This window comes from Camelus ferus, chromosome 10, assembly GCF_009834535.1.
Source record: "Camelus ferus isolate YT-003-E chromosome 10, BCGSAC_Cfer_1.0, whole genome shotgun sequence".
In the NCBI taxonomy this organism is placed as follows: domain Eukaryota; kingdom Metazoa; phylum Chordata; class Mammalia; order Artiodactyla; family Camelidae; genus Camelus; species Camelus ferus.
Genome location: NC_045705.1, coordinates 51,766,310 through 52,050,455, shown reverse-complemented (window position 1 = coordinate 52,050,455; position 284,146 = coordinate 51,766,310). Strand labels below are relative to the sequence as shown.

Here is a 284,146-nt window from a genome sequence, read left to right as displayed (position 1 = left end):
CTCTCACAGGGAGGGCGAGCTGCCAGCCTGGCTCCGGGGCGCACGCCTCACAGAGGCATGGATGTTTTTGGATCCCATCTGTCTCAACCTTATGAAAGTTGACCGAGCACCTTCTGCGGCCAACGCACCAGGCTTTGTAGGGCCGGGGTGAGATGCAGATGGGAACCAGAGCCTGTCCCTGGAGTCCCGGAGTGCAGCGTAGCCGTCGGGAGAAGTCCAGCCAGACCGGCTGACTGATGAGTGGGACCCATGACAGCCCATGTCAGCAGTCACCACTTTGAACTGTCCGGAGACTTGGGATCTGAGAAGGACCCATTTTTTAAAGCCAGCTTACAAAAAGATACAGCTGGGCTTCAGGAGACCTGAAACCCAGAACTGAAAGTCCACACAGCTCTCCTTGCCCCTCATGGCTGCCAGTCCTGCATATTTGTCTCCTTTTCCCGTCTCACTGCAAACGGGATATCTCTGCTCTCCAGACTGTGTGGTAAGAGAACACGATTGCCCTACCGCTCTTGAGTTCACATCAGCCTCCTTTTCTTGCCCTTGCTTCTCCATTTCCAGATTCCTTGGGAAAAGGTGTTAATTGGCCCCAACAGATGACGGGCTCACTCTTGGTAAAATCAGCTATGGCTAGGCATCAGAGCCACACGTGTCAATGGGGCTGAGGGGAGCCCACCCGGAGGTCCCTTGCCTGGGGCTCTTCTTCATGTAAAGTGCTTACAGTAAGATGCAAGATTACAGACAGCTTCTTTCACCCACCTCTCCCCCTGTGAGGGAGACAGGACAGAGAGGCTTACCTATGAGTGTCAGAAGCAGGGCTGCTATGAACACTGCGGTGCATCTGTCTTTTTGAAGTAGAGTTTCCTCTGGATATATGCCCAGGAGCGAGATTGCTGGATCATATGGTAAGTCTATTTTTAGCTTTTTAAGGGATCTCCGTACTGTTTTCCATAATGGTTGCACCAAACTATATTCCCATCAGTGGAGTAGGAGGGTTCCATTTTCTCCACACCCTCTCCAGCACTTATCATTTGTGGACTTTTTAATAATGACCATTCTGACTAATTCAAAAAGATATATGCACCCCAATATTCACAGCAGCACTATTTACAAAAGCCAAGACATGGAAACAACTTAAATGTCCATTGACAGATGCTTGGATAAAGAAGATGTGATATTTGTATATATATTGCTCAGCCATAAAAAAGAATGAAATATTGCCATTTTCAGCAACATGGATGGACCTAGAGATTATCATACTAAGTGAAGTAAGCCAAAAAGAGAAAGAAAAATACCATATGATATCACTTATATGTAGAATCTAAAAAAAAATGACACAAATGAATTATTTACAAAAGAGAAGAAAAAAAAGAGAAATAGACTTAGAGACATAGAAAACAAACTTCTGATTACTAAGGAGGAAAAGGAGGGGTGGAGGGGTAAATCGGAAGCTTGGGATTAGCAGATACTCACTACTGTATATAAAATAGACAAATGACAAGGTTCTACTATACAGCACAGGGAACTATATTCAGTATCTTGTAATAACCTAGAATGAAAAAGGATATGATAAGGAATATATATATGTATAAGTGAAACATTATGCTGTACACCAGAAATTAACATGCTATAAACAGACTATACTTCAATTAAAAAAAAAAAAAAGTAGGGCTAAACCCAGACTCCTAACTCCCAGCCCAGTGCTCTTTCCATTACACCCTGTTCCTCTGGTCCTTATTTGACGCCAACAATTGTGAAATAGACTCTGCCCATGCAGTTTCCCCACGGGGGCAGCTCCAGAATGAGCAGTGTTGATTAGAGAGAATTTTGTTGTTGGGCCTTGGAGCGAGCTGGGAGTCAAGTAACAGTGATGGGGCTAGTTGCAGCCTTTGGGGAAGCTACCAGAGGTGTTGGTCATAAGTCCCGGATAGGATGGCCTCTCACAGGGCTGTGAGGCTCCCCAGGGGAGGATGCGCCGTTACTCTTGTCTTCTTTACCTGGAGGCTGCTTCTTAAGACAGAATGCAGGGAAGGCCAGGGCAGGGCAGGGAGGAGGAGCCTCTTTCTCCTGAGTCCTGGTTCAAACTAGAGAGCCATAAAGTGGCCTTTAAATGGCGAGGCCTTTCCCTGAGGCTAGAGAGGAGCATCCCCAAGCCGGGCCAGAAGCTAGCTCCTGAAGGACCCCACGGGGAAGGAAATTGGGTATCTCCTGGCCATTCACCAAAGCTCCTGACAATGACATTTTTCTTTAATTCCACCGTCTTGGTGTGGGAAGTGATGCTGATGCCCTCAGGATGTTGTGTACACCTTGCTGCTCCTGCTTCTATCTCTCTAGCACCTCCGAGCCTGTAATCCCTGATGTTGCCAGGGCCTGAGCCAATCCTTATGGTAGCCTCAGTCCATTCCAGGGCACCTGGAATCATCTTCCTACTGTCAGACCTGGCCTGGGGAGCACCAGGCTGGGCCCCTGGTTGGGCTCTTCCTGCTTTCCTGGGTTGGGATATCCATAGAGTGGGCTCCAACCTTGGTCCTTTCTTCCTAGTTCACTTGGTTTTACTTCCCAGACCCCAGACTGCCTGTGGCTCCAATTCCACTTACAACCTTTGAACCTGCTGTCCATTCCTCCAGCCACTGTTGACAGAAACCCTGGGCACCATGATCTAGCTTCGTCTGGTTCTATGTCACTTCTCATCTCTGTCATCTCTGCCTACTGGACCGGCTGTCTTAAATACCAATGCCAATCAGAAATGCCTTTTTCATCTAGGCTGGAACCTGTGGCTCAGGGTTAATGAGGAAGATCTCTCCATCCTCTCGTGCTCCTCTTTTTGACCCTGCCTACTTCTTCTGTGTCACCCGTTCCAGTGACACTTCCTGTCCCACCAGATCCTGTCCTAGAGTCTTGTCTCTCCTCTGTTGGTTGTGAGGGTTGTTGGGGGTCAGTGGGCAGCAGCCCTTTCCCCAGGGAACAGATCTCCTCCTAGTGCATCAATGAGGAATGCTGACATGTAGAATCAAGTCTATCACATAACTGCATCCCAGAGGACTGTGGATCATCCTACATCAGCTCATCAACCAACAGGATTAACAAGAATCTAAACAGGTCTGCCCAAGGTGAAGGAGACAAGCAGACCATATTCCTCATTCTTTTGATTTTAGTTCTCCCTCGCATCATTGCAGGCAGGGATCACCTGAGTACAGTCCAGGCTGATCTTTCCTAGTCCCTTTCTCAATCCAGGTACTGGAATGAAAATGTTGACATCTCTGACCGTGGGTCTATAAGGTTCCTGCAGGTGCAGGCTCTGTTCTGTCTCATCACTTCCTCTTCCTTGGACATGGTTCCTATAGCTTTTGCCCCAGGCTGAAATTCCCTCATCCATTTAACTACCCACCCACCTGTTCACCCACCAACCCATTCATCCAGTCATTCAACAAATGCTCTTGCCAGACCCTGTGCTGGGCAGTGAGAACACAGTGACGAGTCAGATATGCTTTCTTCCCTCAGGGAGCCTTGTGCCCTGCCTCTGCCCCTCCAGCACCTCTTGGCTGGAGTCACTGATGTGTCCACCTCTAGGCCTGGGCTCATTCTTGTGGGGATGAAAGACAAAAGCAGGCGAGATGGATCATAAACCTACAAACAGTACTTAACACTAACTGGCTAATTGTTGTATAGGAGGTATACGGGACAACGAAAGAGAAGAACAAGGAATTAGGGAGGAGACTTATTTAGAAAGGATGTTGGGAGTAGGCTTTCTGAGGAAATGACTTTTTAACTGAGATCTGAAGGATATGGTGGAGGATAATATGGGAGGCCCTGAGGTGGGAAAGAAAATATGTTCCAAGAATGGAAAGCAGCATGGCTGAAGTACAGCAAATCAGAAAGTGGCCTGAAATGAGACCAGGCAGGGAGGTAGAAGACATGCTAAAGCACAGCTTTTTGGCCATGGTGAGGAAGCTGGAAAGACAAAAGTCTTAAACAAGGACCGTTGTGATCTGATTTATATTCTTGAAAGATTACTCTAGCCACTATGTGGACAGTAGACCGGAGAGGGGCCATGCGGAAGCAGGGAGACTCAGTGGGAACTATTGCAGTCTTTCAGCTGAGAGGTGATCGTGGCTTGATCAGATGTCAAGGGACTGGAAACCCATTTTGGATATTGAACAGGAAGATCAGATATGGTAGGCAAGGGAGACTCTTATATGACCTGCATGTTTCTGACCCAAGAATCTGGGTGGTGAATAGTGGTGCCATTAACTGAGAGATAGGAAGATTGCATGCAGAGAAGCTTTGGTGTTTGAGGGCAGAAATCCAGAGTTCAGACCTGGGCAAGTTAAGATCTTCATTAGACATCCAAGTAGGTGAAGTAGGCAGTTGAAGAAATGGGACTGGAGCTCAAAGAAGAGGTTGGGCTGAAAATAATTCATCTGAGTTACCAAGACGGAGAATAATGAGACAGGAGGGGCACTTTCTGTTTCCCTGGGAACTTTGCACCCAAGCGAGGGTCCTTCATGCTGCCTTGAAGAAAGGGGTGAGCGGTGGGGATCCCAGGACACTTTCCTAATAGGAGTGAGGGCTCTTGTGCTCCTGCAGGATCAAGACTGTGCAGGAGAAGTGATTCAATTGGGGCAGGAACTTTCTCTTCCCCCCTGGGACCAGCCTTTCCTAGGACTGTTCTAAATTCCATTGATTTTTTTTTTTTTTTTTGCTTTGGCCTGGAAATAACTACTTTTTATGTAAGCCCTTACAGAAAGTGACGAATTATGGAAAAATTCCCTTGGATTGGGATTCAGCAAAGGCAGAAATGGCACATCTCGCTCTGTGGAGTGCGGGCCACCCCCAAGGGTGCACAGAGGCAAAAGAGCAGGAAAGTGGCTGCAGGTGGCCCGGCTGAGTCATCGCGGTTCTTTACTCCCAAGGAACCATGCATAGCTTCATGTGATGTGGAGGGAGGGCAGAGGAGGGCACTCGGACGTGTCTGACATCCAAGGCAGGAAGGAAAGAATTGGAAAAGGAGGAGAAAAGGTTATTTCTCTGGGGCAGGAGAACACAGTGTGCTTCTCCAGCTTCCAGGAGGACTGTTTCCTGCCTGGTGCTCTGCTCTCTCCACGGCTGAGCCCTCTGGGGTAGAAGTCAGTGACTTGATTCCATAGACCCTCCTGTGGAGGTTCCGCTGCCATCGTTCTTGACTTCTGGAGGGAAACATTTGGGGAAGCAGAGTCCTTTCCCTGCTCCCACAGGCAGAGCTTCCTGAGCTACTTCTGGGGGATAAAGTGCCTTAACACCTCCCTCCTGCTTCTGCTCCTCATTTCTTTGATTTATTTCTCCCCACCCCCATCTCTGCAGTCATTTCTCATATGTTTCCTTCCTGATTCTCCACCTCACAGTGGGATGAAGTAGTGTGTAGGGGCATCAGTCATAGCTGTACAATGTTAATGGTGGGCACAGAACGTGAGGAAGGAGTAGAGAAGCTTCTATGCACACTGACCCCCAGAAGGTCTTTCAAGCCCCAAGGCTGAGATACTCAGTAATAGGGAAGGAAGCACAGAGTGGAGATGAACATCTGGTGAGCAAAGAGAAGGGGGCAGCTGTCTCCATGGGCACGTTTGCCAGAAGACAATTTTTAAGGTGGTATATTGACATGACAGTTGTCAAGGTGATAAAGAAGAGAGATGAGTGGAAGCAATGTGGAAAGCTCAAGCATCAACTTGGAGAGATGGCAGTGAAAGTGTAGCGCCTGGTGGTCCTTCTACCCCACTACCCTCTCCCATCCCCACGTGCTTCTCCCTAAAGTTAAAACTTATCCCAACTCTGGGGAGGAGACAATGTAATTGGGAGGCAAGTCAATGGCTATTGAAAATGCATCACAGAGGTATCTCTGGGGCATAGAGTGGCCCAGGAGTGGTTGGCCCAGAAGCTCTGGACAGTAAAACCACCCCTCCCTCTTTCTTTTTTCTCCACTTCTTATGAATTTTATGAAATTAATACGACAAGCTTGGACAAACACTCCAATGGCTTCTCACCTTTCTCAGTAAAATCCAAAGTTCTCATCATAAACCTAAGACCCTACGTGGCTTGGTCTCCCACTACTGCTCCTACTGTCTTCTCCCTTGTTCACTCTATTCCAGCCACACTGGCCTCCTGGCTGATTCTTGAAGATGCCAGCATGTCAGGCCTCAGGGTCTTTGCATCTGCTGTTCCCCCTACTTGGAAAGCTCTTCTCTCAGAGATCTGCATGCTCACACCCTCATTCAGGCCACTGTTCAAATGCTACTGAACAGAAAAGCTTTCATCATAAATCATAACGTACACAACCTACATAAGCCTCCTCCATTTGTTTATCCATTCTCCATCTCCTTACGAAGCTTAATTTTTCTTCCTAGCTCTTTACGACCCTGTAACATATTGCAGATCTATCTGTTTAATTCCTGTCTGTCTTTCCCCACTTGAATGTAACTGTTCTGTTCACTACTGCATTCCTGAAGCCTAAAACAGTGTCTGGCAAATGTAGGAATTCAATAAATATTTGTTAGGTAAGTGAATGAATGACTAAGTCTGATGGGAGTAGAGGTTTTGGTGACTCGTTAGCATTGATATGTAATCCACAGAGTGAATGTTTGTCACATTTATCAACATTTTCTTTAAATTAAATCCATTTTCTAATAATCTTGTCTCATCAGTGCAAGAGACATGCTCAGTGTTGGGCCAAGAGCCAGGCTATTCCTGGAAAGATTAGCAGGACAGGCCAGCAGGGTGATGCCCGAGCTGGGCCCTTAATGATTGAGGAGAGGGCCATAGCACTGGGACTTCCAGAATGATCTCACGCTTACTTGAATTCTCCCGGAAGGAAGCCAGAGGAAGGCTATGTCCCCCTCTGTGGATGAAAGGAAGGGTAGGGATGTATTAGTTAAGGTTCTCCAGAGGAACAGAACCAAATGGATACACACACACACATACACACGAGTTTATATATATATTTATATATATATAAGTATATATAAATATATATATTTTTCATACACACATATATGTAAAATATCTATCTACCTATCTATCTATCTATCTATCTATCTATCTATCTATCTATCTATCTATCTATCATCTATCTATACAGAGGTATCAGAAAGCTGGGTGGAGCATGGGCAGGAGATTGGTAAGACTGGTGGGGGAGCCAGTTAAGGGAAAGGAATGGGAGATGAGAGAGGTACAGATTTGAAGAAAGAGAAAGGCAGTGTCAGCAGAAGACCACTGTCATCACAAGGTAACGGCTCTAATTCCCTGTGCTGTACAGTATATCCTTGTTGCTTATCTGTTTTGTACATATTCCCTCTTCTTTCTTTCCTGCCTTCCTAACCTGGCTCTTCTATTCCCCTTTCTGGGGAAAGGTGATAGACTGAGCAGCCCTAGAGATGTGCAAGGGGAGAGCCGGGCTGTGCAGACAATCTGAGGCTTAACAGGTCCTCAGTAAATACCTGATGAGTAAATAACGGACTCTTGATAAAGGTTCGGAGGAGCAACTTTTCACTCCTTTTTGCTGCCCACAATCCCTTCTGGACTGCACCCCATCAAGTAATAAAAAGAACGGCAGGAGTCAAGCCAACAGCATTTACAGTGTTTGGTTAAGAACTTACCGCCCACCCCAAGGAGAACTTTTCACCCTTAGCTCTGCCAAAGACCTTTGACGGATACAAAAGGTATTAGACGGGAAATCGGGAAATTTAAGCCCTAGGGACTGCCAGCCTGTACCAGTGACAGATGTGAAAACGCTTTCAGAACATTTTCACATTTTATGATCCCAATATGATCCCAACACTATCCCCGTTTTAATAGCTGTGGAAACTAGGATTGCGGGCAGCACTAGATTGATTACACAGCCGGGGAGTGGCAGCGCAAGCCCTCAGGTGGCTGCGACCGTAAGCATCCCGTCTGCGATACTGCTCCAAACACAGTCCGGGATCTCCCGGCGTGGAGGCAGGCAGGCGGACGGCCCGCCGACCCCTGCGACGGGCTGGGAGGCGCCCCCTGTCGTCCGTCCCTGGGGCCGCCGTTTCTCTGCGCTGCGCTGCCCTCCCGCGGCCGCCTGGGTGAGCGTCGTCCCGCTGCAGGCGGGTCTGAGCTTCAGTGTGCTGCGATGCTGGTGCTGGGGGCTGCTCTCCCCTGGCACGTCTGAGGCTGCTCATTCCACCACCTTTCCCCAGAACAGACAACAGACGCGCCAGGTCGGGCTCTGTTCCAGGCACTGGGGATAGAGGGTGGGTCAGATAGCCAAGTTCTTGCTCTCATGGCAGTTCTGGACCTTTTGTCACCTTTGAAGTCTTGACTAATCTTGCCCTAGATTAGTTTCAGATTTCGCTAAAACAGGGCCCAGAAGGCTCTTCCCTTCCACCCCGCGATCCCAGTCTCTGCCCTCTGTTAAGGACGGTCTTGGAGGAGCTCTGTGCCCGGGGCAAACTATCAGCCTCAGCAGGAACCAGGCCAAGGCTCTCAGGCCAGAGGTGACACCTCCCCACACCCATCTCTCCCACAGCTTCCTCAGGGAGTTTTACCCTCATTAAGAGTGCCTTTGTCAGGCATGGGCCGTCCTCAGAGTCTGGCTGGACTCACCCAGAGCAAAGTGTAGCTGAGTTTGAGCTGGTTCCCCTTGCCCCTCCTCTACCAAGCTCTAAGAGAACTCAGTCTCTAATTCCCCAGTGTCAACCTTCGGTGCCAGCTTGAGCCTTCCTGAACTTTCCCAGTTGTTTGTTCTCTCTGACTGTGCCCTAGTTTCCAATCCCCAGGTTCCTGCTTTTGCTAAGAGCTCAGGAACCCAGGTCTAGAGCACCTGAGAAGTGAAACCATGGCTGAAGATGTTCAGGATTCCCAAAGAACCCTGCTGAGATTGAGGGAGCCCAGGTTCCAAGATGGGCACATGGAGTCCTGGTGTCTGGTCTGGCTGCTCCTACTTGTTTGCTGTGTGATGTAGGGCAAATCACTTACCATCTCTGGGCTCAGGTTACTTGTTTGTTCATCTGTCCAATGAGCCTTTTGACTGCTGTTTATCTCCTGGCATCACTGGATAAAGTCTCAGCACCCCTGCATGGCATTTCAGGCCCTTTGCAGTCTGAGCCATCTAGGAGGGAGTGGGATGAGACGCTTTGCTTCCTGAACTGCTCTTATTCTACCCTGACTGCCTAGTCCTTCCCACACCTCCCCTGGAGCCACAGCTGGTCTCCTGTCCCAGGCAGGCTGGCCGGGACACACCCAGGGCCCCCGAGTACAGAGAAGCTCTGTCTCTCCCAGAATTTCCTGGGAATTCTGGCTTCCTGGTGCTAAAAGACTCAAGGGTTTTGGAAGAAGCCCTCCTAGTGCCTGCATTCAGGGTAAACTTAGGGGTCAGGGAGGGTCATGGAGAAGGAGGTTATAATGAGAAGCAGGAAAGGCCAGCTGACCTGGATGGACAGCCCAGGGAAGAGAAGGAAATATGGGGGGGACAAAGATTTCTCTAGGAGCCAAAAATAGGAGAGACCTGGAAATGGTCATCAGAAATGAATTGAGTTTGCTACTGCCTTGGTGGCCAGATTTTAGGGGCAAGCACAGCCTGGACATATTGAGAGGGTGTCCTGTTCCATCACTTGACTGCAGGGGCTTAGCTCAGCGATTGGTGTGTGGCTCAAGAACCATTTACCAAAGTGAATTCCAGACTCGAGCTGGAGCTTTGGGGAAGAGACTTGTTCTTTGCCCACTGGGCTTGTATCTGGAAGATGAAGTCACACGCTCACTTCAGCAGCACATATACTGAAACTGGAAGGTGAAGTCTTGGGGATGCTGGGCGTCGTTTTCCCTTAGAGGTGAAATCTGAGACTGAAGTCAACATGGAGGAGAGCAGTGCAGAGCTGAGTTAGAATGATGCTATCAGCCATCATTTGAGCCCCTTATGATGCCTGAAGCTATGCATCCCTGGGACTTTTTACTTTCATGGGACTTTTTACTTTCATGCACCCACCTCCTCTTTTTTTTTTTTTTTTTTCGCTTGAGCCAGTTAGATTTGTGTGTATGTGTTTTAATCACTTGCAACCAAAAAAGTTCTATCCAATCTAGAGCCATGGTAAAATTTATCTTTATAAAGGCCAATGTGATAGGTGAAGATTCCTCAAGAAAGCATTAGAACTCAACCCCACAGTGACTCAGTGGCACTCATCTGCTGATAACTGCTGTCCTGTGCAGAGTCTAGTGGGGCCCCATTGATCCAGAGACTGGCAACATGGGGGGGCCCAGGAGAGCTGCTTTATGGCTCCAAGTGAGGCAGGCCCAGTCTGTCCACCTGGACCCCACTGTTTCTGCCTCATTGTGTCACATGTATCTGTGACTAGGAAGAGGTTAGGTTGATTACTGTCTGGCTACTGCCTGCAGCCCAAGGGAAGTCCACTCACACAGCCCAGGGAAAAGGGATGATTTAGACACCAAATCTGGGACAACAAACACACCTGGGGACTGCCATGTGTTTCTGAAGGTCCCACTTAGAAACAGACTGGGAGAGAAAGCCTTCATCATAGTAGTCATGGCCTTGCCACTTTCTTGCTATGACCTAACCTTCTGACAGTTCTTTCCAAAATGGATTTCTGGGTCTGGAAAAGTGGGGCCTAAACAGGGACTCTGACCTATAAGCCGAAATGTGATAGATAAGGATGAAGACGGGATAGAACTGAACACTAGAACATACTATGACTTGGATTTGCACTCAGGGCAGAACTGAAGTTACCTTAATAGTCAATGGTCTATAATGCCCATTCAGAGGAGTACTTTGTTGTCGTCAATAATTCTTGCATATGTGATCCTCAACTTTTATATGTTCCAATTCTCAAGTAATTTTCACTGTGTAACCATACATTGAGACTCTGAGACTGGTACTTCATGTATCAGCTGATGAATTTTGGGTTCCCTCTTGGTGGCTACTTGCTACCTGCTGCAAAAGGCTGGGTCTCTAACTTTGGATGAGGGCACAGGAAATGTTTATGGTGGAGTCGACCTCATTTCCCTCAATGTGCCAAGGGGACCCCCAAACCCCCTGGAGGGCCTGGGGCTTGCCTGTTGAGATCAGATTGCTGAATAGGGTGGATGCTTCTGTCTCCTCTTTCCCCTCTGGTGGTCTTTGCATCTGGGGGGTGGGGTAGGGAAGGAGCTTGGTAGCTGGTGGTTCTAGATGATGGCAAGGGTGGTCTTCTGGCTGGGGATGGTGGAGATCTGGCCCATCTGTCATAGTGGAGAAGGTGAGTGTGGAGAGGGATGGTGGAATCAAGCAACAGGAGCCACAGGCTGGATCTCCCCAGGGCTCATGGAGCAACAGGGGTCATGGATGCCTGTGAAGGCTTGCACCTGCCAGGACCAAAGGTGAGCATAATGCCTGTGTAACAGGGATGATATTTTTGCAAATACAAAACTGATATGTTAAATTACCCCTTACCTTATTGTTTCCCTGTGGAGATGCAGTTACAAAGACTATCACTAGAGGGCAGAAGAGACTTCTTTAGCAGGACAGCAGTCTTCTAGACGCAGCCACCACTTCTCCCATAGATTAGGATTGAGCTGCTTTATGCTTCCCTATTCACATAGAAAATGAGATGTGTATGGTGCACTGGAAGGAACTGAAGGGGACTTGAGAATATCTATTTGGGCTTAGTGAAAAAATGCACAACATTTTTTCATGTTTTGTAATTACAGTAAGATACAAAGCAAAGGAAAATAGTAATATTGAATTTGTATAGAATTCTAAATAAAATTATTTCAAATATTTTATTAAACATGAGCTTACTTCCAGGTACATATCTTTTTATATATGATTTCAGACTGAAATGGCAGCATGAAATTTCTGATGGAGATTTTTAATGATTTCTTCAAATTCTTGATAATCATCACTGACAAGAAAATTTGTATAAACTAGTGGTAACAAATTAAAAACAGCTTTATAACCACTCAAAAATTTACAGCAGTTGAAATTGTATGTAAAGACGATAAATTTCTCTTTTCTTCCATTGACAAAGGTAGCGTTGAAATTTCTTGTGATAAGACATTGGATTTAGCATCCATCAAATCTCTAGCATTTGCATGTACTGAAATAATGATGAAGCATTAATTTGCAAAATACACATGCATTTTTAGAGCATTCCCCCTGCAGCCAGCCTGGATGTAACTAAAAAAAGCTCAGCTGCTGCAAAAGATAAGAAGCAGCCCAATGCATAAAGTCACCTTTGTCCTGATTTGTCCTGATGCGTTCTGATTTATGCCTTCTGACCTGACATGACTGTTCATAGCACCTACTTTCACTCAAAAAAAAAAAAAAAAAAAAAAAAAAAAAAAAAAAAAAAGTGCACCAGTTTGATGTTGATACACATGACATGGACAAAGCTCAAAAACATCCTGTGTAAAAGAAGCCAGACACAAACAAGTACATGCTGTATGATTGATTTCATTTACTTGAAATTCTAGAACAGACATAACAAATTTGTAGTGATGGAAAGCAGATGAAAAGTTGTCTTGGGTAGCCGTGGTGGGTGGGGACAGGGATGTGGGGAGTGGAAAATGACTGCAAAGGGGTTAAAAGGAACTTTTGGGGTAATGGCAAGGTTTTCTATCTTGGCTGTGGCAGTGATTACCCTGGTAGATCGCCCACAATCACAAACGAATGTTTGTCGGAACTCATAGTATTGTATATTTAAACTGGGTGCATTTTATGGTATGTAAACGATACCTCGTTAAAACTTGTTTAAAAAAAGAAAATGTACCAGTTTGGACCATAAGTTATTTGGTTTACGCACACAAGAGTGAAGAGACTCAGGGCTGCCATCTGACGCTGTGCCCACCGAGACCGCCCTCCTGCGCCCCTTGCCCCTCCCCCACCCCGTGGCCGGCACGCTGCGGTCACGTGGGCTACACGGCACTCTGCGGGGGAGCGGAGCGGCGCCTGGGCAGGTGGTGGAGCGCCCCTTTGATGCGTGGGGGAAGATCTTTTTCCTTGCTGCCTAGGGGGTCCCACTGGAGGGGACAGCCCTACAAGGAGCGAGGGTCTCTCCGGAGTGACCAGCCCACGTGCTCCAGCCGCCCGCTCGCCCCAGGGCTGTGGGCGTCACCACACCACTTTGCTGCACAACCTTGGCCCACTGGAGGAACGCCCTCTAAAAGCTCTGGCCTAGCTAGGGAGGACACCTCCACCAGTCCCTAAGGCTTACCCAGGAGGCTGGAATCAGAAAGGAGGGGGGGAACTTACGTAAAGGAAGTAAGTAAACCAACGCCCACTTCTTGGCCCCAGGAGGTAGAAGAAGGAGAGTGAGAGGGGGAAGGGGGAGAGAAATGAGGACAGTCAGACACGTGGGTCTTCAACCCCCTTTCTGGGCTTTGGTTTAGAGCAGGTATCAGCACACTCTTCCATAAAGGGCTAGATAGTCAGTGTTTTAGGTTTTCGGGTTGTCCTGTGTCTGTTGCAACCACTAAACTGCACTGTAGTTGGAAAGCAGCCTTGGACAATATGGAAGAGAATGACTGTGGTTGGGTTCCAATACAACTTTATTTATGGCCGCCGAAATTTGAATTCATGTAATTTCCATGTGTCACAAAATATGATTCTTCTTTTGATTGTTTCCAACCACTTAAAAATATAAAAAACATTCTTAGCTCGCAGGTCTTGCAAAACAGATGGTGGGCTGGATGTGACTTGGCGGCAGAGCTTGCCACCTGCTGGTCTAGAGAGATGTGTTTAGTGTGGGAGACCCTGAGGGTGCAGGGCTTCTGGAAAGGAAAGGTGAGGTTCCTGGATTTCTGGGTTTCAACACAGTTAAAGAGGCCATGACCTTTAGCTTTACTGGGATGTTCTCAGTTCCTGTTTGTTTTGCATGGAACCCAGAAGTTCTCTCAGCCCCTGAAAAATCTAACACATTTTAAATTTCTGAGTATAACCTCCATCCATAATATACAAATGTATTATTTGACTTCCAGCCATTTGATTTTGACTTTCAAATAAGTATTCAGACATCATTTGGCATGGCATAAATAAAATAATATAAGAGGGCCATGAACTGTCATAAAAATGTGTTAGGAACAAAAGGTTATGAGGAACTGAATTCTGTGGTTTTGAGGTCTATAAAGAAGTTTGTGTGAGGTGACTCCCTCAATAAAGTCCAGGGTGGGAGCCCCTTCAGGTAACATTATAGGGAGCTAATTTGACACTGGGCCAAGAGTCCAGTGTAGTCACTCCCCCTGGTACCCAGAGCAGGCAGCCGGGGGAAGCAGTGTCCCTGCGGGAAGGGCTAGAACAGAGCCTGTTTCTGGGCATGCATGATACTTAACCTGCATGCCTTCGCTCAGGCTGTGTTCTCAGGTGTTCACAGCCAATCTTGCTTTTTGCTTCCTCTCTCCTCCCTCCTGAGCCCCTGGTCTCACTCTCATTCTGCACCCCTGGATCCTTTCTTTTCTTATTCCCTTCTCCTCCTCCTTGTCACATGCACAGTCTTTTTGGCTTTGCTCTTGGGATTTTCACAGACATCATGGTACCCTGAGGCGGTGCTGTGGCACAGCTCTTGGCCCTCCCACCCTGTCCGTTCGGGGGCTCTCCTGTGCCCACTGTTTGTGAATTGACTGAGGGAAAATGGCAGTTTGGCTCAGGAATAGTGAAGCTGGATAGCATCCCTGGCTCCCTTCCCATGCTCCCAGTTGGAAGCCAGCCTTCAAAGTCCCGCTCCCAAGGTGGAGTGGCCACTGGAGGGCTGGCCGCCCTGACCTCTTCTCTGTCCCCTCCCCTCACTCCCTCTGCCCTTCCCATCACTAGCTACCTTCTCTGTGTTGTTAACAGATTATAATGTAGTTTCTCAGGCCTGTCTCCCCTCAGCGGCTGGGCGGGGCCGTGTGTGTCCCTCCAGGACCTAGAACAGGGCCAGGCCCAGAGTGGGCCTTGATGATGTTCGTTGGCTGGAATGGAATCAGCAGTTCACTAGTGGGTTCTGTCCAGTCTGGCTGAAACCTGGGAACTTGGGCCAGCCCCTGCTGCCTGTCTTCAAGGGACCTCAGCCACAGAGGATGCCTGTGGGTCACTGTACTCCAGAACACTCTGTCATGTTTACTAACAGGGCATCCATGGGCAAAGAGGGTTGGGCACCCAGGAGAGAAGCTGTGCCACACCACAGGGAAGAGAGGGATGGAGACAGGGACAGGGACAAGGTCAGGGGTCTAGAAACGGACTTTGGCAGGAACATTGCTATGGGGGAGAGGCAGACAGGGCAGGAACAGAGAGCAGGGGGAGTGAGATCTGTGCCTCCTCCTTGGTCCTGGGCTTCCTGCTGGGGCGAGAAGCTGGCTGCCTCTCCCAGGGAGAGCCATGCGGAGCGCACAGGAGTGTGAGAGCTCCTTCAGCCTCCCCGGGGTCTAATTATGGAGGCTGGGGACCCAGGCTCTCATCTCCACTGGGGTCTTTCAAGTGGGAGTTTCAACTCTCAGGTTTCTTCTGCTGAGGGCTCCAGGGGATAACTGCTGTGGGAAAGGGCAATTTTGGGTGGCAGGAAGGGGATTTCTCTGAGGCCCAGTATTTTGTGAATTGAGTGAGGCACCTGGGAGGGCTTGGAAAGTTGGTGGGCGGAGCCACACGGCTTGGCCCTCTGCAGCCCCCGCCTGACTGAGTTGTAGCTGCCTATTTCATCGGTTTTAATGGGTTTGTACTTTCCTTCACAAAGGACGTTAGAAGGGGACCTTCGGGCCTCAGTCTCTGTGTCAGGCACTGACAGGAAGCCCACAGCCTAGAGCGTGGAGGGTCGATGGATGGACCTGTCAGGTGACGTTTTGTTTTAATAGGGAAGTGCACAAAATGACGAGGTGGGGCTAGGGAGGGGGTGTCCAACTCTGCCTGGAGGTAGGGCTCTTAGTGACACCTTCCTAGAGCAAGTGGCACTTTTGCAGATTTGGGCGGAGAGGCAGGAGGATGGGAATTTCAAGAGGGAGTAGCATTTGTAAAAGTGTGGATGTGAGACAGCTCTGGTCCTTCCCTTCCCTTCAGGCAGTCAGGAAGCTTTGACAAAGTGCTTGGGTGGGTAACTCAGGATGAACCCCCTCATTCCTGAGACACACATCTCCTCTGTTTAAAAGGGCCCTCAAGGGGCCCACCATGAGTGGTATGGTCAGCATAGAGGGGGGTGGTCCTGAAAGGGTTAAAAACTATTGGCTTCCACGCCTCCCACTCTCCCCATCTAGGGGTGCTCTGCACTGCCCCGACCTTTCCTGCTACCTCCCTTCAGCCCCACCTGTAGCCCCTAGAGAAAGTATGACCTAGAGGCTCAAAACAAGGCCCCTGGGTGTGACCTCTGTGGTGGTGGCGGCCACCAGGGTTAGACTGTAGATGCCTTGTGGGTGTGGACCATGCGGAAGGAATGTGGGGGCCAGTTCTCTCTGACACTTTTGTCTCACAGCTTCTAAGACAGCAGTAAATCCACCGGGATAGCCCCTGTGAGTCCTGGCCCCATTCAGGTGTTGGAGGAGCTTAATAGCATCCAGATGTGACTTCTGTTCCAGGAATGGTTGTTTTGGGGATGTTGGCAGAATGGAGATTGGACTTGTTGAAGTTTGAGAAATTTTAAAGAATGTTAGTAGCTCACAGTCCTTCTAGAGTTCTTGTCCTGAACGTCTCAAATTGGGATGTGCACTGCTACGCCAAGGGTAAGCCAAGGTGGGATACATATGGACCATCTTCCTGGAGCATCAATTTGATGTGAATTATTTGTGGGGACTACCACTCCCAACTATGTTTATTAAAACAAATACACATATAAGGGTACAATGCAAAATTTGCATAAGTGTTTAAGTAAGTAGGGAGCTCTCCAGAAATCTCAAGTGTCAGAGGTGCGTTCAGGCTATCGTCCCAGACCCTTGGGATTTGCATTCTTTCCTCTGCTCTGAGTATTGTCACTCTCTCCACATTTTACAGAGGACAAAATTAGATCCAGAGAGATGGATCAGTGACTTGCCTAACTGATACCACAGAATGAGAGGTGGAGGTGGGACTGGAACCCACATGGCTGGACTCTGCATTTAGCATGTTGTCTACTACACTACAGAGACTCTGAGTACCATGTTTTAGTATTTTGGTTTCAGTAGTGCCATGGAAATAACCAATCCCACCTGTCAAAGTAGTCTTTGAGCACAATGGGAGGAAATGTGGGCAGTGGAAAGAATCAGAGACTGAATTTTATCCTCAAGCGGTTCTCTTAGTAATTAAGCTCTGCGACTTTAGACAAATTGCTTAACTCCCCTGTGCTTTGCCTTCCTTATCCATAAAGTGTGGTGACTACATAAGGTACTGTCTAACAACCCGGCCTTCGACGATGCAGGACACTGCTTACCTTTGCAGACCCTCCAGACCTGCAGTTGGGTTCATCCTGGCCCTTCTGGAGCCCCTGAGGGAGGGGAAGCCTGCAGTTCAGTTGGCCACGTCTGCTTAACGGGGACCAAGGAAGGCTGCAAATGGGGCTTGGACCGGGTCTGGAAAATTAGTCTTCTACAGGATGTTCCCGACTTTGTTGGGGATCATCCAGCTACGAAGTCGAGGTCAGAGCCACTCAAGCTGTCCTAGTAAGGGTACTTGTGTGAGGATACACTAGGCAGTCTCAAACCTGGGAGAGGAAGAGCTGCCTGGTCCTGGGCTGAGGCTGGTACCCAACACTGTCTCCATATTCCTATCCCAGGCCAGCAGCATCTTTCATGTTCACTGCTCTTTCTCTCCTTACATCTTGATTGGCTTCCTTTGCTTGCACATAGCCAGCATGGCTACCAGCCCAGCAAGGGTATAGCCCACAGCTCCCCAATCTGCTAGAGAGAGAGAGAGAGAGCGCGAGCGAGTGAGCTATAAGCTTGGCTGGCTGCTGAGCTGGGGAGGGTGCTAGGAGGCTCACCAACTGGTATGTAAATTTTGCCCAACTCCCCATCTTTCAGTGCAGTGCCTCATCTTTACCTTCCCTGTGCCTTGGTTCTCTTATCTGTGAGTTTCTCTGGGTCAGTTTCTGCAGAGACTAAACCATTTATTTCCCATAGTTTCCTGGCAGCACAGGATTAGGGAGGGGCTACGGGAGAGCCAACTCTTCCTCATAAAGACTTTCTCCCTATCCTTCTGTTTTCAGCTGCATTTTCTCACCTTGGCTCAAATTTATCAGCCTTGCTGGGGTTCAGTGATTGGAACCAGCTTGCTTCTTGCTGGCACCCCTCCCCTACTGCCCCCTGTGTGGGCACTTTGGTTTCAGCTTTCCCTGTTTTGCTCAGTTGCTATTATCCAGCCTCTTCCCTCTTCCAAGGATTTATTAACTTCTCTTGTTCACTGTCATCTTCATGCCATTCTCTCTGTTCTGGTGGGCTCATTCTTTTTTATTTCATCACTTTTGCTTTAGTGGGTGTCAGGAGGGAATGGAGATACACATGTGTTTAAAATTGCCAGTGCATAAGTGGAAGTCGCAGTGACCATTCAAAACATTCTTTCATCCCCATCAGTCCTTTGAAACTCTTCTTGTCAAGGACACACATTATTTTCCTGTTGCCAAATCAAATGGCAACTCCACTGCCCTCACAATACTGTCTCTCAGCAGCATTCCATGTGCTTGACACCTCCCTTGTTTCTTGAACAACTTGCTGCTTTTGACCTTCATGATTCTTCTGACTTGTCTGCTTCATCCACTGGCTGCCTTTGCCTTTTGTTAATTCTTCCTCTTCTGAGAATCCCCATGGACTCTCACCTCAGTTCTCTCCTCTTCTCTATCCATACACTTTCCCCAGTGGATCTGCTCTTGTCCTGGGTCTTTAAATACCTCCTAAAAGCCATGACCCCCACATATCTATCTCCAGCCCTGATATCCCCTGAATTCCAACTTGGCATCTCTGTTTAAATTCCTAACAAGCATCTCAAACTAGAACTCTTGACTTCCCCCCAAACCTGTTCCTTCCTAGTGCTTTCCATCTAAGTACATGACATGCCCACAGAGTCAGCTGTTCAAGACTAAAATGCAGGATCATGCTTCACTCTTGATCTTGCTCTCTTGCTTTCCTTCTCTGCTCCCATTGACTACATCAGCAAGCCCTGTCAGGGCCTCCACAACGTACTACTGTGTCCACATCTTCCCAACTCCATGGCAACTACCCCATCAAAGCCGCCATTGTGTCTTGCTTGGACTATGCCAGTTACCTCCTGACTGATTTCTCTGCTTCCACCATTGCTCCCCTCGTCCCATGAGCCACCTTCCATACTGCAGCCAAAATGATTCCATTAAAAATGTCTGTCAGGCCCCAGTTCACCTAAAGCAGGAGTCAGGAAACGACAGCCTGCTGGCTAAATCTGGCCTGCCACCTGTTTTTATATTAACCCTAAGCCAAGAATGGTGCTAACATCTTGAAAAAAAATCAAAAGAATAGTATTTCATGTCATGTGAAAATTACATGAAATTCAAATTTTAGCGTTTATAAATAACGTCGTATTGGAACACAGCAACAGACCGTCATTTATACATCGTCTACGGCTGTTTTTGCATCATAAGGGCAGAACTGAGGGATTGTCACAGAGACCACATAGCCTCAAAGCCTGAAATATTTACACTCTGGATCTTTAAAGAAAACGTTTTACTGACCCCTGACCTAACCACAAATAAAGTTCAACACTTTTATCATTTAAAATTTGGTGATGGGAGTCTATGAAGAGCATGAGTTTTCCTTGTGAGAATTAAGGAATTATTCAGGGCATTTGTCTCATTGGGAGAAACTCTTCAGATTGGGCTACATCTACAATAATTCTAAATAAAAAAGAAAACAGATTATTTCATCTCATTTGAAATCTAAGAGCCAAGAAGCACTTTTTATCAAAAGTTATTTAAGAGTTCAGTCAAAACCAAACTTAACTAGTGGATTGGAGTGAATAAATTCCTAACCTGTCTGGTAAGCATGTTCTTAATTTAGATATCAGCTGTGCATTAGCAAATAAAATATGGAAGAGAAATTGAACTAAAATAATGTCTATCAGGTGATGCCACTCCCTTGTTTAAGATTCTCTGGTGATTTCCTATTGCCTTTAAAATAAAGGCCAAGCTTCTTATCATAGCCTCTGCTCTTTTATAAGCTCCTTCTACCACCTTCCATTGGTTTAGAGGCTTCAGCCACACTGGCCTTTCTGTTGCTCTCTCATTTCTGCCCCAGGACCTTTACATTTGCTCTTCCTTCTGCCCAAAATGTTCATTGCAGCCAAACTTCTCATTCATGACTAAGCTCATATTTTCTAGTCTATTTTATCTAGAGTAGGCAGCCCTTCTTGCAGATGACTCTCTAACACATCACTTTGTTTTGTTTGTGTTTTTAAAAATTCATAGCAAGTTATCAGTATTCAAGACTGTCTTCATTTATTTCTTTATCTGTGTATCATTTAACTGTCCCACTAAAAAATGAGCTCTATAATGAAGGGCCCTTGTCTGTCTTGTTCATTTTTGTGTATCTGCACTTACAACAGTGCTTGAGATCCAGTAGGTGCTCAATAAATATCTGTGCATTTAAAGAGTGAATGACTGTTAAGCTAAAGGGACTAGTTCCCAGAAAAGGGATATGGGCAGAATAGGAACGTCTAAACATGTCTTTTGAACTTTTGCTTCCCTTCCTCACTCTAGGTCACAGTATTACACGAAGCCTGGCAATTTTATAAAGAGTCAGTGAGCAGAATTGAAGGATAAAGGGGAAGATAAGAGGGTGGGGTTGGCTGGCTCAGTGTCATGGCTCTGCAAAGATTTCACTCTGTTCCTTCGCCCCAAACAGCACAGTTTTCTGTTGTGACATTCTGTAATTTTCCCTGCAACTTCCCTTAATAACTTTTCATGGGTAATTTTCCACGTGGTCAGTCTGTTCCAACAACTGCAACTGTGAAGAGTGAGGCTTGGAATGGCTGGGGTGGTCCTGAGACTATCTGAGGGAGGGCCTGGCACATTGTTTGCACCCGGAACCGATTCCCAGCTCTCCTTTGCGTAGGAGGGTCCAGGAGTGACGCACAGGGTGCTCCTCTGTGGTTCTTTTTAGAGGGTATGGTTCAAAGAAGCCCATTTTGTCTCCACGTTAAAACAGAAATCTGTGGTCTGCAGCTCAGAGCAGATGTGGTGACATAAATTCTCTCTGGGATTTGGGGCTGTAGTCTGGGAAATGACTATTTAGCAGTTTCCTTTCCTTTGTGTTTCTGTGTGGTTATTGAAGGTTTTCATCTGGAAGAAAAAACAAAAATAAAAATAGCAACAAATATATTTATTTAAAAAGAGAAGGAGAGATAGAAATGTTCATCTTTTGAAGGAAGCAAAGGGAAGGCCGGGTGCCTGAGCACGTTCCCTTTGTGAGTGACTTGAGACTCTAGGCGGGGGACAGAGCTCCTGCAGAATTTTTACAGACCTAGGGAAGTGGTGGGCCAGGCTTTGGGAACCTCGGTGTCCTCTTTCCGCTGCCCACAGCCCAGGGCAAGTTCTACCCGAAGGTGAGGGAGGAGCAGCAACTGCCCGGCGTGCTTCTCAGAGGTCTCCCACCCCCGTCCCGCCTTTCCTGCCATCCTGGGGCTGTGAGCGCCCTCCTTCAGCTACTCAGCGAAGAGGGATGCGCACTCAGCTTGCATGACTGGGCATCTCCTGGCGACACCTTCTTATTGACTTAACAGCACAGCTGCTCGCAGGTTCCCTTGTCATGTTCTCAGTGATCTGTGTACTTGTTTCTTGGGCCCCTTCATGTCTGACCCAGTTCTCAGTCCAGACCTTGCTTCTCTTAATTACTCCGCATACTTATGCAAGAGATGGTGCACCCGCATAGTGATGAGGCCTCTTCAGGCCTCGTTCTCGTAGGTTCTGGCTTGTTCTATGACGTTCTAAGGATGTGGGTGGGGGAGGCGGGGAGAGCTGTTACCAGGTTTGCTTAATCTGGGCACCAGGATCTAGGCAGTGACTGCCTGTCGGAAGGCGCCAGGCCAAGGTGTCTTTCTGTAATGGCAAGTGTCTTATTACCATAATCAGAGAAGAGCTTTCCTTGGAACTCTATGAAGACAATGATAACACAAAGTTAGTCTAGAAGGACTGAGCTGACACTTGGGGATGAGAACTATACAAGTGGACCAAAGCGAATGTATGAACACAAGTGACCACACGGAAGACGAAGTGGTGTTCAGTTTTTGATGCTAATTCCTCTTCACCAGGTTACTGTGACAGCTGCTACCGGATGGGGCCGAGGAATTCCTCTGTCCTGATTCTGTCGGCATTCTCTTCTTTCGTTGTCTTACCCTGGTTTTAGTTCTTAATCCTCTTCATCATTTCCAGCTGTCTGCCTACCGCATTGTCTACCCTGAAATGATTTACTTTCTTTAAATGGGGTTTAGCATCAAGAGTGGAGAATTCCCACTCTCTCCACCAGCAGTTGCTCCACGTTCACAGGCAAAGGAGCAAATCTTCAGTGGCTATGCTTTTGAGGAGGTTTGATTTCATCCAGTATGTCTGGCTCTGCATGGACGCCTTAAGATACTAGGGATGGCCTTTGGGCCACGGAGTCAAGATGACATTAAAACAGGCCTTGTATACATCTGAAAAAAATGAAAATGCTTATTCTAAAAGACATATGCCCTCTAATGTTCATAGCAGCATTATTTACAATAGCCAAGATATGGAAGCAACCTAAGTGTCTATCAACAGATGATTGGATAAAGAAGATGTAGTATTTAAATATATACAGTGGAATATTACTCAGCCATAAAAAGAATGAAATTTTGCCATTTGCAACAACACAGATGTACTTGGAGGGTATTATGCTATGTGAAATAAGTCAGACAGAGCTAGATAAATACTGTATGATATCACTTATATGTGGAATCTAAAAAACAAAACAAGCTATTAAAATAACAGAAAAGAAACAGACTCACAGTTGTAGAGAACCAACTAGTGGTTACCAATGGGGAGAAAGAAAAGGGGAGGGGCATGATGGGGGAGGGGATAAGAGGTACAAATTACTATGTATGAAATAAATAAGCTACAAGGATATATTGTTCAACATAGAGAATAGGGCCAATATTTTTTTTAAAACTGTAAGGAGTATAATCTTTAAAAATTATGAATCACTATGCTGTATACCTGAAACTGACATAATATTGGAAATCAACTGTATCTCAATTAAAATTTTTTTTAATTAAAAAAATTTAATAAAAATAAAAATCACCAGGGATCTATATCTAAGTTATTGGTTTCTGGACTCCACTCTTACCCTCTTTCCATGTTTAGGAAACAATTCTTCACTTTTAGTAATAGCAGAATCATATCATTCTACTTAAAGTTGTCACTGTCACCAAAAGGCAACATGCTGCTCATGTTTGTTTATACTGAGATGTAGTTGATATACAATGTTGTATGAGTTTCAGGTGTACAACATAGTGAGTTACAATTTTTAAAGGTTGTATTCCATTTCATAACCACGTATGTGGGCCACACATTTACAGTGCCCTCCTGAGAGCACCCTTGTAACTAACAGTCCTTACATTTGTTCAGTGACACAGGTCAACAGAGTACCTTAGTATATTTAAATATACTGTCTCATTTCCATATTTCTTTCTTTTCTTTTGCTGAAACTGCATTGTGACACATCATAATCACCCAAAGTCCATATGCATTTGCTTCTTCCATGTCTTTTTATGGCTTGAAATCTCATTTCATTTTAGAGCTGAAAAATATTCCACTGTCTGGATGTACCACAGTTTATCCACTAGCCTACTGAAGGACATCTTGGTTGCTTTCAAGTTTTGGCAGTTATGAATAAAGTTTCTATAAACATCTATGTGGACATAAAATTTCAACTCATGTGGAAAAATACCAAGGAGCACAATTGCTGGACTGTATGCATGGTAAGAGTGTGTGTAATTTTGTAAGAATTTGCAAATTGTCTTCCAAAGTGGCTATACCATTTTGCATTCTCATCAGCAATGAATGAGAGTTCCTGTTGCTTCACAACCTCATCAGCATTTAGAGTTGTCAGTATTCTGAATTTTGGCCATTCTGATAGGCATGTAGTGGTATCTTACTGCTGTTTTAATTTGCAATTCCCTAGTGACATATGATGTTGAACATCTTTTCATATGCTTATTTGCCATCTGTATATTGTCTTTGGTGAGGTGTCTATTAAGGTCTTTTGCTAACTTCTTAATTAGTTCATTTTCTTTTTTCTTTTTTTTTTGTTGCTGCAAATAGCATTATTTTATTATTTTTATGGCTGAGTAGTATTCCATTGTATAAATTTACCATAACTTCTTTATTTATTAATTAATTTATTTTTAAACATTTTTTATTGAGTTATAGTCATTTCACAATGTTGTGTCATTTTCTTTTTTTTAATTTAATTTTTTATTGAAGCATTGTTGATTTACAATGTTGTGTTAGTTTCAGGTGTACAACAAAGTGATTCAGTTACATATTTAATATATAATATATGTTACATCATGTAACATTCAGTTACATATAATATAATATTATATATAAGACATATATATATATCTGAATTGCTTTGCTGTATACCTGAATATATATATTCTTTTTCAGATTCTTTTACATTATAGGTTATTACAAGAAATTGAATATAATTCTCTGTGCTATACAGTAGGTCCCTGTTATTTATCTATTTTATATATAGTAGCTTGTATCTGTTAATCCCAAACTCCTAATTTATCCTTCCCACCCAATTGATTCATTTTTGTTATTGCTGAGTTTTGAGAGTTCTTTGTATAAGTTGGGTAACAGGCCTTTATCGGTTGTATCTTTTGCAAATATTTTCTCCTAGTCTGTGGCGTTTTTACTCGTTCTCTTATTAGCTTCACCTTTATAGGTGATAAATGCTACAGATGACTGAGAGCTTATCCTACACAAGCACGGAGCCAAACACCCTACGTATCAAAGTTCTATGAGGTGCTGTGTTTATTGAGGTTCTTCTGACTGTAAGCAGCAGCAGCCAACTCTGGCCACCTAAGTAAAGAAGAAGTATACTGAAAGGATATAAGAGTATCCCACACCTGCTGCTTTCCCCTTAGTCTTTCCTCCGGGGCGTTGCAGAGCTGTGTGGCTGGGAATATCAGGGGCGATCAAAGTAGAGTCCAAGCTTCTTGACACCATGCAGGCAGCTCCACTCTCCTGTGGGTAGGAGTGTGATCAAGATTTAAACTGCACTCCAATTAAGCCTCTCCTCCTCCTCTCTAAGTCGTCAGGGGAGCATTCTCAGGCTTGGACTGTGCACTTGTGAGAGCTAATACCATTATCAGATGCCGATTCCTCTCATAAGTAGGCCCATTAGTGCCTCAGTCTGTCTGGCCATGTGCTTTCCTGCCTCTGCTTGGAGCCACCTCTGCCGCCCCGACAAACACAGTATTTCCAATCAGGCATGCAGAGGAAAATATCATTAATGGCAGTAATAGTCACTGTGTGGTTTTATTTTCTTCCCCATTATTTTCCAGCTCTGTAACTAATAATAGGTAATGTCCACTATATACTCACCTTGTGCCAGGCACTGTGCTATTTTTACGTGGATTGTCTCATCTCATCTTGACAATAAACCTAGGAGCTAGATAGGTACTACTTAATCCCGCCCTTTAAGATGAGGAACTGGAACTTAATAGGGCTGAAGTATGGTGCTGTAGGTGACAGAATTATTATTAAGTACTAGATCCAAGATTTGAACCCAGACAGCCCAGCTTCAGAGCCCACACCACTTAGCCATGATTCCTCCTCCTGTTCTGGATGGCCTGTATCCATAAAACAGTAAACTCTAACCATCCTTCTCTCCCTTCAGAGGTGAAATTTTAATATGTTTAGAGAATAGGGGTATGGTGGAGACTGCTCGTGATCACCAAATACCAGTGCATTCCTGTAAAGTTTCCACCCCCATTGCAGTTGAGTTGAGACGTGTGATTATGTCTGGCCCATTAGATGTGGGCAGGAGTGCTATATGCCATCTTTGAACCTGACAAGAAACCTCCTGCACTACCAACCGCTCTCTCTTTCTTGTCTGTGGTTCTAGAAGTTAAGAACTCCGAGATGGCTAAATTGTTGTTTGTAAGGAACTTGTTACTGCGTGTAAAGGGCAATGCAGAAGAGTTGCCTGACCTGCATTGGATAGTGTCAGAAGTGAAAAATAAACCTTTGCTGGGTTGGACCACTTAGCGTTTTGGGTTTGTTTATTAACACAGTACAGCTTATTGTTCTCTGACTAATGTAAGTATTTCCCTCTAAGCAGGGCTCTGCTCTAATAGCCTGATAGTCTGGTGGCTTACTGAGTGGAAAACTAATGTCGGAGACTGGGATTATCTCAGCACTTTAGTGCTGAAACATTATTAATTGATCTAACTTGGGAGGCAGAACTCGTGTTTCTTTATATGACAGCTCTAGGAGAAGAGACTGAGAAACAGAACAGTAGTAGGGTATATTGGCTACTGGGGGCTGCAGTCGTCAAGGTATTATAAGAAAAAGATGAGCTCAGAATAGAATTGACCAGAAACTGGCAGAAAGAATGAAAAACAGACACTCACAATCTAACTATATGCTGTCTACAAGAGACATGGATTCAAAGACAGAAATAGGTTGAAAGTAAAAGGATGGGAAAAGATTTACCATGAAAATAGTAACCAAAAGAAGCTGGAATAGCTATACTAATATCAGGAAAAATAGTCTTTAAGATAAAAACTGTTACTAGAAACAAAGAAGAACATTTTTATTCTTTTATTTTTATAAAAGAATCAATCTATCATGGAGATACAAAACTATAAACATATATGCATCAATGATACAAAAGAGCCCCAAAATACATGAAGCAAAAAATAAGAATTAAAGAGAGAAATAGTTTTACAATAATAGTTGAAGACTTCAATACCCCCACTTTCAATAATGGATAGAACAGACAGATAAAAATAGGCAGATGATCAACAAGGAAATAGAGACTTGAACAATGATATAAACAAACTAGACCTAACAGAGAGCAATAGAACTTGCCCCTTAACAACAGCAGAATATTCGTTCTTCTCTAGTTTATGTGAAACGTTCTCTACAACGGACCGTATGTCAAGCCATAAAACAAATCTCAATAAATTGTAAAAGTTTGTAATAGTGTATGTTCCCCAACCAAAATAGAATGAAATTTGAAAGCCGTAACAGAAGGACATTCACAAATGTGTTGAAATCAAACATTTCTTCTGAATAATCAATGAATCAAAGAAGAAATATCAAGGGAAATTAGAAAATACTTTGAGATGAATGAAAATAAAAACACATACCAAAACTTACAGGATACACTCAAAACAATGCAAGGGAAATTTATAGCTGAAAACACCTTAAAAGAGAAGAATGATCTCAAATTAGTAATCTAAACTTTCACCATTAGAAACTAGAAAAACAAGAGCTAACTAAACTAAGAAAAGCAAGCAGAAGGAAGGAAATAATAACAACTAGAGCAGAAATAAATGAAATAAAAATAGAAAAATAATAGAGAAAAATCAACAGAACCGAAAGTTGTTTCTTTGAAAACATCAACAAAATTGACAAACTTTTACCATGAATGACCAAGAGAAAAAAAGAGAAGGCTTAAATTACTAAAATCGGGAATAAGAGAAAGGACATTGCTACCAACCTTACAAAAATAAAAAGGAATATAAGAAAATACTATGAACACTTGTATGCCAAAAAATTAGATAACCTAGATAAAATGAAAAAAATTCCCAGAAAGATATAAACTACTGAAACTGACACAAGAAGAAATAGAAAATTAAAACAGTAATTAACAAGTAAAGAGTAACAAGTAAAAAGGAAGCAAAATTATAGCAAGTACAGAGATTGAATTAGCAATCAAATAACTTGCCACAAAGAAAAGCAGAGGATAGATGTTCATCAAACATTTAAAGAAGAAGAAAACTGAGGTAGATATAATCTTCATGACCTTGGATTAGGCAAAGGTTTCTTGCATATAATACCAAAGGCACAAACAACAGAAGAAAAAATAGACTTCATCAAAATGAATGGACAACATAAAGTGTTTCAAAAGATACTCTAAAGAAAGTGAAAAGTATGAGAAAATATTTGCAAATCATATGTATATATATTTGGTTTTTAAAAATACTTTATTTATTATTGTACTATTTACTAATTTTATTTTGGGGGGAGGTAATTAGGTTTATTTATTTTTGGAGGAGGTACTGGGGATTGAACCCATGGACCTCTACCACTTGAGCTATTCCACTCCCCAATAAAGGTCTAATGTCTAGAATATAGAAAGAACTATTACAACTGAACAGTAGAAAGAGAAATAACCTAATTTAAAAATGGGCAAAGAATCTGATAGACATTTCTTCAAATAAGAAATAAAAATGGTCATTAAGCATATGAAAAGATGTTCAATATCATTTGGCATCAGGAAAATGCAAATCAAAACTATGAGGTACAACTTCTCACCCTCTAAGATGGCTATAATCAAATAGAGACAATGACAAGTGAAGGTGAGGATATGGAGAAATTGGAACCTCATATACTGCTGGTGAGGAAGTCATATAGGATGGCCTTTCAGGAAAAGAGTTGGATAGTCCCTCAAAATCTTCAACATAGAGTTCCTATATGACCCACAAAATCCATCCCTAGATATCTTCCCAAGAGAAATGAAAACATATGTTCACACAAAAACTTGCCCACAAATGTTCATGGCCCCAAAGTGGAAACAATCCACATTGTCCATAAACAGATGAATAAATAAACAAAATATAGCATATCTACACAATGGAATATTATTCAGCCATAAAAATAAATGAAGTATTAATTCATATTACAATATGGATTGAACCTTGAAAACATTGTGCTAAAGACACCAGACACAAAAGACCACATATTGTATGATTCCATTTATCTGAAATGTCTAGCCGTTCTAATGTCTGCTCACTGGCACTTCAGCTTTGTAACACCAGTGTATTCAGCAGTGTCATACCAGTGTAAGCTGTGGAACTGTTGCCACTGTGGGTCTCCCCCATGGGAGTGTTTACTGAAGTTATCCTGATTCCTGGCCCATCACTGCATGCTTGTATGTTGGCACGGGTGGGAGATAGACGACTTGCCTTTTTGGTTGACAGGTCTTCAGTCTAAGAGAAGTCACATTTGTTCCTGACAGAGCAGACTACAAAATGCAATGGCAGATTGGATTTTGAATTGTTTTCCATGAGCAGCAGTTGAAGGTGTTCCATTTGTGGGACGAAGGGAGCAAAGGGATATTTAATGACCACAGGAGTACACTATGGTGGGGAGGCTTGCCATGGGCTCCGCTAAATTTTTCAGTCTGCGATGTTGGCCAGTAATTTTGCTTTCCTGTACTGTCTTTCTGATATCAAGGTATCAAGGTTTTGCAAGCCTTATAAAATGAGCTTGGATGTTTCTCCTCTTCTATTCTCTGGATGCATTCATTTGGATCAGTATTATTTATACCTTAAGTCTTTGCGACACCATTTGGGCTTGCAGGTTTCTCTGTGGAAGAGTAATGTCAGAGCCAGTTTCTTTGCTAGCATAGGACTATTGGTATTTTCTATTTCTTCTTGTGGTAAGTTTGGTAAATTGTATTTTAATGAACTTGAATATTTCATCTAAAATTTTCAGTTTATTGCCATAAATATGGGCACATAGAATGCCAACTTACTGGTATAAAGTTATTTATAATATTCTCTTTATCTTTTTAATGTATGTAAGGTCTGCAGTGATATCCCATTTTGTATACGTGATTTTGGTATTTGTATTCTCACTCCCATTTTTTTTCTCTCTAGATCTGCCGTGCCAGGGGTTTATTAATCCTATTAATCTATTCAAGGAACACACTTTGCACTGTTGATTTTGTCTATTGCATGTCTTTTTTCTATTTCATTGATTTCTGCTCTTATCTTTATCCCTCTGTTCTAGTTTGGTGGGATTTAATTTGCTGTTCTTTTTCTAGTGTTTGAGTTGAAAACTTAGATCATTGGTGTTCAACCTTTCATATTTTTTAATATTTACATTTAAAGGTGAATAAGCTAGCTACAGCCGAGCTTATCTCGGCTAATAAAGAGGGCTCGTCTTACATCAGCTCTTGTATTGGTCCATATTGCAGTTTGCCAAGGCCTCTTCTCCTTTATTTCCCCAAATATCAGTGTTATGAGAATGCTGTTATAAGAGGCTTTTACTGAAGAGGTTGGGTTGTGGAGGGGTATTACAGCACAGTACACAACAGGAAACAAGTTTACATTGAATATGCCTTCCCCTCCAGCCCACAGGAAATTTTCCCTTCTCTCTCTTTTTGGTTTGGCCCTACCCTGTTACTAAGTTGTTGGGTTCCCTTCTCTATTTAAACTCTTCCCACACAGTTCATATTTCTTCTTCTACCCATCCCTCCTATTCCAGAGCATCTTGAGGTGTGTGAGGAAAGCACAAACAGTAAGGACAGAGACTGTGAATTAATTGACAGACTTCAGAGATCTCTGGCAGGAATGGAACGTGGCAGTGCATTCAGGCCTAACTCATCGGGACGGGTAGAGGACAGATAGATCTAATTTGAAGCAGGGGGTGGGGGTGCTGTATTAGGGGACAGGACCATTAATATCATCCAGATCTTATTCCACTTGCTCTCTGGGGAAGGGCTGAGCGGAAGTCCAGACCCTGGGGGAGAATGAATGGTTCAAGTTAGAGCCCACCGAAGCAGGGGTGGGTTGGAGGGGTCCTGGCACTGGAGTGCCTGCATGGGGTCTGGCCCCTCTAGAACTTTGGCAGAAGGAATAAAGATGCTTACAAAACAGCATGGGGAAGGCATTCTTCTCCACTGACTTCCAGAATATACTCACATGGAAGGAATGTTTGAGAGAGACACAACTGGAAACATGCAGGAAACACAAGGGGTTGAGGAGGGTGGGCGTGAGGAATTTTAAAGCAGGTTTGTTATAAATTCAGTAAATGCTGGAAAAGTGATAGGATTTGGAAAAGTTAATTTGAAAACATCACCACCTTGGAACACTAAATCTGGTTTTATTTACCCAGGCCATGTGGTACTTCCCTTAGTAAAATAAGGAATTTATAGGCATTAGATATCGAGCTTTTATTGCATAAACATAACAGAATGTCCAATCATGAATACAAGACAAATAAAATGGGGGGAAATGACTTGGGTATTGTTCCTCTAAACTCTCCCAGGGCCTTTGCACATGCTGTTTCCAATGTGCAGAACCTTCTTCTTCTTCCTCATACCTGGAAGGATGTCAAGTTTTCTTGTTAGGCTCTGAAACAGCTGTTGTACTTTTCCTTCCAGCGCTGTCACTTTTGGAGTTACGTATTCAGGTGGCCATTTGATTAATGTCCTGTCTTGCTAAATAGTTGTAACCTCCATGAAGGCAAGAACTGTTCTGCTGACCTTTGTTACTCTAGGACCTAGCTCCTGATGCCTGCTAGATACTCAATAGATATGTCGTGGATGACTGCCTGGAGGACTTTTAGAGCATGTCAAGTTTAGACTAGCTTCCCAAGTAAGAGAAGGTGAACCATAGAATATAATTCTGCTAGCCTCGGGCCTATATTGCCCACATTGCTCTGTATAAAGACCTTCTGACACCACACTAGCAGGGCGGGAGCATGTGTATCAGTGTGGTGACTGCTGACATTAGGACTTCACGGGGAAGGATAGTGAAGACTTAAGTCAGGTAGAATCCTGCCCTCACAGCACAAAAGATGCACAATTCCTTTGATTCACCTGAAATTGCCAAAAGGTTAATCCTTAACTTGGAGGTCTCGGGTCTGGGAGTGGTTGCTACAATTAGACAAATACCCTGGTGCACTGACACCAACTTGGAGAAGATCTGAGGTGGTGAGGATATCTAAACTGCACTGTGTTGTATTTTCCCCTGCTTTCTTTAATGTGAGAGTTTAGGCCTGGTGTAGGCAAGTTAATCATGAAAATCTATGGCAGTTACGTTTGGATGTTACAGAGCTGCTCAATGTGGCCAATGGGAGACACGTGAGAGTATGATATGCTGGCTTCATTAAAAGACATTTGGCATGTGTCCTCTGCCTTCTATTCTTCATTCCTTCCTTCTTTTGTCTTTTTTTTTTGTGGTAAGAACACTTAGCATGACATCTACCCTCCTAACAGACTTTTCAGTGCACAGTGCGGTATTGTTATCTGTATCTGTTCAGCACAATGCTGAACAGCAGCTCTCTAGAACTTACTCATCTTGCATAACTGAAACGTTATACTTGCTGATTAGCTACTTCCCATTTCGCCTCCCTCCCCCCAGCCCCTGGCAACACCATTCTATTCTTTGCTTCTATGGGTTCATGTAAATGGAATCAATGCAGTAATTGTCCTTCTGTGACTAGCTTTTCACTTAGCGTCATGTCCTAAGGTTTGTCCATGTTGTCACATATTGCAGGATTTCCTTCATTTTTAAGGCTGAATATTATTTATTCATTGTATGGAAATTACACATTTTCTTTGTCCGTTCATCCATCAGTGGACATTTAGGTTGCATCCCCATCTTGGCTATTGTGAATAATGCTGCAGTAAATACAGAGTGCTAATATCTCTCTGAGATCCTGATTTCAGTTCTTTTGGATAATGATGCAGAAGCAGGATTGCTGGATCATATGGTAATACAACTCGATAGCAACCCCCCCCCACCCCAATAACCCAGTTTAAAAATGGCCTAAAGACTTGGATAGACATTTCTTAAAAGAAAACATATAGATGGCCAACAGGTACATGAAAATATACTCAGTGTCACTAATCATAAGGGAAATGCAAATCAAAATCACAATGAGATATTACTTCATGCTTGTTAGGATGGCTATTATCAAGAAAACAAAAGGCAAGTGTTGGCAGGGATGTGGAGAAATTAGAACCCTTGTAGACACTGTGGGTGGTAATGCAGAATGGTGCCTCTGCTATAAAAAATAGTATGGATGTTCCTCAAAAAGTTAAAAACAGAACTACTGTATGGCCTTTCCTCCCTCTTGCTCCATGAAACAGATGTAATGGCAGAAGATCTAGCTGTAGGCATTTCTTAGCAAAGGAAGGAGGACTGCTAACTCCCACAAAGATGAGGCCACACTTGAGGGCAGGTAGGGTGGTGGCTGGAGGGAGTCTGAGGATTTGTGAAGTGCCCATAATTCCCAGCTCTGGACTATTTAGTGAAAGAAAGAGAAAGACACTTCTCTTATTTATTTCATTGTTGTTTTAGCTCAATTGAATCTAATTCCAGCTGCTGCCTTTGAGAATACTAAGTTATTGGTAGAGCGCAAGCTTTTGCTATGTTTATTTAGAAAGAATCTGAACTTCGCCGTATGTCACTGGAAGTTGATCAGGCTCGAGGGGGGGCTGTCTGGAATGTGGCTGTAGACATGAACTATGCAGGTGGCCAGGGACTGGGGCTTACCTTTGGGGAACAGTTGACAGGTGGTAGATAACAGTGACTTCCACCTGATTTGTTTCTCTTTCTCAAGGACTCACCCTTTAGGGAAATCGTGAGTTATGGGGACTTTGGCCCACCCTGAGCTGTTTGGGGCTCATCTTGTGTTTTCTCTAAGGTTTCTGAGGATTCCTGAGTGGAGCTTCTGTATCATGGTGACTTTGGGTTCTCATTCCTCGTTATCTAAGGATCCTCTCTCTTCTGGAAGCTACTCTCCTTCCTTTCCCAGATTCTCCCAGCATGGAACAGACTCTTCCTTCTTTGTTCCCTCAGGGTACCTTTTAAGCTATTGTGCCTGCAACTTTGGGGTTAGTTAAATAGTTGATAAACAGCCATTTGCCCTGGGTCTGTTTACACTTCATGGTGCAAAGAAACAGTGAAATTATGAAATAACAAAATTTCACAAAAAATTCCATTTTTTTTGGTTCTTTCAATAGTTTTTTTTATTGTGGTAAAACATATAGAACACAGAATTTGCAGTTTTAACATGTACAGGGTCACATGTACGATTCAGTGGCATCAGTAACATTCACAATGTTATACAACCATCACAATGTTCTGATTTTTTGATTTCCCAAGTCAGAATCTTATGCCATTATCCTCAATGCGACCATAGTTAGGCTCATTCTTAAATAACAGGAATTCAGGAACTGGAAAAATGCCTATGCTTCACTCAGATACAATTTAAGCTGCTCCCGTTCCTCCAGATATCCCTGGTAGAATCCATAGAGCTGAGGATGGACTGGGTGTCCACAGTGCTGTCATTACTGATGGTGGCCAGCCTTCTGGAGTTTGTCACTCAGCTGGGAAGCACACGCTTGGGATAGGACAGCTATTGACTCTTGGTTCTGATTCAGCCTTTGACCTAATTGTTCATTAAATGGTCAGGTGGGCAGTTCTAAATCAGGGGTTGGGAAGAGGATAGTCTGGGACTGGAAATGTTAAATGCTACTGCCAGGACTGGGAATGAGCGTGGCCCAAGGAGAATGTGTGGGCATGCGTAGCAGAAAGTCTCCATCCCTAGGAGACAGAGGTCACAGCCTCACCTGAGGCTCTACTCTGTCCATGTCCCTATCACCCCTCCAGAATAATTCTGGAAGGCTACAGTCATGCTAGAATTTGACACCTGAGTTTTGAATTATAAAGTAAGAGATGAAGGGAGTTGGGGCAGATGATTTGGGGCGTTCAGACAATGAGTTAAATGTGCCAGTCTATCTGAGGCTGTGATTCACATCTGTAGAAGTCCAACTGCAGAGCCTCAGCAGATGGTATAATGATTAGGCTTATGGGAGAGTTTGGAGAGTGTGAAAAGCACACAAGCATGGGAATGAATTGGGGGTGAGCTGGAGCAATAGCCGAGCATTATCTTGTACAGAGTCCTGGAGGGAAGGCAGAGACGACAGGCCGTTCTTAAATGGGGAAGGGAACTGCTCCTTCCCAGACTTCAGCTTAATTACAGAGACCATGTGCCCATCAGCAGGCAGGCGTGTCCTGGGAAGCATCCACCCTTGACTACTGAGAAAGTGTTCCGTGGTCATGTGCTGCGGGCCCCAAGCCTCCAATACGCACTCATGGACCCCCCTTCCCTCCAGTCCAGAGAGGAGTGGCTGAGGGGTCTAAGCCCAAGGTCCCCAGTCACCCCGAGCCTCCACACCAGTCCCACTTCTGAGCTGTGTCTCTCTCACTTCAGGCCTGGGCATGGGGACCACACATCCCCCACTTCTGGTCACAGCAGTTCCATCTCCAGTCCTGAGTGAACATGCTATGAGTCTAAGGTCTAGCTCTCCCACTAATTTTCAAAATGTTCAGGTTGGACTCTTTCCTTTCTAGAAACCCATTTCAGGAAGAGGGAGCCAGCTGTTAGTTGTATGGGGACCCACTGTCAGACTTCAGCTTGCTCTGGGCTGATTGACTATATGGAAGTTAAAAACTCCTGGGGAGGGAATTGAACCTCCAGCTGGAGTGGAGAGGCAGGTGCGGGGAAGGCTGTACCCCCATCACACCAGGGCATCAGTAGGGGCCACAATGCCCTTCCACATATGGAGCCAGGAACATTGCCCTGGGCACTATTCTCAGCCACCAGAACTCCTGATGGACCTATTGCTGCCCTGCTGTCAGACCCCATGCCATGACTTCAGTCCACTCAATTAGTAGAATGCCCCAGGGCACTTTGCTTTGAAAACTGGACATATTTGATGAGGCTCTGCTAAAGCACTCTCAGAAGCAAAACCCTCTCTTATTGCCTCCTGGGGGAAGATTTTGGCTTCTGTAGCTCAGGAGACAGTAAAAGGAGACAGAGAAATGGGTTTTTTGGAGGCTGCCAATCCTGTCTTGGAACAATTATGGAACATTTACCCAGAGGAGGGTGTTAGTAGGGGCTGGGAGGATGGAGCACAGACCCCAAACACCTCTGGGTTTCCAAAAATTCTCAAATAATCCCCATCCCCTAGTGGGATTAGGAGTCAGAGCACTGTTGGAGGTAACCCACAGCTTTGTCCCAGTGCTCACCAAAGCGTTCAAGTCTGAATAATTGGAGGGAAGGGCAGACTGGAGGAGGCGGGGAGAGGACTCAGGAGGTCTGCCCCTGGGGGCAGAAGCATGGAGAAGAGCCTGGTGGTGCCGCTGGGGGCTGGGGGTGAGGCGGGGGAGGCAGTTGTGTTGGCAGAGATGCGTTGGTGTTCACATTGAGCTGAAGCAATGGAGGGATGGATTAAATCAGTGGTCTTCAAGGTGGGTGTGTAGGTAGATGCCCCATTGGACATAAAAGAAAAATTTAAACCTCTATTTACACGTGCATACCTTGGAGATATTGTGCGAATTCAGTTCCAGATGACCACAATAAGGCAAATATCACAATAAAGCACATCACACGAGTTTTTTGGTTTCTCAGTGCATACGAAAGCTGTTTATACTATACTGTAGACAGTTAAGTGTGCAATAGCATTATGCCTAAAAAATAATGTTCCTACCTTAATTAAGAAATACAAAACAAAAAAATTACAACAGTAACATGAAATATCACTGATCACAGATCATCATAACAAATATAATAATGAAAAAGTTTGAAATATCTTGAGAATTACCAAAATGTGACAGACACGAATTGAGCAAATGCTGTTGGGAAAATGGTGCCAGGAGACTTGCTTGATGCAAGGTTGTCACAGATCTTCAATATGTGAAAAACGAATGTCTGCTAAGTGCAATAAAGCAAAACACAGTAAAATGAGGTCTGCCTGTATTTATGTTTTAGTGTAAAAATAAAAAAGTTAAGAGTCACCAAGATTTACTGTATAGATTGACAACACACCCTTACTCGACTCTTTCGTCAGGTGTCCATGTCATGCGTCACAGTAGAGGTGTCCACAGAGGAGGGGGTGATAGTGGTACCCTCACTGGTCCAGTTATTTTCAAGTGAATTGCAAGATATTGCGAATTATTTGTATCCCAGGTGGTAGACAGAGTATATCATCTATCAGTTAACTGAACTAATCTCACAAAAGGGACAAGTGGCTTGAAACGATTCCCACAAAGAAATCCATAGATTGAAAATTCAGTTGGCCCTCTGTAAACGTGCGGATTCAACCAACTCTGGATGGAAAATATCTGTAAAAAAAATTCGAGAAAGTTCTAAAAACCAGAACTTCAACTTGCAGTGTGACTGGCAACTATTTACATAGCATTCACATTGTGTTAGGTATTACAAGTAATCTAGAGATGATTTAAAGTATACGGGAGGATGTGCATAGGTTATATGCAGATACTATGCCATTTTATATAAGGGATTTGAACATCCATGGACTTAATTACCCGCAGAGGTCCTGGAAGGGGTGCTGTAATATGAATAGTGCAAGCAAGAGCAAACTCAGAAAAATAGCAGAGCTGACCATTTCCTACTACTCATATAAGATCCATTATGATGCTATCTCTGACATGGAAGTTCATAAAAAAAGTTCAAATTTATAAAAAAGATTAATCAAAATATGGATTTACATCACTATAGCTAACAACAAACCTAAAGGTATTGAGGTATTAACTAATAATAATATAAATATGCCATCATGATCAGCAAGACATAAATTCTGTACAACAGCGCATGAAGACAAATTGCTACCATTTTTCCAAGTCATGCAATACTTAGTTGTGTATTTTTGTGAATTATTATTAAATGTAATCAACATATCTAGAAATCTCTTTTGAGTAAAATCTCTTTTACTTAATAGTAGAAGGCAAAATTTCAGGCAATCTGGAAAAAACCTGTTGTTCTACTTGCCATGCTTAAGGTGACTGAATTGGTACAGAGAGAAGATGGTGACACATAAAAATACATTCAGTTGAAATACACACAGAACATTTTCAAAGATTTAGAAAAAAAGGTTTAGAACACATATTGTGTTGTGGAGGCTGGCTATATGGTTGGATGCAAGTTGCTAACATGTTTCACCTTAAGCTTTTGCCATACTTTTCAATAATGGCATTCACAAAGAAATACTTTGTGATCTACTAAAGAAAAGATGTGTTTATAATGTGAATGATATATTTAAGATAACATGCTGTGTCTTTTTTGTGTAAGAGTAATCACCAATGGAGTGGCTGTCCAGGCTGAAATACAAGGTTGTGGGCTGAAGGTAGGGAGGGACTCCATTTGAAACTCATCAGCTGCATCATTTACAAATTACAGCAACAGAGAAACTGAGGTGAGAAGAGCACAAAATATTACAGGATGTGAATAATATGGTTAATTTACAAAAAACCTTAAATACAGTAGAATCTTTACAATACTTTGTAATGAGACTATGAAAATCTTTTATATTACTCAAAGGTTTACTGTTTTTATCTCAAGGCAAAGAACTTAAAAGTTGTGGAATTTAAAGATGGGTTTACTTTAACAAAAGGACAAGTATTCCAAATTTGCTGACCTCTGACGTGCTGGCTTGTGACTGTTACAAGTGTATGCGTGCGCGCGCGCACACACACACACACAAAATCTATCCCTTCAGGTAAAGGTGATATTTTAGCAACAAATATAACTGTGCTTTAAAAGAATCATGTTATGGGGAAGGCACCTTGAAAACTGATGTTTGGAACTGTTTCCATCATTATGCAATTTTAGTGCCAAAATGAAGTGTCATTGTCAGCTATATAGACTGTCATAACCACAGTCTTCCAAATTAAGTACACGTTTAAACTCTGGTTACATTCTTCTAAATGAAGAGTTTCTGGAATCTTGAAAATCCCATGGTTAAAAATATTTGCAAGAACAACTGATGAAAATGAAACAACTCGTAAAGCATTGACCAGCTTAAACTGGTTTTGCTTCCTTAAACAGGCTGTTGAAACAGCACCAGCTTAAACTGGTTTTGCCTCCTTAAATAGGTTGATTAATCACACCTTGAGTGATTTTACAGACAGCGTCGCGCATGTGCAAGATGGGAACCCACGGCTGTGGGATTACCCCGAACCAAGGATCTTCAGTGTATGGAACTCGAAGAATTGGAATGTTGCCACTGGAGCCCTTTATGGAGTGAAGGGAGATGTCCTTCAACAACGAAAATCTGGCCTCCAGTAGCACGAATAACTTATATGAACTGATGCAAGGCTAGCCAGTCAGCTTCCAAATTTGAAATTCCCCCAGCCCCTTAAATTTTGCCCCAATCCTGGACTCTGGAGACAGATTTGAGAGTTTTGCCTTCTATCTCCTTGCTGGTCAACCCTGCTATTAAGCTCTTTCTTTTCTCCAAACTAGTGCCATAGTTTTTTGGCCTCTGTGTTTATCAGGCCTTACTTGATAACAAAAACATCATTGGGAACATGGGTTTCACGGACAAAGAAGAGTTTTCTGGGGAAATTCACATTTGCAGAATTAGTTGATGCGATTTAAACAGTGAGAATTGTGATTTGATAAGTGTAATCAGAGGTAGAATTCTTCTATTTGGGTCCGTTTATCTTTGTCAGTTTTTGTTTTGTTTTGTTTTTTTGCAGTAATATCCACTAGGACTAAGTATTGACACTAACTGAACTTAAAAGCATACTTTCAAGTCTCATAAAATATTAATCTAAGATTTATTCACCATTTTTAATCATGTTGCTCTCACTAAACAGATTTTTGCTAATAACTTTAAAGCGAAGGGGAAAAGTATAATGTACCATTCAATAAATATGAAGTAATTTAAAATTATTGTTTCATCTTTACCAAATCCTTTAATCATTGGTAGTATGCTTTATATTATATACTTTGCTTTATATGCTTTATACCATATACAGTTGCGTGTGCATATCATTTATAAATAAGTTTGTGAATATCTGGCTAGAAGGCAGAAGGAATAAAATGCGGCATTTAAATGAGACAACATGAAAGCGGTTGGCATGGTCAGGGCACTAATGAATAATTTCATTTCCCCCTTGGTGACTAAGTTGGTATGAGAGATGAAAGGGAAAAGAGTTAAGGATGGCTCCCAGGTGTGGCCCGGAGGAGTGGGTGGTAGTGCTATGACTCAGCTGACTGGAAATGTTAATTGAACCAATTTTGGGTCCACCAGTCAAACTACTGACAATGGGTTGAGGAAAGTGCAGCGTTCATTGCAAGGCCAAGCAAGGAGTAACAGCAGCTAATGCTCAAAAGATTCGACCTCACAGATGGGTTTCAGGGAGTTTTTAAAGACAGGGTGAGGTTGAGGGTCACCAGGTGCCTGATCAGCTTGTAGAAATTCTTTTGATTGGTTGCTGGTGAGGTAATTGGGAGTCAACATCCTCAAGCTTCTGGTTCCAACCGGTCTGGGGTCTACCTGCTTGTTGATCAGCATGCAATTAACTTCTTCCACCTGGTGGGGGTTTCACTATCTGCAAAGCAGCTCAAGGCTATGGCTTCGATATTACCTGCAGCCCTGGAGAAGGAAAGAAAAGTTCGTGACTTTGTTTTTTAGCTAAACTATTATTGTTTTGCTTGACTGTCTTCTTTTGTTTCTGCATTTTTTCACTTCCCTGATTAAATTTGCTCTTTGGAACTGGGGGATGGCCTAAGAGGCTAAAGTTTCTTTTACAAACAAGAAGCAGGTGGAGGACATGGGGGTGGGGGCGGCGAGGTCTGTCCTAGGAAGGCCCCACAGGGTCCTGCTGGGTTACAGAAACATGGGAGCAGGTTCTGGTGCATTCCACATTCTGGTGCATTCCACGTTCTGGGAGGAAATCAGGAGTTTGAGTTTGCACACGTTTCCTCCAGCCTAGGAACCTCTAGTGGAGATGTATCCAGGAAGTTGGATGAATACACCATCTGCAGCTCTGGAGCATTCTGGGCTGGAGAGGAGGTTCAAGATCATTAGCAGGCAGGAGGCTTTTAAAACCATGGGAGTGGGTGAGATCCCTAGCGTAGGCCGGCAGAATGAAACAGGAGGCAGGCAGTGGTGGGACCCCAGGGAAGAACACCACGATGAAAAGCCAGGCCCAGGAGGCTGAGAAGCTGCAGTCATTAAGGTATGTGGACAATTTGGAGAGAGGGGGGCGGTGGGCACCAACTCTAGAAACTCTACTCCGAGGGGTTCAGGAAGGAAGGTGTGGTTAGCAGGTTCAAATGCGGGGGAGAGGCGAGAAAGGGAGGTTACAGGGCACCCACAGGCTTTCACAACGAGAAGGTCAGTCCGGACTTGGAGGGGCGGGTGTACAAACCAGAGCTGAGGGTTGGTGGAGAGAGAGAGAATTGGGAGGGGCAGGAAGGTGATCCAAGGGCCCAGGCGCGCGGGAGAAAACCAGCGTTTGCGGGTCTGTTCAGCTACTGGGGGTAAGTCACCTGTCTGGGGGCTGTGACCCCAGAACCTCCCCCTGGGACAAGTCCTGGCGGGGAAGGAGGTTCGGAAAGGTCCGAACACCGTGGGGAGCGCTCTCGGGCCCGGCGGGTACCCGCGGAGACGAGGTCCGAGGAGCCGCGCTGGATCTGACCCCCCGCTGCGGCGGGCGCGCTTCCGGCCGAGGGACCCGGCGGTCGCCGCGCCCCTGACGCTCCCAAGTTTCCTGTAGGCGGCGCGGCCCAGCGGGGCGCTTCAGGTAGCGGCGGGCCAGCGCGGGGGGCGGGCGGCAGCCCGGCCTGCGGCCCCCTGCCGCCGGCTCCTCGCCTCTTCTCGGCTCCGCGCCCAGGTAGGGCACCGGCTGGGGCGGCGCGCGGCTCCTGGGCTTCCTCCCTTGCGGAGGCGGCTCTCCTTCTCCCGCCGGGCGGTTCCGGGTGCTCCGGGGCCGGGGCGCCGCACCACCGCGCCCTGGGAAGCGCCGGCCCCCGCCCCTACCGCGGAGGCTCCCGCCCAGTGCCTCCCGGGGGCGAGGCCTGGCCCGGGCCGGCGCGGGCCGGCGGGGCAGTGCTGGGCAGTCCCGCCGCGGTGCTTCCTGTGCGTCCGGGAAGGCGCCGCCACCTGCGCTCCAGCCTGCGGGCCGCCCCCTTCGGCCCACCGCATGGCCCTATCCTCCGACCCCGGTGAGTACGCGTGATGCTGCGCTGCCGACCTTGGGCCCACGCCCCGCGGCCCAGGGCGGGAGTCGGAGCGCCCTGGAATTGGAACCTCAGCCCTGGGCTTCCTCGCCCGCTAAGGCAGCAGCGCCAATCCTGGGCTTATCCCCTGCCTGGGACCTGGCCTGTGCGTCTGTCTCAGTCCCTGCGGTGGCCTGGGCTCGAGAGGCCTTAGGTGAGCCCGCTGCATCTCAGCTCCCTGGCCACCTACATTGGATTCGAAAGGTTTAGAGAAATTAGGACACTGGACTTGCCACCACTTAAGCCAGGAGAAGTTTCTAGGTACTTGAAGACTGGCTGGATGCCAATGGCCGAGGTGGGCTTCCATCTGGAGGCAGGGGTATGGACAGGCTGGCAGGCGATGGGGTCATTGGAGGCCTTCATCCTTACCTCTTTGGCTCTCTCTGGCGAGGGAGGCAGGTGTACTGCTTCTGGCAGCCTGCTTTCTGCCCTTGAACTTCCTGGTAGCTGCTTTGCCAGTGGAGCTGCTAATGGCTAGACTTGGCTGGCAGAGGCCTCTAGGGTGAGTTTTGAGAGGCCCTGGAGTAGGAGAGGCTTGCTAACTAGAGTGTCATTCCCCCTAACTGTTGGGTCCTTGCATGTGGCTGGAAGCTGGGTGATGACAAATGAGCAAAGGAGCTGGGTGAAGCAAGCTGGAAGCACTAGGAGGAATTTCAGCATGGTCCTGAGCCTTTGTTGGCTATCCTCCTGGACGTAGTGACCAACATTTGGCCATCTTTAGGGAAAAGCTGGCTGCAGCTGAAACCCTCGTAGGAGACATTCCTCCCGACTGTAAAGCATCAAAGCTGAGTGGTAGTCAAGCCATAGAGCCAGAGCCTCTGTCAGCTCTCACTTTCCAGAGTGTTGATAGCAGGTTTGGGGTAGTTATCCTGGCCTGACTGCAAACTTGGATGTCAACTCTGAGGGGCTGGCTTGCTCTGAAGATGCCAGCGTGGGGCTGCCCAAGAATTGTGGGGCTTGCATGGATGGGTTGCTGGGAGACTCTTGTACCTCTGAGCCACACCCTCTGCCCAGTCTCCATCCTTTGGAGATCCTGGATAAGGAGTGAATGGTTCTCAGATCAAGAAGCTCTTAGAGAGATGAGGCCTGTTTTTCTTGTCCTTACACTAGATGAGTCACTCTTCAAGTGGGCTTTGAAATCAATCCCAGATACTGAAAATATCATGGCAGATACAATGTAGTTTTAGGGTTAAGCAGGGAGAGTACCTTTTCTCCCCAAAAGTTACTCTCATTGGCCTTCTTGTTTCTTCCTCCCAAATATTAATCTCTTATATCTTTTGTGTGCTGGCTGCATATCTAGGACAAGAGACCATGGCTTTAGGCTCTAATCTATGAGGGGCTAGGGCCTAAGAGGATGGGCTCATGGCTGGAGTGCTGGCCATGCAAAGTCAGCCTTCACTCCTAGAAGAGAAGGCTATTTTTCCTGATCTGGTTTTACGTTTGAATATGGTTTCCTTCTTGCACCCAAATAGGAGTTGATTGTGCCTAGCACATAACAGTGCTCAATAAATAATGTTGAATAAAAGGATTTGGTGTCTAGATGAAACATCAGATTCATTTTCCCAGCTGGACTTTCTCGTACCCAATATCAGGATGCCAATGATGGCAATAATGTTGAGAGATAAAACTTACAAAGTACGTGTTATTGCCAGGTACTATTCTAAGCACTTTATGTGTGCTAACTAATGTAATTGTCGTGGAAATCTATGAGGTCAGTAGTGTTACCATCCCCATTTTATAGGGAATAAAACTGAGCCAGAGAAATTAGTAACTTGCCCAAGGTCATGCAATTTAGTGGTGGAACAGGATTCAAACCTGAGTAACGTGCCTTGAGTCCATATTCTTAACTACACACTGTACTGACTCTTGACATCAGCAAAGGTAGATTCATCACTTAGCTCATTCACTCATTCATTATTTTATGTGTTCATTCAACTGATATTTCTTGATGCCTATGATATTCCAGGCTTGGGGACATAATAGTGAATGAGATGGACAAGGTCTGTCATGGAGCTGGTATTTAGCAGGCAAAGCCCCTTTGCCCAACCCCTCTGTGAGTCATGCATGCCTCAGAAACAAGAAGGAAAATGCATCCTTATAGGCAAGCCCACAGCATCCTTTTAGGGGAGGGAGAGTGGTATCGTTTTGAATGAGCCATAGTTTAATTCTGGCCTTTCCTATTTTTGGGGATTTTTAAGGGACACTTAAGTGATGCAGTGAGTGAATGCAGTCTGGCCTCCTGGGCAGGACATGCAGGCCTGGGCTTGGTTATCATAGATGGTCTTTTTTTTAAAAAGTCTTTTTAAAATTGAGATGTAGTTGATATGCAATACTACATAAGTTTCAAGTTTTCAACATAGTGATTCACATTTTTCATGTTATACTCCATTTATAGTCATTCTAAAGTATTGGCTGTATTTCTTGTGTTGTATAATACATCCTGTAGCTTATTTATTTTATATAGAATAGTTTGCACCTCTTAATCCTCTACCCCTATCTTGTCCCTCCTCACTTCTCTCTCCCCACTGGTAACCACTAGTTTGTTCTCTATATCTGTGAGTCTGTTTCTTTTTTGTTGTATTCACTAGTTTGTTTTCTTTTTTAGATTCCATGTATAAGTGATATCATATGATATTTGTCTAGCTCTGTCTGACTTATTTCACATAGCATAATACCCTCCAAGTGTGTTGCATTCTTTGTTATGGCTGAGTAGTATTCCATCGTACATATATATGCCACATTTTCTTTATCCATTCATCTGTTGATGGACATTTAGGTTGCTTCCATGTCTTGGCTATTGTAAATAGTGCTGCTATGAACATTGGGGTACATGTATCTTTTCAAATTAGTGTTTTCACTTGGATAAATACCCAGGAGTGGAATTGCTGGGTCATATGGTAGTTCTATAGTTAGTTTTTTGAGAAACCTCCATACCGTTGTCCACAGTGGCCACACCAATTTACATTCTTACCAACAGTGTACGAGGGTTCCCTTTTCTCCACATTGTCGTAAACATTTGTCATTTGTGGTCTTTTTGATAACAGCCATCCTAACAGGTGTGAGATGATATGTCGCTGTGGTTTTTATTTGCATTTCTCTGGTGATTAATGACATTGAGCATCTATTCATGTGCCTGTTGGCCATCTGTATGTCTTTTTTGAAAAAATGTCTATTCAGGTCTTCTGCCCATTTTTCAGTTTTTTTTTATGTTGAGTTGTATGAGCTGTGTATATGTTTTGGATATTATCCCCTTATCATTTATATCATTAGCAAATATTTTCTCCCATTCAGTAGTACCATAGATTGTCTTAATATTCCTTCAAAAGGGAAATAAGGCTTTGAGTTTGGGACCAGTGCTTCTCAGTCCAAGGAGACTTCTAGGCCATGAGGAGCAGAGGCATGTTAGACTCCAGGTGGAATTGTTAAGTCTTGAGCAAAGCTTGCCCTCTGGACAGAGCCACAGCTTCCTTCTAAATTGCTGTTGTTCTGGAGGGTCTTACATCCCTCCAGCAGGACCCTTGGCCATTGTTCCAGCCTGTGTCATTTTAGTAGGGCTGCTGCCCATCTCTGTCTGGACCTGATGGAGTAGACCTCACCCTGAAGCTGGGCCCCAGGAAGGCAGCTTTCTCTAGGTTGGAAAATGAAGGCTCAGAGTGGAAGACATTTTCCAAAGCCTATGACACAGGATATTAATAGGTTTTTTTTTCCTATGGTTGCAGTGGTCAGAGGGTCAAATAAGTGTGTTGGGGTAAACAAAGTTAAGTAGCTTTCTTGACTGGAGGACTGTTTGGGTGTTTAGAACCTGCTAGTAGGAATTGTGTGTGAATCCCCGTAAAGGACTATGGTATATGCCGTGTTGTCCAAACCTTCTGACATTTTATGTTCTGCAGACTACACTTGGGAAAATGTTTATTTGGACTGAGGCTATCATGGTCTGCTTAGAGGTGCAGAGTAAGATGCCCTGGATGTGTTGGATCCAGGTTGGTTCTCAGGTGCAGGGGGCAGAATGCTTGCATGCAGCCCCATTGTACCTCCCCCGCCCCCCAAACACAACAGCAGAAGGAATCCTTTGCCCCTTCTCTCCTCTGGCAGAATAGTACTTAGGGCTCAGATTTCTCCCCCCTCTATTTTAAGGCCATTTAATTATTTAATGAATACATATTGCCCTCTCTTTAGGTTGCTTGTAGCCTGCTGGTCGCACTGTTTATGAAACAGCTGTGAGGACAGGTGGGTCATAATCTCTGGGTAGCTAAAGCCCAGCAGTGGCCAGAGGATCGTGTGTCAACCCTGTAATCCTGCTCTGTACACACAGGAATTATTATATGGGCTCAGGAAGGCACAACCTCACGATTGGACATGAGGAGGTGACTCAGGCCCAAGTCAGGGATAGGTCCAGCCTCCCAGTAAACAACTGCCCATCCTTCCTGGGCGCTTCTCCCCAGGATTTCAACAGCACCACAGAAATAGCCGTGTGGCTCACGGTTTTTTCCCAGACCCACGCAGTTTGTCTAAGTTCCCGGGAGTCCGCGTGTCTGTTGTGAGCTTTCCCTCACAGAACTGCCCTTCTCCTAAAGGGCAGATGAGAAAAGGAGCTTTGTGCCCTGGGATGCTGTTTTGATCCACCCTAACTGCTTCTGTGGGTCACCTGAGGCAGGGAGAGTGGCAGCTGCTGGCGGCGGGGTGGCCCCATCCAGCCAGCTCTTGGAAGGCTTCTCAGAGCTGGAGGCCCACGTGGGAGCCGTGACTGGCAGTAAGGAGTGGAGGCTGGGGGGTGGGCTCGGGTGGGTCAGGCGGGAGGCCTGTCTTTCCTGGCTGTGAGTGGGTGGGTGGGCATGGAGGCGCTGGCAGGCTGCCCAGCCAGCAGTGATGTGCAGCCCCTTTCAGGGAAGAGAGGAAGGAGTGGGACAGGGCATGCCAGCTTTCCATCCTAGCCTGTTGCTGCACTGAGATGTCCCCTCCCCCTTTCCAGTTCATGGTCCTTCCTTCTTTTAGGGGTGGGGGGAGGGGCTCGTCTTGGCAGCTGGCCCACAATTTCCCCTGCCAGCTCTGGGGTGCCCTCAGGAGGGTTGCTGTATTTTGGAGGGGGAGCTTCCAAGAGGACCAGGGCAGGCTGTGTGTGTGTGTGTGTGTGTGTGTGTGTGTGTGTGTGTGTGTGTGTGTGTGTGTCTGTCTGTGTGTGTATGTATACAGATCATCTTGGTGAGATGAACCCGGTGGCCAGGCCAAACCTGAAGCGCTGTTCAAAACGGAAGCAGCACAGGTGATGGTATCTCAGTGACTCTCAGCTTTCAGGAGGGGTCTGGACGTTTGAGGGAGGCTGTGGCTTATCTTCTGTGGTTGGTCAGGAAGGCTGCAGGCACTCTTGCATTGGGCAGCAGTGGCTTAGTCTCCTGTTCTGGAGAGGGCTGTGAGCTGGGCCAGGACGCTGCATTCTGGACACAGCGGCTGTGACGACTGGCATTACCTGGGCCCTTTAGAACTCTCCGAAATTTTCCACTTCCATTTCGTACTCACAGAAGAATTTCCAGCCCAGGCCTCCTGCTCTTGCTCCGGGCTGCTCAGATATGCAAAGCAGAGACCTCCCACCCCAGCAGCAGTGGCAGATGGGACCCAGCTAGCTGCACTTACACTGACTCAGCTCAGCCTCCCTGGCAACACGCAGCCCCTGGCCCGAGCACATCGCCTGGGTGGCCTCCTCCTGATCAGCCATGGAGAGTCCAGCACCAGGCTCAGGTCTGTGTCGCGGGTTCCCACTGTGGGAGTCTGGCAGGAGCAAGAAACAGCTTTATGTGTATAAGGAGGGAATTAAGGGGCACTGTGCTTCCTTTCCGGAGGGGCCTTGGTGCCATGAAAAAGTTACTCTTTGTTGAAATTGGTGACATTTTATCTTTCTAACTTTGGGACGCCTCTCCTCCAGGCTCCTTAGAGGATAGTGTATGTAACTACAGCTTCAGCTTTTATCACTTGCCAATGCCGGTAAATTCACAGTTAAACCTCTCAAGCCTGCGGGCTTCATCTGATAAATGGTTGACAGCCAGGCTTGAGCAAGCAGCTGGGGCTTCGGCTTGCTGTGTGTGTGGTGGGCTTTCCTCCGCATGCCTGGCCTGGCAGGGGTCTGTGGGTCTGAGAAAAGACGAACTCTGGAGGGAGGGGTTGGCAGAGGGGAGCTGTCTGCCAAGGATCTCCAGAAGACAGCAGGTGTCTCGAGGGCTCCGAAGGCCGAAGGCCTACTGTCTTAGCCCAGCACTCTAGAGCTTCTTGGTCAGTGCGAAGTAAAGAGACGGAGTCTTCACCAGTTATTTAAGGCATTGGTAGTAGGAGAAGATTCATATGGGTTCTGAAGAAAAAGGGGTCTATGGGGAGATGGCACTCTGTGATCCTCGAATCTTTAATGTGCCTAAAGAGTCTGGGGTGAGGGGCTGTGGAATGCAGCATCTCCCTAATAATTGATCACAGGACCTGTTTCATAGCAACAGGTATTGACTTCTAATGGGACCCAGTTTGGAAAAGGCTGATTTAAGCTATTTGAGCTAAAGAAAAAGGAAGGTCTTTTACAGGAAGACGCATCCTGAAAAGTGTTTCTTTGACTTGAGCAAGGGAAAAATGCTTCATGAAAGAACGTGGCGGAATCTGACCTAAGAGCCCTTAGACACAAAAGACCCCCTGAATGCACCTGTTCAGAGGGGCCTGGTGAGGTGTGGCTGGGTCAGGCCTGTGTGTGTTTGGGAGGATAGGAAAGTGGTGGTGGGCAGCTTTTATCCAGGGCAAGAGCTAATGCAGGGATGGACCTCAGTGGTGTGATTCCCTGTGTCCTCTCTCTGGTGTGGTTTAGGTAGGAGATAGGACCCGAATTGCCAACGCCTGGGGTGTAGAAGTTTGATTAGCTTTCCTATTTTTCTCTCTTTTTGTAACTCTTAAATGTATTCTTTTTCTTTCTATCTTCTTTGTTTTTGTGAAAATGACATTATATTAGTATCAGTGATCAACGTCAGATACCGCCTCACACAGGCAGTCCTGCAGTGTGATGATCTGAGTGTGTGTCTTTCTTGCAGCCCTGGTCCAGGGACTGCATTTTCATATCATTGTAATCAAAGCATGGGTACAGTTTCATGGATTAATTTTTTCATTTACTTTTACTTCACAAGTTATTTTTCATGTGATTGCACCATCCTTACAATTATAACGTTGGTTACTTAATTTTTTTTATCAAGTGAGTCTGCTCTCTTTTGGACATTTTTAAGCTATTTATATAAAGAGTGCAGGTAAACATCTTTGTGCTTTTTCTTTCTTCAGATTCTTTTCGTAGAAGCAATTTCTGTAAGTGGGTGCACCCTGTCAGGTGCTTGGGTGCTTCTCTAGCATCTGCTGCCCCTTGCCTGGGGCCTGTTGGACGACTGCTTCTGAGATGCCATGTGAGGTTCTGGAATGCTGCACCTGACCGTGGCCTTAGAGATGGGGGGCTGGTCCAGCTTTGTTCTCCCCTCACAGCTCCTCCTGGGTCTGGTTCTTTGTCCTTCTCTCCATTTCTCCCTCCTGTCACCTTCCTCTCCGGCCTCTGTCCTGATGGTTTCCAGCTTCCCCCTTTTCTCTGTTATCAGGTCGTGGAATCTCCACAGTCATCTGTTCCTCTTCATCCTTTGCAGGACGGGCCCTTGCCGTCTTGGTCTCTGTGGCCACAGCCCAGCACGGTTGCACAGTTGCAGGCCCGGCTGCCTCTCCCCTCCCACCTCTCCCCTCCCTGCTCCCTCCCACTCGAGCGCCGAGGGTGAGAGAGGCCCAGGAAAGGCCTGGCCCTGGAGGTGCAGGGAAGGAGGAAATGGGTTTCGCAGTCTAGAGGCATGTGTTTTGCCTGCCCGTTACTAGCCTGCTTTCCTCTTTCCTGTCTGTGTCCTGAGTTAGACCCACGTGCTGCAGAGAAGACCAGAGCAGCAAGCCTCCCTGGGCTCCAGAAAGCTCTCTGGCACCTAGAAGTATGGCACTTCGGACTGAGAGGGCCTTGGGGACCACCTAGTCCAGTCCCTTTATCTCACAGATGAGAACATTATGAGGTGCAGGGAACGAGGGTTGCCCACCGAGTCCCTCCTCCTCTGTGATCGCTTCCTCCCCCTGCCATACGGCACAGGGCACTGTCTCACCTTCATCCTCATCTGTTGGGCTGCAAAACCACATCTCTCTTTAAACCCTCCTTAAAGAAACTGTGGTCATGGATGGATATAAAAATGCCTCTTTCGGAGCTCCTCCTGGTGAAGATGGCTCATGGAAAGGATGCAGTATTCATCCATTCCTTAAATATAATGCTGGGACAGTGCGGAGACCTGACCTGACCCCCAGATGGGCAGAGAGAAGCAGCACGGTGTAGTGGTTCAGAGGACACGGTGCCCGTGTTCTAACTCCTGAGCAGACCATCGGAGAGGAAAGGGACGGGAGCCAGAAGCCGACAACAGCACAAGTCTCTGCCCACTTATTAGAAGTGGGTAAGTTAGCTTTCTGTGCCTTCATTTTCTCTTCTGTAAGATGGGAATAATAGGATTAACTGAGCAAGAATAAAGGGCTAGGCAGAGCATGCTTAATACATGCTATGTAAGTGCTCAAAGAGAGGCAGAAAGCAAAGGCAGAAGAGAAAGATACCAACCAGTGGCGGAGGCCAGCTCCTGACAGTGAGCAGCCGGTGTGCAGAGGAGGATGAGGGCAGGCTTCTTGGAGGAAGTGCGTTTTCAGCTGGGCTGTGAGAGGTAAAGAGGATCCCTGTGCTCAGAACCTCAGTTTATTTGCTGTCTTGTTAGAAGTTCCAGAGGGTTTGGGAGATGGTGGAACTGTGATTTCTTTTCAGCAAAAGGCCTCATTTTCTGTGGCGAGGACTGTAGCTGTGGATTCCCCAGGGCTCTGCTACCATCTTGTGGGACCCTACTCAAATCATTAAACCCTTTGGGCTTTAGTCTCCCCCCTGTGCACTGGGGAGCCGGTTTGGTCGTTGTAGCACCTGGCATGGCCTCCTCACCGTCTGCGGGAGGGGTCATGAACTCTCCTCCCCCTCCTGTGTCACAGAAACCAAGTCGGGAAGGGAGGGGCTGCGGTGTGCTGAGGATTCCCGGGTTTGGGAAGACAGAAGCCCACTTGGTTGGGCAGTTCATTTTTTTACTTCTGAACATTTGCTTTTTCATGAAATGTAAGTGGGCCTCCACCCTTCACATCCAGTTACTTACTGAGGTAGTTTTAAAAATTGGCATGCTGGGTTCATTCTAGGGAATTCCTGAGTAGACAGCTGACCCCCAGAACTGGGGTGCCGGGCCCTGATTTTGGTACCTTCTCCTGCCCCGCACTGGTGACTCAGGTGGTCCATTAATTCACAGAAGCTCATGCTGGTTCCTTTTCTGCTAGCCGAGATGCCGCGCCAGTTCCCCAAGCTGAACATCTCTGAGGTGGATGAGCAAGTCCGGCTCCTGGCTGAGAAGGTGTTTGCTAAAGTGCTCCGAGAAGAGGACAGCAAAGATGCCTTGTCCCTCTTCACTGTCCCCGAGGACTGCCCCATCGGGCAGAAGGAGGCCAAGGAAAGGGAGCTGCAGAAGGAGCTGGCGGAACAGAAGTCCGTGGAGACCGCGAAAAGGTTTGTCCCTGTGACTTGTGTGCAGCTGTACAGACTCAGGCAGGCTGTGGGCGTGGGTCCTGCGATCAGGCTCCTCGTGGGGACTGGCCTGTCCTGGGAGCTGAGTCTATTCCTTAACCGAGTCTAATTAACTCACTTCTTGCTGGAAGTGTGTTTTGGTGCCTCTGTTTGTAAAGATCAAAAACCGCTTTCTCTGCTGGTGTTTTAATAACAAATCATGCTCATAAATACACATCACTTCCAAATGACATTTTCTTTTTGGGAATTTGAAGATTTCTTGGGAAACGTCAATTTGACTTCATCACTTGACAAGTATTTTAATTAACTCAGCTCACCATTTGCCAGGTGCTGTGCTGGGCACTGGGGATGTATTAATGAACAAGGCGGATACAGTGTCTGCCCTGTAGAGCTTTCAGTTGGTCTAGACAATAATTGAGTGACTGGACAAATTAATTAAAAAAAGGTAGGTTATGATAAGTGCTATGTCAGTCAGGGTCTAACCAGAAAAACAGAAATGACTTGAATATTGGAAATAGGGCTTCAGTGCGGGGAATCAGTTACAGAAGTGGTAGAGAACTGAGAAGACAGGAAGGGAGGGGAGGCACAGGAGGAGGCAGCTGCCACCCTAGGCTGGAGAGACACTGGGGAGAGGTGGAGAGGTTGGAATGGCGGTGGCCTTTCCAATGGAAACTGGAGCCAAGGAGGAGAGGCAACAGCTGCAGAGACCCCTCCCAAGGCAGAGAAGGAGGCAGGAGATACCTGGCTTTAATCCTTCAGGCATGTGCCAGTTTCCCCCAGTGGCCACACTCAGCCAGCAGCCGGCTGACGTGTAGCTAGAAACACAGGGGAGGATGAGGAGTGATCTGAGAACAGAGAGGCCCCGGCCCAGCACAGGTGCTGTGAGGGAGATGAGTGGGGAGGCGGGAGGGGCCTAAGGAGAGGCCTTTTCAGAGTAGGTCCTTAGGGAAGGGCTCTCCGAGGATATTGTAGCTGATGAAGGGTGTAAAAGAGCTAGCTCTGTGTAGAGCTGGGTGGAAGCCTTACAGGTGGGGAAGGAGGACAAGGATACGTAGCCAGTAAGTGACAAGGCGGAGACCAAAACCCACATCCTTTGAATCTAGAACCCCACACTTTAACCATGAGGCTGTCTCATCTCCAGTCTGAGCTCGAGTGCTCTGTTGCATGTGGAGACACTGAAATGACCCTGGACGCTGCTCCCCGGGGTATAACTGCCAGCTTGTGAAGGAAGCAGAGGGAAGCTGCCCAGTGGCTTCTTTTCTGCCAAAGGACAGCGTGGTCCCTGGACTCCTGGTCAGATGTCCCAGTGTCTCCAGAGCTGTGCACCCCCCAATTTTATCTTTCAGCCTCACTGCTCAGTACAGACACCGTTATGCAAATACTCAGATGTGAACCATTTGGGGGAGGAATGCTCTCCACAGCTTCCTCTTCATCTCTGGTTCCTTCCTGACATTCTGAAATATAAATGGTGATATAGAGCCTTCCTGCAAGGAGCCCCCAGGCCTGGAGCCAGAAGCAGGTCTCCAGATACCCAGAGTCTATGGGTTTGTGTTTAAAACTGTGACATGAGATGGGGCTTCCAGTTTGGAAAAAGCCCTCCCTCCTTCTGGCTCTTCTGACAAGCCTGATTGTTCCTGGTGTTTGGAGAAGTCTTTTTAAAAAACAATCATTTTCTTTTTCTCTGTAATTTAGGAGAAAAAAGTTTATTTTCAGTCTACTGTAAAGGCACTAGCTAGAACCAGTAATGAAAATAGCTTCTTACAAAAAGAATGAAAAACTTGAGTTGTGAGTAAGGAAGATAAGCACCTAACCCTGGGAGGGCTGCTGTCAGGATTCCAGCAGCTTTAAGAGCCAAGCTAGGCTCAGACACAACCCTTCCAGGATGGGGTGCCAACTCTAGGAAGCCAGCACCCCAGGCTGCCCAGAGAGGCCAGATCAGCAGGCCAGCAGGGACTGCTTGCTGCAGGGACCCCTCTACCTCCTTAGGAAGATGAGATTGACCCGGTCTCTCCTGGAACTCCAGTGGGTCAGGGTGAGTGGGAGGGGTAGACTGACTGGGGAATCAAAGTTAGGATGCAAAGACAAGACAGGAAAAGCCTGCTGGTACCCAGAAGCTATCTGTTGTTCACATCATATTATCTAGCCAGAGTTCACCCACTCTGCAAATGTAGGTAGTTGAATGAATGTAGCCAATGTGGATGATAACGTGAAAAATTTCTAATGTGCAACCAAAATGCACACTAGGGTTCCTCCAGCTCTCCTGTTTCCTTTTCTTTTTTTAAAGCAGCTTTATTGAGATTTAAATCACATACCATACAATCCATCCACTTAAAGTGTACAATTCAATAGTTTTTAGTATATTTGCAGTGTTGCAACCATCACAATTTTAGAACACTTTTATCTGCCCCCACCAAGAAAGCCTGTATTTAACTGTCATCCAAATACTAACCATATTCTATTGTTACTTTACACAGAGTTCTAATAAGCTTGGTTATTTTGTTTCTCACCCTGTGACAGATTTAAGGAAGCAAATTAGAAGTGGGGAGAGGGACTTTTCTAGGCAGAGTTACAGACGTGCTTTCTGTGGTGGTTATGAGCTCAGGCTTTGGAATGAGACTGACTGGGTTCAAGTGACAGCCCATCTCTTACTACTGAGGCAAGGATCTTAACTGCTGAGCCTGTTTCCTGCTTGGCAAAATGAGGATAATGGTAGGGCCGACCTCATGAGGACTGAGCTAATACGGATGACTGCTTAGCTCCGCGCTTAGACGTCATTAGTGTTCCTGTTTTTGTTGTTATTATTTGACAGTCAACAATGAGGGAGGAAACAGAATAATTATGAAAAGCAGACACAAGAATTCAAAGCACAGCAGTCTTGGGACAAAACACCTCTGAGATGGTGACTGAATAGTACAATAATGAACCTGAGTCATGGAGGAAAGTTTAAATTGTGTTCAACATGCTATGATTCAGATACTGGAATTACGAATTTCATTTTTAAAAGCCACACTGAAGTTTTTTTTTTTTTCTTCAATTAGGGTATAAAAAGGACAGACTTTATCTGAAAAATTTAGCTCTCCAGAACAGCTACTTCTCTGGGTAAAAGAGAGAAACATATTTGTTATGAATTTGAGCATAGCACAACTAGTGCTGTTAAATCATTTTGTTTTATGAAACTTCTTAAATGGCGGGCAGGTCACTTTTTAAATTTGGAGCCATTGACAAAGGAGCTTCATTTGAAAACAGTTTAATCTACATGTGTTTAAAGTTAAGGATAGAGTTTAAGACAATTTAACAGGTAGTAAAGACCGTACTTCATTTAGCTCTCTAGGGAGGAAGGGCAGCTGGGAGCAGGCAGGTCGGTGGGGACCTACGGGTGCTCAGGAGCAGGGCGGGAGACAGCGGCAGGTGAGGGCAGGTCATCGGAGAGATGTGGGTGAGGCTGTGAGTCTATACCCGATGGGCTTCAAGTGTGCAAAGCAAAGCTCCCTCCACCCGTGTGGTCAGGCCACTGGTCATGTGCGTGCATGTAGAGTGAATGTTCTCTGTGGGTCCCCAGCGCCCTCTGCACACCTGTCAGGTAGCGCCCACCATGCAGCCTGCATCATAGTCAGCCATTCCCGCCTTCTTTTCAGATAGGTTGGGACCTCTGGTCACAGCACAGAGTAGGTGCCAGCTCTTCAACTGCTCCTTCTTAAACAGGGGTCCCACTTCCACATGGATCAGTGCAGTGGCCGTGGAAGCAGTAGGAGCAGATGAGCCTGTGGACCTGGGGAATGCCGACGCCAACTAACGATGTTGAGATTTAAATTGTTAATAAAACCTCATGCTGCTTTGTGACTCTTGCCTTGAACCTTTAGAGTAGTAATTCTCATCGGGAGGGGTAGGGGCATCCAGAGTGGTGTGCGTGCCTGGGAGGGGTTCAAACAAGCCTCCCCATTCGGAAGCCTTCTCTGACCCTCTCGCTCCATGGCTCCCACCCTTAGTCTGGATTAGGTGTCTCCTCTGGGATCCCAAAATATCCAGGGCGTCTCATCACACCGACCACACTGTGATGACAGTCTGTTGAAATGTCCAGCCATCTAGGGCAGCACACGTCAGCCCCTGGAGTCAGGGGTATATTTTATCTACTTGTCTACCCCAGGGCCTGGCACATGGTAGCTTACTGAATAAAATGGAGTCCAATATAGCCCCCTGGCTCACTGTATATGATTGATAGCTTTTGGTACAAGGTTTCCCCTGAATAGGCTATACAGGGCAGTGGACTGCAGAAAGTGCTGGCAGGAGAGCCTGGGGTTCCTTAACTTGGGCTTAGCATACAAATCAAAGGTTGTAACAAGGCTCTGGGGTGCCCAGGAGCTGAGAAGGGCTGGGGAGTGGGGCAGGGCATAGGGCTGGGGACACAGAGAATGCCAGGGGCAGGCAAGGGCCATAAAACAGGTGGGGGCAGCAGACAGGTGCTGAGAGATACTGTAATGACAGCCCACGTGACCAGTTTGTTTTCTGTGTTGAGGGTCTGGTTGGGCAAGAAGGTCCCTGTGGCCCGAAAGGGAGGTCGAAACTTCTTCCTGGCCCTTTGGGCCCTCGGGATTGCCCTGGAGCTGGTGCCCTCACCTGCCACGCACCCTGCCAGTTCTTTGGCAAGAGTGAGTTTCTGCCAGGTGGACATGTGGGTAGGGGAAGGAGGGGATGGGCCAGCTATGGCAGAATGAGCTGCTTGCTCTGTATCCCAAGGGCTAACACGAGGTGCAACAGGTGGAACTGTGGACAGACAGATCTTGGCACAACAGAAGGAAATGCTTTCTAATAGTGGAACCGATCATGTTTTGCTCACTTTGTATTTGCGTGCTTATCCCTGGCCTGGCCCAGAGTAGGTGCTTGGTAAATGTTTTTTGAGTAAATGATTGACTACTGATGTCTTATTTGTAAATGTAGTGACCTCCCTGTCACTGGAGGTATTCAAGCGAAGGCTGCCTTAATGAGAGGAGAGAGGATTGGGGTGTGTAGTTTTTAAAGTCCTTTCCAGTCAGGATACTGCATGGTTTTATAATTCAGAAAAAGCTTATGGCAACTTCGTTATTATTGTGACACATGTGGGGCTTCAGACAGCTTTCAGAGGGAGAAAAGGACAGGTGTGTGGGCACACACACCGTCACTCTGCTGCTGCTGTCCACCGTTGTGGCTGAGCCTCGGCTGTACAGAATGGATACTAGATATGGTCCTGTGGTAGACAGAATTTCTAAAATTTCCCCCCAGGGATGTCCTTCCCTAATCTCCTGACCCTTTGAATATGATGAGACATTACTCCTGTGAGTATGCTGTTGTATATGTCACTGTGGACCTGAGATAGGGCGGTTCCAGGGGTGGGCCTGGTCTAATCCCACGAGCCCTTAGTGCAGAGAGCTTTCTCAGGCTGGCAGTTTGGGGGATGTCAAAGAGATCCCAAGCACCGAGCCAGGCTCCATGCCTGGTTTTGAAGATGGAGGGCAACCCCTGCCCAATAGCCAGTGAGGAACTAAGGCCTCAGTCTGTAGCCACATGGAACTGAATTCTGCCAACCACCTGCATGAGGTTGGAGGTGGACTCTTTCCCAAGGTCTCCAGATAAGAGCCACATGTGGCCAGCCTTCTGAATTTGGCCTTTCGGTACCTTGGGCTTAGAGCCCAGTGGAGCCCACCCAGACGTCTCACCTGTGGAACTGTGGGCCTAACGAGTAGGGGTGGCTTGAAGCCACTAGGCTTGTGGCAGTTTGTCATGCAGTCATAGAAGATGAGCACAGGGCCCTCCCCTTGGGCTCCACGTGGCTCTCCCAGTTTTCTTAGAGACCAGCTTAGTAGTTTGCTCTGGTTATTCCAAGCCCTTGCCCGTGATAAGCGGGTCCTGAGAGTGTTGCCCCATCTGTTGTCAAACCTGTCCTTTGTCTCTGCAAAGTCTGAGCTCCCAGCGCATGGATGAGCTCACCTGAAGACAGTGGCTGGAGCCATAATGGATGTCTTCAAGGAGAATCTGGGGCACCAGCTGAAGGGTACTGGCTTCCTCACTGGGGCAGAGGAGTGTGGACATTCCTCAGACACGCCTGGTGGGCTCTTGGCTTAGGCAGCCTTCCAGCTTTCTGATCATGGTTGGGCTATTTATTTACCCTTTCTTACCTGTTGCTCACCTTAGATGTCACCTTGGTTCTCCTTAGCAGGACTGGTCCTCAGGCAGCATTGGCTGAAGCTTGTTGGGGTGAAGTTGGCAAAGAGATAAAAACAGTGACCTGGTAGGCATGTGACGAGAAGCCAGAGTCTCATAAATCCTGTCTGAACCTGTCAGAACATGAGAGGGAGCCCAAAGCAATGGCTCTTCCTCTAGGTGTGAGGACCTCATTGCTCAAGGTGAGCCTGCCTCTGAGGAATGATTGACAGGCATGAGCTGGCATCTTCCTTGAGATAGGATGCTTGACTCAGCTCCATGTGATGGATGGCAGGCTGGGGAAAGCCAGTGCTGGAGGCTCCCGGGCTTCAGCCTGGGTTTCCTGAACAACCTGTGCATCTGTTATGCAAGGGCAGGGGCAGGGGAAAGGCAGGCTTCTGAAAAGGGGCCACCTTCATTTTCCAGGTATGAACAGCTCTGTCCCCAAAGAAGTGGTAACACGTGTGGGCAGAGAAGGACCAGAGAGCCATGGCAAGCAGTGGGTGTATAGACAAGACAGGGAACTGTGGTTCCTGAAAAATCAGCTGTGGGTCTGTGAGAAGGATACCCAGCTAAGAGCCAGGAGGAAGACAGCAGCTTCCAGGGGGGTCGTAAGGCCCATATGGAGATCAACTGATTTCTCTATACCCTGTAGGGGTCACCGGTGCCTGGAGGGAGGAAGGGCTCTAATGGGCTCTGGTGGGTCACCATTGTCTCTGAGTCTTTTGCTGGTGGCTGTAGGCCCTGGTTGTGGTGGGATAGTACCCGGGAGGCTGCTGGCCCCCTGGCACAGGAGGACAAGTAGTCAGCTGGTTGCTGGCCTTGGACATCACTGGGTGGCGGTGCTGGGGGGCTGGGTTCCCTCAGAGGCAGAAGGACTTGGGAGAAGGGAGTGCTGATGGTCTCACCTCCCAGCTGGTTAACTCCCTCCCTGGGGATCCTCGGACTTGGGGTGATGTCATTTGAAACATTACTAATTAGTTAATGAGGAAGGTGAGTGATCATAAATCAGCATTACAAAGAAGCATGATCTTGTGGCATTTTAAACCAGCCTTGTGCCTACTTCCCCAAGAGTTTGTGAAGTCATCTTTTGGTACTACAACGATAGATCAGAAGGACCTGAAATTGATGCTGATTATTCCCTTTCCCATAACAGAGCTTCAGATCTGTGCCTGCCCAGCAGGGTACAGGTCAGGCTGGAGGAAGGAGCAGGTACCAGGGAGGTGGGAGGCTAAGGGCTGGCTACCACCTGGCCTTGACTTTGTAAGTTGTCCCATCCCTGGTCCCCTGACTCCTCCTCTATGAAAATAGGAGGTTGGACTTGCTGATTGTCACAATCTCTTCTGGTTCCAATACCCCAAATTTCTAGCTCTGTGAAATGCACTGTGATTGTCTCTCTTGAGATTGTTCATATGCTGGGACTCAAGAGTTTGGCTCATCTGCAGACAGCACGCTGGTAGATTTGACATTGTCCTCACCTCGCCTGACCTTGGTGTTAGACCCCTGCAGGGTGATCTGCCCTCTGTCTCCTGAGACATTTGCCTACTCGAATGCTCCATGTACCCTGCAAACACAGCCCATGGCGGTAGTGACCGCAGGGAGGGGTGTCTAGGGTATTACATGCAGAGAGACGTGTGTTAGGAGGAAGACATAAATAATTAGAAATCTCTTGATGGTAGGGCCAGCTCCAGTGGTTAATCAGAGCCAGATTCTCCCGCCACATCCATAACAAAGACTCCCCATCACTTGCCCCAGTTAGTTGCTGCTGTCTCTCACTTTTCCTTGTCCTTGATTTTTAGAAAGAAAAGTTTTAAGATGATTCGGTCCCAGTCCCTGTCTCTGCAAATGCCGACGCAACAAGATTGGAAGGGCCCCCCGACAGCCAGTCCGACCATGTCTCCCACAACCCCCGTGGTCCCCGGATCCACTTCCCAGCCCCCACCCGCGCCCTATGCCATGCCCGAGTTCCAGCGGGTCACCATCAGCGGAGATTACTGTGCTGGGGTAAGGCGTCTCCCACTCCCCGCGCTCTGCGGGCACCCCTGGGAGCCGTGTGAGTGTTGTATGTACCTTGTGCAGAAGCCAAGGGTCCCCTGGGGTCGTGCCCAGCCCTGAATCCTGGCCTGGTCTGGGGGTGTCTGGGAGGTGGCAGGCAGGAGGCACAGGAGTCTGCAGAGAAGGAGGGCTCCAGGCAAGGCAGTGGGTGTGGGTGTGTGTCTGGGACACTGCCCTCCCTGAGTGGAGGGCCTAGAGCTGTGGTCTGGCACACGGGCTGCAGCCTGTAGGCTCCATGTGTTCTCTGGGCCCAGAACGCTGCTCTGTCCCTGTAGCCCACTGAGGGTGGTTCTAGCTTGGGTCCCTTAGTATACCCACATGTTGAATGGATTCAAGTCCTGGTGTTGATTACTTTGCATGGAACCAGCTATTGCTGACTCAGCTCTTCCTGTGTGCTCCGTATCCTTAAAACAGGCTAGCCCCTGACCTGGGCAGCTGGTGCCCAGAGAGCTACGGGTCCATGAGAGGCAGGCTGACCCTGTCGATCGTCTTGCCCTGGTGGGTGTGCTGCCGGGCATGAGGCCTGCAGTGCTTACGAGCTGGCTGGTCCGCTAGGGCACTGAGCACGTCTCCAGGACCTTCAGCTGTGGCCTGAGCCCCTCTCCATGCTGTCAGCAGTGTTTGGCTGTGTCGTTGGTAGGGACATTTTTGTCTATGGTATTGTCTGATCACCTCTTCCTGCTGCTCTCAGAAGCCATCCATTAGAAGGTGTAAAATGAGATTGATATTCTCTCATGGGGACACCTGGAGTCAGAAAAGAAGATACTTCTTTAATAAGAAGCAAGGACAAAAAAAAAGTAAAAGTATAAAAGCATGCATGGAAAAGATATATACCAACGTCCTTCCTCTGAGAATGGAGTGGGGTGGAGGAGGGAGAGGATGGAGTTATTGGCTGTATCTGAGACGGTTTGTTTATTCAAACATAGATCTGAAACAATGATGAAAAATATTAGTTGTTAGCTCTGAAAGGTAGATACATCCCTGTTTATCATATTATCTTCACTGCTTGTCTGTATGTTTAAAACATTTCAAAACTAAAAATGTTTTTTTTTTTTTTTTAACTAAAGCAGAGGAGACAGCCACCCTCCCTACTCCGTGCTCCCTCTTCTTTCTCCCTCTGCTGCATCTCTTATCCTCTCTTCTGAATGACTGTCCAGCTGCTTGTCTTCCCCAGCATGTTCAGATTTCTGCCACATACATCCTTCCCAAAGATGAATGAGTCCACTGGAAGGTGGGGATTTATCTATTTCGTCTCTGAGTACGAGGCAGCTCCGGGAAGGCAGAGCATCCTTGGGCTTTGGGAATCAACCAGATGAGGGTCTGAAATTTGATTTTGTGGCTTCTTGTCTTCCTGTGATTTATCCTCTCTGGGTTCTCCATTTCCCCAGTTGCAGAATGGGTTGCAGTGAGGACCAAAATGAAATCTATAGGAAGGATCTGACCCATAACACGTAAGCACTTGTTGACCGGGTAAATTGGGGTGATTACCAGATGAATCAGAAGCCGGGGTTGGCAGAGCAGCAGACTGAGCACCCAGAAGTTTTTATCTTTACGTTCGAAGGACCCGTGTGTTTTCTCAACTGACAAGAATGGTGTTCACCCCCACCAGGGATACGGCTTTGCCTCTTCCTGTCCTGTTGCAGCCGCAGCTGGCTTGTGGTTTAATCACAGCACTGAGGTTGGCCCGGTACCTTCCTCCCTCCCCACGGCCCCGACTCTCCTCCTGTGTTGAGAGTCCCCAAGACCACCACCAGGTTCAGTGGGTTGCTAGGACTCCTAGGACTCAGCACACAGCTCTACTCATGACTAGGATTTAGTACAGTGAAAAGATGCAGAGCAAAGTCAGCACAGGAGGAGGTACACAGGGTGGAGTCTGGAGGAGGCCAGTGGCAGGCTTCCCAGGGGCCCCTCCCAGTGGCATCTCCAGAACATCCTTAATTCCTTCAGCATCGAATTGTGACAGCACATGTGCAATATCCTACCATGGAAGCTCATTAGAGACTCGGCGCCCAGGGGTTTTACTGGGGCTGGCCGCACATCTGCAGAGCATATCACCCAATTCCAGGTTCCAAAAAGGAAATCAGGTGTTCAGCATAAACCATGGTGTTTGTACAAACCTTTCAGGTCCAGTGAGCTGCTGTGCCCACCGTGGTGGGAATGCTCCTCAGACCCAAGTTGCCGGCTACTAGCCAAGGGCCAGCCTCGCAGCAGATCTTGCTAAGACAGTGGTCTCAAGCCTGCTAGGTGAACTCTGTTCTGCGTGCGCTCTTCTGCAGATCACTGTGGAGGACTACGAGCAGGCTGCCAAAAGCCTGGCCAAGGCCCTGATGATCCGGGAGAAGTATGCCCGGCTCGCCTATCACCGCTTCCCACGGACCACAGCCCAGTACCTGGGTCATCGGCGGGTGGACGCTGCACCCCTGGAAGAGGGCCTCCAAGGTAGGGCGCCGTGGCTGCGAGTGGGGTCCCAAGTGCAGCTCGGCCCAGGAGGTGGTCCGGACTTTTTCCTGGCGTATTTCCCCCAGATGGTGTAGCATCTCCTACAAGACTATGCTGGTACTAGTTCTCCAACATGTTTGTGTGCTGGTACCTTGCCCTAGGTAGAGCTGAGCTGTAGAAGTTGAGAGAGAGGTGAAAGACAGTCCCTGATCTTGGGAGTCCCCCAGGAAGACAGGCAGTCTCATGCTGGATCTTTAAAACAGCACAATCAGACAGTAAATGCCGAATCAGTGGTGGGGTGGGAGGAGTGGAGGTGGGTACAGAGGATGTGTTCTGGGGCTGAGGAAGTCGACTCTGGAGTCACATACCTGCACCGTGATCTAAGTTCTGCCACTTTCTTGGGCAAAGAAGGTATTTCTCCAAATCTCAGTTTCTTGATCTGTGAAATGGGAATATAATAATATCCATCTCTTGGGCTGAAACAAGAGAATGCACACGAAGTGGTTAGCATGGTCTGGCATCTCATGAGTGTTCAGTAAGTGGCAGCTATGTTGATGCTGTGGATTCTGGGGAAGGGGAGATCGGAGAAGGCAGAATCATTTCTGGTAGAGTCTGTTTGGCCTGTGAAGGACCCAGAAGCAGTAGAGGCTGTAAGTTAAGTAACATGAATGAAGACAACAGGAAATCTCATTCTGGAAACCTGGTGATGGGGGATCAGGTGAGGGCCCAGTGGTCTGTGCTGGTGCCCAGGACCTGGCTGCCCCCTGGGTGGAGTTGGTCCCAAGATGTCTCCTGTCTCTGGCTTCCTTGAAGCTCTGAGACCTGGACTTTGAGCATCTGTCACCCCCTGGGGCCCATTTCCCTGTCTGTCTGAGGGAAGTTGGTCCCACTTGCCCCAGTATTGGCAAGGGCAGGCAGGAATGACTGTCAAATGTGCACTTGGTACAAAACAGAGTCCCCAGGGGGCCTGGGCACGAGTGTGGTGAGTGGAAACTGTGGCTTCACCCAAGTCTCTGTGCTGCCTGCGTCTCTCAGTCTCTGGCACATGTAGGGGCTCCTGAGCCAGCCCGTGACCATGCCTGATGTGGGGACATCAGCTCCCAGCTTTGTGCTGCTCCAGCCCGCGTGACACCTCGTGTCTGCTCTGGGGGCAGATGCTTTCAACACTGATGGGGGACGCCCAGGCAGTCACCCCACTTGGTTCCTTCCTTTGATGAAGATTCCAGGGTTTCCTCTGCCTGGGCGGGCAGCTGGACCCTGTGTAGGGCTGGCTGATGTGCAGAGTTGAAGCCCCCAGTCCTACTGCTGTTTAGCATAACCCGTCCCCTGACCAGAGCAGAACTTATCGGGTCAGGAAAACCCACGATGAGAGTAATGGGGATGATGCCCTTCGGTTCATTCCTGTTTACAAAGCATTTTCCTCTACCCGCTACGGCCACCTGCACAACAGCTGGTGGAGGCTGGGGTGTCTTCCTCGGCTGAGCAGATAGCTTTGGGAGGTGGAGTGGTCGGCTCAAGTCTTGTAGCTGGGAAGCAGGCAGGAGGCGTTTCCTGCCTCCTGTGGGGACAGACAGCTCTGTCTCGGGGGCAGACACACTCTCTATCCCGTGCTTGCTTGTGGGGGTGGCTCCCTCACCTAGTTCCCTGACCGCCCTGGGCTCAGGAAGGTGTGGGGAGACAGGGAGCTATTGCCACCGGGCCGTCCCAGGCCGTCTCTTATAGGAGAAGATGCGGGCACCTTTTTTTACACCTCGTGTCCCTGAAGTAGCTGGGAGGCTGAAGCTCATTTCAGTTAAATTTTATAAATGTCTGGAAGTGCCAGCCATGGGCCAGGATCTGTTGTAGGAAATGGGGATTCAGCAGTAAACAAAATGAACACATACTATCCAAGATAAATAAGAGAAGTTATTTTACATAGTGGTAGGTGCTAAGGAGACAAAGCAGGGAAGGGGATGTGAGATGTCAGGGCGGGTGGGGGTGGTTGCGTTTTAGATCAGACCACCAGGACAGGCCTCACCGAGAATGTGACTTTTGAGCCCCTGCGAGCTCCTGAGGTCGAGGGCACCTTGCTGTCACTCAGTCCTGTTCTGCAGATTTCCACCCTCCACCGCTGCCCCAGGAAGACCCTTACTGCCTGGATGACGCGCCCCCCAACCTGGGCTACCTGGTCCGCATGCAGGGGGGCATCCCCTTCGTGTACGACAACAAGAGGATGCTGGAGCGCCAGGAGCCCCACAGCTTGCCCTACCCCGACCTGGAGACCTACACGGTGGACATGAGCCACATCCTGGCTCTCATCACCGATGGCCCCACGTAAGCCAGCGTTCCCCCTCTCTTTGCCACTCCGTAGGAGGGACTGGGAAAGGCCAGCGAGGTCATCCTTTTGCTCTGGGCTTTCCCTCAGTTAAGCCATCCCAGAAAGAGTGGTTTCCCTTTCCCCAGTGCTTTGTGGGTTTCTGCAGCAATTTTCCATCGTAGGCTGGCCTGTTTTTAGAGCTGGTATGACCTGCCTGTTCTGCACTCACGGGTGTGGAGACCTGTACACCTTGAAATGGCTGTCACCCCTCGCCCCAGGTGGGATGGCAGCCTTGCAGAGAGTTACCAGCGCAGGGCAGCACTGCAGATGGTGGGGGCGCAATGAAGACTGTTGCTTCCTGTGTTGGGTTTTCTGTGTTTCTGGAGGGGATAGTGCCGGGAGCCTGGGAACTCTGAGCCATGACCCCCATGATGCTTATGGGCTGGGCTCGCTTGAGCTAACCTGGCAGGGAGCTGTCCTCCTGAATTTGGGCCCTCACTTCTTGGTGGGCACTTAGGCCAGTCAGCGATGGAGGTTGGTATGCCCGGGCCCTGGGCCTCTGAGTGTCCACGCTGTGAGTGCCCGGCCAGGACTGGGAGTCTAGGGAGGGAGAGCGGGCTGGTCATGGCTGAGGGGACTTCTTTCTTGCCCTGCCTTTTGGGTTTTGCTGTGAGTCGGGTGATGCCAGTTTCTCAGGGAGGAGAGTAGGCCCCAGGGGGTGAGTGGCGTGGGTCTGGGTCCTTGGTGATCTGAGGGCAGAGCTGTGACCTGGGAGGGGAAAGGGCAGTTCCCAGGAGCTTGGCTTGGCCAATGTGAGCTGGAGCTTTGAGGGGAAGCCTTGGGGATGCTGCTGTCCCAGGAGGTGTGTGAGCAGTGGCTGTTCTGTCTGGGAGGCTCTCAGGGCGAGTCCCCTCTGGGGAAAGGGACTGAGTGAGATGACCTTTGGAATCCCTTCTGGCTCTGAGACTCCCGTGCTCTGCTCTGGGGCTCATCCCGGCAGACAGATGGTGGTGCTGTCCTGGGGTTGGCAGCTGCTCTTTATGAAAGTCCAAGTGACTGCATATCGAGAAAGCTGTGTGTGTTTGGAGGCCACAAGGAAGCAGGATGGCGTGAATCAGGGTTGAAGGTTCCGTGTGGCTGTGGGCAGAGGCACGTGGCCAGACACCTGGGCTGAGTGTGGGCGGGCAATTGACTGAGAACAGTGGGTGCTCTCACCCCCAGTGGCCTTTGCCAGCTGGTGGGGACATTAGTCCTTGCAGAGATTTGTTTTGGTAACAAACATCCCTGCGTTCCTAATCTGCCCGTGATGCAAAACATCCTCCTCTCATCCTGAAATCTCAGAGTCGGGAGGTCTTCAGGTCTTGGGATTTGGGGGGTGCCGTTTGGTCACAGGTGGTTCTCTGCAGCCAAGGTGGGCAGGTCACACCTTGGAGTTTGACTGTATTACTGATCTTCTGGGCAGAAGTTAAACTCCTTTCAAGGAATTGGAGGTGGCTGAGGATAGATGGGAGGATAGAAATATGGAAAGGCTGAAGGAGGGAGACTTTCACTGAGCATCCACTAAGCTCAGAGCTGGACCCTTTACACACACAAGCCAGTTTAACCCTCACTTCAGTCTTGGGCATTGTCATCTCCATATTTGTTCACGGGAGACAGAGGCTTGAGATAATTGTCTATGCGTATAAAGCTCAAAGTTTAGGAATGTATATGAGATTGCGGAATCTGCTCTCTACTGCCCCGTATCCACTCCACACTTTTCATAGAGCACACAGATGTGGTCAGCGGTTCAGCCAGGCCTGCAGAAGGCCGGCCCCTCCGTACCCCTTGCTGCTCCATCCTGACCTTCCACCTGAGAGTTGGTCCCTGCTGACGCCAGAGGTCTCCAGACTGGAGAGCTTGATGTGACCTCTCCTCAACTGTGGTTTCTCCCCTTCCCAACCTGCAGGAAAACATATTGTCACCGGCGACTGAACTTTCTGGAATCCAAGTTCAGCCTTCATGAGATGTTAAATGAAATGTCCGAGTTCAAAGAATTGAAGAGTAACCCCCACCGAGACTTCTATAATGTGAGAAAGGTGCGTTCATGGGCCAGCGTTCAGAGTCCCTGTTCCCCGGCCCCCCACCCACTGGGATGCCCTGAGCCAGTTTGGGGCCAGTCCCCCGTGTGGCCTTCCTTAGCCGGAGGGGAGTGATGTGCAGTGTGCAGAAGACTGGCCAGTGCCTTCCCTGCTTCAGATGGTTCTTGGCATAACTCTAGGTGGAAACCTTTGTCCATGTGTATCTGTTGGAATGTGCCCTCCTTGAAAAATAGGTCATGGTCTGTCAATTGGTTAAAAAAAAAGAGTTGAGGCAAGGCTACTTTTAAGGTAGAGAATTTATTAAATTTATTATGGATCAAGAAAGCTATTAAGGCCCCTTTGACTTGGGAGTTTGTGGTTCTGTCTCCTGGTTCAAGCGTATTTAAGGAAGAGCGTCTGACGTGCCCCTGTGTCTGGGCCTCCCCTTGAGGGGATGAGCAGCCCGCAGAGGCCGCGGCTGGGGCAGACACACGGGGTAAATGACCACGGCCTCCGGCTTTTCCGTTTTCCTCCATGTAACTCATGCGCAGCGAGTATGGGACAGTGCCAAGCGTGGGGCCTCTGATGCTGAATAAGAGTCACTTCCTGTCCACAGGCAGTTCCCAGCCTGTTACCGTTAGTGTGGAAAGTGTGTGACAGGGCATCTTTCAGGAAGAGGCCAGAACCGGGCTGACTGTGAGTAGGGGTTAGCCAGGCAGGGGTGGGACCGGGAGTGGAAGTGATGGCACCGCAGGCGGAGGGAGCAGCCTATGCTCACAGCAGGCGGGGTGGGGAGAGCCCGTGAGGGGCGCTGACGTAACTGCTGGTGGTGCGGTGTGGCTGGAGCTCAGGGGTCGGGGGGGGGGAGGGTGGTGGTGGGTTGTGGCGTGTGAGGCTGCAGATGTGTGTGAGGTTTGGATCATGCAGGAGCACGTGGGCTTGTCTCAGGAACTGGGAGGTCGTGTCCTGGGAGAGAAGCTCCTGGGGGAAGGGTGGGGCTGGGCTTTGCCTGGAGGAGGGATGGCGGGACCTGAGCTGAGTCACAGTGGGGCCGTCATCACCACAGGGGCCTCTGTCCTGGATGTGACTCCCTGAGGATTGCCCCTCCCTGGGGTCAGCTTTGATAAGGGAGGGTAGGCCAGGGGAGGTTGTGTCTCCTCTGGGAAGCCCCGCTCAGGCCTTCCTGACCCCCTACTGGGAACACTCAGCAATGCTACCTGGAAGGCCTCCTCCTGGGAGGCCCCGAGATCACCTCTGCTAAGCATCACGGGGTCCAGTGTGGGCTCCCACTTGGAGGCCACCAAGAGCCTTAAGAGTGCAAGTTAGACTTCAGCTTCTGGGCTCTGAAGCTCCTGGAAGAGTCTTGGGGATTTCTAGGCAGAGACGAAAGGACATGTGTTAGATGCCACCTATGCAGCATTTTCACCTTCAAGCACCATGTTTCTCCTCTCTGGTGTGCAGATGGGTGGGTGTCCCAGTCACTGGGCCAGCTCCTCTCAGCCCTGCCCGAATGCAGCCTGCACGCCCCGATGGGTGTCCGTGGAAACTCCTTGTGCAGCCCTGCCCTCCGCATACGTGCATGCCCTGGGCCTGCCTGCTTCCTTCTGCCGGCGGCCCTGTCCTCGCTGACTGCCCTGGCTCCGACACTTTGCTTCTCAGGCGGGGCCCCAGAGGGTGTTCCTGGGCTAACCACCTGCTCTCTGGCCATGAAGTGGGTGAGAGTCCTGGGTGGGGAGGGCTTGGTTACATACCAGAGCCAATCCTCGGGGCTCCCTGTCAGTGGGGGTTCATGTTGTCTCTGGACAGAGATGGCCTTGCGCCCTGCGCAGTGACACAGTGGTCTGCTCTCTGGCACTGCAGTGGGCCCAGGTCTGCTCCAAGTCAGGCTGGGCCTGCCCCTCCTTGCCTTCTGGACGCCGGCTGCCTTTCCTTACCCTGGAAGCCTCTGCTGGGGGAGGAGAGCCAGCTTTCTGAATCCAGGATGGGCTGGGAGGATGGCCTCCATACTTCCAAGGTGGCTGTTGGTGTCGTGGGAGCAGACCAGGGCCATGCCCTGAGGCAGGAGCTGTGCATGGCCATGGGTCAGGGCGGGCGGTATTTGTGAAATGACCTGCAACATCACAGCAGGTCATGGGTTGTGGCACCAGGAGTCCCACATAGGAGGATTGTGTACTGAGACCATTGTTTGCTGCTAAGAGCAAGGGACTGAGTGTGTTTGCTGCTCGGGAGTTGGGTAGGATTAGTGTCATATAGCAGGGATAGCAAATAGGTTTTATCTTCTTTGCCAAACTTCACCTGAGGCTACCCCTGAAGCTTAGAGAAGAGTGCTGCAATTGATTACTGATGTCTGCCATGGGTGTGGAAATGGTCAGTGTTGGCTTAGGGGCCAAGGATGGGCCAGCCCTGTTTAGAAACTGTTTAGACCTGGAGCTTAGGTGAAAGCAAGGCATGCTTGTGCACCTTGTGCATGGAAAATGCTGACTTCCAATGACAGGCTATTTTACTTGTTCCTAAAATAATCACCTTGGCAATTTTGAAGTTCAGATCAGATGCTTTCTGAATTATCCAGTTGTTTTCCTCCTCATCTTGTGACTCATGAGGGGTGAGGACAGGTTGCACCCCCTGTGGTGTGTCATTGGTATGCTGGAGGACAGCAAGAAAGCCCGGAATGTGCTAAGTCATGCTGAGGTAGTCGAGCCCAGCTGTGTCAGGCTGACCTTCGGTGCAGCCCACGTGAGCCCTGCCGCCTCCGAGGTGCCCGAGCCTGTGTACAGTGCTTTGGGTGATGGTTTAAGTTTTGGTGCTTCCTTTCTCTGGTGCTAGAGGTCTGTCTTTCTGGTAGGAGTGGCAGGATTAAGAGTCAGAAGGGCCCTGGTGAGTGAGTGATGAGCTGATGACTAGGCTGGCTGGTAGAACACTCACCGAGGTTCAGTAGATCAAATGTCTGGTTTGGCACGACTTAGAGGTGCCTGGCCAGCTGTGGACAGCATTCCCTGGCCTGAGGTCAGCCATCTCCTCACCCCAGCCCTGGCAGAGTGGCTGGTTGGCCGCAGCAGGAACTGTGGAGTGAGGTCTGGGGACTGGTAGTACCCTGGTCCGTGTGGCTGCTGCTTCCTTCTCTGGGGACCTCCCTCAGGCCCCTTGGGCTCATGCAAGGGGATCGGGATGCTCACCATGACTTCAGGCCATCCCTCAGCAGAGCCAGGTCTCTGTTTCTTTAGGGCTGATGGCTGAGGGGAATGCTCTGGGGATTCCAAGAAAGGTCAATGGGAAGTATGGGGTTTTGTAGGGGTTTTGGTGGGCCCTCAGGGTTCTATGAGGATGTGGATCTCACTGAAACTATCGGAACCTCCCACACCTGTCCACTGGTCCATTCATCCATCCATTGATTCAGGTCACACCAGGCTCTGGGTGGGCACTGGAGACTTAGATGCATCAAAGGTGATCCCTGTCCTTGAGGACTGAGCTCCCAGTCTAGTGACAAAGAAGACAGAAAATTATTAGAGTGGATTGGAAGATGTGTATGGTGATGGGAGTGTCTATGCTGGGGTGTCAGGTTGGGCAAGGGAAAAACTGATCCATTGTTCTTGGAGGGTCAGGACTGGCTTCCATGTGGGGGAGGTTGTAGGAAATGTCCAGGTGGATAAGATTGGTGAGGAGGAAGGCAGGCAGGCTCAGGAGACTTGGTGTGGACTAGTGTGGTGCCTCGGGCACCTGGAAGTGGAGTGTTCTGGATGGGGCATAGAGCAGGGCAGTGGCCAGAGGAGACTGAAGGCTTGAAGTAAGAGTCTTGAATCCCAGGCTACAGAGCTTGGGCTTTATCTTGAAGACTTGGAGGCCACTGATGACTTGTTAACAGGGGAGTGGCCAGATCCCACCTACATTTAAAAAAGATCCTTTGATGCTGTAAGGAGGTGGATTAGGCAGCAAGGCCAGAAGGAGGAAGACCAGTTTCAAAAGTCTAGAGGAGAAATGGGGCGGGGGCTCCTGCGTTGTTCCCGTGAGGTCCTGAGGCTTGGGTGGCTGAACTTTGTGGTGCTGGGAGGTGGCCCAGCTCACGTGCTGGGGGACCCTGTGTTGCAGGTGGACACACACATCCACGCAGCTGCCTGCATGAACCAGAAGCACTTGCTGCGCTTCATCAAGCACACGTACCAGACAGAGCCCGACAGGACGGTGGCCGAGAAGCGGGGCCGGAAGATCACCCTGCGGCAGGTGTTCGACAGCCTGCACATGGACCCGTACGACCTCACTGTGGATTCGCTGGACGTCCACGCGGTGAGTGAGCTCCTGCCCTAGGGCCTCATTCAGTCCCAGCTGGGGACCCAGCTCCTGGGAAAGCAACCACGATCAGGCTTGGAGAGAGCCTGGTTGTGTAAGCAGCTCTTTCTCCTCCAGCCATGGGACGGTGAGAGGTGGTTTGGCCTCAGAGAGTCTCAGGGCGGGGAGCAGCCCTGGGACAGGGGAAAAGGGTGTGTGACTTGGAGTCAGACAGGTCCCAGTTCTAATTCCATTTCTGCCCCTTAGGAGTTGTGTGCCCTTAAGCAACTCATTTAAGCTTTTATTTCCTTGCTTATAAAGTGGTAAATGCCACTCGCCTTATTGACATCACAGGTTTTAAAATACTAAATGATGGTACAGCTGCTATAGAAAACAATATGGAGTTTCCTCAAATTCCGCTTCTAGGTACCTACCCAAAATAACTGAAAACGGGGACTAAAACAGATACTTGCACATCAATGCTTATAGCAGCCTTATTCACAGTGGACAGAAGGTGGAAGCAACCCAAGTGCCCATAAGCAGATGAATGAATAAACAAAATGCTGTGTATATACAATGGAATATTATTCAGCCCTAAAAAGGAATAAAGTACTGATACCTGCTACAACATGGATAAACCTTAAAAATCTTACGCTAAATCAAAGAAGCCAGACACAAAAGGACAAATAGTGTATGACTCCACTTGTATGAGGCACCCAGAATAGGGAAACTCACAGACACAGAAAGGAGAATGGTGGTTACCAGAGCCTGGGTGGAAGGGATCATGGGGAGTTACTGTTTAATGCATAGAGTTTCCCTTTTACAAGATGAAAAGGGTTATGGAGATGGATGGTGTGGATAGTTGCACAACTGTGTGAATATATTTCATATCACTGAACTGTACACTTAAAAATGGTTAAGATGGTTTTGTGTTATGTATATTTCTCCACAATAAAAAAAATCTTAAACAAGCCAGACACTGAATGAGGCAATGTAGAGAAAGTGCCTTGGGACACACATTATTACTGATGGGTCAGTATTCTCTGCTCACTCAGCCAGCCCTGCTCCTGGGAGCACGGGGCCCCTTGATTCTCCCTTACAGAAAGCCTCCCAAAAGGACACCAGGGCTGACCGAGTGAGGGTGCATGGTCCTGGCTCTGGGATCTTCCAGTCTTTCATGTGAGAACTGACACAGAAGACATCTTTCCATGTGGCCATGTGTGAGGCCACCTTGTAAAGGCCTGGAGAGGGGGATGTGTGTGGTGGCTGCAGAACAACGTGGTGATCTGGCTGGTGCCTCCTCTCTCTAGGGCCGGCAGACATTCCACCGCTTTGACAAGTTCAACTCCAAATACAACCCTGTGGGGGCCAGTGAGCTGCGTGACCTGTACCTGAAAACTGAAAACTACCTGGGAGGAGAGTACTTTGCTCGGATGGTCAAGGCAAGTGAGCCCTGGGCTTCTCCAAGCCTCCTCGGATTCCTGGCAGCATCTGCCTTATGGGGTGGGGGTCTTGCAGGGCCTCCTGTCCTCTTCCCCTCCCTGAATCCCTGTCCATCCATCCACCGTACAGCTCAGGCAGGACGCAGGTGCCCAGTGCTGTGGCCCTGGCCACCGGCTTCCAAGAGGGCAGGCTGTGCTGTGTGCAGGCTGTACTGACTGCTGGCAAGAGGAGGGTAGAGTGTGTAGTGCTGGCTGCTTTTGTGGCTTCCGGGCTCACTGCTCTGTGTGTTTGCAGCCTGCACAGGGTACAGGTTAGGCCCTTTCGGAGATGCTTCTTTTGGCTGGCCTGGCCAGGCATATGACTGTGCAGGCCCGAGGCCTTTCTTCCCAGGAAGGAGAGCGAGTGCTGACATGGCAGCAATGGGGTACCGATCAGGCCTTCCGAGCCTGGGGGGCTGGAGGCTGAAGGAGCAGCCGGATCTGGCAGCTGGGGTACTCTGGGCTGACTGGCGCTCTTCTTGGTGCCAGGAGGTGGCCCGGGAGCTGGAGGAGAGCAAGTACCAGTACTCCGAGCCGCGTCTCTCCATCTATGGCCGCAGTCCCGAGGAGTGGCCCAGCCTGGCCCGCTGGTTCATCCAGCACAAGGTCTACTCACCCAACATGCGCTGGATCATCCAGGTGCCCCGGATCTAGTAAGTGAGGCATCCGCTGTCTGCCTGTGCCCTCTGGGGACACCAGCTTGTCCCACAGGGGCTGCTGAGTCTGCTACGGAGTGGTAGGGCCTGTTCCAGGGCCAGCCTAGGCCTCTCTGCCCCAGGGATTTTCCTAGGGAGGGGTAGTTGGCAAAGATGTCCTTATGACACTTAAGTTCTTGTTCTTTGAAGAACATACATGTGCAACGGCCTGGTGGGAACTACTGCCCATCTTCTTCTCACTGGGGTTTGGGGATGAATTATCCTTTTGGGTGAGTCCTGGGGTACAAGTGACCTGGTGGGGGCCTACATTGCTAGTTCGTCCCTGGATATGTCCTCTCCAGTCTGGCCAGTGTGGGGCCCCTGGGCAGGCTGGGACATGTGGTTTAGGGGAACTGAGCCAAGTGCAGAGAGTTGGATCAGCCTGAATCCCAATGCCCCCCTCCCAGCATGGCCTCTGGCTGGAGAAAGCTCTCTTGCCAACCACTGCCGAGTGCTGCAGAGCCTGCTGGGAGCTGGAGAGGAGGGAGGATCTGCGATGGTGCCCCATCTCTGACTCTACCCTGGGTGCTTAAATGGGGACCTGGGCTGCCTTAGGAAGGGGCTGGGGCTGGTCTCCGACAGGCCAAGGGGGTTGTTGGGTCCACCTTAACTGGCGAGTCTTACTTTCCTCCAGTGACATATTTAGGTCCAAGAAGCTGCTGCCAAGCTTTGGAAAGATGCTGGAGAACATCTTCCTGCCCCTTTTTGAGGCTACCATCAACCCCCAAGATCACCGAGAGCTTCACCTCTTCCTCAAATATGTAAGTGTGGGTGGCGACCGGTGGGGTGGGAGGAGACGATTCCAGGCGTTTGGGTCAGGCTTCTGAGATCCTGTCACTCGTGTGCCCCAGGCGTGTGGTGGCCAGCCCCAAGAAGCTGAATTTCTAGAATAATGAACTTGTTCCAGGAGGAGAAAGTCCCCCTCTCCTCAGGGGCAGCTGTGAGGACAGGACTGAGGAGCCAGTTCCTGACCAGGTTGGGGTGGAGGGACCAGATCCTGCCCCAGCTGGCTGCAGCCTCAGGCCTTTAGAAATGCACATGGCAGTCTCCTGCTCTTGCCTCACACCTTGTTTGCCCAAGTGCCCAAGCTCCGCAGGATAGATTTATCTGGTTAGTTGTGGGAGAGGGAGTGTGAGGGTGGAGGAGGGACTCCACCAGAAAGGGCGTCAGGGGGTGGGAGCTGGTCCTGCCCTCTGGGTGCCCAGAATAGAGGCGGCTGCAGAAGCAAGTTCAGTGTCGGGTGGAAATTGTGGGGATGGTTTCTGACGGGGAGGGAGGCAGGGAAGAACCCAGAGGGCTGGAGGAGGGAGGGGTGACTGGATGGGTGTGTTGGGGGAGGTCGGGACTGCCAGGAAAGCACTTGAACAGGCAGAGGGACATCATCAAATGTATGTTTTAGACACACGCCATGCAGGCTGTTTGGAAAAGAAGGCAGCTGGAGGTGAGGGCAATGGGGCAAGGTGACAGTCAGGGAGCCTGTTCCAGCAATGGAGACCTGAGGAGGGCTTAGACGAGTGGTAGCAGCTCACATTTATTTGCTGCCTGCCCTGGTGATCTCCCTTGACAGTAGGGTCACAGTGGCCCTACTTCACATCGTTTTGTAGGTGTTACTAGTAAGCAGAATAACCATGAGCTTGCCATGTGTTGGACTGTGGATTATCTGACTTAATCTTCACAACAGTCCTAGGAAGCGACCAGCTTCAATTTACACACACGAGGAAATTAAAACTGAGATCACAGAGCTAAATAGTGGCAGAACTGGAATTCATACCCAAGGGCTTGACTCCCCAGATGTCATTATCCCCCTGCGGTACTGCCTCCCATTAAGGAAGGGAGGTGTATACAGACAGTGGGAGGGACCTTGGGTAGTGTCACGGGCTTGGGTATAGAACTGATGGTGCAAGGCCCAAAGGGGAGAGTCTGGGGGCCTCCCGGTGCCTGGCTTTGTGGGGAGTAGATGCTGTGCCTTTCAGATACCACTGCCAACTGTGGGGGAGGAGCAGGCTTGGGGCAGAGGAGGAATTGGGGTTTGGACCTATTTTGTGCTTGAGGCCCATAGGAAGTACCAGTTCGAGGCCCTGCATGGGTTGGACACAGAGCTCAGTAGAGGGGCTGACGTTCCCCCCATGCAGGCCCCGAGAGTTCGGGGGAGCATGGAGCTGGCGAGCACAGGGCAGGGCTCAAGGTCCTCCGGCCCTAGACCCATCCAGGCCATGCAGAGAGCTGCAGTGGGGACCCCGTCGTTTCCTTCAACACACGACTGATGGGGACGATTCTGCCAAGTCCCCGGTGGTCTCGTGCTCCTCTGGGTCCCTACTGCCCATTTAGGAATGGGCAGACCCGGCTGGGCCTGGGCTGGTAGCCCCCCAGACTGGGCCAGTCCTTCAGAGGCCCCTTCCCAAAGCACTACCGTGGCTGAGAATCAGGAGCAAAACCGCCCTGCGTCCTCGCAGGTACGTCCTCTGCCGGGCCTGCCCTCTGGGAGCAGGTGACAGGAGCCTGTGACTAGGGTGGGGCCCAGCTGAGCTGTAAGTGCTGTGGTGGCAGGGTGGGAGTCTCTGGAGCTGCTCTGACCCTGCTCAGAGGGCGGTTCCTGGGAGCCATGGCGCAGCCTCCCAAGGGGCCCTTTCACACAGTGCCCACCTTGGCCTATCTGTGAGGCATCCCAGCTGGTTCCTCACGGCCACTCCTGGCCTCCTCCACCTACAGCTCCAGAGTGCAGACCTTGAGCCCATTTATGCTCAGAGCTGGTTGTGTCATGTGGGCAAGTTCCTTAATCGGCCCTGGTTTGCTCTCAGCCAAGCCCTGCCTCACAGGGTCACAGGTATTAAAACAGCTGCTGTGTGCTAAGTGCTAAGAGTGTCAAGCAGGGCCTGACGTCCAGTAGATGCATGGGAAAGCGCCCATCCCCTCCCCCTTCACGGCTGTTGTCACCGCTGCTGATGGCAGTGGCTGCTGGCCGCCCTGCAGCGCCGGCCTTCTCCTTGGTGCGGTGGAAGGATGGGTGGTGGGTCCAGCCGCCTCACCAGTCGCCTGGCCTGCACACAGGAGCACTCTCCAGATTGACGTCCTGGGTACCTTTGGGAGCCCTGGAGGGATGGACGGTAGCAGAGCAACCACTCCCCATCCCTGGGAGGAATGTGGCACAGGTGGGCCCTGGGGTCCCCAGCTGAGGTCTTACACCTGAGAGGCTGGGGCTCCAAGGCCTTTGGCAGCTGTCTGCCTTGGCTTGATGCGGGACCCCTCCTCCTGCCCAGGTGACGGGGTTCGACAGCGTGGATGATGAGTCCAAGCACAGCGACCACATGTTCTCGGACAAGAGCCCCAGCCCAGACATCTGGACCAGTGAGCAGAACCCGCCCTACAGCTACTACCTGTACTACATGTACGCCAACATCATGGTGCTCAACAACCTTCGCAGGTGGGTGAGCCCAGCCCGCACACACCTGAACCCAGGGGATGCTCCCGAGCCCAATGCACAGGGCACGTGTCCACAAGGCTGCATCCACACGAAGGCATGCACGTGGCAACACATGATCACAAGTACAAGGCAGCCACACCCCACGCCTGTACATACACGTGGTCACACACACTCCCCAACACCTTACATGTATGCACGTCCATCCCTGTTATGATAGACACAGGACCTGCCAACACACACGTACACTTACTGCCACACCAGTGATGTCCACTGTGCATTTGGCCATTGAACAAATCATGGCACCTTCTATGTGAAGGCACCGTCCTGGGCACTGGACACAAGAGGGAACCAAGCAGATTATATCCACGCCCTCGTGGAGCTTATATCCAGTGGTCTTGCACACACAGGCTCCTCCCAGTGCACACATGCAGATGCGGCTCACGTGACAGGACGCTGAGCCAGTCCCCTCCCTGCAGGTCTAGCATCCAGCCACCCCTGCTGGGCTTTGGGGCCTCAGAGCTCAGCCTCAGCCAGGGCTAGTTGTGGATGCAGAGGTTTTGAGTGGGACCACGATGGAAGGAAGATGGCCTGGGGTTGGAGTGGGGCAGTCCAGGGCCGAGCTTTTTGAGGTGGGGTTCTAGTTCTAGCTCCACCACTAACCTGCTTGGTGGCTTCTAACATCTGACTCCACTTTCAGGGTTTGCTCATTTTCATAACAGAGGCTGGACTTGATGGTTTCTCATGGCCTTTCCTGCTCTGAAGGTCTATGCATCTTTGCCACCAGGTCCTGGGGGAGGTGGGGAATGGGTGGAGGCCCTCTCTGTTCCCCAGAGATGGTATCTCTTGGTTCTGAGGAGCTCTGGGTCTGGACCTCTGCATTTTGGGAGGGGCTGTTCCCAGAGTGCCTTGCGTCAGCTGTGCTGACCCTGCCATGGGTAACTTGTCTCCCCTGGAGTAGGCCCTGAGCTAGGGGTGCAGGCCCCAGGCCCACCCCAGGGGTCCTTCCTGACCACGGGCCTCACTTCTGCAGGGAACGGGGCCTGAGCACGTTCCTGTTCCGGCCTCACTGCGGGGAGGCTGGCTCCATCACCCACCTGGTGTCTGCTTTCCTGACAGCTGACAACATTTCCCATGGGCTTCTCCTCAAGAAGGTAAATGGGCCACTCACAGACGCCTGCCTGTAGTGACAGTTCTGCCCGGGGCTCCCCTGGGCTCTTGCCCACCCCCTGGGAGGCTTCAGCCAGTGATGCAGAAAGGCTAGGCCTTTTCCTGGGCTGCACTGTCTGTAGTCTCTTGATTTCATATTTAATTATGAAATAATGTAATCAAACACATCACAATTTGGATTTTCAAAAAAATGGAGAAATGAAAAAAAAAAACCCTTCTTACTATTACTTTAGTAGAAACAGCATTACTAGCTTTTTAGTATTTCGAATTCCCATTTTTTTCCCAGAGCCTACTTGTATGTTTATTATCATAATGAACACACATCTTTGGTTCCTTGTCCCTTAACTTTGTGTAACAAGCATTTTTCTGTGCTGCAACATGACATCTGTGCTCCTCATTCTAAGGGCTGCTGGAAGGAGGGCCCGCCACCTGGATGGGCTGTGCCTGATTCAGCTGGTCTCGGGTTGTTGCAGAGTCCATCCAACTTTTCATTTATAAATAATGCTGCTGTGGACTGCATCAGTCTTCTCCATATTCTGGGTCACGTCCATAGGAACCATGTTTGCTCAAACTCCTCTCCTTCCCTGTTCCTGGGGAGATGTACCCAGGTTTCACGTTTCTGTGTGGCGTGGGTGCTACAGCAGAAAACCACTCTAGCCTGGTCAGGTCTGCCCCTTCCCACCTCCGAGGAGCTGCAGTGTTGACAGTTTCAACCTGAATGTTTATGGTCAAAGTGACAAAACAGAAGTGGGGCACCTGCAGGACTGACCTGTTGGGGCCAGTGCCTGGGGGAAGAGCGCTGAGGACATTGGTTGGGGTTGGCCTGGGGCCTTGCAGGTGCCCTTCCTGCCCTGGGCTGTCTCTCTGGTCTGGAGCCAAGAGGGAACGCTTCGCACAAAGGACAGGAGAGCAGTCCCAGGGAGGGATGGCACGTGATGCAGAAGGGAGGTGAGTGGGGAGGCGGGGGAGGCGGAGGGTGGGGCTGGGGAACTTGGGTTGACTAGGGGCTTGCACAGATACTGCTGGACCCCTGGTGAAGGCTTCTCTCCACCCCTCCTCCCCTTGCTGGCTCTTGTGACCCTGAATATGGCGGTTCTTTTGCAGAGCCCGGTGTTGCAGTATCTCTACTACCTTGCTCAGATTCCCATTGCCATGTCTCCTCTGAGCAACAACAGTCTGTTCCTCGAATATTCCAAAAACCCTCTGAGGGAATTCTTGCACAAGGGACTGCATGTTTCTCTCTCCACCGACGACCCCATGCAGTTCCACTACACAAAGGTGAGGACTTTAGGGGCCCCAGCAGGCACCAGTTCAGACCGGTCCTCCCAGGTAGGCACCTGAGCACCCAGCTCAGTTCTGCCTGCGGGTTGGCATTGGTGGCCTAGTGAAGACGACAGGTGAACGCCTGGTGAGGAAAAGCGTTCCTTCCAGGAGCCCTCTTCTGGGTTTCTTGGATCATTGAGGGCACAATTTCATTTCTTTGCCTTTCTATTTTCCCCTTCCTTGATATTCACTAGCTCTGTGATTTGGTAGTTACTCGACTCTTGACCTCTTCATGTGTAAAACAGGGATAGAATTGTCTCTACATCCACCTCTACCTTACTGTAAGTATTCATTAAGATAATGAATCCAAGAGTGTAATACAGTGTCTGTGTACAAGATGTATTCCACATGTTAGCTCCCATTTTGTTACAACTAATATTACTATTAGACTTTGGATCTCTGGGAAGGAGAAGAGGAAGAGACAAGTGATGCCAGGCATGTGAACCAGCCACTAGGGCACCAGCACATCTGGCTAGTACTGATTAGATCAGCCACTGATTAGTAAAAATAGAAGTGCCTGGTTCTTCTAGGACAGGCTCCAAGCTTCTGATCCCAGGACCCCTTTATATTCTGAAGAACTGAGGCCTTGAGAGCTGTGAATGACGTGCCTGACATCTAATGATACTTAACTGTGTGAAAAAACCTAATGGAAAATCGAAAAATTTTAACTCATTGAAAAATAACATTAATAGACTGTTAAATGTTAACACAAATAGCAATTTTTATGAGAAATAACCACATTTCCCCAAACAATAACAAAACACTGAGAATAGAATTACTTTACATTTTTGCAAATCTCTTTAATGTCTGGTTTAACAGAAGACAGCTGGATTCTCATCTCTGCTTCTGCAGTCAATCTGTTGTGATAAATTTTTTTTTCAAAGCATATGAAGAAAATTTTGCCTCAGGAAATACAAAGTTGGAAAAGGAAGGATCTTTCAAAAGGCCTGGGGGACCCTTGGATGCTGGGACCATACCTTCAGAACCACCATTCTAGGATTCAGAGGCAGTGAGGTGGTGAAGAGGTGACGGAAGGGCTTGTGCTCAGTGTCAAACATTTGCCCTCACAGCTCAAACCCAAATCCTTCTGGGCTTACACGATCTCACTGTTGATCCTTGATCATTTCTCATTCTTATTTAATGTTCCACCTCTGCTCTTAGTGCTTTGCTCAGAGTAACTTCTATTTTGGACAATCTTAAGAAAGTGTGTTAAATACAGAGCAAGCCATATAGAGCAGGCACTAGAAGTGTGCACGACCAGGGAGACGGGCACAGGAGAGCAGGCTGGTGTCCCTGGCCACCAGCACTGGGCTTTGAACGTGTGCTGGTCAACAGATAAATGTGTAGGTGTTTTTCGATAAACCTGTCTTTGGTAACTGAGTGCTCTCACAAAAAAGATCACCAGAGTTTGTAATTTGAGGAGGAGGATGTTTGATTATCCCAGTGCCAGTCATTAAAGAAAAACAAAATCTGCAATGTTGCCAGCTTTGGAAACATGTGATGCATTGAAATGGATAGTCTCCAATCTAATACATTTACTTTGTGGGACTCTAGGAAGCACTTATGGAAGAATACGCGATTGCGGCTCAAGTGTGGAAGCTGAGCACGTGTGACCTGTGTGAGATCGCCCGGAACAGCGTGCTGCAGAGTGGCCTCTCCCATCAGGTGTGCACTGCCCTGTCCCTCCCGTCCTCTCAACCCACGTATGACAAATTGCTGCGTGCCAGGCACTCCCCAAGCCTGGGACCTGTTATGAACGGAACAAGGAGGATCTCTGTCACACTGAAAACCCGTGTTCTAGTGGAGGATCCTGGGGAAGACTCCTGAATTTTCTTCTTCCAGAACCCTGCTCACATGCCATCTGAGAGAGGCCTTCCCTGATCACCCATTCTGCAGTAGCCACACACGTGCTCTCATTCTCCATCCCTTGAATCTGTTTTTCTTCCTAACATTTACCACTGCTGACACTGCAGTAGGCAGTCATGTTTTTCTGTCTTTCCTTCTAGAATGTAAGTTCAGCACTCTATCCCTAGGACCTAGAATAGACCCTGGCACATAGTAGGCACAGTATTTCTTGAATAGATGAACGGTACCTAGGGATAGGACCCAAACATTGGTAATTTTTTTCTTTAACAGCTCCCTAGGTGATTCTGACTTGGAGGCAGGGCTGAGGACCACTGCTCTAGGTCCCTTCCCCAGGCGATGTCACGGGCACAGGAGGAGGGCTGCAGTGGTGCTGCTCTTGTTGAATGCTGATGCAGACAAGGGTTAAGGCTCAAGCTTCATTCTGTGGGGACCAGGTTCCTTGGACTGGCTCTCCCCAGACACACCTGTCTGCCCTTGTCAGCTCTCAGGAGGGACTTCCTAGAGTCCTCATGCCTTCCTCTCGCCTTCTTCATCCCCAGTGGCTCTTGGAGCTCGTCTTTCCTTTCTGACCAAGGAAACAGTCAGACATGAAGGGAATGAATGTGGCTGTCAGGGTGACATCCTTGAGGACAGGGAAGCTCTGAGGAATTTTGTAGGAGCCCTGCAGGGAAAGATGTTTTGACGGGGGACCAGCCTGGTTTGGTGTGGCTAATGTCAGAGCTGCCATGTGGATAGAGAAAGTGAATCTAAGTTATGTTTCATTTGTATTTCTCTTGGTCCACAGGAAAAGCAAAAATTTCTGGGACAAAATTATTACAAAGAAGGACCTGAAGGAAATGATATTCGAAAGACAAATGTAGCTCAGATTCGGATGGCATTCCGATACGAGACCTTGTGCAATGAGCTCAGCTTCCTGTCTGATGCCATGAAATCGGAAGAGATCACAGCCCTAACCACATAGGTCGAGCACTGGATGTGCATTTTAACCTGTTGGTTTAATTTCAAGTCTGCTGTGATTAACAGTGGGTCAAGGTACCAAATGAGGACTTTTCCTCCAAGGAGAGGATGCCTCTGAACTTTCAAACTAGTGATTTTGGTTGCACTGTTCACTTTAAGGCCTCATATGCCCACTTTTCTTAATTTTTTTGAGTAATAGATGGTGACTCCTCCATGGGGATCTGGGAGCTGGACACTCGTCTGTACTCATTCCTAATTTTCCAAATACTTCTCTTGAAAGTGCTAATGCTTGCATTAGGGCCAGGATCTTACATGGTCCAGTGCCCAGTGACATGCAGTCTGTGTGGTTTTCTGCTGTAGTCCTCTGTAGACCCTGCAGGCTAGTTGTAATTGTTCATTTCAGCCTCTGACAGGCTGGCTGCCTTAAAATCTATTTCAGAGCTCCTTTTCATAAAAGAGCTACTTTGAATTAGAAAACTTCCTTCTTGATAATTTGCATTTTTAATGAATTTAAAAAACTTTTATTTAGCCCTCCTCCCTTTCTATTTAGGAAACCGAATGTTCACATTGACACAATCACTCCTGTTCAGTGTCTTGGTTTCCGCATTTGAAAAGTGAGGGTTTGGACTAGGTGGGTGGTTTTTCCCCTCCCTGACCATTTCAGGGCAGGGGTGGGTAGGGGGAGGGGGGCACTGCTTTTACTGCTTCAAGGCAACTCCGCTTTCATCATTAGCTTTAAATGGGGACTTCTACGTATTTACATTTGAATTAAGGACTTTTTGGGAAGCATAGGACTAGATCTCTATTCCTTTTGGCTTGAATATTCTATGACTGTAGCCAGATTATCACTTTACCTATGAGGAGTTAGGGCCAGAGAAGTGAAATTTGCTTAAGGTCACACAGTTCTAGTAAATAATAGGACTAGAACTAGGTTTCTCCAATCCTAATCCAGTCCTTCCCACTATTCCATCAGGCCTCACAAATCTAGATTTTGTAATCCCTGCAACCTGGGGCATTTTTTCCCCGAAGGTGAAATCCCTCCTTTACCTAATACACAGACTTCTTCAGAAAATACAAGCCATCCCAGGGGCCAGGTAGAAAACATTTTTTTAAGACCACTCTGAATTTAAGCTTTACCAACATATTCTTCATCTGTTACTAGTGCCTGGTACATAGTAGGTGCTCAATAAATGTATATTAAATAACTTGAATGAATTTCCTCCTCTGGCACCTTTTTAAGGATTGTGCTCCTAGTACTCAGCAAGGACTTTCCTTGTCTGTGTAGACTGTGGGAAAATGCAGACTCTGGGAAGCCCTTCTAAATCGTTACAGAGTTAGAAGAACCCCATTTTTGTCTGTGAAAATGCTTACTTGACTTCAGATTGTCTTGTCTTGTTACTTTATAACGCTTGTCCCCTCTACTGGTCAATTTAGCATTTGGAACAATAAACGTAGTCTATTTACTAGGCAAACATGCTATCTTATAGCTAATTATGAAACTGAATGAAAACTAAGCACTTACCTTAGGCATTCATTATTTTTGAAAAGCTCCCATTTGTATACATTTGCCCTAACATAGCAAGTATCGTACAGTTTTTCATTGTCATTTTACCTGTATCAAGTAATTATTGAATAAAGTCTGTTAGGACTGTGGCTCAATTTAATACTATTTTAAGCTGATACTATTTTAAGGCAAATCTTTAAATTTTTTAACTTTAAGATAGGCATCATGAAAAGCTATCAATAATAACTATTAATTTATCTTTTACTAAGACTCAGACATGGATGACACTCAACTAGGAAAACTCAAATTTTGAACTGAAGCTCACTAGACCCAGAAGGGTAAACCTTTGCTCTTTCTAACTTTTGCTGTTATGGTTCATGAGCAAAGCCACACAAGGTCATTTCCTTTACCCCGCATATAACATCTGTCTGTTCAGACACACCTGTTGGATTTTATCTGTCCTGAAGGCTTTTCAGCCACCTTTTTGTATAGCATTTTGCACTATTACATCATTGTACCTAATTGCCCTGTATGGGTGAAGCTCTATTTTCTTTTGTGATCACAACTGGAATCAAAGCCAATAGTACACTAGTCCACATTTCTAAAAGAACAATTTTTGAGGCATGTTATCTCCTTGCTTACTCTAAAAGGCTCAAGTGCACGTTATATATTACTCCAAACTGCACTGCTGAAATGATCAATGTTACAGTTCACTGCCTCATGAAAACAAACCACACCTCCTAAGCTGATATTCACCAAGGCCTATCCTGGGCCTTTACTTTCTCTTACCTTGGATAAAGCAGAGTTGAAAGCATATCCCTCTGGTTTTCTCTTTCTTGTGTCCGAGTGCTGTGTTGGTGAAATGATATTCATCTTTTTCTGGGCTTGCAGACACAACTGAAGGCGGTATGTTGGTAATAGACCTAAGTATTCTCTACCTAAACAATGACCATTACAAAATAGAACAAGCATAAAACTGACTGTAATAAAAACACTAAACAGACATAGTTCCTTGGAAAATTTTATACCTTCCAATTCTAAATAAATAGTTGATTAGAAAGATAAGGGATACCAGTGAGATTACAAGCAGCTGCAAGATTATCAAAATATATCTGAGGGGGCTTTTATAAAGCCTTTGATACCAAAATGTGTACTTCTCCATCAGTTAAACAGCTACTCCTTATAAATGGCTTTCTACTTCTCAGCACTATGATTCTAACCTGTGTCTCTACTTACATTCTTTTATCTTAGAAAATGGTAACTATCAAAACCACCATAGGTTGAAGTAACTTATCAATTACTGTCAAATAGGGGTAAAAGACATGAAAACAAATTAAAGTCTGTTACTGTTTATATCATATTGTCATTGTGTTGCCCATTATAAATGTGGGTGATCAGGTGATTTCCCTTATCTCCAAGTAGCTTTCTTATTCCTAGAGAGACCAAGAAAGCTTGACTTAAGAAAAAAACAGTTAAAAATGCAAATTCTTAAGATTGTATTTAATGAATCCAACTTCTCAATGTTAAAAATCACTGAACCAAAAGATATTTTCAAGCAGTCTTATTAACCAGATATATATATTAGGTATAAGGAAATTGAGTCTAATTTGAAGTGAATTTTAAAACAGCACAAAAACATCACAACTCTCCAGAGCACAATACAAAATAGTCCTCTAAGGAATATAAACACTTAGTAATATAAGAATATGAAACTACATGGTATAAGAAAATCTCTTCAATTAGCTAAAATTTACTTGCTAAAGATTACTTATTGCACAATATGCCAGTTTCCCCTAAGAATAAAACAGATACTATTCTTCTCTACTTCTAAATTCAGTATATAGTTAAAACCATTTTCTTAAACTAAACTTCTACGGTATTATAAGCAAACTCTATGTTATTGAGTTAGGATAGGGAAACTTAATAACTTATAAAACAAATTTCTTAAGAGTTCATGAAACCACTTCATAAATCCTAGAAGGCACACATATTTCCTATCATAGTAAGTGCATTTAAGTACTTCAAATTTAAAAAAGACAAGCTGTACAGAATACAAAAAGTATACATTTCAGCCATTAAACAAACTTACAACTTTTACAGTTAGTTATTACAGTAGAACCTACCTAACATTCACATCTAAAGAATTACCACCCAGTTTAATGGAGTGAGCAAAAAACTATGCTCATTTACTTGATAAGGCTAATAAAAACATATTTCACAGTAGATCAGTTAGTGTCTTGGAGCTCATACTGGAAAATAGAAAGGTCTGGGCAATATCAAGTCACCGGGCTCACTGTTAAAGAATTGAAGGGTGAAGGATTCTGGGGGATAAAATCATTGGCTATATCTGGAAAGAACCAAAAATCTATAAAGCAACTTTGTTTTCAGAAACATTCTTAAATTAGGCAATCTGAATTAGACTCAGGAAGTCTAATCCAAAAAGATAGTTTAAACTCTTAGAGCTGGAAAAGATCTCAGAGGATCATCTCAAGGTTTTCAAAATAAATTCCACAGAGTACTAAGAATCCAAGGAGGAGATTATGCAAATTTGACACGAATTTAATTTTTTTTAAAAAACTTAAAAAACAAGTCCCATCATACAACTGTGTTACTCACCAAATTCCAATAAACTGGGTACCACCACTGCATTAATACATATTTTCATTGGTTGACTTTATAATATTTAGTTATGGTATTTAAAGTTTGTATAAGGGAATTTATATCAATAAAATGACTTTTATATAGTGGGGTAGAGAGTGAGTGAGTGTGTGTGTGTGTGTGTGTGTGTGTGCGCAGGGGTTCTGAGTAAGATTTTTACTTGGGGGGCAAAAAGGTTCTACTGTTAAAAGGAAGTGTGAAAATGAAGTAGGAATCTATGAACCAGAGGAAGGGACTTTCTCAAGGTCACACAACCATCAAGTGCATTGCCAGGTTGACAGGGTAGCATCCCCAGTGCTCTACTTCGTAAACATCCAGAGCAAGTGTTTAGCTACTTGGCACTGAGCTGCTCCCATCATGAATGTCAACCAGTTATCAGTATTTTGGGGGTAAAATCAAGCTACCTTTGGTCAGACATTTTTCCTAGAAATGAATTACTTAATTTGCATGCCTATTAAAATCCTAGTACTTGAAAATTCTGCTGTCAATAAGCAGCAACTTAAATTGTGTACTTTGGTACTTCAGAAAATAGTAATATTTGCAATTTACCAATAAATCAGAAAAGTTACATGGAATGTGAACACACTTTTTAAAGAAGACATCAGGCCCTAATTTATTGTATGCTGAAATGTTCATGTTTAGCATAAAACAAAAATTTTACTTTAGGAGCAAAATTTTTCAAAAATGGTTCAAGTGCCACTGAACATCATAATTCCATTATGACTATACTCTTTCAGGGTATTTTCAAATAAGGTACACTGAAACAAAGTCAAACTATCACCTAATTTTCAGAGGTGCTTTGTGTATAAATATGATTAAAAAGCTACACCCTATTTTCTTCTCTCTTAATCTAAGAAATTTGAAGACTTGGGAACCTCAGAAAGATGCCTTCAAGTTAAAAAATTAAAGCACCATAAACTAATATTGAATGATTTTTCATAATTTAGAAATATAAAACAGGATCTGTGATGAAGAAAAACTTCCATCTGAAACTCCAAGATGCATAAGTATATCAAAAGCTACTTAGAAGTTTCCCAGCTTGGGAAAGCATTTCCAGAATAGCCAAGAAGACTCCCCAGAAGAAATCCATTTACAAGGCAAAGCCATGCCCAAATTTACAGTCCTCACCCAAATTATAAAGCATGAGGGAAAAAAAAGACTTTTAGGTAAAAAAAAAACAACAAAAAACCCCCCATGTAGTTCCAAAACACACCACTAAAGTTAGGAAATAACTGGATCATTTCAAGTAAAAATTATTAAAGGAGCAATAGTTAACCACAAGGGGGCATACATACTCCTTAGATTCCAGCAGAAAGACTATTTAAGTAGTAACATGCACTTTGATATATTCTACATTTTCAGTCATTTAAGATTTTCTCTCATATGGCTACAACTTTTTAACATTCAAGGTTTATTTTAGACCTAACTGAATAGATTCCAGATTACTCTGGCCCTGAAAAGTAGTAGTTGTTTTAGAAGCCCCTGGAAATGCTGCTGTAACCCCAGCAAAGGATTAGCAAACTAATATATTAGTTCTAATATTCATTAGAACAGGTAAATAACAGGAAAATCTGACCTAAAACAGTAGCAAATTTTAGTTTACCATAAATGGAAGACATGGAAAGTCTGTCAAAAGAAATGGGATAAATTGTCAGAATAGCAAAAATAAGAGGGTGGGAAAAACTGATTTCTCGGTGTCTGCACCACAACAACCTTACATCCTTCCCCCATGACCGAAGTGTTTGTAGCCCCTAATAGAAACACTTCACCCCAAAGTCATGGCCTGTGGGGCTGGCCTGCCTCATCAGCCATGTTAAGAATATAGTTAGCCATGTCATCTTCCGTGGGTGCGTCTGACACCACCCAAGACTCATTTGCTCCAGTCATCTGTAGGCGACAAATAGGGCAATTCCTGTGTCGATCACTCCTATTAGAGAAGTCAAATAAAGAAAAGTTTGTTCTCTTTTCCTTCTTATTTAAAAAAAAGGATTCGAAATGTAATACATGTACGTGTTTTTTTTTAAATAAACAGCATAGAAGTACACAGTGAAAACCTCTCTCTCCCTCCTATCCCAATCTTTAATTTTTATCCCCAGAGGCAACCACTGTTACCAGTTTCTTATACATTCTTCTAGAGCTAGATTAAGCATGACCAAGCTTGTGTGTAATATATACATCACTGCTCTTTTCACCTGTTAATGTATCTTGTGGGCTATTTTGTATCAGCACTGGTTAGAACTGTCTATTCTTTTTAAACATACACTGTATGGATAGGCTATAATTCATTTAACCAGATTCACACAGAAGGATTTTTAGGTTTTTCCTTAGCTTGTTGCTGCTATAAATAATGGAATGAAAGCATTCAAGGCTTAAAAAAACAAACACACACAAACTTTACATGAAGAATAACTTTGGGAGGAGGAAAAACTTATTTATGATCACTTTAACAAAATTACATTTTCCAAAGGTATTTTTGGTCTTGTCAAACATTATTTTAGAAATTTCAAAAATAACTTATTTGATCCAGAACAATGTCATACAGGGAAAATGATTTTCTCTTCATCTCTCAGTGAAGTCAGAGAGCAAAGTAATTAAATTATATCAATTGCTCTTTGGCTTTTGTGCAAAAATTTAGAAATCTGTTCCAAAAATTAAATAGGAAAGTAGATTTGACATGTATTATTCTGGTTCCTCAGAGATATTTTTCAAGATAACTTTATGGGCTTTTCTGTGCATAAAAATCACAGTTTTAAAACAGTCAGCATCGGCTTCTGGCCAACAGGGACCAAATTTATCTTCCCACTTAAAACAACTAAAACACAGGACAAAATACATGCAACAACGGTTTTCAACACTAGACACAAAACGACAAAGGATTTACAACCCCTGAGGGATGAGGAGCAAAAGAAGGTGAGCCCTATAACTGCCCCAGCTTACTGCCTCGAGAGCTTCCAGGCGGCAAAGCACGTAGGGGAAACCTAGATGGAGCCTGGCAGACTCCCTGACTTGACGAGACAGAGCTGAGAATCTCGGGAAGCCAAGGCAGCTAGGGCAGAGTACTGGAGAGGAGAAAGCTACACACGAGGAGAATCCTGGAGTCTACTGAAGGTCCCCATAAAGTATATTCAGGAGAGTAATGATCAGTGTGTACATGTGAGGAAACTACTTGGGGCTGAGGAACAACCCAAAAGGATCTGAGAGGCCAGTATCCAAAGCTCACATAGGGCCTGGACATTACCTGTTCCCACCAGCCACACTGGAAAACCTCATAAATCATGGAGCATTGAGTAGAGGATTCTGGAGGCTTGCCTCATTAGGTGGGGCAAATTAGCTGTAAACACCGCTCTGGTCCTGCCTAACAAACCATAAAAGCAAGACTCAAAAGAATCAAACTGTTTCCAAGTAACTATATTCCAGGACAAAGCTCAAGAATGCTTTATAAGAATACAAAAATGTCCTATACCCAAAAGGTAAAAAAAAAAAAATCACAATATCTGGCACTCAATTAAGAACTACTAAGAAGCAGAAAAATGCAACCCACAATAAAGAGAAAAAAATCAGTCAAAACTAACCCAGATAGAATTAACAGCAAGAAAATTAAAGGTTATGATAACTGTATTCCAAGTATTAAAACTAGAGGAAAGACCAAATATATTTAGCAAATACGTGGAAGATATTAAACTCAAATCAAACTTCTAGAGGTGAAAACTAAAATATCTGAAGAAAAAAAAATATACTGTATGGGATTAATGGCAAGTCAGACACCGTAGAAAAAAAAGATCAATGAATTTGAAAAGATAAATCAATATTAACTATCCAAAATGAAATACAGAGAAGATGCTCAGAAAAGAAGACAGCATCGGTGAGCTGTGGGACAACCCCAAGTGGTCTAATGTGTGTGTACCCGGAGTCCCAGAAGGAGAAGGGAGAAAAGAGAACAGAAAAAAAAAATTTGAGAAAATACTGGCTGAAAAATTTCCAAAACCGATGATACTATAAACCTGTAACTCCAATGCAAGGAACATGAAGAAAACTACTCTAAGGCACATCATAATCAAATTGCTCAAAATCAGTGATAAAGGAAAAAAACCTTAAAAGCAGCCAGAGAAAAAAAGCACATTACTTACAGAGGTAAAAAGATGAGGATGAGAGCAGATTTCTCATCAGAAATGATGTAAGCAAGAAGAGGGTGGAGCAACATCATTAAAGTACTGAGAGAAAAAATACTATCGGTCTAGAACTCTACATCCAGAAAAAATATCTTTCAAAAATGTTATTCAGACATTCAATCTTATGGAATATGAAGTTTATTGTATGTCAATTATAAATTACCATAAATGGTTGATTCTTATTTTGTAAAACAGTGAGCTTGACTAGCGGTTCTCTAAAGTTCTAAGTCCAATATTCAAAGATTCATATTATTCCTTCTAATCATATATAGAGGAAAAATGTAGAAATGAAGAGATAAATGGAAGAAAAAGGGAAATGTTTGATTCTAAACTCAAGTCAGGCACAAATCTCCTTACAGCAAAAGTTAACTGTCAAAATTAGGATACATCCCCACATTTTATAAACTTTAGATACAAAAATAAAAATATTTTAACCAGTAGGAGGCATGTCATAAAATTCAAAGTACTAAAGAACAAAATCTCTTATACTTAACTTTGATGGTTTTGTATTTTTTGAAGTTTCCTATACACTCTTGGACTTGACCTTTGCCTACCCCATGAAGGCAGTAGATTACTTACCATTTGTCAATGCACTTCTGACAAAAGCTGTGAGCACAAGGCAGGATGAGGTCAGCTCGACCATCCATACAGATACAGCACTCCTCCTCGTCAGTCAGCTGCTTTATCCTGCAATGTGAAAACTGAGCTGGAGCAATGATGTTCTCTGCTGTCACTGTGCTGTACACTTTGTTTCCATTGCCTTCAAAAGCATTATCAAACATCTGTGTGCCTTCAACATAGAGCACAATATGACTCATGCAAAGTCAGAGTGAGTTAACTTATCTTTTAGGGATAGCAAATATACTAGGGAAGACGTACTGGAGGGGCAAGGGAACCCCCACTGGAAATAATGCTTTTAACTGGGACAGCAGGATGAGGGACAGTCTAGATGGAGGAACACCAATCAGATCCTTATTTCAGCTATTCACCTGGGAGATAATTCGGGCCTGGTCGGATGGGCATTACAAAAGACAAATCAGGATGTGGTAACAAGATTAAATGCTATGCTTTAGCAATGCATGAAAGTGGGCAACTTCTGAATTGAAATGGGGAAACTGAATGAAGACCTAGATGGATGTGGGCCTAATGTATTTGATTTTTTCTGTTATCTATTCAGTTCAATGTTTAAGTGCCTTTTAGATGCTATACACTGTGCCAGACCAAGAAGAACTGGGGTCTCTGCTCTTGAGGAGCTTACAATTTATGTCTAAGGGTGTGGACTCTAAGGGTGTCAGTAGCAGAGAATATAACTGTATCCATAAAGAGAGACAGAGCTCTAAAGGTCAGAGTTTAAAAGCGAGTAGCAGAGGGCTATGAAGAAGAGTGTTCTGGATGGAGGTAAGAGAAAGAAGAGGACACACGGAAGCAGCAGTCGAACCTGTACCACGTTCACTTGATTCTTTTGCTACCTCCCTAGAAGTACAGTGACCAGAAGAAGGAAGGAGAAAGAGTCTTGCTGTCTGTCCTTGTTAGACCACTTGTGGAGTGGAGAATCCAGTTCTCTGCCCCTACCCCCAAAAGACAAATGGACAGATAAAAGATCACACAGGAAAGCCTCTGGGATGTAGAAGAGACCACATAAACAAAGGCCAAAGGAAATGGGGAGGCTTATCCTGGAGAACAGATGCTCAGTAAGAACTTGATTACTGTTTTGAAATATTAGAAGGACTGGGAGAGAGAACAGACTTGGTGGTGGAATTCCAGAGGACACTGCCACTGAAATAAGTAGAATATGGTAATAATTTAATAATTATGATAGTTAACTCTTACAGCCATGTTATTATGGGCCAGGCATTCTCCTAAGCATTTTATGTATATTAACTCACTTAACTCTCTCAAGAGTCCTATGAAGTAGATTTTACTCTCTTTCAAAAGATGAGGAAAGAGGGGTTTAATAACTTGCCCAAAGTGACACAATTAGGAGTAGAGCCAGGAGCTGACCACAGGCAATTTGGTTCTGGAATCTGTGCTGTGCTGCCTTAGGAGAGTCAGATTTTGGCTCTGAGGAACACAATGCAAAAGAGAAAACTGCGCAGTGATTAAAGCCATTTGTGTATTAAAAGGCTTACCTTTCTGAGGCAGTGAGTACCATACAGTGCGGGTGTTCAAGTTGGACTACCACTCGGCTAAGTGTAGTAAGTAGTGTCTCACTACTCAAAGTGCTATCTGTGGAGAAGCAGCAGTGAAACACCTGGGAGCCTGACAGAATCTCAGGCTCCTCCTCAAAACCACTAAATATCAAAGTTTAAGAAGCACTGCAGTACAGGATCTTCATGCACCAGAGAGAACTAACGCAGAGGTTAGGAGCACAGCTGTATTGTCAGACAGGCTTGAATGTGTGTCTCAGCCCGGCCAATTTCTAGCCATGTCACTTACTTGTCTAAACTTCAATTTCTACATCTGTAATGGGCCAATAATTGTATTCCCATGGGGTTGGTACAAGGATTTAATGAGTTATACACGTAAAGCACTCATCACAACGCCTAATACCCTGTAAGTAGTACTCAACAAACGTAAACCACTAGTAGAAAAATGCATCAGACATAAGGCTGAACCAAAAAAAAAACCTCTTAAGACCCCTCTCAACCTGAAAAGTCTGTTCTTCCATGATCTAAGTATATCAGGGTGTAACAAAAAACTGAAAAACAAAGGCAAGAAGCAGCCCTAACCTACCAATCAGGCATTGAGTTTCCCAGTCTCAAGGGTGCATGAAAAAGGATAAAACCCTTACCTCCTTCATTAAGATACAAGAAAAAAGTATTACTTTCATTTCATTTGCTACCATAGAGCTTAGTAAATACTGTTCTCAACTTTCAAAATACTTTAAAAAAAAATCACTGTTCAGAAGATAGAGAGGAAAGAAAAGCAGAAAATCAGATGCCTGTCTTTGAAAGAGTAACTTCACAAAATATAGGAAAGATAAGCCTAAATGCTGCCTGTAATGTTCTAAAGCTCATTTAGCATTTCATCATAATACTTGTACAGCCCAAACATGAAAGCCAAACAATTCTATTAAAGATAAACAGGAAATAATAAGTTAAAATACAATTTTGCTACAACATAGTATCTGGAAACCAGTTGGTTAAGAATGGATTGGAAAATGCAATTGCAAATGGAACAATAAAAGAGAAGTTCTTGTTAAGCATATTCTGCACTTTAAGATAAAATACACTATCAGTACAGATTTGTGCTGTCTACCCTGTATGACAGTAAGACAGGATGTCAACATGTCTGGACCCACGTAAGCCTTTTTCCAATGAGGCGTTTACAAATTTAAATTATGGTCATGGTTGTCAAATGGCAACAGGTGTGAGCTTTCACATGCCAAAAGCAGTATAGAGAAGGAAAAGAAAGTTTCGATGGAATAATACATTAGGCCTGAGTAAACAAGCACCACCACAGAAATGCTGGCTGATTTCATTTCCTTTTGGTAACTCAGTACATGCAATATGTGCACCAGTCCTGAATGAACTGCCAAGTCCTAGAGCCAATATTTACAACATTAATGCTCCAATTAGTCAGATATCTTTAAGAAAAACTGGAATGGTTTTGCCAGATTCTTGGACCTAATTCCCTGAAGGGCTTCAATTATCTAAGAACCTAAATTCCTATTATAAGAGGGGTACAAACTGTATCTTTTGTCATTAAGTGCAAGCAGGCAGAATGAAGAGTGGAAACTGGGTTGACAGAAACATTACCTGGTGTGAGCCACTTTAGTTTTTCTTCAATTTGGCATTCTAACAATGTCCTGAAGCACAGAGTAATTCAAAAGCTGATGTGTGATATAGTATCAGCTGGGACAAAAAGTAATGGGATTTAAGATGTCACAGAACACCAGTAAAAATTAATGAGATTTCGTAGTTTGCAGGTTAGAAAATAAAAGAACCATGGTATTTATGCATTCGTATACCTTCCCATCCAAAAACTAGCCTGACAAGATGTTACAGATGAAGAGTTTTCCTCAGGGTCTTCAGAGGTGGAGCTCTGTGCCAATACTCCTGCTGCTTGACTTGTGATATCTTTATAAAGCTGAATAAACTGGTACAAATTCATGATCCGTGATGCTTCCACAATGCCACTGCTTTTGTTAATCTAATTTAATATAAAGAAAATGAAAAAACAAGTTGGTAATTTTTCCTGTCAATTTTTCTCCGAAAGGGTGAACAAATATTTAGTCAAATATCCTAGGAAACAGATGTTTTCAAGGTTTGCAAATTACCTACCAAGAGAGCAAGAATCTCAGCAAATGAATAATATCCTGTCCCCTACATTTGTGGGGTTCAAATACTCACATAATTTAATCTCATTTGATGCTCAACCCTGTAGCGTTGATTAGGCATCATTCTGTTTAGAGTTGCTAAGGTCAGACAACTTTTCCAGACTTAAGAGATCAGTATTGACAATTATTTTCATTTTAATTTCTAAATAATTTATTAAAGATTTATTTCAATCCAACAACCACATCATTCTAAATAACTGAAACAACAGATTGCTTTCTTGAATATCTTAAGTTCTATTATGTATCAAAACTTCCAAATGAAAGAAAAAATTTGCATTAAAATAAATCCTAACAAAAGTGTTTGTATTTTTCCCAGAAGACCATTTTGAGCTTTAGCAAAAAACCCATTTACTGGCCTACAGGTTGTTCCTCTCCCTACTCTAGCTTACATTCTTACTGTGAGGAGATATTTGGGGCAAGGATGAGATAATAGGTAAGGAGAGACAATACTGCCTTCATAAGTCTTGGGGCCTCATGAAGTAGGGCACATATTCTCTTTTGAAATGACCAAAGCCAGTAGGGTTGAGGGCATAATATTCTTGAATGAAAAACCTGAAGTAACCAGAGACAGATTAGAGTGTGAAAGACTTTCTTTCAGGACAGGAGACAGTATGGAAGACTGTAGGAACAGAAGCAAGCAGTGAAATCAAAGTGCATGTCAAAGTAAATGGAACAAACAAAATCAGAAAACATTTAGAAAGAAATGAAGAATGCAGGGAGACATATGGAGGGACCCTTAAAATTGTAAATGAAATACGTTTTTAAATGTGTTGATGGGACTGGGGGCATGAGAAAGTGAAGTAGTTAGGTTACAAATTTAAAAAACATGATGATAGCAACTTTCAATATTTGGAATAAAATAAAATTAGTTGTAACTAATGTTTATTAATTGTTTACTACTTGAGAAGGCAGTAAGGGAAAAAACTAAGAATCAAGTATGAATCTGATTCCAATATGTGTGTTTAAGCAAGACTGGGACATTGTGCTGTACACCAGAGATTGACACATTGTAATTGACTGTAATTCAATTAAAAAAATATGAATCAGATTCCACACTGAAAATTGTAGAACCATCTCTAATAATCAGAAAATTGATTAAAATTGTGGGAAAGTAAAGTCTATATGGAGTTGCAAATATGTAAGATTCTCTGTGACAAAACTATACATGGGGTAGAGAACAAATAAACAGAATTAAAGTTGACAGGAATTTATGGAGGCTTACAAAATAAGGCTTTCAGAGCTGAGGAAACTGGACCAGTCTTCTTTTGGAACTGCACAGTTCAGAAAAGATTGGGGAATAATTCATATAAACTTAGTATTTAACAGGCAAGTTTATCAAATTGCAATTATTATAATCATAGGATTCATGCAACAAGTATTTACTGAGTACCTATTATGTAGATGTTATAGGTACTATGTGTACTGCTCCAGGCACTGGTGACACAGTGTGTAAAAAACACAAAAATCACTGCCCTCACAGAGGTTACACTATAGGTAGGAGCGACAGATAAACAAACTACAGATTAGAAATAAGTGTTATGAAGAATATTAAGCAGAGGAGAGAAAATGCTGAAAGGTTGCAGGGAAGGCCTCACAGAGAAGGTGATATTTAAGAACCAGAAGAGATGTAATGAATCATATGGATATAGGGGGCGGGAGCATTCCAGGATGAGGGAACGGGAAGTCCAAAAGCAGAAGTGCTCCTGGCAAGGAGCACAGAGTCCAGCAAGGAGCCCAGGGTGGCTGGAACTTTACTGTATCAATAAACAAAGCTTCAATATATCCTAGGCATTTAACACAAGAATGAGAGGGAGGGAGGACTGGCAGAAGATAAGGTTAGGGAGTGAGGCAGGGACAGAATGTATAGGACTTTGCAGATCATAATAATGACTTTGGCTTTTATTCCAAGTGCATGAGAAGTCACTGGAGGGTTTTGAGCCAAGGAGTACTATCTGATTTCATTTCAGATTATGAGTGGAATAGACTGGTTGTGGTGCTGAGATCAGATGAATGGAATAAGGGCAGAAGCAGGGAGACCAGTTAGAAAGCTATTGGAATAATCCCGGTGAGAGACGATGGTTGCTAGGAATAAGGTGATAGTAGTGAAGATGGTATGGTGAGAGTTGCCAGATTCTGAATATATTCTGAACAGAAACCTGACAGGATTCACTTATGCACTGATTGTGGGGTATGACAGAAAAAGACACATTAAGGATGACTCCAAGGATTTGGTCTACGTAGCAAGACAGATGATAATAATATAATTAGTAAAGTTTCTTAACAGCCACCTTAGTGCATAATTTTAATTAACCCATGAATTTTTCTAATACTATTTCCACAAAATATTCCATTTAAACATCATTTAGATTATTTCTATAATGAATTAAACTGAGTATAATCATCACAGCAGATAGTCAAGATAAGGTCTTACTATAAATTGTTTTTAGTTGCTTAAGGTTAAGAAATATGAAATTCCAGTCTATCAGTTTTTTCTATTGGACTTAAACTCTTTTTTTTCCCTAATGTAAACACTGACTTCTCATATCCTTTCAAAAAGAACCTAAGAAATGCAAATGAAACATTTCTTTAGAGCTAAAACCAAGAAAAATTATACAAATGAAAAATCTGACTGCCTCTGTCTTTAGTATTTTTGTTTCTCTTAGAATCTTATTTTAAAGATGTAATTAATGGTTAAAGATACTACAGCAAAAAAAGAAAAAATGTGACCAATAGTAAAATTAAACATTAATTCTGTATTTGCCAAAGAGGAGCAGCAGAAAAATAAGGAATTTCTGATTCCTACAGCTTTCTACAATTCATATTGGTCCCTTTGATGTGAGCTGAGTATTTTATAAAATAAAGATGGATAGAATGTAATTTAGGTACTTTACTGTATCAATAAACAAAGCTTCAATATATCCCAGTCACTTAAAACAAGAATATTTCTTCAACAGATTTTTGTTCACTCAAGATATATTCAGTTCCTACCAGGTACAAAACACTGGAGGCTGTAAGATACTAGAATGAATCTAGACAGAGTTCCTGTCCTCAGAAGCCGAATACCTACTAGGGGAACTAAGAAACTAAATAATTTTATTCTTAACGTAGTATTTAATCATGAAGTACAAATAAAGTACTGTTGGAGTTTAGAAGAGCCAAGAGAATTTCTGTTAGGGAAGACTTTATGGATAAAATGGTATTTGAGGTGGACCTTTAAAGAGACATTAAGTTTAGATATGCAGAAATAAAAGATGTGGCAGAAACTATCGACCGATTACCCAAATGCCATTCCCACTTTTCACTGCCTGCAGAGCTCTAATTTTGTTTTGGTGTCTGTCTACCACTTCTTGAAATGACTCAGGAGTCAATCTTGGTTAGTCTAATCTAAATCAATCACAGTCATCACATCCCCTCTGCCAGTGTAGGTATAAGAAAGGGATGTGAGCAAATATTGACCCAGAGTCGGAAAGAGGGATCTGCTAAGTCTTTGGTTTTTTTTGTTGTTGTTTCTGGGGGTTTTTCTTCTTTTTTTTTGCTTATTGATGTATGTTGTGTTTGTTTCAAGCGTGTAGTAAAGTGATCCAGTTACATACATACATATACATATATTTATTCTTTTTCAGATTCTTTTCCATTATAGGTTATTACAAGATACTGACTATTGTTCCCTGTGCTATACAGTAGGTCCTTGCTGTTTATCTATTTTATATATAGTAGTGTCTATCTGTTCATCTAAAACTCCTAATTTACCCCTCCTCCTGGCCCTTTCCCCTTTGGTTACTGTAAGTTTGTTTTATATGTTTGAGTCTGTTTCTGTTTTGTAAATAATTTCATCTGTATCAGTTTTTTTAGATTTCACATATAAGTGATGTCAAAAAATATTTGTCTTTCTCTGTCTGACTTACTTCACTTAGTGATAATCTCTAGGCCCTAGGTCTTTGAATTAACCAATCCAGGGGCTACTTTAATAAAAGGATTTCTTGATAAGTGACAAAATACTATTTTGTTTAAACTGGTGGAACAGAGGTTTTTCTGTGACTTGTAGCCAAATGGCAATTTAAATGACAGAAGAATGGACATTCCAGTTGAGGGAACTCAACGAGCAGAGGCACCAAGATGGGAAAGTAACAGCTACATAGACTTAAATTAGTTAATGCCTGGTGAGACTGTAGACTGCAGAAAAGGATAGTGGTAAATAAAACAGAAAAGATAGCATGGAGCCATATTGCAGAGGGCTTCAAATGCCAGGCTAGAGTTGGGACTATTTTGTAGCCAAGGAGGAATTTTTGAGGAATTTTAAGCAGAAAAGTGATGTGATGAGAGTTGTGCTTTAGAAAGGTTATTCTCACAGCATCATAAATTAGAATTAGGAGAAGAGTCTGAAGATGTGGAGATTAATCACAGAATCTAAGATAATTTGGATGAGAAGAAAGAGGGGCCTGAGCATTAGTTACAGTCTCTTCCAGAGTGTAAACTTTGTCTTAAAAATACACTGGAGGTGAAACCCAGGTAGAGGTAGAACTGACAAGATCAGCTAGATGGTTACTGCGCAGAAGAGGGCAAGAAAAGGAGAAAGAATGTGTGATTTTCAGAAATGACCTCTGTCACTAGAGTTCTTATAAATTCACCCACCTGTCCTCTGAAAGTGACTTTCAAACTGTCCTGAAAGATTGTGTGCAGTGTAAACTCACAGCTATAGGACGATGGGAGTATGGGAGATACCTAGACTATTTGAATGGATTTTACATGTTTTTAGCCCAGTTTTTCATTTCTTCCTTATCTTACTCCTTTGCAGAGTCACAAGTTGCAGATTCCCAAAGTTCTTTTTTGGGGGTTTGCATATTTATAACAGTGTTAAAAACCCCCCAGTGAATTTAATGGAAAATATAATATAAACCCAATAACAAAAACAAAGAAAACAGAAAATGGAAAAAATATGTGGTTGGTATACAATTTTTGAGCCCAAGAATCAAAGTATAAATAACAAAATACAATCTCGGAACAAGCTTTCAGTGTGTATTCTGTTACTATGATTTGTAACACATTATATACCGTATAAAGTTACACTGCTGCCCACACCAGTATCACATTAGCTACCTTTGTGATGAATAATGCAAAATTTTTTGAATGATGGTTCTCTGGCAGCTATTTTAGTGCTTTTTAACATTTGAACTTAAAAAAAAATCAATAAGCAAATGTTCAATGTGGACAGACCCAGGTGAATGGTATTAAGCTATACTATATACTTTTTCTAAATCAACTGTAAACTCTAACAGGCGCAATTCAACTTAGCCAAGTCTGGAGTTAAGATCTGCTGTCTTTGCTCCTCCAATTCTCTTTAAAGTTCTTTTACTACTTAAACCTTCAAATTTGATCAACTAAACATAATCAATCCTACCATACTTATGACATAGTAGTGGCAATCAACCTACTGGGGAAATGTGGCATATTACTTGGGTAATATCCAGGGTCCATGATACAAAAGAAAAAAATCTCCTTACCCAGGAGTTCTTTATGGGTTGATCAGGAATGGGATTCTAGGTATTCATAAATGCCCAACTTATTGTTCGTATGCATATAGATGATTTTATTGTGTTTGTTTTAGACCAAAGGTCTGTGGCCTCAAAAAGGTTAAGAACCACCTATTCTAATCTACTCATTACTGGATGAGGCTTCCTAATACTCTGTGACAGCTGCCATCATATTTTTTAGCACAGCTGATATATTCAATTATCTAAAATTTAGAGATGAAATAAGAAACATAGTGCATTGATGGTGAAAAATCCACTCTATAACTAAAAATTACTATATCCCCCCCAAATCAAACCATTCTAATGGATTTTAAAATTATTTAATGAATGAAACTTAGTGTTCTTAAAAGAAATAATCTCCTAAAATAACTTTAATTTTTAAGGAGTCATCTTAGACCTAAGTAGGGTGTCACCTTAGGATTCCAGTCAGTTAAAATCCAAAAAGAGAGGTAGAAAGAAGGTAAGAATGAGTTTACTACCACCTTCCTTGAGTACAAAAATCTCTACAATATGGCAATTATACAACCATTGAGATTCAAATAGTTAACCTAGAAGGCAATAACAGTATCAAAACTGTTTTACATAGTTTTATAAATAAATACTCAGTAATGACCAAAATATAACCAAATTATTAACATTTATTTTCACTGTATTATACTATTAAATGTGGTTCTAACCACCAAAATAGTTTAAGCTCAGAGCTGGAAGCCTCTATCACTCTCACCTTGGTACAGACTACTCGTACAACCACTTTCCAAAAGGCAGAGGAATCAGATCCAGGTTGTACCTCAAAGAGAAGATGTTTTTCCTGGCCAGAAGCCACTTTAGCAGTTCTGAAAAGAGACAAACACATTTGTTAATTTTATGAAAAATCATGTAAAATAATGGAGCTATGAAACCAGATTCAAGAAACACTTTAAAGCAGAGAAGGAAATTTGAAGACAAGACACAAAGAAAAATAACGATCTGATGATTGTAATAATTAGATTCTTGAAACACACAGATAATGTTTTGATTATAAACATGCAATTTAGTTTCCAAGGTCAACAGCACAGTGGAATGATATTTATAAATCTTTTTGTCATATCTATATTTCAATGGTCTTTAAATTTCTAACAAAGACATCTAGGAAAAACGTGTCAGGAGTCAAGTACTTACAGAAAAAGTTTAGCTGGTTTCACTTGTCCAAATTTTGCCTATTGCCTCAGATGTATATAAGGTGTGAAAAAATGTTGCCCTTGTTTGAGTCCTTCCTTAAGCAACACTTACACACCTCTTTGAAAAAAAATTTTATAGATAATGTGGGATTGATGAAGCAAATGATTTTGAGACACTTATATAAGTTTACTGTCTTCCAGTAGCAGAGTAATTCTAATTTAGAGAGTGACAGGGTACTAATATAGAAGTATGACACTTTTTAGAGGCTAATTCAGTATCATTTATCAACACCAACTTAAATCAGTTCAAAGACATAATCAAGTATTGCAGCTCCTTTTTTTTAATCATTACTCACATTTCTCTCTGAGCACCAGTGGGGATATCACACTCAGAATTAAGTGACTTATAGTCACATAAATTGAGGCCACTGAAAATTAAGTAACCAGCTCTACGTAACAAAGTCTGCCAGGGAAAGTAGTACTGCCAGTTCCCAGCTCTGTTTTCTAGTTATCGAGCCACGCTTCTTTTGTGCAGGTTTAACTTTATTGTTCTCAGACAGCACTGAACTTGTGAGGTGCCCAACTCTGACCCAGGGGAATTGGTTTTAAGAAGCAAATCCAGTCAGAAACATCCTGTGCTAAATAAATAAGATACTCTTTACCATCACCTCTGTATTACACAGTAAGCTTAGCTTGCAGACGCTTTCATAGGACACATTTTATCCAGTATCTTTAGACCAAAAAATAAAATTTCATAGACTAGAATAGGTTTATTGTATTTAATTCTAATTTTCTAAAGGAATGGCAAATGTCATGATTATTCTTCAAAAAAGTTGAAACAATAAACCTAAAAAAGCATTCCACTGTTATGATACAATTAAACTCTCAATCCAATTTTATTCCTGAAGAATATGGTCTCAGAAGTAAAACCTCAAATGCTACCATCTGGATGATCTTTAAAAAAAAAAAAGGACAAAGTAAAATGCTAGAGTTTAAAAAACCCATGACTATGTTTCTATTATAAAAGATCATACAATACACAAACATAAGCAGTAAAATGTAAAATCTCCCTTCACTGCCCCTCATTTTCACCAACTCCCCAGAGACCCAGTGTGTATCCTTCTAGTTCATTTTCTAGGCATTTACATATACACCCATACAGGATCCATCCATATACCCATACAGGGTTTTTTGGTTTGTTTTTAATGAGTGAAATCCAGTGTTCTTAAAAGAAATGATCTCCTAAGAGAACTTTAAGAGTTAAGAATGCTTTATTCTTCATGACTGGCCAATAACAGTACACGCCAGCTATGTCCACAGAAAGACTGTATTTCCTTCTCTTTATCTAAAGTGTTCCAGATAGCCAAGCATGTCTCTTATCGTCCACAAAGCTTAGGGAGTACATTCATGTATTTTACTCTAAATTATTAATAGGGACTATAATATATAAAGTTATATGTGCTAAGTGGTCTCAGACTACTGGGTGATTTTATTTGGCCTTTTTGGGGTTTAAGGAGCAGTAATGGGAGCTGGTGGAAAGAACTTCAGACTTAGGGAGAGCTGGATCTGCCATTACTAACTGGGTAATCACTTTAGGTCTCAGTTAAAATGTCTGACCATCAGCAGAATGCCTTGCACATACTATGTGCTTAGTGAACGTTAGCTAAATTGAATAGAGAACCTTTAAGATCTCATTTAAAAGGCAGCATTAGTAAGTTATAACTATATCCCCAGGGAGACAGGAGATAGATAAACAAAGAGAGGCAGATATGGGTGCTGCTGAGGAAGATTTAATAGGAAAAAGCGCCATCTGCTCTCCTGTCACTAGGGGAGAACACACAAACAAAAAAGCAGTATTTTAAAAGTATTACAATCTGGGGTCATTTTAGGACAAAGAGCCTTGTGTATTTTAATAGCTTCTATACAGATCAGCATAAAAATTGATATAATAAAGAATAAGTAACAAAGAGACGGCTAAGTTCTACTAGGTGTGCTCTTTAAGGAGGCAGAGTTTATTCCATCTTAGAAACCTATTCAAGAGTTAAGTAGAGATTTAAAGATATTAGCTAATTATAAAATATTTATAAACAAAATGTCTTATTTTTGACAAATGAATTATTATCATATATATTCCTCTGGCAAAATAATGACTCAATGAACAAACACAGAAGATTTATTAGCTGGATGAACTGGTTGATGTACTGAAATCTGAGTGTCCTTTCACCACCCGAGGAGCCTTTCTCTAGAGTGACTAATTAGTATATTCTCTTCTGTTATGCACCCTCTTTAGTGCTTTCAAGTAAGAATAAATTTACATGTCTGTGTTCGAAATTCAATTTTAAGTTCATTCTCTTTCATTTCTATTACATATTTTTAAATAGCCACGTAGGAAATCTTATAGTACTCAATAAATATTTGCTAACTGCTGTTGAAAATATTAAATATTAATAAGTCTTACCAATCAATAGTTCTGGTTCCCTCTCAGATTCTCATGATATTGGGCCATATGTCAGGGGGAAAAATAAAATGAAAAAGAGCAAGCCTTACACATCATTAAGTTCAGCTACTCTCCCAAGAAATTCTTCGTAAGTTAAGGAGCTACTTTCTCGAACCAATGCGACATGTTTTGCTACTTTTTCTGGTAGCTTGTTAAGAACCAACTGCGTCTGATCTGAAATTTGCTGTCCCATGATGAAGTGATGTCTTGTGAAATCCAGGAAGACTCTTGCTTCACATAGTTTCTGTCAAATATACATAAAAGTTACTTTTACTTGTAATATAAAAACAGCAACATACCCATCCCTTCAAGAAAATAAAGAAAAATAGGAAAACTTTTAAGTGAGAGCTCAACAGACTTACATGAGCCTAAGGGAGAATTTATTTAAACACCTGTATTTTAAAGTAAAGATTTACAGTTCTATTTTTTTAAGATCATAAGTTAAATGAGAAAACAGAGTTCACTGATCTTATTGAGCATAATAAATCTCTAATTCCTACAATTTTGCCAAGTCAAAAACCATTTTACACACACACACACACAGAGGCATTTAAGTGACTGTATTTAACAGGAAGCTTGTTTATCCTATACAATTTTCCTAAGACCATTTCCTGACTGTTTACCATATGTCAGACTCCAAACCAAGGACTTTCCATATATTATCTCATTTATTTCTTACAATAACCCCAAGAGGTAGGAATTATTACATTCCTATTTTATAGATGAGGAAATAGAGCTGAGTGACTTATCTAAGGTTAAACAGTTGGTAGACGGTTGAAGAACTTCGAACTCATGTCTTTCAGATTCCACTGCTCATGTTCTAAAACACTATGGTATACTATGGCGTATAATCATGATATTGATAGACCAAATTAAAAAAAACATTTGTTGTAGGGTTACTTTGTTTATAAATGTGCAACTTATTTTTAATTGTAAAATATATGCAAATCAAACAGACTTTTGGTTTGAAAAATCTAAGATAATTAAAGTGTTAGATAATTTAACCATCTTACATTTTCTGCTTAGAAAAAGACAACTCTTTTGCTTTTTAACTCTTATAGGTATTTTTAACTTTGCATTCATATAATTTGCTTTCTAAATATGAAGGTGTTATTTTTTTTACTTTTAAAAAAGTTTTTTTTTAACATTTTTGAATTGATTTATAATCATTTTACAATGTTGTGTCAAATTCCAGTGTAGAGCACAACTTTTCAGTTATACATGAACATGTATATATTCATTGCCACATTTTTTTCTCTGTGAGCTACCATAAGATCTTGTATATATTTCCCTGTGCTATACAATATAATCTTGTTTATCTATTCTACAATTTTGAAATCCCAGTCTCTCTCTTCCCACCCCTCACCCCCTTGGCAACCACAAGTTTATATTCTATGTCTGTGAGTCTATTTCTATTTTTTATTTATGCTTTTTTTTTTTTTTTTAGATTCCACATATGAGTGATCTCATATGGTATTTTTTTTCTCTTTCTGGCTTACTTCACTTAGAATGACATTCTCCAGGCACATCCATGTTGCTGCAAATGGCGGCATGTTGTCGTTTTTATGGCTGAATAGTATTCCATTGTATAAATATACCACCTCTTCTTGATCCAGTCATCTGTCGATGGACATTTAGGCTGTGCTGTTTCCATGTCTTGGCTATTGTAAATAGTGCTGCTATGAACATTGGGGTGCAGGTGTCATCCTAAGTAGGGTTCCTTCTGGATATATGCCCAGGAGCGGGATTCCTGGGTCATATGGGAAGTCTATTCCTAGTCTTTTGAGGACTCTCCATACTGTTTTCCACAGTGGCTGCACCAAACTGCATTCCCACCAATGGTGTAGGAGGGTTCCCTTTTCTCCACACCCTCTCCAGCATTTGTCATTTGTGGATTTTTGAATGATGGTCATTCTGACTGGTGTGAGGTGATACCTCATTGTAGTTTTGATTTGCATTTCTCTTATAATTAGTGATATTGAGCAGTTTTTCATGTGCCCATTGATCATTTGTATGTCTTCCCTGGAGAAGGTGTTATTTTAGTTAAGCTGGATCACCACTTTAATAATCTACTATCAATGCAGATCAATAAGGTACTGAATTGATTTAAAATTTTAATCACAAAACACATCTTTAATAACCACTTACTCTAAAGTCTTGGAAGATATAACTATGTACCATGGCTAGAGAAGAGCTGGATATGTTTATTCTAATAGTTTTTTCTTTGGTAAATACTGATTTATCAGAATATCAAGCATTAAGATATGGTTAAAATAGAAAATAAGATAATTTTTACTATTTATCTATGTTGATATATTCTATAACTGAATATGGAAATCCCTATTCAATGAGAATACCACTACTAATAATAGTAAAATTAACTAATATTTATTCATCACTTCCATCATGTAACACGTCTCTAAGCACTATGTATTTGTGAATTCAGTCACTTAAATCCTCATGATCACCATTTTACAGATGAAGAAACAGGACAGTTTAGGAAACAAGCAGAGGGGTTTGCATCAAAGACTCTCATTTTATCTCACCTAAATTAACATTCATATAAAGCAGGTGAAATAGTAACAATTTATAGTAAAAGTTTTGTCAGAGGGGTGAGGGGTAGCTCAAGTGGTAGAGCGCATGCTTAGCATGCATGAGGTCCTGGGTTCAATCCCCAGTACCTCCTCTAAAAATAAATAAACCTAATTACCTCCCACCTTGCCAAAATAAAATAATAATACAATAATAAGTGAAAATACAAAAAAAATGTTAAAAAATTTTTTTTAAAAAGGCAAGAACATACAATGGAATAAAGACAGTCTCTTCAGCAAATGGTGTTGGGAAAACTGGACAGCAGCATGTAAATCAATGAAGCTAGAATACACCCTCACATCATACACAAAAATAAACTCAAAATGGATTAGACTTAAACATAAGACAAGATACAATAAACCTCCAAGAAGAAAACATAAGCAAAACATTATCTCATGTTACATCTCAGCAATGTTCTCCTAGGGCAGCCTACTCGAGAAATAGAAATAAAAGTAAGAATAAACAAATGAGACCTAATTAAACTTACAAGCTTTTGCACAGCAAAGGAAACCATAAGCCAAACAAAATGACAACCTAAGGAATGGGAGAAAATATTTGCAAAAGATGAAACTGACAAAGGCTTGATCTCCAGAATATATAAACAGCTCATACGACTTAATAAGAAAAAAACAAACAACCCAATCAAAAAATGGGCAGAAGACCTAAACAAGCAATTCTCCAAGGAAGACATACAAATGATCAATGGGCACATGAAAAACTGCTCAATATCACTAATTATAAGAGAAATGCAAATCAAAACTACAATGAGGTATCACCTCACACCAGTCAGAATGGCCATCATTCAAAAATCCACAAATGACAAATACTGGAGAGGGTGTGGAGAAAAGGGAACCCTCCTACACCATTGGTGGGAATGCAGTTTGGTGCAGCCACTGTGGAAAACAGTATGGAGAGTCCTCAAAAGACTAGGAATAGACTTCCCATATGACCCAGGAATCCCGCTCCTGGGCATATATCCAGAAGGAACCCTACTTCAGGATGACACCTGCACCCCAATGTTCATAGCAGCACTATTTACAATAGCCAAGACATGGAAACAGCACAGCCTAAATGTCCATCGACAGATGACTGGATCAAGAAGAGGTGGTATATTTATACAATGGAATACTATTCAGCCATAAAAACGACAACATGACGCCATTTGCAGCAACATGGATGTGCCTGGAGAATGTCATTCTAAGTGAAGTAAGCCAGAAAGAGAAAAAAAATACCATATGAGATCACTCATATGTAGAATCTTAAAAAAAAAAAGAGAGAGAGAGAGAAGACAACAAATGAACTTAAATATAAAACAGAAACAGACTCACAGACATAGAATACAAACTTGTGGTTGCCAGGTGGGAGGCGGATAGATAGGGACAGACTGGGAGTCTGAAATTTGTAGATACCGATAGGTATTACAGAACAGATAAACAAATTTATACTGTATACATGCAGAGAAATAAATACAAGATCTTGTAGTAGCTCACAGTGAAAAAGAATATGAAAATGATTACATGTATATTCATGTATAACTGAAAAATTGTGTACACCAGAAATTGATACAACATTGTAAACTGACTGTAACTCAAAAGAAAGGTTTTTTAAGGAAATCTGCTTTATCATTTAATCAAAAAAAAGAATTAAGTTATAACTCTAAAATATGTAACTTTAAAATATAAAATCATTTACAAAAGGAGTTCACAATAATCATAGATATGCAAATTTTGCTTTCGCTATTCAAATTTAATATATTGTATTTGAGGTTTATTCTTTTATACATTAAATATAGGAAAAGTACAATTGTACTAAAAAAGAAAAACTTAACAACTACTGTTTTGAATCTGAGCCTACTTAGCAATGATAAATACTGTATTACATAGATATATGAAAGGAAATTGTTGAGGAAGGTCCAGACTACTAAAAAAAAATTTCTGAAGGCAACATTATATATTTTAAATATAGCCAAGTGGATTCAAACCAACTGTATCCAAAGAGAAATGAAGATTTTAGCTTAGAGGAGGTCTCTAGAGTATTCAACATTAGTGATTTCTGGATTTCACAGACTAACAAAATCTCAAAGCACCATAGTGTCGCACACTTATTTTTAAGAATAGTTTCCAAAAATAAACAAAAAAAATTTCTAAAACTTAACAAAATTTTTAAAAAGCACAATTTATAACCTGAAAAGTCAAAGGCTATATTAGAATAAAAGTCCTTTCCAAAAATGCAGTAACTTCACACTGACATATACTACATATACAGTACACTATTGTCCTTATTTTTCTTGTCTAATCCAAATGTGTGAAAACATCGTCAGAAGCCAAAGGTTGTACACTGGTGTTAGGGAGCAACTGTTACACGGCCTTTTAAAAAATTAAATTCAACTAGTACCACATGTCTGGCACTGTGCTATGTTCTGGGGATACAATGATGAGTACAAGAAACACGGTTCTTGCCACCACTGAGCATCTGATACAGTGGGGACAACAATCATACCAATAAATACATAATTACAAAACGGTAAGCGTGAAGCCAAACAAGTGTAGGGTACTACAAAAGCCTGTAAAAGGAGGACTTGACCTAGTCTTGTGTCAGGGAAGAAGTCCTTGGGCAAACAACTGATTTGCTATCAGTCAGTTAGCCAGAGAAAAGGGACAGAGGCATGTCAAGGGGAGGACATTCCAGGCAAAGGTATAGAAAGTGCCTAACATAGGAAGGGGTATGGCTGACTTTGAGGTAATTAAAAAAAAAAAAAAAAAAAAAAAAAAAGCCAGAGTGACTAAAATAGAGAGGGAGAGAGGGAGACTGGCAACAAGAGATGGGATGTTTACCATTTTTGCTGATGTCCTGAAGACAAGACTACATGCCTGCCCAATCTGTAGATGATTAAAACTGGAATGAAGGAAGATCTACTGAATACCAAAATCAAAACTGAAAGGGATACTGATTTTCTGAAATAGAATAAATTATGTCAAATATGACTAAAAGTCAAATCCTGAATATGTTTTGAAAAGGCAACTGCACAAAAGCACAAGGGTAAGATATGCTTAAAAGCAATTAAAATTAAAAGGTCTGAGGGTATCAGTCAAAATAAGTCAACAGTAAAGAGGCCAAAATGCTGAAATAATCCTAAACTCTTGCTAGAAGCAAATGTCCAGAGGAAGAGCCTACCCACTGTGCTCTGTAATGGTTCTAGCACAGTAAGTTCAGTAACCAGCTCTAAGGAGTCACACTTTTAAAGGGCACTAATCGCTTGAACATATTTAGGAGAGCACATAAGATGTTACAAATCTAGAAAAGGAAGCAATTTATTCTAGATAATCATAGTTCAGTAACAACATGGAGCAACATGATAGGTTTGTTCAAATACTTCAAGAGCTTTCATGTGGAAGAGGAAGTAACAGTTATTTTATATGGTTACAGAGAACAGAACGGGCAATAATTATAAATTAGGCAGATTTCAGGTCAATATAAGAATTTCCTATCATTCATAATTATCCAGCAGGGTTAAGAGCTACCTTGTAATGCCTGTGAGCTTGCTTTCATTGGAAATGTGGAGTTGTTTAAATAAAGATAAGACATTCATCTAATAAGTGTTTTATAGATTTCTGCTTGAGTAATAAGTGGAGAATGTGACCTCTAACCTAAAATTTCACTCCCAAAGTAAAACTTAAATTCCCTCTCGTGTTCCTGTACTAATCCAATCAAAATGCAATAAAATATTCCAATTAATCAGACTGAAAACTTTAAACTTACTCTTAAAATTCTTAACAAAGAAAAAATTAAACTTTTGAAATATATGGTTTTAATATTTTATGTAAAACATGTAATAGTTTAATCAATGTGCCTACCAGATATTTTAAAAGATTTAGTTGCTTGTTTATTGAGTTAGGAAATGGTCCCTTTTGTTCCTACATTGTTTTGATCTGATGCCCTAATTTTGTTTTTTATTTAAAAAAGTTTAATTGAAGTATAGTTGACCTACAATATCATGTTAGTTTCAGGCATACAGCAAAGTGATTTAGTTATATATATATTTGATTCTTTTCCATTACAGGTTTTTACAACATATTGACTGTTGATTCCTGTGCTATACAGTAAATCCTTGTTAGTTTACCTTTGGTAACCGTAAGTTTGTTTTCTATGTCTGAGTCTTTTCTTGTTGTGTAAACAAATTTATTTGTATTAATTTTTTAGATTCTACATATAAGTGATAAAATATTTATCTTTGTCTGTCTGTCTTTACTTAGTATGATACACCCAACTTTGAATAAGGTTTATAATTTGAGGCAAGATACTAACTTGTTATCCTGAATTGCACTTGGTATCTGAGAAACCTGATTAATTTCTTGGATTAAAAGGGAACATTATCTAGAGAGTACTGAGAGAGCATGGAACAGTGGTTCTCAACCTGGTTCGGTGAAAAGGGCCTGTGATTTAGTTCATTTTGAATGTCACAAAATAATGATAAATAGTAACATCCATCATGAGCATAAAAATATGGCTATGTAATCTACATGCAAAATAGAACTACAGCCAAGGGTGCATGTCTGTTCACAAAACAATGTGCTGAGGCCACCCTCTAGTCACCCACCCCGGGTTTTTCAATGTCCCTCTTTGGTGACTCTGCACATTCTTCTATCACAGCACACAACATCAGCTGGGTCACCTGACCATCCCCCTCTGTGAGCTTCTTAAGGGTGGCAGCTGTGTTCTCTCTAATGGCAGATACAGAAGCACACAATAAATGTTTATAAATGGATACAGTAAATACTGTTGAGTTTGGGGGGGTTTTATTATTCACTTAGTAGTCTTGATTTTTGTTAACTTGTTCAGTCATCTACTAATATCAACTTGGAGAGAAGCTGAAGTGAAAAAAACATGGAAAAAATATAAAATTATAAAAATTTATCATTAACATTTATGTGGACTGAGAAATATTATTTGGTATGAGCAAAATACTCCCCCTAGATAATGAAACAGCAGTATTAAATAGGAACTTTATTTGCAAACCACTTGCGTAGAACTCAGCAAAAGACAAATTTCTGGTCAAGATTTCTCAAAGAACTGGCAGCTCCCATACTACTGCATCACCTATAATTTAGTCCTTTATAACAGAATAACAATGTGCTTTCAAAAAACATTTGAAGGATTTTCTAAATAAAGAATAACTTATTTTGAAACACATAAGAATATCAAGGATTCCAAAAATGCCACATTCTCTAGTGGGTGGTAACATACACTTGATCACTTCTTTTTCTAACAAATAAATTGCTGTAGTTCAAATACTCTTTATAAAGATACAAAAATCACATCATGGGTAACTAGGGAAAAAACCCTCCATGAAAATTTAAGCCATATCCATTCATAAAAGGATTAAAGCAAAGATGAAAAGGGTGAAAGTGCAACAAGATGACTAGTTCACAAATACTGTAGTATTTAGAAAACCTCTCTGAAAACTGCTCTCCATGAAACTTTATATCAATTTCTTTATTTACAAAAGAGATATTTATAATTGAAATAATCAACTATTTTTACTGTTAAGGCTGCTTTAGCATCAGTGATAAAAACTAAGAACTACAAAGTAGGTCCCTAAAGTTACTATTTATTCTACTATTCATTGCTTACTCAAACTCTAGATCTGTAAACAGATCATCAGCTGTCCTGCAAGACAAGAAATTAACAGCAGCTATAATAGATCATACTGAAACAGACTAGTCAGAGTTACTAGGGTCGGGAATACATGGCCTGGGCTCAAAGATCTTAATCAGACAAAAATTGTATAGAAAGGAAAACAACAAAAGGATAGTAGTACTTGGAGACTGAAAACATGGATTTCTGACATCACCAGTGTGTTTACTAAATACATTTCATACTCGGAAAAATGCACTAACTAGACTTGTAAGAATTCTCTCTGGACCTTCTCTGCATTTTTGGGAGGAAGAGGGGAAGGAAAGTGTGTCAAGTATATAGATGTGAGCTAAGAAAGAGCAGGCCACACACACTAAATACAAAGTTCACTTACACCAAATGACAAACATATTTTGAAAACGTACAGTCATATCCTAGAAGAAAATATTTAGAAACTGTAGCCAGGCAGCATCAGAGGAAAAGAAAAAAATTCATACTATTTTTGAATTTCGAATTCAGAGCGCATTACTTCTTAGAAGAGTGACTTCAATACTGAGGTCGCTAATTTAGAATCTTTGCTCAGGCACACCTCCTGCCCCAGATGAAAATTCCGAATGGATGCATCTCATTTTATAGCAAGAAAAACGGGCGGGAGGAAGTGTAAAAAAATCAGAAGATATAAGAGTTATAAACCATAGGAAGTGTCACGGCCGCGTTATAAATAAATTTGGACGTATACCGCAATTTTAAAGAAGCTGGGAATACATCTGAACATAATAGTAAACCCACATTCTGTAACACGATACAAATAGCGATAAGAAATCATTTCAACAGCAAACACAGGAGGCTCCTGTTTCAGGAATGATTACTACAATTAAGCAGCAAGGAAACGGTCTCAGCTGGGTCTCACCGTAAGTGGTTTGATAAGGCAAGGCCTTTGGGAAGGGGAGCAGCTTAAGCTAATCTAGAAAGGGAGGGCGGGTTAAGTAGACCAACTTGGCCATTTCTGAGCCACTGCCCAGGGAAGGGTTTTTCTAATCTGGGGTGTCTAGTGCGGCGGAGGCGCACGGGTTTCTAGCAGCACTAGTGTTGACTAAACGCACCCGCCACCCTCCCGCCGCCCTCTCAGTCTCAGCCCCTCCTCAAGCGCACCTGCACTTGTAACCAACAGCTACGTCTGCTGGCGGACTGACTGCGCCGGCGGCAATATTCAAATCCGGATCCGCACTCGAAGAAGAAAAACTCTCTCCTGGTACCCTAGAACCTCCCCAAAACGGGACAAGCCACCTCCACGCCCGGCCACTGGAAACCGCCGGGTTAGAGACGGTGGGACCACAGAAGGCCCTCCCTAGCCAGCCCCGCGCCCTAAGGCGAGGCCTAGAAAGGGCGGCAGGGCCAGGCCTGTCTCCCCGCGGGAGCTCGGCGCGTCAGTGGAGGCCTGGCCGGCCTTTCTACTCCTGACCCGAGAGTTGTGAGGCAGCTGGGAAGAGAGACGGCGACAGACCAGCGCTGCGGAGCTCACCCCAGGTTCAAGGCATCGCGCTTCCGGCTGCAGAGGCGCCGCCTCAGCCAGCCGCTCAGAACCTCGGGCGTTGGCGGCGGCAGCTCCGTCCGCGACCCGGTCGCACTTCAGTGACGCACAAGCCCCGCCCCCAGAGCGTTGCCTGGAGACAGTGCCCAACGTTCCTCCGCAGAGCTCAGCTCGCTGGCTTCGCTTCTCCTGACCAGGAAAGGCCATTCGAGAGGGAAGGGTGGTGGCGAAGGCCAAGGAGTGGGTCGTGCCCTAGTGGCGCTGGGAGAGGCCTCTCCTGGCAGGCTCCTCGAGGCCGCAGCCTGGTGCCATCTCCAGAGCCGGCTGTCGATGTGCCCAGCCGGTAAATGACACTATGAGCCCTGGTTTGGTCAAGGGTTGAATTCCAGGCCACTATTTATTAGGACTCCAACCTCCCACTGGTCATCACAAAGATCGTCTCGTTTCTTTATCGTTGGGGGCCGATAATGCTCACCTAGCTAGATTAAGAAGCATAAAAGAGAATACGTATGGGGGAGGGGAGTAAGAAAATACAGTTTTTTTTCTTTTTTTTAGAATGCACTTGAGCCTGTATGACGACCAGTATAAAATAACCAGCAAGGTCCTACCATATAGCACAGGAAACTATATTCATTATCTTGTAGTAACCGATAATGAAAAAGTATATATGTGTGTAACTGAATCACTATGATGTACACCAGAGACTTAACACAACATTGTAAATCGACTACACTTCAATTTAAAAAATAAAAATTAAAACATTAAAAAAATTAAAACAGTATGTCGTGACATCCTTCCCTATCAATAAATAGAAAACCACATCATCAAAAAAAAGAAAGAAAAGCAAAGAATGAAAGAAAGAAGACCCAGTCTTAGATGAATCTGGAAGGTGGGCATTTTAATACTATTTTATCCCATGACAAATACAAAATCATAATCACTAACATATATACCCTCAAATAGAAACATCTGAAATTATACTGAGAGAAAAAAGCTAAACTCAAAAGGCTACAAACCGGTGGGAGGGTATAACTCAAGTGATAGAGCACATGCTTAGCATGCAGGAGGTCCTGGGTTCAATGCCTAGTACCTCCTCCAAAAGTAAATAAACTAAATACCTCCTGACTCTAAAAAAATAATAATAATAAAAAAAGAAAAAGGCTACAAACTGTATGATTTCATTTATAGAACATTCTCAAAATGACAGTTACAGAGATGGAGAACAGATTAGTGGTTGCCAGGGGTGAGAAATTGGGAGGGTATGGGGAGAGAGAAGGACAGGGGTGTGACCCTAAGAGAGGGGTATTTGTGGTGATGGAGTGATGGAGCAGGGCTGTATCTTGATTATGGAGTTGACATACAAATTGACACATTATAAAATTGCATAGAACTTCAGACACACACAAGTGCATATAAAACTGGTAAAATCCGAGTAAGATTTGTGGATTGTACCAATGTCAATTTCCTGGTTTTGTTACAGTTATTAAAACATTACTATTGAGGGAAACTAGGTGAAGACTACATAGGACCTCTTTGTACTTTTAAAACTTACTGTGAATCTATAATTATTTCAAAATAAAATAATAATAAAAAATACTGCAAAAAAATGCATTGAAAGTAACCAGCATGGGGTCCAAAATAGTAAGCCCTAGTAATGGCAGCTGTTATTATGAACACGTGTTGGCAATATCATGGCTTTTCAGAACGTCTGTAGTCAATAATTGCTGTCTATCAAGCATCTGTTGTATGCCAAATACTATACCAAGCACTTCACATGCATTGCTCTTATTTAAGTAGTTCAGTTACACAGCCAGTAAACAACAGAGCAATGGTTTAACCCAGGTATGACTGACACTATCACCTTTATGCTTAGCAGCTAAATTAAACTACTTCTTATGCTGGTTAATGTTTCCACACATCCTTCCTCAGTCATTTGTAGATTTACCTTATGAAGAACTAATCTTGTCCTCTAATAATAGATAAATATTTTTGATCATTTACTATGTGCCAAACTCTGTTCTAAGTACTTTAAAGGTGCTCACTTAACCCTTACAGCAATCCTAGGAGGTAGGTTCTTACTAATACTCTCATTTCACATTTAAAGAAACAGGCTTAGAAAAGCCAATTAAGTTTTCCAAGGTCAACCAACCAGTAAGGAACAGAGGCAGATTCAAACCCAAGCTGACTGAACCCTGAGCCTGTACTTTTAACTGTTGTGCAAACTGCCTCTTAAAGATGGTAAAACTTCATCAGGGCCAGGTCCACGTATCTGTGTACTCCTTTTTGGTACATTATGGAGAGTGTACTGAGGATTGTTTCCCTGACAATCTGCATAAAGCCTGGCATGCAAGAGTTGTTCAACATGTGAACCTTTGATGAATATTTGAATGTGGGAGAAACTAAGAGCTTAGTAATGATCTGTAAATAATGATTTAGTAAATTTTTAAAAAATCCAGTTAAATTCAGCAAGTTCCTATAGTTGAGTCTAACCTGGGCCAGGAGTCAGAAATATTTCCTTGAAAAAAATTGTCTACAATTAAATATAGTGTTGGAGGGTCTAGTCAGTGGAATAAAACAAGACAAACAAAAAATTTTAAAGCATCTAGATTGGAAAGAAAAAAGTAACACTGTATTTGCAGACAAAAATGCTATGGGATTCTACAAAAGCAAGCCACTAGAACTGGAAGTGAGCTTAGCAGAGTTGTGGGATACCAAGTCAATATACAAAATCAGTTGTGTTTCTCTATGCTACCAATGAATAATTAAATACTGAAATTTTAAAAATACCATTTAGCAGGAAATAAAAAAGCCCCCAAGCAAACAAACAAAAAACAACTTGGGGATAAATTTGACCAAATGTGAAAGACATAGAAACTGAAAACTACAAAATATTGAGAGAGAAATTAAATCTCTAAATACAGTGACATCATGTTCATGGGTCAGAAGATACAATATTTTTAAGATGCCATTTAACTCTGAATTGATCTGTAGCCTTTAGACAAGTTCAATAGAAATTGGAAAATTTGTGGAAATTGCAAAGTTTATTCTAAAATTTCAATGAAAATGGAAAGGACCCAGAGTAGTCAAAACTTTGACCAAGAAAAACGAAATTGAAGGACACACACTACCTGATTTCAAGACATTATAAGACATACAGTAATCAACACATTGTGGTATCATTGTAAAGATAGATAAATAGAACAATGTAACAGAATAGAGAGTCCAGAGATAGACCTACACATACATGGTCAATTGATTTTCAACAAATATACCAAGTAATTCAATGGGGGAAGGATAATCTTTTCAACAAATGATGCTGGAACAACTGGATAGCATATATCAAAAAATTAAAAAAAAAAGAATCTTGATCCTTTCCTTATACCATATGTAAAACTTAAAAGTGGATCATAAATCTAAATTTAGGAGTTAAAATTATAAAACTTATAGAAGAGAACATAGGAGAAAAATCTTAGTGACCTCGGACTTGGCAAAGATTAAGAACATGGCACAAAAACACAATCCATAAAAGAAAAAAAATGGATAAATTTTAGTTCCTCAAAATTAAAACTTCTGCTTTTCAACATACACTTAAGAAAATGAAAAGGGAAGCCATAGGCTGGGAGAAAGTATTTGCAAAACATATTTGACAAAGCTCTTCTAACTAGAATATGTTAAAAAAAAAAAAAAAGCTCATATAATTTAGTAAGAAGACAACTAATCTTTTTAAATGGACAAAAATTTTAAATAGACACTTCACCAAAGAAGATATATGGATGACAAAATAAGCACATGAAAATATGCTTAACAGCATTGTCACTGGGGAAGTGCAAATTAGAAGTACAATGAGATGTCACAGCACACCCTGGTCCCTAGAATGACCAAAATTTAAAAAGCTGATCATATAAAGTGTTGACTGGTAAGAATAGGAAACAACTGGAATTCTCAAATACTGCATGTTAAGAATGTAAAACTGATAAACTTTTTTGGGAAAAAGTTTGGCCTTTTTTAAAAGAGTTACATATACCTATCATATGATCGAGCCATTCCACTAGGTATTTACCCTCAAAGACTTGTATGTGAACATTCCTGACAGAATTATTTGTAATGCTGCCCAAACTGGAAAAAACCCAAATGTCCCTCAGTTGGTGAATGGAAAGTAAACTGTGGTTTAGCCACACAAAGGAATACTACTCAGGAATAAAAAACAAGGAGCAACTGATACACTCAACAACATTGATGAATCTCAAAATAATTATTCTGAGTGAAAGAAGCCAGACCAGAAAACCATACTGTGTGATCCCATTGATATAAAATTGTAGAGAATCCAACCTGTAGAGTGACACAAAGATCAGTAGTTGCTTGGGGTGGGAAGTTAAAATGGTGATGGGGTGGAGATGAGTAGGAGACTGGTATTACGAAGGGGTGGGAGGAAACTTCTTGGAGTGATGGATATGTTCATTTTCTTAATTATAGTGATGATTTCATAGGTGTATACATATGTCATAACTTCTCAAATTATACACTTTTATCATGTGCAGTTTATTATAAGCCAATTATACCTCAGTGATATTGGGAGGGAAAAAGACATATCTATTTAAAATTTAAGAGGCTTTATATTTCAGGCTAATCTAAGCCTGGAGTCAGGAAAATCACTCTGCAAATTACCTTCAATTTTATAAAATAGGGCCAGTACTCTTTTATACCTCATGGAGAGTATAGTGAGGATTAGACTATAGGCAAGACTACAAGACTAAAATATTTTTAAATTAGTATTGAAGTAGTGTTTTTATTGACATCTCTAGATGGTTCTTTCTCCTCACTACAGCTTTTTTCTTAACTTTGCACAAGCACAATGAAGTAACTAGAATGTAAAACAGAGTAAAACAATAATAAGAATTATCTTAAATAGAAGAGGTTAGAAATTCTCTCTGAAATAGGACTTGTGAAGTTGTTTTGTAGCAAGATAAGGAAACCTTTATTTTTCTTTCTATGTAAAAAAAAGTAGAGGAAAAAAATGTTTATAGGAAGCCATGAATATAAATGTGAATAGTTATGGGAGAAAAAACCCTCTAAGTTAATTCTTTTATAAGAAGAAGGATCCTTTTGTAAAGAATCTTGCAATTTGTAACGTGTCAGTTTGTATAGGTATTTTCCAGTTAAAACACAGATGCTTCAGTAAAATTGTAGTAAACACAGTCTTGTGGTGAAGACCAGGAAAATTTGAGACTTTTGAAATATTTTTCTAAGACAGTATGTCCAATGCCTCCGGCTTTTTGTAAGGTCACTAAACACCTGTGACAGGACTGTGGGAATATATGAGGAAGGCTTTTAGTGACTATGGATTGTAAACATTTTAAACTTCCTGTATGTAATTCATAAAATCACAAAATTGAAAGAACTGTCTAATAAATCATTTGGTCCAACATTCTTCTTTTAGAGATGAGGAAACTGAGAGCCAAAGATGGGAAATGACTCACGGAAGGACTACAGAACAAGTTAACTACACCAGGTTAGAATTCAGATTTTCTAGCCACTAGTCTAGTGTTTTCCCTCACAATGTATTAACTGCTTTTAATTAGATCAGTGCAGAACACAGAGGAAAAATGAGTCACCTACAGTCAAGATTGGAGCTTCATCAGTTTATACTATATAGTACAAGGAAGTATATTCAATATCTTGTAGTAACCTATAATGAAAAAAGATCATGAAAACGAATATATGTATGTATGACTGAAACATTATGCTGTACACCAGAAACTGACACAACATTGTCAACTGACTATACTTCAATAAAAAAGAATGCGAATTTAAAAAAAGAATAGAGCTTCATCATCTTCCAGGACGCTGCACTTTGGGGTTTTTATATCTCATCTTTGCTTTCTGACTGCTGCTTCTCAGGCTCTGGCCTCAGCTCTCTGCTTTTATTTTTAAACTTTTGGAGAGCTCAGGTACTCATAGCTTCAGTTACCACCTGTATACAGATGACTCCCAAATCAACATTCCCAATTGTCAGCTTTTATTGGTGTCTCAATCCTGCACTTCTGTAATTACATAGAATATCTCCCATAGGAATGAACACCACAGTAATGGCACCTGAACGCAAAAGTTGCTATCTCGGTGTGGCTTCAATATTCCTTCTGGTCTCTTGGGCTAACTCAAGTGCAGAGATTTCTGTCTCCTAATTCTGTCATGGGGATCCTGTGCTTCTTTAAAATTTCTTTTAGTCTTCTTTTTTAAATCTTTTTTCCTGAGTTCTTAGTCTGTGCCAGGCACTGTAAGTGTTCCATACGCATTATTTCCTGTAAGCCTCACAGTGACCCTAAAAGACAGATGTTAAAGGTAGATACTAACATCATGTCAATTTTACAGAAGAGAAAACAGTCTTAGAGAAGTGAAATAACTTGCCCAAGTTCACATAGTGCATACATGGCAGAAGGATTCAAACCCACTGACTTCAGAAGCTCAGGTTTTAGCTACTGTTCTTTACTATTGGGTGTAAACCATTTTTGTTTATTCCACACTATCATCTCAATCTAAGTTCCAAGTTATTATATCTTAGCTGATCCACTTATGCTGAAACATATTTATTCAGTCTATCTTACCTCTTGCTGTCCTATCAAGCAATTTAAAATATTATCTTTATTAAGTCTACAGTGGTAGTGCTCAATATTAAGCCCGAGCAGGTCAACACATTGGACCCTAGTGTTTGGGAATCATTTTAAAGGGATGACTTTACTACCCCATTGCTGCAAATGTCTATCTGGGTCTTGGGGAGAGTCAGCTCTGCATACTCCCTACCCCCAGTGTTATCACGTCAATCGAAGCCACCTCCCAACACTGCCCTCCACCCCCAAACCTTCATCACTATGTTCTGTGATCACCGATTTTAGTACAGCTCTTCACAGCCCACCTTCCCCTGTCAGAACTCATCTTCACTCACCTCAGGCAAGCCTCCTTTCTGCTGCAGCCATCTCAGTTTGACCTCAGGAATCCCCATTTTCCTACTGACAGCTTCTCTGCCATTATCTGCTTTTTCTTTGAATACTTCCTACCTTACTGAAACCAGAGGAATCCACTTCCTTGACAGCCTTTTTGGCTAGGAGACAAGTTAACATTTTCTTCCCTAGTTGTCAGGTCCTTTCACACCAATGCTTTACTGCAATCAATCAGCCGTCTCTGCTCCTTTAAACTCTTCCATCTGGAAGCCTGGTTTTTCCTAAGCCAGCTGGGCCTAGTAACACTACAGATCAAAGGAGTCAAGTTTCTCCTCCTGCAAATGTGAGACTCAAACCTTACCGCTGTCATGTATGATGCAAGGAAAGATCAATCCAGTGTATACAGACAGGGCCGGGGAAACGAAGTGAGAAAGTTCAAGAACAATAGAGATTACTTGTTCCAATCCTGGGAGCCATCCACCTGGTTTTTGGCCAAACTAATGGGAAATGGCAAAGGCTACCCCGAGGTCAGTTTATCACTCTACTACATGGAAGACAAGGACTAAAAGCAGCCAGTCCATAATTATATTTCCCAGATTATGTAAAAATAAAAAAAGTCTTTTTATAGACAGTAAATCTGTACTAATTTCATTAGTACAGGATCCAAACAATCCCTCATCTTTATGTTCGATGATCACTGATCTCAGCACAGCTCTTTTTGGCCTCTCATTGCATTGGATTGTTATATTTTAAGTCTTGATTTAGAACAGTCTGCCTCCCCTGCTTTTTTCATGCTATCAACTTGTTACAAAAACTGGATGTATTAGGATTGAACCAGAGAAACAGAACAAGTAGGAAACATATGCTAAGGTATTGCATATGTATGCTGTATATATTGCATGGAACTGGCTTACTCAGTTGTGGGGGCTGTGCAAGCAAGTTGGAAATCTGCAGAGCACGCTGTCAGAAAGGGCAGGCTGGAGCTCTTGGGCATGAGCTGAAACTACGGGGCACAAACAGAATCTGTTCTGGGAAGCCTGTTTTGCTCTTTTGCTCTTAAAGTCTTTCAACTGATTGACTCAGACACACCCAGGTTATCAGGATAATCTCCCTTACTAAAGTCAATTGACTGAGGACATTAATTACATGTATAAAATACACACAGCAACACTTGGATTAGTGTTTGATTGAATAATTAGGTACTGAAATTTAACACATAAATACTATCATTCTGGGTCAATTGTATAGACTATCCCTATATTCTGGGTTTATGTTTTCTTCCGTTTACCTTGTTCCTTTCTCTCCCCATCTTTCCTGTAAATGCAGTTTGGCTTTTGAGGCTTGATTAGTTTCCGGTTCAGCTGTTTTGGCAAGAATGCTTCATAGGTTGTGCACACAGCTTCACGTTGCATCACGTCAGGAAGCCCACAATGTCTGCTTGTCCCACTTTAAGACTAATCATTGGGGTTCCTGTCAATATTTCATCTAATGCTTTTACCCATTATGGTGGTAGTCTGAATACATGTTACTAGGGATTACAGAATGGTGATTTTATAACTATTAGAACTCTTAGTTGCATCACTTCTGCAAAAAACTTTCCTTATAAACTAGGGTTATCTGGTTACCCTGAAATGCAGTCTGTCCATACAGGAAAGACAGGAGAAATGACAAATTCTTTCCTTTTAAGGAGTTCGCACCTAGTTATCTGCTGTTTGTATATTAAGTATATTAGCCCTTTGTCTATATTTTAAATTGCAAATGCCTTTTCCCAGCTTATCATTTGTCTTTCAGCTTTGCTTAATGGGAATTTTTGGCCGTGCAAACCATTTTTATGTAGTCAAATTCATCAAAGTGTGTATATATTCTAGTCTTCATAAAGATACCAATCACATCTTTATGCTTGTGGATTTTGCATCATAGTAGGATTTTCCTCACTTCCAGATTATAAAGGAATCTCCCAATGTTTTGTTCTAGTAGTTATAAGGTTTCAGTTATTATATTCAAATCTTTGATCCATCTGGAATTTATTCTGGCGTATGATGTGAAAAGCAGGTTTGATTCTATCATTTTTATTAAATGGTCCATTTGTTCCAACACCATTTAGTCCATCTTCCCCCCTCCCATTTCATTTGTCCCCTTTTAACATGTATTAAATTTTCACGTGTTTAGGTCTATTTGTGAGATGTTGATTCTGTTACATTGGTCAGTCCTTTCATGTACTAGTGCTGCATTGTTTTGATTATAGGGGCTTTATAATATGTTTTAATATCTGGTTGGGATAACCTCTGCCTCTATTGCTCTTTCTTCCCCTAGGGAGAGAACTCATCTGAAGGGAAAAGGAAGCCAGGCCATTATAAATGATTGCATAATAAAGCCTTAGTCATGGGATGGGCAGTGGGCTGGAGGGGGGTGATTTTAACTAGGTTTTGTCCATGAACCAATTCCCATGGAATCAAGTCCAAGTCTCAGATTTATAGAGATGTTAACAAAAACTGCAAAAGCTGTCTGCACTAAAAAGTCAGTACACTAGGTTATGGTGAGGACTGCTTTGGTCCATTTCTAATGGAGTTAATCACAAATGGAGAAAGAAGCATTCATTCTTTACCTGTCCCACAGTTGGGTCACTAGATAAAATACGGGCTGCCCAGTTAAAGTTGAATTTCAGGTAAATAACAAATTTAAAAAAGTATGTCCCAAATATTACTTCACACTAATATATAGGACATATTTACACCAATATATTAGTGGCAGGGCTTGCAGAATTTTGTGGTTGCTGGGGAAAAGCAGCAGTTCTAGTGGACAAGATGTCATCTGAAGAAGCAGCTTTGTTGGTTGGTAGGTGCAACGGAGAATGTTACCAGGGAAGCAGCAGCAGCAGAATCTTGTGGGTGTGGCAGTTCCCAGAGGAAACAGAAGCAGTGTTTAGCAGTAGAGACAGCGTGCCTGGTAGATTGATTGATACCTAGAGGAAATAGTCATGATGCTTGGTGGGAAAAGAGAGAAACAAGCAGAAGTGGCCAGTGTGCCTAATGGAAGATATGACAGCACTCACTGGAGCAGAATTAGACCAAAAACAATGGGAAAATACTTAACGCTATGTGGAAGGTGACCATACTTGCTTGTGAGCACATTTGAGTTGCCTGCTTCTGAATAAACCTGGAGGGTTGCAGTTTTTCAAGGGAGCAGGATTCTGCTTCAACAGATTTAGAGAAGTGCAGATTACACTGGTGCTTCCCAAGCTATCATTCTGGGAAGAGAAAGAATAAAGGAAGTACAGATGGTGTAACAAGGATAATGATCTCTGCTCTTACCCAGACTTCATTGATATCAACCAGTAATCCCCAGTGCAAGGCTTTCTATGGAAACTGCTTTGGGTATGGGGTTTAGGACTGGATGCCTAAATACTACCCAGGAAGAGAAGGATGCAACGGGAACCACAAGCCCACCTATCTAACCATATATATGGAGTGGAAGTGATGGATGAGGCTGGCTCCTCTGCCTCAAAGGACCAAGCCCTGCCAGAGTCTGAGGCAGGAGGTAGACAACTGAGTGCCATGAATAAGTACTGAGCAGAATAACTCCACCCATAAGTAAAATAAGGCCAAGTAGAGGTCCTGGCCTTTATCAATCTGGTTATCAAAGACTTTTTCCATGAGGGGATGTTGAAAAGGGGACATACAGAGGTAGGGGCAAGGATGGGAAAATTCTCTTGCTTCCATTAAAGTCTGAAGCATTCCCCAGCTCCAGTTGCCACCACATGACATTCTCCACCCATGCAGATGGCAGCCGCCCAGCTTACTCACTGAAATATTATTGTGCCACTTTCACTGAGCATTTTAGGGCTTTGAGCTACCTGCACTCGGGTTTCAGACACAGGTCAAGATCACCCACAGACAAAGCCCTACTTCCATCCAAACTGGCATCAGGTTTGCCTCTTGCCTCTGCCTAGATACTAGTCAGTACCTATGGGGAGTTCACATCGTCTCTGATGTCTGTGGGTGGTGTATGCCTTATCCCACCCTCCCTTCCAGATTTATAACTCAAACATAGGTTTCCATGCTGGATCTTTTAGATTTAGACATCTCCTCCTCCATGAAGTTCCACTTGATAGTATGTCTTTAAATAGAACAATTTTAAGGAATCTACTCATGGAGAAAATATGGTGTGATTTTGAGATATTTTACTATGATACTGTAGTTTTATGTGGTTTGTAACATCTAAGTCTTTATTATTACTATTATTTAGTTTTAGCTTTTGATGAAATGATAATCTTCATAGGTAAAAGAATTTGCACAATGGAGTGTTCTATTATGTGATTTGATATTCATAGAGATTGTCTTTTGTAATTGATTTTATCTTTTTTCGATCACAAAAGAATGTCTTCAACTTATCTGAAGACAAAACTCAAAACAAAATGACAACAATAATTGGATAGTTTAAAAAAAAAAGTCGGGAGATGTCCCCTAATTTCTAGAAAATGTTAGCATTTAGTATGCAGAATTCCAGATTGCCAAGAAAGCATCTAGCCTTCAAAGACTAAAATAAAAATCTAGAGACCAAGGAGCCAAATTTTGCTGATATTTGTTGTTTTTGTGGTTGCTGTGGGTGCTTGCCTTTCTTTAACTTGACCACAATCCAAAGCACTCTGCAGTTTCCCTGTTAAAATAAATATTAAAATAAGATTACTCACAGAGGTGAGTCAATGGCCAACTCACAGAGTAAAGTTCAAGTATAATAAATAGCCTTTACGTATTCTTCTGGCTTGCTCACAATTGCATTCTATACCAATAGAAAGTCATCAGGAAGAACAATATTTGGGTGGTCAGGAACAATTGGCCCTGTATTGAATGATCTTAACACTCCATACAGATAGCTGGATTAAGGTATGACTTGGAGCTTGTGAAATCAGAAGGAATTCATTCATTCAACGTTTACTGAGATCTAGCTATATGTTTGCTAACTGTGCATATACTATGGGAGTGCATGTATATATCCCTTGGGTCCAGGCACAGAACCCCTAAAACCTTTGAAATCTCCTAAGTGATAAAAGCACCAGGAACATCTTTTGTTCTAATACTTAGTTTTTGACCCTGGTTCCTAACACAGCATTTCTAAATCCCTTGGAATTTTCTCCTGGGTGATAGCAGTGTCTTTTGTTCTAGTGAGGTGACTCTTGGTAGACTTCCAGCTGGTGGCTGGTCATGATCTCTGTGGTTCAGGCTTGGAGTGGTGCTGAAGTGAAAAACAGTACAGCAACCAAAATTAACTTCAAAATAGTCATTTTCTTGCATTTCTCAAAAACCATGAAAGCTATTTAAGTACATATGTTAGCAGATAGAGAGAGACCACCCCCTCTCCCCCAGCTGGAAAGCCAACCAAACACACGGGTCCTTGCCCGGCAGTTGAGAAAGAATTCTCAGCAGAGGCAGAGGGACAAGTGAAAGGCTGCTTTATTGCTCAAAAGAAGAAAGGGCGGGGAAAAAGTGGTCGAGTGGTGGGGGTTGAGGGGAGAGGAAGGTAGAGACAGCTCCACGTCCCAGTCCAGCCGCAGAGCCTTTTATTGGGAGGGCCTCCTTCCCTTCCCTTCCCTTCCCTTCCCTTCCCTTCCCTTCCCTTCCCTTCCCTTCCCTTCCCTTCCCTTCCCTTCCCTTCCCTTCCCTCCCCTCCCCTCCCCTCCCCTCCCCATCCCTCCCCTCCCCATCCCTTCCCTTCCCTTCCCTTCCCTTTCTTCCATAATGATGAAAGTTACACACATTCATCAGTGTGTTTGTAATTGATACCTGGACTGTCTAGCAATTGTATTTGGCTAGGCAGAGTTTTCCTTTTTCCTTATTCCTCCTCCTAAGTAGGGCATATACCTTTCTACATTAAGAGAAGATGGTAGTATCCATTTGCATGGTAGATGCTCACAGATGGGAGACCTAGTATAGAAGACCTGATTGCTTTCCAGCTAACATACACAGAAGGAAGACCATCACTTATACTCCCCTCTCCTTCTTCTTTACTCCCTGAGACCTGGTTGAGGCTGATAAAGCTTAAGAATTGACAAACCAGAGTTTTAATCTCATAGACTCAGGGCCAGGCAGGTTGTAAATGAATGAAATAGGCTAGGTATGGGAAAAGGGGCAGGGGGGGCAATAGTACTATAGGATCCATAGAAATGGCACCTTTACTTTGGTATGAGGGTGCAATAGCGAGTGGTGAGGACTGTGGTCAAGTGGAGAGAGCATCGCCTATTTAAAGCAGACAGCCACTTCTCAGCATCAGAAAATTATGGCCATGAGGGAATATGGGTTCTCTATCTTCAGATCTTGCCATTTTTCAAGGGAACAGAAATATAAATATGTGAAATCTCTTGATGTTTAATTCTTGGCAATTAAAACAAATGTTAAGATAATACTCTGTGGGCCAACCATAAGAGACTATGCCAACAGGGTATAGCTTCTGAGCTGAAAGGACCATAGAACTGTGGGATTACTGGTGAGGGGAAGAAGATATTAGCAGTCTGACAGGGAAAGACTAGAGAGAGGGAGAGGGAAAGCTAGAGAAAAAGGCCAAATGAGCCAACCTGAATCTCGGTTCTCTGCGAGCTCTGAAACAGATTGGAATGTAGGACCTGAATCCTAGGTAAAGAACTGAATTATGTGTGTATACTTGACCTCCTTAAAATAAGACCATCTGAAGCAAGAGAGCCCCACATGGTGATGTCTGTACCATTGGGTTTATGGATGTATTGCAACAACCAGAGTTGTCTCTCACTTTTGCAAACAGCGGATTACTTCAATTTTGCATGAACGGTATAACGCACCTATGTAAATAAGAGAGCAAAGAAATTTTCTAAATGCTTTTATTTTTTCGGCACAAATATTTTTGCCCTTTTCAGGCCCCTTTGTTTGGAGAAAGGAGAGTTAGTGATGTACTTGGTAATGACATTTTGAAAAATGTGCTTTGGTCTATAGAGGCAATGATGTACTTTTTAGGTATGTTGAAAATAAATTAAGGTTATAGTGGTTGCCATGTTAATGAGAAAATAATGAGGTTAGTCTCAGCAAAAAAAAAAAAAAGGTTTTGGAAGTGGATAAGTTGGAGATATTAATACTGAAAAATGTTACCTTCATACATTCTACCATATGCAATTTTTGATGAATAATAATCAATTCCAGAATGTAATAACTTGCACAGGTCCTGCCATGGAGTAGGCATTCAGCAAATGTTTATTAAATTTTACTGCTTCTTAACACAGTAATTTTATTCAGTAATGATTTCTGTAACTCAGATAAAAATAGAAGTTTGTAAGAGATTGGGGGGGCATTTCTTGTAAAAGTATATTCTTCTAGAGAAAATAGCAGTGGGGGAGAGAGAAAAGTATGTATGTGTAGGTTCTATAAAGTGATTCCAACTCAAATTATTCAGAGATGAATACTTCGGCCCTGTCTGTAGTTACAGTCCCTACTGACAAGATGCTGTCAATAGCCTCAGCCTCATTCTTTTTCTCTGCTTATTTTGGCTTTGCAGAGATTGGGTCTCAAGTCATTAGAATCTTCCTGGCCTTCAGTTGCTAAACTTCTCCTTCCTTCTTTTGCTCTTGCCTCAGAAGGACCTGCCAGGTGGTGTTTCCTTTCCAGAGCTGAAGAAAGGATCTGAGCTGTAGAATCAATCAATAGACAAAGCCTTGATCCAATGGTTTCCTAGCTCTCAACTCACCGGTTCTCAGCCAGCCTGAAGTCCTCTTGACAAACATGTTCTGATTAGCTCTTTTAGGTCCTGATGCTTTGCACAAGCTCCTTTCTCCCACCAGAATATTATTAGGACATAACCAGGCTAGAGAGGTTGTGGGAAGCTTTGGAGGTAGGAGGATAGGGTCCAGAAAGGACTGCAATAAGAAAAAGGGATTTCCCTTTGGTGAGCTCCAGAGTCCAAAGGTAGCCTGGAGCTGACTTCAATTAGCCACCAAGGGTGGACTTTCTAGTTTGGTTCTTTGGCCCTTTTAGGCTCCTGATCTGGGGCCAGGACATGTATCAGGAAGGAAATCAGCCTCAGGTGTGTCCTCTCATTTCTTTCTCACCTAAACTTCAGCTTCCAGGTATCGCACTGCGGTTTTGGGTGGACTCTTCGGCTCTTCCAGCTTTTTATCGATTTTCGTTGATTCAGCATTCAGATTGCCGTCATCAGCCTTCTCCTCCTCCACTGCTTTTGTTTCAATCATTTCCTTCTGCTGATTCTTGTTTGTAAAGGGGAAGGCCTTCACATACCTGTAGGCATAAACATGCAAGTAAAGTGAGAGACTTCTATGTAACCCATGGACTAGTAGATAACACTTAGTCTGTGATGGCCCATAGTGACGGAGTATGCTGGGAATCTTTATTTCAGAGAGATGCTAACCCAGGCATGCTCAAATGCCTTAACACAGCCCCACAGGAATGGATTTATTTATATGCGACCGTAAGTTTGCAGGCCAAACTTTAGGCTGACCTCACAACCCTCTCATCAAAAACAAAGAACAGAAAATCAAATAAAGCATATATGTTTTCCTCTAGGTGTCAATCTTTTCTTCTTACTTCTTAATATTCAAAGGGACAGCCATTGACCTACATCTAAAGGCTGGATAACATACATGAGCTGAAATAGTAGGAAAGATTGGGTGATAGGGAGGACAGGTGAGGGGAGGGAGAAAATCTACAGTATAAGAGGACTGCCAGCTCCATTTTGACGGAGGGGATGCTAAGAACAACCTTGGCTAAATGCAAGATACGGATGTGACAAAGATGACAAGACTCACAGTGTACCAACAACCCTACCTTCTGACGTAGCAAACTGCTAGGCCAGCGGCAGCAGCAAAGAAGAGGAGGGCGAGTACCAGCAGGGTCGTGGGAACACCTGGGGGAGACAGAGACAGGGCCTGTTGGTCCCTCACTTGGACACAGTTGTGCACTGCTTTCCTAACACATCATCCTTCCGCAGGATGGAGACTGCAGACAGTGAAGGAAAAGAGCCTACTCTGGGGCCACACAGGGGCCTCTTAGGGTGTTGGGCGCACATGTGCTTTTTTGCTTCTTGCCTGTAGAATCCTTGACCTTGTTTGCCTCTCACTCTCTCTGTTTTAGAAATTGCAACACAACAGAATCCATTTCCTCTTTGTGGCTTTGAGATAAGTTTTGAGCTCATTAAGACTCCTCCTTTAAATAGGAAAACAAACCTACTAATCATAGGCATTTAAGATTCTATTTTTTAAAAACTTCTATATATTAATAGATAGTAGTTTACTTGTAAGAGTCTTTGCATTTTAAAGAGTGAAGCTTTTTTTTACACTCATGATTTTTAATCATTAAGATTCTTTAGAGACCTCAAGTCCTATGATTTATGAAGGTTGAGTTTACATTAAGCTTTTATTTGTACTTGGCAGGTCCTGAGTGCCCAATATGGATATAGGCTAATTTTGCCTGTTATACATAAATACACCACACACACACACACACACACAAACACATACACACACACACACACACAAACACATACACATAATGCAGAAAGTTTTACCTCCAAACCCGAGAGCTTCATTCTTGAACGCTACTCTATTTTCAATATATAATTCAGTTTTTGTAGACATGCTGCTAGTTTCCATAAAAGCTTCTGTTATGCAAATTAAATTTCTTTTCCGTGGAGTAGAAGTGGAAGCCAGAGCAGGAACAGGAGACACAGTCTGTGTAACAGAGTAAGGTCCCTCAGCAGAGGATGCTGAGTATGTGCTGTCTCTGACAGTCACTTCTGTTGTGTGTGTTGCCATTTCAGTGCTGAATATGGGATCATTGGTGGTGATAACCTCCGGCTGGCATGAGTTAATCCAAATATCTGTCAGGGGAGGGAAATAATGAAATAGCAAGTAAGTATTGCAACAGCCTCATAACTGGTCTTCCTCTCCTCCAACCCCCTTATACTGCAGCTGGAATGGTCTTACAAAGATGCGAATCTAACCATATTATTCCTTTAGAATCTTTCTCAGTGACTGCCTCTACTGCATGGCCTATAAGGCCCTCCATGATCTGGCCTCTGCTGACACGGCCAGCCTCACCTGATCGGTCTTTCCCTCGTTCCTCTGGCCATACTGAAACTCCCCTTCAGTTCTCTGATGTGCCTTCTCTCACATCCAAGCCTTTGATCATGATGTTTTCTTCACCCGTGAGACTCTTTGCCTTCTCTTTATTTAGCTCTTACATGTCCTTCAGGGCTCAGACTGAGCATCTCTTTCCTAAGCAGACTTGATAACTAGACTGGGTCCCTAGACAAGTGTTCTTGCCCCTCCTTGTTCTTTCCTTGTCATGATTCGTTACACTGCTCCCCACTGGACTGGGAGCTACTTGGAGGCAGGATCCCTGTCTATTCTGGTCATCAAAGTATGTGCACTGCCCCTGGCACATAGTACATGCTCAAAAAATATCTGATGAATGAAGGAGGGAAGGAAAAGTGAAATGAAGAAAGGAGTATATGGGGAGACCAAATACACACACATGATATCACTTCAGGACAAGGATCTACTAAAACCAGCTTTCTCTGTGCTCATCAAATGTTTGTTCAAAAAAGGAGGTAGGGGACCGGGGATGGATGTAGGTTTGCTATCGAATCTGTTGAATGTGGTTGAGAGGAAACTGACATTTGCTGAACCTGTGGCTCTGAGTCAACCATGGCACTCCATTCAACAGTTTTATAAAACCCTCATTCACAGAGGAGGAAGCTGAAACTCAGAGAAATTGAATAACTTGCCCAAAGTCACACAGCTAGTAAATGACAGAGCCATGCAATATATTGCAATATGAATTTGCATCTATTTTAAATCTCTACAAATATTGTGGCAGTGGGTAGCACCAAGTGGAATGTTAGCTATGAAGAAAAATGAATTCTATTCATTTTTGAAAGTTAAGTAAAAATTAGCATTCAATGCCATGGTAAACATGAAAAAACATTTTGACCACCTAGGCATTCAGTCAATATTTTACACTATTCATTTTACTTTGAAAAGACCTCTGTTCAAATAGACATCATCCTTGACCTCTGACCTGAACTTTTAGTTACATTTGCCATACTCGAGCATGTGCTAAATACTTCCTTCCAAAAAAATGAACGTTTATTTTTTCTTAGTATTGGGGGAAAAACATTCTGAACACAATATATCGTGCTGGGATAGAAAACAAACTTGGGGTTACCAAGGGACAGAGCCAATCCTGGCTCTGTCCCCTATCAACTGTGACCACAGCAAAGCACACTCTAAGCATCAGTTACTTCCCTTGAAAAGTAGAAATGATACACTTGTACCGTTTTACTGAGGATTAATGAGAGAGTACACACACAGGGCCTAGCATACAAGTACAACATGCACAGTACAACACGCATGGTACAACATGTAAGATCCGTAAGAATGAGTTTCCTTTGCCTCTCTGTTCTTTAAGTGTAGCCAAGAAAGCCACAATGTGAGGGAGCAATAGCAATCTGGTCCTGTGGTCCCTAACTGATTGGGGCACAACTGCATCTCACCTGGAAGTGTTAGGACCTGGCTCTCCTTCCCTTCCAAACTATAATTTCTCTGGAATGTGCCAAGTGCTCTGATAGATACAGCACAGTGTGGTTGGAGCCCAAGAGGAACTCTGGGAGTAAGGAGTATGCCAAAGAAGATGGTACTTGAGACTTGAATAAAGGATACAAGGTACCAGGTGATGAAGAAGAGGGGCACTGTGGCAGTGAGAACAGCATGAAACAGGTGGGACACACAGAACGTTAAAAGCACTTTGGTCTGATCCCCAAAGCTCACAAAGATAGCAATAAGACAATTAGGATAAGGTCTAAGGTTACTCTGATCCCCAGAGCTCACCAGACAGCAATAAAAAGGAAAGTCACAAAAACAAAGAGACATTGGGTAAGTTCAGGACGAGTGTCAGGCTGAGGGTTAGGGTAACTCTGATCCTCATAGATGGCAAACAGGAGCAGGTGAGCCTAATTATTTCAAAATGATAACATAACCACACAGGGTAACAAATCTCAAGTTGTCACCAGAGAGTAGGTTCTTGTCGCAGAAAGAATTTAGAGAGAGAGAGAGATGGAGGTCAAAAAAGTAAAGTGAGGATTTATTAAGAGATGGGACTCTCTCAAGGGGTGAGTGTGCAGGCAAGGGTGAGCAGCTGTGCTGTTTCTTTGGGAAGCTGGTTACATAGGGTGTAAAAATAAGTGGGCAAAATATTCATTGGGGAGGGAGGGGCTTGGGGTTGTATTTCCTGATTTTCATCCCAACTCCCCCTTCCCAAGGGGAGGAGGGATTTTTGCCCTTATTTAGTCTGGATCAGAAGTGTCATGGCGTTGGTGCATGATGGGTACTTCTAATCTGCAAGGGTAATTTTATTAAAATGAGGGCATAATGAGCAAAAGGTTGCATTTGGATGCTGAAGATTCCTGCCTTTCCCATTTTCGTTGTCTGCCTCCAGGACCCTTGTCACCCCAAAATGTGTGGTTTCTGTCAGTCTAGAGGTTCCTGTTTTCCTCTGTCTGCCCGAAGTCCCCTGCTGCTCACAAGATGTATGGTTTCCTGCCATTTGGCCTGTGCCCCCCTTTCTCTGCTCATATCTAGCTCTCTGCCTGCTCTAACAAAGTCACTTTTGAACAGAATTCTCTGACAGTACATCCTTAGAGGGGTACCTTCTAAGGACTAAAAGAAATGCAAAGGAATCTCAGATTCCACTCAGTAGGTTTATTATTCCTAATAATGTTGTTTTTATAATTTTGAAACTATTGTAGGATAAGAAAATATATTCTTTACTGGGAACAAGGATTTTCCATATAAGAGGGAAAAAAGATGCAAGTAAAAACACAGTAAACAAAGAAAAACTTGAATTGTTAAATTTGAATTGGAAATATCAATACAAATGCATAATTTATAAAATATATATATTCCCTAGCTGCCCACTGAAAAGGATTGAGAAGCAATGAAAATGTGAGTAGTAATGAGAACAACTTGCATGTAGACTTGGTCTCTAATTAACATTCTCCATTCAAAGGACACACAGCCCCTTGGAGAAATAAATGGCTGATTCCATGTCTGGGACAGGGAAAGTACAAAGTGAACCTGGGACATGCTATTATGCGAGAAAGCAATGACTTGCTCAAAGACTAATGGGGGAAAGGACACAAAAGTCAACTAGAAGGGGCTCCACTCTTCAAATTTGGGACAATTTGAGTATCAAGAAGAAGAAAAGAATAATAATTGTAAAACTGACAATAACTATTGAACACACAAAGCAGAATGTCATGTGACCATAGTAGTGTGATGGGGAGGGAGGTGTGTGTGTGTGTGAGGGAGGAAAAGAGGGAGGGGGGGGAGGAAGAGAGAGAGAGAGAGAGAGAGAGAGAGAGAGATTCTTCTTTATCAAAGAATGCCAGCTGATAAATGCAGAAGAAAGAATAGATTGAGACTAGGAATAGACTTACCATATGACCCAGGAATCCCACTCCTGGAAATATATCCAGAAGGAACCCTACTTCAAAAAGACACCTGCACCCCAATGTTCATAGCAGCACTATTTACAATAGCTAAGACATGGAAACAGCCTAAATGTCCATTGACAGATGACTGGATAAAGAAGATGTGGTATATTTATACAATGGAATACTATTCAGCCATAAAAAAGACAACATAATGCCATTTGCAGCAACATGGATGTGCCTGGAGAATGTCATTCTCAGTGAAGTAAGCCAGAAAGAGAAAGAAAAATACCATATGAGATTGCTCATATGTGGAATCTGAAAAAAAAAAAAGAGAGAACATAAATACAAAACAGAAACAGACTTATAGACATAGAATACAAACTTGTGGTTGCCGGGGGTGGGGGTGGGAAGGGACAGACTGGGAGTTCGAAATTTGTAGATACTGACAGGCATATGTAGAATAGATAAACAAGATTATACTGTATAGCACAGAGAAATATATACAAGATCTTGTGGTAGCTCACAGCAAAAAAGTATGTGACAATGAATATATGTATGTTCGTGTATAACTGAAAGATTGTGCTCTACACTGGAAATTGACACAGCATTGTAAACCGACTATAACTCAATAAAAAAAAGTTAAAAAAAAGAATAGATTTAGAAAATTATCATTTTGCAGCCCTGTATATAGTAACTGAGTCCAGCAAGGATCATTACTGTCTGCTTGAACTATCAGGTAAGAGATGGTTGGGGGTCAGAATATTTGCATGGTGCCAAAATATCACACTATCATAGTGGATGGTATTACCTATCCACTGCAAAGGGGAAGACATATCGTTCTGAGTTCATTAGAGAAGCCTGGCAGCCACCATCTTGTTCAAATAGCATATTAATAGTAGGATGAACTGACATGAAGTACCTTTTGTTATGATCTAAAGGACATGACATCATTATGAAGTATTTTTGCCCAAAACAGTGAACATGAGTCTAACCAAGCCTTTACACCTGACTTTAAGTATACAGGGAATGTAGGGAATGGAAATACAAGTTAAATAAAACCAAGAGGAATCCAGGTCCTCTTCCCTGACTCCTTTTTGTTTAGCCCAGAGGGCTGGGTGTCCTATCTCTGCACTGACAGCTGGCAGGAAGGCCAGACCACTTGACAGGTGAAAACTGGCCATGAGATAAGCAGAGGCGTGAACCACAGATTCCCTAGCCAAAAGTGATGTGTGGAAGAGGCAGAGGAGAGAAGGAGGATGGTGGAAAAAAAGTGGGAAGAAGCTTTATGTTCCAGTCTTGGCTCTGCCATCAACTGACTGTGGGACTTTGAACCAGACAAACCTCCATTCTGAGCTATGGTTGTTTCATCCGTGAAGTGAGGGAATGGACAAAGCCGCTTTCAGGGCCCTTCCTAGGCCAAGGGCCCCTGGTTCAGAGAACTGCCTGGATCTTATGCTGCCTTTGGGCAACAAAATGTTGCCCGTGACCTTTCATCTCTTGGATCTTAGAGAATGACCACTGAGCCATCTGACCTTTAGAAGGTATGATTTATGAGTATCTGTGAAGAGTGATAAATCAGACAGAGGTTCTTATGATAAAGTGAGAGCAAGTGTTTAGTCAAAGGACAACTTTTGGAGAAGTTACTTAGGTCAAGCACTTGGGCGAAGGCGACTGAGGTCTCCAAACAAGGTTGAAGGGATGACCCCGTGGCCATGAGCAAATCAGTTCTATTTTCTAGCTTCAACATCAAATGCAGTACCTGAATTTCCACTCCTGTAAAGGAATGTGGGATACTGGAAAGAGCGTGGCCACAGAGTGAGATCTGTGTGTGAATCTTAAGAGTGAGGAGACCTTAGACCAAGCTACTTAAACGTCCTCCGAACTAAGCTTCTTCGTCTATAAAATGGGGAAGATAGAGCATACCTCCTAGGGAGCTTGTTAAGTTTCAGTGAGATCGCTTAGTACCTTGCTTTGTCCATAGTGGATGTTTCCATCCCTTCTTCTTGTTTATCTTATAGGCTGGAAAGGGGCGGGTGATGGAGCCTCCTGAGGTGCCCTCTCCCTGTGTTGCCCTAATGTTTCCCTCTGAGGGGCACACTGCTTCTAGCCTGGTCGAAGAGGCAGTCTTGGGAGGATTCCATGGCCATCACCATGATTCCTTCTGTGGCTGCTCAGTCTTACTCTTCTGACAGGTCACAGAGCTATAGAAACTCAGAGAAAACATGCCATGTGGAGAGACTGCAGATCTGACTCACCAGATGAGTTGTAACAATAGGCCCTGAACTTTTGATTAGGTGAATTTCTCCAAATTAGGACGCCCTTCCCGTTCTTCCCGCACTTGGGGTTTGCGAAAATCCGAGAGATGACCAAGAACTGATCTTTAACCCAGCCATAGCTGTAACAGAAGACACATTCATTGAGTGGATACACTGATCTCTGTTTCTGAACAAGAACACAGAACCAAAAGAGCTCCTGCAGAGTTCGTGAACCCAGCTGTTTCTCACCTGCAAGTCTCAAAGCCAACTTCCCATGCAGCTTCAATCTGGTCTTTGCTGGCCAACGTGAGTCCCACCAGCCTACAGGCCTCCTGGGCTTCTGTGAAATTCAGCTGCGGGTTTGTCTTTTTGCTCACAAGGACGATCCCCCTGAGTCTGCATTGTCCTGAGATGGAAAGCTCTGCAAAGGAATCACATAGGTCCTCAGTGTGCTGCTGTCCTTGCCCGCAGGCTCTCCTTCCTAGCACAACAGTGTTGTTTTGATTCAGCAGCTGGGATTAAAGTTTAGAAATAACAGGACACAGGCCAGGCATTTTCTGCAAGGACATCCTGCTGAGTTAGGTGGGTGCTTGCCCTGATCCACGCTGTACCTCTCTCTAGACCCGAGTCCATCCTCCTTCACTGCATCAAGGTACCTTGTTCATTATACGGATGCTCCATGGATGTTCCTGGGGTGTGGTCTAGGGGACACAGCTGCTACAAACCCTTTTGGAGTCTATAACATGAAGGGTCTGTGGCTTTGAGAAAGATAGAATTCAGGGCTCGGGTTAACAGAATAGTTAGCAATACTTTAAACTAATGTTGGTTAGGGAGACCACTATTTCTGAGATGGGTTAAAAAATGTGGTACTTAGTAGAACAGAATGTGAACTTTCTCAGTCCTAGGTCTTCTCTGACCATTGGGGGGCAGGCTTACTCAGAAGTTCCTGGAGGAGTCAGATCATGAAGCTTGCATGGCAGAGAAACTAAATAAAGGAAGTAGAGTTTTCGAGTCAGTCCTGGATTTGAATCTAACCTATGTCACTTGCTAGCTCTGTGGCCTTAGGCTAGTTACTTCATCTCCTTGAGCCTCAGTTTCTATATTTATAAAATTGGAAGAACAACTGTTGTATAGGGTGGTACAAGTGAAATGAGTTGATTCAGATAAATGCTTAGCATAGTGCCTGCCATATAGTAGGTATTAATACATCATAACAGAGTATCATTATGCTACCTTCAAAGCATTTTGGTTTTAAACTGCTAATGATTGATCTCCCTAGGGGAGCTGATGCAGTTGATCAGTTATGATGTGAATAATCTCTTACTCAAAATCTAATGAATCTGAGAGTTCTCTTGATCCCTTCCCTCTGGGTTCTGGATGTATAGACCTGGATGAAATTGCAAAGTTGCATTGCATTCAGGTATTTTATTCTTATTGGGCTTCCTCCACAGAAGTCCATAAAAGGGCATTTCAGTCTCCCAGGTAATTGCTTGAACACAAATCTGTGCATCGGACGGCCAGTCAAATGCTTTGACCACCGTCCAAGTTGGTATTTAAAGGAAGTTTCTTCTTGCAAACATGGAAAGATCATTTCTAAGTCCTCCATATGACCTTGTCATGCTCTGGAGCAGGGGGCTGGGGGAAGGGAAGTGAATATGATATATGGTATTTGTGGCTAGCCTTGTTTGCTTCCAGACCCTGCTCTCAGCAAAAAGGAGACCAGAGAGCCGGCACTCAATGTGAGTGTTTGTAACAGAACAGTGTCTTGTGACTGTGCACTATTCAACACCGATGTTAATACTGATACCAAAGTTACTTCCAACTTCTATCATCTGTGGGTGCTACTCTGTGCCAAACTCTGTGTCATTTAACAGAAAATTGAGGCTCAGGGAGATTGAATAACTTTCCCAAGCTCCAGGATATGGAGCAACTAGGTGGCAGTTTGGGGGCACAAACCCAGCTATGATTGATAACTAAAACCCCGGTTCTTAACTAGGACACTATTCTGCTTCCCACTGTGTTCATGGGGAGAAGATGAACACACACACACACACACACACACACACACACACACCCCTTGAGATGAACTCTTGGAACACACCATTTGTCCTGGAATTTGGCTCATTTAACTCATAAGCTTGCTATTGTTTGAAACTCTTATGGCTGCTTCTTTGGGAATACTTTTAGAGAAGGAATATTAATTACACAATAAAATGGGTCTTGATGCTCTCTCATCATACATCATCTTTACTCTAAGTATTGTTATTACAAGGAATGATAGATCCATTCTGGGCAAGAGACTTGGCTTTGAATATTTCTTCTATTGTTAATTGGCCTTGGGACTTTGGGCAAGTTAGCACTCTCATTTGTAAAAGGAGGGTAGTTGTATCTTCTTTATAGAATTTTTGTCAGAAGTTTTAAATTAGGTAATTTGTATCTGGTGGAAGATGGGTCCATAGTAGGCAGTCAACAAATATTAGTAGATTTTATGCTTTCCTATTTAAGGACAAAGATGGGGAACTGGAATCAAAGGGATGCTCCAGTAACCCCTTCCTTAAGAGTTCTTAGGAAACAGCCAGCCTAGTAGAAACAGTATATACCGAGGAATCAGAGCTGAATTCAAACCTAAACTTCATTATGTACTGCCTTTATGAGAGCAGGCAAGTTACTTGGCCTCACTGAGCCTGTTCCTTCAACTATAAAACATCTTCTTAAGAAATAGATAGATAGACCCTCAAAAATCCCAGTGCCCATCCTCATCCACTCTATTTCATTAACCACATTTTCCCCCAGTCATGACTCTTGTATAACCTTCAGTTGTTTCTAAAATTTTAATTTCCTTAGGAAAATTTTGCCATCATTGAGGATGACCCAAAGAGTGTAATGAGACAATGTCAAAGAACAAGTTCCAGAATAATTTGAGAAATGGCAGTATTTTGGGGAAAAGTGAATAGTCTTCCCAGGGGGATGTCCAAGAGGGCCAAACTTGTTTAAAAGTAATAGTTCTGGTATTTGAAAAACCAATCATGTAACCTAATCTCCCTTATAAAATTGAATATGACAATATATGAACCAAGTCTGGATGTCTGTTCCTGACATATTTCTCAGTGCATCTTTCAGCTTAGCAATACAATTTTCCTTTTAAAGTGCTCAGATTTTCATTTGCCCAGAGCTGTAATAAGTGATTTGAGTCACAATTTTTTTTTGCCTACAGTGCAGAATGGTTACCATTTAGGCATCTCAAAAGCCTAAAAGGAATCATTTCAAGTCATTTCTTTGGCAGGGAGCTTGATGGCTAATTTTTAAACTTATATTTTCACAGATTTGTTTCAGTTAATTTGTTATTTACTGCATATTTTAAAAGAATGCATTCCATGATAGTATAGTAAAACTGATATTAAAATAATTATACTGACACTTCCAAAAACATAAAACAGACCAATATTCTGTGAAAGTTAGCCATCTTCCCCAGATTTAGTGATTGCTTAAAATTTTTTCACAGTCATCATTTGCTTCTTCAATGAAACACTTCTTAAAATAAATCTTCCCTCAATGTTTTGTTTCAAAATATTCTCATTAAAAATAGCTCATAACAAAAAATAAAAGTCAAGAGCACATAAAAGGCAAATGAGAATCATTTGAGTGAAGTTGACAAATATGGTCAGAAAATTTCTGGCAGAGCAATCCTACCAATGAGATCTTCTGTTGACTTGGAGGGTCGCCCCCCATCCCCAGAAATTCAGTCAAGAACTTGGTAGGCTTAGGACAGTTTGCAAGATCTTGCCTTGCCTCATGCTGGCAATCTGGTAAGAAACCTACCTTCTGCGTGGAGGGAGCCTTGGACCAAGAGCCTTGTGGTCCAGATGGAGGCAAGAAGCAACACCAGGCTGAAGTACTTGGCCATCATGCCAGCCCCTTCAGAGCCAGAGAAGCACCTCCAATGGGCACTGGCAGGAACAGAAGCAGATAATCACCAGTCTGGATGGAGACTTCTGGAAATATGTGGGCCCCCCCTACTGCTCCAGTTCATGACTGAGACATCCGGATTTCCCTGCTACCAAGCTTCTGACTTGTCAAGGTCACTAGGGGAAATGAGTGACGTCCCTTGAATGCTCAGGCTGTACTTTGTGGACAGCTTTCTGGAAAATTTAGCTAATGCTGACTCAGAAAACACACAGAGGAGGAAGGCAGATAGTACAATGTGAACTGCTGAAGGTTTCCCCAATTCTCATATTCCCTGCCACCGCCCACCTCCCCCACCAGCTCAGTTCTCCCAAGGTTCATCGTTACCGACGCTGGAGCTCGCTCATTTATATATTCCTAGGGGTGTCTCTGTCTCTAAAGGAGGTTAAGCATGGATTGTGCTTCTTTCCCTCCCACAATCAGTGGGTTTTTTTTTTTTTTAACTGCGTATCCTTATGATCTGTGGGAGAATGATGCTGAGGTTCAAGAGAGCAAATGATTATTTAAATACAAAGGACAGAGTCCTCATGCTTCCCTCCAGGACTTTTTCATACATCTGAAATTTCTACACCACTATAGGTGATCCCTTCTTCAAAGAAACCAGCCACATAAAAATTCACATTTATAAAACACAACTTGGGGGGCTATTTATAAAATTAGTCATTTTATACCTTGTAATAGTCATCACTACAGGGGTCCTTTATATAGTAACTCTCCCTTTAATAACTTCTCTTATATCCTGGTAGCCCCAAACTCCATTTAGACTTCCCCTTTCTTGTTTGATGAATGTGAGATTTATCTCCACTATGTACAAGTATTCTCTGCTTTCCCAGCTGGAGTTTCAGTGGTTTGGCCTCCATGGTAATTCTGGAATTCTGGTTTGAGAGGAATGCCTTGAGCAAAGGTTTCTTAGTTTTCTCCAAAAAGAATATCACTTATAGGAATAGTGTATGGATAACTAGTTCTTTTCTGAACAAATGGTATTGGTCATCAAATTAGACATTGATGTGGAAAATACCAATAATAAGAACTTCTAAGAGAACAGGGGAACATCCCTTAGATACCTCTAGTTCAGACTTCATTACTAGGGTGAGCACAAGACTTGGACTCTGGGGACCTCAGAAACATACATGGCTCTATCACCGTGGAAACAGGCAGACCGGCAAGCAGGACCCTGACCCCTTCACCGTCATCCTTAAAGCCTAACATCACAGCTGGCAGGGGTTTGGCCTTCCAGCATTTGCTGAAGTCTTAGGAAAAGAAAGAAGACAGGAAGGGGAAAAAATGAGATGTGACAGGCAAGGCTTTGGATGGGAGAAATAGCTTATGAGAAGTGAGATGACTGACCTACATTCTGGAAACAAAATCTTAGAAGGGAAATTATTAGAGAAAGAGAGTCTGCCTGACTGGGCTGGTGATTAATAATGAGCTTTTAGAAGAGGAAACAATCTTATTTTTTTGGATATCCATATTGAGAGAAGTTAAGCCCCCACGGGAATGTTACCGAAAATGCTTGCTAGGAACTTGCTGCCTCTCTTGTTAGGTGTGAATATGCCTATCTCCTTCAAGATGAGTTTCTGAAGAGTTCTTTGCCAAGAGCTCAAAGCTAAAGTGGAGAGCTATGAACAAAATATTGCCAGATAATCTGTGTTCAGGATGTGGAAAAAGAACCAGCACCACTGTCCACTTGTAAAATGACAGCTCATGCAATAATCAGGGAGAACCAATAATTTTAGAAGTTGTAGAATTAGAAGGGAAATTTGAAATGTTAAATGAAAATGAAGAGAACAGCAAGTTTCAAAGGAGAGCAGGAAACATGGAATATCCAGGCCAGTTTTCCTGTTCCCTGGATATGAAACACAGGAGTGGAAGTGATAGTTAGTCTCACATACACAAGTAAAAATTTAAATAGAGTATAACATTGAAATGTGGCATGAAAGAAGGAAATGTGGTACAACCCACAGTCCTGGACTGAGGGTAATATCTAAATTTTAGTGTAAGTTTGAACACTAATTATCTGTGTGATCTTGAGCAAGTCACTTAACCTTCTCTGGGCCTCCATTTTATCACCTGTCAAATAAGGGAGCTGAATTGTGTGAACGTAGAAGTACCATAGCAGGATAATTCTGGGGTACTCATATTACAGGGATTAGTTATTTTCTAAAATATGCAGAATGGCAAATGTATTAGTCAGTGTAGCCTAACTGCTACAACAAACAACCCCAAATCTCAATGCCTTAACAAAATTAAGGTTTATTTCTCTCATGTTACAATCCAATGGCTGACAGTGGTGGTGGTGGGGGGGTGGATTGTGTGTGTAGGAGTGGGGGATTTTGCCACACACAGTTATTCAGAGACTGTAGTGCTACCATCACCTAGTTCCTCAAACCACCCTCCCCTGCACTCAACCAGCAACTAAAGGAGGGGAGTGCGGAGGATTGTGCTGGATGGAAACTGCTTCCAGGGCCAAGCCTGTGAAGTGGCTATATCACTTCAAGCATATCTCATTGGCCAGAATGTTGTCACTTGCTCCTGTCTAACTGCAAAGGAGTCTGAGAAATGTAATCCAGGTGTGTGCCCACAAGCCAGGGGAAAAACGATTTGGTGAACACACAGCAGTCCCTGCCACAGTTTACCCTCAGCTCACCCAGTGTAGGGTTCGCTGTTCCCACCCACAGAATACAGTCACTCTCTTCTCAAGGGAGACAACTCAAGGTCCAATCTAGCTCAAAATCCATGATCTCTAACTATGCTCAGTCTTCTCCAAATGGTCCAGCTGTGGCACTCTGTGGTCTGGTCATCTATGAACTAAAAAAGTTATATGCTGCCCCCTAAATGTAATGGTGCAGCAGGATCTGAGTAACCTCAGTAAAAACTCCCACGTGTAAAGGAGAGGGGTGGGAGACACAGCAGTCACCCAGTCACAGCAGTTCTGGAATGCCGGTGGAGAGACATTATAAAGACCGCTCTATCAGTTTTCTATTGCTGTGTAACAAATCACCACAGACCCAGTGACTTAAACCAGCACCCACTTATGATCTCACAGTTCTGTGGGTCAGAAGTCTGGGTGGGCTCAGCTAGGTCCTCTGCTCTGGGTCTCACAAGACTGAAATCAAGGTCCCGGGTGGGCTGGGTACTCACCTGGAAGCTCTGGGGAATCCATGTCCATGCTTATTCAGGTGGGTGGCAGAATTCATTTCCTTGAGGTTTTAGGAATGAGGTCCCCATTTCCTTGCTGGCTGTCAGCTGGGGTCCACTCTCTGCTCCTATAAGGATGTCTGCATTTCTCCTCATGTGGCTCACTCCATTTCCAAAGTAGCAGTGACCTTTGGAGTCCTTCAAACACCTCTCAGCTCTCTGAATTCTACGTCCTCCATTAGCCAGGGAAAGCTCTCTGCTTTTAAGAGCTCACGCGGTTGCACTGGGCCCACCCAGATGGTCTCCCTATTTGAGATCAGCTGTACCATGTAACATAACAGGAGTGATATCTCATGTTCAAAAATCCCAGGGATTGGGGGAGGCATCTTGAGGGGAGGCATTTCAGAAATTCTGCAGACCACAGTCACCTACCTTCAATTAGGTCCAGATTCTGCTTTCTAGGAGAAACTCCTCTGTCCCACGTCCACTGTTCTCTGTGGCCCTTCACTGGATATAGTCTTCCTTGGCCACATGTGTAGTGGCCACCACGGAGGATGGCCTCATCGGGGTAACACAGCCTGTACAATGTGCTTTCTGCTGATGTAAGCTTAGGATCCCCAAGGCTGTTTTCTAACTTAACATTCAAAGGAGTTTTTAGTCCTGGCTTGTATTTCTTTGTAAATACAATTCCCTCACAACTTAGGTCTCTGATCTACTAGCTTCCATTTGATTCCATGTGCCAATAATCTTAACCCCAAATCCTTTCCCAGTCGCAAGTCTCAAGATATGTTTCTCTTTTTGTTTTCTCAGCCCTATGGCCTCCCTTCTAATTTAATGGAGGCTACCCTGAGTTCATTAGAAACACACAGATGGCAGGGCTGTATCCCTAATCAGGCCTTTACCATAGGGATGAGCTGATCTGGGTTCAACTGAAAAAATGCTTTTGGTTCTTTTTCACTCAAAGCTCTTTTTCAGTCTCTTTGAGACTTAGAAGCAGTCAGGTTTTCTAACTCTTCAATCTAAGCATTCTAGATGCTTTTTTCTTTCTGTTTACAAATAGCCAGTTCTTTCCTGAGTACTTCTTTTTCTTGCAATACCTTGCCAAAGGCAGCCAATATAAGTTCACATACTCCAACACTCTGATGCTTTCCAGCCACTCCTCCTAGAGCTATAGGCTGCCCATGGACTGCCTTTCAAGTTATCATGGGTTAGACTTTACCAAATATTTTTGTTTTCTTCACAGCATGGGTCACCATATTTCCAGCCCCTGATACCAGGTTTCTTGTCATTTGACTGCTAAGTCAGTGTCTTGTATTTTGAAATTTTGTTATGTCATTTCTAGTTCAAGTGTCTGAATTAATCAGGGTATGCTGTTATGACAAACATTTCTGAATTTCACTAAATATTCCTGAATACATTAAAATTTAATTTCTTGCTCATATCACAGATGAATTCTGTGAGCGCCCGTTCAAAGGCTCAGCCTCCACCCAGTGGTCCTGCCATCTTCTTGGGTCTCAGGTCTTCAGATCCCCTCTGAATTTGGTAGGCAGAGAGGAGAATAAAGAAGTTGTGAAGTACTGGGCAGAAAAGTCTGTTTAGCAAACCAGATCTAGAAAGTCCACATTTCCCTGCACCTTGCTGCAAGAAAAGACTGAAAAATACAGTTTAGCTGTAGAAATCAGGTTGGTGAAAACTCAGCAGTCTCCATCAAAGTAAAGTGTATTAATTAAAAAAAAAATAGGCCAGGATGATACAAGAAACTAGGATCAGGAACAGAGAAGAGAAGGAGAGGAAATGACCGACCCCCTGGGAGAGAGCCTGCAGTGCAGTGACCCAAGGGCTGGGGACGTCGGGGAGGCACTATTATCCGGAGGTAGATTCTCACTCAGAGTTGGGGCAAGGTTGGGGCTCAGCTCCACAAAATGAGGAGGCATTTGGCTGCTGCCAAAGATTTGGAAATGTGCTTTTATTTTCAAACTCAGGTATGTGACACTCTATATTTCAATGCTAGCACACCTGTGTGAAGTTTAACAACATTAGGAACTGACAGCCAGTGATACACAAGTCCAGCATCTCTCTCCTTCACTTACTCAGCCAGGCTGTACATGGGGAGTGACACAGGTGGGCTTTGTGGCAGCCGGAAAGTGAAGGTCCTTTTAGGAGGTGACATCAAGAATGACATCAACAACACAGAGTCCTAGGGTCCTAAGCAGAGACGTTAGACTTCAGAGGCATTTTGAAGGGAACTTTTATTTCTGATCAATACCACTATTGGAAGTACAGGGCCTGTTCCTCTCCATTTCACTGCTGCTTCGGCAACAGTTCCAACTGCTTCAGGTCCATCTTTGCTTTTCAGAAAAGAGATACCGATGAGCCCTTTTTCAGAAATGCCCTTGAAAATGTGGTTACTCTTTTGCTCCCTCTTGTCCTCAACCTCCCTTACTCACAGAGCAGTTTGGCTGAATGGAAGCAGTCATGCAGGCCTTTCTGTGGAGCAGCTGGAGGTTCAAGAGCTCACTGCAGCTCCTCTCTTGGCCTTTGTCTCAACTGGAAACAAAGGTGGGAAGCTTGTGGCCAGCTGGACAATGGGCCAGCTCAGTCTGGTCTTTCTGCAAGGGAGGCTGAGATTGGACACTCCCAGCCTAGAATCTTGCCCTACAGCCATCTTCTCTGGAGCTCCATTTGCATCCTCTCTTTGGCTCTGAGGGCCTAAAGCTCCTTCAGTGTGTCTGGTCCCCCTGGAAGAGGCAGGGCAAACCATCCCCCCATGCTGCCAAAGTCTGTCTGCCTTGATCTGCACCTCTTTACCTTAATAGCACATCCTTGGTCAACCCTGGCGTGGGGTCCTCTCACAGCGGTTTTCCATCCCCTGGAAAGGATATCCCTCCTTACAACAACATGTTGTCTTACAGTGGAGCCTGGTCTAGGTGGGCCTTTCTGAAAGGAGTGGTTACATCAAATCCAGCCCTTGAGCTTGGAAGTGGTGTTGCTGGTTGGGTCACAAAGCAGACTGAAAAATATCAGAATAAGTTGAGGCTCATAAAGATGTTATTTTTCTTGTTGAGATGGTGGTGGTAATGGTGCTGGGAAACATGCAAAATGTCAGCTGTTCCCAACCTGCTCTCCACCACCTTGAATGCTCACTTGTTCTTTTGACCAACATTTAATGACACCCTCCCAAGCAGCAGCCACCATGCTGGGCACTTACCCAGAGAATGGGTAAGACATGGTTCTTGTCTTTGAGGAAGAATGCTAGGGAAGACAGACACATAAATAAGTTAATATGATACACTCTGGTAATGGTCACTAGTAGTAGTAATGAAGATGTTTAAAAAGTGCCAGAAAGCACAGAGAAGGGTGTGACCTATTATGAGGGGCATGGTGGGGAGCTGGAAGGAGGCCATCAAAGCTCTATGAAGGGGATGATGTTTGTACTTGGTCCGGAAGAGTAACCAGAAGAAGGGGGTGCAGCAGAAGAAAAACTACTGAGCAAAAACAATTTAGTTTGGGAACCAGAAATGGCTTGGAGTGGCTGAAGGGCCACTTGGGGGAATGGGGCTGAAATGGAAGACATCCAGCTAGGAGACCTTTGGACAAGGCAGTTTAGTTCGGGTTGAGTACACCAGAAATTAACTCACCATTGTAAACCAATTATACTTCAATTTAAAAAAAAATAGTGGAGGGGTTGAGAGCACAGCCCCTGGGCCAGCATGCCTGCTTTTGACTCCTAGCCCCATGATTTACTAACTGGGTGTCCTTGGCAAATTACTTGTGATTTTGTGCTTCAGTTTCCTTATCTGAAAATGGGAAGAGTCATAGTCTTTTCTTTTTCTTGAGGACTCAGTGGATGAACACCTACATAATACCTAGAACAGCACTTGGCTCAAATAAATTCTATGAGTGTCAGCAACAGAGATGAACGTCCACCGCAAAACAGAAACAAAAGCAAAGCCATCTCTGAAACCCGCACAGAAGCCACACCCCTGGAAATGACGAGGCATGAAGGAAGGCAGTGACTGTAAAGGTGGAGCGAGAAGTCAGACTGGAGGTGGGACGTGCTCTCAGTTTTCCGCTGAACAAGGAGAGTGCTCTGACACATACACTTGGGTTGGGAATTCCACTGGAACTGGAGTGCTGAGCTGGAGCTGCACACCTGCATCTGGGCACAGCGCAGCTGAAAGCACACCCTGTCTCCTCCTTCCCCTGAAGGGCGGGTTAACTGCTCTCAACTGGGGAGAGAGCAAAGAGGGGACAGACCATGCTGTACAGCAGCTTAGAATCACCACTTGAAATGGAGACCAGCAAGTTTGCTAAGGAAGTCAGGAGTATTCAGTGTTTTTCAAACATCTTAAGTCCACGTGGAGAGCTCGTGAACAGGTGCCTGGTGTTTGCCCCACACCTAGTGAAAATCTGGGGTTTGGCTTTATCCCCAACGCACACCCAGAACACACGTTTGGAGGGTAGTTGGCTTCATGCACGTGCATGCTGTGTGTGTGTGTGTGTGTGTGTGTGTGTGTGTGTGTGTGTGTGTGTGTACAGAGGCATATGTCAATTTACATCTTCCCATTTCATTTCGAGCACTGAGCTAAAGTCAGCCTAATGATTTTTTTGAGAAACTTTTCCGACTTCTGTAAAGAGAAACTCCGATTCCAAAGGGGAGGAGGGGAGGCTGAAGGAGAGTCAGTAAGAATGAGATGGGAAATGGGAAGATATTCATGTTGTGACTCCAAATTCCAGGTCTGATCCTCGGGGTCAGAGTGAGCCTTTAGGCACAATTCTTCCTGATTTCTGACCGCAGAGAAGAAAAAGGGGGAGAGTGAGCTTCGCACTGTCCACTGTAGGGAAGGTGTTTTGTTTCTCCCCAGCCATCTGAGCAACCTTCCCTTCCATTGGAGTTCCCCGGTGAAGGCCACTTCTTTGTCCACGGATGCTTTCCCAGAGCAGTTCTGTTGATCTTCTAAGAACACTGCTTACTGTGTATGAATAGCGCCCACAGGGGTGCCGAGTATGAAAGAGCCCCCGCTCTTCCCTGACAGCAGCGGTGGGCCTGACACATCATGCTTGGGGAAAGGGCGGTAGGCTGTGTGGAGCAGGGCACCAGCCGGGTGTCAGGTTTCCTACTGCTCTGTAGGCTGCTCATGCTGGAGTCCCGAGCTCCACCAGGAGTCCCTTTGGGCGGCTGAGCAAGAGGATTTCCCCAGGGGCCCGTCAGCCTGCTCCACACAAGAGTTATAGGAACTGTAGAGCCCCAGCACGACAGTCAAGACCAGCATGGCGGCGGCCATCATCCAGATGACTTGCCAGTGCTGACACAGTTTGGGATACATGACTTGTAAGAAATGAACCAATTCTTCAAGTTTGCTGTCAAATGAAAAAGAAAAAAAAAAAAAGGGTGGAGGGTTTAGTTTACTGGGCACATATATGATGCCCAGACCCACACTTCCATCTGGGTACCTTACATGCTGTCCTGACCTGTGGTTCAAACTCAGCTGTGCAGCGAGTGGCTTGACAGCAATTTATTCAAAATACCCTAGGACTACTTAATAAGAAGTTCCAAAAGAATGGTCTAACAATCTATAGTTTACAAATTTTCCCCAGGTGATTCTGATGCCAGAAGCCCATAGCCTTTATATTGAGAGCCACTGGTCTAGAACACTCTATTTGTGTGATCATTCATCCATTCACAGAGGCCCTCATCTACTCATGAGACAGTCATTAATATCTAAACTCTCCCAAGCCCCAAGATACCAGGCCGGCTGACCCCCTGCTCCCAGGCATCCAGACAGCACCAGCATCTTTCCTGCGCTTAGCACTAGTAGTGATCAGTCCCCGGTGCTAACCTGCCCCCGCCTCCATGCTCAGATGCGTAATCTGTTGTCCTCAGTTCCACACGTGACTGTGTCCAGAGTGGAAGGACTGTGACAAACTCCTAGAAGACTCTTGGTGTCGAGTAATAAATGACAAGAAACCGGATCAACCTCAACAGCTCACTGCAAACTATTCCAGGGGCATTCAGAGGACTAGGAGCCTCCAGCAAACTCTGGGTGACTTATTCAACACATTTTCTCAGCCCTATCAACCTCATTCCCTAATTCCCCCTCATCCTCTTTCTCTGCTCTCTCCACACTCTTCTCTCTCTCCCCTCAACTCCCTCTTTTCTCTCCTCCCCCTCTTCCTCTCTTCCCAACCGCCTCTCAACTCTCCCCCTCTTCTGTGTGTGTCTAGTGAGAAGACATGTCAGATGCCCCACTTTGAAGAGCCATTCATAGAGCTCTCCGGAGAAGCTCTGGGTCCGTTCCTTAAGTTAGAATCTCTTCCTGTTTCTAGTCCCAGATCTATTTATTAAAAATAATGTAAAAATGAGAATACTGAGAATCGCCAAATGGAGATGAGAAAAGCGACAGGAGGGCTTTCTGAAGACGCTGAGGCTCACACAGACACTGAAAGATGCAGGCCAGCTGCTGAGAAGTAGCTCTGATTCAGAGCTAGATGCCTTAGATAGGTAGACAGACTCAACAATCTCCATAGAAAGGGATCACACGCTCAGGATGCCTGCCTTGGATACCACGGCACTGGCTGGTTTCTTTTCCACGTGGGAACGCTCTGAGGATTGTTTCAGGAACAACTAAGTAAAGCAAAACAGCGAGCCCACGAGTTGAGATGCAGATCACTGGCTGTTTTCACAACTGTTGGGGAGGGAGAATTTGGAGATGGAAGCTTATTTTCTTTCAGCCCTATTTAGATTCTATTTAGGTACAACTGTCTTTCTTTGGGGCTGTATTTCTGTGCTTCAAAACAAGCTGCCAGGAATGGGGAAGTAGGGCTGCCAAGGAGGAGAGCAAGATCTGCTTCATGACCCTTAGCTGGTCACCCATTTCTAGCCTATAAGGGAGGTTAGGAATGGTATTAGATGAGAAACAGAATTACTTTGGAAATCAGTTTTTGGTGGTTCTGAATTCTACCTACTCCTCCATTGAGAGGGATGAGGTTACCCCCCCCACCACCACACACACCTGGGGCTAGAAAGGGGCTCTAGGGATGCTGCTGGGGGAGCTCAATGTGTCGCAGTCTGGGGGCACAGTGGACTGGTGCATGACTCTCACCAGAGAGACCTGGAGAGTGAGAATCTTGCTGAACTGTTTGGTGGCATCAGAGCAGGGGGTCATGGTAGGGAAAAACCATCTTCCCACCACTAGTGGGTCAAAGGCACATATTTCACCTTAACTGAATGTAGTCAGGACAGGGAGAGCTGGCGTGGGGTGTCACAGACCCTGCCTGGAAATGCTGCCTAGGGCTGAGCAAGATATACTTCCAGCTGCCCAAGGATTGAGAGAGGGACTTAAAGTAGCCAGCCAGGAGAGGTGCATTCGACCTCATAAAGGGACCTGCAGTTGAGAGAGCCTCAGCAATGATGTGAACCTGTGTGTGTGTGTGTGTGTGTGTGTGTGTGTGTGTGTGTGTGTGTGTGTGTGTCTGTGTGTGTTTGTGTGTGTATACACTGGAGAGGGGGATGGGGGTGGGTTTCTCTGAAGGTCCCATAAAGCACGGCACTCAACAAAATCAAAGTCAGCCTTAAATCCTTGCCAAGTCCTGGAGCCCGCTCACAATAAGACCAGCCAAGTAATATCTTTCCTATCCTTAATCTCCATTCCCTTTTCCCACGTTAACCCTGGAGGGTTCAGGCACTGCCTTAGCCAAGCTGGGGTGGAAGGTGGGAGTGTAAGTGCAGAGGAGAGCAAGAAACCTGCTCTGTCCTCGCTGCAGGCTTCCTTCCTGAAGCACAGTGGAGCTGGGGGGAGGGGGTGAGAAGGGGGAGATGGGGGGGCAGAGAGAAGGTTGAACTTTTTAACTTCAGGCTTTTGACTATTTCAGGGAACTGGCCATCTTAATTACTGAAATGAGGTTATTCTTGGGACTGAAACTTGACCAGAGGACTTTTATTTTCTGAGAGTTATTGGAAAAGTAAAGGAATTTGCCTAATATCATCTTAACCCCAAAGAGCAGGTTTGAACTGATAGTGGGAAAAAAGACAAAAGTGTTCCGTTGGACCTGATGAGTTCACTTGTTCAATGTATTACATGAATGCCAGAGGACTGTGTTCTCTGCTTGAATATGGTTAAGATACTGGGTTGATTCACCCAAAATTCATTTAAGCTGATCCTCCAGAAAGTAATGGTTACAACAGGTTACATTACTATGTCTTATTACTATGTCTTATTATCACAGAGGTGAGATTCAGACAAGACTCTAGTGTTTGATGTGGAACCTCTTAAATAAGGGGTCAGCTGCTGGGGTCAGTCCAGTAGTTTTAAAATGCACAAGGGGGACATGGGGCTTTTAATAACTTCAGACTTTGCTTGTTGACTTTAGACGATGCCAAAATTTCATGGTGGGGGAATCACATTTGAGTGCAGGTGCCTGTAGACAACTGTGCATGTAAGGGACTTAGGAATGAATGGATTGCCTGATATCAAAGACAACAGCTCTCGGGGCTAGACTGGCTTGGGTGACAGGTGAGGAAGGGACCCGATAACTGTGAGTGGGCAGCGTACATGAGAGTAGTGTCAGTTATTATGGAGACGGCACCACACTGCTGGGCCTGAACAGGTGAAGTTACGCCATGTGCAGAAGGCCAGGGGGCCTCCTGGGGGCTGTGCTGATGCCTGGCCTCCGTCACCAGAGGTACAGGCATGTTCTCAAGACCAAAAAGTGAATCCAAGAGGGGCAGAGGTTGGGAGAGAGAACGAGGCCTCTCAGGATCAGCAGGAGTAAAAGGACACTCTTGGATGACGGATGCGACGGGCAGCCGTTGCCATGTGCTACTGACCGGGAGCTGGGCAGAGGGAGAGCCAGGCACAGCCCTACTTCCCCTGGGGCTGCGTGAAATGGGAGCCTGAGATCAAATTAGCTAGGTAAGGATCCAGCTGTGTACTTTGTAAACCAGACTGTTTATATTCCACGTCCTCTTTCTGTTTAGTTCTCTTTTGTTCTTAGTGTTTGGAAGGGTTAGGAATCCCAGCCTGTCCTTCTATTTTGAAGGGAGCCAAAGGAAGGCTTGTTGTCCAGGCCTCGGCTTGACTGCATTAGAAGGGAGGAGGCAGTGTGGTGGCCTGCAAAACAGGAGCAGAGGACCCCCAGGAGGGAGAGAAGACCCCAGCAGACAGGACCCAGCTGCCTGGAGTCTTGCTTTCTATGTGAAAACTGGGCTTCTCTTCTTAGGGGAGGTGGTGCATCCTAGCACAGGTTTGTTTCCAACAGGGAAGCACTTTCTCTTGCCTTGAACATAGGTTGACTCGTGCAGACTGAGACCTCTCGCTCTGGTTGAATCTCCCACCAACTGGGCTCTGCTGGTCGTTCTTATGTGCGTTGAAGCATATCCATCTCACTTCAAATCTGTATTCTATTACCTTATTCATTGTGTGCGTGTGATTTCCAGAGTCTGCCAGCACTGAGGCACAGACACATACCCTGTCCCAAGGTTAGCGGCTGATTAGATTAACTGATCTTTTTTTTTTTTTTTTTTTTTTTTGGCTGGAGTCACCCTGGACCCCAAGACATCCTGGAAGTTTAAAAATAATAATTTTGGTGAAGTGTCCCAAATTTGCTGTAACCATATTTAAAAAAATCAAAATTCAAGGCTTCTGGTTTGAACATACTAACAGAGACAATAAGGCTAAATGTATGAAATCTGGGCTCTCTGTTAAAATCCAGGATGCTGATGTGTCACTATATTCACAGGTACAGGTAGGGCAAGATATAATGTGTGTGTAATGTAATATCTAATTTCTGCATGTCATATATATATATATTTTTTTTTTCATGATTTAGTGGAAAATGCACTTGAAATATAAAGTATACTAAAAAATAAAAATCCAAATATTTCCCATCAAAGTGAAAACATTTGGTTTGTTTGGTCACCATGGAAGGAACCTGCTGGAGACTCACCTTTGCCATGAAGTTGAAATTGTCCCCTACCTCCCTGTGTTCTCTCTGTCCCTGCTCCCCTCTTGGGCTTTAGGTTAGCTCCCTCTTTCATGGGGATGGATGGGGAATGAGCTACCTGTGGCTGGGCTTGTTGGGGGGAACCCCATTCAGGGGCCCCTGCATTTTCTCAGCTCCTGAGAACTCCTGGTTGCTGCCAGCCCCACCCTTGGCCACCCCTGACCCCTCAGCTCTTGCAAACATCCCCTTGTTAACTATGTTGGCTCTTCGAAATTTCCTCTGCCTCCTCCTCCAACATGAGTGCCCTCCTGGTTTCTGCTGGCTGCTCACTTGGGCCCCCCGGATCCATCATTGCCCTGGACTGGCACCTCTAGGGATGTTGTGCAGTGAAATGAACTGGGACCCATTTCAGCAATGGTAAGCACTCCAACCTGCTTCTCTGCTCCTTTTCCTCTTCCTCAGCTTCTTCTGCCTCTTCAGGTTCCTCAGGATTCTCACTCTTCTGTTCTTCCTCCTCCTCCTTCAGGTCTTGAAGCTCCTTGGTCTTCTTTAGACCTTCCTGGTATCTGGAAGGCAACAATGAACGACTGAGTCTGGAAAGGCCAGGCGTGGAGCATCCTTTCCTGAGTCATTGGAGGAGGGCGCTGAGCACCCCCGATGATGACACACGCATTTCCCGTGGTCCCACACAAAAGGAAAAAGCTGAAAGGCCCTACTGCATCCCAGGGTGGCTCATGTCAGGACAATTTCCCCTCACCTTCAGCCATTCTTCCTGTTTATGTGAAAGTGTGACAAAACAGGGAAAAAATGTGGGTGCAGAGCATCCCGGCTGGGTTCTTCCACAAACCGTTTGGTAGGGCTGAGGTCTGCATATGCTCTCTGTGTCACCTGGGAGCCTCAGCCCCTCCTGTGTAAACAGAGAGGCCAGTCCCCATCGCACGGGGGTCAGAACATGGTGACGTAGTCCCAGGTACACAGCTTGATTTAGGAAGGGTGACAGCCATCACACAGACTTGTTGGGAAGCTTTGTGGATGTGAAAGGCACACAAACTGGCCTAGAGAGGGACTGAGTTCACAAAGCCAATAGAAACATTACTCCCCCGCATTCTAGGTGTAGAGGACAGGTGTGGGTGAAAAGATGGACTTTTCAAGAGAAACCTTCTGATTTCCTTCTTCCAGGACTAATATTACCCTGAACAGACTTTTTGCTTGTCCTGCAGCTGAGTGTTTAAGGCCAGCAGAGTTTGGCTGGGACAACTCCACCATGGTGCAGGTGGCTGCACCCCGAAGCCCACAGGTTCCACGTCATAGGGAAAGATGCTCAGGGCGCGGTGCCTGGTCAGAGGCAGTTCTCTACCTGGCTGAACTAGGGTCCCGCCCAGTACCTGCTCAGTACTCCGCCCCATTAGGATTGACAATGGGCCAAAGGTGCCATTGAAATCAGTTAGAGAGGGGACAGCTGGACGCTGAGGGGACTCCTTTCACAGGAAGAAGGATGGCCGGGGCGGTTCTAGGAAGTGGGGTTGCAGCTGCTCCTGGCACCTGTTAGGAAGCCTCAGGCACCACCCAGAGGAACCACCCAGAGCTCCTGATTTCTAGACCCTTCTGGGCAGTGGCGTTCTGGTGGCTTTCTGCCTAAAAAGAGAGCAGTCTTGTTATGATCGAACCACAACCTCTAGCCCCATTTCCTCCTTTCCTTCCTGTGGAACAGCTTTGCTCTTTCCTATGTAGTTCCTCACTGAGGCAAGGATGTCCCGGGGCCACTGGTTGCTTCCCTAAATCCTTTAAGAGGCAGGAAAAGCTTGTGGGAAGGTATCTTTTGACAAATGCCGGTGACCCTGGGGTGGCCGAAGTCTGACTCACCCCTTGCTGTATGCGTCTTCCTCCAGCCTGGCCTTGGTCTCCCGGCTAATCCCCTCCAGGCAGTGCGGAGTCGGCGTGGGAGCAGAGGCTTCACAATCAGGGTCCCCGTTCGTCTTTCCACTAGTGAGAAGAGGGAAGGACAGGGCATCCTTTCAGGGACAGATGGGGCATCTGAAAACCAAACCATGTCTTTGGCCTGTTCCTGGCTGGAAGGGAGGAAACTCATTCTGGATTGAATTTGTTTCAGTCTTTCTACTTTGACATGAGATTTTATAAAGGCCTTAGTCCATGAGTCCTCCCTAGACCCCCAAACATCAAATACTGCACCAGCTCCCCCTTTGTCCTCATGCTCCCAAATCCACTTCTATTCTTACTCTGGGAGAGGCTATGGGTGGACAGACAGCTAATGGGAGCTCTATGGCACTAAGAGCAGGAGGATGGAGAAGACCCACCGTTCGGAGTCACTCCATCCCTGTAGTCCATCTTTTACTTCACTCATTTAAATATCTACCGAGCACTGACTTAAGTTACAGGCATCTGGTAACGTGCTGGGGATACATTCAAAAATAAAAGAAATGGTCTTTGCTGACATGGTGCTCAGCAGGAGAGAATACCCCAAAAAAGGAAATAACAAAATATGAAATTAATTACAAATTGTGATAACTTTCGTGAGAGAAACAAACTCTGTGCAATGACAGGAAATAACAAGGGGAGAAACTGCTTAGATTGAGTGGTCAGAAAAGGCCTCTCTGAGATAGAGTAACTGAAGCACAGACCTGAAAGACAAGGAGTCAGCCACATTCATAGCAGAGGAAGACCCTCCCATGGAGAAGCAAGATGTGCGAAGACTCTGAGACACAAAGGACATGGAGATGTTTGAGGAGCTGAAGAGAGGCAATGAGGTAAGAGCTGGCTTCTGGACAAGATACATTTTCGATGCCTGAGAGATATCCAGGTGGAGTTGGATATACTGAAGTGAGTTAGAGGAGAGCTCTAGGAAGCAGGGGATTGGGTAAGACTATCTAGGGACACAGTAATGAGGAAAGATGAGAAGAGGATCCAGGACCAAGCCGTTGGCATCTCCGCCCTTAGCTCAGGTGGAGAAGGAGGACCTTACAGAGGAGACTAAGAAGGAGCAGCCAGAGAGCTAAGAGGAAAGCCAGGAGGGCATGGAGCCCTGGGAGCTGAGAGAGGAGAAGGTGTCAAGGAAGGAGCGGTAACTGTGTCACACACACACTTCTGAGAGCCTGAGTCAGGCGACTATGAGATTTGATAACATGGAGGGCAAGAGGAGATTTGGTGACCTGGTAGGAGCCAAAGACAGATTAGAATGGGCTTAGTGATGGGTGGGGGGTGAGAAAGGGGGAGACGTAGACACAGTAATTTGATGAGGACTTGGAGTAGAAGACTGTATTGGGGAGGGTGTAGCTGAGCAAGTGGGTCGAGGGATGAAAGCACGTTGGAGTGTGGATAGAAATGAGCCAGGAGAGGGACGAGAAGAAGGGGATGACCAAGGGAATAAACGCTTTGAAAAGGGAAGGTGGGATAGACCTTAGACAAGGGGAGAAAATGTGCCTTGGTGACAACGGGAAGGAGATGAAGATGGTGGGCTGGGGACCTGGCAGAGGAAGAGGAGAAGGATCCTCCTGTCTGACAGCTTAAACTTTCCTCTTGAAAATGGAAGACAAGGTCATCTGCTGAGAGTGAGAGGCAGGGAGGCCTAGGAAGGCTTCAGGAGAGAGGAGAAGGCATGGGAATCGTGAAAGGGTGGTGGGGGCTGGCGGAGACAAACACGCTAGAAAATCAGCAGGATGACTGACAGCGTCAGGGGAAGGGGGGCGCCCGCTGGAGGTAGGAAATCTCAGGCTTAAAGGAGGTATCCTGATGGCCACGCCTTCTCTGTAAATCCTGCAGCCCACCTAGGTGTCCAGAATCCTGACGGGGGTCTTGTCAGGGAGGAGCCCTGGAATAAGGCCAAACAGCGCCTTTCAGCCAGGACTCTTGACATATCGCAGCCGCCACCCTCCCTGACCTCTCAGACAGGCTTTATGAGTGAGACTTGCACCTTCTCCTCACTCTTGGCAACAGTTTCCCATCTCTGAGTTTTCCTCAGACCTTGTAAAATTACATTTCATCGGGTTGGAAACCAGAACCCATCGCGAGCAAGAAAGATAACACTCTAAAAATATCAGCTATTCATAACATTTCTCCTCCTTAAAATTACATTATCCACTCCCTTCCATGTGACCTCTGCCTGATGTGCAGTTTCCTATTTGTCCAAACGACTGGAACAAGAGCAGAAAAACACAGCTACAGCCAAGGGCAGGAAAGCAATTCTTCTATGAAATACGGTAGGGTGTAAAATGCTATTTCCTGACCCCTAGACTGAGTGTAGAGTTCCTTAAATGTCTTCTCCAACTATCTGAAATTTCTCCGTGTGCATTTTAAAGACAGTTCAAATACCTTTGCCTCTGTGGAACTGTTGCCAGAGTCTTCCCCTCTTCCATGACCTCTGGCTAAAGTCCATCTCTCCCTCCCTTTATGCCCTCATTGCACCTCTTATACAGCAGAACTTGGAGCAAGGGCGGTTTTTTGTTTTTTTTTTTTCTATACATCCTCATCCCTCCATATGACTGTGATTGTAGGAAGATTGTGTTTCCATTTGAATGGTGCTTGGCACAAAGTAAATGCCTTTAAGTGTTTGCTGAGTTGTACTAAGTTCACTGTGGCTCTTTAAGTTCCTGCCTGTTAATCTTACAAAATGGGCAGGTCCTCTGTGTAAATGGCTACTTCCTGCAAACTTGGTGTTTGGGCTGAGCTAAAGGAATCCCTATGCATGGCTGTAACTTGGAGTTGAGTACAGCCTGTGCCCACCCTAGGGATTTCTGGTCCAGACACTCATGGACCTTGGCATCTGTTCCCAGTCCAAAATGCTGCGTGCTTTCCTACTGGGATGATTGATTAGAATGAGGCTCATTGTTCTCTCACGTCTACTGGGTCAAAATGTTTGTCATTGTGCTCAGCTCTCAGTAACCTGAGGGGCTATTTACTCAAAATGTGTTGTTTGACCTACAGATATATTAGAGTCTGTTTTTTCCACATGTTAAACAATATTTGAAAGTGACCCCAATCCTGTTGCCTGCTATCCCCAGTTCTGCACCTTACTTTCTCCTACCAAGGATAGTTCAGGTTCTTGGTGATCCCCACTGCTTTGAATAGACGCTCTCAGCTGGCCTGAGCATTCTTTCTACAGAGTCCAGGCCCTGCCCCATCATGAAAGTCTGTCGGAAAGAGAGGGAAGATAGATCTTCTGCCTTGACTGCAGAAGACCTGGGGGCCAAGAGTTGGGAATGGAGCCTTGTTGGGGTCCTCCTGGAAAAGAGGTTAGTATGTCCAGATGCAGGATTGGAAGGGAGAATTCTAGTGTGCTTCTCATTCAGGATGTCGAATGACTATTTCTGGAGAGATTCAGAGACCATGGGTTAGACACTATGACCCCAGGGGCTTGGTAAGATCCTGTAAAGTTGCTTACTTCCACATAGCTGTTAGTTTGTCAGCCCTTTACATATTCCCTGTAGTGATCAAGAAAACAAGGAAACAAAGAAAAAGACAAAAACAGCCTAGACAACATGGTGGACCTGTAAGCTTCCTCAGGGTGAGGCAGCAAAGTGAGGAATTGCCTAGCAAACGTCAAGATTAAAGTGTGTGTGGGGGTGGGGGTCACTGAGCAATAGGGTGTTGGCTGCATATACTGAGAGGTAAGGAAAACAGGCTGAGTCCGGGGGTGGGGAGCTAGGCGCTTGTACTGAAAAAGGGGCCCAACACAGACAGTCCTTGCCAGGTCAAGCAAAACTATTCTAACAACAACGGAAAATGAAGGACTAAAGCTGTCTCAAAGCAAGGAAGAAGGAAGAAGAGAGGTGTGTGTTCTACCAAGTGAGGAAAGACACAAGGGGAAAGTTCTGAGAGGTGGCAGCTGTGATCCAGATGTTTTCCAGCAAGCAAATGAAAGAATTGGAAAAGTAAGTTATAAACTCCTCTGAGTGTGTAGAAACAGCCTGCCTTGCTCTGGTTGAGGATTAAAAGACCTGCAAATTGCATAGATGCCTAGAAAAGTTAGGCCTAGCAGACAGTTTGTTGCCAACCCAATTCTCACTCTCCCTCCTACTTCCTAACAGCAACGTGATTTTGCTCAGGAATTTACTCTTCTTCGTGGAGCCACTTTTGCTCCATGGGAAGCTGACCCTCTCTCCCCACCTCCAGGGCTTACTTTAAGCCCATGATGACAATCTTGTTCCCAAAGCCTGCAATTGGTTTAGAAAGGGATCATGTTCCAAATTTGCTAAAAGAAAGAAGACTGAAGAAAGGCTTCTGGGTTCATTCTGAAGAAAGAAACATGGAAAGAGATGGTCCTTTTCTTCCTCTAGGTATTGCAGCCTTTTGCCACAAGACTGCTGATGAAGTCAACATACAAAGTGGGCAGAGAAGAGGAAATTGTAGAGGCCCAGCTGCGGCCCTGCTGTACCACACCTGGAAGAGTCTCACTTGTGGACTTACTCTTTGAACCCCTTTGAGTTGGGGCTTTCTTGTATCTGTAGCCCACAGAATCCCAATGAACAGAGAAGGCTTCTGTCTCCTCTGGGCTCTTCAGAGATTGAGGCACCCTTGGACTCAGCCACAGCATCTTCCTGGTCCAGGAATTTTGCAAACTGGGTCTGAAATCTTTGTGGATCTCAGAATCCCATTCATTTCCCCCAGAATTTAATTTGCTTTCCATTGAAATGTTGGGTGTGAGGATGGGAGGAAAGGTGAGTTGGGGCAGTTCTCCCCAGAAATCCCCAAAGTTAAGAGGAAAATGGACAGACTTACTTTTCCAAAAGTGCAGGCAGTGCTGAGGTGACAGGTGGGTTGCCTTTCCCGTTGGGTGATTCTGACTGAATGGAAAACAGGAGACAGAGAACTGAAGATCAGCTAGGAGGGAAGAAGCCAGCACCAATGACAGGTCTCTGGTGATGCTGGGGAGGGCCTGCTGCTCCTCTTTCCCTTCCCCCTCCCCATGCTTTCTGATCTGCAGCTGAGCCCAGGCATTGGCCCTTCTTCAGGCCTTCTCTGTCCTCCTTTCCTAGGTGCACAAGCAACGTGCACCTTTCCCTTTCTCCTCTTCCAAGTCTCCTTGAGCAAAGAAAAGAATTTACACCTTGAGACTCCATTCTGGAGGGGAGCCATCAGTTTTTCTCTGTTCCCTATTTACTGACTTGGACTAAACATTAGCGGACCCCCTACAAAATGCAGGCCCCAAGGTCCCTGGGATGGATTCAGGCAAACCCATCACTGCCCTAGTGATACAGTTCAAAGCACAACTCACAAGAGATGCTCGCCATTACAAAAAGCTGAAGGCATCAGAAATTTCTTAATAATAAATTCCCCAGGACTATCACGTTGTTTTGTTGCAATGGATTTGGTTTGAGCAATGGTTCTCAACTCTGGCTGCATGTTAGAAGCCTAGGGGAGATTTTTTCAAAGCACTGATCCAATCCAGAACCTCAGGGTGGGGCTCAGGCATTGCACGTTTTAGAATTACCCTGTGTGATGTTAATGTATATCACTGATTAGAACCCCTAGTCTAAAGGAATATATATTTGGAAACCACGTTTGTACATTTAGTATAACATTAGAAATAGGCCTGTTAAAACACACCAGCTAGCTCTCCCCAAGATCTTTAAAAAAATTTTTTTTTCCTCAGGTTGCTTTATTTTAGTGAGGGATTTGGGAGTTTATGTTGATTTATAGATGACTGAAATGCTCAAAAGGAAGAGGTTAAAGAAGTTTAAGAGTCATTGCTACCTAGTGGTACTACAACAGAGCTTGAATCCATTTTACCTATTGCTTCCAACAGACTGGTTGCTTATAGAATAGTGCTAGGCAGGGACAGGGCACAGAGAAACAACTGGAGAAATCATTAAAAGAGTTTTAGATAGGATTAACTAGATTCACAAATGTCTGGGATCTAGAAGATACTCTGTTTATAGGAATTATCTTTGTTCAAAAAATTAAAATGGATTTTTTTTCTGGTTAAAAGTAATATATTCTTACTATAGAAATATGAAAAGGTACTGAGAAAATTAAAATCAACTGTGATTTTACCATTGCCCAGAGATAACCATTATGAATAGTTTTACATCTATTCTTTCAGAATTTTCTACATCTATACACAGAAAAATGCTCTTAAAAAAAAAACTACAAAACAGTTACACTGTATTTACTAGAGTTTTGCTTTTTGTTAATAATAAACTATAGACATTTTTTCATGTCAATAAATATTTATATTTATTCATTATATTTAGCAGCTGTGTAGAAACCCCTTACAGGAAAATTCATAATTTATTAAACCGATCTTTTAGTAATGGAAATTCTGCTTATTTCCAATTTTTCAGTGTTGTAAACAATGCTGTAATGAATCAAGGCAAGATAACACTGGGTTTAAGAACTGGGGGTCTGGAGTCAGAGAGCCTAGGGTTCAAAGGTCAGCTAACTACTTACTGCATGATGCAAACTTCAGCTGCTTAAATCCACTGCAGAGTGAAAAAAAAAAAAATCCCATTTTGGAGAGTCATGGTTTAAGAATGAAAAGAGGTACCCTTTGCAAGGAACACTCTCTGAGCTGCCAGCACCTTGCTCAAGGATACTGTGTCATCTTCTCAGGGCAGTGGAAGACATGGGGCCTTGTCTATACTGAGCTTTCTGAGCCATAGCACAGAATCTGCGTTGGGAATTTCCTCCCTTGCTGACCCTGCCCCATCCAGGCCGCCCCACAGCAATGAGCCTAGGGGCCGGGAGGTAGGCATCATCATACTCACCGGGGCTGGTAAGGAGGGGATGGGGGATGAGCTGGGCGACTGGCCAGGCAGGTTCAGGATATTAAACTTGGGAACTACGGCAACGCTGACCCTCCGGCGGGGCATGTTCTGTGAGAAGAGAAGGCACCAGGCCCATTGTATTGCTGTATTCACTGGATAGTCTGGCTTTAGGGTAGTGATGTGGGGGGTGTAGAGGGTGGCCAAAATTAACATAAAATTTTTATTAGTGGTGAGTGATTTCTCAACATGTTCCAATTTAACTTGATCAGAAATAGAACAGAAATGACCCCCAGTCATTGGATGGCGTATGAAACCCTGGTTAGTGTATGAAAACTATCTACGGCAACACCAAGGTTTACGCATCATTTTGTGTTCATTGAAGACACAGTACGGTCTGGGATGCCATGAGCAAGGGAAGACTGGAGGCTGAGCTAGCAAGTGTGAGAGGCTGAATGAGAGAAGCTGTCCAAGGTTCCCTGGGACCCTTGGATCCAAGAATGAACGATTTCCTGGGTGACTGTAGAAACTTCTCTTGCTGGCCCTGGTATTCCTTGAACATGCATACCTTTCCCAGTGAGAGGGACATGGACCGCGCTGTGCGAGGAACCCCATCTTCTGCAACAGGAGGGAACAGAGAAGAGAACTCAGGTAAGTTTTCAGTGTAGGCTCCAGCAGGAAGCAGAGAGCAGGAACTAAGCCAGGGTACCTATGGGCCAAAGCTGGTCCTCAAGAGATGCCCCAAGGGCCTAGGTGCCGAGGTCACTGAGTTCGACTCTTCACCCTTTGAGACAATCATCTGCAGAGTGGGGGTTTTTTGGGACAGAACTTTCATCCTAACTCCTCTGGGCACTATGAGAAGCCCCAACCTTGCACTTCTGGTCCCCACTGCACAGTCTCTGGGTAATGCCCCAGAGAGTGTGTGAAGATTCCTCGTAGCAATACCTGGGCTCATTGGGACATTTTTACTCATTCAAGGAATGTACAGTCACAGAAATTATGAGCAGGGAAGGTGAAATGTTGATAAAAAATGAAAACTTGTTGCCAACAGTAATTTCAATATGTCATCTACAAAGTAATTTGTAACAAAAGAAACCAGCACCCCAGGATTCTCTTCTCCTTGGTATGTATATTAAGTGATAACATTCAAATAAAATATTTAGCACTACATCTGGGTAACACTGCCACAAGTAAACATCAATATGTGCAGAGGAAGGTTTTTGAACACTCAATTCACTTTGACTCAGTTTGACCAATACTATCTAGTCTGTATAGCTGTCTATCCCTCACATTCATGTATTTTAGGTGTGTCTCTTGAAAACCACATAACTGATATTTTTTCTTGATCTAATCTAAGATTTTCTATCAACAAGTTTAAGCTGTTTATATTTCTTGTGATTGATATGTTCTCACCATCTTATTTTGTATTTTCTATTTAGCTTGCTTCATTAATTGATTTTTTTTCTAACCACTCTTACCCCCACAAAATTGGTTTGGAGTTCATATATTTTAGTTCTAATCTTTGGTGTGCCCTTTAAATTTTTAACATTTTACATGACTTAAATTTTAAATAAATCAAGATCTCTATTCCTTTCCTGGATCAATGCTAAAACAAACATCACTCTTTCGAATCTTATATTGCTTTCCAATATTTTTATTGCACTGTTTTTGGAATCGCAAATTATTATGATTGTTGTTTTACACAACAATCATACAATAAGTGAATACTTATTTAGATTTACCCCATGTTTACAGAAGTCTCTGTTGCCATCCCTTCTTGCATCCTACTTTCTTTTGATCTCAATTTTCTTTTTCCCTAAGTACATCCTTTAGCTGTTCTTTTGGCAAGAGTCTGTGAGAGGTAAATTCTCGTGAAAGGTCTTTATCAAGCTCACATAATAGTTTAGCTGGTAGTATTATTTCTAGGTTGGCAGTTATTTTCTCTCAGCTCTTTGAACACTTTACTTCTTTGTTTCCTGGTGTTAGTATTGTTATTTGAGAATTGACATTTCTTTGTGAATAATCTGTCTTCTCTCTCTGGTTACTTTTAAGATCTTCACTTTGTCTTTGGTGTCCTAAAGGTTCTCTTTGATATGTTTTTCATTTCTCCTGCTTGGAATTCATTGTACTTTCTAAATGCAATCATTCATGTCTTTCTTTAGTTCTGGAAAATTCTCAGATCCTGGAAAATCCCTTTGAATATTTTCTCTACCCCATTCTCTTCTCATGGATTGCTTAATAAATGTATTTCAAAGTTTCACATTCTAAATTTCATATCACGTATCTCATAACAATTCTTTCATATTTAAAATTAATATTATCCCTCTGAACTACATTTTGGGTAACTTTCTCAAATCTATCTTCTGGTTAACAAATTTTCTCCTCAACCATCCTCAATCTGATGTAAATGTTGTACCAATCAGGATAAGCTAGTTATACTACAATAATAAACAACTCCAAAGTCTTAGCAGCTTATAACAACTGAGATTATTTCTTGCTTTTGCTACACGTCCCTTTCCTTATGAGTTGGCAGCAGGCTCTGCTCTGCATTTCCTAACTCAGGACTCAGGCTGATGGAACTTCTACCCTTCTGGAGCAGTGATGGTTGTCATGTCCAGAGGAAGAAACGTATGGCAAATTGCAAACTGGTTCTTATGGACCTCAGCTCAAATGTGACATGTCCTTATGCTCACATTTAACACCAAATCACATGGCCTCCCCTAATTTCAAGGGTATGGAGAAGTGTGCCCAAAAGGAGGAGATCTGGAATATTGAGGGGTAGCTTCTACTCTTAACCATGACTCCTGAACAACTGAGTTTTTAATTTTCATGCCTCTATTCCTCATTTCTAGGATTCTATTTTCTTCTTTTTTTGATAATCATTTTCTTTTACTCTCATATTTTTAATTTATTCTTTCATGCCTCTAATAATTTTACACATATCTTTAAAATTTTTTTTTATCAGATTATTATCTGCTATCCTTAGGATATAATCCTATTGTTTGAGAGTCTAATGATTTTTGCTCATGGTGGATTGTTTTCTTGTTTATTTTATAATTCTATATTGTAAACTCATCTTCTGTGACACTTTATGCAGAGGAATCCTGTGTATCTTGGGTGCAGGGCGTGTCTCTCCAGAGTGGTTTGTATTTGTTTCCGACTGTTCCTAGTGGCACCATTGTGATGTTCTTTCCAGAATCTCTGCATATTGCATCATCACTTCTGTTATGCAAGTACTCTGTGGGCATGCAGTTTTACTAAGAGGAAGGAGAAAGTGGTTTTTTTCCTACTAAAGTCCAGGGTGAAACAGGCAAACGTCCTTGACTTGTTCCATTGTAGGTTGGTGATTATGCCAAGGATGCAGTCCTCGGGAAGAGGCTCAGAGTCAGCTCTCTCCAGTCTGAGGCCTCATCTCAGATTGCACGCGAGTGCAAAAGTCCAGAGCCCAGAGAGCTGAGGCTGCCTCTTATCCCCAAGGAAGCTGCAGGGTCAGCTTGGTTTCAGTTCTCTTTTCTTTTCTTGCATCTGAGTATTTCCATTTTTTTTCTTGTGGATTCAGCTATTCTTTTAGTCCAATGTTTGCTTCACTTTATCCAGCAGAAATTTCTACATATTTGTAGTCAAAGGATTTTCAAGTTTTCTAGTCAGCCAAAATAGCAGAACCAGAAAATATTCTTTATATATGAAGGATTCAGACAATTAATAAAATACCAGTCTTACCAGTGGGTAGAGGATATAATTAGAGAATTTAGGCTAGTGGAAATACAAATGCCCAATAAACATTTGAAAAGGTCAAGAAATATAATTAAAACTATGAGAAGAGGTACAATTTTGGCCCATCAAAGTCAAAACCATTTTTAAAAAGAAAAGACAAGAATGTCCATGGCACAATGAACCAAGCATTACTGTCACCCATTGAATGGGAATATCAATGGATTATTTGGAAATAATTTGCTTTAAGAGCCTTATAAATATTCCTTTTCCCTAAGCTAGTATTCAGACTTCTAGAAATCCACTTTAAGGAAATAACCCCAAATGCAGGCAATTAGCATGTTTCATATTCAGAAAAAAAAAACCAACAGGATTTTTTTTCTTTTAAAGTGTATCACCTTTCTTGAAATCAGAGACATTTTTCTTTCGCTGTAGTCTTCAGAGTCTCAGGCATAGACAGAGATTGCATATACAACAAAGAAGTCCTATAAAAGCTTAAAGAACAAGCACCATCAGGGAATGCTCACAGAGTATCTGATAGGCACGTCTTGCCCCTCTGCACCAGCCCAAGCTGAGGTGTAGCTCGAAGAAACAGTGGAGTGGGAACAAATGTGTGAAAACCACTTGTCCACCATTCAACACTCAGCTACCCGAGCACTATAAATGCTTTCTCATGCCCCCAGACTGAACATGGGACCCTGCGGTGTGCAACCCATGGAAGTCAGCTTGCTTCTGTCACAGCATCGGTTACACTGTCCTGCCCTCACCCCAGGTTGAGAGCTCCTTTGAGTCAGAGGCTGGGTCCCTTCATCTCTCTATTCAGTATGGCACGTGGGGGCACACCAGAGGGGCTCAATAAATGTCTGGAGAATGAATGAAGGAGACTCATGAGCAACTGTGCTCATTCCATAAATTGTGGGAAAGGTGGTTCGCAGGGGATCGGCACCTTGCAGGACAATAACAGAAGTGCCCATGTATTAGGATTTCTTTGGTGGCAGCTTCTCCAACTTCCTGCACTGACAGAGAGAGGTCTGTTAGAGGCCCAGATGCATGTGGGTCAGGAGCTGTGCTGCCAAGATCCAAAGCAGACCGTCTGCAGCATGTGTGTGCTGCCTTCGGACTCTGGGAAGCGTCACTGATATTCCCCAGGAAACTTGTGAAACCTCCTGTTTATAAAGGCTTCTCCATCTGTTATACTTTCTGTACTTTCCCTCCTCTTGCTCTTGGTAACACGGATGTTTGCGTTCCACAGGGATTCCTGTCGCTAAAAGGTCTGTTTTCTCCTGCTAATACCATCCTCATCAGCCAGAGCTTAAACTCTGGCAGCTCCCAAGGAGAGATCCTGGTCCAAAGCACCATCCTCCTCCAGGGCCGTGGCAAAGCCTCCTAACTCATCTCTCCATCCCTCAATGTCCACGCTTTCCTAATGTATCACCCAATCTGAAGTCAGAGCAGTCTTCTAAAAGTAAAATCTGATCGTGGCAGCTGGTGTAAACTCCTCAGTGCCTCCTCACTGCCTGGAGGACCAAGGCCCAGGCTGTTAGCATAGCCTGGCAGGTGGCCCTGGTCTAACAAGTCTCACCTTCAACCTGTCGTCATCACACTGCAACCCTGCAACCACATCGGACTGTCTGTTCCATAGTCATCTCACCCCAACCTCCACACCTTTGTTTCCTCCATCCATGACATATTTCCCCTTCTTTCCTGGAGAACTCCTATTTTTACTTTAAAATACTACCACTTGATATTAAGCAGAATCAGGTGGCCCTTCCTCTGTGCTTTTATAACAATCTGTATAGAACTCTTTTTTTTAAAGAGTATTTCTTTAAAACACTTGTTCACGAGTCTGCTGCTATTTATCTCAGCAGCCTCTCCTTTAGCCATGCTCCCACTCTAACTCCACTGCCCAGACTCCATTTCTCACCTGGACTATTGTAATAGCAGCTTCCTGGGTTTCCCTGTCTCTAATGTTGCCCCAGTAATGTAACTGCCATACCACTGCAAGAGGGAATCTCCTAAACTATATACAATCATGTCATTTCCATGATTAAAATCTTTGGTTGGATCCCTAATGCTTTCCAAGATAATGCACACATTCCTTAGCATGTGCTGCCCAAAGAGGGGGCCCCAAAGCACAAAGACTATAAGGTCTGGGGTCTATCACTCTCACAAAGGAGGTTGAATTCTTGCAGCCTGGAGGCTTTGCATCAGTGGTCAGCCACACTGGTTGATTGTGTCAGGAGTCACTTGAGGGTCATTTCATGTTTTCTGGTTCCAGGCCCCCGGGCTCACAGGAGCAGGGGGTATGAGGGGCCTGGAGGCAGCACTGAGGGGGCAGGGAGCTTTGCCCATCCTGACACAGGCCCTGGGGCTGCCCCGTAGGTATGATCCTAGCCTAGATCCAACGGGGACTCATGTCACAGGGCCAGGGTAGGGGCAGGAGCCCAGTTCCTTACCAGAGGGACCACAGCTACGGCTTGAATTCTGATTGGCAAGTTTTTTAAACTCCATGAGCTCTGCATGGTCCTTCTCATATGTCCTCTTCAGGTTCTCCACGTACTGCATCATCACTTCTGTTGCTTTTGACATGCGCTTTTCCTGCAAGGAAGGAGAGTGTGAGCACACAGGGCACTTGGAGGAAAGGCTCATCAGCACTCTTTGCTCTGAGCCAGGCTCTCTGGGCTGGGGGACCAATCAGATGTGACTCTGCCCTCTAAGAGTTTGTGGTCTGGGATGTGAGCTGAGGGGGCGCTCAGACACCTACACTCAAGGAGAACGAGAACAAGTCCAGCTACTAAGCCTCAGGAATGAGAGGGCAGAAGTTATCTCTGCTTTCAGGGAGTGGGCTGGGGAGGCTTCATGAGATGGACTGATGTGCTTTGGGGTGTGGGCAGCATCTGGGCACACAGATAAGGGCAGGAGGGACAATGCAGAACATGCAGGCCAGGGAACTCCAAGAGCCAAGGTCCAGACACAGGACATCATGGAGCTTGTATCTAGGTGAAGCTTTACCTTCCAGACAGAATCCTTTGGAGAGGGAAAAGGAAGGGGTGCCGTTGAGAATTATGCTGGGATAACAGACATATACCAGAACTGAAAAAATCAGAAAAGTACAGGTCACCTACTTATGCAGGAATCAGCAAGTGGTTGGGTTTGTTCATAAGAAGAAAGGGTAAGTTAGGGCTGGGCTATGAAGGACCTCAAATGCTAGACTAAGGAATTTGGATTTATTCTGAAGGAAGAGGGGAGCCATCGAATGTCTTAAAGGAAGGGAGTGGCATAATTGGGTTACCTGTGGAGACTAGACTAAAGGGAGTGAGAGCAACAAGGAAAGAGAGGACCAGTGCCTGAACCAGTCCAGTGGAACCAGAGAGAATGGTGAGGACCCAGACACAGAAGCTACCAGGAGCAGGGTGAAGACAGGAGTGAGCAGTGCATGGGCTGAGAAACACATTTGGGAAGGTTGCACAGAACAAGGAAGATTCTTCTCTGCTGATACTCCTTGCATCCCTCAGAGAGACATGTTCAGTGACCATCCCCGGGAAAAAGTCCCCGCAGTCCTGAGCTGAGATCAGCCACTTCCCTAGAGCTCTCTCTCCCTTTGTTATTCCTCCAGCTGGAGTGGCTTCCTGGGTGCTGATGTTGAGTTAGGTGTCCCTTCCCCTGAAGAGCAGAGGTGGGACAGCCCAGTGGCTTGTCTTTCCTTCGTTCTATGAGAACCAGGAATACCCCTGCCATGCAAGCAGTGCAGCAGGACATGGGTCCACGGTAACAGCAGCAGAAGTAACAACATCTAGGTGGTTTACAAGTATCACAACAGCCCTAAATGGCACACATTATCATCATCCACATCTGGAGAAGCTTGAGCACAGACAGCTTGGTAACTGACCGGAGGTCACACAGTGAATCCTGGTAGAGCTGGGATTAGAACTCAGGCAGTCTGACCCACAATCCTGTGCTGGATTGGGGTGGTGCCCGGTGTGCTTCAGGACTTCAAAGTGGTTGCAAGGGAGCCAGACGTGGGCCTGCACTCTAGCTTTGCCCCTCACTAGTGCTATTACCTTTCTGAGACTTCACATCTTCATCCATAAAGATAGTTACTTCACAGGGTTGCTGGGAGGATTCACGAAACAAACTAGCTTTTCCTAAAGCATGTTTTGCCATATACTAGTCCCATGGGAAGTGAATAGGTATTTCGTGAAAAAAATAAAAGGTTGAATGGGGTTACTCAAATACATTTGAGAAATATATAGATAACATTAAACAGGCTTTTTCATTATAGGACTTCTCAAACCTTTGATTATACCAACGTGTGTTAGAAATCTCCAAGAAAGGAAGCTAGTACACAGCAGCTCCCAAGTGTATGGGTTCACAGAAACCTTTCCCAGGGAGCATCCTGAGAATTTGGCGGTCCACCAAAAATACTCTGAAAAAACCATCACGTACATAGGATGTCTGGCACAAGAGCCACCATCAGTAAGTTAACCATCAAGATCTGTGGTTGTCGCTGCTTGCACTACTGCTCCAGTGACTGCAGGCGGGGCGGAGCTCACCTGGCGGACAGCCCCCACCATCTCAGCCCGGCTGGAGAGGCGGGCAGCCAGGCGGTGCAGGACAGCAATGTCTTCCAGCAGCTTCTGGTAGGTCTCGCGGTGCTCACAGTGGTGCCAGAGTGAAGCTGAGGACTGAGGAATGAGAAGGAACATCACCTGGGGTCCTCACAGGCCAAGATTTGACTTGGGCTGTCACAAGACGAGCCCTGGTCCCATCTTGGCTGAGAAGAGGGGCCTTTGCAGGGCCCGGGCTTCCACTGTTTCTGGGATTGGAGAAGACCAATGTGGAGGCTCTCTACCTGGCCGGCTGGAAGGAAGGGAATCACATCCCAGTCTCTGGTCCCCAGGCCACCCAGCCCCCTCCGGAGAAGCTGCCAAGGACTCAGAGGCCTGACCCACCGCCCTGGGGTAACCAGGCGTCCCTGCCTCAGCCCCTCCCAGCTCTCCGAGGAAGACTCCGCCTGGCTCAGGGCCTTGGCCTGATTTCTCATTTCAGGAGAAATGACCAAACTTGCTGACTGAGAAACCCGGCAGGGCCCTGGGGGACAGACCTTCCTGCAAGGATTCCCCAGTCAGGCTCCACAATTACCGTAATGGAAGCTTTGAAGTTTTCCAGTTCCTTCTCTGTGTTCTCCTCTGTCAGGTTGCGTTCCCTTTCCGCCTGGTTAATTCTAGATTCCAGGGTGTAGCTGTCATTTCTAAAGGCCAAGGACAGTTGTACAAACACGTTCTGTTGGGAACAAGAGTGTGGGAGAGGTGCTAGGAGGAGTCACTGCAGGCAGCAAGACTGAAGCTGTGTTTCTTGCACAAGCGTTTTACTTTAGCTCCTGGAACCAGTCCCCAAAGCAGCCACAGAAAAGTGAAACTTTCCCTTCGTGAAGTAAACTCCACAAAAGATGGTGAAATAGTAACCTGAGGTCCATGCTAGGCTCTTCCCAGGACGAGAAGATCAAAGGCATTTTACTGAAAAAATTAGTAGGAGAATACCACTGTTTTTCCCTGAATGTCAAGAAAATAACATCCCGTATTTGGGTTTAGATAAACTCAGGCCAACACAGCTGATTGTGTAAGCAGTTTGGGTTCATGCTAGGATTTATGGCACGTGGGTTTTTGGAGGTTTCACATGAAACCACTGTATTTAAAGAAATCCCACTCGAGATGTAAGCCTGTTGACTCAAAGCAAACTTTAACCAGCATCTTGCTGAAATACTCCAAATCCTACAATGAAAGCAGCTTTAGAAGTTGCCAGGACATGAAATAAGGCCAGATATGATTCTTTTTGAATGATATGAAGCTTTCTGGGACAAATATTCCATGCCAAAATGCAGCCTGCATGAATGAACTTGGAAAGGTGGCGTTGATCAGACATAGAATTCTTGGTCTAATAGGAAACTACTGGGGAGGAGAAACAGACAGATGGGCTCTACACAGGAAGGAAGCAATGGTCTTCACTTTTACAGCCTTCATTTGCCCTGCCTGCATCAAGTGGTAGCAGATTTACACCCTTGGGATGAACTGACTCTACCTGAGTTCCTGCAGTTCATGTAACATGGCCCATGGTGAGCAGACATCTCCAGGTGGAGAAATGATGACCCTGAACTGTCCAATACTGATGACGATGGCATCATCGAAAGTGACTCCTTGTGGTGTATCTGCTATACGCCAGCACTGCCCGGAGTTTCACGCACCTTAGGTCATTTAACCCCTCATCAACCCTCTGCAATAAAAACTGTTACATTCACTTTCCAGGTAAAGAGACCGAGACCAGAGAGGTCATTAGCTTGTTCAAGGTGACACAAGGGAGTTGCAGAGCCAGGATTCAGCCTCATACTATCTCACTCCAAAGCCTGTGCTTCTTTTCACCGTGTGGAGCACTGACCATGTCAGGACACACCTGAGCACAAGAGCTCACAGTTAATTAACCAAACTGCCCACGGTTGTTTTCACCAACGTGGATAGGTGGGGAGTCTGTCCTACCCAAGCCTCCGTCAAGTTGATCAGTGATGCTCAGTGTTTACTTCTCTATACTGGGTTATCGCCTTAACAGCAGGGTGACGTAAAGAGCCCCGAATTCAGGCAGAACACTTGGATCCAAATGTTGGTTCAGCTAAGCCCTGGGTCTGGGATCTCAGGTAGGTTATTTAATTCCTCAGTTTCCTCCTTTGTCCTGCTTCCTGCTCTACCCGTTTCTCAGAGCTGATGGGAGGGTCAGCTGAAGGATGGATAAGCGTGTGTCATGGACTGAAAGTGCTGTGTCTGTGTGCAGGCTGTTACTACCCGTGCCAGACAGTTCACACTGTCCGCCTCCCTCTGTTTCTGGGGTCCCCTGGGTCTCAGGAAGGGTATGTTCGTTTTCTTGTTATCAAGACTGTAAAATCTTCCATCCTCCCTACCTGGACTGAAGAGATTCTGGAATTGGATCTGGAATGTTCTTGCTCCCTTCCTTCTATCAACACCAACATAATTGTCATGGCAACAAACCACTGCTGGTGTTGGGAGCCTTTACTGTCTCACCTGGGCTGCGTTCTCTTTGGCCATCTATTCCTTCACCAAAATGAAATGCAGACAAATTCCTCTCGGCTCACTCACCACCCTCACCACCCTCATGCGGACAGCATCTCTACAGAGATGAGGGGGCCCCAAGGGGAGTAGACCGGAAGCGAGATATCAGGGAAGGCGGGAGCGCTGACCTCACAGCCTCCCACCTTGGCTGGGCTGGCTTCCTTATGTTTGAAAAGCTCAGAAGGAAAGTGCCTTCTTCTTCCAAAGTTTGTAACTCAAAATCTGACCATCTTTTAATAATTTTGAAATAAATTTGATTCAGTTCTGCAGCCTCCCAGCTGATATTGGATACCTGAGTCATACTTTTAAAGAACATAAACAATCCTCAAAGAAATGTGGAATTTCCAACTACCTTCTCATCTCTGACCAAATTTGTCAAAATCTTCCATTAACTTGAATGGGGGTGGGAGGGTTCTCAGTGGTTCAATAGGGCTGATCATGGCGTCCACATTATCCCATGGTTACTCATTATCATTTTTGAGTAAAAATGTCAGGAGCTGAGACTGCAGAAGGGAATGTTTTGAATAAACCCGCTCGAGCCCTGGCCCTCAGTTTCATAAAGAATTGTAGTTACTTACCTCAACTTCCTTTTCACTGAGTGGCGGGGCGCTGTGAAAAAGAAAAGACATGCAAATGAACTTTATCCACTCTATGAAATAAAGCAAAAGACACCTTTGAACAACCAGGAGACCAGGTGTTTCCAGGTATGTCACAAGCAGGGTTGGTGAGCTGGGAAAGAGGCAGGGTACCCTTTGTGTGAGCTCTGTAACCCGTAAGAAATTATTCACCCAGATAGTGAATCCAACAGAGCAAGTGTGGTGCAAAATATTAGATCCTGGGGTCAGAGCTCCACCATTGCCTGTAGTATCTGTGACTTTGGACAAGTTATTTAAATTCTCTAAGTTTGCTCATCTATAAAATGGGAATAATATGTACCTTGCAGGAGTCTTATAAGGAATCTATGTACGTATGCACATATAAATGTAGGCGATGTCGGTGATTATCATGACTAACTCACAGGTGTGCTGTGAGGACTTAATAAGAGAATGGAAGAGCTGTGTACTTTATAAATTGTATACATCTGAACAGCCATTATAGTTTTTCTGGGGCTACCCATATCTGTAAAGCCTGACCCTCTTCCTGCCTCTGAGGATTGTGCATGTGAGTCAAGGGTGCATGTGAGTCAGACAATAAACGGTAGGAATGAGCAGCCAGAGCTCTTCTCCCCATTGAGAGCCTCCTCCGATGGCTGGAACCAGAGATCAGGCAAGAAAGTCCCAGCAGGCGCAGAGGGTGCGGTTCCCACAGCAAGCATCTTCCACTCTGCACGCTCACTCTGTTGATGCTGCTGCTGCCGTTCCGGCCGGTGACTAAAGCTAGCCTCGTTCTGAAACCCAGACAATGTAAATAATGCCTGGGCCCTTTCCTGTGCTGGGGTGGGAGGACCGGGAGGAGTCCGACCGGCGTCACAGGACTTGGCAACAGATCGTGCCATCGATAAGATCCTCAGGAAACACAGCTTCCTCCCTCTCACGGGTGTGGAGGGACCCTGAGAGCAAAGGTAGGGGTCAGCTATCTCTGCAAGGGACTGGTTCTCACCCCTGACGAGGAACTATGAGAACCTTCCTGTCAGGATGAGGCAAAGAGACCCCACGGCCATCAAGTCAGCAGAGCACAGAGCACAGGATAAACAAGTGCAAAGATGTTTGACGCTTACAATTCTTGTCACAACCCCACCTGTCAAGTCCTTTCCTCTGTGGAACAGCCAACAGAATCTTAACTGTCATACAGAACATGCACATCTTGCTTCAACGATTTATCAAAACTCCCTGAGCTTGCCTTTGACCCCTGGCTTTGTTTGGATAGTATGTGAAATTTATATATTTTCATCAATTATTAACCAAAGTTATTTTTCTGTTTTGATGACTTTCTGCTTTTTGGCTGTAGAACACACTTTTTAAAAATATCAAGGCCCTTGAGGACTCAAGTAGGTGTGGTTTAGGTAAAGAAGCCATGTGACATGGCCAGCTCCTGAAGCAGAGAGCTATGTTTTACGGACTGGCCCAGGCAGGTAAAGGGCAGAGCTGTGGCCCTCCCAAAAGATGGAGGCCTAGCAGGTGATGTACAAGGAGACCACTCTGGATGTCACTATGTACCTCAGAATTCAAACTGCCTTAATAAGCGAGGCCTCTACTGGACTCTCTTTCCACTCTTCAGCTACGTTGGCCATTCTGTTCTTTAAACACACCTCACTGTGGCCCCAGGGCCTTTGCATTTACCATTCTGCCCCTTTTCTTCACTCTCTTTTGTAACTGCTTTATTGAAATATAATTCACTTACCATAAAATTTACCCTTTTACATTTGCAATTCAGTAGTTTTTAGTATATTCACAGAATTATACAACCATCATTATAGTCAATCTTAAAACTTTTTAATCATCTCCAAAAGGAACCCTGTACCAATTAGCAGTCACTCCCCCAACCCCTATCCCAAGCCCTAGGCAACCACTAATTTACTTTTGTCTCTACGCATTTTCCTATTCTGGATATTTCATATAAATGAAATTGTACAACATTTGATCTTCTGCAGCTGACTCTTTTCACTTAGCATAATGTTTTCAAGGTTTATACATGTAGTAGCATATATAAATACTTCATTTTTATTGCTGAACAGTATTCCACTCTATGGATATATCACATTCTATTTATCTACTCATCAGTTGATGGACATTTGTCTATTTATCTACTCATCAATGGATGGACATTTGGCTTGTTACCACTTTTTAGATATTATGAAAAATGCTGTTACAGGACATTTGTGTACAAGTTGTTGTGTGGACATATATTTTCATGTCTCTTTGTTATATACACCTAGGATTGGAATTGCTGGGCCATATGGTAACTATATGTTTAACTTTTTGATGAACTGCCAAACTGTTATTCCAAAGTGGCTGCACCATTTTACTGAGAATTCTAATTCCTCCACATCCTCACCAACACTTATTATTGTCCACCTTTTTTATCATAATCATTCTAGGGATTTAAAATGATACCTCATTTTAATCATTTATGATATATGATATATCATTTAATGAATTTATCATTTATTATTTATGATATATCATTTGAATTCGTACTTCCCTAATGACTAATGATGTTGAGCATCCTTTCATGTGTTTATTAACCCCTTATATATATTTGAAGGAAGGTCAGTTTAAATCCTTTGCCCATTAAAAAAATTAGTTGTTAATTATATTCAGCCAAAAAACAGAATGAAATTTTGCCAGTTGCAACAACATGGATGAATTTGGAGGGTATTATGTTAAGTGAAATAAGTCAGACAGAGAAAGACAAACACTGTATGATATCACTTATATGTGGAATCTAAAAAAAATAGCAAACTAGTGAATATAACAAAAAAGACGCAGACTCACAGATACAGAGAATAAACTAGTGGTTACCAGTGAGGAGAGGGAAGCAGGGAGGGGTAATATAAGGGTAGGGGGAAAAGAGGTACAAACTATTATGTATAAAGTAAGCTACAAAGATACATTTTACAACACAGGGAATATAGTCTGTATTTCATAATAACTATAAATGGAGTATAACCTTTAACAATTGTGAATCACTATATTGTACACCTGAAACTTGTATGATATTGTACATCAACTACACTTCAATTAAAAATAAAAAATTAGTTGTCTTTTTATCAAATTATAAGTTCTTTATATATTCTAGAAACAAGTCCCTTATTATAAACATGATTTGCAAACATTTCCTCTCATTTTGTGGGTGGTCTTCACTTTCTTGATGGCATTGTTTGTATCACAATTTTTTAATTTTGATGAAATACTATTTATTCATCTACTTTTTTCTCTTGGTGCTTGGGCTTTTGGTGTCATATTTAAGAAACCATGGACTAGCTGGAGGTCACAAAGATTTGCTCCTATGTTTTCTTCTAACAGTTTTATAGTGTTGGCTTTTACATTTAGGCCTATCATCCATTTCAAGTTAATTTCTGTGAATTGTGTGAAGCAGTTTTCCATGTTTACTCTTTCGCACGTGGCTGTCTAATCATCTAAGCACCACCTGCTGAAATAGCTGCACTTTTTGTCTGGAAATCTCTTCACTGAAGTCTTTGCAAGAATGGCTTCTTTCTGTCATTTGCATGTCTCAGATTAATTACGACTTTATCACGGAGGCTTTCCTTGACCCCCTACCCAATGTTCTGTTTCCGTGCCATTCTCTGCTGCCTATTTGGTGGTCTTCCTAGCAGCTTAGCCATCTGAAATCATTCATTTGGTTACCTGAAAATTATTTGTCTCCCCACCTGGAATGTAAGTGCCATAGAACAGGGAAGGTGTCTGCTTGTTTTCCACTTTGGCACATAATAGATACTTAATGAATATCTGTTGATTAAATGCCTGCTTATTCTTTCTGTTGGTATTTGACCCTGGGGCTACCTCATCCAATTACATCTCCTCTTTGCACTCCTGTTAACCAACCGCTGACCACCTCCCTAATTTGGGTTCCAGACCTAGTTTTTCTACAACCCATTCAACTTGCTGATCCTATGAGCTCCTTCTTGGTATGGTCTAATTCCAATTCACATATTCCACATAAAACACGAAACCAACTCCTTCGTCATATTAAATTCAAGTATAATATTCAAGTATAATAATATTATACTTTAAAATTACTCAAGTATACTATTCCCATATTTCTGCTGGGGGAAGGAAACTTGAAACTCTGGCTTCCTTTTATTGGACAGGATCTTAGGGTACAGTTTATCCATCTATGCCAAGCCCAAAACTAGGGCCCAAAGAAGGGCCCAAGTTGGAAACTGCCTCTATTAAGGCCAGGAGCAGGGAGGTTGGGGGCAGGCAACATGGCTCTTGACACAATGCATGAGAGCCACTGATCTCAGTCTGAGCCTAGACCACATGCCTCAGAAGCAGACCTTATTTATGCAGGCCTAGTATGGCCTCATGGTTGGTAACTAGTATCTTCTCAAGCTCACTTACTTGAGAAGACAGAGCTGCTCAGTCTCCCTCTCCTGGGGAGGCTGGCAGAATTTAGTCAGCTAGAAGTATGCCCTAGTCATACTAAGTATCTTCAGCTTTGAGGAAAAAGAAGCCAATCACACTCTTGACCAGCCTTGCTCCTTGCAGATGGAAATGGACCGATGGAGGTTTGGGTACTTGTGATAGGCCCCTGGCACAGGTGGAAAGGCATTAGGTCTGGAACCAGTGACTCTGTCACTTACTAGCACGTTGCTTTGTCTCCCTGTTCCCTGGTTGAGGATAAAATAAAACCTGCCTTTTCTGCCTCACTGGGTTGTCACAGACACTGAAAGACACACAGCATGTAAATATGCTCTGTAACCTGCAGTGGTTTCCTGCCTCTGGACACGCACTGCCTGCCTCCCACGAGGTGAACCAGCCTGACCCCCGCCCTCCTCCAGCTGTGGATGCAGCCCGCTTCTGACTTATTTCTAGCACTTTTCCTAGAAAAGTGCTTTAGTCGCTAAGTTCCTGAGTACTGCCCTGGTCACTCTATGCTTTAGGTGATTACAGTGTAAATTTGAACATAACACAGCCCCTGGCAAAACTTGTCTTCCTCTCAGAAGGAATTCTTATGTCTGCTTGCTCTTAAAGGTCGTTTCCTCCAAACAGTTGCTGAGCTAGGCGGGGGGCCTCACTTGCAGGTGCTCGCCCAATCCCTGCTGCTTGGTGGTGCCTCTCCTCTCTCCTTCATACTCCAAACACTTTCAATTCAACAATCTCAATTATCAAGGGCTGTCATGTGCTGACAGGGTCCCAGGTCCCTGCTCACATGCTGTCTTGTTAGCTAGGGCAGCTCCCTACCCATGACAGAGCACTTCCGGCCCCCATGGTATAGGTGAGTAGGCCGAGGTTCAGGAAGCAAAGCCACTTTCCTCCCGTGTGTGGAAGAGCCTGCCAGGTTTTCCAAGCATCCTGCCTCGTGTGTTTCCAAATGTTCTACATCTCTATCTAAGCAGATATCTCACTTAGAATCTCCCAGTTGTAGGTAAACGGTGACGTGAGGTTGAAACCACTTCTCCTGGCCCAATACCCACCACCCTCTGCTGCCATGAGCCTCTGGGACCCTCATGCCCCCCTACGAATCCCACCTGCTCTTTGAGTTGGAACCACCTCCCCTGGCCCTTTATTATTCTTTTTGTTTTGGGTGCATCAGCCTTGTCTGGACTATTGGACTTTGACCCTACTGGGGTCAAAAACCAAGTCTGGTACTCCTGTGTTCAGAATCGAACACAGGGGCCACCCATGCCCTGATTTTACCTTCCAGGGAGAGACTTGTGGACCCGCAGTTTGCGCAGCAGCACGTCAGAAATATTGGGCATGACATCCAAGCCGCTCTTGGACTCTTCTTCCTCAGTAGCTGGGGAGAGTTCAGAAGGGGGCCCTGAAAAAATAAAGTGTTTAACTTATAAAATGTTTGTTTGAAATCACATTGTACTCTTGGCAACGTGCTTCAGTAGTAAGGAAGAGCTTTAATAATTATTAGAACCTAGTTATATGTCAGGGGCTTTATAATTGTTATTTTATCCTCACAATGACCCAATGAGCTAGAACTTGATCATCCTATTTTACAGGTGGGTAAACCAAGACTCAGCAAGGTTACCACTTGCTTAAGGTCACAGAACTAGTAAATGGCATAATCAGACTTCAGTTCTATTTGCTCCAAATTCTATGGTCTTCCTATCACTCTCCAGAGTATCTACCAGGCCCTTGTGTCTGGGGTCTGAGATTTTTACAGTTACCCACGATTCACCATCTTTCATGGGTTTTGACCCATGAGCACATTTCCAGAATTATAGTCCAGGCCAGAGATCAGGACTATGGCCAAGGCTGTGGTAGCCATTTAAATGGAGCTAAGATTGGGAGTCATGAGTTAGAATTAGAAACCTCACCAGGGGAGACCATGCAGAGAGAGGAGGAGGTATAGTTTGGCTCAAGGTAAAGAATGTTTAAATACTTTGAGCTTTCCAATTACAGAACGGCCCTCATGAGTTTCCTAGTACTCAAGGCATCCTGCGAAGTCTGGAGGGCCACCTGTGAGATGGGGCAGTCAGTGATCCTTCTTTGGATATGAGGTTGGATTGATGTTCTCTTAGCTACCTGCCACCTCCTGGGTTCTGTCCTGGCACTTACTGCTCTCTCACACTTCCACATGACAGACGGCAAACCTTGTGGCCTCACTCTACCTTTATGTACCCCCACTGCACCCAGCAGAGAGATAGTGAAGCAGTGGGCTCCTGAGGAATCTATATGATTGACTGAACCACACGAGGTCTAATAATCACTGGAAAGTCATAGCAGGGGCTTGTGCCTAGAAAAGTCCCCTAGGTTGAATCCCACCTCCCAAAAAGGGAACTAGTTAGGGCTTCCAGCCCTGCTAAAATTGCTATCTTAAGAGTGATCCCAGAACTAGTGGATCTCAGAACTGGCCACCCTCCTCCTGAACTCAACCCAATTAACAGCAACAACAACAACAACAACAACAAAGTTTTTAAACCATCCAAAAATATACTGGCTATTCTCTTGTACGGGAAAAGACAATAATCTTTAAAAGTACCGGCCAGAGAAAGACAGAACTTCCTAGGAATAAATGTAGAGCTCCCACCTGTGATCACCCCACTTATTCCCTCAAAGGATCAGTACTGAGAGGAAGATGTCAGAGGAAAAGTTGGGACACATTTTTGTAGTCACTTTTTTGACTACAGAGCCAGAAAAGAACTGGACCGATGGGTGCGCAGGCAGCCTGCAGAGGTGGTTCAGAAAGTTTCTCTAGAGTAGGAAGGCCTCCGTTCCACCATGACAATACTCCAAGACAAAGCACTGTCTGTGCTGCTATTTGCTTTTTGCCCTGAGGAGGAGCGGAGAGGAAAGGCAGAGTAATAGCCTGGTACTCTACCAGAGCTGATTATCTCTGATTTATAGAGGGATTTACCAGAAGGGGAGATGAAAGAGAAAATAAATAAAACAAGGCCCTTTGATGGAATGAGTGGCAAGAGACATATGGAAAGCCCCAAATGACACTGCCATCCCATCTCTACCCATGCTTCTGAAAAAGTGCAGAGTGGCCAACTCCTTGAATTTGTCTATCTTTTCCTTCCTCTATCTGGCAGGAGAATAGGACTGGCTGCTAGGAATAGCTGAATCAAGTCTGGAAAATAAATACCCCAGCAGGTTGCCCCTATAATTCTACCCTGAACTGGTGAAATAATCCATGCCCCACTACGGCCCACCCACAGAATAAGATATGCCCCTACTTTACTGTAATAAATTCAACTGTGAGACTGTGAACAAAGTTATAGAAAAGAAGCAGAAACCAATCCCACAGCCACCGCTACCCACAGCTCCACCTCAACTTCCCCTTCTCCCCACCACCCAAGCAGTAACAAAGCAGACACAGATACCCAGTCCTCGACTAAGCACTGCCAAGAGGGCAGAGATCTCAGTTAAGGTAGGAAAAAGTCAATGAGAATTCACCTACACAATGTATATAGGTCAAGAGAAAAATCCAGGTAGAAATATTCATACCAAAAAGGAATTAAATTGTATAGCACAGGGAAATAAATACAAGATCTTGTGGCAGTTCACAGCGAAAAAAAAAAAAAATGACAATGAATATATGTATGTTCATGTATAACTGAAAAATTGTGCCCTACACTGGAATTTGACACAACACTGTAAAATGACTATAACTCAATAAAAAAAATGTTTTAAAAAAAGAAATTAAATGAAAACAAATGGCCTGGCAACTACACTAAAATTGTGTAGTCAAAAGAGGAAGGAAAGAGGGGAGGAAGGTATAATGGAAAGAAGGAAATGTGCAGGAGACAGATGTCAGGATGGAAACAGAGATGCAAGAAACTCATCAAAAATGCATTTTTGTGCAAAATGTATACCACAAATGCATTGACTCAAGGAGAAGTCAGAACCTGAAAAAAATGAAAATAAGAATCTGAGGTGAGATGAAACGACCATACAAAACGGAAAATTACAATTTCAGGAAATAAACTGAAGACCAAAATAACAAAACTAAGCCCAAAATTCTAAAAACATAGAACTAACCAATATGTTGGAAATATGAAGGAATAAAAAATTAAACTAAATTAGTGGGGGAGACTGAGGTGAGCTCCAGGAAGGAAAGAAGGAAAGAACGATTGAAATATTTAGAGGTAGAAACATGGAACTGCAGTTGAGACACTGATGAAAAATTTATGGATTCTGGTGTCTCTGTAGTAAACAAAAGGAAGAAAATGTTCAAAGACACAGGAGAAGAAAAATTTTCCTCCACTGAGAGAAAAGCTGAACTTGCAAATTGAGAAAGCACACCATGTTAGGAAAAATACATATGTATCTTACTCTTTCTATGTTTGTATATGTATCTTATATAGATCTATATCTATACACGGATATAGAAATGCTTCTCCAACTATCCTCAAAGAAAGAGAAAGTCACCTACAAGGAAAAGTGAGGTTTGAGGGGGTACTGCAAATCAGCTGGCCTCAGACTTCTCTACAACTTTGAATACAGTGTAGCATCTACAAAGCTTTGAGGAAAAGAGTGATCCAGGATTTATAACCATCCAAGCTGTCCTTCAGGAATAAAAACAACATTTTCAAACATGCCAGAATTTAGGGAACATGCACCTCTAAGCCCTTCTGGGAAAACTACTGAATAATGAAATCCAGCTAAACATGACGTAAATCAAAATTACCAACTTGGGAATGGTGAGCCACAGTAAAGAGACTGGTGGTGAGCATTAAATTCTTTTACTTATAGGTTTAAGGCTAAATAACAATGAAAATTATGGTTACAGAATGGAATGTCAATGTTACAACCTTGAGAATATGAAAAGAATTATGATCTGTATATGTAGAGGTGGAAAGGTTGGGAAGAAATACTGCCATTCTCATCTTTCCCTGCAGGAAGTGAATATTCCAAACTTGACACGTGTAATATAAAAAAAGTACCTTAATGACTCCAAACACTTAATGTATTTCAAAATATGTATTTTGACAGTTTTAAAGGTTCCGGTCAAGATGGAGGTGTAGTATGACCACGAGCTCATCTCTCCTCACAACTATAACAAAACCACGACTGACTACTAAACAACCATTTAAAAAAAAAAACAAAAAACTGGAACCTAGCAAAAAAGATCCTCTTCAACTGGAAACAGAAAGAGTGTACCTCAGCAGGACAGCAGAGAGGCATGCTTGTGATATATTCAGGCCCCATATTCCTCGGGTGGGCGACCCACAAGCTGAAGAATAATTAAGTTGCAGAGGCTCTCCCACAGGAGAGTTCTGAGCCCCATGTCAGATTCCCCAGCCTGTGGTTCCAGCATTGGGAGAAGACCCCAGAACATCTGGCTTTGAAGGCCAGCAGGGCTTAACTCCAGAGCTCCATGGGACTGCGGGAAAAAGAGATTTCACTCTTTTCGGAAGTGCACACAGAATTTTGTGCATGCTGGGACCAAGGGCAGAGGCAGCGACTTCATAGGAATCTGGGCCAGACCTGCCTGCTGGTTTTGGAAAGTCTCCTGGGGAGGTAGGGGGCAGTTGTGGCTCACCCTGGGGACATAAAAGCTGGTGGCGGACATTCGAGAAGTGTTCATCTACTTGAAATTTTCTAGAGGCTGACATCTTGCTTGGATCATTAGCTCCAAGACCTAGCCCCACCCAACAGCCTGTAGGCTTAAGTGTTGGGAAGCCTCAAGACAAATAACACACTGGGTGGAAACACAGCCTTCATCCATCAGCCGACTTCACAGAGTCCATAGCTGCCTCCAGGCATGCCCCTAGGCATGGCCCTACCCACCAGAGGGCCATGACCAAACTCCACCCAGCAGTGGGCAGGCACTCCTCCTGCCAGAAAACCTGCATAAGCCTCTAGTCCAGACTCACCCACCAAAGGGGCAGATACCAGCAATAAGAAAACAATAATCCCAAAGCTTGTGGAAAGAATCCACAAACACAGGTCAGACTCTACCCTGGGACCAGCTGGACTCTGGCCCTTGGGTTACAAGAGAGAAGTGTACTGCTGGGATGCACAGGACATCTCCCACTGAGGGCCCTTCTCCAAGGTTGAGAAACATAACTAACCCACCTGAAAACACAAATAGAAAGTTAGACAATATGAGGCAGCAGCAGAATATCTTCCAGGCCAAGGCACAAGATATAATTCCAGAAGAGGAAATAAAAGATGAGGAGATAGGCAACCTATCTGAGAAAGAGTTTAGAGTAATGATGGTGAAGATGTTCAGAGAATTCAGGAAGAGTACAGATACACAGAGGGAAGTTTTTAGCAAATAATTACAAAATACAAAGAGTGTCCAGAGTTGAAGAATACAATGACTGAAATGGATAACAGACTAGAAGGAACCAAAGACAGAAGAATGGATCAGTGAACTAGAAGACAGATTAGTGGAAATCACTATTGCAGAACAATAAAAAGAAAAGAGAATAAAAAGAAATTAGGATAGCTTAAGAGAAATCTGGGACAATATGAAGCATCCTAATATTCACATTATAGGGGTCCCAGAAAGAAAAGAGAGAAAGGACCTGAGAAAATATTCAAAGAGATAATAGCCAAAAAATTCTCTAACTTAGGAAAGGAAACAGTCACCCAAGTCCAGGAAGCACAGAGAGTTCCACACAGGATTAACCCAAAGAGGAACATACTGTGGCACATAGTAATCAAATTGACAAAAATTAAGGATAAGGAGAAAATATTAAAATCAGCAAGAGAAAAACAATAATTAACATACAAGGGAGTTCTCATAAAGTTATCAGCTGACTTTTCAGCAGACACTCTACAGGCCAGAAGGAAGTGGCATGATATATTTAAAGTTGTAAAAGAGAAAAACTTATAACCATGAATACTCTATCCAGCAAGGCGTTTGTTCAGATTTGACGGAGAAATCAAAAGCTTCACAGATAAACAAAAGCTAAAAGAATTCAGCACCACCAAACTGGCTTTACAACAAATGTTAAAGGAACTTCTCTAGTTATCAAATTGCAAGAGAACAAAAAGAAGAAAGAAAGAAAAAAAGATCTACAAAACAAACCCAAAACAATGAATAAAATGGCAATAAGAACATTCATATTGATAATTACCTTAAATGTAAATGGATTAAATGCTCCAACCAAAAGACACAGACTGGATAAATGGATACAAAAACAAGACCCATATATATGCTGCCTACAAGAGACCCACTTCAGAGATAGAGACAGATGCAAACTGAAAGTGAATGGATGGAAAAAAATATTCCATGCAAATGGAAACCAAAAGAGAGCTGGAGTAGCAATACTTATATTAGACAAAATAGATTTTAAAATACAGACTGTTACAAGAAATGAAGAAGGACACTACAGAATGCTCAAGGGATCAATCCAAAAAGATAGCAATTGTAAATATATATGCACCCAACATAGGAGAACCTCAATATATAAGGCAATTGCTAACAGACATAAAAAAAGAAGTCAACAATAACACAATAATAGTGGAGGACCTAACACCCCACTTACATCAATGGACAGATCATCCAGACAGAAAATCAATAAGGAAATACAGGCCCTAAGTGACACATTAGGCAGATGGACTTCATTGATATTTAGAGCATTCCATCCAAAAGCAACAGAATACATATTCTTCTCAAGTGCACAAGGAACATTCTCCAGAATTGACCACATGTTGGCCCACAAAGCAAGCCCCAGTAAATTTAAGAAAACTGAAATTGTACCAAGCATCTTTTTTAATCACAATGCTATGAGGTTAGAAATCAATTACAAGAAAAAAACTACAAAAACTGCAAACACTTGGAGGCTAAATAATATGCTACTAAACAACCAATGGATCACTGAAGAAATAAAGGGAAAATCAAAAAACACTTTGAGACAAATGAAAATACAATGAGCCAAAACCTCTGGGATGCAGCAAAAGCAGTTCTAAGGAGGAAGTTTATAGCAATACAAGCCTACCAGAGGAAACAAGAAAAATCTCGAATAAGTAACCTAACCTTACACCTAAAGCAGCTAGAAAAAGAAGAACCAACAAAACCAAAAGTTAGTAGAAGAAAAGAAATCATAAAGATCAGAGCAGAAATAAATGAAATAGAGACTAAAAAAAAAAAAATATCAACAAAACTAAAAGCTGGTTCTTTGAAAAGATAAACAAAATTGATAAACCTTTAGTCAGACTTATCAAGAAAAAAAAGGGAGATGGCCCAAATTAATAAAATCAGAAATGAAAAAGAAGACGCAACTGACACCACAGGAATACAAGGGATCGTAAGAGGCTACTATGAGCAACCATATGCCAACAAAAAGGACAACCTAGAAGAAATGGACAATTTTTTAGAAAGGTACAATTTGCCAACATTGAATCAGAAAGAAACAGAAAATATGAATAGATCAATGACCAGTACTGAAATCAAATCAGTAATTTAAAAATTCCCAGAAAACAAAAGTCCAGGACCAGATGGCTTTTCAGGTGAATTCCACCAAACATTTAGAGAAGAGTTAACACTTATCCTTCTGAAACCATTCCAAAAAATTGCAGAGGAAGGAACACTTCCAAACTCATTCTACCAGGCCATTATCACCCTCATACCAAAACAAGACAAAGATAACAACAACAAAAAAAAATTATAGGCCAATGTCACTTATGAATATAGATGCAAAAATACTCAACAAAATACTAGCAAATTGATTCCAACAATGCATTGAGAGGATCATACACTATGATCAAGTGGATTGTAAGGATTTTTCAATATATGCAAATCAATCAATGTGATACACCACATTAACAAACTGAAGAATACAAACCATATGATCATCTCAATAGATGCAGAAAAAGCTTTTGATAAAATTCAGCATTGATTTATGATGAAAACTCTCCAGAAAATGGGCATAGATGGAACATACCTCAACATTATAAAGGCCATATATGAGAAACCCACAGCTAACATCATACTTAATGGGGAAAAGCTGAAAGCATTTCCTCTAAGATCAGGAACAAGACAAGGATGCCCACTCTCACCACTTATTCAACATAGTTTTGGAAGTCCTAGCCATCACAATAAGAGAAGAAAAAGAAATAAAAGGAATCCAAATCAGAAAAGAAGTAAAACTGTCACTGTTCATGGAGGACATGATACTATACATAGAAAACCCTAAAGAAGTGACCAGAAAACTACTAGAGCTCATCAATGAATTTGGTAAAGTTGCAGGATACAAAATTAATATACAGAAATCAGTTGCATTTCTATATACTAACAATGAAATAGTGGAAAAAAGAAATTAAGTAAATAATCCCATTTACCATCACACCAGAAAGAATAAAACACCTAGGAATAAACTTATCCAAAGAGGCAAAAGACCTGTACTCTGAAGACTATGAGACACCGATAAAAAAAATTGAAGATGATATAAACAGATGCAAAGATATACTGTGTTCTTGGATTGGAATAATCAATACTGTTAAAATGGCCATACTACCCAAGGCAATATACAGATTCAATGCAATCCCTATCAAATTACCAATGAGGTTCTTCATGGAGCTGGAATAAAAAAATGTTAAAATTTGTATGGAAACACAAAAAACCCCAAATAGCTAAATAGTCTTGAAAAAAGGAAAACAGAGCCAAGGGAATCATGCTCCCTGACTTCAGACTATACTACAAAGCTACAGTAATCAAATCAGTATGGTATTGGCACAAAAACAGACACATAGATCAAGGGAACAGGATAGAAAGTCCAGAAATAAACCTACGCACTTATGCTCAATTAATCTATGACAAAGAAGGCAAAAATATACAACGGAGAAGAGACAGTCTCTTCAATAAGTGGTTCTGGGAAAACTAGACAGCTACCTGTAAAGGACTGAAATTGGAACATTCTCTAACACCATACACGAAAATAAACTCAAAATGGATTAAAGACCTAAATGGAAGACTAGATACTATAAAATTCCTAGAGGAAAATATAGGCAGAACACTCTTTGACATAAATCACAGCAATATTTTTTTTTGTACCAGCTCATACAGTAATGGAAATAAAAGCAAAAATAAACAAATGGAATCTAATTAATCTTAAAAGCTTTTACACAGCTAAAGATATCATCAAGAAAACAAAAAGACAACCTACAGAATGGGAGAAAATATTTGCAAATGATGTGACTGACAAGGGACTAATTTCCAAAATATATAAACAGCTCATACACCTATCAAAAAAAACAAGCAATCCAATCAAAAAATGGGCAGAAGACCTAAACAGATATTTCTTCAAAGAAGACATCCAGATGGCCAACAAGCACATGAAATGATGTTCAACATCACTAATTGTTAGAGAAATGAAAATCAAAACTACAATGAGATATCACCTTACATCAGTCAGAATGGCCATCATTAAAAAGTCCACAAATAATAAATGCTGGAGAGGGTGTGTAGAAAAAGGAATCCTCATACACTGCTGGTGGGAATATAAATTGGTGTAGCCACTATGGAGGACAGTATGGAGATTCCTCAAAAAACTAAAAATAGATTTACCGTATGATCCAGCAATCCCACTCCTGGGCCTATATCTGGAGGAAAACATAATTTGAAAAGACACATGTACCCCAATGTTCATAGCAGCACCATTTACAATAGCCAAGATGTGGAAACAACCCAAATGTCCATAGACAAATGACTGAGTAAAGAAGATGTGGGGTGTGTGTGTGCGTGTATACCACCCCCCACACACACAATGGAGTACTACTCAGCCATAAAAAAGAATAAAATAATGCCATTTGCAGCAACATGGATGGACCTGGAAATTGTCATTCTAAGTGAAATAAGTCAGAAAGAGAAATAAAAATATCATATGATATCGTTTGTATGTGGAATAAAAAAAAAAGACACAAGTGAGCTTATCTACAAAACAGAAACAGACTCACAGACATAAAGAACAAACTTATGGTTACCAGGGCATAAAGATGGTGGGAAGGAATAAGTTGGGAATTCGAAATTTGCACCTCTTGGGGAGTGACAGAAATGTTAACTACCTTGATTGTCGCGGTGGTTTCATTGGTGTATACATCTATCAAAAAACTCATCAAATTGTGTAGTTTAGTGAATAGGAATCAAACTGTAATAAAGGTGTTAAAAAAGTTTTAAAAACTGGTCTTTTTGGAGGAAGCAATTACCAAAATTTAACAAGTCCTACAGTTTCACTTCATTTTAATTCAAGTTCAATTAAATTTTAATGCTTTTTACTAAAAAAAAAAAACTACATCAAGCAATTTAGCATAATCTCTCTCCTCCTCCCTCCCTTCCCCTCCCTCCTGTATTTGTAGGGAAGGGGGTGTATGGTGTAAGTGATTTTTACTTTCTTCTTTGTATTTCTCACTATTATTTGATTAGTTTTGCTAATGGACATGAGCTATTTTTAATAAAAACAGTAAAATTACTTGTAAAATATCTGCTTATCCTAGCTTATTTCAATGAAAGCATTTGTTTTCAGCAATCTCCAGGATTTGGAAAAGTAACCTATGGGGCTTCTGGTTAAAGATGTTCTGAGGCCCAGGATGACCCCTCAAAAGGTCAAAGTTATTTGACCTGGGGATAAACTTTCTCCAGATCTGTTTTCTCAAGGAGGCCTTTTCCCTACCTGAGATTTGAGGGCTCTGAGCACAGACTAGGGGTGTCTGGAAGGACTGCCTCAGCCCACACCTCTCTCAACATCCAGGTCCAGATATCCAACCACTTCCTAGACCTTGTCCCCTGGAGCAGGATAATAAAAACCATTTCAACAACCACCATTTATCAAACATCAACTTGCATTAGAGTCACTTTCTCATTTGTTCCTTAGAACAGCCTTGCAGAGTAAATATGGCTAAGCTCATTTTCTAGGGAAACTGCAAACTAGGAAACTGAAGCTCAGTGAAGTAGATGCTCCAGGATCCCAGCTAGACAATGGGAGAGCAAGGATGTAAATCCAGTTCTGTTGGACTGGCATCCAAGCTGCTCCCACGGGCATTCAACTGTCCAAACCCAAACCTGTTGTCTTCCTTCTCAAGGGATCTGCTTCCCCGGGGCTCCCCATCCTAAGTAATGGCACCATCACTCCCCTGACCATGCGGACACACACTTGTTGGTCCTTCCAGTCTCCCCCTACCCCACCCCATCCCCTCACCAAGTCCTGCCAAGGTGATCTCCAATGGCTCTCGAATCTGTCCTCCCCATCTCCCCTCCTGTCCTTCTCAGTCTACAGTCCCATCACCTCCCACCAGGCTGTTTTCATCCTCTCTTACCTAGTCTCCCTGCCTCTAGCCTGTCTTGTTTCAGGCCAGCTTTCATAGTCTGTCCAGAAGAATTATTCTCAGACTCCATTTTGATTCTGTTGCTTCCTTACCTACAGGCTTCTCTGGCTTTGCAAGTGGTCCTGAATGAAGTTCAAACTCATTCATTGGTCCTCAAACCCTTTACCTTCTCTGATTCCCACCCACATTCCACCCTCACTGCCCATCTCTCTGGATCACAAGACTCACACTTGGTTCACATGAAATTCCTTCAGCTCCTGGAGCATGCCAAGTGTTAGAAGATGCCTGGGTGCCTCTGCTCCTGTGGTTTCCTCTGCCTGAGGTGCCCTTCTCTTCCTCAGCTCAGAGCTGCTTCTCCTGGAATCCTGCCTGGACTCACTCACCCTTATTTCCTCTGTGTTTCTAGGTATTTTTATGTTCTTAAAGTCTTAACACCATGTATGGTAGTGACATTGTCTACTCTTGTATCTCCTCTCCTACAAGGTGAGGGTGACCTCATTCATTTATTCAATATTTATTGAGTGCTTACTATAATCCAGGCAATGAGCATAGAGCTAGTCATATAAGGCTGAGCAAAATGTTATGTGTCACTGTCTTCTGGGAGCTTGTTATCTAGGGGGGCAGAGATTAGTTAGAGGAATACCCAAACTTTCATGCTGTGATGGATTTTATAAGGGAGAAGCATCTGGAGGTGCTGGAAAAGTATTCCCTAGGAAAGTGACATTCAAGCAGGTATTTAGAGACTGAACGGGAATTCACTTGGCAAAGAGGAAGAAAGGAGGAACAGTTCAGGTAGAGGGTACAGCATGTGCCAAGCCTGAGAAGGAGGAGGAATGAGTTGCTGATGGAAGGCCGAGATGTTGAGAGGGAGGAGGAGAATGATCTTGAAAGATGCTGGGGAGGTGAGCACAGTTAACCACACAGGGCCTTGTGAGTCCTACGAAATATTCTAGTGCTCATCCTAAGAGCAGAATGAAGCCTCTGAAGATGCTGAACCAGATTTGCATTTCAGGAATTCCTCTGGCGGCATGTGAACAGTGGATTGAACTGGGTGAGGAGGTCAGGAGAGCAGGCAGAGGGACAAACAACATGCCTGAATGAGAACTAAATATCTGCAAACTAAATAACTGAAAAATCTATGAACTGTCAAATGAACAAAACTAGGACAGTTCTTCTGAATCCAGCATGCAGCTTTAGAGCAGTCATAATCAAAAGATACAAAATGCACTTAAAGAATATGTAGGTGAGAGGCAAAATTGGAAAAGACCCAGAATCCTTGAATCTTAGGTTAAAGTTAAGCACCTTCTGAAGTCACCTAGTCCAACAGGGAACAGAGGCTCATAGAAGCTGAGGAATGCATCAAAGGCTCCATTAACTGGTGAACTCACATCTCCTGAATTCTTATGCAGCTGTGCTTTCTATCAATTTGCCTGAATCTTTGTATCTAGAATATAATGAATATTCTGAAAAAAAAAAAGAGCAATGAAGGAGAAATAACCCACTGCACACTAGAACATATTATATGGCAGCAGCAATTAAAATGGTACAGTACTGATCAGAGTAAAACAGTCAGGGGCCCAGAACCAGTCTCTGGTATACATAAAAAAAAAGGATGTCATGTACGACTGACTAAGCCACAATGTAACAAGAAGTATAAACACTACTAAAATATTATTGAGATAATAGTATCTTAAATCTTCAAATACCTGTATCTTAAAACAAATTTCAGAGGTGTTAGCAAAATAAATATAAATAAATCAAACCATAGATAAACTGGTAGAAAATAGATTTGCTATCCCAATTAAGGAGAGGTAATATTTTTATAATCATTTAAATAATAGAAGACCTCTCAAAGCAAACGATAGACAAAAATTACTGTATAAAAACTTTACAACTTCACTAAAAGTAACATAAAACATGTTAAAATGCAAAAAAAGAAAAAGTATTGAGAAAAATATAGCCAAAGAAGGGTTAATATCTATAGCACCTACGTGTAGTAGCAACAACAACAAAAAAACCAAGACCCAAATGGGCACATGAGTAAAGAAATGTATAGTTAATTCACCCAATAAGATAAAAAGAACATTTAAAAATTTCAAGTTTGGGCAAATTAACTGAAGCAATAATGAAGCGGCATTTCACACGAACACTACTAATAATACATTGTAAGTGCTATTAGTTTGGATTATCTTTTTCTCATTACATTCTAGTCAATAAGGAGCGAAGTGTAGTGCAGGTAGTGCTTAGGAGGGAGACCCCCCTCACTGGGTCTACAGGGAGCATCACCCACTGGAGGCAATTTGGTAAATTCCTACACTTTTACCCAGTGACTCTCAAGCCTGAGAATTTATCCCAAGGGAGTAACTAAAAGGAAGAAATAAAAAAAACTACAAGTCCAAAGTTGTTTATAGGAGGGTTGTTAATCACACATACAAGAACTGTAAACATCTGAAATACCCAACAATAGACACATTCATACAAAAGGAAACTATGCCCCCACTAACTGATAAACACGTGGACGAGTCGAAGTATACGGAATTAGTCACGAAGTAAGTATTTTAAAACTAGAAACAGGAAGTTGTATCTATACCACCTAAACCAATTGTGAACAAAATGTAAATAAGAGTAAACACTGGAAAGAATAAAAATTGTTGCTTTTTCAGAATTTATGGGCTTGTGGGTAAAATTTTAAGATAAATCTTTTCCTTGGGTTTTAAATCTGATTTAATAAACAGAAATTAAAAGTAGAGAAGTATATCATATTTTTTCCAAAGATCTCATCTAAAGATTATTCTTTTTTTAAATTAGTGCTTTAAAAAATTATTGGAAATTTTCCTTCTGAGATTCCTCTTGTCAATGCTGAACAGGTAGAGTTAGTCACTGTATCTCAGACCACGGGCCTCTAACATGGTTGGTGGCACCCGGGATAGGGCTTCATGACAGTCCTCAAGCAGAAGGCTTCTGTACTGAGACTGACCCCGGCGAGCGTGAGCCATCAGGAGAGGTGAGTCAGGAGAAGGGGCTGGGAGGGAAGGGAGCGGGGAGACCCCAAGTCTTAACTTTCTAAAGACGAGTCTGGCAAGTGGGTGGGTGGGGCCTTGCAGTCACCAGGATGGAAGGGCTGCGGTCTGGACTTTGTTGTGACAGCAGATTAGAAAGCAAGAGATGACTCAGATGTCTCAAAAAGAGGAACTGTTCCTGGGTGTGCAAGGAAAAGGAAAAGGAAGTGTCCAAAATTCAGGCCTGGGTCACCTTTCCAGACCCACAAGGCTCAGGGAGCGGGGCTGGTAGGAAGGAGACAAGTTAAGAGGTTCTCCGAGTGGGCAGGAAACACCATCTGATTCATTCATTCATCCATCTGCAAATATTTACTGAGGGCCTGCTCTACGTCCGGCCCATGCTCGCCATCGGGACGGACAGAGGCTCTGACAGGAAGTCCAGTGTTTACATGTTCACCTTCTTTGATCTGGAGAAAACGAATCCAGCCCCGGCCTGGGGAAAGCATCTCCCCGACCTCACCTACCTTTTTCCTGCTCAGCTGCTTCACTGAGTTCTGGAAGCTTGAGCTCCACTAAGTTCTGGTTTCTTATCAGGATGTGCTCCTTTTGAGGAAAAGAAAGACAACATTTCAGACAATGTCCTCAGACTGGACTCTTCTCTTGGTTCTGTCTGTGGCTCTTTGACCACTCAGTCTCATGGGGGAGACATTAGGGGCATGGACAGTCACGACATCTGAGGGGTACCAGGAAGACCACTCCTCTCCCGGCCCATAAAGGTGCAGAAAACCTCACCATTGGCACTCATCCCTTGGGTCAGGAATTGTCCTTGGCATTGCTGGCTTTTCAAAAAAAAAAAAAAAAACCTGTGGGCCTCAGGGCAAGGGAGCTGCCAGCTTCTCCGTGGCTGAGGGCTGGGGGACAAACAGAAGCAGAGCCTAGGGCTCTGGGGATAGGAGGGTCCCCTGGGTGTATATCGAGCTGCCAAAGATGGAAACTGTCCTGTGATCTCATGGCTGTGCTCTGAATTGGCTGCAGTCTCCTGCCTTGTTGTTCTGGGCAGTGAGTGCCCACTTCCAGGACTTCTGACCTCCCCTGGCCCCGGGTCCTCAGTGGCCTGTAATGGCCCCTCTTGAGTTTTTAAACTCTCCAGGAGAATGTGGCCTGCAGACTGCCACCCCGAGGCAGCAGGCCAGCAGCTACTCCTGCCTGGGGCCTCAGCTAGCAGAGCTGGGGAGAGACAGATGGGATGCTGACTGCAGGGATGTGGCACAGGTAGTCTCACAGCTGTGAGCCCAAGACCAGAGCCCCCAAGTGGAAATGCTAGACAGAGCTCCTTGGCCCTGTGACTTGTGCTCCTAAGGAGATTTTCAGTATCTCTGCAGCAGAGGCCACTTGAATGGTTTGCTGTCTGGATAAAGGAGGAAAGGAAGGGGCCAGCAGAGGGTGCCCCGGCCCAAATGGAAGTCACAGGCCAGAGGCCCACAGCCAAGCAGCTCTCAGCACCCTGGCTGGGGATGGGGGTGTCTGCTGATAGGGCAGTGGTTAGTGTGATGGGGTCTCCAGGTTCTCTGTGGTTTCTTCGCTACAGAGAGAAATTTGCAGAGGTATGGTGATGGCCTATTGCCTGGGCCTGGCCTCTGACGCCCAGAGAACCATGAAGGCAAGTGCCTACCTAGCCCCCTTGGCATCACCTTCCGCAGAAGTCTAGGACTGTGGCCCACCAGAAGCAGCCCTTCCAGGCCTGTGCTGACCCACTAGTTAATGCGGTCTTCCTGGACCAGTGGGCTTTTCTGTGTAAAATGTCATTCACCTCAGCAGCCAGGCCCCAGCTCCCTCAGAGTCTCCAACTCAGAGCATCATGGAAGGTTTCTGAATGGAACTGTGGCCAGTGTTGGAATGTGTCCCTGCTAGTGTGTGACCCCCTCACTTGTGCCACTGTGCCTCTTTCCCTTCCCATCTCCCACCCCCTCTGTAGGGGAACCAGGAGAACGCTGGCCAACTCTAGCTGTGGGAGCACCAGGCCCTATCCTGTGGAGTCTGGCTGCCTTGGCCCATGGCCTGGGTTGGCCCCTGGAGAACTGGGGCTTGGATAAGGATTTCTTTGTCCTGTTAACCTCTTCTCTTCTTCACATCCTGGGCTCTCTTCCCTCCATTTCTGGATCCCCCAGTCATTCCCTATATAGGGTGCCAGCCCCATGAGAGACCACTGTGCCTGGTTAGGTGGCCCATGACAGCTGGGGACATGATGGCCATCATTATGCTTGGATGGATTTGAGGCCCTTGGTTAATAGGCATCAGGGAAGAAAGCTTGGGGCATGACAGGGGAAAAGCTATTCTATCCTTGCCCCGTCCTAGGCATGATAAGGTGCTCAATCAAAGGCTTCTTGCTCAGAGCCACCAGCTCTGGCTGGAAGGGGAAAACAGCCCAGGACTGAGGGCCCATCTGCCCCTCCATACACCCACCTTCTCCTTGAAATATGGCACTGTGTGGCAGCTACATCCCAGCTGACTACACTCAAGTAAGCAGTGTGAAAGCACGCAAAGACAACGTTTATGATGAACATGCTGCCCTGCGGGCCGGGTTTATCAGGGTGGGGACGTTCAGGGCCCCCACAAGGCCCACATCAGGACCTGCCCCAGGACCCAGCTCAGCCCAGAGGTCTTCAGCCCTGGGGGCAGAGTTGGAGGACCTAGATGCACATCCGTCCAGGGGTTCCCCAGGAACCTACCTCACGGAGCTTGGTCAATTTCTGCATCCGCACAGGCTGCACTTGTATCTGAAAGTCTTTGAGTCCAGACGCCTTGGCCATCTTGCTGCCCACTTTGCCTGAAAAACGCTTCTCTTCCTCTGCCAGTGGTAGCTTGGCAAGCACTTTCTGGAGATGGGGGCCAGGTTCCTCGGGGCCACTGTCCCAGGAGACCCCCCGCAGCAGGGGTGGCCGGGATGCAGGGGGCCACAGCTCAGCTTTGGAGCCAACCTTGGACCCTGTGGGCTCTACAACTGTACCTTTTCCCTGGGGGGCCTGGGAAGCTGCCCCTCCAGATCCCTGGGCTGGACTTCTGGGCAGAGGGTTGCCTTCCCTGGCTGTCTTCAGAAGTGGCTTCCCCAGCTCGCTCTCCACAGGGCCAGGCTGGGGGGTGTTCAGGGCCATTTTCCCACCACTGCCTGTGCCAGGAGCTGGGCCCTTGGGTACGGCTTCCGGGCACTGGAGGGGATCGAAGTTTTCCTTTTGTTCTATCGCAATCTCTTTGGACTTCTCAACTGTAGGAGAGTGGGGAGTCAGCCGGCCCTGAGACACTTTCCTCTGGTCATTCTGCTTCCGGTCAGCTAACCCTTTGAGGACATTCTGAAAGAGACAAGGTAGAGCTGGGAGGCAGGTTGCAGAGGAGCTAGGTGTGGGACTTCTGTCCTCTGGACCCTGCTAAGGGGTGTGTGTGTGTGTGTGTGTGTGTGTGTGTGTAGTGTGTGTGTGTGTCTGTGTGTGTGTGTGTAGTGTGTGTGGAGGTGGTGGAGGAGTGTGGGCTAGGTGGAAGGGGAAGACTTCTCAGTCAAGTCTGAGCCAATAAAGGGGACCTACAGACAAGCTTGAGGTTTGTAAAGCAGGACAAGAGGACCTGTTATTCAAAACCTGCCAAGAACTTCCCAAGGGCTAGGAGCTGCCGAGAACAGTAGAATAGAGCGCAGCTTGGGGGCAGTCACAAGTTTTGATGTTGACTCAGTTGCCCCAGATTTTAGTCCTGGCTCTGCCTCATAAGGCCCTTAACTCTTAGGAACTCAGATTTCCCATCAGGTTTGTGAACCCTCTGAAATTATATGCAAATGTATCTGTGTGTTTATGCACTGTATGTATTTCTCTGGGAGGAGAATATATGGCTTTCAACAATTTCTCAGAGACTTCCACATTCCAAAAGAAGCTGACCAAGGTGATTCTTGCAAAGCTGATGTCTTACGGCTCAGAAGTTCTAAGATTCTGCAGTCTCCTTTCATTTCTCAAGGGAAACCAGCTTTGTGAGGAGCAGGTGGGTCTCTCTGGGTATTCGTGTGGCTGCCTTGCGCGTGTGCTGAAGCTCTCCCAGACAACTGTATCCCAGACCTAGACCTACATTAGATTATGCTCTATGCTGCCGTTGACACCACCTTGACTCTGAGCAGGCATACGGCTCTTCTATCGCTCATCAGCAAAGGTGAGGTTTTCCAGGCTGCCCCCAGGAAGAGTCCCAGTCATGGGCTGGAGCTTTCCTGAAATTTTCACGAGAAGTGACAGGAGCAGCAGTCTTGCCTGGCTGCTGCTGGACTCAGCAGTCCCCTGGTCTCTGGCAGCAGCCTGACTAGGGAGGTAGGGCTATGGGCAGGACCACCATGGAGGTCATCCCCATGACTCCCACCTCCTCACCCCTCCACCTCAGACTCCTAGTCACGAGAGGGCAGAGGAACCTTCCAGCTTCCTCAGCCTCGACCCTCCACTCATGCACACCCACTTGCAGGCTGGCCTAAACCCAGCAGAGGCTTCTGGAACACCATGTCTCCCATACCCATCATCCAAATTGGGTAGAGCTCAAACTCACAGGCTTGCCAAGTTGAGGTGAAGAGACTTCGGCCTCATCCCCTTTCTGCTGGAGAAAGTAAACACGAGTCAGTCAACAATATGAAGAGACCATATGTCCTTTTGAAATACCCTCAAGGAGGCCCCTACAGTGGAGTCAATGTCTTTCCCACCCAGCTCCCTCACCTCCAGTGGATCATGGAGGGCCTCTTGGATGTTAAGGGATAAGAGGAGAGACTAGCTGGTGCAGAAACCCCAAACAGGGTCCCCGTTATTACCTGTGGTGTTGCTCCAGGCAGAGGGGACTGTGGGCTACTGCACGCATCCAAACCTAAAATGGTCCAGGCACTGGTGAGTGATGCCCAGTCCCCCAGATCCTCAGCTGTCATCAGCTGCAGCAAAAATACATCTACCTCTCCAGAATGTTCTCCTTAGGTCCCTCAGGCCTCAGAGCTAGTAACGCAAGTATTTATTGGGAGGACCTCCCACATGCCAGGGTCTGTGGTGACCCCCACTTAACCATCACAGAAACCACTCAAGGCAGCCGAGGCAGGAGGAAATCCAGGCCATAGAGCTAGGAGGGCCAGTGCTGGGATTTGAACCTAAGGTGTCTGGCCCAAGCCTGAGCCTGCCCTGCAGCTCTGACAAGGGCAGGCTGCTCTCCCTGGCACCTTGCCCCTTCCCCAGCTGACTTGAGGGTTTGGCCCTGAACACAGCCTAATGAAAGGGAAGCCATCAAAACACAAAGAGTGGGCCACATAGAGGCCTTTGAAAGTAAGCTCTGAGGTGACCTCTCCCCGCGTCCTCCCTGGGCAGAGAGCCCCAGTCACAATCCACCTTCCCACAACCTTGCCCTGGTTCTCACCCCACGGGCCTCATCCTGGGCTAGGCCTGTTTGAAACCCCAAGAGAAAGCACATCCTCCTCCCCTGGGGCAGCCCTGCCAGGCCCCTGGGGCAGCCCTGCCAGGCCCCTGGGGAGGGAACCAAAGGGGGTCCCACCGGGAAGCCTGCAGGATGGGAGTCCTGGAGGCCAGCAGTGGGGCTGAGTCGCCACCTGACTGGAGAAACCAGGGCAGGAAATTCCAGGGGGCTGGACCTCACCGGGTGGCGAGGGGACGGTAAGTGAGTTGCTCTGAGAGGACGCAGGAGAATCTCCGGGACTGAGGTTTGGGGAAACAGCTGTGGAGACAGACACAAATTGGCCAGCATTTGTGAGGGTTCAAGACTTCAGCCTAACAGACATCCTTTGGGGTATTTCTCATCCCTTGGAACTGGGTCTGCCTTGTCCGGGTCAGGGGCTAATTCCAGACTGTCACAGAAGGCTCCTACCACAGCCCAAACCGTCCCTGCTGCCAGCCCAGCAGTAGGAGCACTGGTTCATTTGGAAGAGGGGAGGATTGGGGTCACACTCCTCAGTCTACCTGACCTGACCCCAAACCACCTCCTAGAAACAAAGGACCTGGTGCTGCTTGGCAGGTACAGCTCCAAAGGCTACACCTCCTTGACTGGCCAGGCTGGGTCTGATTTCAGATGCACCCCTTGCCTCCTAGGTACATTCAGACTTATCTAACTGCCCCGAATTTTTGCTCGGGAAAAAGAGTGACTTTAGCCAAAGGGGTAGTAGAAGGATTTCAGGGTCCAGAAAAACCTTCCTTCTAATCTAGGAATCCCAAAGAACAGCCTCCCTTCCCTATCAGTAACCAGGATCCTTCCTGGTGCCCACAGCTGGAGGTCAGGGAGAGGGAGCCCAGTGCTTGCCTCTCCTGACTTCTGCGGAGGCGGTGATCATAGAACAGGGCCTCATGGGGACAGTGGGAGCTACACAGGCCAGGCAGGGTGGCCCAGGAATCTGTGCACACAGGCATCACACAGAGGGTTTCTCTCCATGCAGGGTTCAGGGACTGGGGACCCCTAGTTAAGTTCACAGGTATCATATGGGCTGGCATTTCTTGGCAAAGCAGGAAGACACAACAGTCACACACAGGTCCCAAAAACGAAAAGCAGAGTTTTCTGGGCTAGAGTTGGGTCAATATTTCAGAGCTTCTGAACGGGGCAAGATGTCCTCTCCTCACAGGATCCTCTCCACAAGGCTCAGTCCTCTGGGGGCCTAGAGGCCTGGAGGCAGGAGAGTTGAGGGCCACCCGTCAAAAGCAGGGCTCCCACTACAGCTGGGGCCAGGCCCTCCTCACCCTCCGCCCCACCTTGGAGGGGCTCAGGGCAGTCACCTGTCATCCTACCTGACAGGGGAGTCTCCGGGGCTGCTCCTGGACTTCCTCCCACGGCGGGTCAGGAACCGCTCACTCACCGACTTGGCTTCCTCCAGCAGCGCCAGGTTTTTCTTCTTGTCCTCCTCTGAGATGCTGATGTCTGGCAGCTGGTCGTTTACCAGGTCAATGACATGCCCCGCAGGGTCTGCAGAGGCAGGGTGAGAGCCACAGAACCCTTGGTCCTTGGCTGAAAAGCCTTGCCTCCAATCTCCACACCTCAGCCTGGAGACACTGCCCAGAGCAGACTCAACCAGACAGACCTTGGCCTGATGCTGGCCCTGGAGAGAGCTGCACGGGGACCAACGGGGCTTCCTCAGCAGGCCTGGCCCCTCCCACTGTAGCTGGTGACTGTGGCAGGTCCTCTGTCATAAATGGTCACTTGGCTCCTGGTACTGTCCCAAACTCTGCTGTTAGGGAAGGGCAGCAGGAGCCCCACCTCCGTGTTATCTGCTCCCCTAGAGTTCTCCCCTCCAGTCTTTCTTCAACAAGTTAGTGAGCTTAACGTGTAGATAAAGGAGCACTCCAGGATCATGGGCCAAAGACCATCCCATGGCCAATTCCCTCCTTTTTCCCCTCTACTCACACTGTTTACCCTCCTCCTTCTCCAAAACCATCCCTTCTCCAGGAGGCTTTCCCTGGGAGACATCACCTCTCACCCAGCTGCTCAGAAACATGGGAGTCACTCCACAGTCTTCCCTCTCCCTCAGTCCCCCAGCGTCCAACCAGCTCATCATCAAGTCCTGATCGTCATCTACCTTGTAAATATCTCTGGCACCTGTGCCTCATCTCCACTCTTGCTCATCAGCTGTAACTTACCTGCACAATTACATCAGCCAACTCATAGGTCCCCCACCTCCAGTCTGTCCGCTCTGTCCCATCCTCCACTGCCTATCAGAGTGACCTTCCCAAGAGCCATATCTGAGCATGGAGTGCTCCTGCCTCACCTCACCAGGATTCCCCATGGTACCCAGTGTGACATCCAGATGCCAAACCCAGCCCAGCCACTTTTGATGACCCCATATACTTCTCTCCTCCAGCCCCACAATGGTGAACAGCTCCCATCGTATCTCTCTAGCTTCCTTTCCCCCTTCTCCTGGTCATAGCTCCCCAGTTGGCATTGAGTAAAACCCCTCTGAGTCTCAATTACAACAGTTAGGAAGGAGCTAAACCCTTCTGCCCACCTCATCCCAAGTGCCAGTAATGGAACCATGCACCATCCTTGGCCAGTCAATGAGTTCCACCCCCTGGGTGGCTGGCTCAGGGATGGCCATCTGAGGCCAATAAGAGGCAATTCTGGGAACTGTGTTGGGTATATGAGGAAGAGGATTGCTCTTTCCACTGATGGGATGTCATCTGGGATTTACTGATAGCTGTTTGCCCAGAAGAAAGCCAATACACAAGGGAGGAGACTTGGGAGATGGGATGGGACAATTGCTAATGACCCAGCTAGGGCACCAGGATTCAGCACACCCTGAAACTACAAGCCCTGGCTTCTATTCATTTTAATTTTTGGCTAGTGTGACTTGAGTTTCTATCATATGAAAGAATCTTGACCGATACACACGGCAGAGAATTCAGCTGCTCTGTTATGGGTCCTGCTCCCCAATTGTGTTGCTTCTTCCACCTGGATTACCTCTCCTCTCTCTTGTCTATCTGCCCAACTCTCTAAGGCACAACTCACATCGTCTCTTCTCTGGAAGACCTGCCCACACTTCCACAGTTCCTCTCTAGCTGGAATTGGTCTCCTTCTCAACTCAGCTTCCCTAACACTTCTGAGAAGTGCCTTACAATACAGTGTCCTGGTTACATCTGTTCAATTCTCAGCCTCTTCATTGACTACGAGCAACATGAAGGCAGAGACCAAGTTTGTATAGTATCTATGTTCTGATGGTCCAGAGCAGACCCTGAGAAATCCTTCAGGGAATGAGCAGGTGATGGGGGCAGCCAACCTTGCATCCCAGCGCAAACCTACCTGCATGTGGGCCTTTCTAGCAGGGGTGGAGGGTTCTGCCCTTCAACCCTAAAACTGAGCCTCACCCAGCAGTTCTGCCTTTTGTTGACTTCCTCATTTTCCTCTTTGTGCCCTGGTATTGTATTTTTACCAGAACAAATTGAAATTAGGTATCATACTTCTTCTGGGCTCAAACACAGGGGACTGATCACTTTGCCCTGTTGGGCGCATAGGGATGGACCTGCCTGAGAAGCAGGAGAGGGGAAGGGGCCAAGCCTGGCCAAGCTGCCAGACCTCAGTCTTCTTAATCAGACACACTTTCAGGGGGATCCCTATCTCTGGTTGCAGAAATAAGATAAATCGGCTTAGTCCTTACCCACAGAAGTCAGAGAAGCAGTGGAAACCTTCAAGTGTCGGTGAGAAAGCCTCCTGTGGGGACTGTGAGCTCTGAAAGACAGAAAAGAGCCATATTGTTAAGAAATTTGTTAGCATCTTATAAGTAGGAAAACAGATGCTTGTATGTTCTTTCGGTCATCTTAAAGCATCATCTTATAAGGTTATTGAAGCTTGGAAGTTTGTTAGAAATGCAATCCCAGACCTACAGGGCCAGAAACTCAGGGTGGGGCCTGGCCATCTGTGACTGAACAAGCCCCCCAGGTGATTCTGATGCTCGCTCAAGTTTTCAAACCATGGCCCTAAGGAGATAACACTTGGACTATGTACTATTTATTAGGGCTTAGACTCTGAGTGAATGTCTAACTTGTAGAAAACTCACAAAATGTGAATAATTATCTAGTAGAGATGCAGATGATTTCTGTTGGGGAGAAACGATAAAAATAAGGTTTCATCGCCCTATGAAACATTAACCTATTTTACATCTAACTTGGCAAACTTACGCCAGCTTTCATCTCCTCCTCACTGATTATATATGTATATCCATTTCTTGTATCCTGCTTTGAACTGACTTTGTTCTCCTGATGGTCCCCTCGTTAATGAGTTAAATAAATTTTGACACAAGGTCACTATATATTTGCATGAGCATTATCTTCGTACCTTTTTGGAAATTACACTTAGACAATCTCATTCCTGCTAGATTAGATGGTCTAGTGCTATGTAAAACCAAGGCAGCAACATCTCCGCACATGAGCCAATGTCCTTCCCAATAAGATCATCTTCCACACAGAACCCACTTTGACCTGGGGGAGGAATCTACAGTCAAAGACATATCTTTCAGGTCTGTTTGCAGATGTCTGGGCAGTTATTGTAGGGAACTCCCCTGCTAGGATTTGTGCTATTCTTAAAGGTTAGCAAATTGCAAAGAGCCAAACCCAGGAGGGAAAAAAATCATTGAAGGGAAAGATAACAGAAAAATCCCAAGCTCTCTCTCCCATTTTGAAAAACTGCTTGATTGTATTTCATCAATAAAATGATCAAGAAAGAATAAAAGATTTACAAAAAGAGACCTGTCTAATCCCCCATGTGCTAGGAAATACTGCTCTTTCCAGCACAAAGATTAAGCATATAGGATGTACCTGTTGACCAGGTTTTTGTCAGTTTCTCCTTCCGGTGAACTGGCATCCCCGGTCAGGATGATGGTGGGTGGACTGCAAGATATTCCTGCGGTGGGAGGGCCCTGATGGTTTAGAACAAAAACACAGATGGAGTTAAGCTATCAGGAACTGGAGCCTTTATTTCAGCATTATGACACTCAGAGCCTTCTTAACAAGAGTTGAATGCAGTTTATTTGGATTATTCAAGGGAAAAAAATCAATTTCTCCTTCATTCCCCACCAGGCATTCACTGAGCTTAACACAGTCCACTTTTCATGCACTAAGTTTAAGGAAACTCTAAGCCATCCCTGGTTAGTTCTCATTAACAATGTAGGAAAAGAATGGTGTGGGGTCCTCAGACTGCAGCCAGCCTGGCTGGAGAATGACGGAGACCAGCAGAAAAAGCAGTGGCACCCACATGTTCCTGATACCCAGTGACAGTCCTACATTGGGTAATAGAAATATTTCAATAAAGGTGATTTGTTCAATGGGTAATGGAATGCAGTTTAACTCTTGTAACTTTGTAAAAATGTTTATCTAAATGAATACATATTTCTGAAATAAGAAGTCACTAGCCAATTGTTAGATTTTTCAAGATATTTTGCAACTGCTAAACAAAACAGAACAAAACTACTAACAGTCAAAATGAGTTATTAGGTCCTCGGTTGGAGAAGTTGTAGTAAAACTGGTCTACTGTTATGCTGCTGATGGCTACATGAGTTGGCTGTGTGAGCTGTAAAATCCTATATCTGGAGTATAAGAAGTATTAGTTGGCAAACGAATGACTGAAATAAAAGCAATACTGTATAGGACGTATAAGACCCTGTAAAGATGCACGTCAACCTATGTTTTCCCCTATCTATGTGGACTGGGGACAGAAATAGGACCAGTTAACAGTAACACACAGTATCTCTCTGGTTCTTCTGCCACATGCTACTGCAGTATTTCCATCTCAGAATTGTTCCCAGTTATGTCTGGGAGACTCTCTAGGGAGTCCTCTCCTCCGACCTTCACCATCTTCCTTCTCCTCTCCAGGCCCCCTGTGAATGCTCTCCTCTCCCTGCCAAAGGTCTGTCTCCCCATGCTCCCAAGCATGCCACACCACTTCCCACTGCTGATGTGACCTCCTGAAGCTTTAGAAGGCAGATCCCCCTGGGCACTTTCTCTGGAGTTCATTTTCTTCTGGAGTCCCTGGGCGTTCAGTGCTCTTACCTCTACTGGCCCCACTGAAGCCATGGCCTGGGGGCTGCCCTTGCAGAGCCACGGCTGAGTTGTGTTCTTGAGCCTTCAGTATGCAGATGTTGGCTCCTTGCAAGGAGGGGAGAAGACCCTCTGTCCTTTTCACATTATTGCTCTTTGTTAAGTAGGGACTGTACAGTGCTGTCTGAACTTCTTAAATCCCACAAATTTTAGTGAAACTGACCAGCTCTTCCCACATTCATTTGCATCTCTTCCCTCCCTTGGCCTCAGACATCAGGCCAGGTGAGCTGGTGAAGAGTGTCTGAGTCTAGCCAGGAAACATCGGACCCCTGTGTTCTGGGATCTCTTCAGCTGGAGGGAGCTGCAGTGCTTGGAGGAAGGGAAAGCTCTCAGAACTCCCGAGCACACAGAAAGGCAGTTTGGGCAAGGACTGTGGCTGGGTAGGAGTAGGAGGCAGCACTGCCAATTGGAAGAATCATACAGACCTGTGCTCAAATTTCTGCTCATCATCTACTAGCCATGTTTCCTGGGCAAGTTATCGAACTTCGATATGCTCCATTATCATAAAGGTTGACGTGAGGACTTAGCACATGATGGATATTTTCAATAAATGGTTATAATAGTCAGATTACTTTTTTCTTTCATTCAACAGACACATTGTAGTTACCTATCATGTGCCAGGAGAAGCTTGAGATACAAAGACTTTCAAGAGCTCACAGTAAAGCAAGGGATACAGAGAAGTAATTAATACTTAAAATATATATAAGGTGATAAGGGATGGACCACATTCTGTAAAAGCCAAAGGAAAGGAAAGAGAACTCTCTTCATCAGGGTAGTTGGAGAAGACTCTCCAGAGAAGGCGACATTTGAGCCAGGTCTTGAGGGATGAATAGAAGCTTGCAAGACAAAGATATTAGGGGAGACGCTTTGGGCAAAGGGAGCAGCATTAGCAAGAGGCATAACTGGGCATTAGGGATTCATCAGTGTAGCTGGAGCATGGACTATGGAGTATGTGAGATAGGAGAGTCCAGGGATGGGGGCTGTGACATTGTGACTTATAAGAAATATATATATATATATTCTGTCTCAAGGACAGAAGTTGGTAGTTTCCCAAAAAGCAAACAACTCCTTCTATGGACAGTTTCATCTTGATGGCTTGTGATGAGCTGGTCACTTGCTTTGTCCTCTTATATTCTCCCTCACTTCCCGTAACTATAAGATGGTCAAAGGCTTGCTGTCTCAGAAGTTTGTGCAAATGAAATGAAATAATGAATGTGTATCCACTTTGATAAGTGTCACATGGTCTAAAAATACCCATTACTCATGGTTATCATTCAAATGAACAGCAGCTCCACTCAGTTCTCCCCTATTTTTGTCCACCAGGCTCCCCTGGTGGGAGGCCAGAGAGCAGCAGAGGGGCTGGGGCTTTCCAAAGGGCAGGAGGAAAGCAGGGGGATCTTGGGTCATGGTGTGGGGCCTGGGGACACACAGTGGACCAGCATCCCAGGGAGCTGCTGAGGTCAAGAAAGGCAAGCACTGTGTCAAAATGGCAGGTGATGGGGTGGAGCTGGGGCAGGCAGGGCTGGGGGCAGGTGCCCAGCTAATGGGAGAGCCAGTGAAGAGGAAGGACTGGGGGGGCATTTTCTACTGTGTAGATTCTCCGGGAGGCAGGAAGGGCTAACGTTTTTCCAAGGCTCCTCTCCACATCACTAAGAGGGTTTCCTGCCGAGGTGGTCCCATGGATCTCAGTCAGAGAACTAGCATCCTCTGAAACCTATCCTCTGAGCTCAGAGGTGCAAATTGGAGACCTGGGAGCCATTTGCTGTGAGTAGTGTTTACAAGTGTTTATATTAGTTACCAACACTTCAGAATTGGAAGAACTCCCATAAAGGTCTGGATTTCCTGCTTTTCCTGAAAAACCAAGAGAACAAGCCATCCTGGTCCACAGTTCTGCAGAATAACCTTTGCTTAGAGTCAGCTCCAATCATTTACACTCCCTGCCTGGCCCCAAAGGCCTCTGAGTTACTGCCCTGCAACCCTGAATTCTTAGCCTACCTTGGTTTTCTGGGGCATAGGAAGTTTGTGCTTAAAGCCTCCTCTACCCACATCATTTTTTTTTAACTCAAACTACTTTATTAAGGAATGTTTGATATATGAAAAGCTATACACATTTCATGTATACAATTTGATGAGTTTAGAGATATGCAAACACTGGGAAATCCTTACCACACTCCATGCTATAAAGCTACCCATCACTTCTAAAAGTTTCCTCCTGCCTTATTTATTTTATTATTATTGTTATTATTGCTGTGATGATGATGATGATAAGAACACTTATAAGATCTATGTTCTTAGCAAATTTGGGGGCAAACAATACAGCATTGTTAACTCTGGGTGCCATGTTGTACCATAAATCTCTAGGACTTATTCGTGGATGTGCAACTTCATGACATCTTGATGGAGCTTCTGTCCATATGGCCTCATGGGTGACTGTTACCACGGAAATGCCAATCAAAACACTGACTATGCTTACAGCATGTATGAGGTTCCTTCTCTGGGTGGAGTTTACTTCAACAGTGAAAGTCTCAGCTCAGAAATTACTCTTTCCAAGTTTGTCATATGTAGAGAATTTCTTTCTTGTATGACTCCTCTAATGAACAAGAAGACATGCACTTTGGTGAAAATATCATTTTCACATTTGTTATATCTTACGGTTTCTGCCATCCCTTGGGGTGGGGCTTTTACAAATTCCCGGCATGCACTGGTGCAGGAGGGGCCAAACATTAATGTCTGCCTGTTGTGTTCCGAAAAATAAAGTTGCGGTGGTGGTTATGGGGTTACACTATATACCCATTTCCAAGAGTTTCACATATTCCAGCTGCTAAGTAAGTAGAATATAGTTCATTTATTTATTTAACTTTGACGACACATGACCTATTTCTCAAAGCAATCTGATGTCACCCACAATAAACTATATGATACAAAAAATGCAAAACTAGGAAAGTGGGGGAATGATTTGATAAATATAAACACCCCTAGCATATAAAAAGAAATACATGCTCCTTCTTACAGTCCATGGTTTGACTCTGAAGTTAAACTATTGAATCTGAAAGCTCATGAAGCCATGACCCATGTGGGCCAGCATCTGAGAAAGCTTGCTTTAAAGAATTGGTCAGCAGCAATGTAAAGAGAATTCCACTCTTCACTCTCACCTCAGAGGACAGGAAGGGGGAACAAATCTTTTCTCCCACCCTCTCCACTCCTCTCCCCTTTGACTCTTACTTGCTTACCCTCCCAAATCTCCCCTCCCCTCCCCACCCTCTTCTCTTTCTCTCCGTCCCTCCTTCCCTCCCTCCCTCCTCAGCTTACTCCTCAAGCTCCATCCAATTCTTTATTGTCTATTACTGCAAACTGTCTTACCCTTCCTTTTTAGGATTGACTCACAAAAGTTTTTAAAAGTCTTAAGAGTCTAAGAGAGGTGCGGGTCTGTAAACATTCCACATTATTACAGTTTATTCTGTCCTTTCCTCCAGCAAACATGTACTGAATGCCTATTATGTGCTATGGTCTATGCTAGGACCTGGGCAGACAAAGGTGAACTAGGCAGGCCTCTGAAATGTTTCCCAGTTAACACAGTGGGATGGGGAGTGCGGTGGGAGGACCCTGCTCCCCGCCCCCACCTCCATCCCAGGTAGGCCCCGGACCTGGTGTCAACACTGAGGGATGATCTGCAAGGCATTGGAGGAGCTGCTTCCTGGTGGAGTTCTCCCTGCCTCCTGGCGAAAGGCCACTTGCAGCAAAGCTCTCAGGAGGTGACTGTCCCGCATGGGGCTGCAGGTACCCTCACTCAGAGGACAGTCGGGGCAGAGGTGCCCACACAGAAAGGCAGAAACAAGCCATGGGTGGCAAGTGCCAAGCATGTAACTACGGACACATATAATTTGAAACCGCTTAAAAACCAGGAGGCATGAAGCCATCAGGGGTAAGTCCTCTAATCCTCTGATGGAATGTCCTAGAATGTCCTCACTCTCTCCTTCCAATGTGTGCAAAATAAACAATAATAAAATCAAAGTGTTCTCTCCCTCATCAGCTCACAGAAAGCTCTCGGCCATTTCTAATTTTCTACAAAACTGTCTTTGGGGGGAACATTCAGTCTTGTGCTGGCTGTGTTTCACTTTAGTGACCACTGGGGAGACCATAATCAGGAGACAGTGGGAAGATTCCAGGGGTCCGCTGGGGTGAATTCTGCCAGGTTTTAATGCAGTGTAAATATTCATCCCTGCTCCCACTCTGAGCTGCTGAAATAGAAGGCAGGGCCTCAAGAAAGCTAGTGGGGCAGCACTCAGGAAAGTTAATGGCGTTAGGATTTAAAAGGCCTCAGGCTCTGGAGCCACACTAATTTACAATACAGCTTTTCACTTCCTAGCTGTGTGACCTTGGGCAAGTTACCTCACCTCTCTGTGCCTCAGTTACCTCATCTATAAAATAACTATTTCTCAGGGTAGTTACAAGAATTAAATGGGTTTATATAGAAATAGGATTGCCAGATAAAATACAGGATGCTCAGTTATACTGGAGCTTCAGATAAATAACAAATAATTTTTTACTGTAAGTATGTCCCAAGTATTGCATGCACATATCTGTATTTTCATTTGCTAAATCTGGTGACTCCAGATGGAAAGCTCATAGAAGGGCATCTGGCAGCTAGTAAAGGCTCAGTGAGTCAGATGTTACATTGTTATTGGTATTTTTGGGGCTAAATGAGTGACTCTGGAATTTGGTTTTGAGGAGACTGTTGTTCTTAGTTCTGAGTCTGAACCATCTGTTGCAGTTAAATTAGGAGGTCCTCACCTTTCTGGTCACAGCCATAAAGCATCTTCCCTGGGCATCTGGCCACACAAGCTCAAGTAATCAGAGTCCCACGGAAGCCCAACTCCAAGTCCCCCTTCACCTGGCTCCACGTCCTGTCTCACCATCTGCATCTCAGGCCAAGTAGAGATGCCTTTTACAGACAGGAGAAGCAAGGAGACAAACCTGGATAGAGGGAAGTGACATTTACTCTGAGTTACCGCACGCGGGGCCCTGTGCCAGACACTTCCTGTGTGTTTTCTCGTAATCCTTCCAGCAACTCTGCGAATGAACCTCAGGATGCGCATGTACAGCCGGGGGTGATAATACCTCCTGGCCTTACAGAATCGCACGGAGGAGATGAGAAAGTGAACGCAAAAGCCCTGAGCGTGGAATAGGGGGCTGATATATTTCTTTTTCTCCCCTCTTTTCCCATTTCAATCCCCACTTCACCAAAAAAAAAAAAAAAAAAAGGATTTGTCCAGGGCTGCGCAGCCGGGAAATAGGGGAAGAGACCAACACAGGGCCTGTTGGCCTTCCCACTACACATGTTGCCCTTACCAATTGTCTCCAGGTCTCGAGTCTCACCTCCCCTGGTTCCTGGTGTCCAACAGGCCTCTGACACTCCTCTCTTATTCTTCCAAGCTGCACCTTCCCCCAAGAGCCTCTTCCTCTAGGAAGCCCTCCAGGCTGAACACACAGCTGGAGGAAAGATAGCAGGGGCACCCCTCTCACCCTGCCAGAGGCCCAGTCTCCTCAGGGATCTGTTCCCCTTCTCTGGAGCCAGCCCTGGGCACTGACGGGGCTGGGCCATCTCCTGGCAAGCTCATTCTATATAATAAGCCAGCAGGTCACATTTTGTTCTCCTTAAATAAACCTTATAGAAACAGTTAAATGTTTATTTCTCTCATAAATTCCCAGGAATGCACCACTGTTTCCTAACTGCCTGGGTGCAGGGATAAATATAGGCCAGTGTCACAGCCGGGAATATTAGCATCCCTTCCCCAATGTCACGTGACTAGGCCTGGCGCGGAAGCTCTGAGCAACAGACCAGCCCAGCCGGCCCAGGAGGGAGTGGGGCGTTTAGCTCCTGCACTTGGGCCCTGGCAGATGGACTGGGAGAGAAGGATCCTGCAGGAAGGCAGTGTGGGTGGTGATGTCGGGAGGTCCAGACTGGCATCTCACCTGGGTGACCTTGGGCAAGTTACTTAACGTCTCTGAGTTTCATGTTCTCAAACATTATGTGGAGCTAATAATCCCTATTTTCCAGGCTTGTTTTAAGGGTTGGATGAAATAAAGCACTAATAATGATGATGATGGTGAGGGTGGTGACGGAGGGTGGGCACTGTGCTGTGGTGACTGTATCCTCAGGTCCTGCCCTCACAGCCTGGGCTGTAGACAGGGACTGCCTCTGCAGAGAGGGGCCCCAGCAGCAAAGAGGGCTCAGCACTCTTGTGACAGGATAAAAGGACTCTGGGGACTTGCAAGAAAATGATTGTTCCAGCAGTGAGTCGTCAGAGCATGGGAGAGAGCAGAAGAGCCTCTGCTGAGCTCTACTGGGCCTTGGGCTCCTCCCTGCCAAGCACGGAGGACCAGTTCCCAGCTCCCCGAAGGCTCCCCGGTGCCCATCGTGTGGATCTCCTCACGCACCCATGGCCCGCCCTGCCTCTGGTGGACCCTCTTTCCTGCCATTTTCCACCCTATTCTTAGTGGTCAGGGACCAGCCACCACCAGATGATCCTGCCCTCTTCATCACTGTTCTCAGTCTCACGCCAACAGACGGCAGCAGTGTGAACGTGCACACAGTGTCTGTTAGTCTCCCTCTGTGGAGAGGTATCATCCAGCCCGCCAGCCACTAATCATCATCACCCTCTTCTATCCTCTCCTCCTCCCTCCTGCCCTAACACTGTTCCTCCCTCCATCTCCCCTCCCTCAAGTCCAAGCATTTAATCATCCATACAGCCAAATTATCCACCCAACCTGTCACACAACCATCCATCTCTCTACCCATGTACCCACTCATCGGCCATCCATCCACCCATCCATCCTTCCATGAGCTCCTACCACATGCTAGAGCCTATGCTGAGGGTTGGAGATACATGAAAAGCACTGCCCCTGACCCTAAGTAGCTGATACGCAATCTGACAGGTAAATCAGAGAAACAAAAAATGACAATCTACTCCATTACTCACAATAGGGACTAAGGATAAGTAATTGTAATATATATTCTTGACCATCTGTAATGACCAGCATTTCTAAAGCACTTTCTGCTTTGTCCATAGCTACAATCTCAGTGCTTACTCTCTGACCAGAACCACTAGAAGCCATCCTGGGGGAACTGTCTTCTTGACCTTTTTCAAGCTTCTCTTCCACAGAGGATGAGGCATCAAGTACCTGCCTCCCATCCCTGGGGCTTCTGGTGTCCAGGACACTAGCCTTACTCCTAGGTGGGGTCAGGGAAGGAGGCAAAGGTAGCAGGAAAACCTCAGCAGAAATGGGTTTGAATCTCCCCTCAACCATGACACAACCACGTGACCTTTGACAATTACATAACCTCCCAGAGACTCAGTGTCTTCTTCTATAAAATAGAGATAATAATAATATCTACCTTGAGGGGTTGAGACCACATAGCAGGTACCCAATAGATGTCTCCAATATTTTGTACAACAGATCCTAATGCTTTACTAAAAATGTATTTAAAGATCTCAATGGAGGCTGTTCTTGCAAAGGGTGGGATAAGATAAGTGGAAGTGAGCTCAGAGAGGATGAATCCAAAATCCTCAAGTGGCACATTCAAGGTACTGCCCTTGTTCTAGTAATTCCTTGCCCCAGTTTTCTCATCTGTAAAATGGGATAGTGATCATACTTACCTTCTACAGTTCTTGTGAAGTTACTATGTGTAAGGTGCTCAGAGCAGTGCCTGTCACATAGGAAGCATGGTAGGAGGGTTCTCATTAAGTTAGTTGGGAGGGTTGGGGGGGTCTCCCCTCTCTGCAAAGTCCTTACCAGATTCCAAGTGTTTTACATGCATTATCTATTTTGTCTTCATGTCATTCCTGAGAGAGGATCAATTCTTTGAGTCCTAAACCCTTTTCCCCCAATGGAGAGCACGTATTTCTCCAGAGTCTCCACGGAGGTGTAGACAGAACCCCAGTCCATTGGCCAGTGATGACAAGGCCTGAGCAGCCAAGGGGAAGTAAGATGAAGAGTAAAGTTGGCAACCCCCCTTACACAGTAAAGCGTGTTGTTAAGCTCTATTCCTAGGTACAGCACAGAACAAGGATCCTCCAGTTCCTGATCAGAGAGAGCAAATCAGATCAGAAAGCATCATCATTCAACTGTAAATCCACTGGGAAGTGACCCCCTGAGAGCGGGGCCTTGGTTGGTTAGGGCTCAATAAACACTTGTTGAATAAATTCAATAAACATTCATTGAGTAAATTCAACTCAATTCCATATTTATTGAATACCTACCACATGCAAATGAACAGTTATCCCTTTCCTGTGCGCTCAAACTCCACTACAGTAAAATGGGGCACTTTCTGGACTAGAAAGAAGAAACAATCATTCTAGGCCCATTTCCTCGGCTTACGGTCATGAGGCGGTGGAATCCAGGCCTTGTTATGTGACTCTGGACAGCTGGCTTAACCTCTCTGTGCCTCGGTTTCCTGATCTGTAAAATGGGTACAGTCACTGCTGACTCACAGGGCATTAGGAAGGGTATCTGAGATAACAAGTGTCAACAGTCTAGCCCAGGACATGGTAGGAGCCCCAAGTGTTAATTTCTTTCCTTGCAACTGGATGTCATACTTAACTGCTCTGCAATTCCAGTTGCCTGGGGAGGATGATCTCTGTCCTCACAGTGATGTTACAGGACCCATTGCAGTGATACCTGTGAAAGCTGTTTGTAAACTGTTCTGTGCTGTATGAGGGACTGAGCACTTGAATCTAGGCTCCTATCACCTAACCACTTAGTTGTGTTACCTACTGCACGTTACTTTCTAACCTGTGCTGAAATTCATCTATAAATGGGAACAGCAATAGTACCTACCTCACAGGGGCAGTGTGAAAATTAAATGAGATCATGTAGGCAACAAACCTAGCACAGTGCCTGCAACACAGCAAGGGTGCCTTAAAAGTTAGCTGTGGTTAGTGGTGATTTACTGTAACACTTGGCTTATAGAGGAGAAGACTGAGGCACAATGAATAACTTACCCAAGGTTGCACTCGGGGATGTGAAGCCCAGACCCTTTCCACTCCCCCACACAGCTTAAATCTCACATTCCTATGAATCAGAAGCGTTTCCTGTCCCTTCCAGAAATCCCTGGCTGCTTGAGGAACCCTGCTTGGAACTCTTCTAAAAGGACAGCCAAGAAGGATGACGGTGGGGAGCCTGGATGGGTCTCTTACTATGCTGACACAACAGGGAGAGTTCCAGGTCTGCTATGGCAGTAGCTACCACGCTATCCAACTCAGGGCCAAAATGGGGGGAGGCCAGAGCTTCTCGGGGCTCCACACACATGTCCCTTCCCGCTGGGGCCACATGCAGAGGGCTGCTTCTCCAGAGCACACTCCAACCTTATTTTCAGTTAGCTATCAACTGGGGATAGGAGTCAGGGTGGGAGCAGGGATGCCGTGATCCCGTCAGCCAGACGCTGCTGTATGTGAGAGTTAAGCACCAGTTTCCGTCAGAGGATCAGAAAGTGTGGAACCAAGCAGGCGCTCAGGGAGGCCTGGGATCAGAGTGAGGCTTGTGTGCAGTGTGAAGCAGGAACAGCACAGTGGGCTGGGTTTCTAGGAGTCACCGTGCATCCAAGGATAGACGGAGCTTCCAGCAAAGCCTTGGGGCTCATGCACCGTAAGGGACAGCAGACAGAAGGCATTTGGTGAGACCCAGTGCCCCATTCTGTGGTGCTTTGGGGTTTACGTGGAGGTTGGCCCTCTTTGGGAGCAGGGGACAGTGTTCTCTTGGTCCAGGCACCTCTCACAGAGGGCCCCGGAGCCAAAGCTTACAGTGCTCAGGGCAGGGCAGAGACAAGAGTGTGGGCTCTGGGGTCCAGCTGCCTGGGTTCAAATCCTGGGCCTGTCACTTACAAGCTGTGTGACCCTAGAGGAAGGTACTTAATTTCTCCGTGCCTTAGTTTCTTCAGCGACGATATGAGGATGATGATAGCTACCTTATAAGGTTGCTTGGAAGTTAAATGGATTAATACAGTAGACTACTTAAGCTGGCGGCATGAGGTTAGTTGTCATTAGTGGCTTTGTGGATAATGGAGACTGGGTGAGGGGGTGGTGAGGGGGTGGTGAGGGGTGGTGGGGGGTGGTGAGGGGGTGGTGAGGGGTGGTGGGGGGTGGTGAGGGGGTGGTGAGGGGTGGTGAGGGGGTGGTGGGGGGTGGTGAGGGGTGGTGAGGGGTTTGTGAGGGGGTGGTGAGGGGTGGTGAGGGGTGGTGGGGGGTGGTGGGGGGTGGTGAGGGGTGGTGGGGGGTGGTGAGGGGGTGGTGAGGGGTGGTGGGGGGGTGGTGGGGGGTGGTGAGGGGGTGGTGGCAGGAGGGATGCCAGAGCAGATGGTGTGAAAGATGTAAGATCTGCTCATGAGCTCAGACTGACCTGCCCCTGGGGACTTCCAGAAACCCGTGGAGGAGGGCGGGGTTGTCCAGGTGAAAGTGGGAAGCAGTGCCATTTGGGCCCTTACAGCTAATATTAACTTCTTCACAGGCTTGTAAGGCCCCCTGAAGAGGCCACACTGTCCCAGTAAGCAGAGTCTCTAAGATGGCTGCTGCTGATAGGCTTGGAAAGAGTTGATGTCCTGGTCACACTGCCCTGGGGCCTGGGGCCAGGTGTGGTGCTCTCGGTGGGGCAGAGACAGGCCAGGATGTGTCCAGAGGTCAGGGGGTTGGAGGAGGCTCTGAAAACTGTCATGGGAGCAAAGCCTGAAGGAACTGGAGGGGAAGAGGCTCCGGGAAGACGCAGAAACCGCCCTCCTGCCTCTGGGGAGTCTTCCCACGGCAGGCCGCTGTGAGGGCAGAAGTGATGGGGAGTTGGGGGCAGGCAGGCCCCAGCCTGACCAGAAGGCAGGGGTGCCGTTCACAGCACAGACTTCCTTGTGTGGCAGGGAGCTCTGGGTACAAGTCGCTCCTCCAGGTTCCCAAGACCCACCCCAGGCGACTCCGGGTCATTGGGTCTGGGTTTACAGGGGAATCTCGGGTTAACAAGTTCCCAGGTGACGGGGGAGCGGGGGTGGGGTGGGGGACACCAAGCAGAATTTTGCCTGCCTGGGAAGAGGGGCTTAGTTGTGATCTGTGATTCCCTTCTATCTCTGACAGTCTGTCATTCTGTGGTCCCTTAAGACTCCAGGCTTTTGTCCTGACAGCTTGTATTCCTGCCAGAACCTCTTGGCTACAAGCTCCTGCCTTTGAGCCCCTCCCTGTTCAAGGGCCAAGCCAGGAAACACTGCTCAGGACACAGCCTCCTCACAGAGCGCATTGTCAGGAGGCTTTCTTTCTTCCTGGATTTTGATTACAGCTTCTGATTAAGGTCCTACAGAGTGTGTGTGCGTTAAGAGGGTGTATGAGGGTCTGTGTATATATGTGCAGAAAGAAAACCAGGATCTATGCCTACAGATTTGTGTTTTGGTGTAAGAAAGCCTCAGCTAGTGCTCGTGCCAGTGATGGGAAATGGGGGCTGGGGCCTAAGGAACCAGAAGTAGGGCTGGACCCCAGGGAGCTGTAAACTCAGAAGGATGCTCTGTTCTTTGCCTGCTTCACAGAGTGGGAATTCACACTGTACCAGGAGTTCTAACCCAGTCCTCCTGACAAACCCCGCTTCCCTGGCTTCCGTTGCTCCCAGGGACTCAGGCCCCGGCCCTGGAGGCTCTAGCCCAGCTCACAAGGCCTGACTCCTCCCATGAGCCTGTGGCTGCCAGAGAAGCCCAAGGTGGGTTGTCTGCCGGGTGCAAGAGGGAGCTGCCCTCTGCTGACGATGCCCGTGGGCTTCTGGAGAACTCAGGGATGCCCAGGGCCTGTCAGTCAGGGCAGGGTGAAAAGAATACTGAATCTGATGTGGCCTTCTGCCTGGGGTCTAACCTGTCCCAGCATCCACGGTCCTTCAGGCCAAAGAAGGCCCTCAAGGGTTGGGCTGAGCAGAGCCCAGAAGGCAGCAAATACACTGGCTTTGGGGAAACATGAGTAACCAGGGGCACAGAAAATTTAACAGACTCATATGAGGTCTCTCGACCAGGATGTGGAGGAGCTATGTCTTGAACCCAGCTTAGTCTGACTCCAGAGTCCACATTCTTCAATCCTGTGCTAATGGTCCTGCCCTATAGGACCTGAGCATCCGGGCTCCAGCTCACCTGAATTCTTCAGGTCCTTCTCCTGCTGGACTCTGGCAATGCAGAGGCTATCAGAGTCTACAAATAGTCTCTTTATTGTCTTGGCTTCCCATGAGCATTTGAAGGAGCTTCAGCAACCATGGGGGCCCCCCTCTCATATTATCGAAGTCTGGTTCTGGTTCAAGGTCACAGGGAGAGTGAGCTTTGTGGGGGCCTGGAATCTGGACTTCCTGCTGTTCAGCTGGGGCTCTCTGACCCCTATGTGTGATGAGCTCATGGAGCCCTCCCCCTGCTTGGCCACCCCTAGAAACTCACCCTCACCTCTGACCCAGGGAAGCTACACCTAGGTGGAGTTTCAAGCCATGATGGCCATAATGGCCAGCAGGCTTTTGTGATGTCTGCTTTTGTGTCTGTTAAGGAGAAGGATTGAAGCGTCTTTTAATTAGAGAGGTTTGGAACCAAGAGGAACTGAACTCAGTGTAAAAGGATCTCTTCACTGAGGGTATAGTTGCATCTTTGTCAATCTTTCTAGTTATTTTTCAGGAACATTTGCATTCTTTGGGAGCAAGGCATCACTGCTGTTTGGGGGAGTTGCTCAGGATCTGGGAGATTTTGCATCAGAATCTGGCTTAAGGGTACGATCATTGTGAGTGAATTGGAAGGAGTCAGGGATGGCATGGGAATAAGTGGTCCAGGGCTGGGGGGTAGGGATGCTAAGGAGACAGAATGTGGGAAAGTTGTGACCTGAGGGTAGGGAGCAGTGACATTTGAATCCAGGTATGAGTGTTTTGCTCGGTGTCGTCCTTCCCTTCTTTAATCTCCAAGCTTTCAGTAGATTAACAAATCTTTTTGTTGGGTAAACCTTACAGCCCACTGTTGGGAACTCTTTGAGGGAACTGTCCACATGTGGGGAGGAGCAGCAGCAGGACAGTGGCACAGCAGAGCACGCAGTCTGGGGAAGGCTGGGTGTCACCCTCAGAGAAGCAGAGGGACAACTTGGAGCCACTGAAAGCAACCTATGAACAGCACCCACCGTGGCCCAGGACGTGGCCCGGAATGGGGCTCAATAAAACCCTGAGCTGGTGCCTGCGGCCAAAGGCATGAGGGCTTGGCTCACTGTCATTTAGAACTTCAAGGGCTCTTCAAGGCTGCCAAATTCTGTAACATCTCGATCCCACGAGCTTGGGATGTGGACACATGCGAGGCCATTCTTTTCTAAGTATTTATTATCTTAGTTCCCACAATTATGATGTGTGAGAAAACAAATGTCATCATAACATGAAACTATTCACTAAATATCTGCCTACTTCTCACATTAATGCTCCCTCATACAATCTTCCCTCACTTAACAAGTGTCTATCCCCCTAGCTCAGGGCAGTTGGGAGACCTGCCAGATGCAACAGGATGATACAAGTTCAGTGCAAACCAACTGCAAAGTTCACAAAGTCTGGAAAAGCATGTCTGAGAACTTCACGTACAAGGTCTTAGAGCAGGGAGGAGCAGATGGAGCCAGGTAACAAAGGAAGACAAAATGATGAGGGTGGTGGCAGGATAGGTCCTTCAAGAGGGAATGATTTGAATATTGAATGATTGAAAGAGGTCCTTAGGAAAATTAATGAAGCCCTTAAAGTTTAAACAACCAGAATCTCTCAACAAAAGTACTAAAAGTAAGATGTGAGGGTCGTGATAGTGTGTGAACAGATCGTTTTGTTGGTATAAAAAATGAATATACCAGGAGGAGGGGTATAGCTCAGTAGTAGAGGACAGGCTTAGTATACATAAGGTCCTGGGTTCAATCCCCAATATCTCCATTAAAAAACAGACAAAAATAAATATACCAGTACCAAAATCGACATGATTAATTCTTCATTCATTTTAAAAATTAGCAGGTAACCACTATTTTGTAATATGTGCAGCTAAAAATAACTCTTCTTCACATCTCTTTTGTACCAAACCTCAGTGAGACCCGCTCATTTATTTTCATCATTTCCTTTTTTATAATAAAATCTCACGGAAACTCCCTTTCACCACTTACTAAGAAATTTCGATCTTCATTTTAAGCAGATTCACTGTAAGTGTCCTTGTGCTGGTGCCCACAACCCTGACATGACAAGGCCCTCCGTGATCATTCTCCTCCAAATCTCTCTCCATTCTAGGAGGGTGGTTTGACTTCCCATGAAGCCTCAGTCAGACACAGACTAGGAGGTTCACTCAGGGTATGTGGGGGCCTTGGTCAATTCAAACAAACTTTGGGTATTTATTCCTCAGTGTGGAAGCCACACATCTTCCCCAGGCCCACTGCAGCCTGCACAGGCTGTCGGCAAACCCTGCGACCTCAGCCCAGGGTGCTTGGCGTGGCCCGGGCTGGGCTGGCTGTAGGCAGGGAGGGGGCACTTACTTGGCCGGCGGGGCTCTGGGCTGCCTGTGGCTCTCCGGGGGGCTCCTCGTCCTCAGGGATGTGGGGCATGGCAGCCTCCTGGCGGGAGTGGCTGCGTGTGCCCGGAAACTCCGCTGTGTCAGCCCCACAGATGCTCCAGGAGGCCTGGGCTCCACAGGCTGGGGAGACGCCAAAAGGACAAGTCAAATCCGCTCCCATCCCTGACCCATGCTGGGTCCCGTTTTCAGGAGCCACCAACCGTGGAGAGAGCTGGCTAGAGTTTGCAGCAATGAGGGCTAAAATAGGCGAGTAGAAGGCATTTGGATTTGCATTTCCTCCTGCTCTCTGGCTCTGTTTACAAAGTCAGAGGTGACCTTAGAGATTTTGCATCTAATTTGGGCCGTACAGTAAACACAGCCATCCCAGAAGGGAGAAGAGAGCTTCAAATGCCTCAAAGCCATAGCCAATGGAGGACCATTGGGAGCAGACTTCTATTTGTCAACCATTTATTGAGCAGCTACTCGGAGCCAGGCACTATCCTAGGAGAATTACCGACATCACCTAATTTAATCCTCACGATGGCCTCTGACACAGGTATTAATATTCACACTTTATAGATGAGAGAACTGCTTCAGAGAGTAGAAGCCACTTGCCCAAACCATACAAAGAACCAAGCATTTGAATCCAGATCTTCCTGATTTGGAGGCCACTGTATTACACAGCCTGGCTTGGCCGGGTAGGGCAGGAGGAAGTGATGGTGTCTCCTAACTTTCTGCCTCATGGCTTACCTTGGGCCCTTCAACAGCTCTTCTGACCCTCAGTACGGGGTTTCCTCACTTAAGGACAGCCGTCAGGCCTGCTAATTTTAGAGATTCTGGAGGCTCAGCCAGGGTGGATCTCAGGTGCCTTGTGCAGTGCTCACCCCCAGCAACCTTGTGTTGCTTCCCTAAAGCCAGACTTACCCCTTCGGTCTGAAGGGTTTGCTGGGATTGACCTCAGTCAACATAATCTCATCCATCTCACCACAGTGATTGGCCTAGAGATAGACAATAGATCCAGCCTAAGCCAATGAGCACATGGCAGTGTTCTGGGACTCAGAGGCTCTCTCTTGCTCTGGGTGGTGGAGTGTGCAGATGTGAGACCTGGTGCTGCAGACACCATTTTGTTTCCATGAGCGAGGCCAGGTTGAGGATAAAACTGGCATACCCAGAAGAAAGCAGAGCCAGGAGACCTGCAGAGAAATGGAGCTGGAGCCCCGATCAAAGCTCACCTGTAGCCAGAACGCTCTCTGAACTAGCGAGTTACACAAACAACTAAATCTCTCAGTGTTTAAGTCAGTTTGGGTTGGATTTACTTATAACTACTAACTTGTAACTACTTGTTAGTACAAACTACTTGTAACTACCCACTACTGTTACTTGTAACCACTAATCACTCTTCCATGTTTCTTGCCAGTCAAGAGGTTTAGGACCATAATCCATTCAACAGACCTGAGCCAATGGGTCCAGCTCCTAGGCTTCCTCTTAGGAAAGGGGACCAGTCACGTCAGGTCCCTATTTGGAGAGGCAGGGGAGCAAAGTAGAAAGAGCACAGGCTCCGAAACCAGATACCTGGATTTGACTGCCCGCTCTGCCGCTCACTGTGAATCACGGCTTCACCTCTGAGCCCTGGTTTCCTCATCAAGGGAACAGACATAAGAATCAGGATTCTTCCTCTCAGGATTATTCCAAGGATGAAAAGCAACAGCACTCAGCATGGAGTAGGTCCTCACAGAGGCCACCTGCATGTTGGGCTGCAGCCCAGAAGCTTGGCCAGAGTCCAGAGGGCTCTGCCTGGCCTCTTCCCACCCCTAAACTCCTTGAGGTGTCCTGCCCTAGTTGAGTGGGGATTCGAAGAACCAACAACCAGCCTGGTTCTGCAACCTCAGAGATTCCCTGAAAGAGCTGCTCTGGGGGCAGCAGATGAAAACCACCAGAGGCAGGAGTCATCCTCAGACCCTGCCCTCAGCCACAGTCAGGGGGCTGCTGGGATCCACACAGGGGAGATGGAGGACTCTGTCATTTACTGAGTACCTACTACATCCTGGGTCTTGTGTGAGGTGCTGTCTGTTGGAGGCCTCAGGAGGAGGAGTCAGAAAGCCCTGCCCCCACCGATGATACCAGCCGCTCTTCCCATCCCACAGAAAGAGCTCCGCGTGGGGAGGCTCAGACCTGGCCATCAGCCACTTCTCTGACAGATGCCCCTGGCCAACACACACCTCTGACTGAGCTCCCCGAGGCAGGCAATAGGTCTGATTTAATCACAGCTACCCAGAAGATTCATCAAAAAATGCTTGTTGACTTGTATTTAAAGAACTGGAGAACTTCAGCTCCGAGGTTAGTCATTATGACCACCATCTTGACTTAGGTCATTCTCTGCAGTGGAAAGGTAGCCCCATACAGCTATGAAACAGTTGGGATGCCCTCTGCTGGCCGGCTCAAGAAATCTCATCTCAAGTAGACTATCCACGAACTGATCCATTCATTCCTTCACCATGAACACTCACACCTACTCTATCAGACTCTGGGCTGGGCGCTGGTGACATAAAGATGATGCAGATGTGGTCTTGGCCCTCAAAGAGCACGCAGTCCACTGGTAGGAGGCAGATGGAAAACAAGATAAGGGGGTAAACACTTTGAAAGTGAGAAGCTGCAGGATCCCAGAAAAGGGTCCCTAACTGTGGAAATTGGGACAGGTGGGATACAGTTATAGGGAAGATTCCACATTAGAAATGATGTTTGGGCTGAGTTACGAACACTGAAATGCTGACTGAATTTCTCTGAACAGAAGAGCTGCAGGCCTAGTGGAGGAGATAAGGCAGGAAGGGAGAAGCCCTACTGGACAGACTTAACCTGGCTCCCAGGAATGAGTGCTGTGTCTCCCAGCTCAAAGGTGAGCTCTGTGATTATTTTCTATCATCTTTACTTGGATTTCTGTAGCAGTGACAACAGTGATGCTGGGCAAAGTATACGGTAGTCGGGTACCATAACAAAAGAGGGGTTTGAGGGTAACAAAAGAGTATTTACAAAATCCAGTTCTACCAGCAAAGTTGGCTACACCTCCCAAGAAAACTCTTAAAATGATGTGTAATGTATGTGCAGGTCCAGGCTGTCTTAATAGGTATATGGTTTCCAAAATATGGGAGGTGACAGTTCTACTTTTCTTTTTTTATGTCTTAACCTACACGAAGTGTATTGTGTTCTGCATGCTAGGAGGGATTCAGATAAACTGAGGCATGTTCCAAAAAGGGAAAGCAGGACAAGAACTATGTTAAAAAAAAAAAAAAACAAACTAAAGACCTTTAGCCTACAAAGGGGAAGGTGCAGGAAGAAATAAAATCTCTTTGCTGATACTTGAAAGCCATTCATGTAATTCTATTGTCCCCAAAGGGTAGAGTCACGGCCAATGACTGAAATGTCAGATCAATGCAAGGGAAAACTTTCTAGTGGCTGGAACCATCTGAAAATGAAATGGGCTCCTCTTTAAGGTAGTGAGTTCCCCATTCCTGGGAGAGTTTCAGCAAAGGCTGAAGCAAGGGTCATAGGATTCCTAACCCACCTCAGGGGCCTTTTCCGACCCTGGGAGTCCCTGAAATCCCAAATTCTTCCGAGTCACAATAAACCACAGATGTGAAGGTCCCACCCCATGGATTCTAGGATCATGGTATACAAAGTTGCATCAGAAATATCTCTACTTCCTTTCCTTTACCTCCTGCTCCTCAAGAAAGACCTTCAGTCAGTCCCTGGGTCAGAAAGTAAAGTAAAACAGGACTGAGTTAATTCAGACAAGCACTAAGAGGTGTCAGCTGCTGCAGGATAAAGCAGAGTGGAGGCTGGCTGAGGTCCCACACTTGACAGGATGGAACCCTGAGCCCCTTGGGGGTGCTCCGCCTGCCGAGGCCATTCCCACGCTGCTCCAGCCTCGTTGCTTTCTCTCCCATCCATTATTATAAACTCCCTGCTTAAAATAGCAAGGTAAAAGCAGAGGCCCTCCCCCAGGGTGACATCTGGGTTCCGCTGGAGCTCTTGGGCACGTGGACCTCACATCCAACACAGCAAAGTTTAGAATATAATCTCCAGGAAGTGGTGATCTAGAGCCCTGACCCAAAAAAGGAAAAAATATTTAGTAATGTTTGGTCTCCAAGTTGTTCCTTCTTTAACCCATTTTCAGGGCCCTTCTCGCTGCCTCTCCGGCCTGGTCAGTAAAGGGTTAGGTGAGTCATTGCCAAGAGCCTTCAGCTCTTTGGACTCTACTCTTTCTGCCCACAGCCAGTGCTCACATATATAGCTTGCCCATTTTACAAGAAGGAAAACTGAGGTGCAAAGAAGTGAAGCAACTTGACTGGTCCAGTTACCTTTGTATCTGGAGAAAATTATCTAAGCCTCTGCTGGGATAACTATCCAGTCATTCGGATAACCAAAAAGCCCAGAAGTCTCTAAACTATATTTAAATATTTTTATTTGCCCCTGGCTATTCATTAAGGAAAGCCAACTAAGATACTTTTATTCATTTTTATTCATCAGATATGTCTAGGTTGCCTACTGAGTATAAGACTCTATGCTGGGTGCATTTCAGGTGCTATCTTGTTTATTATTTCCATTTTATATATTAAGGCACTAAGGATCAGAGAGGTGCAGCAACTTGCTTGAGATCACACAGCTAATAAGTGGCAGGCCAAGGATTATAACCCAGGCTAGTTGGATTCCAAGGCCCCTCCTCTTTGCCTTCTACTCGGCCTCATCCACCAGGAGTTCTGCTAGAGTGCAGCAGCCGAACCCAACATGGCGACCCTGCTCCACAGAGGAGAGTTGGGGTGCATTCACAGTGGGGATAAAGATAGTGGTGGGGCAGGGGAGAGGAAGTAGCACATTGTCAGGCCAGAGGTCTTATGAGGACAAAAGAGTGGGCCCACCATTAGAGGCTGCACTACCCACGCTGTGTGGGGTGGCAAACATACCCATTTGCCCACCCATCGGTCTATTAGTCCGTGCATTCACCCACTTGCCTTCTGACTCTTCTGTTCTTACAACTGTCCATTAGTTTGCCTGTCTAACATTTCACCCCAGAGAAGCCCACACTTGTTAGGTGAGCCGCACGGGCTCTACCCGTGCGGGACACCTGCAGACTGTGGGGAGAGGGCAGGACGGGCTTCTTTGTTAGAGCGGCCATACAAACACAGGCATGGCCCTCCGCAACTGATGGAGCACCTCCACCCCACATACCTCGGCCACAGGAGGGAGGCGGGGGGCTTCCTGTGGGGCTGCCTGTGTTCCAGTAGGCATGGTGGCCATTATTAAGAGTTATGATTTTGCAAGACACTTTCCAGAGACCATCCCTTAAGTGCTCTCAGCAACCCTTGAGGTGGGTAACGTAAGTATTGTTAACATTATGATTAGCCCCATTTTACAGATGAGGAAACAGAGGCTCAAAGACCTGCCCAAAGTCACGTCGCTCATGAGTGGCAGTGCTGGAAATCAACCGCAGGTCTGTCTGACTCCTCAGCTCCTCGAAGGGCCAAGCTCACTGGCTCATGGGCAGCATTCTTGGCAAGCAGTGGCCTCTTACAATGGCCCCAAGAATGCCTCTCCTAGAGCCTCTTAATCAGTCCAGAGGAGACGAAACCCCTCTCTGAATCCACAGTGTCCGAGGAGCACAGCCTACAAACTGACTGGTTCTCATTTTCTCTCCGTTAATCTTTGGGTGTTGGAAGAGCCAGAGGCCCTTCTGGGAAATAATGGGTTAACCCAGACTCCACTGACCTTTCTGGAATGACTCAGAATTCTCAGAAGGGAGTTTTTTTGTTCTTCCAGTTTTGGATTTTTGCTTTCATTTTAGCAGCACAAAGTATTTGAAAGAGATTAGGTTGCTATTAATACCACTGGTCTATCTCTAGATGAAGAATTCGATGGAGGGGATGGTTTGGGGTGAGTGCACATACATCTCTCTCAGTCCCTCGGCAAATTCAGAGGATGACAGAGAGGCCACTGGAGAATATCCAGTCCTACCCCTGTTTCCAGCCTGCAGGCCCAAACTGGGGCAGGGACTGACCAAAGCCACACCTGTGAGTGAGGAGCATTCAGAGAAGGTCCCAGGACCCCTGCCCCCCAACTCCCACTACCTTCTGGTCTCTTATTTTGAAGGGTTTGCTTTAGTCAATAATAAGCCAATGTGTCCATGATGTACAAGCAGGCATCCCTTGGCAGCGCCTCCCACTTCCCGTCTTCCCTCCTCCAGTGGTCACTCTCTTGGGCAAATGAAGATATCCCAACTCCCTGTGTTTGCCCCAGGCAGCCCTGGACACACTTGGAAAATCTCCTTGGACATCAGAGATCACCTCAAAATGCTGAGAGGTGCCTCTGTGGGGCCCTGGGCCTGGCCAATGGCAGAACTGGGTCCTGCCCCACAACAAGTGAGCCCAAGTTGGTAGCCCTATCCTGCTTCCTAACCTTGGGACGCTGCGAGAGGGCTTTGGACCTTGGCAGACTGGGTTCTAACTCTCCCTCTGCATCTTTCTTGCTGCATTAGTCTCTTCCTAACCTCAGTTTTCTCATCTGTAAAATGGAGGTAACAATACCTACATTTTTAAACTGTTGTAAGGATTAAATTAGGGAATAGACACAGGGTGCCGGCCCAGAGTATACACTCGATGAGTTCCTTTCCCAGTCTCTGAATCAGGCAGCTGAGTTCTCTGAGTCACGGCATCATCCAAACCCAACCAAGGCCCAGAGGGTCTGGTGTTCATCCTGGGTGGCAGAGTTCCTGGCTTTGTCTCTTACAAATAAGGGTTTGGCCAGGGCTTCTCTCCATACTGACAAATGGATAAAAGACCATCAGAAATGATTGGAACTAAACCCACCAAGGGCCATGCGCTCTGGTGCTGCTGATATTCACTCTGCTGGTGGGCAGTCAGTGGCTGTGGCAATGGGTTTAGAGAGGGGACAGCACTGCGGTGCTCTGTGCTGTAGGCATCCTTCCTTAGTGCTGTGGTCAGTCACAGGCCTGTGCTGTGGTCATCCTAGGTCTGTGTTGTGGTCAGTCCTGAGTCTGTCTGGTTCCAAAGCCTCCAACCTTTCTGCCAGCCCTGTGCTGACTCCCAAAGGACAGAGGCTTTAATTCTGTGAGTGAAAGATGAAACCTAGCTTGAGAACTTCATTGAGCAGGTGCCTGGGCTGTACTGGGTAAAGGGGAGAATGAAGGCTTGAAAGGGGCCCAGCTCTCAGCATGTCAGTGGGAGCCCCAGGTTTCCATCCTGAAAGCAGACTTGGATCCAAAGGAGGAGTGGAGAACAGGGTGGGGTATAGAAGGGTGGGAGGAAGAGGCCTTGAGGGCAACAGAGAGGGGAGGACAAGGCACTGGAAGGGACTCCCTCCATGACTTCCCACCCCCAACACAACCCTTCTGGCCCAGGCGCTGGGAGCATACAGCTGCAGCCTGGCGGTGCCTCAGCAAGGCCAGCTCCGAGCACTCCCAACACTCCCTGGGGTCTGCACCCTCTGGCCATGCTCTCCAGCCCTCAGGCTCTCTGACAGGCTCTGCTGGCTGGGGATGCTTTCCTCCCGATTCTGAACCCATTCTAGGCCAGAGAGGAAGCCAGCCTTTGCGGAGACCGGTGCCAGGCCACATGCAGGAGGAGAGGCCGGGCTAGCCCCCAGAGAAGGGGCATGTGAGTGGGCACAGTGCTCAGCTGGTAGGGGGCGGGGGCCACACAAGATAGATGGCATGTCTGCAATAGTAACAGACTCCTCACTTCCCACACATCTCCTGCCCCTACACTGCCCTTCCCCTCAGGCAAACACGAGGCCATTCTGTGCTCAATGCCTGGGGAGGGGGTGGAGATGTGTTGGGGGGGGCAGTTATAGCAGCTGATGTAGAGAAAAGGGATTCTATCTCTGCCTTATATGTGGCCAACTGCTAGTCTAAGGGAAATGGCAAGGGCTGAAGGCACAGAAAAAAGATTTGGGGGAAAACATCCTACAGAAGGGTAAGTCTCCCCCCAACCAAGACTAATAAGAGATCATGGGGTGAGGGAGCGACAGGAGAGCTGGTGTGAAAGCAGTGTGGGTAGGCTCTGGCAAGTCCCTGAGGAAGGGGCCTGTGCCTTGCTTCCCCGGGGAGGCGGAGAAAGATCCTAACTCTGAGAGCAGGGAGGCCTTGGGCCCCATTTCCCAGACAGAACCCAGAGGAGAAGACCCCAAAGAGAAGAAATGGCTACTTGGTATGACTTGACAGATGAGGCCTTCAGACATCCTCACAGGGTTCCTCACATCCCCCAGGGGCGAGGTGGCGGGGCACGTGGTGGAGAACACAGTAATTTCGGCACACCTAGTAGCAGAGAGTTTCCGGACTGAAGGTGCCTGAGAGGGCGGATTCAGAGGTTATCTACTAAGCAAGGACTGACAGAACCACGAGGGACATCTTGTCAGGTGACGGGTACCCTCCTCACCCCAACTCTCTGGCACTCGGTAAGCCCCGTGGATCTTAGATGGCACTCTGGAAGAGCAGAAGGGTTGGAGAAACCCTGAAATGCCTGGGATCCTGGTTCTACACCCCCTGAAAAATGGTCAAGCCAGACCTCCAACCACCCCGCCCTGAACCCCCACCCTCAGTCCCAGCCCCAGCCATGACAGGAAGCAAGCAGAACATCTCCCCAGCTTTCCTTTCCAGCTTGTTCACTTTACCAATTCTTCTTTTAAAATTAAGTCCACTTGAAAAAATTTTTTTCTTCTTGGAAATATGTGCAATTGCTTAATCGGAGGCAGTTCAAAGGCACCAGGAACAGCAGAAAAGTATCTGAGCCTCCCACTTAGCTCCCAGGAGAAATCAGTCTTGCCCGGTTCCCTTTGTTCCAGGCTGCCCAGCAGCCTCTTCCCTGAGTCACCCACTCACCGGTGACATGAGTCATCGTTCTGGGTCAAGGACCACACAGTGTGCCCAGGTCCCCGAGGCTGACCAGGGCACCAAGGGGCCATCAGGGAGGAATGGAGGACCCGGAGCTGCCTCCTAGGTCCTGCAGCTGGCTCTGCCCTCCTCAGGTGTGTGACCTCAGGGAGCCACTGACCCTGTCTGGGGAAGGAGGTGGCTTTCTAGGCCCTTCCATGTGGTACTTTGTGGAAACTTCTCCAGTAGTGTTCTGGTACCTGCTCATACGGGCTCACAGGAGCCAAACGTAAAATTGTCCAGTATTTTGTGAATTTGTTGTTAAACAGAGACATTACTAAAAATTAAATCACAATTAAATTATATTAAAAACAAAGGAAATGAATGCCTGCAATAACCATGTTCTAATTGTTTTACTATATTATACTATTTTCTCTGCTCCTGAGATGATTTGTTTCTAGCGTATTTGTACACAGGGAGCACTAGCTAATGATGTGCTACTGTGGACAGCTTCCCAACTCCGTGTTCAGTGATGTCGAGTTAGTAGCTTAAACTTAGTCATGATGGGAGGATTTATACCACAGGAATCAGCAAATGTTATGTAGCAAAGTCTCTTTTCCCCAGACTGCCGGCTGTTAAACATATACCAGCACACCACCGAGCCCGTCAGTCCCAGGTTCCCTGCTCCTCGCCTCTGCCAGGGAGCAGAAGGAATGCAGACGACTTGAACATCACCCCAGACAATGGGGCTGTGGCGATGTGATTGCCATCCTGCAACTGCCTGGTAAACGTATTCAAGCTAAAAACCCAGCAGTCATCATGACGCCGCCTCCTCCATCACTTCCCACATTCAGTTAGTCTGCGAGTCCTGTCAATCCTCGTTCAGATGTCCTGAATCACTTCCCGCCTTCCCGTGGCCACCATCCCCGCCGCGGCTCTGTGTGACCTGAGTCACTGCAACAGCTCCATTGGTCTCCTCATCTCTGCTCTGGCCCCTTCCAACCACCCTCCACAAGATGCCAGAGCAGTCTCTCTAAAATACAAATTGGATGGTCCTTCCCTCTCTTCTAATCTTTAAGAACTCCTTTTCCCCCTGAGACCGGTTCTAAGCCACGATTCTGGCCCCTCTCCCTGGCCCCCTCTCTTATCTCAGCCTTCATACACCTTGGGCTACAACCACAATGGATCAACAGCCAACCTTCAACCATGCCCTGCTTTTTTACACTTTTTGCACAATCCCCCTCCTTATGCCTGAGCTGCCTTCCATCCCCGCTTTGATGACCTCCTATTCATCCAGTTCAAATCTTCCTCCTTCATAAACCCATTCCTTCTCTTAGCCCTAGAAAAAAATTACTCCCTTCCTGTATTAGTTTCCTATGGCTGCTGTGACAAATTACTACTAACTTGGTCTCTTAAAAACAACATAGATTATTATCTTACTGTTCAGGGGGTCAGAAGTCCAAAAATCAGTCTCAGTGAGCTACAATCAGTATGAGAAGACTGTGTTCTTTCTGCAGGGTCGAGGGGAGACTCCATCTTCTTGCTTTTCCAGGTTCTAGAGGCAGCCTACATGGCTGAGCTGGTGGCCCTTTCTCCATCTTCAAAGCTAGAAGTGTAGCATCTCTTCTCTTCTCTGACCTCTACTTCTAGTCTCACATTTCCTTCTTGTCTTTGTCCTGTCTCCTTCTTATAAAAACCCTTAGGATTACACTGGACCCACGCAGATAATGCAGGATGATCTCCAAATCTAAGGCTCCTGAATCTAATCAGATCTGCAAAGGTCCTTTTTCCATTTAAGGTAACATATTCATAGGTTCCAGGGATTAGGACAGAGACATCTTGGCGGGGAGCGGGGGAGGATTATTCACTTTACCACGCTTCTCTGTTCTCCCAGAGCAATTTGCACAGACCTCGACTCAGCTAGAATTAGAGCACCTCAACAGCAGGGACTATACCTTATTTGTATTTTATGACTATTTTAATAAATATTCATATTTTTATGAACCACATCCAGTACAGGGTGAAACACAGAACGGCCACTCACTAAATGTTGGTGGAATTAGTTAATGAATGAAAACATATCACTAATAAGCAGATGAAGAAGGCTTTGCTTTTAACTGGCAACCAGCTTCTGTTGAAAAAAAAAAAAAGGATTCATGCAAAGATGGCAAATTCAAATCCTTTGGGCCAGGCAGGTGACACTCATTATGGGGTGTGGCCGACCACAGAGCACAGGGGCAGTTACTACCCAATTTGGGAGTCATGAAAAAATACTAGTCTTCATTGGCTAGATCTCCCAATTTTTCAAGAAAAGCCAAAGTCCCAGATGTTTAAATATGAAATCCTCCAATTGATAAATGCTAAATCGAATTCAAAAAGTTAGAGAAACACCATGCAGGCCAAATAAACATATCTCTGGTCAAGATTCAGTTTGCAGCTACCCGTTGCCACCTCTGATTTATACCGTGAGAAAAATGTTCCCCAGGGCTTTTTCTGCTACTTCAACTGACTCAAATCAAGTCCAAAAAGTAGTGCCAACTACAAGCACTGAGAAGGCCAGTGAGCTAAGCAGAGACTGGCCTTCCCTAAAGACTGTTGAGTCCCTGTCCCACGTGTTCTCTGAGTGGCTTGTGATTCTACAGGTCTCTCCTTGCTGTCCAGACCCTGGAGTTGCTGCCTGGGGAGGCAGCTCTTTGCCTGGCCTCAGATCTCCGTGGGAGGCCAAGCCCTGATCCGTGCAAAAGTATCTCACCAGTCCAGTGGCCCTGCCTCTGGCAACATCATCCAACCAGACCCAGCCCAGGATTGGCAGCAAGCATGAGACGTGGCACAGTAAGAACAACAGGGATTCGGGAGTGACACAAACCAGGTCCCATCGAGCGCTGAAGATCAGTGACCCTTCACAAAGCAATGAACTTCTCTGAGATCAGGCTGTTATTTGTAAAACAGGGTTAAGATACTTCTCTTCAAGTGTTGCTTTGAGATTTAAATAAAACAGGCGTGTAAAGTATCCCGCACATAGTAAATACTTAAGAACCGTTCCTTTACCTCTGAGAAAGAGAAGATTGACCACACAAGTCACCTGTGCCTCATGCAACAGAGGACTTGACTCACAACCTAGGCACCTTCCCTTCCATGCTCTCAAGGGCTCTGTTTTCTGGTCTTCCAGCCCACACAGCAGATTAAAAGCAGCCAGAAGGGAAAACTGACTGCAAGGAAAGAAGCAGCCAGCCACACTTCAAAGAGCAAATACAAGCACTCAGCCCGGCACAGACCCTGGGGCCATTCTGTCAGGGCCTGTCTCCTTAGACACCTTTCCCATTCCCTGCACTCAGCTCTGCTGGACGGCTGGCACGTTCATGGTGAGCATGAATGAAGCAGAGCTCCCATGCTGGCTCCCTGGGAAAGACTGGAGAACAAGTTCCATTTTAGAACATTTCCATCCAAAGCGGTTAAAAGGCAGAAAGGTTTGACTTTTAGACATGTCATTTTTGTTCACAATATACTAACTGGGAGAAAAAACAGGTGGTACAATTCTACTTTCATTTAAAAATCATACCTGGGGGGGAGCGTATAGCTCAGTGGTAAAGTGTGTGCTTAGCATGCCCGAGATCCTGGGTTCAATTCCCGGTACCTCCATTAAAAACAAAAAAACAAACAAACCAACCTAATTACCTTCCCCCTCCCCAAAAAAGAGTATGTCCTTCGTTTTAAAAAAAGGAAAAAACCTTCTGCTTAAAAAAATTGTATTTATTTTTGTGTATATATTTTTAATGTGAAATATAGGTAGATAGATATATGACTCTACCTATCCATGGGGTTGGGGACAAGTCAAGAAGGCTAAAACCCAAAGGCTAAAAGTGGTTATCTTCAAGTGGAATTATGAATAAACTTAATCTAACATCTTTTAAATATTAATATCTATATTTTTCCTTTTTTTTCCTACAAGGAGCCTGACTTACTTGTATAATAAATGATGAAATTATTAAAAGAAAGAAAAAGAGATAGTTCCTTTGGTGTCCTGAAAGTTAAAGGGAACTGCCAGGATCAGCACACTATCACTTTGGGAACTGTGTTCCAAATAAAAATAAAATTTCTTCCTTGACTCAGCAACACCCCGTCTCCAAACAAAAACCAAACCAAAAAAAAAAACAAAAAAAAAAAAGAATGTCTAATTCCCAATGTACCTCTGTTTGCCATTCCTTTGCGACCCTTCCTCCCCCTCTCCCCTCCCAGCTTTGCTCTGGCAAGTGACATCAGGGTCCAGGTGTAGGAACTGGCTTGGGAAAGTCAGAAGGAAAAGACGGTCTGTATGGTGCTCACCTAAATCATTCATTCATTCAAGAAACGCCTGTGAGTGCCTGCTCAGGGTCAGGTCAGGTGCTGTGCTGGGCACAGGGGCTCCAAGTGTGTCCTTCGAGGCTGCCTCCCCACAAAGCCTTCCCTGACCTCTCCCGGATGCTGCGTGCTCTCTGGTCTGAGATAGCACCGTGCAGCTGCCCCCATCTGCCATGCATCGGTTTCCTGTACATTAACCGCATCTGCCAAGCCTGAGGGCAGAGAGCTTCCATCTGTGTCCCGGCTGTGAGCACATAGCTAGCATGGGTCCAGAGCTCAGTGCCTGGTGGGTCGTCCTTTTGAAAGCAAGGACTCTAGGAATCAAATCTTGCTTTTCATCTGGTCTTACTACACACACAGCACAGTATGTATGTATGTATGTATGTATGTATGTATGTATGTATGTATGAATGATAGATAGATAGATATTAGCTTTTGAACCCTCTCAGCTCCATGAGGAAGGTATTACATCTCCATTTTGCAGTTGAGGAAACTGAGTCTCAGAGGGGGAAAGTGATTTGCTATGGGTCACACAGTCAGGAAACAGAGTCAGGACTAAACCCGGGGTCTCCTGTCCAAAAATGGGGTCTTCTTTCTCAAGAGCAGAGTCCTTCCTGTTCTCTAGACTCAGCAGAGATGGAACAAGAGTTTTGGGAGAGGTTTCCAGACGCAGGATCTGGATTGTTGCAGGTCACAGCCCTACCTCAGGGCCAACAAGGGCAACCGTAGCTGAGGCACAGAACTGAAAGTCCTTCTCACAGCATCCCCCAGGGGCCATAGGAAGCAGCTGCATCATCTAAGCAGACAGAGAGAGAGCTCTTCCCTGCTGGGATGCAGTGCCCAGCTCCAGTCCCACCCCCTGTTTGTCTCCACTCTGGGAATCCCAGGTCTCAGAAGCTGTGGAAATAGCCCAATAACCTGGGCCGGGCTGCAGGGCAGAGTCAGGCCAGATGTGTGCTTCGGGAGGCCAAAGAAAGGGCCACAACGGGTTGGTGACAGGGGCCTTCTGGGTGAGTGGAGAGCAGACTGTGACATCAGCAGCCTCTGTGGGGATGAGTTCCTCCACCCCTTAGGACTCAGGCTCCCCATCTCTACAGCACAGGGTTAGGCTAAGTTGTCAGCCTGTGCCCCACTCTATGCCCCACGAGTTCAGGGTCCAAGGTGCCTACTGAGAGCAGTCATATAACAGTGGTGAGGAGTCTACCTGGCAACCCCAAGGCTGGAGGTAGCCTGTGGACAACTTCCCCCATTATAGCGAGTGGTTCAAGGGTTAGCATGTGACCAACTAGAGCCAACAAGACACAGTAAGACTTTGCTGGGCATCCTGGGAACAAGATTCTTACTCTTAAGTGCAGACGTTGAATATAAGAGGGTGGAACAGAAGCCTAGCTGTGACAGTAAAGAAGAACTTGTCCAAGAATGGAATCAGTGTGAAAGAAAACACAGCAAAGAGCCGGAAAGAAACTAGGTTCTGAGACTATCATCTAAGGCCCTGATCAAGCCATGCCTGATATCCCTGGCCTTTTATGTTTCAAGAACCAATGAATACCTCTTTTTGCTTAAACTGGCTTATGTTGGCTTTTTTGGCTCCTGCAATAAAGAGTTCCAACTGGGACAAGCTGCTTAGCCTTTGTAAAGCTGGCTGTACAGGGTCTTTCTCAGCAACAAAGGTTTCTCTCCCCTCACTGCTCTGTGGCCTACATGAGAGTTTGATCTGGAAAACTCAGATCTGTAGCAAATGCACTTACCCTAAGTTGTTTTCTAACTAAACTTATCACCATGGCCCTTTCCTCAGAACCTGCTCCTCATTCTGCTTTCCCTGCCCCCATTGATGAGCTCGGCATCCTCCCACAACCCTCAGCCCAAATTTCTGAATCCCCTACCCCCATGAATTGTGTCTCCTGCCTTCCCCGTACTACGCACACACTCATTTAAACTCAGGCTCCAGAGGCAATACTAGATTTGAGCAGCCTGCATGTTCCAGCCTAAAAGACAGCACAGTGACCATAAAAACATGTTTGTTGAGTCAAACTTCAACCTTCAAATGATTTTCAAATATCGTTGACTCCTGCAATGACCACCAGAAACTCACGCCACCTACTTCTCAGCTCAGATTCAGACAGGATCTGACTGCTACTCCTCCCAAGGAGAGCAGCCCCCGAGACCCTAGCAATGGGAGGCCACCCTCTACCCTGGACCTCAGCCCCACAGTTTGGGGTGAGGACTCCAGTTTGCAGGATAAGGAGGAAGCTCACACCTCGCCCACCAAGGCCTGTGGAGGGGACAGAAGCAGTTATAGATCTTGGTTGGGGTCTTTTTTTCACCAAGGGAATCTGAATTGAACCACATTTGCAATTTGGTCAACTCCAAAGATGCTCCCTGGACAGAGGCTGTGGCCACAAGAAACCATGTGCTAAAATAAAATGGAGCAATTCCCCTAGGGTCCAGATCTATGCAAATAGCTGCAGGAGTTGAGTCTTTAGCACAACTTGAAAACAGACTATGGTAAACAGTGATGTGAAACGGGTGGGAGGCTGGGGGTGGGGAGAGTGAAAGCAGGAGCTTGGGAATGGCTGTCCCAACAGCAAACCCTGGTGGCCTGAGGCACAGGGATTTCAGCATCCTGCTTCTCGAACAGGCAAGAGCAACAGCGGCTGCTAAGTGATATGAGACAGGAAGTGACCATAGAGGGTTTCTCTCCAGGGAAGTTGTCATCTTTCCACTATGGAAAGATGGGGAGTGCATGGAAACAATTCCGAGGCATCAGCAGAAGGGAACCCGTATTCATTGCACCAGGTGCTCTACATGGCTTTTCACATCCTTTATCTTATTCAGTCCTTACAACAGCCCTGCATGGCATTATCATTCCCATTTTACAGATGAGAAAACTGAAGCTCAGAAAGGCTAAATAATTAGCTCCAGACATTACAATTACCAAGCACAGTAAATAGGGTTTGAGTTCAGGGTAGTATGGCTCCAAGCCCCAGGTTCTGTTCCACATACCATGATGAGGCTTCTAGGGCAATACAGAACCCAGCAGCAGGGGTGGCACAAAAGAAACACAGACACAGGACCAGGAGAGGTTTTTCTGGCTAAGGATTCACCGAGTCCTCACGGAGAAAGCATCTTCAACATCAGATTCACCTATGTTCTGTCTGTTAAACTGCAGCTTGTTATACATATGATATCTCTTCTTCAGTTAACTGTTTGGTAAACAGTATAGAGTTCAATCCAAGGTTTAAGCTGAGTCATTCTTAAGAAGCTTCTGGAAATGCTGGAGCTTCTGGAAATTTCTCATCTGCACTTCTAGGTGAAAGAGGGTGGTAACCAGAAAATGGACCCCCCGGGAAGGCTGGTTCTCTAATGAAGTAATCCATCTTCCAAGTGGAAGTGGTCTTCCTAAAACATAGCTTTGGTTATATATCTCCTTTGATTAAAATCATTTCAGGGGTTTTCCATGCACTGATCCCCAATCTGAGAATGCTTACCAGAATCACCTGAGGTGTTTGATAAAATGCATATTTCCAGACCCATCTCAGCTTACTGAACCAAAATATCTGGGAATGGGGCCCAGTAATCTGGTTGGCTAAGTCCCTCAGAGGAGTCTGATGCAGCATATCTGGAAACCAGAGCTGGAGAACCCCTGGTCCATAAGGAAGTACAGTTTCACCGGCCAGACTTTCTACTCTGAGCTTACTCACCTCTCCTGTTTCTTCTCCGGCCTCTACCATCAAAGTAGATGGTACTATCCATACTCCAACCACACCCACAGCCCCAGTTTCCAGAATATTCCATGTGCTTTCAAACCTCTGTGCTACTATTTCTGCCTCGAGGGCCCACATTTGGCATCTGTCTCCATGGAAGACACACCTCATCCTTTAGGATCCCCCACACGATCCTCACCAGATTAACCCCTCTGCTCATTTCCCATCAGAATTTTGAATTGTTTAGTTGGGAACATATGCTGTAGAGCCATACAGGGTTGGATTTTACTTCATATTTGCCACTTCCTAGCTCTGTGACCTCAGCTCTTGAATCTCAGTGTCTTCACAAATTGTTGTGAAAAATAAGGATGCAAATGTATATAAATTGTATGTACAGTGCCTTATTTGGGGCTAGCACAGAGTCAGATGGTAGCTTTTATTATTATCATTATTAATATTAGTATCTCCATATTATGACAATATTCCTCTAACACAGGGTTCAGCAAACGATTTGGCCTATGGACCAAATCTGACCCAAATCTGACTCTATTTGTAAAGAAAGTTTTATCGAAACACAGCCACAACCATTTATTTATACATTCTCTATGGCTGTTTTCATATTACAAGGGCCGTAGATGAAACAGACACTATCTGACTCACAAAGCCTAAAATATTTACTATTTGGCTTTTTATAGAAAAAGTTAGCCAACTCTGCTCTAACACAGTTTCACAATTATTTATCTTCAGGTTGTTCTCATTTGGCTGACAGCAACTCGATAGGCTTCATGGCAGACTCCTATTCGACCTTCAAAACCCAGATTTTCTCATCTTCATATCCCTAGCACTAGATATATAATTAGGGTTTGACAAATGTTGAACTAAATCAAGTAATTCTTTAGCCCAGTTTAAATAAATACATCTCCTGAAAGCCCTTAAAAGGAGAGGGGACGCGACTTCCTAGAGGGCCAGAGATGCACAATTTGAGGAAACCAGGACCACCTGGGGAGTAAAATCAGGCATTCGTGGAATCTGGGGTTTTTCCCTGCAGCCCTGCTTCTGAGCCTGATTCTCCTTTCTGGGGAAGGGGAGGCCCCACTGTCAGGGCACCACAGACAGTCTCAATGCCTCCTGCCACCCAACTCCAATACCCTGGGCCTTGCAGTTACAATATTTTCCTGGATGGAGAGGAGGGGAGAAGTCGCTTCTAGGAAATTCTCTTTTCAAAGGTTAGTTCATTCCCATTATCCAAGAGGGCATAAATGGTTGGTCCAAATGATCAGCTGCCCCTTAGAGTGGGCAATTTGATGTATTCATTTTTAATAAATGATCTGATTGATATTTTCTCTGTAGTTTTACTTTTTTTTTTTTTTTTTTCAGTTCTGACTACCCATGAATTTGCATTTCCTGAGCATAGCTTCTTTTGGGATGAAAACTTTAGGCTTTCAAAGCAGTGAGGCCATTTCTTTGTGACCTCGTTATGAAACCACTCTGTGACCTGGGGCCAGTCATGCCTTTCTCCGGGCCAAGCTTTCAGCTTCTATACAATAAAGTTCAGACTTCTGATTCCCTGGAGGGGACCAAAAGCAGTGGCCTGACAACAGACAGCATGATGGAACTACCTTCCTCTTCCATGTCTCTGCACTATAGCAACATATTTTGCCATCTTCCCCACTCCCCAGCAAACACAGCAATCATTCCTACTGCCCTTTCTTGAGGCTTAAAGAAGATTCTTTAGCTCTGAAGCAGATCCTTAGATGATAAGAAAATGCAACTGATGTGCTTGGAAAAATCTGGGCTGGATGAAATGGAAACACGGAGCTTTCCCCTGAGGCCAGATGAGAAACATGGATGGAGGCCAAAGTCCATCCCTTCCTTGAGTTTCTGGTAGCTGGCAGCCCACCTCCTCTCTCAGAACACCATGCCCCCTTTACCCTTCACCCTCCTTGCAGATCCCCCCATAGGCACAACTTCAGCCTGCAGGATCCTGGTTATCTGGGAGCAAATCAGTCTTACTGGGGATTGAACTGGTTTTTATTGATTTCTCTCTGGGTGATTTATAACTGCCTGCTTCCTAAAAGGGTTTGAGGCCAGGTGTCAATAAAAACACACAGAGGGCAAGAAAATTAAAAATAAGAGACTGAAAAAGGGAGCAGAGACTGTGCAGAAGAAAGAGGGAGATAATTTCACCAGCCGAGGTGGGATGGGCCCTCAGCTCGGATGACCCGGAGAGAATTCATAATATTCAGTTTCTCCTGACATAACTAATTTTGCTTGGGGCTACTGTAAAAATTAATGAGCAAAGAATAGCTAGCACCCTGAGCTTCCAAAACTGACCCTTTGCTCAAAAAAGAACAAAATTAAAGTGAGCTTTTGCATTGAAGAACTTTAAAATTCATTTCACAGGAGACTTTCCATTTAAGAACTTCAAATTTCACTTCACAGATGGACTCCTCAAACAAGGATGCCACAATACTGTTCACACAGCATTGGGGCTAATTTTATTTACTTATTTATTTTTAAGCAGGCAATATAAATAGAGGTTCTAGATGTTACATGCATGTCTGAGTCCGATGACTGGTAGTTGACCCTCCTTGATGTGCCTGGAGGGTAGACTGACTAAATGAACTCAGGAAACATGCAGAATCACAAGTGAAAATCCTTAGCTCAGGGACTAGAGGCAGTGCCTTTTAACTGTGGCTTCAGGTCACTGTAACTTGATGGTCTTGGGAATGGATTTTTAAAACAAATTCTGGCTTCACTAATTGCAACTAACCAGAAATCAGATCAGAGGAATGTGAATAAGGCTATTGTTATGAGTTGAACTGTGTCCTCCAAAAATTCATATATTGAAGCCATAGCCCCCAGCACATCAGAATGTGATTGTATCTGGAGACAGGTCTTAAAGGACATGATTACATTAAAATGAAACAGTTAGGGTGGACCTTAATTCAACCTGACTGCTATCCTTATAAGAAGAGGAAATTTGGACACACAGAGAGACACCAGGGGTGTGTATGCACAGAGAAAGACCATGTAAGGACCCAGCAAGAAAGTGGCCATCTGCAAACCACGGAGAGAGACCACAGGAAAAATCAAGCCTATTGACACCTTGATCTTGGACTTTTCCAGAACTGTGAGAAAAGAATCTTCTGTTGTTTAAGCCACCCAATCTGTGGTATTTTGTTATGGGAGCCCTAGCAAACTAATACAGTTATTGATAGAATTTCTTAGCCATATCAGGTTTAAATCCTTGGAATTAGTATCAATAAATCTGAAGGAAAAACTGCTTTCATAGGCCAACCACAAAGCTCCTTTCAGGACCCTCTAACAAAATAAAAATGCTCTGGAGTAGGCTACAAGAATTCTAGTTTTAAAAAAGTAAAACTATAACTATTCAAAGATGACACAATCTTCTATATAGAAAATCCTGAAGAATCCACTAAAAATCTATTAGAATTAATAAGCTCAGCAAAGTTGCAGGATACAAGATTGATATACAAAAATGAACCATACTTTTATGCACTAGCAATAAACAATCCAAAAATGAAATTAAGAAAACAATTCCATTCATAATAGCATCAAGAAGCAGAAAATCATTAGGAATACACTCAACAAAAGAAATGATAAACTTATACTCTGAAAACAAAAAAATATTACTGAAAGAAATTAAAGAACTAAACAGATGGAATGCCATCACATATTCATAGATCAGAAGACTTAATATTAAGATGGAATATTCCCTGAATTGATCTGTATATCCTACACAACCCCTGTCAAAATCCTACTTGCCTTTTTTTTTTGCAAAAAAAAAAAAACAAAACAAAAAACTGACAAGCAGATCCTAAATTTTATATGGAAATGCAAGGGACCAAGAATAACTAAAACAATCTTGAAAAAGGAAGGAAAAAATGGATAATTCACACCTCTTAATTTCAAAACTTAGTATATAAAACTACAATAAGCATGCTATTGGATACTATACAAGAATACAAATTGACACAACACTGTAAATTGACTATACATCAATAAAAAATATATATACATAAGACAAAAAAATAAAAAACCAGGAACACACCTATAGATCAATGGAACAGAATTGAGAGTCCATAAACACTTATGTTTATAGTCAATTGATTTCAACAAGGGTGCCAAGATAAATGGAGGGAAGAATAGTCTTTTTAACAAATAGTTCTGAAACAACCAGATATCCACATTTAAAAGAATAAAGCTGGACCCCTTCCTTAAACCATATACAAAAATAACTCAAAATGGATCAAACACACAAATGGAAGAGCTGAAACTATAAAACACTTAAAGACACAGGAGTAAATGTTTGTGTCCTTGGGTTAGGCAATACTTTCTTACATATAATACCAAAAGCACAGGCAACAAAATAAATACATAAATAAATAGGACTTCATCAAAATTAAAAACTTCTGCACTACAAATGACACAACTGAGAGTAAAAATACAACCAACAGAATAGGAAAAAAACATTTGCAAATAATATATCTAATAAGGGACTTGTATCCAGATTATATAAAGAATTCTTACAAATCAATAATAAAAAGACAAAAAAAATTTAAAAATGGACAAAAAGCTTGAATAGACATTTCTCTAAAGAAGATATATACAGATGGCCAATAAACACATGAAAGTATGTTCAACATCATTAGCTATTGGGAAGTACAAATCAAAACAACAATGAGATACCACTTCATATCCATTAGGATGGCAAAAATAAAGAGACAGATAAGAACAAGTATTGGCAATGGTGTGGATACTGGAAACCTTATACATTGCCAGTGGAAATGTAAGATGATACAGACTTTGGAAAACACATCAGCAGTTCCTTAAAAGGTTAAACACAGATTTGCTCTATGATCCACCAATTCCACTCCTAGGTGTATACCCAGGAGAAAGGAAAACATATGTCCATATAAAAACATGTACATAATGTTTATAGTAGCATTATTCATAATAGTCAAAAAGTGGAAACAAATCAAATGTCCGACTAATTAATAGACTAATAAAATGTGGTATATCCATACAATGGAATATTATTCAGCCATAAAAGGAATGCAGTACGATACATGCTAAAATATGGATGAACCTTGAAAACTTTATGCTACGTGAGAAAAGCCAATCACAAAAGACCATTTATTGTATGACTGCATTTATACAAAATGTCAATAAAAATCTATAGAGACAGAAAGTAGTTTAGTGGTTGCTTAAGGCTAGAGGGATGTGGAGGAATGGGGAGTAACTATTAATAGGTACAGGTTTCTTTTTGGGTGATGAAAATGTTCTGGAATTAAATCGTGGTGATGACGTGCAATTCCCTGAATGTACTAAAAACCATTCAAGTGTATATTTTATTTATTTTTTGAATTGTACATTTTAATTGAGTGAATTATATGGTATGTGAATTAATAAAGCTGTTAAAAAAAATAAAACTTTTGCAGAAAAAAAAAAGAAAGAGCAGAACAACAACAAGGAAACTACTTCCGATTCTTACTACATTGTGACCTCTCCAGACACAGTTTCTTCAAACATAAAAGGTAGAAATTAAGCTAGATGATTTCTAAGTTTCCTTCCATCTCTAAAATTCCTGAGTGTGCATAATTTAAGAAAACAGGTTGAGGAAAAGAGATGGAGTATATGTGCATGTATATGGGGTTATATAGGCAGAAATGAAGGAGGAAGAGACAAAAAAATGAAAAGAAATAGGAAGAAATGAAGGGATGAGGGACATGAGCTCACAGAGACAGACACACAGACCTGGAGACAAGACTACACCCAAAAGAAAGAGAAATTCACCAAGAGGCATATGCAGATCATTCATCCGTCTTTCCATTTACAAATATTTACTGAGCACCTACGATGCCAGGCTCTGTGTTGAGTAGAAAACCAGGTAAAGTAAGCCACGGAACTCCAGGGTAAGAGACAGAACCATGGTCTGGTGCTCACAGGCGTGGCTAGAGCTGGGAAGTACACAGGGTGAATGCACGCCCATGGACACACATGTATACACGCACTCCCCCCAGACCACACTCAACACACACAACATGCCCAAAAGTCAAGTCATTTTTGCAGGATGCACTATTTCTTCCCAAGACATTTAGAATTCTGCTAGTCAGGACGTTCAAATAGATGTCTTTTACGAGTACAGGCACAAATGGAAATAACGTCTTTTATTGTCACCCTGAGGTCTCTATGAAACGAGGCTCAAGGACAGGACGCACCTCAGTCTGGAGATTCCCTGTACTCACCCCTTTCATCAGTGAGGACTGGCTTTGGAAACAGAGGAATGTGACCTACGACACGCACACCAGCCCTGCTCCTCTGGCATTTCAGCTGGAAAGTTCCCAGAACAAATTCTGTTCCCTCTCCTTTCCTCCATCCAGACCTGAGCCCAATAAAGGCAGCCTGTGTTGCCCATTCCCCTGTCCTGTGGCTCCTCTCCTGCCGACACACACGTGAAAGGGACTCTCAGCTCCACGGGAAAAGTGACTCTGTTCCCTGCCCAGAGTCTCAGAGTCCCACCAACTCTGAGCAGGGAAGGCCAGGGAAGTTTCTGGATGTCTCTTGCTCTGATGCCTTTTCTCCTAACTTAGCCAGAGTCCAAGCTGCACAATAGCCTGAAATAGTCCTGAGTCACATCCTAAGATGGTGGTTCATCCCTGTGTACTCGTCTGTGAAGGATTCTCTTTGGAGCAGTTGGTGTCGGGTGCTTTGGGTGCTGAGGATCAGCGCTTGACCAGGAGATGCACAACCCCCCTAGAGCGTGCAGACTCCGGGCAGGCTGAGCCCAGGCTGGGCTGGGAAACAGCGCGCAGGCTCCCTGAAGGCCTCCTCGGCAGCCCACCATTTGGACCAGTAGTGAATTAATGTGATCCAGACTCCAAAAATAGTAGTCAGATCATCTAAAATCGCCTTCCACCCGGGGCCGGGCCAGTCCCTTGGGAATGTCAGCATTTCTAGAACGTCCCCAATTCACCCAGAGTGCCTTGTGGCAGACCCTGGAGGGATCTGGGCAACAGTTAAGCTCCGTCCACTCCTGCCAGTCCCTCTCAACACTGCATCACTCACACTACTTCCCAAACAGGAAATGCTCGAGATTTATGCTGCTTACTGTTACCAAGTCAAGGGCCTTTAACCTGGCACATGGCTTGGGCAGCAAAGAGGGGCCTGGGTGACTCTGTCATTAGTTGTGAATTAATTCCTAAAAATGAAGACCGGGGAAGCAGAATCACCTGGGGGAGGCCTGAACTTCTGGCTTGGTGCTGATGCTAAAGGAAGCCATTTCTACAGCAGCCTGCCTCTCTGATGAAATTATGCTGCAGTCCCAGGAAATTTTATTATCGTGAAGACTTGTCATGCCAAGCATGCCTCAGTGCCTTTGTACATCTTCACTCTATGCGTGGAATGCTCTTTACTCCCTCTTCCCTGCCTGACAAATGCCCCATTACCCTCTTCTTTGATGCCTTGCTAAGGGCAGGGAAGCTGCGGTGTTCAGGAAGTCTGTCTGTTATGAATGCTTTTGAATCACCACCAGGTTGTACTCTGCATGCATCTAGAGATGCACACTCCCCACTCTCCCACCCCCGATCAACTGTGATTCCCAGTGGCCTGGCCCCCGGGACAGGAGTGATGCAGGGGACGAGCATCTCCCCGGCCCCGTGGAGACAGATCTCCAATCTTCAACAACTAAGTGGTCAGGATCTCTAACCATTGCTTGAACTAGGTGAGTGCAACTTGAGTGTCTCTCACCTCAAGATCACGCTTTAGTTCTTATTTTCTCAGCTGTGACCCTCTTGAGTGGCTCCACCTTGCCTCCCTAAGAGATGCCCGTGCAGCACAGAACAGAGAAAGCGCTTGGTGGGTGGGGAGGGAAAACAAGTTAGCTCAATTTCCTCCTCTGTAAAAGGGAGATAACGGATTCCACTTCAGGATGGTTGAGAGGATGAAATGAGATGTGTAAACAACTTGGCACAGAGTTGGTGCTTCGGGGGTACACCCACAGTTCATGACCCTTTAGCAGCAAGTCCCCCCTCTTCTGGGAACAGCAGCATCTTCATTATCCCTGTGCTTGGTATGGGGTGGTTGACCCCACTGTGGGTCAGGCCTGGCCCATTAGAACACCCCATTCCCCTGGCCCTAGGGATTAACTGAGGGGTGAACACAAGACTCAGAATGGACCAGTAAATTCAATTTGGCAACTTTTGTTGGAGATGGAGGGAACAAGCCGTATGGATCCGGTCACTTCTGGAACTGCCCTAGACTTCTCAGTTCTGTGACCCAGAAAATTCTGGTTGCTGTCTAATCTACTTTGAATGACTTTCTGTTGCATGCAAACTAGAATCTTGCCTAGTGCATAGCTCACCAGATTCGGCTGACCCTCCTCACTTCCACTGCTGTAAGATAGGGGGGCAGGGACTCCCTGATCCCTGCAGGGGTGATGCCATAGCTCCTCTCCCCGTCCTCAGCCTCCTTCCCTTTAGTCCCTCTTCCACCACACTGATCATCTCAAACACAGGCTTAGCCACGCCACAACTCACTTGGAAGACTCCTCAGCTCCCCTCTGCCCAGAGACAAGTCCCCACTCCCCAGCTCCACCTTCAGAGCCCTCCACAGTCTGCCCCATTTCCTTCAGGAGCCTCTCTTTCAGGGCCCTCTCCCCCAGCTCCGCAGATACCGCACCTGATTCATAGCAACCCGTTCACCACTCTAAAACGCTCCCCCGCCCACCTCCCCCTGTGCATTTCCCTGGAAAGCCTTCTATCTCTTACCAACCTGCCCAAATTCCACCTCCTTGACTATCTTCTCTCCCGAGAAGCCTGCACAGATGACCAAGGTAGAATGACTGTCTCACTCCCCTGCACTCACTCCCTTGTTATATAAAGTACTTGTCAGCCTGTCCTTAAGTGAGAATAATGTATAGACATTTCAAGAGCAGGAAGCATGTTGTACTGGACGCTAGATTCCCCTGGAGGCCCCACACAAGGCTTACCCGCCATAGGCCCTTGGGAAATTTGTTGACACAAGACCTCAGCTTCCAGCTGATAAACTCTGAACCCCTGGCCCTTAACCTCAACCACACCCTAGAAGAGGGGCTCCTAACCTTGGGGTCACGTCTCCTCTTCATCAGGAAACCTTTTTTTTTAACTGTGGTAAAATATACATAAAATGTACAACTTCAACCATTTTAAAGTGTACAGTTCAGTGGCGTTAAGCAGCTTCACAATGTTGTGCACCTATCATCACAATCTATTTCCAGAACGTTTCATCACCCCGAGCGGAAACCTCATATCCATCAGGCAGTCACCCCATTCCTCCCTTCCTTCCAGGCTCTGTCAGCCATGAATCTGCTTTTTGTCCCTACAGGATTTGCTTGTTCTGCAGATTTCATATAAATGGAGTCATACAGCATGTGGCCTCTGTGTCTGGCTTCTTTCACTCAGCAGAACGTTTTCAAGATTCATCCATGTTGTAGCATGTGTTCGTACTTCATTCCTTCCCATGACTGAATAATATTCCATTGCATGGTTATATCACATTTTGTTTATCTATCATCAGTTGATGGACATTAGGTTGGACATTCCACCTTTTGACCATTGTGAACAGTCCTGCTATAAACATGATGGGACAAGTTTTTGTTTGGACACCTGTTTTCAATTCTCTTGGGTACATACCTCGGAGTGCCGTTGCTGGGTTACAAGGTAACTCTCCACCTCCCGGGAAGCCTCCTACACTGGCCACCTCCAATCCTCACCAACATCCTGGGTCTGCTTGGCTGACTTCACCTTGGGGGAGTCCATCAGCTTTTGAGAAAGAGGCTGTTTCATCTTGATGGCTGTCTCCTGGTGGCAGTCCTTAAAGAGCGCGCCTAGTTTTTAACATTAACCTCTTGCTCTTTAGAGCTTTGTGTCTAAGCTCTTTCCGATCCACTGTTTAATTTGTCTCTCACAGAAACACTACAGGGTAGATCCTATTTTGTTTCTTTTTCAGATGAAGAGGCTGAGTTTCAGTGGGGTGGCGTGACTTGACAAGGTCATAGCCATGAGGGGACCAGCTGAGAGTGACTCCCAGCCCAGTGCTCTTTCCACACAACCACAGTGGCCCTCTCTGTCCAAGATCTTTTTTTTTTAAATAATCACCTTCCTGTAATGTATTCTCAGGTCAACTGTTGTTTAGAAGTGCCCCTGCTAGGTGACTGGTGAGGGCTGGCACAGACGTCCGTACACACTCTGCCAGTTGGCACCTCATTTATAATCAAAACCTTTTTTGTGAGGCAGATTCTGCCTGTAGCAAGGAGATCAACTTTTTCCTTTTCTGGGTCTTTTGGGACCTTCTGGAATCCTGAGTTAAAGCTCCCTTTTGATGTCAATCTAAAGCTAAATCTGAGTGTGGCCCAACCTCAGCTCTCAAAATTTCCTCCCTATTCTTTTGTTCAACCCAAGTTCAACCCAATAGCAGCCCCTTCCCCTTCTCAGGAGGAAACTACCCCTTACACGGGGGAATCCCCTGACCTATTTGGAGCAGAAAAGAAGCACATCAACCTCCAGCCTAACAGGATAGAATTGGGCCCAGCCTACTCCTTAGAAGCTTCCAACCCTTCCTTCCATGAAACCACGTGGAAAACTGTGAGAATAAGGCCAACAAAACAGACAACAGATGACAATAACAACGGGCACCATTCATCAAAGCATACTGTGTTGCTGACGCTTTAGGGATATTCACTCACTCAATCCCCCGACTGCACTAGAACGAAGGTGTCATTTTGCAGAGAAGGAAACAGACTCAGTGTGGTATTGTGACTTCCCCAGACTAACAGAGCTGAGGGTGGCCAGGCAGGACTGGAAACCAACAAAGTCCATGCTGTCCCCACTCTGGCCACCGTCTGCCTCCCAGGGAGAAGCTTCTGGAGCTGACCTGGCCCACTCAGAGCCTGTCTTGGCAGTTCTGCAAGTGGCGAAGTCTTTCTAGATGTCGTGTGATCTGCCTCACATCCACTCAAGCACAAATGTCCTTAGCCAGCTTTCCCCAAGGAATGTCCTCTGCAAGCCTCATTCTGGGTGATATTAGGAGCTCTGAAAACAAAGGTTCTGTATTTTGATACACTTGGACATATTGAGCATCAGGCAGGTTTCTGTCCAGCAGGTCTTCTCAGCCCTTAAGGAGCAAACATGCAGTATAACTTTCCAAGAGGGAGAGAAAGTATAGATCGTTTCCCAAACTTATTTGACTACGGAATGTCAAATGGAATGACTCCTTTTTCAAGGAGTATCTCAGTGTGTCCTCCTCAAAGCACTGAGCAGAGGTGTCCCTAAGCCCTCTGATTACTGGGCATCCAGAACTGAGAGAGCACGTGGTTGTGCACGTGGGCTCCAGAGCCAGGCTGCCTGGGATCACATCCCAGCCCTGCCACGTAGTAGCTGAGTGACCTCGGGCAAGTCACTTCCTGTACCTGCCCCACCTCAGTTTCCTCATTTGTAGAACGTGGGTGATGATAACAGTGTAGATTATATCCTACACATAAGATTCTTAAAACAATGCTCGGCACACAGTCGGTGCACACTAGATGTTCGCTGGCATTTTTGATCCTTCCCGAGCCTTGCAGCGTGGATTTCCCACATGCGGTCAGGGGCCCCTGGTAGTCTACACCCGGCACTCCCCGCCCCCAGCCCAACAGCAGCCTGTCGCTTTATAAAATCTCTCAGTGAAGATGGTGCAAAGCCAGTTAAAAGCTAGTGTGGTTCCTGAGGAATAACCCTTCCTACTCTTGATGGCTGCAAACGTCTCCTACTTCATTTTTTCTCCCTCACAGGCACATAAGAGTCAGAAGACCTAGATTCTGCACCCTACTTACTTATTTGCCAGTGGGATCCCGAGTTTCCTTCCTACAACATGCAACATAAATAGCCTAGAATCGAGGGGCAAGGCACACAGTGGGTGGGGTTAGGGCACTAAGCAGACGCAGGCTGGATGGCCAAGCCCCAGGGAGAGGACAGCACCAGGGACCCGTGGTATGTGTCTTCCCCTTTTGGGGAAATGGGACAGGGTGCTTATGACAAGGATGCTTGAGTAATGAATTAGGATAACTCGCAGTAGCTGCTGCAACAGACCCCAGATCTCAGTGGCTTTCCATGTACATCTTGGGGACTAAGTCTAATGCAAGTTGGGGTGCCCACCTCCACCTTGTAGCAAGAAGTTCTGGAAGAGGCCATCCTACATGGACCATATGGCCAGCATTAAGTGGGTATGTGGATGCCAAGAATTCCTGGATGACCTTGGCTGCCAAAGACACTCACTGCTGCCTAACTGATGCTCCCCTCCCCCTTACTGGAGAAGTAAGACCTTGGCGGAGGGCATGCGTTTGCCTCTGAGTTAATTCTCTCAGCTTTTTAAGGGTTTCTCTGCAAGCTCTGACTCTCTGGTTGTCCACATTCCAGTTCCTTAACTTCTTGCCTCTGGGAGGCCTCAGGCTCTGCCGTAGCTGTGACCTGTCACACTGATTCTCCACCAGAGGCAGAGATGGTTAGTGCTCCCTGAACACTCCCGTGGTCCCCTGCATTTCCCAGCCTCCCTTGCAGTTGGCTGGGGCTGTATGACCAGCTCTGCCCAAGAGACTATGTGTCACCTCTGATTGAGGCACTGAGGGCCGTGCCTCCTGCATCCATCTCTGTCCCTGTTATGGCTCTGGAGGCCAGGTGCTTCACTGAAAGAGCCAACTCAGAAGCAAATGCATCTCCTCCTCCTGGGTCTGACTTCTCTACGGAGTGTACGGGAGCAGGGAGAAGGGCAGAGGGACATCAGGTGGTTAAGAGAGGAGAACAGCTTTGGCACACAGGGCCATCCAGGAATTCTTAGCATTTACACAGCCATTTGGTGCCAGATGTGTCTTCCATATAGGATTTTCTGGTACTAAACTTCTTGCTGTAATCTGGGGTAACGGCATGACCTGTGATTCAGATACCCGCATCGGTTCCATGGGACAGTGTGGTAGACAGCATGTCTCAGACTATAATGTACATACAAATAACCCAGGGGTCTCGTAAAGCTGCAGATTCTGATTCAGTAGTCCTGAGGCAACACTCAAGAGTCTGTATTTTTATCAAGCTCCCAGGTGATGCTGACGCTGCTGGTCACTAGACTGCGCTCTGAATAGTAAGGTCATAGGGCAGGGCTGACTTATCCATTACATACGGTAGGAACAGTGTCCAGGACTCATAAAAATGCTTTAATTACTTTTAAAAATCAGAAGAAAAAAATGAACTTTTAGGTCAAAGAAAAATGTTTTCATATATAACATTAATATATTTATACCAACAGAGTTATAAAATAAATTTTGTAAGCAAGAAGGGGTTCATGAAGGCAAAAATGCCTAGAGTCCACAAAAATCCTAATGTGGCCCTGAGGGCAGGACAGGGGGCAGAGGGAGGGGTTATGCTACCTATAGTGCATAGGACTGTGAAATCCAGAGAATTCACGAAAGGTGACACAGATAACATGGCACCTCGGTCCTCTGGGAGGATCATATGAGACACAGTATGAGAACGTGCTATGGCAGACGGTAGGCAGCTGCTCAAACCACTATTCTGAGTCTCCTCAAGTTCTCCAGATCTCCACCAAAAGCGCTCTGAGGGGTACCCAGTGCTTCCTGGAGACCTCTGAACACTGATGTCCCAAATCTCTCCCGAGGGAATTCCAGTCCTTTCGTCCCAACCCCGCACCCTGCAGGACACACCCATCGGCTCCCAGAGCTGGGGAGCTGGGAGCAGCCGGCCCTGTAGTGTAAGGGAGGCTCCAAAGGCTGCTTTTATTAGCAATGAACACAAGGCCATCATCTCTGATTTCAGCAGCAGATTTCCAAAGCATGAGTCAAATGCCTTGTTAACAAGAAAGAGAATGAATAAGCATTCCCTTCAGCAGTAAATGTTTCCTTAAAAACACAGCCGTCCATTTACTTTGGACCTGATGCCAGTTCTGACTGTCCCCAAAAGCACTGCATGGGATCTTAGAAAATGGACGTTAAGAGCTGGCTCTTCTAACATACCTGCAACCCTTCTTTGTCACAGACACAGTGTCTGACTTGACTATTGCTCTGCGTTGGCCTCAATCATTTTGTAACTGCCGGGGTGAACCACTGGGCTTTGGAGGGTGAACGATTCACAGATGAGGAAACCAAGGTCTCAGAAGGGAGAAGCGATCTGCTCAAGGGCACAAAATGAGTTGGAAGTGAAGCCAAGCCTAGGACTAGGGACCACTGCTTATATGCTGTCTTCATTTCAGCACCAGCGATGGATACTGGAAGGCTTTCATTGTCTTCAAACCTGGGAGAGTTGATTCATTCATTCACTCACTCAGTACCTACCAAGAACCTGCTTAAACCTGCCACGGTTCTAGCTTCCCTCAGTACCTCTCAGTAAACCCATTTAACCTTCTAAAAGATCTGACTGGCTCAGCCTCTGCTTCCTCCTGGCCTGATAGCTCCAAATGTGAGATTCTATCCATTGACTGCACACACTTTGCATCAAGGGCAATCTAGTTTTGACCTTGCCACTTTCCCTTGTGTAATTCTGAGTGAACTAATGAACCTCAGAAAGCCTCAATTTCCTCATCACTAAAATAGAGATATTATTATCCATCTTACAAGGTGTTGCAAAAATATAAGATAATATATGTAAAAGCATTTAACACACTAGGTAGCTGGTGCTCAATAAATGATAGCTGTGACAGTAAGGATAATAAGTATATTATTATGATTCTTGTTATTGTCAAGTCAAACAAGCTCCTAGAGATTTCAGCAGATGGAACCTCCCCTGCCAGGACTCTGAGAAATCAGGCTTGCTTGTTCATATGCCTAAGCAACGTCTGTGGTTACTCACAACAGAGGGACAACTTGCAAGTGTTTCTGGGTCTACTGTGCCAGATCCTTGAGGTCATCACCACATCCATCTTTCTCTGCTGAACCCAGCTGACCAGAGAAACAGTCTGCCCCGATCAGTGTCAGGCCCCTGAACCCTGGAGGTGTCAGGAATGTTGACTGTACAGCAGCAAGGACACATGGCTGCCCTCTGTGGTCCCACCATGTGAAAAACCACCCCACGGGACCTGATTAGTCTATGGAAGTAACCCAAGAAACTGTCTGTAAATGTGGCTGAAGAGCTGGGAGGCTTGACCAGGATCTCCAGAAGGCAGGACAGGAAGACAATGATAAGTTAGCAGGTGATGACACCCTCTGGAGAGACTTCTGCTTTCAGCAACGTCCCCTTTTCTAGGAGGAACCCCTAGATATGAGGGATGGCTCCCCATAGCCACATTGATACCCCACGATCCTGTTGCTTGACCATGGCTGATTGATACTGACTCAAGCTGGGCCCATTGGGGTATCTCTCCTGAGACCTTGGACAAAGACTAGGAGCCACTGGAGCCTGGTCGAGCTAGGGGCTGAGCCTCAGCATGATGGTCTTCAGGGTGGAGTATGTGTGCCCAGGGAATATGCAAAATGATCCACTGGACTATGGGAAGACAATTGGAAACCTATTTATTTTTACTTCCATAGCATTAAGTAAGCATACTGGCAATGGTACCTTCATTCAGTCACTTGTTGAAAGGTCACTGTCAAGTCCACTTCATGAGATGTCCTGAGGGATCAGGGGAAATTCTACAATGTTAAGGGACTGACATCGCACACTCATGTACTCATTTGCTTTCAGTGAAGGATGACACAGTTTATGTGTGCCCAAGTGGATTAATGAAATCTATTTCTCTAGTTTTAACTAAACCAACCATCATAAAATGGGTAGGTGGCTTAAAAGGCTCTTGCAAAAAATGTGGACTGAAGATACTACTACTGCTAACACCACAAGCAACTCTCAAAAGTTTCTGCAAACTAGTGGACCCAGTGGAAAAAGTTTACTCACAATTCAGTAAGTAAGGATGCCCTGCTTGCACATCAGTTATCTGAGCTGGTTATCCTCTCCCTGCCCTCCCTCTCCCTGCCCTGTGCCACGATCCATTCTCTGCTCTGTGCTCCCACATGACACCTGTGGGGCATATCACTTGAGTTTCCATGCCTGCTGGCTGAGTTTACCCAATGGGCCAGCAGGAGGTGTGAGAAGAGGGGCTGGGCATCTCCTTCCCTGCCCACTCCTTGCTTCAGCGCCTCATCTCTGGCAGCAGCTGTATCCCTCCATAATTACAGCTCATCCTGGAGGGTCCCTCCTCCCTGGCTCCAGATGACACTGGCTTCCAATCACACTATTTCCTTTTTCTCACCCCCCTTTCCCTGGCTAGGGCTGGTAACAGCCTCCTGCTGTTGCTAGTTTTGAGGGTATCCGGGCACAATCCCTTATGGTCCCCATATCTCTGTAAATAGTCCTTGTGTTAAAGTCTCTTGAGCCAGTTGAGTTGGATCTGGTTCCCTGCTAGGAGACTGACTGGTTCAGTGTCTCTTTTGGCCATGACAGTCACTAAAGCCAGGGGTTATCCAAAGTGCTGAGATCTTAAAACACACACAATAAATCACATTTCTCTCACTAAAGAACACTCTCAAGGAAAGAAAAAAAAAAAAAAAGATGGTGGTGCTGTTAAAAACATAAAGCAAGATTTTCAAATAGTATTTTATCTTTCTCAGACTTTAAAAAATTCTACTTTTACATGTTTTATAAAATAACTCACATATTAATACAGCAGCTCATGAATATAATTTAAAATAAAGAAATATACATAAATGGGAAAGGCAAGCTAAAAATTTTTTTTAATTGATGACATGAGCCATCAAAAACTCTTTGCCTTAGAGAAGACCTCTGCTCTGGAGAAAACACTGGCTAGTTCCTGCTGCCGGGTCCCACCACTGCCCTGGTGGCTGTCTTCCTGAGGTCTGTCTACTCTTTCTTTTGATTCCCTGAGCTACCTTCCAACAAATCCCACCTTTCTACCGAAGACAAAGGGAACACCAAAGAGAAATGCTTATTGAAAGTTCCCAGAGGAGAGACCCCTCTTGTGCTCTCAGGGAGTCTCTCTGTCATAGTCAGAGATGTGTATCAGGCCACATCTAAGTGAAATACCCCTCGGGACTTTCCATCTTCTGAGCAAAATCTCTATCCCCCAAGCATTTTGGTCATGGTAAAAGGGTAATTCCCTCACCATACATTAGCACACAGACATTCAGAATTCTATACTTCAGTCTCTTGTGAGTTTGATGATCGTGAGTCAGTCTCCATGTACATAATCAACTCCGGGCCAGTGACCAGGCTTAGAGATAGGTCCAGGACCCTAGAGTATCCCACAAGATGATACTACAGCCATCTAGGTTCCTCCTGACAATACTCAGCCTCATCATCATCACTGTCATCAGGGACCAGATGGACCTCAGCTGGGAAACAGGTAAGATGTCTCAGGTAAGAAGTCCAGGAGAACACTTCAGTCTTCCTATCAGGGAACCAATCCCCCAACAAGTTGAAAATATCATGATAAGACAGCCCTTAGGGAAACCCAACCATTTGGAGCCCCAAAATAGAGGAGTTCCGTGTGCTTGATATTCATCTGGGCTTAAACAAGTTATTATTTATTGAGTACCTATACACATAGAAGTACTTTAGATACCACAATCTACTTTCACCTTCGTAACAACTTTTTGAGCGAGACATATTATCATCATCAGCCCTATTATTGTAGGTAAGAAAAGTAAGACAGGAAAGTTAGAGTATTTCCCCCAAGGTCACAGAGCAAGTTGTAGAGCTGGGACTTGAATTCAGGTCACTTGATTTCAGAACCTGAGGTCCCTACTGCCCCTCCATGCTGCCTCTGAGGCAGACTGGGTGACCATGGCGATATCTGTGAACTTTTTGGGCATAAGCCTTGGTGAGTCAGAGAGAGTGACTCAAGACTTGCAATGTAGGACATGGCATTTCCTGCCAACAGAAAGCTCATGGTTCCAGACTTGTATTTTCCTACTAAACAGAGGGAGAGCTTTGTTCATGGATGAGGTTATGAGAGCCGATAAAGACTGTCATGTACTAAAAAGAGAGACACAAAATAGAGCTGGCCTAGTGGAGCAGCTGTCCCAGGCTCCTGCCCCAAAAGCTCAGGGCCTCTGCTCTGTGCAGCAGTGCTGGGGCCTCCTGGCTCAAACTACAGAAGCAGGGATGAGGGCTGGACATTCTCACTCTGCCCTGTGGCTTGATATATAAGCCACAGAGAGATGGAAGTTGCTATGGATTCAGGGTCTGATGGTTTTTGATTTGACTCCCCATTCTTCACTGACTAGTTACTAGTTACTAGTCTTGGGTAAGTGGCCTAACATCCTTGAGTCAGTTGCTCATATATAACTTCCTCAGATAGCTACATGTGGATTTAATGAGATATTATACATAAAATGCCTGATATGTACAGCAGGCTCAAATAAAGGTAGTTCCCCTCCCCCTGTCTCCTGTCTATCTATATGAAGTATCCCAGAGGAGGGGGAGTTGAAAGGTTATTTGCTCCCTATATGGAGCTGCCTAAACGGAATTTTCATGAAAAAAAAATCACACCAGATAACTTTTAGTTGGATATTTGTCTTGTCCAAGGAAGGACTTGTCCTCAAACAGATGCCCAGTGGGCATCTCAGGAGGGGAAGGGGCGAGGTTCCATAGAACGGAAAGGAGGGAAGCTGCGGTGCCTGCCCTGGTGGGACCACGAGACAGTCCCGCAGCCTCAGCACTCGCTGTCTCTCCCTAGGGCACTGCACATTGCCCTATGTATGTTCTCTATGAGATCAGCTTTGCAGCACGGCTTGGGCCAGGCCCTCACTGTGGTTCCATTAGTAGCATAATACTTCTTCTCCATACATGACTGTTTCCCCATGTGTGGAAGGAGCCCCGAGAGTGTAAGACTCCTGGCTCTACCCCAGAGGAACAGCTATCTGATGGGGAGTTCAGAGAAGTGTTAATATGAATAGTCAGCCCCTTCCTCTCCCCTTCTTCTTGGGAATGAGCTGCCTGCAGGGCACTCATGTTCTGCTCTGCTCCTCCAGGCTCTAAGATTTAAAGGGGCCTGCCTCCACCGGAGGGCACTACACAAGGCTGGGGGGTGAGTCTGCTTGCCTGCCAATGGAAACTACGTTCTCCAATATTAGCTTTATCAGTCATAAGGGTGATATTAGACTGACTTCCCAACGAGCCTTAGAACTTATGTGAAGGGAGGAAGTGGTTTTACTAAGCCTCCTTAAAGACCCCACCGGATACCAGTGGCCAATCATCTAGAGTGTAAGTCTGCTGCTGCCCTCAGAGTGTTAAAGGAGTGAGACTGGGACCCGGAATGATGGGCAGTCAGAGCCTCACACCCCGTGGAGAGTGTCCTTGATGGAATCTCTGAGGGGGGACAGACAGAGGCTAGAAATAATAATAGCTAATGTGTGCTGGGTACTAGGAACAGACAACAGGCTGAGGCATTTAACCCTGCCAAGTAGGCACCATCATTATCTCCATTTTATAGGAGAGGAGACTAAAGCTCGGAGATGTTAGGTGCAGCTCAAGGCATCCAGCTGGTCAGTGGTGGAGCCACACAGTCACTCCAGGGTCGCACTCTCCACTGGGCACGACGCTGCGTCTATGTCTGGACGCCAGATCCCACTATGACAACGGGGGAAGAGCTGGTCAAAGCTGAGCCCACCCTCTCCACTGAGGGCCAGCACTCTTTCGACCACAGCTGCACGAGCAAAATCAAGGGTGTCTTCAGGCCTTCTTATCCTTCTAAGGAATCAGGACCTTGGGCTCTCTGGAAACTTCCTCCAAGTCAGCCTGCCAGTGGCAGAAGGCCCTGTAGCCTCTGTGGGTCCCTTCCTGGGGCGACCACAATGCCCTCAGCACTGCGGCCCAGCCCTGCAGCCCCACAGGGATCACTGTATGGCCCCACCCCTTTCAGCCTCTCCTGTGGGCCCACAGGTTCCTAACTTTCCCTTGGGTTTGCCAGAGTGGCTCAGCTTCACCCCTCACCATCCCCTACTCACAGATGCCCCTGCTCATAGAACCCCGGTTTCCTCCAAACCAACATTTCCTAAACTTGAATCACCTTCGCATTTTCTACCACATCTGGGTGCCACCTCTACATTTATTAATTTCATCATCTTTGATTGGCAATGAGCCAGAAAGCCAGGCTTGCAATCCCAGCCAGGTCATTTACCAGCTTCCTGTTGTTGGGCAAGTTCTTCACCCTCTCTGGCCTCAGTTTCCTTATCTGTACAACAGGGTTATCTGTAGTAAGTACTTCAGGGGTCGCTGTGAGGACTAAGTGAGGTTCTGTAGGGAAAGCATTAGAACAGCGCCCAGCACACAGTAAGCGCTCAGTGTTAGCCACCCCTGTCATCACATTTATTTAAAAAGGAATCTTTATATCCCTACCATCAATGGAAAGGTCAGTACCACTTATCCCACCACCGGAGAGGAGTGAGTTGTAAAAATAAACTTAATGAAAATAGTTATTGAATTCTAGCCATTCCCGATGAAGGCTCCAGGCCCAAGACCTGCTCTCATCTTGTCAAGAAGAGACACAAGCAAGCATCTGAAAGATACTGAAGGCAAAGTAGCTTCAAACCCTGGAGAACAACTTGCCCTGATTTGCTTGGGACGTCCGGTTTCAGTACTGAAAGTCCTGCAGCACCCGCCCTCCCGGGCCACCTCGGAGGGATGGAAAAGCGCTTAAAAGGCAATAACGTGTATGTGAGTCCATGTATTTAGGGCTGAGTCAGGATCCCACTTACTATCATCCTGCAGAACAAGCCCACATCCTAGGGCACACCGCACAAGCCCACCTGGGAGCATAGAGTTTCCAAACACCATAAACGGATGGAAGAGCTGTCATGTGTGCACCACTAAGACAGGCTCCCGAAAAAACCCACATTTGAAAATGCCCAGCGAGAGGAATGATGATTAAACTGTTGCACAGCTAAAATTATTCAGTAATATATAATCCCTCAAAAATCATGCTTTGAAGTATCTTTAATGACATGGGAAAATGATCATGATAGAATGTTCAGTTTAAAAAAGCAGGCTCTGACTCAGCCATAAAAATGAACACAGGGGGAAGGGTATAGCTCGGTGGTAGAGCGCATGTCTAGGATGCACAAGGTCCTGGGTTCAATCTCCAGTACCTTCATCAAAAAAAATAAATAAGTAAACTTAATTACCTCTACCCCCCCCGCAAAAACAAACAAACAAAAACAAAAAGAGTGCAATTTTGCCATCTGCAACACCATGGATGGACTCGGAGGGTATTATGCTAAGTGAAATGAATCAGACAGAGAAAGACAAATATGGTATATTATCATGTGTGTGTGGAATCTAAAAAATAAAACAAAATAGTGAATATAACAAAAAGAAACAGACTCACAGATGTAGAGAAGGAACTAGTGGTCACCAGGAGGGAGAGAGAAGGGTGAGGGGCAAGATGGAGGTGGAGGATTAAGCGGTACAAACTATCAGGTGTAAAATAAGATATAAGGATGTATTATTGTACAACACGGGGAATACAGCCAATACTTTATAATAACTATAAATGAAGTGTAACCTTTAAAAATTGTGAATCACTATGTTGTATAATATTATGTCACAGGTTATTTTATCAACTATACTTCAATTTTTAAAAACTAAAAAAAGAAAGCAGACTAAGATATCCTTCCATAGGTGCACGGATAAATAAACCATGGTGCATCTAGATAATGGAATATTATTCAGGGCTAAAAAGCAATGAGCTATCAAGCCATGAAAAGACATGGAGGAATCTTGAATGCATATGATTAAGAAGCCAGTCTGAAAAAGCTACATAGTGTTTGACTGCAACTGTATGACATTCTAGAAAAGGCAAAATTATGGAGACAGTAAAAAGATCTGTGGTTGCTAGGGGTTGGGGTTGCGGGGGAAGTATGAATAGGTGGAACACAGAGGATTTTTAGGGCAGTGAAAACACTGTGTATGACACTATAATGGTGGATATGTGTTATCATACAAGTTGTCCAAATCCACAGACTGTACAACACCAAGAGTAAACCCTAAGGTAAACCACGGACTTTGGGTGATTATGATGCCGTGATGTAGGTTCATCAGTTGTAGCAAATATACCACTCTGTTATAATGGGGGAGAATCAAGCCCATTGAGCAAGGAATCTAGCTTCCTCCCACAGAGACTCACAGAAGCCCTCACCCCGAAATCATAAGCCCATTGTGCAGGTGTGGTGATATGGGAAATCTCTGTGGTAACTTTCTCTCAATTTTGTGGTGAACCTAAAACTGCTCTAAAAAAATAAAATCTAAAAAAAAATTTTTAAAGCAGACTATAAAACCATATATGCTAAGACTCTAGTTTTATAAAATATAAAGAAATATAGAGAAAGAAACACACCATAATATTAACAATATTTATCTCTGAGTGATAGGATTCCAGGGAGATGTTTTATTTCTTTATATTTATTTCTGAATTTCTTTTTATACTTAATTCTATATTTTCCAAGGAAGTTTGGCAAGGAATATACATTACTTTCATTACCAGGAAAAAACTTTGAAAAAGAATTCTAAATTTCAAAAGTACAGGGAAGAAAGTAACCAGAGCTGATTAAGCCTAGCCTTCCCTGACTCCTTTTTACACCCAAGGCCGACTAGCAGAGAGGTTTTCTGTCTGGCTGACTGTCTCCTGCTTTCCTTCTCCCCTGGGGAAGGCCCTCACAGAGAAGGCAGGGCCTGTCCAAGGTCACGGACTCATGTTGCATCCCATCTAGTGCGGTTGCCCTGGGCTGTCCCTTGAACTCAGAGCCTGGCCTCCAAGGTCCATGGACAAATGCAGTCCCCTTGACTTCCCTGTCATGTGGGCTGTGACACTCCTAACTGCCCTGAGACCCGTTACTAACTAGAGGCAGGGTGGCATCTAACACTGGAAGTGCCCACCTTAGATCAAGGTGGCCTGAGCAGGAATCCCCACTTACCACGTATCAACCATGTGCCTTGCTTTACCTCAATCACAACGTCCTCATCTCGATCACAAGGATGAAATTGCATAACAGTTCTAGTACAGACCCTGGCACAAGGTAGGAACACAATTCATTGAATTTTCTCTCCTCCTTCTTTTCACATTTATAAGAGAGCTAGTTCACTAACTCAAAGAGCTCCCCAAGGAGCAGGAGCAGAGTCTGGGGGCTCCTGGATCTCTCCTCCCCATCCATCTTGGCCTCCGTTCCTCCTCACTCATCAAACAGTCCCTCTGCTGACTGCCAAGCACAGAGGGGACGGCCAAGGGGCAGCCCAGAGGCTCCCTGGCACTACCCAGGAGAGATGGAGGCTGCGGAGGAAGTGGACAACTTGAGATTCCCACCTTGCATCCTCTCAAGACAGACGAGAAGAATCTGCTCATCAGGCACACACACAGAATAAACCCAGGGCCCTGATTAACCAGAACACGCATTTTGAGTATTAGGTTCATTTCTTCATAAGAAAAAACCAACTGATCCTGAGCACTTAGTATACTCCCAGCATCACTCTGGGTGCAGGACACACAGTGGGGAATGAGACAGGGTCTCTGCCCTCACAGGGCTCAGTCCCCACTCCTGCTGGAGGCGTGGGTGCATCCATCCACCCCTATTACCAAGACTTACAGGAAAGAGGCAGGAACTGTTTGGGAAGCTGAGAACCCTTTATGTGTGGTTCTGCCCATCAGGCAAGGAATCTAGCTTTCCTCTCACAGAGACTCATGGAACCCCTCACCCTGACATTACGAGTCCCCTGGTGCCCCTGGGAGTTAGCTTCAAGTAGAAGGCATTACATGGCCTTAACTATCCTCATCCAAGATACTAAGTCCCCTGCTTTGTCACCTGGTGGCTGGGTGACCTTGGACAAGTTGTGTCACATTCCCTAGTCCTAGCACCCTCCTGTAAAACTGAATTAAAGACACATCCCTCTTAGCGTGGCTGAAAAGAGCACACCAAATCATGTGTGGAGAGCCTCAGATGCAGCGTTGGAAGAGTCAGTGCTTCCCCCACCGCTGTCTCAGAAATGGCACCAACTGTAGATGGATAGAGCACAGTGGTTAAGAGCAGAGCCTCCAGAGACAGGCTGCCAGCACCACCTGTCACCAGCTGTGTGACTTCTTGTGCTAAAACGTCCCACCTAGAGATGAGGGTAGTCATGGGAACCCCAGCTTTGCAGAGTTGTAAAGTTTGAATTACTGCACGGGAAGTGCTTAGAACAGTGTTCCCTGTACAGTAATAATGGCATGTTTGCTTTTTTTTCTTCTAGAAAACATGTTTACAGGGATCATTGATCATGTTGTAGCAATGAGCACATGATTATACCTCCAAGATGATCTTAGAGGGAATACAGGAACATCCCACTTACTACCAAGTATAGAGGAAGGTCTATCAGCTGTGAATACAAATAGCCAAACACACACACACACACACACACAAACACACACACACACACCCCCTTCTGAATCATGGACCAAGCATGACAATGACAACTGTATTGTCCATTAGGTCAAAAATCACAAGACACTACTGAAGGCAGGAGGGTACCCTCACCCTCACAGCTGTGTTCAGGGGCAGGAGCACTGGAGTTAAGACTTACACAGACTTGGGTTTGACTCTTAGCTCTCCTAGTTCTGCTCTTTCTCAGTGGTCTGACCTTAGGCAAGTCACTTAACCTGAGTTTCCTCCCCATCAGAGTGGTGGCATGAGGCTGGGGGGAGTTAACTCCACCTGTCTCACCAGCATGTCATTGCCCCCTGGTGGGAACAAGAGAAACCCTCTTGACTCTGACTCCCTAGTGCTGCCAGCCGAACAGTCCTGGGAAACTGCCTCCTTTTACCTGCATGAGACCCAGCTCAGACCAGTCCATGGGCTGCTTTACTTTCCCCGAGACCCTCAAAGAGCAACCTGAAGAGTAAGTGTCAAAACAGCAGCTGTTGAGCTCTGGGAGACAGGAATGCAGGCCAGGGGCCTCAGGTCCCCCTACTCTGTTTATTCAAACTGAAGAGCATCTCTGGGCTTTTACAACCGTTGACTGGGCAGAAGGAAGCAGGACAGCTGGACCCCTTTCTGGCCTCGGCTCCCACTGGCCTTTCCTTTGGAGAAAGGCAGCCTGAGTGCTGCTCATTCTAGAAATAGCTCTGACACCGAGCTCCTGGAGGTGAGCAGACTCTCAGAGCACAGACTGGGCACACACAACCTCTGGAAGGAGCAGGGAAAGGGCACAGGGTGGGGCAAAACTGGAGACAAGAGTTATGGGGACAGGGATAAAAACAGTGGCTGCGACCAGAGCACACAACAGAAGGTTTAGGGACAGAAACAAGGGCAGGTCAAGGAGAGAGCCAGGGCTGGGCCAGCACAAAGTCAAAAGTGGACAGAGGGCAGCACAGGGTGGAGGTTGGGGGCAGAGAGAGGCACAAGTAAGCAGAGAGCAAGGCTGGGGAAGGGGTAACAGGCGGCTGGGGGAAGCCCTGCCTGGAGGGCTTATGTAATCTGGGGGCCCACTGTTGCTCCAAAGGGGCCCACAGGAAATCTGGGGTAGAGATCCCCAGTCAGAATCCGCATTTTCACTCTAATTCATGCATGCTTTCCAACAGCAAGCAAAAAGAGCACAATTTAGTTAAGTTAGGACGGGTCAGATTCACTTCTTATTTTAAAATGATGACAGCAACAATAAAGATACTCGGCTGAAATGCTACCCAACCAAGCCAACTCCCCTGGAAAGTTAAAGTCAGATGCCCCCATCCCAGCACCCTGTACCTTTAAGGAGGAAAAGGGTTCCCTTGCTCCCGGCTGAAGAGGCAGGTTATTCTTGGAGATAGCGACGACTTACCTAAAACTGAGTTATTCCCTTTTCCTCCTCTGGCCAGCCTCTCTTCACTCTGGGGAGCTTTTACCATTTAAGGTCAATGTTACATCTGGCTCCGGAGCTGGGAGCTGAGAAGCCTCTGGCTGCCGAGACTTGCTGCCCGCCTCCTCCGAGAGGGGCTGGGACTTAGCGCCCAGAGCTCCTCAGGGACCCCTCTGGCCCGGTTCAGGGGGCTAACGGCAGGGAAGCTGGCCAGGCAGCTGGGGGCTCAGCACCGGCCAGGCCTGCGAGGCAGCAGCTCGCCCTGGGCCCCTCCCATGGGCACCCGCACAGTGGAGGGCAATGCCCATGCCCCTGGGCAGCTCATGCTGCCGGCCACTGTCCTGGCCAGACTGGGACCAAGGGAACTTGGCAGATCTGCCTCCCAGCCTGGAATCTCCAGCAAGCATGTGAGCCTGGACAAGACCCTGGCCCTGTGCCAGGAAAACTGGGAACATTTCCTGTCCCAGGGATTCGGAGGCAGGGCTGTTCCTACCTTAAACCCTTGGGATTAGCAGAGAGAAGGGCCTGGAAGATTCTGCTAATCCCAGACCTGGCCCCAGCCCCAAGGGCTTCAATCTCTGCTCCTCCACTCAACAGCCTATGGTGATAAACCTCGTGGAGCCTGTCTCATCTCGAAAGTGGGAATCATAGTGATAACACCAGCCTAACTCCTAGGGTTGCAGGAGGCTTCAACAAGATAAGATTGTAGGGCTTAGCACAGTGCCAGCATCTCCTACCTCCTGATAGGCACAATTAGTTTCCTGCCCCTGCCCAGACACAGGTGAGGAAGGGCTGCCTCTCTCCTGGAAGTCCACACCCTGCCTAACTCGCTCCTCACCCACTTTGGATGCAGTGTCCATCTAGAGAAAGATCACGGAGCTGTGGGCTCTGGGCCAGTCACACAGGGGCTCTAGCCCTCTTCTGCGGAAGAAGCTCAGAGAAGTGCTGGGTAGGGTTGCCAGATAAAATACAGGACATTCACTTAAATCTGAATTTCAGAAAAACAACATGTATCTTTTTTAGTAATAAGTATGTCCCAAATATTACATGGGACATACTTATACTTAAAAAAATGTTTTTTTTTTAATCTGAAATTCTAATTTAACTGCTTATCCTGTAATTTTATTTGCTAAATCTGGCAACTCTAGCCCTGGGCCATCTCTTGCTACCTCAGGAAGCATTCACCAGTCATGCTGAGAGCTCCAGGGATTGGTGCTTCAAGGCTTGTGGCCTCCAGCCCTCCTGGTGACAGATGCCTGGCTGTACACAGTCCTTATCCCCAGCTCCTGGCCATGAGTCAGTCACCCCAGCCATGGCAAGCTTTCTCCACTGAACCTGGCCCACTGGGCCTCCATGCCGCCACTTCCATGGGCATCCAGTCCTGAACTATCTCTCCTCCCTGCTTGTTCTGAGAGAGATTCCTGCTGAGACTGCAGTGCATGCTGTCTGTTACAACCATAAATAACTGTGCTTTTATAGATGTACCCAGAGGAGACTCTCCTGGGTACAGGTCATGTTTCTCTCAGGTGTCAACACCTATCTATCTGCTGGAAACAGGCTCCCACTGGCAAAGCCACGTAGTGGTAACTACTAGAACTGTAGGTATAAGGCTGAAAGGCATTTACCAAACTCTTCTGCACAGTTTCTCTAGCTTCACTGTGCATTAGAATTCCCAAGTAAGAAGCTCTCTGGACCTCTCTTTCAGAAATTCTAATTCCATGGATCTACAAGTGGGACCCAGGAACCTATATGTTAATTAGGGCCCTTAGGTGATTCTTACAGTTGGTCCAAGGACCCCACTTTAGCGAATGGTGCTTCTAAGACTGACTTTGTGACTCCAGCAGCAATTACTGCAGAGGTAACTAGAAACTTTGGCTGAAATGAAACTAAAGGCTTTGTGTGCATGTGAGGAGGGTTTGCATGTCTGTATACCAATTATATGTTGAGCACCTACTGTCTCCCAACCACTGTATTAGATGCTCCACATAAAAGTGCCCTATGAAATAGAATTATTTTTACCATTCTTTCAAAAAGGAAACTGAGACTTGAAGAGGTAGAAGACTTATCTGATGTTCCACAGCCAATAAGTGGCAGAACTAAGAGAAGAACTTAGGTAGTCTGGCCTAAAGCTCTTCCCCCTGTACCATACTTCCTCCCCTCCCATCAGGGTTTCTTAAACTAAGGTTCATGGAGAGCCTTCAGGGGTCTCAGAGCCAACTGAAATTGTGTGCAAAACATGGTGTGATTTCTGTTTTTCTTGAGTACAGGCCCACAGCTTTCCTCCAGACTCACAAAGGGGTCACCAAATACTTTTTAAATCACTGCATTAACACTAGCATTTCATAAAACACATTACTGATTGGAGTGTGAAATGGAGCAGGCTCTACAGAAGACAGTTTAGTATGATCAAAATTACAAGGCTTATATCCTTTGACCCAATTCCACGTCAAGGAATTTATTCTATAAACATACTCCCACACTTGGGAAATGATAGATGAACACCATGATTCATTGTGCTTTGTCTATAAAAGCAAAAGGACTGGAAATAATATAAATGTCCACCAATTGGGGGCCATAAAAGATGATGAGTAGAGTCACAACAAAAGATGAGATCTTTGTGCAGTGATATGAAAAGCTTCCACAATCACATGATTAAGTGCAAAAAGTAAGATAACAGAACAGTATGGATATATACACACACACAAATATACTTAAAGTCACACATACACACAAGTACATATGTGTGTGTGCACACAATCTCACTAAAATTAGCACAAGAAACAAATAACATTAACATTAGGTGCCTATAAGGAGGGAATCTAAGTGGCTGGGGCAAAGAGTATCCACAGTATACCTCATTTATACATTTAAAGTTTTGGATCATATGAATAAGCCATGTGTTTACATTCAAAAAATAATAATGACACAACAGCATTGCTGTGAACAGGAATTTAATCAATTCCTCTTCCAGTTCTGCCCCTCTAAGTGTCAAAGAGTACTGACGCGAGCCTGACTAAAGGTTATTTTTGGTTTTCACTTTTTATTTTGGCATAATTACAGACACGCAGGAAGTTGCAAGAATAGTACATGGAGTCTCTTGTACCCTTCCTCCAGCTTCCCCCAGTGGTGATGTCTTACATGGCTGATGTATGACATGAAAACCATGAAGTGGGCATTGGCATGTTATTGTTAACTAGACTACAGATTTTATTCTAAAGGTTATTTTTAAGATATCGCCTTCTCTAAGTCAGACAGAGAGAGACAAATACCATATGATATCACTTACATGTGGAATCTAAAAAAAATGATACCGATGAACTTATTTACAAAATAGAAAGGGACTCACAGACATAGAAAACAAACTTATGGTTACCAAAGGGGAAAGGAGAGGGAAGGATAAATTAGGAGTTTGGGATTAGTAGAAACAAACTACTATATATAAAATAGATAAACTAGGTCCTACTATATAGCACAGGGAACTACATGTAATATCTTGTAACAACCTATAATGAAAAAGAATATATATATGTTTAACTGAATCACTATGCTGTATACCAGAAACTAATACAACATTGTAACTATACTTCAATAAAGAAAAAAATATATAGGCCTTCTCACAGCTCATATATTCATTTAAGACGTTTATCGAGCAACTTCAGTGTGCCAGACCAGGGCTGGATGATGGGGTGTGGCAGGGCCACTTCAGACCCATCCCTGCCCTTATGGGGTGTAGACTAGTGAAGGTGGCCCCTCACTTAAGCTTTGGAGACCCAGGATCCAGTAGTGCACAAGGGGTGCTGACCATGGCTCTAAAAAAGGCACTGTGTCCCTCACTGTCCTGGTCATGGAGCTTCACAGCTTGCCTGAAAGCTGACTTTTAATCCTTAAAAGAGCATAAGCAATTACTCAGGCTATATTTATCCTCGTTCCTGGAGCCACACAGGGATTTGGCCTCGCTCTACCAAAATCTCCAGCTCATCACTCATTTCCATTGGAGATAATCGTGCGTTCACAGCATCAAAGCCGAGGGCCTGCAGAGGCGCACTGGCATAAGGCTTGGGGAGGCTCTCCCCATAGGCCCTCTGACTCAAGACCAGGGTAGAAGCTGTAAGTCCCAGGCCAAAAGCACATCCTGGGGCCAAGGGAGGACAAGCCGGGAGGAGCAGCAGCTTGCCAAGAAGACTGCCAGCTCAGGGACTGGCTGCTGGGACGACCGCACTGGGATCGTTGGCCTCCCTGCCTGATTTATGCTTTGGGACTCTGTGCGAAGCGAAGCTCTTAGGTGGCCCTGGATGAGTAAGCAAATAGGTAAGTGGCCAAATCGGCAAGAATGGCATCCAGGTGTCAATGAAGGTGCCAACGGCAGGTGTCTTTTACTGAACATGGTACCAGGTACTATATCCAATACTTTACATATAAGGTCTAGTCAGTCCTCACCAAATCCATGTGCTGTAGGGCTTCTCACCCCCAAGTCCTAGATGAGGAATTTGGGACCTGGAGGGGTCAAGGGGCCTGCCAGTGCCTCACAATCTATAAACCCAGGTCTTTGTGACTCTAGAGTCTCTGGGTGGCAAGTTCAAGACAGCAGACTAGGAACATAAGGTGTCTCCTCTCCCTTCCAGGATCCCATTAAAATGACAGCAAAGGACTCCTTATAAATCCTTACCCCCAGAGGGGATAGGAGAGGCTTGAGTGCACACATTTCTGGAACTGGCAAGAGGATGGAGGAGCCTGTCTAATGAGGGTGGGACCCTGGACGACCCCGAGAGAAGGGGGCTTGGCTGCTCTGGTGCCCCTGAGAGGCTCTGGACCTCAAAAGCCAGGTGAGACAAGGACAGAATTGAGATATGGAGTCGAAGGGATTATTAAAAGTCTGTGGACAGAGGGGCTGGGAAGGAACCACTTCAAGTAACTTTTGTATACAGTATTTAGACTAAATGCCTTTTTTAAGCTAAAGGGAAAAAAGAACTGTAAACAATTATTGAGCAGACTTCTTTTTCATAGACATATGGATTAGCAATTTTCAAAATGCTTTCTATGCATTCTAGCATTAAGAAAATTAATAAATATGCTCAATATCACTATTTATCAGAGAAATACAAATCAAAACTACAATGAGGTATCACCTCACACCAGTCAGAAATGCCATCATTCGAAAGTCCACAAACGATAAATACTGGAGAGGGTGTAGAGAGAAGGGAACCTCTTACACTGCTGGTGGGAATGTAGTTTGGTGCAACCATTATGGAAAACAGGATGGAGATTCCTCAAAAAACTAAAATTAGAGTTACCATATGATCCAGCAATCCCACTCCTGGGCATATATCCAGAGGGAACTCTAATTCAGAAAGATACATGCACCCCAATGTTCATAGCAGCACTATTTACAACAGCCAAGACATGGAAGCAAACTAAATGTGAATCAACAGATGACTGGATAAAGAAGTTGTGGTATATTTATATAATGGAATACTACTCAGAGATTTAAAAAAAAAGAATAAAATAATGCCCTTTACAGCAACATGGATGGACCTGGAGATTGTCATTCTAAGCAAGTCAGAAAGAGAAAGAAAAATACCATATGATATCACTCATATGTGGAATCTAAAAAAAAAGAAAAAAAGAAAAAAGAGGACACTAATGAACTCATCCATGAAAGAAACAGACTCGCAGACACAGTAAACAATCTTATGGTTACTAGGGAAAGGGGGTGGGAAGGGATAAATTTAGGAGTTTGAGATATGCAAATGTTAACCACTATATATAAAAATAGATAAAAAGCAAGTTTCTTCTGTATAGCACAGGGAACTATATTCAATATCTTGTAATAAACTTTAATGAAAAAGAATATGAAAACAAATATATGCATATATATGCATGACTGAGACATTGTGCTGTACACCAGAAATCGACACATTGTAACTGACTGTACTTCAATTAAAAATAATAATAAAATCTTAAAAATAAAAAAAGAAGCCAATTTGCAGGGGTTAGTTATGGGTTTTGGTGAGGTCTTGGATGTGATGGCCATGAGGCTCAATTCATCATGCACTCAGCAACCCCGTGCTGACATGAGTGTATGGGAAAGGGAAGGAGGATGTGGGCAAGAATGGACTATGATACCAGGGTGACCTTAGATGTCCCATAAAGGGGGAGAGGACTGGGGAGGATTTCAGAGAAGGCAGTACTGCTCTTTGGAGAAGCCTGGATGAATCTATCCCCTCCTCTGGGCTCCCCTGCATCCTGTGCTCACAGACATCCATCACAGAAGAGCTTTCCATGGCTGACATACCTGCACACAGGGGTAAATGAACAAAGTTTTTCATGGCTGCCAGTGATCATTTGGAGATTTTGGTGGCCCCAGACCCCACCAATACACCCAAAGAGCTGAGTGAATCAGTATCTCAGCCTTACTGTATCCTATTCATAGCCTATGGGAATGCTGGAGCACCCCTAAGAGAAACTCGATATTAGACACCTGTCACTTGGTGTTGGGATTTTTCTGCCTCCCTTACCTAACTGTGGGGTCCTCAAAGACAGGGGCCCTAGGCAATGCATCTCTATACTGGTAATAATAGCAATGAAAACAGTGATGCGTGGAGTATCTTTTATGGGCCAGGCACTGTGCTAAGCTTCTCACACAGATAATTGCATTCAATCCTCACTAAAGCCCTATGAGGTAGGCACTCTATTTTACGAAGTATAGTTGATTTACAATGTTACATTAGTTTCAGGTGTAAAACATCGTGATTCAATATTTTTATAGATTATTCTCCATTTAAAGTTATTACAAAATATTAGCTATATTCCCTGTGCTGTACAATGTATCCTTATAGCTTATTTATTATATACATAGTAGTTTGTACCTCTTAGTCCCCTACTTCTATCTTGCCCTCTCCCTGTCCCATTTCCCACTGGTAGCCACTAGTTTGTCCTCTATATCTGTGAGTCTGTTTCTGTTTTGTTATATTAGTTCATTTGTTTTACTTTTTATAATCCACGTATAAATGGTAACATACAGTATTTGTCTTCCTCTGTCTATTTCACTTAGCATAAAACCCTCCAAGTCCACCCATGTTGTTTCAAATGGCAAAATGTCATTCTTTGTTATGGCTGAGTAATATTCCATTGTGTATATATACCACATCTTTTTTATTCATTCATTTGTTGGTGGGCACTTGGGTTGCCTCCATGTCTTGGCTATTGTAAATAGTGCTGCTATGAATACTGAAGTGCATGTATCTTTTTGAATTAGTGTTTCCATTTTCTTCAGAGATATACCCAGGAGTGGAATTGCTGGATCATATGGTAGTTCTATTTTAGTTTTTTGAGGAACCTCCATACTGTTTTGCACAGTGGCTATACCAATTTCCATTCCCAGCAATAGTATACAAATGGTTCCCTTTCTCCATATCCTCAGTAGGCACTCTATTATTAGGCACTCAACATCCGCCCATTCTAAAGATAAGGAAACTGAGGCTTGGGAATGTTAAGTAAATTGACCAAGGTTATCAGCTGTCAGAAAGCAAGCTCAGATTTTAATTCAGTCAAACTCCAGAACCAGCACCACAAACCATCACCCATATCACCTCCTTGTACAATGGGCCCAGTGCCTAATTTAATATCTGATACATGTTTTATATTTCAAAAATGTTGGCTGAATTAATCTGAGAATGAAAGAGCTAGTGACGGGGTGTGGGCAGACAGGGTCTAGGTCTTTGAGGGGATATGTAAGCTGATTTGTGGATAGAGAGATGAGTTAGTAGGAGGAGGAGCCTAGGGAGTACCAGTCTGCTAGGCACCACGTCCCTCCCAAGAAAGAGCAGAGGCCCAGGCACAGCCAGCCGAGGGGCTCAGTGAATAAGCCAATGGATGATACTTGCCTGCTGGGTGCTTCTCAGCTCCAAGCAGAGGTCAGGCCATGTAGGGGATGAAATGAGATTTGGGCTCTGCCTCCAAGGAGACCACTACCCAGCCTGCCCATGAGAAGATGGCAGAGCAGGGAAATCTAGAAAAGCAATAGAGACTCAAGGAAGAGAGATCTCTGGGGTCTAGGTTGGTCAGGAAAGGCTCCATGGGAAAGGAAAGAACTTCAGCTGGGCCTCAAGTGCTGAGTACAACAGGGAAATCAGGGGAGGAAGAAGGAATTCCAGGTTGGGCTGACAGGTGAGAAGAACTCGGGGGAGCAAAACTTAACGGCCAAAATGGATGGGGAAAGTGTAGGACTCCTTAAGTTGCAAAGAATAGAAACCCACTGTGGCTGGCTCAAGTGTAAAGGGGGTTTTGCCAATGATAACTGAACTCCCACAGAACCTAGGGACAGAAGAAGCAGCAGACCCAGGCCTCAAAGGAACAGAGAGCTATCAGGACCTGAGGCCTCTACCCCATCTGTCTTGATGTCTCCTGAGGGCCACATAATCCTCTCTGTCTGTCTCTGTCTCCCTCCCCTACCTCCCTCTTCTTCTCCCTCCTTCTCTCTGTGCATCTGCTCCCTCCTCCATCTCCTCTCTCTACTCCTGCTTTTTCTAGACACTTAAATTGCTGTGGCTCACATGGCCTCTCAGCTCCAGCTTTCTCCTCCCCCAATCACTTGACAAGTGTCTTGTTTCAGATTTTCAAAGCCATCTGACTGGCCTAGCTTGTCTGTTTAAGACAAGTCTCCTAAGTCATTAGCTACGTTGGGTGCAGGTACCCTCTCTGGTCTAAGAGTCATAGCTGTGGTCATGTGTTAAATACAGTAGCCCTTTACAGAGGCCAGCAACCTCAGATATTGTTGTCAGCCAACCAGAAGCCTCTTTATTCAGGGGATTCTGATTTCCTATGGCCAGGACCTCTTTGTTTTTGTTTTTTGGGTTTTTTTAAAACATTTTTTTTACTGAGTTATAGTCATTTTACAATATTGTGTTTAATTCCAGTGTAGAGCACAATTTTTCAGTTATACATGAACATACATATATTCATTATCACATTTTTTTTTTGCTGTGAGCTACCACAAGGTCTTGTATATATTTCCCTGTGCTATACCATATAATCTTGTTTATCTATTCTACATATGCCTGTCAGTATCTACAAATTTTGAACTTCCAGTCTATCCTTTCCCACCCCGCCCCCGACTTGGCAACCAAGAATTTGTATTCTATGTCTATGAGTCTGTTTCTGTTTTGTATTTATGTTTTCTTTTTTTTTTAGATTCCACATATGAGCAATCTCATATGGTATTTTTCTTTCTTTTTGGCTTACTTCACTTAGAATGGCATTCTCCAGGATCATCCATGTTGCTGCAAATAGCATTATGTTGTAGGTATTTATGGCTGAATAGTATTCCATTGTATAAATATACCACCTCTTCTTTATCCAGTCATCTGTCAATGGACATTTAGGTTGTTTCCATGTCTTGGCTATTGTAAATAGTGCTGCTATGAACATTAGGGTGCAGGTGTCTTTTTGAAGTAGGGTTCCTTCTGGATATATGCCCAGGAGCAGGATTCCTGGGTCATATGGTAAGTCTATTCCTAGTCTTTTGAGGAATCTCCATACTGTTTTCCACAGTGGCTGCACCAAACTGCATTCCCACCAGCAGTGCAGGAGGGTTCCCTTTTCTCCACAGCCTCTCCAGCATTTGTCATTCGTGGACTTTTGAGTGATGGCCATTCTGATTGGTGTAAGGTGATACCCCATTGTAGTTTTGATCTGCATTTCTCTGATAATTAGTGATACTGAGCATTTTTTCATGTGCCTATTGATCATTTGTATGTGTTCCTTGGAGAATTGCTTGCTTAGGTCTTCTGCCCATTTTTGGATTGGGTTGTTTGTTTTTTTCTTATTAAGTCGTATGAGCTGTTTATATATTCTGGAGATCAAGCCTTTGTCGGTTTCATTTGCAAACATTTTTCTCCCATTCTGTAGGCTGTCGTTTTGTTTTACTGATGGTTTCCTTTGGTGTGCAGAAGTTTGTAAGTTTCATTAGGTCCCATTTGTTTTGGTTTTTTTTTTCTTTTTTTTTTAAACATTTTTTATTGATTTATAATCATTTTACAATGTTGTGTCAAATTCCAGTGTTCAGCACAATTTTTCAGTCATTCATGGACATATACACACTCATTGTCACATTTTTTTCTGAGTTATCATAACATTTTGTGTATATTTCCCTGTGCTATACAGTGTAATCTTGTTTATCTATTCTACAATTTTGAAATCCCAGTCTATCCCTTCCCACCCTCCACCCCCCTGGCAACCACAAGTCTGTATTCTCTGTCTGTGAGTCTATTTCTGTCCTGTATTTACGCTTTGTTTTTGTTTGTTTGTTTGTTTTTGTTTTTGTTTTTTAGATTCCTCATATGAGCGATCTCATATGGTATTTTTCTTTCTCTTTCTGGCTTACTTCACTTAGAATGACATTTGTTTATTCTTGCTTTTATTTCTATTGCTTGGGTAGACTGCCCTAGGAGAACATTTTTGAGGTGTATGTCAGATAATGGTTTTCTTCTAGGAGGTTTATTGTATCTTGTCTTACGTTTAAGTCTTTGATCCATTCTGAGTTGATTTTTGTGTATGGTGTAAGGGAGCGTTCTAGCTTCATTGATTGACATGCTGCTGTCCAGTTTTCCCAATACCATTTGCTGAAGAGACTGTCTTTATTCCTTGTATATTCTTGCCTCCTTTGTCAAAGATGAGTTGACCAAAAGTTTGTGGGTTCATGTCTGGGCTCTCTATTCTGTTCCATTGGTCTAAATGTCTGTTTTTGGACCAGTACCATCCTGTCTTGATGACTGTAGCTCTGTAGGATTGTCTGAAGTCTGGGAGAGTTATTCCTCCAGCCTCTTTCTTTTTCTTCAGTAATGCTTTGGCAATTCTAGGTCTTTTGTGGTTCCACATAAATTTTACTATGATTTGTTCTAGTTCTGTGAAATATGTCCTGGGTAATTTGATAGGGATTGCACTAAATCTGTAGACTGCCTTGGGCAGTGTGACCATTTTAACAATATTGATTCTTCCAATCCAGGAGCATGGGATATCTTTCCATTTTTTTAAGTCTTCTTTAATTTCCTTAATCAGTGTTTTATAGTTTTCCATGTATAAGTCTTTCACCTCTTTGGTTAGATTTATTCCTAGGTATTTTATTACTTTGGGTACTATTTTAAAGGGGATTGTTTCTTTACTTTCTTTTTCTGTTGATTCATCGTTAGTGCAAAGAAATGCAACTCATTTTTGAACGTTAATCTTGTAACCTGCTACCTTGCTGAATTCTTCGATTATTTCTAGTAGTTTTTGTGTGGATCTTTTAGGGTTTTCTATATATAGTATCATGTCATCTGCTTATAGTGACACTTTTACCTCTTCTTTTCCAATTTAGATCCCTTTTATTTCTCTCTCTTGCCTGATTGCTGGGGCTAGGACTTCCAGGACTATGTTGAATAGGAGTGGTGATAGTGGGCATTCTTGTCTTGTCCCAGATTTTAGTGGGAAGCTTTTGAGTTTTTCACCATTGAGTACTATGCTGGCTGTAGGTTTGTCATATATAGCTTTTATTATGTTGAGATATGTTTCCTCTATACCCACTTTGGTGAGCATTTTTATCATAAATAGGTGCTGAATTTTATCAAATGCCTTTTCTGCATCTATTGAGATGATCATGTGGTTTTTGTCCTTTCTCTTGTTGATGTGATGTATTACATTGATTGATTTGCATATGCTGAACCACCCTTGTGTCCCTGGGGTGAGCCCCACTTGATCATGATGTATAATCTTTTTTATGTGCTGTTGGATTCTATTTGCTAATATTTTGGTAAGGATTTTTGCATCTATGTTCATCAGTGATATTGGTCTGTAATTCTCTTTTTTGGTGGTGTCTTTGCCTGGTTTTGGTACCAGGGTGATGGTGGCTTCATAGAATGAGTTGGGGAGTATTCCCTTCTTTTCAATCTTCTGGAAGAGTTTGAGAAGGACTGGTATGAGTTCTTCTTTGTATGTTTGGTAGAAGGCCAGGACCTCTTTGAATTCAACCTAAAATTGTGCTGACTCTTAAAACAACCAAGTCATTCTTGGCTCATAGAAATTCCGTGGTCCACTGAGACTCCCAGATCTTTATCACAAAAATTGAGCTATCAATACCTTGCCCTCCTCTAAACTATCCTGAGTAACACTGTAGTCTCAGTCTGTTCTTCAAACACAGGATTTCTGTGCTGGTGCAATGACACAACAGATTGTTCATCTCACCAAAGGAAGAGTCAGACCTTTTTCAGATTCTCCCTTCTGGCTTCACACAGGTTTTTGTGGGATTTTTTGTTTTGGTTTTCAGTTTTTTTTTTTTTTAAAGGGAAAGAGATGTACACATAAAAGGATTTTTGAGGTTTGAAAGTTGAATTCCATCATTAAATTAATGCTAACAAAAGCTCAATTTCACTAATCCTAAGAGGAACTTCAACTCCAGATACACTGACTTGTTGGTCTGATGCTTGCACTACGAGGCTCAGAGTTGGGTGTTTTTCCTTTTTAAAAACTGAAGTTGCAAAGAGCATATATCATTTTTGAAGAGTGAACCCCAAAGAAGTTTTTGCAAGCAGTTTTGCTCAAATGAAGGCTAACTGAATTAAAGAGAACAAATCCCTTTCACAGCAATACAAGAAGAATGAGAAAAAGGAGGAGGAGGAAGGGGAGGAGGAGGAGGATGCATTTGTTTTTCTTCATCTCCTGGATATGGAACTCTGGGCTGCTCTCAGACCTAGATTCTTTTCTACTGCTCTCACTCCCAAGAGGACCTTATCTGAGCTCATGATTTTAAATACCATCTATCTAAAAATCTCTGAAGACTCTCAAATGTTTATGTCCAGTCTGGACTTCTCCCCACAACTCCAGAGTCCTATACCCAACTGCCCTCTCGACACCTGCTCTTGGGTGACAGCACCAACTTAACCCATTCCAACCCCCAGGATATGCTTTGCCCTCAGTTGTCTCCATCTCAGTAAATGGCAAGTCCATCCTTCAAGCTGCTCAAGCACAAAACATGACTCATTCATGAGGCCCCTTCCTGCTCCTCACTCACACACCCCACAGGGAATCCAGCAGAAAATCCCATTAGCTCTATCTTCAAAATACATCCAGAGTCAGACTGTTTCTTACTACTTTTTTACCACTATGACTCTGGTCTAGGCCTCCATGATTTCTTGTCATATCATCAGTGCAACTGCCTCCTGATTGCTCTTTTGCCCCACAGAGGAGGCAGAGTGATTCTTTTCCATCATAAGTTATATCATATCTTACAAGACTTACTTTGTACCAGGTACTATACATGGCAATTTATACCCATCACTTATTCTCAAAATGTATTCCCCCAAAATGCTCTGTCTGCATTTTCCAGTTAAGGGAGTGAAATGAAACTCCTTATCTGAGATCACACAGCTGTTCCTTGGAAGAGATGGACCCGAACACTTCAAGGCCCAGGCTCTTTTCTTCAATCCAGCTGCTGAAGAAGAATTCAACTTTCGTCCCCAGGAAATCCCTTTCTCAAAGCTGGCTGCCTAATGAAGTCAATGCAATCTAAAGTCAAGTTCATAAAAAGAGATTTTAACAAAATCAGACAGGTAAAAATAGAAGAAAAGCAGGAAGAACACTTGTATAGGTCAATCTTCTTGACAGCAATTTACCTGCCCAATTTATTTCATTCAGTCAGTAGATCCATCCAACTTCTGGTGTGATATATCAGAAAGGCTTTTCAACCAGGTGTCCCAAGGCCACATGAGGATAATACCAACTAGGGCCATATTTACTTTCCTTCCCATCCTTGAGATTCTGAGCCCTGTGCCATCATTTATTTATTTTTCACATCATTCTGGGTGCAATGTTCCTCAGGCTCAGTAGCTCTTTTATTTCAACAATGACAAAAATTGCACAAATATCTGAGCACATCCTCCAAACTTGGAGAAATGTCTATGCTTCAGAATCCACAAATGCCCCATCCAGTCCATTTGTTTTTGTAACCTTGAACTTTCACATTTAAAATAAACCATGTACTAGACAAAAGAATTCACTTTGGATCTGAGCCTTTCTTTTCGATCATCCTTCCTTCTTCTGGATTAAAAGCAAAAGACATCTTTTTAAAGCATCTTAGCCTGTCTGGGATTCTCCGAAAGCTCATTTTGAGGGGTGCTAGGGACCACCCTCATCTTTCCTCGGTGGGAATGCTGTCAGTTTTTTATTTTTGTTTTTCTGAATGTTGAAAGCATTCGGGAGTGGAAAGCTACAAGGCAGGACCCTGAGGGCAGGGCACCTGGGTGATGGGTTCCCTAAGAGCAGTAAGGGCCTTCACAGAGAAGTCACCCCCTAGAAGACTCAGTTTTGGGCAACCACCTTGGCTCTGCATGGATGTTGTCTTTCCATGGCCCACAGAAACCTGCTTGTGATTTAAATGTGGATGTAGGGGATATGGCTGGGGATTGTGGTGGGGGGTGGGGGGGTGGCTAGAAATGTGATGTGAACCAGAAAGGTTCTGAGAAAATGTAGTGTCTGCTATTAAGCAAGACACAGCTCAGAACTACAAGAGGTGTAGAAGGGGAGTGTGCCAACGCAGAGAACCAGCCTTAACACCAGCTTGTGATCCAGCTCCAAAAACACCAATTTGCTCACAGAAAAACAGTATAGGATCTCAGGGACTACAGCCAAAGGGACCTGCCAGGAAGGGAGAGAGTGGGGATCTGTAGGGTCAGTGGAGGAGAGCAGTAAGGGAAGGGTTTTACTCTTCCAGAAGTCTGAAGACCCACCATGGTCCTCAGGGGACATGATGCAACTGCAGAGAGTGGCCTTGGGCCAGAGCATGGACTCAAAGCCACAGCTTAAAATCCACAGCTTAATATAAGTTCATTCATTCATTCATTCATTTGTTCAATAAACATGTATCTTTTCTACTTCCTCCTAATAAGTCTCTTTGTCTTTCCTCTTGCCTTTGTCCAATCCATTTCAGTCCCTGTTAGCAGCCAGAGAGACACTTCTAAAATGCCATTCTGTTGCTTACACCCTCTGGCAGAGGGAGACGAGACCCCATTGACTGAAAGGACTCCACTCCTGTATTAAGAGCTGCTCTCCCTGAGCTCTGCTAAGTCTACCCTCCACCTTCCTGCTTAAAAGAGCCACTGCTGATCTTGGGCCTTTCACATACCTTCTCCAGCTGTGTTGATATAAAAGCCGGAGTGATGTCTCCTTCCATTTCGTATTAGAATAACTCTTTGAACTTCCAGAGTTTAATCTTATTTTTTGGAGTTTTTAGAAGAGGAAAAGGGTGAGTGGGGTAGAACAAATGATGCCGCCTCACTGTGACTCATTTACCATTTCACTCTGCCCCCAGACCCTCTCTTTGAGACTTCCATGTAACATCTACATGTAACAGAGGGACTGCTAATGGGAAAAAAAAAAAAAAAACCTATAATCTTTACTATGGTTAGAAGCGGGAATAGCAAACCACGTTGGGGTAGATTATACCTACCATGGGGGAAAAATCAACTGGGTGAACTCTCCTAACAAATATAAAGCAAATAAACACTCATACACAGGAAAGAGATGTAACAGAAACTCCTGCAGCCTGACAAAGACCACTTCTCCCAAACATCTGTGCTGTCTACTTTGGTAATCTGCATAGGAGGCAGGGGCACTGACCCCTAACCCTTTCCTTTTGCAGAGGCATTATTACAATCTCACTGATGTACTGGGAAGTCCTCAGCTGGAATCTGTGAACAGAAAGGTATATCAAGGGCCCCAGAGGGGAACACACCCTGGGGGTCTGGGCTGCTGATCCAGCTCGTGGTAAGAGTCAAGTGTTCACGGAGGAGGCATGGCTTTGGTGGAGCCCACAGCTGAGGCTGCAAGTCTTTCTCAACCAAGCCACCCTGACACTGCGCTGTGCTTTGGGTCTAACGCCTGAGTTGAATGAATTAAAAGTGCTTTAACTTTAGGACCTAAATATGAGACACTCCTGTCACCCAAGAGGGTATATCAGTCAGCTAGAGAAGGTTATGCTACAGTAACAAAAAAACCCTCCAAAATCTCAGTGGCTTACAACAGTAAAGGTGTATGTCTTAGTCGTGTTACATGCTGGCTGTGGTTTGGCTATAGCTCTGCTCCATGAACTCTTCACTCCAAGACTTAAACTGAAGGAGCAATCCCACGTTGCCATTTTTGTGGCAGAAAATAAAAGACATATAGTGATGGTTCTTCAAGGTTCTAATCAGAAGCAGCACATGTTATTTCCATCACATTGGCCAAAGCAATTCACAGGGCCAAGCTAGACAGCAATGGAGTGAGAAATACAATCTTTTCACAAGCAGGGCCCAGGAGGGACAATCTACCACAGAGAGCTCTAGACTAATGAGGGCATTATCATGGCAATGACCCACAACTACACAAGACCTGTTTTCAATATGACACCAGATGATGGCTACAGAAGAGTGGCAGCAACATCACCGTTGGACCAATGAGACTCATAGAGTTCTCTCTCTGCCTGGCATTTGGCTGCAGGACTTCCCTTTGGACTGAGGAAACCTCTGAGGTTATTAGGAAAGGCGAGGGAGGATGTACCTCAAGTGGAAGACACTGGACTTCCTGCTAAAAGACAGGCATGTGGGTACACAGAAATTTTAAGGGAGATGATTTTAGTTGTACTCCAAGCTGGGAAGGCAGTTCATATGAATTATATGCAAAATCAAGAAGATGGCCTATCATTGTAACAGTAAACAGTCAATCATTGGTAACCAGATGCCAGATAAGCTCTGTTAAGCACTTCATACGAATTACTTTAATCCACACAGGAATTTATAAGTAGGTAGAAATACTACCCCTTTTTACAGAAACAAAGACTTAGAAAGGTGAAGTATCCTTTTCAAAGACACAGATCTAGCAGGTGGCAGAGTTCTGATTCAAACCCAAACATCTCTAAGTCCAGAATTTTCTCTCTAAACCACAACATTTGCTTGCCTCCCTCTGATGCCCTTGGTCTGATCCTCATCTCTTTAGTCCCCTTTCCTCTTCTAATTCGACTCCATTTCCTTTTTCGTGTCTTTGCCTGTCTTCCTCTTAGACATTCCCTCTGCTACTGTAGTGCCAGGAGCCTCTCCAGAGAAGGATCTCCACTCTCTGTCATCTTGAAAGTGGAAACTTAAACCTGCCTGAGCATAGCTCTAAAGGTCAAGGTTGCCCTGGAGTGTCCTAGGTCTCATGCCCCTCCCTCCTCTGCTAAGAATGGCCACCGCCCTACCTAGAGTCCATCTCTGGCTACAACTCTCTGCCGCCTATCCTACACTGGGAGCTTCTAGCTTTGCTAGAAAAGGGGTAGGAGGAGCAGAGCCCCAGAAGCAAACCCTGCAGCAAGTGCACAGCGAGCACAAGGCCAGCGTGTCCCCATTCACAAGAAGAGGTCCCCATTTCTAGAGGAAGCAAACCTATTCAGCCAAGAACAACTCAGGAATTGTAAAATGCTGAAAATACTCCAAGTGCCAGAGTCTTTCTGTTCCAGGCCCAGGCTGTTCAAGGCCTTAAGCAGCCCCACACTTGGCACTTGGAGAGTCAGCAATTACCATTTCATCTGAACAAACGGCATGCTAAAGTTTGCCCTTAGAGGGTGACCGTAAGCTTTGAACCAAAAACTAAGAAAACACTTTGGCAAGACAGATTTCTTTTCTGATTTGTGAATGTACTTAAAGGAAAAGTCTCCTGATGACCTAAAAATCATATGGCACTTGGTTTTGTATTCAACTAAATCCTCTGTATAAACAAAAAATAGAATTATATGAAATTGAAATTGTGCATCCTCCCCTAATTACTCTATCAAGGCAGGCTTACATTTGAAAGCCTTCTCCCAAAGTAGTGTATCTCAACATGTGATCACCTACTATGCATGCTTTAAATTTAGGTTCCTGGATTCTAGCCCAGATTGGGGGTGGTAGAGCTGGGAATTCTGTCATTTCTAGCAAGCTTTCTAAGAAATTCCCACTGAAATTTGAGAACCACTGCCCTAACTAGTGAAAAGCCAAAAAAAAAAAAAAAAAAAAAAAAGACTCCAATGAGTTCATGTGAAATAGAAGTTTTGGACTCCCCGAAATGCCTATAACCTCTCTCAAAAATTAGTCTATGCCGTTACTTAAAGAAGATTGATCAGTGGCCAAGACACCTCCTCCCATAAGCACACCAAAATTACAACTATTTACAGAAGGGAACTCATACAACTCAACATCAAACAAAAAAATAACCCGATTAAAAAACGGGCAGAGGAAGTAAATAGACATTTTTCCAAAGAAGACATACAAATGGCCAACAGACATATGAAAAGATGCCCAAAGGGCAAAGGACCAGCTGGTACTTTCATATACTTCTTACAACTGAAGCCTGTGGTTTTAGAAAAGCTGGGAGGCTTTCAGGGAAAAGCTGTGGTTACAGGGATCAGACCAGAGGATGGAATTCATGAATCTTGGACTCAAGCACCTTGAATAAGGGCAAACCTGGAAGACAAGCTAGTCCAGGCACTTGCTGAGCTGACCAAGGGGCCTGAGTACAGAGCAGAATGAAGAAAGTGCAGTCAAAATGCACAACTAGGCAGGAGCCATAACAGAGCTCCTGGCTCCTGGCTACTTATCTGAGATTCCAGCTGTTGCCAACTTAGGCTTCCCTGTCGTCCGGATCACCACTAGAGAGGCATCGCCAACTTACTTTGGACCCATGCTGTTGAGGGACAGTGAAATAACTGCTGCTTACTGCTTGGTCACCACGCGCGCCAGTCAGAATCCACTGTGCGCACCTGCCATTGGGTCACCATCTCTAGCACCTACCCAGCTGGCTGCGCTGGGGGGAAGAAGCAGGTAATCCTGTCTCCAGCCCTCTTGCCCTCCTGAAAATAGACTTATCCTATGATCCAGCAATCCCATTCTTGCTCTAAGTCATCATTCATCCACTCTGACTCCTGACCCATCCAGCCAGCTGAGGTCACACCCCATCTCTCTCCTGGAGACAGAAAGAGGCAGCAGCCTCCGGTTTTCCAGCCCCACCCCCAACCCCTGCCACATGAACCCACTGCACGGGAGGCGACCCCAACAGTCTTCTCCAGGCACAATCAGGGTCGGGCTGTCAAGCTGGCCTGAACCTCTTCAATGTCGTCCTCATGGCTTACAGGATAAACTCTAAATCCCTCAATGGCAAACCCAATCCAGGCACAAGCTACCCTTCTCATTTCATTTCCCTTTCTAGTCCCACACAAATCCCCAGCCTCGTGCTCAGGCGAGACCTAAATATGCGCTCTCCGAGAATGCTCTGCAGGTTCCAACCTTCCTATCTTTTCACAGTCTGTTCTTTCCCCTCTGAAGCCCTCCTCCCTCTCTGTACTCATCGAAAGTTGAGCCATTCTTTACAACTCAAGACAAATACCACCTCCTCCATGAAGCCGTCCCACTTGGAAGCAACTTCTCATTTCTCTCTGCTTCTTAGTACTTGTCATCATCTAAATAGCCATCCTCATCACTCTCTGCCTTTGCTTCAGTGAAACCTTTATTTGAATGTAAATTCCTTGAGGGCAGTGTCATGTATTAAATTGCTAGCATGGTGTGTATATTCAATAAATATCTGCTGAATCAGAGCTGATCTCAAAGATGAAACTAGAAAGGGAATTATGGAAAACAGTGTGGAGATTCCCTAAAAAACTGAAAATAGACTTACCCTATGATTCAGCAGTCCCACTCCTGAACGTATATCCAGAAGAAACTCTAATTTGAAAAGATATACACATCCCAATGTTCACAGCAGCACTATTTACAATATCCAAGACATGGAAGAAACCTAAATGTCCATTGACAGATGACTGGATAAAGAAGTTGTGATAGACATATACAATGGAATACAATTCAACCATAAAAAAGAATAAAATAATGTCATTTGCAGCAACATGGATAGACCTGGAGATCATCATACTAAGTGAAGTAAGCCAGAAAGAAAAAGAAAAATACCATATGATACCACTTATATGTGGATCTTTTTTAAAAAAGGACAAAATGAACTTATTTACAAAACAGAGACAGATTCACAGACATACAAAACAAACTTATCGTTACCAAGGTGGGAAGGGGGTGGGGAGGGATAAATTGGGAGTTTGGGATTTGCAGATACTAACTACTATATATAAAATAGATAAACAACAAGGTCCTACTGTATAGCACAGGGAACTATATTCAATACCTGTAATGGCCTATAATGAAAAAGAATATGAAAAAGAATACATACATATGTATAACTGAATCACTATGCTGTACACCAGAAATTAACACAACATTATAAATTGACTATACTTCAATTTAAGAAAAAGAGAAAGGGAATTCTGGGGTAGTTAACAGAAGAAAGAAAGAATAGAGGCTGTGTTCTCATCAAGCCAGCACGCCCTCAAGGATGAAGCTGGGGAGGAAGCCACAGTGTCCCCAGGCTTGGCCACATCCCAGGGCTCACAGCTGTCTCCAGCCACACAAATCCAGCCCTGTGTTCAAAGGCAGAGCCTTGACCTGGTGAGAAGCAGACACAACAACCATCTAAACTCAGGTCACCTGGGCGTTAAGATGCTGCGACCTTAATGCCGGAAGTGGGCATCCCAAACTCAAGCACCTACGCTCGTGCCTCCCTCTCAGGACAGAGCCTTTATGAATACGACTCTCCTTGGAGGGGGGTGCAAGGACAGCCAGCCATGACACTGGGCTCCAGTGAACAGCACCAAGATGGATTGGGGTGTACAGAATTTATAGAGGTTATGAAAGGTCTTCTGTTCAACCTGCACATACCGAGGTCCCTCTAACTTCCAGCTTTCCCACTTCCTTTGGTACCACATAAAGAAGACCCAGTTGTCAGCCTCTGGGTGCTACTTGTACTCCTGCCTCCATAGGTACCCAGGTTTCCCACGGAACAGGGAAGGTGGGGAGCTGTCAGCCCCTCCACTCCTCAGGGAATGAATTCCCAGCGATGTTGGAGTTTGCCATGAGGCCTGAAGCTTCCTGCTGGTGACTTGGGGTGGAGGTGGGAGGGAAAGGAGGCGAACAGAGTCAGGATCTGGTCTTGAACCCTAGGGATCCAACAGGGACACCAGGCTCAAGTACAGCCTGTCTGACCCTCGTGAGTCCACCACTACCAACATCACCACCCCACCTCACTGCCACTGCTGCTTAGAGAAAAGGGGAAAAAACAACGACTTTGTAATATTAGCTCCTACACATGAACTCCGGAGCTTGTGGGGCCCCACAGACCTGCCACTTCCAGTGTGTGACTGATACAACAGGTATCTCAGTAGAACGCAGTTCACGCCGAAGGTTGAATGGTTTAATTCCACTAAAATCCCATCAACTATCAGGGCTTTATAAGAGCTCCTGACAAATAATGATAGTTTACTACTATGGGTTGAATTGTGTCACCCCAAAATTCATATGTTGAAGTCTTAACCCCCAATACCTCAGAATGCGACCATATTGGAAAAAAGGATCATTGCAGATGTAATTAGTTAAGGTGAGGTCCCTAGGGTGGGCCTAATCCAATGACTGGTGTCCTTATAAAAAGGGAATTTGGACAGACACACACATGGAGAGCACTATGTGAAGAGACACAGGAGAAGATGGCCTTCTACAAGCCAAGGAGAGAGGCCTGGAACAGATCCTTCCCAAACAGCCCTCAGACAGAACCAACCCCGCAGACATCTTGATTCAGACTTCCAGCCTCCAGAGCTGCGAGACAAAATACTTCTGTTGTTTAATCCACTCCATTTGTGCTACTTTGTTATGACATCCCTAACAAACTAATACTCTTCCCATTAAAAAATTCTCACTGTAAATCATGATCACTTATTCCAGTTGGTCCTACAACAACCCATGAATCAAGTGCTTTTACTTAGCCTCATTTTCCAAACGAGGACTCTATGACTATGAAATGTTAAGACACTTGCCCACAGTATTAAGTTGCGGAGCCAAGATTTGAACTCTGCTGCCTGACTCTGAAATCCCTGTTCTTTTCTGCACCACCCATCACTGCCTTGGACAGAAGGGATGTCCTTATGCATAATGCTGTCATGGCAACCGGGCTCGCGGGTTCTACGCCTGGTCATTCTACTTCCTGGGAGGACATGCTCAATTCACTGTTATGAATACAATGGGCTTCCCAGCATGCCACTCAGAGTACACAACACTTGGCAGTTCCCAGATGGCCAAGATGGCCATGCAGGGACCAGGGAGGCCAAAAGGCCAACAAGGGCTGAGAGGTGAGGCCCAGTTAACAGGATTTGGCAGGAA

At 44.8% G+C, this 284,146-nt stretch overlaps 4 protein-coding genes across 14 annotated transcripts; 1 reads left to right on the top strand and 3 right to left on the bottom strand.

Annotated features, from left to right (window-relative positions):
* Window positions 1-41,085: 41,085 nt before the first annotated feature.
* Window positions 41,086-84,097, top strand: AMPD3 (adenosine monophosphate deaminase 3). Of its 7 annotated transcripts, none has more exons than XM_006191946.3 (15): window positions 41,086-41,228; window positions 51,345-51,570; window positions 59,562-59,766; window positions 62,094-62,256; window positions 64,350-64,569; window positions 66,498-66,627; window positions 70,693-70,887; window positions 72,180-72,311; window positions 72,840-73,003; window positions 73,680-73,806; window positions 76,303-76,466; window positions 77,497-77,617; window positions 78,738-78,911; window positions 80,511-80,621; window positions 81,607-84,097. In XM_006191946.3, exons 2-15 carry the CDS (start codon window positions 51,350-51,352, stop codon window positions 81,781-81,783), a joined length of 2,304 nt encoding a protein of 767 aa, XP_006192008.1. In that variant the 5' UTR covers window positions 41,086-41,228; window positions 51,345-51,349; the 3' UTR covers window positions 81,784-84,097. The 7 variants fall into 7 exon arrangements, with proteins under 7 accessions (XP_006192008.1, XP_032344919.1, XP_032344920.1 ...); XM_032489028.1 differs by lacking the exon at window positions 41,086-41,228 and adding an exon at window positions 41,331-41,912; XM_032489029.1 differs by lacking the exon at window positions 41,086-41,228 and adding an exon at window positions 41,333-41,581.
* A 674-nt stretch (window positions 84,098-84,771) lies between these two features.
* RNF141 (ring finger protein 141) lies at window positions 84,772-120,557 on the bottom strand. 3 transcript variants are annotated; one of them, XM_032489031.1, is made up of 6 exons: window positions 120,332-120,557; window positions 103,685-103,878; window positions 100,705-100,813; window positions 94,081-94,262; window positions 90,690-90,797; window positions 84,772-87,868 (listed from the first exon to the last, which is right to left on the bottom strand). In XM_032489031.1, exons 1-6 carry the CDS (start codon window positions 120,386-120,388, stop codon window positions 87,718-87,720), a joined length of 801 nt encoding a protein of 266 aa, XP_032344922.1. In that variant the 5' UTR covers window positions 120,389-120,557; the 3' UTR covers window positions 84,772-87,717. The 3 variants fall into 3 exon arrangements, with proteins under 3 accessions (XP_032344922.1, XP_032344924.1, XP_032344923.1); XM_032489033.1 differs by lacking the exon at window positions 120,332-120,557 and adding an exon at window positions 113,383-113,487; XM_032489032.1 differs by lacking the exon at window positions 120,332-120,557 and adding an exon at window positions 113,013-113,449.
* A 6,601-nt stretch (window positions 120,558-127,158) lies between these two features.
* Window positions 127,159-140,149, bottom strand: LYVE1 (lymphatic vessel endothelial hyaluronan receptor 1). Its single transcript, XM_006192907.3, has 6 exons — window positions 139,865-140,149; window positions 136,295-136,466; window positions 136,046-136,185; window positions 129,864-130,175; window positions 129,125-129,203; window positions 127,159-128,578 (listed from the first exon to the last, which is right to left on the bottom strand). Exons 1-6 carry the CDS (start codon window positions 139,950-139,952, stop codon window positions 128,392-128,394), a joined length of 978 nt encoding a protein of 325 aa, XP_006192969.2. The 5' UTR covers window positions 139,953-140,149; the 3' UTR covers window positions 127,159-128,391.
* Window positions 140,150-145,085: 4,936 nt separating this feature from the next.
* Window positions 145,086-262,236, bottom strand: MRVI1 (murine retrovirus integration site 1 homolog). Of its 3 annotated transcripts, XM_032489026.1 has the most exons (22): window positions 261,846-262,236; window positions 219,077-219,234; window positions 203,283-203,383; window positions 202,127-202,197; window positions 199,775-199,944; window positions 199,619-199,622; window positions 198,634-198,711; window positions 197,810-197,862; window positions 197,554-197,598; window positions 195,717-196,334; window positions 193,512-193,590; window positions 178,955-179,078; window positions 173,210-173,240; window positions 170,659-170,799; window positions 170,070-170,201; window positions 167,973-168,114; window positions 162,374-162,423; window positions 161,809-161,916; window positions 159,821-159,885; window positions 154,952-155,071; window positions 153,520-153,654; window positions 145,086-148,507 (listed from the first exon to the last, which is right to left on the bottom strand). In XM_032489026.1, the coding sequence occupies exons 1-22, from the start codon at window positions 261,910-261,912 to the stop codon at window positions 148,264-148,266; spliced, it is 2,736 nt and encodes a 911-aa protein (XP_032344917.1). In that variant the 5' UTR covers window positions 261,913-262,236; the 3' UTR covers window positions 145,086-148,263. The 3 variants fall into 3 exon arrangements, with proteins under 3 accessions (XP_032344917.1, XP_032344915.1, XP_032344916.1); XM_032489024.1 differs by lacking the exons at window positions 199,619-199,622; window positions 202,127-202,197; window positions 203,283-203,383; window positions 219,077-219,234; window positions 261,846-262,236 and having other exon boundaries at window positions 197,554-197,601; window positions 199,770-199,775; XM_032489025.1 differs by lacking the exons at window positions 199,619-199,622; window positions 202,127-202,197; window positions 203,283-203,383; window positions 219,077-219,234; window positions 261,846-262,236 and having other exon boundaries at window positions 199,770-199,775.
* Window positions 262,237-284,146: the final 21,910 nt, after the last annotated feature.

Bases quoted from the DNA above. Each gene is read 5' to 3' on its own strand.
- MRVI1 (XM_032489026.1), bottom strand. From the start codon at position 261,912: ATGGTAAAAGCTCCCCAGAGTGAAGAGAGGCTGGCCAGAGGAGGAAAA. The intron at 202,198-203,282 runs GTACATCCTATA...TCTGTCTTTCAG, and splicing joins GACAAAAACCTGGTCAACAG to AGCTCACAGTCCCCACAGGA. The intron at 170,202-170,658 runs GTAATTGTGGAG...CTCATTCCTCAG, and splicing joins ACTTCAAAGCTTCCATTACG to TCCTCAGCTTCACTCTGGCA.
- AMPD3 (XM_032489027.1), top strand. From the start codon at position 47,675: ATGGAGAGTCCAGCACCAGGCTCAG. The intron at 64,570-66,497 runs GTAAGCCAGCGT...CCCAACCTGCAG, and splicing joins CTCATCACCGATGGCCCCAC to GAAAACATATTGTCACCGGC. The intron at 72,312-72,839 runs GCAAGTGAGCCC...TCTTGGTGCCAG, and splicing joins ACTTTGCTCGGATGGTCAAG to GAGGTGGCCCGGGAGCTGGA.
- LYVE1 (XM_006192907.3), bottom strand. From the start codon at position 139,952: ATGATGGCCAAGTACTTCAGCCTGGTGTTGCTTCTTGCCTCCATCTGG. The intron at 136,467-139,864 runs GTAGGTTTCTTA...ATTCCTTTGCAG, and splicing joins AGGCTCCCTCCACGCAGAAG to AGCTTTCCATCTCAGGACAA. The intron at 136,186-136,294 runs GTGAGAAACAGC...CTTCTGTTACAG, and splicing joins GTTGGCTTTGAGACTTGCAG to CTATGGCTGGGTTAAAGATC.
- RNF141 (XM_032489031.1), bottom strand. From the start codon at position 120,388: ATGGGGATTCCTGAGGTCAAACTGAGATGGCTGCAGCAGAAAGGAGGC. The intron at 100,814-103,684 runs GTAAGGCTTGCT...GTCTCTTTTCAG, and splicing joins GTAGCTGAACTTAATGATGT to AACTGCTAAAGTGGCTTCTG. The intron at 94,263-100,704 runs GTGAGAGTGATA...ATATTAAATTAG, and splicing joins TACGAGTAGTCTGTACCAAG to ATTAACAAAAGCAGTGGCAT.